The sequence below is a fragment of the Chlorocebus sabaeus genome, chromosome 22, assembly GCF_047675955.1.
Source record: "Chlorocebus sabaeus isolate Y175 chromosome 22, mChlSab1.0.hap1, whole genome shotgun sequence".
NCBI classification, from domain to species: domain Eukaryota; kingdom Metazoa; phylum Chordata; class Mammalia; order Primates; family Cercopithecidae; genus Chlorocebus; species Chlorocebus sabaeus.
This window is the reverse complement of record NC_132925.1, coordinates 12281476-12569833: the sequence shown is the minus strand read 5'-3', so window position 1 is coordinate 12569833 and position 288358 is coordinate 12281476. Positions and strand designations below refer to the sequence as shown.

Here is a 288358-nt window from a genome sequence, read left to right as displayed (position 1 = left end):
TTCAAAAAATAAATGTTAAAGAATACATAAGATCTAAGAAGAAGGATACTTGTGGGGAAGGGAGTAGGAACTAGGCAAATGAGAGATCAAGTTTTCACTATATATCACTTTTCTATTTTCTGCATTTGAAATGGTAAATATTTTACCATTACAAAATAATATTTTTGGATACTGACTACTCTGACTTCTACTAGCTGCTACTAGAAAATAAATTGTAAGAGAACAAAGTAGGCAGCAAAGACATCAGTTAAGGTGGTATTGCAAAGTTTCAGGCAACAGAGAGTAGAGTTGGTCCTGGATATATTTCAAAGAAATAGCAAAAAAAATTTGGCAAGATTGAATATGGAGTTTAAAACAAAGGGGAGTATCAAAAAATGCATACTAGATGATATCACAGAAGACAGGATTTGTGAAAAAAATTTGAAGAAGTGCTTTATTGGGGGGCTATGTGATGCTAGGAATAGAAAGAACTGAAATTAAGATAACATCGGTGTGTAAAAAGGATTAGGTAAGCTAGAGACTAGAGATAGTGGGAGCAATTAAAGACAACTTTATCTTTTATAATTAGTCCATCCTCAATAGTGTGGTAAAAGATGCAATGGAAAGATAAAAATTAGATGAAAGAAACATAAATTTGAAGTTATTATATAATTCTCTATTTGTTCATCTATCCTTTATGTAATTATTTATTATGGTTGTTTGCTTACTTGTCACAAACAGTGAATAAAGTATCTTACGCTTCCACAGTTTGACTTTGTCTCAAGGATATTGTCTGTTGGTTGGTTTGGAGTTCTAAAATGCTATTATAAAATAATTTCAATTTGAATGTCTTTGGATAGGTGTATTAGCTTGTTCTCACGCTGCTCTAAGGACATATCCAAGACTGGGTAATTTATAAAGAATAGAGGTTTAATTGACACAGTTCCACATGGCTGGGGAGACCGCAGGAAACTTACAGTTATGGCAGAAGACATCTCTTCACAGGGTGGCAGGAAACAGAATGAGTGCCCAGCAAAGGGGGAAGCCTCTTACAAAACCATCAGATCTTGTGACAACTAACTCACTATCATGAGAATAGGATGGGGGAAGCTGCCCCCGTGGTTCAATTTTCTCCACCTGGTCCCTCCCACGACACATGAGGATTATGGGAACTGCAATTTGAGACGAGATTTGCGTGGGGATACAGCCAAACCATATCAATAGGGAAGTATCTTTTTGTTCCCATGGGGCCTTCCTCTTCTCATTTTCTTATACCGCTAGTGTTTATGCATTAATGTTTCTGTCTTCTGTAGGCCTGAGTTGCTGTTCCCCCAAAATTAAGAACATCATAAAAAGATAGGTATGTATCTATGTATTCTGCAATGAAAAAATAATAAAATTAAGGAAAACTAACAAGAAGAGAAGGAAAATTTCTATAAAACCTCCTTCTAAAAATACATTCCATATGGCAGAACACGGATTTGGCTTTGAGCTTTGCCAGCTACCAGTGCGAGGGAGAAATATATGATTCACAGAGCCCAGAGGATAAAAACAAATGAATTGCTACAGGAAAAATAATTGAAAAGTAAGGAGAGGAGAGAAGTAGAAGACAGGAAAGCAGAGAGGTGGAAAGAGTAAGGGAGGGAAGGAGGGAGAAGGAGACCAAAATAGTTTTTCATAAGCTATTTAGATCATTCTCCAATAAGCGTTTATAAATATCTGTAATAACATCTCTGAATTTATCATCAGTCCAATAAAACATTTGGATAAGCTTAGTTCTTAAGATGCCTTTTTATGCAGAGAGATGTTAAAATGAAATCCCCATATGAAATTATGTAAGTGGCTAGAATAATATGTCATAATAGGCAGTTTTAAAAAACACATAATATTGCATATACTGAAAAGTCTTTAGACATTTATTAATGGAAACTATTATTAGAATCACACTTTTATTAAGTTTGGGATTACAAACTCTTTAAAATGTTTCTGAAACTATTTGTAGGTTAAGAGAAGATTTCAAATTTTTTTAAAGGCAGCATGCTAGATGAAAAAAAAAATGCTAGAGACAAGCAAGAAAAGAAGAAAATAACACGTCACCTCTGCAGGAGATGGCTTAGAAAAAAAAATAATCTGGATCTGCTTCAGTTTGCTGAAAAATCCAATGGATAATTAAGGTTCTTAAATCCCACCTGACATAGTGGTATTAATCAAAGTATTGTAACAACATGATTTATTACTGTTAATCTTGCAGTCTGAAGTAAGTCATTTGTTAAAAATATAAAGTATGAAAGTTTGTGAATGGTTTATGAAAGAGTAAATTTTTATATAATTTACTTTTTTGTAAATTTAGCAATAACGCTTCAGTACAGTTAACTAGATGAAGTTTTCAAATGGCGTGATATTTCCATCCCCCCATAGGACCCACCACCCCCAAATTTGCCTTTCGTTATCATGTATGTTATTGTTTCTCTTAAAATAGAAAAATTTTAGCTATACCTATGTCTTTATCCTAAACAAGGAAATAAATGATCGCAATAGAGGGTCATGTGATCCAAGAAAAATAGCGTAGGCATAATTATGTGTTCAATACATGTGTAATGAAGCACCTTCACTCATTTGCATTAATGAAGCACCTTCACTCATTTGCATTGGCTACCTGATTCCCAGAGGCATTTGAATTTGTCTACAAAGCTTCCTGGGCAAAGGAAGGACATAGCTAAAAGGAATGTCATCTGGCTGGACACTAATGAATGAAAGCAAGAAGTGTCAGAAAGGCGAAAAGAAAAGAAAAGAAAATATCTAGTTTTCTGAACTCATAAGCATTGAATTATATCTTAAATCATCATCACAGCAAAAATGTGATCAACAAATCAACTTTGATCTAAGATTACACCTAGTCTTTAAGGAAGGCTCCAGAAAAGTGTTCGAGAAATTCTTATAGAGCCTGATGCTTGTAGAACACCCAGCATCAAAATGGCCTTGCAGTGCTAAAGATGGTGAGTGACCATTAAGCAGCTCACACCAGTCAGGGTTCTCCAGAAAGGTATTAATCAGGGTTTTCCAGAGAAAGAGAACCAATAGGATATGTGTATATATAGAAAGATATTTATTTCGAGGAATTGGCTTGCATGATTAGCGATGACAAGTCCAAACTTTGCAGGGTGGGCCTACAGGCTAGAGACCCAGGAAGAGTTGATGTTACAATTCATGTCCAAAGGTCAGTGATGGCAGAAGGCCCTCTTGCCCATCTTTGTTCCATTTAGGCATCTGACTGATTAGATGAGGTCCACCCACATTATGAAAAGCAATCTGCTTTACTCAAAGTCTACAGATTCAAAAGTTAATCTTATCCAGAAACACCCTCACAGAAACATCCGGAGTAATGTTGGACCACATATCTGGGCACCATGGCCCAGCTAAGTTGACATTAAATTTAACCATCACATGATTATCTTAGTAAATTCTATGTCAACCAACAGTTACACTCTAATAGAAATTCACACATTCTCCTTTACATGAAATTCATTTCTTTTTTTTTTTACAAAGCAATATGAAGAAAAACATTCAACATAGAAAATTGTAAAGTATCCAGAAACAGTTAATCAGGACCTCCCCTAGTAAACTTAAATTAATACAAAAATTTGTCCATTTATTTAGCTGGTTGTGATTTTTCAGAGTATGGGCTTAGTGGTTATAAAAGATGCAAAATGACATCAATTTATGAATTTATTATTTCTATTAATATTTACCTTGCAAGACTATCAGGGAGCAGTTGTTCCAAATTATGTCTACATATTTAATTATATCAAAAGTCACAATCTGTCTTCCTAACCCAGTTCATAACAAGAAAAATTTGCCAGGTGGTGTGAAATGAGGATTTGTACAAACCAAATCAATTTTAATGTGAGTTTCAGAGATGTTAGCATTACCATCACTGCCTGTTTCGTTTTAAAGCTAATCATGCTTACAAATATCTCTCATACAGTTATGCTGCATGATAATCATTAGCTGTGCTAACTTTAGACTATGTCACTTGAATAAAATTGTTACTCTTCTGTTTAGAGACTTAGATCTGGTGGAGTAGTTGTTTCTAATTTTCAGAAGTTAGAGACGTGCTGGCGAAAGTGAGTTTGTATCCAATTACTTTTGGATATAGTATACAATGTGTAAAAGTACCTGTATTATTTAGAATAGCAATATTATTGACAAGTAGCATTACTCTTTTTAATTTTAGAGATAATTGGGATTTCTGAAAGATTATTATGCATAAGTTTTATGGCTGATTCAGTTAACTTTTTGGATAGAAAAAAAAAACACATGGGTTCTTTTTAAACCATTCAGCAGAGAAAGGATATTAAATGAATATGTTTTTAAAGCAGGCTAGTGAAAAGGGGATCTTTAAAAGCACTCTAAGAGCGTTATTTAACTTGTCTACCAGAATGTAATATATCATTATTAATAGTAGTTTCCACAAATTTTTAAAAATTGGAACTGCTATTACTGATTGCTACTTTTCCATGGATGTATTTACCTGAAAAGACTCTAAGAAGGTAAATCACTCAAATATTTTTCTAATATGTTTTTTCATGTGTTTGCCTCATGTTATTGTTTCCTTGCTGTGAGCAATTTTATAGCATATGATAGATTCATAAGCATCACATAAAGTCTTTGACAGTTTATTGATATAAGGCTTAAGTTTTCAAAGAATATTCTTTTAAAGAAGAGTTGTTTCCTTTTAATACAATACTAAGCTTTCCTTTTAATTTTTTACTTTAAAAATTAGATTTCCCATTTAATTAAAACTGAGTTTCCTTTTGGATCTATTTAGTGGTTCATGTTAAAATATTTATAGAAATATTCTTAACAAGGTATAAGTCAAACTGACAATTCAGATTTTCATTGCATAAATATTTTGTGGTCTAGAGTGTAGTGGATACTAAAAAATTACAGACATATACTTATTAATTTAGCAGTCTCAGTTATATTCAAAAAGAGTAAAACTGTACTTGAGAAATCTTTTTTCTTCTGCTGATGTCTAATATTTCATTTTTCATTCTTTTGTCAATTAGTCAATAGTACCTTAATAAATATTCAAAGACAGAGCATCTGAAAATAAAAATAATTTGGATAAATGAAAATGTCCTCAGTCTTTTTTAAGCCAAGGAAAATTCACCACTGCCTGTGAAAGGTATGTTAAAGCTCATTGTGTTGCAAATAACAATAATAATAGCCATAGTGAATTTCCAATTTAAACAGTAATTTTTATATTTTATTGCTCAATCCAGTGGAGATTTTAAACTGACTTCTAAGTGCATATGTAAGTTTTTGCATATCTGACTCGTAGTATTGTACATACTGTTTTAGCTAATGTTTTCTTTGACTTTATTACTTAGCATATAATTATATTTTTCCATGTAATTATTTAAGGCAGTGATTAGATTAACATATCTGGATAGCTTGAATACCTGTCATCTTTTCTATCAATAGTAAGCTCAGGGTTTTTTGTTTGTTTGTTTGTTTGTTTGTTTTTCAGATAAATTAGTACATATATATTTTTTCTCTTGAAAACTATGTTTGTAATTGTATTGTTTAAGTTTATCAAGAATAAATTAAAAGGTTTTATTACAAAGACTTGCAAAGAATCTTTTAAGAACTAATATTTCTGTCGTCAAAATTCTCATTGCTTTCAGTGCCTGAACTCTGTCTAATTAAATATTCCCCATGTGAACTACTCAGTTTGTGTCTTACAAAGCCAATGAGAACTAAATAACAATATGGAAATTAACAAAGTATTACATTTTGACTTATGTATGGTTTGAATTGAATATTCGCGGTCATATGATTCACTTGACTAATTTATTTTACACAAATGTAGAGGAAGCTAAACATGCATCAGCTGCCTAGGGATGAAGGAACAATGCCCATTTAAATTAATACTATAACTTTTAAGTCACACCTTTTTCCCTGAAAATACACCTTGAAGCATATGAAAAACTTATTAGAAAATAAGAGACTATGTCCAAATCATTTTAAAGCATCTTACATTGAATGTACCTTTTCCATGAAGCATAACATATATATAGTTAAGTAAAGTAAAAATGTATTTACAATAAAAAATCGTTACAGTTTCACTTAATGATTCAAATTATATTTTTGATTAGCTTCATTCTTTCGTCTTCTTCACTAGATGAAGTACTACATTCAGGTTAATGGCTTCCTCCCTTGGACTAAATGCAAGAAATTTCAGGAAAATATAGCAAATATCAGAAAATAAATATCAAGATCAAGGAGATGAAAGCATGATGATATTGGTACTTACAACAATTATATATGGTACTTAAGGCAAAAATAGCGGTACTTACAACCTTTAACACCTTGATGAGAAAAAATATTAATGCAACAAGTTAGGAATAGATATCAATTGCGGAGAATAGAGCTCATTTATGAAACTAGTGTACCAAAGTTTGTTGATAGCAGTTCAACAAATAAAAATTAATTTTACTTACAGGCAAGACTGGAAAAATTCTAAATACCTTAGCCAACCAAATCTTTTTTTTTAAATTTATTTATTATTATTATTATACTTTAAGTTCTAGGGTACATGTGCATAACGTGCAGGTTTGTTACATATGTATACTTGTGCCATGTTGGTGTGCTGCACCCATCAACTCGTCAGCACCTATCAACTCGTCATTTACATCAGGTATAACTCCCAGTGCAATCCCTCCCCCCTCCCCCCTCCCCATAATAGGCCCCGGTGTGTGATGTTCCCCTTCCCGAGTCCAAGTGATCTCATTGTTCAGTTCCCACCTATGAGTGAGAACATGCAGTGTTTGATTTTCTGTTCTTGTGATAGTTTGCTAAGAATGATGGTTTCCAGCTGCATCCATGTCCCTACAAAAGATACAAACTCATCCATTTTTATGGCTGCATAGTATTCCATGGTGTATATGTGCCACATTTTTCTTAATCCAGTCTGTCACTGATGGACATTTGGGTTGATTCCAAGTCTTTGCTATTGTGAATACTGCCGCAATAAACATATGTGTGCATGTGTCTTTATAGCAGCATGATTTATAATCCTTTGGGTATATACCCAGTAATGGGATGGCTGGGTTGCACACCAAATCTTAAATGTATTAAAATATAATTAATCCTGTCAAATAGAGTGTATTGCAGAAGTATAAGGATGGTATAACTTTATAAAATTAAATTAATGAAATTTCTCTTATTTTGGCAAATGAAGAAAAGTTGTGTCTAGAAATTAAATGTAGAGGCAACAGGAGGTTTTATGACTGTCTACACTATGTGTAATAAAGTATTTTAAAATATTAGAATGAGGCAAGAAATCTCTTAGCCTATAAAAATTATTTCAGAAAAAACTTGCAGCAAATACACACTTAATGTAAGTCTAAATGTTAGAAGCATTTCTTTAAGATAAGGACTAAAACAGATATCCACTATATGTGCTACTCTTCAACTTTGAACTAAAGGTCTGTCTAAGAAAATTACGCAGGAAAAAATAGGTAACACTCATAGAAACAGTATTTAAATTAACGCGAAGTTCAGAAAGAAAACTAGATATGTGGATGAACAAGGGCAAGCAATAGTTTTCCTGTAATAGAATAGTCAATTAGGGAATATAATAGACACGAAATTACCATTGGATAAAATTTGTAATCATAAGAAAAAATAAAATGCACATAGGTATTTATGGCTACACATGCCTAAAAGCTTATGTAGATAATTTCAAAATGTCTTTATATGGCACAAAAATGATGTGCATAAATAACATGTTCAGTCTATCAATTGATTTAAAATTTCAGGTGATTAATATATAATTTTTGTACTAACTTATAAATTTCATGTATTCTAATAAAAAATCCAGCATTAGTTTTGGAGATTTCGATGAAAAACTCTAACTATATAAGAAAATCTTTTGATAGTTAAGATAATTTTAAAATCACAAAAAAGATTTTCAGTGTGTCACCTTATCAATATGAAAAATTAAAAATTATTGCAGTAGATATAGACATAAGAACAGATTGACTATTGAAATAGACAATAAAACCTGGGATAAAAAAATACAATGGGAAAATAGTATATAATATACATAAGTATAGGGAAAACATATGGGAAAAATATTCTAGGCACTGGAATAGAAAGATAGTTCTTAAAAAACAAACATAGAAAAGGTGGAAGGAGAAGAGAAACAGAAAGAAGGGAAGAGAAGGGAGTGACGGGAAGGGGAAAAGAGAAGAGAAACAAAAAATCTCAAACCACATATGAAAACACATCAATTTATTTCACTACACCAATATGAAAGGTTTCCTCTTCAAATAAACTACACGAAGTTTTATATATATATATATATGTTTCTGGCTGTTCTCAGGCTTCTTGAGAGCCTATATAGGAAGCTGTCTATTTTCCAGATTGACTTTAGGTAATACACTATTACACGCTTCTGAAACTGGAGTAGGCATAGCCTCAATTCTGTGCAGAAAAGATGCACAAGAGCAGAATATCCATGATCCATCTTCTCGGAATATCAATTTTACTGCAGGATTTGGAAAAAACTAATTTAGTTGATTTCCAGATTTAGTTAAAACAAACTTACATAAAGAAATACAGCAATGTCCCAGAGAAGAGCCAAGATAGCTGAATAGACGTAGCCAGGAAGAGCATCCCCCACTGAGAGAACAGACCACCAGGAAGGCTAGCATACTCTAGCAGTTCTTTGGAGGGAAGGCATTCAGAATGGATGAAGGGTGGGACCCTGAGCTAAAAGAGGAAAAAGCTCAGAGCCCTGCACAGGGTTGCTAAGCACCAGGACTCATTCCTGGCCCCAAGCAGCTCCTGGGAAAGGGGTGAGTTAATAGGTAAGGAATAGTCTACCCTCACCGTGGGTCTCTGGAATCCTAGCTGCAGTTAAGACTTCACAACTGCCATGGACATTTGAATTGACAGCAAGAGCTACTTGGACAGGGGTAAGAAAAGGAGTCCAGTCTGTGTGGAGCCCAGAGGGCTTGGCACAGGAACAGTTGCAATGGAACATGGCCAGGGATAAGCATCCTCCAAGTCTCACCATGCTCTTCTAGGTGGCTTTGGCTTTGATTGACTATTGAACCTTGACAGAGCAAGTCTGTCTTGCCTGTGGGATGGGACCAGTTAGATCAGAGTATCCTCCTGTCTGCTGACCTCTCCTAGGGTCACCGCCTTGCTGCACTCACTTGCCATGCAGCCTTGCATGCCCAACTAGGACTCTCCTAAGCAGCTGCCACCAGAGCTTCAACAGCAAACCATGCCTATCAGAGAGCTCCAGCAGCTGGACCCCTGCTGACACACACCCACCCACCCACCTATGACCCACCCTCTACCTCTTTGTTATCATGAACTCACCTCCTCCCTCCCCCGACTGCCTTGCTAGTATGTGCATGTAGACCTTGCAACCTCACTGCCAACAAGGCAGATGCACATAGAACTTGCCTGCACCTGCCAGTACATGTGTGTGTACATACCCTGCCATGCCACACCATCAGTGGTGCACACACCACCCACCACCTCGAATGCCCTGATGCCACTAGCATGCATGCACACACACAGGCACCACACCACACAGTTGTGCCACGGCGTATGTGTGTATGGACCCTGCAATGCCACCGTCTCACCACCACCGGCTCATGTGTGTGAGCACAGACCACACTGCCACTGTCCTGACAAAGCACTTTTGTTACCACCAACCATCACAGATTGTTGCCAGCAGGCTAGTATCACCTTGGCCCCTCAAGTAGGTGCTGAACCTCAAGGAGCCAGAGAACAAAGCCATGGACATGGATCCAGTACCTCCTCCCCTACCCAGAGTAAGAGCACACAGTCCAGGAGTGCTGTACTGAGGCTTGGCCCCCTGAAATTATGCAGAAATGAAGCCAGTCAACTGAACCCAATTTATAGCACAGTCAAATCCTCAGGGAGATCAAATAATACAAAAGCAAAAAGCCTCATTCAAAGGACAGCAACTTCAAAGATTAAATAATAATCAGTTCACACAGATGAGAAAGAACAAGTGAAAGTACCTTGGTAACTCAAAAGCCAACGTATCTTCTTACCTCCAAATGACCTTGCTAGCTCTTCAGCAATGATTCTTCACCCAGCTGAAATTATTGAAATTACAGACATAGAACTCAAAATCCGGATAGCAACGGAGATCATTAAGATTCAAAAGAAAGTTGAAGTACCAAGCAATCTAAAGAATGTGATAAAGTGATACAGATGTTGAAAGATAAAATAGCCATTTTAGGAAAGAATCAAACTGATCTGATAGAACTGAAAAACATACCGTAAGAATTTCATAATACAATACAATCAGAAGTATTAACAGCAGAATAGGCCAAGATGAAGAAAGAATCTCAGAGCTCAAAGACCAGTTCCTCAAATCAACTGAGTCAGACAAAAATAAAAAAGAACAAAACAGAATAAACAAAACCTCTGAGAAATATAGAATCATGTAAGAAAACCAAACCTACAACTCATTGTCATTCCTGAAAGAGAGAGAGAGAGCAAGTAATTTGGAAAACATATCTGAGGATACTGTTCATGCAAATTTCCCCAACTTTGCAAGATTGGTCAACATTCAATTTCAGGAAATTCAGAGAATCTCTGTGAGATATTATACAAGAAGACCATTCTCAGGACACATAGTCATTAGATTCTCCAAGATCAAGATCAACATGAAAGCAAAAATATTGAAGATTAATATTGATATTTGTGCACTTGATTATGTCATCATGTTTTTGGCATGCTACAGAGAAGGGGCAGGTCACCTACAAAGGGAACCCTATTAGGCTAAAAGCAGAACTTTCAGTAGAAACTCTATAACCCAGAAGAGATTGGGGACCTATATTTAGCATCCTTAAAGAAAAGAAAGTCCAACAAAGAACTTCATATCCAGCCAAACCAAATTTCATAAGTTAAGGAGAAATAAACTCCTTTTCAGACAAGCAAATGCTAACAGAATCTATTACCACCAGACCTGCCTTCAAGAGGTCTTTAAAGGAGTGCTAAACATGGAAACAAAAGATCATTATGGGCACCAAAAACAAAACAAAACAAACCACATTTAAGTACATAGACAATTGACACTATAAAGCAGACCTACAATCAGGTCTGCATAACAACCAGCTAACAACATGATGACAGAATCATGTGTGCACATATCAAAATTAACCTTCAACATAAACAGTTTAAATGCTCCACTTCAAAGGCACAGAGTGGCAAGTTGGTTAAAGAAACAAGATCCAACTGTACGTTGTCTTCAAGAGACCCATCTCACATTCAAGGACACCCATAGACTCAAAGTAAGAGAACAGAGAAAAGTCTACCAAGGAAATAGAAAACAGAAAAGAGCAGCAGTTGCTACTGTAATTTAAGACAAACAAGACTTTAAACAAACAATGATCAAAAAAGACAAAGAATGGCATTACCTAATTATTATGGGCTCAATTCAACAAGAAGACTTAACCATCTTAAATATATATGTACCCAACACTGAAGCACCTACATTCATAAAACAAGTTCTTAGAGACCAATGAAGAGAATTAGACAACCACACAATTATAGTGGGAGAATTCGATACACCACTGACACTATTAAGTCTTTAAGTCATTAAGGCAGAAACCTAACAAAGAAATTCAAGACCTAAACCTGACACTTGACCAAATGGATCTTATACATATCTAAGAAATTTGACCCAATGACACAGAATTGTACCTCTTTCGCATCTGCATATGGAACATACCCTAAAGTTGACCATGTGCTCAGCCATCAAACAATTCTCAACAAATTCAAGAAAACCAAACTCATACCAACCATATTCTTCAATCACAGTGCAATAGAACTAGAAATCAATACTAAAAATTATCTCAAAACCATATAAATACATGGAAATTAAATAATTTGCTCCAGAATGACTTTTGGGTAAACAATAAAATTACGGCAGAAATGAATAAGCTATTTAAATCTAATGAAAACAATGCTACAGCATATCAGAATTTCTGGGACATAGCTAAAGTAGTGTTAAAAGGCAAGTTCTCATGCTGAATACCCACATCAAAAAGCTAAAAAGGAGAAAGATGACAGGTAGCAGGGAGGACTAACTTGCAGCTCCTACTTGGACAGACAGAGCAATGTGTGGAGACACATATTATGAATTTTTGCTCCAAGAACTACCAGAAGAAGATACTAGGAAAGCTGAGAGAATCCACTGACTCTTTAAAGGAGGTTGATTGCCACTTCAGGCTCTGTAGGACAACCAAGGAACTCCAAAGACTAACGACATAACCTTTTGGGAGCTCTATGGTCCCATTCACCATCTGATCATCCCTATACTACTGCAGCTGATGTGCGCTTGAAAGTGCTACCTCCTGGCTGGAGGCCAACAAATACAAAACTAGCACACTTAACAAAAGTAAAACCAAGGACCTTGACAGAGTCCACTTCACTCCTCTGCTACTTCCATTGGTTCAGATGCTGGTATCCACAGCTGAAAGACATGAAGACAGATCACATCACAGGACCCTGCAGACACTCCCCAAGACCAGAGCCTGGTAGCTCTATTAGGTGGCTAGATCCAGAGGAGAAATAACGATCACTGCAGTTAGGCTCTCAAGAAGCTCCATAACCAGGGAAAAAGAGAGAGCACCACATCAAGGGAGCACCCTGTGGGATCAAATAATCTGAATAGCAGTTCTTGAGTTCCAGATCTCCTCTCTGATATAGTCTACCCAAATGAGAAGGAATCAGAAAAACAGTTCTGGTAACATGACAAAACAAGATTTTTATTAACACTCCAAAAAGATCACACTAGCTCACCAACCATGCACCCAAACCAAGACAAAACTCTGAATTGCCAGAAAAAGAATTCATAAAATCAACTACTAAGTCAATCTAGGAGGTACCAAGAAAAGGTGAAGTCCAAATTAAAGAAATAAGAAAAATGGATACAGGATATGAATGAGGAAATCTTCAGTGAAATAGAAGTCATAAATTAAAAAACAATCACAACTTCTGGAAATGAAGGACACACTTAGAGAAATGCTAAATGCACTGGAAAGTCTCAGCAATAGAATTAAGCAAGCAGAAGAAAGAATTCCAGAGTTCAAAGACAAGACTTTTAAATTAACCCAATCTGACAAAGACAAAGATAAAAAATAATTTTTAAATGAACAAAGCCCCCAAGAAGTTTGAGATCGTGTTAAATGACTAAACCTAAGAAAAATTGGTGTTCCTGAGGAAGAATATAAATCTAAAAGTTTAGATTTATCTACATATTTGAGAGAATAATCAAGGAAAACTTCCTGGTCTTGCTAAAGGTCTAGAAATTCAATACAAGAAGTTCAAAGAACACCTGGGAAATTCACAACAAAAGGATCATCACATCTGCACATAGTTATCTGGTTATCTAAAGTCAAGACAAAAGAACGAATCTTAAGAACTGTGAGAAGGGGGAGCCCAGCAGTCACCTGCTTTCCTACAAACCTCTTCTTTTTGGGCCTCCGAACTTCTCCACCTTTCCCTGACCAGTTTCTTTCTTTCCCTCTCTTCTGACATTGCGTCTTCTTCATGGCTCCCTTCTCTCTACCTTCCCGGAGTCATCTCCTCTGACCCCAGCCCCCCAACTTCCTTCTTCCAGGAACTGTCTCAAGACTCCTGAGTTGTCTCTTGGCCCCTAATTTTTTTACACTATCTTTCTTAAGTTCTCTCACTTATTTAACTGTTACTGGAAAGATTGAATCAGAGAGTCAGTCACCTTTGCGTTACTTTTGTCAAGCAGCTTGTTATTTTTCTAGTTTATTTTTTCATTTTTTGGAGATAACATATTATTTATATGTAACTCAATGTCAACAGTAGGTTTCTTAGCAGAAACCATGCAATCCCAGAAGAGACGGAGGTCCTATCTTTAATCTCCTTAAACAAAACAATTGTCAGTCAAGAATTTTGTATCCATCAAAACTAAGCTTTAAAAATGAAGAAAAAAATACAGTCTTTTTCAGAAAAACAAATTCTGAGAGAATTTGCCACTACCAAGCCAGCACTACAAGAACTGCCAAAATGAGCTCTAAATCTTGAAACAAATCCTCAGAATACACCAAAATACAATGTTCTTACAGTATAAATCTAACAGGACCTATAGAATGAAAACACAATGAAAAAAAACAAGGTATTCAGGCAACAAATAACACAATGAATAGAATAGTGCTTCATATCTCAATACTAATGTTGAATGTAAATGCCTCAATGCCCCCATATAAAAGATATAGAATGGCAGAATGGAGAAGAATTCACCAACCAAACTGTCTTGAAGAGACTCACCTGACACATAAGGACTCACATAAACTTAAGGTAAAGGGGTGGAAAAAGATAGTCCTTGCAAATGAACACCAAAAGTAGAGGAGTAGCTATTCTTATGCAGAATAAAAAAAAACTTTAAAGCAACAGCAACTAAAAAAGACAAAGAGAGACATTATATAATGATAAAAGGACTAGTCCAACAGAAAAATATCACAAACCTAAATATATATGCACCTACCCCTGGTGTTCCCAAATTTATAAAACAATGACTGCTCCTAAGAAATGAGATACATAGCAACACAATAATGATGGGGAACTTCAATACTCCGCTGACAGAACTACACAGAAAGACAGAAAGTCAACAACAACAACAACAAAATAACTTAATCTATACCCTACAATGAATAGACTGAACAGATATTATATTTACAGAACATTCTACCCAACAAATGCAAAAAATATATTCTATTCATCAGCACATAGAACATTCTCCAAGATGGACCACATGGAGGTCACAAAACAAGTCTCGACAAATTTAGGAAAACTGAAATTATATCAAGTACTCTTTTGGACCACAGTGAAATAAAATTGGAAATCAACTCCAAAAGGTACCTTTAAAACCATGCAAATACATAGAAATTAAATAACCTGTTCCTGAATGCTCACCGGGTCAAAACTAAAACCAAGATGGAAATTTAAAAATTCTTTGAACTGAACAATAATAGTGTCACAACATATCAAATTTTCTGGGATACAGCAAAGGCAGAGCTAAGAGAAGAGTTCATAGCATTAAATGCCCACCTCAAAACGTATGAAAGAGCACAAATAGACAATCTAAGGTCACACTTCATGGAACTGTAGAAGTAAGAACAATCCAAACCCAAACCCAGCAGAAGAAAAGAAATAACAAATGTCAGAGCAGAACTAGATAAAATTGAAATGAAAAAAAAAAAAAATGTAAAAGAAAAAGGAAACAAAAATCTGATTCTTTGAAACAGACCATTACTGAGGTTAACCAAGAAAAGAAGACAGAAGATCCAAATAAGCTCAATTAGAAACAAAATGGGAAAAATTACAACTGATACCACAGAAATACAAAAGATTATTCAAGGTTACTATGAACTCCTTTATGCACATAAACTAGAAAACCTAGAAGATTTTAATAAATTTTTAGAAATATAAGACCTTGCTAGATTAAACCAAAAAGGTATAGGATCTCTGAACAGACCAATAACAAGCAGAAAGATTAAAATGGTAAATTAAAAAATTGCCCCCCAAAAATGTCCAAGACCAGATGGATTCACGGCTGAATTCAATCAGACATCCAAAGAGTTGGTACCAATACTATTGATGCTATTCCAAAAGATAGAGAAAGGAGGAATTCTCTCTAAATAATTTTCTGAAGCCAGTATAACCCTAATATCAAAACCAGAAAAGGACATAACAAAAAAAGAAAACTACAGATCAATATTCCTGATGAACATAGATGTAAAAATTCTCAACAAAATACTAGCAAAATGATTCCAACAGCATATCAAAAAGATAAGCCACCATAATCAAGTGGGTTTCATACCCAGGACACAGGGATGGTTTAACAGATGTAAGCCAATAAATGTTATACACCACATAAACAGAATTAGAAACAAAAATCACATGATCATGTCAATAGATGCAGAACAAGAGTTTGACAAAATCCAGCATCCCTTTATGATTAAAACTCTCAGCAAAATCAGCATAGAAGGGACATACCTTAAGGTAATAAAAACCATCTATGAAAACCCCACAGCCAACATTGTACTGAATGGGGAAAAGTTGAAAGCATTTCACCTGAAAACTGGAACAAAACAAGGATGCTCAGTTTCACCACTTCTATTCAACATAGTACTGAAAGTCTTGGCCAAACCAATCAGACAAGAGAAAGAAATAAAAGTAATCCAAATCAGAATGAATTCAAACTGTTTTTGTTTGCCGATGATACAATCATAACCTAGAAAACCCTAAAGACTCATCCAAAAAAACTCTTAGAACTGGTAAATCAATTCAGCAAAGTTTTAGGATGCAAAATTAATGTAAACAAATCAGTAGCTCTGTTATACACCAACAGCAACCAAGCTGAGAATCAAATCAAGAACTCAACCCCAATAGCTGAAACAAAAACACTTAGGAATTTACCTAACCAAGGATGTGAAGTATCTCTACAAGGAAAACTACAAAACACTGCTGAAAAAAATCAGACAACACATACAAATGGAAACACATCCCATGCTCATGAATGAGTAGAATCAATACTGTGAAAATTACCATGCTGCCAAAAGCAATATACCAATTCAGTGCAATTCCCATCCAACTACCAACATCATTCTTCAAAGAACTTGAAAAAACAGTCCTAAAATTAATATGGAACCCAAGAAGAGCCCACATACCCAAAGCAAGACTACACAAAAAGAACAAATCTGGAGGCATCACATTATCTGACTTCAAACTATACTGTAAGGCCATAGTCATCAACACAGAATGGTTCTGGTATAAAAGTAGGCATGTAGACCAATGGCACAGAATAGAGAATCCATATGTATATACACAAAAACCATGAAATACTACCTAGGCATAAAAAGGAATGAAATAATGGCATTTTTAGCAAGCTTGATGGAATTGGAGAATTGGAGACCATTATTCTAAGTGAAGTAACTCAAGAATGGAAATCCAGACTTGGTATGTTCTCACTCATATGTGGGAGCTAAGCTATGAGGATGCAAAGGCATAAGAATGATACAATGGACTTTGGGGACATGGGGGAAAGGGCGGGAGGGGAGTGAGGGATAAAACACTACACACTGGGTACAGTGTACACTGCTTGGGGTGCACCAAAATCTGAGGAATCACTACTAAATAACTTATTCATGTAACCTAATACCATCTGATCCCAATAAACCAATTGAAATTTTTAAAAAATGTTAAAAAACCTCAAACTAACAACCTAACATCACACTTAGAGCAACTAAAAAATAAGGACAAACCAACCACAAAGTTAGCAGAAGAAAAGAAATAACCAAAATCGGAGATGAACTGAATGCAATAGAGAGGTGAAAAACCAACAACAACAAAAAATCAATGAAACCAAAAGCTGAGAATCTTTTGTGGAAAAATAAATAATATTGATAGGCCACTAGGAGACTAATAAAGAAAAAAAAGGAGAAGATACACAGAAAGCAATCAGAAATGGCAAAGGGAACATTACCACTGACCCCATAGGAATGCATAAAATCTGCAGGGACAAATATGAACACCTATATGCACACAAACTAGAAAACCTAAAAGAAACTAATAATTCCTGGAAACATATGACCTCCCAAGATTGAACCAGGAAGAAATTGAAACTCTGAGCAGACCAATAACAAGTTCAAAAATTGAATCAGTAATAAAACCAGAAGAAGCCTACTAACCAGAAAATCCGGGACTAAATAAATTCACAACCAAATTCTACCAAATATATAAAAAAGAGCAAGTACCAATCCTACTGAAATTATTCAAAAAAATTAAGGAGGATAGACTTTTCCCTAACTCATTTAATGACGCCAGCATTATTCTGATACCCAAACCTGGCAGAGACACAATAAAAACAGAAAACTTCAGGCCACCATCCCTGATGAACACAGATAAAAAATCCTCAACAAAATACTACCAAACGAAATACAGCAGCACATAAAAAAGCTAACTAAAAATACAAAATTAGTCAGGCGTGGTGATGCATGCCTGTAATCCCAGCTACTGGGGAAGCTGAGGGAGGAGAATCACTTGGACCCAGGAGCCAGAGCTTGTGGTGAGTGGAGATCACGCCATTGCACTCCAGCCTGGGCAACAAGAGGGAAACTCCATCCAAACAACAACAACAACAGCAACAAAAATGCATCCCCTTCACTTGGCACTCACCCTCTCTCCTGCTGCCCTATGAAGAGGTACCTTCTGCCATGATTGTAAGTTTCCTGAGGCCTCCTCAGGTACACAGATCTGTCAGTAAATTAAGTGTCTGTTCTTTAAAAATTACGCAGTCTTGGGTATTTCTTTATAGCAGCATGAGAACACACACATCATATAAACAGCACTAAAAACAAAAAACACATGATTATCTCAATATATGCAGAAATGGCTTTCAATAAAATTCAATATCTCTTTGTGTTAAACCCTCAACAAACTAGGCATCAAAGAAAAATATCTCAAAATATTAAGAACTATCTACGATAAACCCACAGCTAATGTCATACTAAATGAGGAAAAACTGGAAACATTCCCTTGAGAACTAGAATAAAACAAGGATGTCCATTATGACTCCTATTCAGTATAGTACCAGAAGTCTTAGCCACAGCAATCTAGCAAGAGAAAGAAATAAAAGACATGTAAATAGGAAGAGAAAAATTTATATTATCTCTTTTCACAGAATATTATTTCATACCTAAAAAACACCATAGCCCCTGCCCAAAGGCTCCTAGATCTGATAAAAAACTTCAGAGTTTCAGAATTCAGTAGCATTTCTGGAAAACCAACAACATCAAAGGTGAGAGATAAATCAAGAACACAGTCCCATTCACAATAGTCACAAAAAGAATAAAATACCTTGGAATATAGCTAACCAGCGAGGTGAAAAATCTCTACAATGAGAATTATAAAACATGGCTCAAAGAAACACAAATAAATAAATAAATATTCCATGCTCATGGATAGAAAAAAATCAACATTGTTAAAATGGCCATACTACCCAAAAAAGATTCAATGTTGTCTCTATCAAGCTACCAAACACATTTTTCACAGACTTAGAAAAAACTATTTTAAAATTCATTTGAAACCAAAAAAGAGCCTGAATAGCCAAAGCAATCCTAAGAAAAAAGAACAAAGACAGAGACATCACACTACCCAACTTCCAACTACACTACAAGGCTACAGTAGCTAAAACATCATAGTACTGGTACCAAAACAGACACATAGACCAATGGAATGGTTTAGAAATCCAGAAGTAGAGCCACACACCTATAACATATGATCTTTGATGAAGTAGACAATAACAACCAATGGGGAAGGGAATCCTTATTCAATAAATGCTGCAGGGATAACTGGTAAGCCACATGCAGAACATTGAAACTCAACCCTTCCTTTCACCATATACAAAAGCAACTCAAGGTAGATTAAGAACTTAAAGTTAAAACCTAAGACTATAAAAACTCTAGAAGGAAACCTAGGAAATACCATTCTAGACATTGGCCCTGGCAAAGATTTCGTGACAAAGACACCAAAAGCAATTGCAGCAAAAGCAAAACTTGAAAAATGGAACTTAATAAAACTAAAGAGCTTCTGCAGAGCAAAAGAAACTATCAACAGAGTAAACAGACAACATACAGGATGGGAAAAATATTTGCAAAGTATGCATCCAATAAAGGTCTAGAATCCAGAATCTATAAGGAACTTAATCAAACTAACAAGCAAAAAAACAACTTCAATAAAAATGGTCAAAGGACCTGAACAGCCACTTCTCAAAAGAAGACATACACATGGCCAACAAGCATATGAAAACTGTTCAACTTCACTAGTCATTAAAGAAATGCAAATCAAAACCACAATGAAATGTACCTCTAACACCAGTGAACACGCTGGTGAGGTTGTGGAGAAAACAGACTGACTATAGGCTACTGGTGGTAATGTAAATTAGTTCAGCTACCATGGAAAGCAGTCTGGAGATTTCTCAAAGAACTAAGAGTTGAACTACCATTCAACCCAGCAATCCCATTACTGGGTGTAAACTCCAAAGAACATAAATCACTCTACCATAAAGACATATGCATGTATATGTTCATTGCAGAACTATTCACAAGAGCAGGGACATAGAGTCAACCTAGATGCCCATCAATAGTGTACTGAATAAAGAAAATGTGGTACATAGACACCATGGAATACTATATGGCCATAAAAAAGAAAAAGATCATGTCCTTCGGAGCAACATGGATGGAGCTGGAGACCATTATCCTAAGTGAATTAATGCAGAAACCAAAAACCAAATATCACATGTTCTCATTTATAAGTGGGAGCTAAATGATGAAAATACATGGACACAAAGAAGGAAACAATAGTTACTGGGTCCTGCTTCAGGGTGGAGGGCAGGAGAAGTGTAAGAATTCAAAATGCTTATTACACAAGTGAGGAAGCCCCCACAACACACAATTTACCCGTGTAACACACCTGCACATGTACCCCTGAGGTTAAAATAAAAGTTAGACAAAAAAAGGAAATAACTATAAACACAAATTTAACTCTTTCTTTCTATGTATATACATAAAAATATATATGGGAATTCCAATACAAATATTTTGAAAGTCAACAATAAAAAGGAGAAACACAATAGAAAAATAAAATGAGTAGGAAATCTACACATAAAAAACCAAAATTTTAAAAGACAATACAAATATGAAGAGATTATCAGCATCGTTTTAAGCACAAAAAAAGTAAAAATTCTAAAACATGTTCATTTTTACTGTCGAATTGGCAAAATTTAATAGTGAATTATTACCAGGAGCTGGTGAGGATGTAATGACAAGAATAGCCCCTTAGGCACTGCCAGTGATGGCATGGAAACTGGTCAGGCATTTTGTCATAGTTTGGAGGCATGCATTGGCTATGAATAAACAGTACAGTCCTGCAATTCTGCCCCCACATTATACTTTTAGAGATTTCTCTCAGCGTTGAATAAGTAGCCATGGGGATGATAATCTTTGCTGCATTATTTTAGTAACAAAGAGTTGGAAACATCACTGTCAACTCAGTGAAATGGCTAGATAAATGTGGTAGTTTCAAATAATGAAATTACAAACGACAATTTAAAATGAACAGTATCTACTGTTCTGGAAGAATTTGTAAAACATAGTAAAGAAGAAACGAGAGAATATTTAGCACCTATATAAATTAAATAAGCAAGAGTTGGAAATGGAGGGGAAGATAATGAGATTAGGGAGAAGGAAATAAAAGAAACCAAAAGTAAAACAAAATGAAAACACAACAGAGATAATGCATGGATTAATAGCTTGTCCAAGTTAAACTATTTCTCATTAAACCTTCTAGAAATATATTTTTCATCTACCAGTACACTATATGTACTTTTAGTGTAAAAAGGATCATATTCTATATAATTTTGAGCCTTGTTTTTTTTTAACATGCTATATAGATAGCTTTCTCTATCTGAACATAGAGAATTTTACCATTTTCTAAGGAACTGTATTGTATTCCACTACACAGGCTAATTGAAATGTACTTAATAATTCCCCTAATGGTGGACATTTACATTAAATTTGTTCATTTTCAAAACAATGATATGATGAACACTTTATAATATTTTTATAAATGTATAAAACATTACTTTGCTTACTTGAATAAATATAACTGTAGAATAAATGCCTAAACTTTGAATTGCTGAGTTAAAAATTACATAAATTCTAATTTTAGTAAATTTTACCAAATTATTCCATAAGTTTTATATCACATGGAAAAGATCTTTTAATTTGAAAATTGTGAAAAAAACTTTTCTATTTCTTTGGCACATTTATGGTTTCTTTTTTATATTTAAATTTCTGAGCCATATGGAATTTATTTTAGTATAAAGAAAGAAGTTGAGATATAACTTTATTGGGGTAGCCAGTTGCCCCAGCTAGGACTAAATAAACAGCATTTTCCCATATTTTCTATCTATTACATCTTTCTCTAGATTTTAGTCTCTCATTTATTGTCCTTCTCTCAACACAAAACTTAATACTATAACTTTATGTTGTGTATATAAATGTGGTTGTTCTAGTTCTCTCTCATAAATATTATTTTGTATAGTTTCCCTTATATTTTTCTCATGACTGTTTTTCCTGATGACTATAGCATAATTGTTTCACATTGAGAAAAACTGTTTTAGTATGTGGATCACATTTTACGTGGAGCACATTTTATTTATCGATTACTACACAAATAATGTAAACAAAAAATACTGAATATTTTCAAACAAAGAAAAGATATGCATTAAATGTTGTCATCTTCTTTTATATCCTGAAACAGTTGTAAAAATTCTTCACCTAAATATTGTAAAGTTCCTGTTAAGTTTCTTTCTAGATATTTTATCTTTCAATTATTTTTATAAATAGCATTGTTCCATTGTATTTCTAAATGGTTGTTGTATAATAAGAAAGATAGTTTTTATATATTAATTTTGAGAACTAACTTACCAAATATTTATAATACCTCATAAATTTTCCAGTCATACAATCATATTATATGCACTAAGAATAATAATTTTATATTTTTCTCCCAATTTTGATATTTATTGTATCTTTCTTTTGACAATTGACATTGGCAAGAATTTTTAAAACAATGTTAACTAGTGACAGTGATAGGGAATACTCCAATTATTCATTGCTATATAATAAACCACCTGAAAATAGTGTATAAAATGCCATCATTGGTTTTCTCTCACCGTTGTGTGGGTTTTCTTAGCTTGATGGGAAGTTCCGCTTGTCTTATCTAAGGTTGCTCATGCAGTTGCCCTCACATTGTAGACGGAGCTGGAGTTGTCTGGAGACCTGATGGGGGACAGTATAGCAATGGGTTTCCCTTGTATCCATGTATTCATAAGCCCTTTCCACTGGCCATGTTCTCACAGCATATTCCCTTCTGCAATGATGTTATACTTCTTATGTGGTGGCTCAAAGCTCTCCAAAGTGCAAAAGTAAAAGTGGCCTACATCCTCTGAAGACTTAAGCCTGACACTGGCTAAGAATTACTTCTATCACCTTCTATTAGGTAAATAGTCACTGGGTCACCCAGATTCGAGGGACGGTAAAATAAACTTGACCACTCAAGGCAGAAGAACATGCTGTCATCTTTAAACCTATTAGTCAGTCTTTTGCCTACAATTATTTATACTCCTGTCCCATGTAAAGTACACTGACCTGCCTCTAGGATCCTGAACAATTTTATCAGATGTTCTAACTTCAAGAAATCATGAAAATGAGATATGAATGTGGCTCAGGCTCCTGAGAAGGAGTTACTCTTGAACTATAATCCTTAGAATTAAGAGGTACATTTTTACCTTCATGTATCCAGGATGCAGCTTTCTTGTGTATCAGGTATCATCTACTCAAGCAAACAAAAGTCACACTTATGTAGCTCTTTCATTTAGGCCCCGCTCTACATTGAACTGAGAGTCGAAGTACTGTAGAACCACACCATTAGGATTCTTAGAAGCCCTATTGTCTAGCAGACAGATGCTGATAAGTGGCATCTTAAATTATTCTGAAGTACTAACAGAGTCTTATATCTGCAAGCTCCATATCTGAATTCACAGTTTTTTCTTTCCAGTGCCATAAATTTGATCTTTCTTGAAACTATTTTTTTTATTATTATTATACTTTAAGTTCCAGGATACATGTGCAGAATGCGCAGGTTTGTTACATAGGTATATATGTACAGTGGTGGTTTGCTGCACCCATCAACCCATCACCTACATTAGGTATTTCTCCTAATGCTATCCCTCCCCTAGCCCCCACCCCCGACAGGCCTCACTGTGTGATGTTCCTATCCCTGTGTCCATGTGCTCTTGTTGTTCAAGTCCCACTGATGAATGAGAACATGTGGTTTTTGGTTTTCTGTTCCTGTGTTAGTTTTCTGAGAATGATGGTGCCCAGCTTCATTCATGTCCCTGCAAAGGACATGAGCTCATCTCTTTTTATGGATACACCATGGAATACTATCATTGATGGGCATTTGGGTTGGTTTCAGTCCATCATTGATGGGCATTTGGGTTGGTTCCAAGTCTTTGCTGTTTTGAATAGTGCTGCAATAAACATACAGGTGCATGTGTCTTCATAGTATATCCTTTGGGTATATACCAATGGGATTGCTGGGTCAAATGGTATTTCTGGTTCTAGATCCTTGAGGAATCGCCACACTGTCTTCCACAATGGCTGAACTAATTTACACTCCCATGGTAGTTCTATTTTAAACATTTTGAGGAAACTCTGTATTGTTTTCCATAATGTCTGTAATAATTTATATTCCCATGATTAGTGTGTAAAATGTTTTCTTTTGTCTACATCCTCACCAGCACTGACTTTTTTGTTGTTGTTTTTTAGATAGTAGTCATTCTAACTAGTATGAGGTGACATCTCATTATGGCCTTGATTTGCTTTCCCTAGAGAAATTGAATACTATTTTATATATCTGTTGGCTATTTCCAGATTTTTTATTTTGAAAAATGTGTATTCAGGTTCTTTGCCTATTTTTTAATTGGGTTGATTTTTTGCTATTGTTTGGAGTTCCTTATAATGGTTTGGATATTAATCTCTTACCAGATACAAGGCTTGCACGTATTTTCTCCCATTCCAAAGGTTCCTTTTTCACTCTGCTAATTGCTTATTTTGCTGTGCAGAAGCTTTTTCTTTGAGGTAATTCTACTTATCTACTTTTACTTTCATTGCCCATGATTTTAGTGGTATAGCTAAAAACATCATTGCCCAGACCACGGTTAACAAGCTTTTTCCCTATGCTATCGTCTAGTAGTTTGCTGTTTTGTGTCTCACGTTTAAGTCTTAAATCCATTTTGAGTTTATTTTTGTACATAGTGTGAGATATGTATCCAATATCATTCTCTTGCATGTGGATATCCTATTTACCCTATACTATTTATTGAAGAGATAATTCTTTCCCCATTGTGTATTCTTGGTACCTTTGTTAAACATCAGTTGTTAAGTATGTGGATTTACTTCTGGATCCTATTCTGTTCCATTGGCTATGTGCCTATTTTTCTGCCAATACATTGCTGTTTTGATTACCGCAACTTTGTGACATAGTTTGAAATCAGGAAGTACGATTCTTGCAATCCACAAACACGGATGTCATTCCACTGTGTGTTCTTTAATTTCTTTTGTCAGTGTTTTATAATTTTTAGGGTACACGCTTTTCACGTTTTTCACCTATTTGTTTAAATGGATTCCTAAGTATTTTACTATTTTTTCTGCTTTGTAAATGGCATTGCTTTCTTAATTGCCTTTTGAGATAGTTTGTGGTTTGTATATAGAGTTGCCATTGATCTTCGTATGTTGATTTTGCATCCTTCAACTTTACCGAATTTGTTTTTTAATTCTAACAACCTTTGGTTTGTGAGTCTTTAGGGTTCTCTACATATATGATTATATCATCTGCAGACAGAGATTGCTTTAATTTTTTTCCAATTTAGATACTTTTAAATTTCTTTTTCTTATCTAATTGTTCTGGCAAGAACTTCCTATACTTTGTTGAATGGAGGTACAAAGTGTGAGCATCCTGATCTCTACTCGATCTTAGGGAAAAAAGGCTTTCAGCTTTTTCCCTTTGATTATATTAGCTGTGGCATTAATTTTATTGCCCTTAGTGTGTTGAGGTAAGGTTCTTCTGTGCTAATTTTGTTGTGAGCTTTTATTGTGAAATGCATTTTCTGCATCTATTGAGGGAATCATGTGGGTTTTATTTTTCTTTTTGATAATGTAGTGTGTCACACTGATTGATTTACATGTGACAAACCTTTCCTGCATCACAGGGATAAGTTCCACTTGATCATGGTGTGCAATCTTTTTAATGTGCTCTTGAAGTTGATTTGCTAGTATTTATTGAGGATTTTTGTCTCCGTGTTTTTTAAGGATATTATTATGTTGGTGCAAAAGTAATTGTGGTTATTGCTGTTGAAAATAATGGCAAAAATTGCGATAATTTTTGTACCAACCTAGACTGTAGGTTTTGTTTCTTGTGGTTCTTTATCTGAATTTGGTATCAGAGTGATGATGATGTCAAATGAGTTTGGAAGTGTTTACTCTTCTGTTTGTTTATTTTTTGTAATAGTTTAAGAATGATTGATATTAATTCTTCTTTGAAGGTTTGGTAGAATTCACCTGTGAAGCATCTGGTACTGGGTTTTTATTTGTTGGAATGTTTTTGGTCACTGATTCAATCTTTTTATTTATTTACTACTTTTTTTCCAGGCTCTTTATGAGTTTCTTTATGAGTTAGTTTTGGTAGGTTGTATGTTTTAGGAGTTTGTTCATTTCTTCTGGGATATCCAATTGGTTGGTATATAATTGTTCATAATAGTTTCTTATGATCCTTTTCATTTCTGATTTATGTATTTGAGTCTTTCTCTTATCTTCTTAGTTAGGCTAGCTAAAGTTTTGTTGAATTTGTCTTAGCATTTAAAAAACAACTCTTACTTTTGTCGATTTTCTATTGCTTTTCTATTCTTTTCGATTTATTTCTGCTCTAATCCTTATTTTTTTTCTTCCTTCTACTAATTTTGTACTTAGTTTGGTCTCCATATTTTTAGTTCTTTGGGGGATATAAAGTTAGGGTTTTTATTTGACACCTTTCTCCTTTTTATGTAGGCATTTATCAACATATACTTTCTTCTTAGGACTGCTTTTGCTGCATCCAATAGGTTTTGGTATATTGTGTTCATTTTTATTTGTCTTGAGTTTTTTTTTTGTTTTTTTTTTCTTTTTTTGAGACAGGGTCTCACTCAATTGCCCAGGCTGGAGTGCAGTGTGATGTGGACATGCCTCACTGCAGCCTTGACTTCACAGGCTCAGGTTATCTTCCTACCTCAGTCTCCCATAGGTGTGCACCATCATACCCGATTAATTTTTTCTATTTTTGTGTGGAGACGGGATTTCATCATGTTTCCCAGGCTAGTCTTGAACTCCTACTCTCAAGCAATCTATCCATGTTGGTCTCCCAAAGTGCTGGGATTACAGGGATGTGCCACTGTGCCTGTCAGTCTTCAGATTTTTTAAAAATTATTTTTAATTTCTCTTTGACTTAATGGTTGTTTAAAAATGTATTGTTTTGTTTCCATGTATTCGTGAATTTTCCTGTTTACTTATTGTTACTGATTTCTAGTTTCATTCCATTGTGGTTGTAAAAGATATTTAAAATGATTTTGATCTTAAATGTTGTTAAGACTTGTTCTGTAGCGTAACTATTAATCTATCCTGAAGAATGTTTTTTGTGTTGTTAGAAGAATGTGTATTCTAATGCTTTTGGGTGGAAAGTTCTGTATATGTCTATTTATTTGGCCCATAGTTTTGTTCAAGTTAGTGCTTTATTGATTACTGGCTGGATGTTATATACATTATTTAAAATAAAGTACTGAGTCTCCCACTATTGTTGTATTACCGTGGATTTTTCCCTTTGGATATTGCTTTATATATTTAGGTTCTCTAATGTTAGGTGTGAATATGATTATAATTATTTTATCTCCCTGTTGAATTGACCCTTTTATCATCATATTATGACCTTATTTGTCTCTATAAAGTTTTTGCTTAAATTCTATTTTGTCTGATATAAATGTAGATACTCTCGCTTTCTTTTGATTACCATTTTCATGGGATATCTTTTTCCATCCTTCACTTTCAGTGTATGTGTGTTTCTAAATACATAGTGAATCTCCTGAGACAGCATATCACTGGTTATTGTCTTGTTTTGTTTTCTTAATCCTTTCTGCTGCTTTATGCCTTTGATTGGAGAGTTTTATCCATTTATATTTAAAGTAATTATTTCTCACAGCTCTGGAGGCTGGATAGTCCAAGATTAAGGTGCTGGCAAGGTAGGTTCATTTTGAGACTTCTTTTGGCTTATAGGCAGGCATCATCTCTGTGTGCTTACATGGCCTTTCCTCTGCGTGTAAATGCAGCAAGAGAGAGGGAAATGTCTTTTCCTGCTGCTTCTTACAAGCTCACCTACCTATCAGGTTAGGGTCCCACTTTTACCATCTAATTTAACTTTATTTCCTTATAGACTCTGCATCCAACTACAGTCATATTGGGGAATTAGGGCGTCAACAAATTAATTTGGAGAGATGAGAGATTCAGTCCATAGTATATTAAATAATGCACAAAGCTGAAGGTTTGTGCCCTAATATAATAACATAATAAAGAGGACACATCCACATAACTAACAACTTGCCAAAAATTGGAACATTGTATTTCTATGTGCTTGAATCTTCATTTTGCCAAATGGGAAGGAAACTCCAAAAGGAATAGTACAGGGAATACGGATGCCTTTAAAGCTGTAGAGTTGCATTCATTTCCCAGTTGGATGTTTGCTTAGGCAGTGGCTTATCAGATCAGACTCTGTGCTATGTGAGCAGGAAGGAAAGGAATTAGGCATGTGGCAAGGATGAGAGAATGGCATGCAGTGGAGCAGTGCACATTCTCTTCATGTGCTGTGAGCAGCATGTGAGAGTTTCCTTTCATTCAAGGACACAACAAAAGATACCCAAACATCAGCTCCCATAACTGTACTTCACAATAGAGTACCAGTCAGTGGGTAAAGGGAACCTGGTGGATCTTGCATAACTAGTCAGGTATAAGTTGAATCCCATTTGAGGTGGGCTTCAGGGCTTTCCAGAAAACTCACAAGTGAGACAACCACCAGCTATTTGATGCTTGTCATTCACGGAAGGTACTGATGAACAAGTTAGTGTAGATGCAGCAATATAGTAATGACCAATACAGAAGGTTAAAAAAAAATGATCCTGCAGCCCTGAGAAGTAGGTTCTTGAAGAAGGAGTGTTCCTGTGAATCAGAGTAATAGCATAATCACTTCATCTATATCAAAGCAATCATGGGTTACTGCAAACCTGAAATTGAGATCAAAATTAAAACTTCCAACTGTATTGCAATTTTAATAACTATAAGAATGAAAAATATTATGGATGATTCCGGGGTGATGGTATGGAAAAAATATTCAGCAATTATGATTAAAAATCAATCTCTAATAAGATTTTAATATATTATTTTGAGTTGTAATTTTGCAATAACCATTGTCATGTACTTTTGACTTTTAAAAACACTATCAAATATGTATTCCCATTTCATCTTCCCAACAATCCTGTGAAGTAGGTGGTACATCAGATTAAATAGTAAGTTTAGGTCAAATGTCACTGAGTCGGTTATCTGGGCTAAGTAGAGTTTTGTGCTGTTGAGGCTAATGTAAGATGTTAAAATCTTTCAGAGAAAATGTGTTTTTGTCTTAGACTACTATCATAGGATTTTGAGATGATGTGAAATATTGCAAGCATGTGAATGAAAATATTTTATTGTATTGCATTTCTGCAATTCAGAATAAAAATTGTTTGCTTAGTAACATCTTTATGTCAATGGCAGGAGCTATTTACCTACAAACAGATTATCTCGAAAAAGTATAAGACATAAATCTCTATGAAATCATTCCAGCATACATGTACAAGATAAGTAACTTGACTTTAAGTTGTTCAGTCTAATGGAGAAAGCACTTGTTTTTCCAAAATGAATGTGTACTTTAAAGAAAATAAGATGTTATATTTATTTATACTATGTCCACAGACATTATAATTACTTATTTTTCTAATCAAGGCAATTTTAAGAATGTTAATCTGATTGTTACACTGAAATAGAATGCAGATTGTTAAGAATTGTTTTATTATTTGTGATTCCATTTACTATTTTGTCACATGAACATTACATTTCAAAATAACCTATTCTTACATTTAAAAATTTTGAATTTTTTTCTCCTTTTCTGTTAATCAAAACACCAAAAATGTACTTTGAAAGTGAAGGTCTATAAATCAAAAGTCAGAAATTTGATGTTGGAGTTAGTTTATAAAGCCATATTGCTGAAAAAAATACGTGTGTGTGTGTGTGTGTGTGTGTGTGTGTATGTATATATATTTAATTTACTACTTTAAAAAAAGCTAGAGGAGTCCTGTGAGTAAATCCATGGACTTGCAAGCTGGGATCCCATTTGGGGAAATAACAATTTTACCACTTTAATAATGTCATGGTTTTCTTGATTCAACTTTGGCTGATTCTAATTTTTTATCTCTTCACATTAAACTCATTTTATGGGGAAATAATTGTTTAATGTACAAATAAAATAGAGAATTTTCCATGTGCTAACTTCACAATTTATCAGACTTCAAAAATAATGCATAAACTTTGCCCAGGCAGGCCAGAGATTGCATTAAAGTTGGAACCATACAGAGAAAATTAACATGGTTCCTATGCAAAGATAACAATTCATAAACTATTTTTTAGTTTTTATTGTTTCTAACTCTCTAATTCTGGATTGGAAGCCCTTTCTGTATGTTATCTTAAAAACTGTAGTCTCTATACTGTGGCATTTTCCAAACTATACTGTAAACTTAAGCCTATTTTATTATAACTTTCCCACTATATTTTAAGTTCCATACAGGGACAGACTGTAATCATCTTGCTTAACATTGTATTTCCAGCGAATTAACACAGACTTTGGCACAACCTAAGTTCTTGTTTACACATAAAGAGACAAATGAATGAAGAAATAAAATAAGAAGTGTCCTAAGACAATAATGGAAAATGTTAAATGAAAATGAATATATTTTAGGAAATATTTTTAAAAATCTTTTTCTTTTATAATCAAATCGTCTCCTCACTATAAACATGAGTAAATATAGAAATTGATTGGGAAACCAAGGGTGAATACATATGACAGAAGGAAGAGTTTGTGCCATAGTGATTTAAATAAAATCAGCAATAGATTTTGGCATGATTATAGACTGGAGAACAGATGTACATATTGAACTCTGGGTTTCTCATATTTTTCTTATTTAATTAATGTAGTTAAATTATCATGCTCGTTTCAGTGAATGCTCAATTATATACTTTAAATACTGTGAATAATTTTGGAATAAAGTAGTAAATTTGAAATTTATCACTTTGAGACAGAATTCTAATACAACAACAGCATTTAAAAAGTAAACATTTTACTAAATAGCAGAAATTTCAAAGTTGACGTAAGTCGAACTTTAAAAGTGAAATGTAAAAAATATAATTAGATAATGATCAGAATAATTGGTTACTTTAATTCAAAATATTTGGTTCATTAATATATATTTACTGATAAAATAAAATGTCAGCTATCCCTAAAATAGAAATAACACAATTACATGAAGAATTCAGTTTTAGATTAAATATTAGGGAGTAATGCATTTTCATTCAATTTTTTTTCTTCTAAAACTCATAAGAAACAACAGAAAACAAAAGTAACAGAGAGAAAACTTTGGTTTTCAGTGAGAAAGAAATACCTATAACCTTAGATCCTTAACTGAGGATGAATATGTGTCAAATACTTGCAATTGGGGCCAAATGAGAAAAAGTATTTAGAATCGATTAGATATTAAGATCTTTGGTTAATTTCTATTTTGTATGTGTGATAGATGTGAAAATTTTCTATATACCATTTCTCCATTCTTCTGTATAAATATAGCCTGAAGTGAACCTGAGTTGGTGTAGAAGGACTTTCTGTTATTTGATCATACCTCCCTTCTCTCTTTTATAATATGAGCACCTTGGTCCACTGTATGTGATTATGACTCTGGTATTTAAACTTGCTTGTTTTTCACACAACATAGTCTCTACATTCAAACACATATTTCAATGTAGAATGGCTACATTGAAATATGTAGCCATTCAATGGCTCAAGGAAACACAAATCTCTTCCAATGCAGGAAGAAAAATGTACTTCATTGGATTTACTGAGAAATGGTATGCTGGGCTTCACGTGAAACATTGCCCCCAGTTTTTTTCACAGTAGATTTCCTATTCCAGATTTTTACTCCATGAAATTATGAATGCTGAATGAATGGTAGATAAACTGCTTCCTAATATAATCAAAAGTGGAAGAAAGCCAACATATACAAAATTATAATTTGAAATGGGTAAGTTTTTCAAGCACAGAGAAATTTAAAGAATATTTGCTCAATTTTCTATAAACTTTTTTGGACATATGTAATTTTCTTGGGAAATAAAAAGGAGGAAATCAATAGAGGTGAAAAAAATTAAAACAAATAGAGCAATAACTATAGAATAAAACAAGAAAAAATTTTGGAGAGTTTAAACATGTAAAAAATAATAGGCCATCCCAGATGGATTCACAGATGATCTGTTTTGCAATTCCATGGAATATTAAGAATGAATTTACACTCTTTCAGACCAGAGGACAAAAAAGGAACTCTTCCAAAATATTTTGCACAAAGCTAGAATTATAGTGGTACCCAAACTTGACATGTGTAATACACACCCGCATATAACTACACAATGGCCTCATGTTCAATTACTGATGCAGAAATAGATAAACAATCAAAAAATCCACAATACACTAAAGAAGTTTATCAATTGACCACATTTTACTCTAGAAATTCAAGGATGGTTCAGTACAGGAGCGTTCATTTATAACTTTACCATATTCATATACAAAAGGAGAAAAACACAGTATTATCTTAATAGAAAGTAAATGACATTCATAAAGTGTGCAATATCCATTTCTGATAGTAACTCATAACAAGAGGAGAAAAAATAGAATTTCCCATAGCCTGACTTTAAAAAGCCCACAAAACGCTTTCATTCCAAATTTTTAAAAATTCTGCTTAATGCTGAAATATGCAAATTTCTACTGAAGTAAAAAATGAGGCAAGGATATACTGTTTGATATAAAATGGCCACAAATTTTGTTTCATTCTGTCATTAAGAGCTAAAGCTTATTTTGTTGTTCTTAGTCTTGCTCTGTGACTGTTAATCGGTCGAAGTAGTGGCAGTTTCAAGAGCAGTCTTTAAAAAGACCAGACAGTTTTTGATTTCTAGGAGCTCTGCTATGTAAGAAATAGGACCAGCCTGCTAGAGAGACCACATAAACAGACCAAGTGGAAAAACTTGGAACTTTTTTTTGTTTTTGAGACGGAGTCTGCCACTGTCACCCAGGCTGGAGTGCATTGGCACGGTCTCAGCTCACTGCAGTCTCTGCCTCCTGGGTTCAAGTGATTCTCCTGCCTCAGCCTCCCAAGTAGCTGGGATTACAGGCATGTGCCACTGCAGCCAGCTAATTTTTGTATTTTTATTAGTGACGTGGTTTCGCCATGTTGGCGAGGTTAGTCTCGAACTCCTGACCTCAGATAGAGTCTTGCTCTGTTGTCCAGGCTGGAGTGCAGTGGCACGATCTCAGTTCACTGCAACCTCTGCCACCTGGGTTCCAGCAGTTCTCCTGTCTCAGCCTCCCAAGTAGCTAGGATTACAGGCGCTCACCAGCATTCCTGGCTAATTTGTATATTTTCATTTTTATTTTTATTTTTATTTTCCTTTTTTAACATTTATTTTAAGTTCAGGGGTATGTATGCAGGCTTGTTACATAGGTAAAATTTTTGTATTTTTAGTAGAGACGAGGTTTCCCATGTTGGCCAGGCTTATCTTGAACTCCTAACCTTAGATGGTCTGCTCACCTTGGCCTCTCAAAGTGCTGGGATTACAGGCGTGAGCCACCGCACCTGGCCAGCAGAAGCTTTGAGACCACATGGAGCAGCTATCTCAGCAACCCAGCTGAACCCCCAACTGTTGCCACCTGGGTGCAACTGCAGGCGAGAACCTAGGCAAGACCAGCACATGAACTCCAGCTGAGCCAAGGTGACCAATGGATCTATAAAACATGGAAAATAATTTTTGTTTTGAGCCTCTATGAGTTGAAGTAGATTGTTATGGAGTAAACAATAACTGAAAAAGAACTGCTACTTAGAAGTTGCTCTTGAAATACAAAACTAACACACGTGGCATTGGCTTTGGGGTCTAGAGGTGAGCAGAAGCCAGAGGATTCTGAGAGGCACGTTAGTACAGATTAGAAAGACAGAGAAACAATTGGTTTTGGAGGCCAGAAAAAGACAACTTGTGCTATGAAATGCTGGAAAGTTTGGCATCAGGGTTGCTGGCAGTACTGTGAAAATTTATACACATAGTTGATCCTCATTATTCATGGATTCTGTGTTTGTGAGTTTGCCTATTTGGTAAAATATTTGTAATCCCCAAATCAATACTTGTGACACTGTCATTTGTAGACATGTGCATAGCAGTGAGAAATCTGAGTCACCCAGCACTACGGTCCAGCTGAGGCGAACAGGGCGGTTCTCCTTGTGTTTCAGCTCCCCTACTCTATGTGAATGTTCTTCTTGCAATCTATTTAGTGCCACAATTTTTACATTTTTGTGCTTTTTATTGGTGATTTCACTGTCTAAAAATGACCCCAAAGCATATTGGCGAAATGCTATCTAGTGTTCTAAAGTACTAAAAGGCTATAATGTGCCTTATGAAGAAAATACATGTTAGATAAGCTTTGTTCAGGCGGGAACATAGGAATATTGGCTGTGAGGTTTGATGTTAAATAAATCAAAAGTACATATTAACTAAAATTGCTTTATACAGAAATGCACATAAAACAAGGTCATGCATTAGTCAATTGACAAAAATACTGTGAATAGAGGATCATGGGAATCTAACCCTGTATTTCCCTTGGGCCAATGATTCAGTATTCACTAATTCAGTGTTCACCAGAAACTTATAACATTACTACCTCAAATAAGGAGAAATGGCTTACACATAAATACATACCTGTAGACACAGATAAGGAGATTTCCAGATAGAAGGTTGGTAATGCTAACTGATTTCATGTACCTGAGCGTACAAAAGGAAAAAAATAGTATTCAAGTAAAACCTAAAAAAGTATTTCCAACATGTGGCTTGCAGTTTGGAAAATAAAGTGCTTCTTAGTCTCAGATTAACCAGGCATCAAAATACTATTAGAACATAATTTCTTTGTAGCAATTGCGAATGGGAGTTCACTCACCCTTTGGCTCTCTGTTTGTCTGTTATTAGCGTATAGGAATGATTGTGATTTTTGCAGATCGATTTTGTATCCTGAGACTTTGCTGAAGTTGCTCATCAGCTTAAGGAATTTGGGGGCTGAGACGATGGGGTTTTCAAAATATACAATCATGTCATCTGCAGAGACAATTTGATTTCCTCTCTTCCTATTTGAATACCCTTCATTTCTTCCTCTTGCCTGATTGCCCTGGCCAGAATTTTCATTTGAAGTTCTGTGTCCTGTGTTGAAAAGGAGTTGTGAGAGAGGGCATTCTTGTCTTGCGCCTGTTTTTAAATGGAATGCTTCCAGCTTTTGCCCATTCAGTATGATATTGGCTGTGGGTTTGTCATAAATAGCTCTTATTATTTTGCGATAACGTTCCATCGATACCTATTTTATTGAGAGTTTTTAGCCTGAAGGGCTGTTGAATTTTATTGAAGGCCTTTTCTATATCTATTGAGATAATCATAGAGTTTTTGTCATTGGTTCTGTTTATGTGATGGATTACGTTTATTGATTTGCATATGTTGAACCAGCCTTGCATACCAGGGATGAAGCTGACTTCATCATGGTGGAAAAGGTTTTGATGTGCTACTGGATTCGATTCGCCAGTATTTTATTGAGGATTTTCGCTTCAATGTTCATCAAGGATATTGGCCTGAAATTTTCTTTTTTTGTTGTGTCTCTTCCAGGTTTTGGTATCAGGATGATGGCTGGCCTCATAAACTGAGTTAGGGATAAGTACCTCTTTTTCTGTTGTTTGGAACAGTTTCAGAAGAAATGGTACAAGCTCCTCTTTGTCCCTCTAGTAGAATTCGGAAGTGAATCCATCTGGTCCTGGGCTTTTTTTGGTTGGTAGGCTATTAATTCCTGCCTCAATTTCAGAATTTGTTATCGGTCTATTCAGGGAATACAACTTACAAGGGATGTGAAGGACCTCTTCAAAGAGAACTACAAACCACTGCTCAAGGAAATGATCGAGGACACAAACAAATGGAAAAGCATTCCATGCTCATGGATAGGAAGAATCAATACCATGAAAATGGCCATACTGCCCAAAGTAGTTTATAGATTCGATGCTATTCCCATAAAGCTACCACTGACTTTGTTCACAGAATTAGAATAAAAGTACTTTAAATTTCATGTGGAAACACAAAGGAGCCCGTATAGCAAGACAATCCTAAGCAAAAAGAGCAAAGCTGGAGGCATCATGTTACCTGACTTCAAACTATACTACAAGGCTACAGTAACCAAATCAGCGTGGTACTGGTACCAAAAGAGATATATAGACCAATAGAACAGAACAGAGGCCTCAGAAATGACACCACACATCTATAACCTTCTGACCTTTGACAAATCTAACAAAAACAAGCAATGGGGAAAGGATCCCCTATTTAATAAATGGTGTTAGGAAAACTGGCTAGCCATATGCAGAAAACAGAAACTGGACCCCTTCCTTACACCTTATACAAAAGTAACTCAAGATGGATTAAAGACTTAAATGTAAGACCTAAAATGATAAAAACCCTAGAAGAAAACCTAGACAATACCATTCAGAAGATAGGCATGGGCAAAGACTTCATGTCTAAAACACCAAAAGCAATGGCAACAAAAACCAAAATAGACAAATGGGATCTAAATAAAATAAAGAGTTTCTGCATAGTAAAAGAAACTATCATCACAGTGAACGGGTAACCCACAGCATGGGAGAACATTTTTGTAATCTATCCATCTGAAAAAGGGCTAATATCCAGAATCTATAAATAACTTGAACAAACTTACAAGAAAGAAGCAAACAAACAATCAAAAAGCGGGTGAATGGTATGTCTCAAATGAAGACATTTATACGGTCAACAAACATTTGAAAAAAAAGCTCATCATCACTGGCCATCAGAGAAATGCAAGTCAAAACCACAATAAGACACCATCTCACGCCAATTAGAATGGCGATCATTAAAAAGTCAGGAAACAACAGATGCTGGAGAGGATGTGGAGAAATAGGAATGCTTTTACACTGTTGGTGGGAGTGTAAATTAGTTCAACCATTGTGGAAGACAGTGTAGCGATTCCTCAAAGACCTAGAACCAGAACTACCATTTGACCCAGCGATCCCATTACTGCATCTATACCCAAAGGATTATAAATTATTCTCCTATAAGGATGCATACACACATATGTTTATTGCAGCACTGTTCACAATAGCAAAGACTTGAAACCAACCCAAATGTCCATCAATGATAGACTGGATACAGAAAATGTGGCATGTGTACACCATGGAATACTATGCAACCATAAAAAAGGATGAGTTCATGTCCTTTGCAGGGACATGGATGAAGTTGGAAACCATCATTCATAGTCAACTAACACAAGAACAGAAAACAAAACACCACATGTTCTCACTCATAAGTGGGAGCTGAATGTTGAGAACACATGGACACAGGAAGGGGAACATCACACACTGGGGCCTGTCAGGGACTGGGAGACTAGGGGAGGGATAGCATTAGGAGAAATACCTAATGTAGATGACAAGCTGATGGATGCAGCAAACCACCATGGCACGTGCATACTTCTGTAGCAAACCTTCATGTTCTGCATGTGTATCCCAGAAATTAAAGTACAATAAAAATTAGTTAATTAATTAATAGAACTAACATATAATCCAGCAATCCCACTTTAGTGTTTATATCCAAGAAAAATGAAATCAGTGTCTCAAAGTGATATCTGCCTTTGTATGTTCATTGCAGTATTATTTACAATAGCCAAGATATGGAAACAATGTAAATGTTCATTGATGAATGAATGATTGAGACATGAATCTAGAGAACAATAGGCTAAGTGAAATAAGCCAGACACAGAAAGACAAATATTGTGTGATCTCACTTATATGTGGAATGTGAAATAGTCAAATTCATTCAAGAAGAAAGTATATACACACATACACGAACATATATAAAAATGTTATATGTAGCATATATATGTTACATACACACATACATACATACATAACATGGAAGGTCTTCAGGGACTTAAAAAACAGCATGGTACCAGTATCAAAACAGAGATATAGACCAATGGAACAGAACAGAGGCCTCAGAAATAACACCACACATCTACAACCATCTGATCTTTGACAAACCTGACAAAAAACAAGAAATGAGGAAAGAATTCCCTATTTAACAAATGGTGCTGGGAAAACTGGTTAGCCATATGTAGAAAGCTGAAACTGGATCACTTCCTTATACCTTATACAAAAATTAATTCAAGATGGATTAAAGACTTAAATGTTAGACCTAAAACCATCATAAGCCTAGAAGAAAACCTAGACAATACCATTCAGGATATAGGCATGGGCAAGGACTTCATGACTAAAACACCAAAAGCAATGGCAAAAAAAAGCCAAAATTGACAAATGGAATCTAATTAAGCTAAAGAGCTTCTGTACAGCAAAAGAAACTACCATGAGTGAACAGGCAACCTACAGAATGGGAGAAAATTTTTGCAATCTATCCATCTCACAAAGGGCTAATATCCAGAATCTACAAAGAACTTAAACAAATCTACAAGAAGAAATGAACAAGCCCATCAAAAAGTGGACAAAAGATATGAACAGACATTTCTCAAAAGAAGACATTTATGCAGCCAACCGACACATGAAAAAATGCTCATCATCACTGGCCATCAGAGAAATGCAAATAAAAACCACAATGAGATACCATCTCACGCCAGTTAGAATGGTGATCATTAAAAACTCAAGAAACAACAGATGCTGGAGAGGATGTGGAGAAATAAGAATGCTTTTACACTGTTGGTGGGAGTGTAAACTAGTTCAACCATGGTGGAAGACAGTGTGGTGATTCCTCAAGGATCTAGAACTAGAAATACTATTTGACTCAGCGATCCCATTACTGGGTATATACCCAAAGGATTATAAATCATGTTACTATAAAGACACATGCACACATATGTTTATTGTGGCACTATTCACAAGAGCAAAGACTTGAAACCAACCCAAATGTCCATCAATGATAGACTGGATACAGAAAATGTGGCATGTGAACACCGTGGAACACTATGCAGCCATAAAAAAGGATGAGCTCATGACCTTTGCAGGGACATGGATGAAGCTGGAAACCATCATTCTGAGCAAACTATTGCAAGGACAGAAAACCAAACACCGCATGTTCTCACTCATAGGTATGAATTGAACAATAAGAACACTTGGACACAGGGTGGGGAACATCACACACTGGGGCCAGTCGTGGAGTGGGGGGATGGGGGAGGGATTGCATTAGGAGTAACACCTAATGTAAATGACGAGTTAATGGGAGCAGTAAACAAACACGGCACATGTATACATATGTAAGAAACCTGCACGTTGTGCACATGTACCCTAGAACTTAAAGTATAATAATAATAATAAATAATAATAATAATAATAAATAATATCCTGGATTGATTTGCAAAAACGTGGATGAACCTAGAGGACATTACACTAAGTGAACTAAGCCAGACAAAGACAAATATTGCATGATATCACTTTTGTGTGGAATGTGAAATAGTCAAACTCATACAAGCAGAAAGTAGAATGGTAGCTGTCAGGGCTGGGGACGGGGAAAAATGGAGAAGTTTTGGTCACGGGCTACTAAGTTTCAGTTTGCAAGATGATTAAGTTCTGAAGATCCAATGAACAACATGGTGACTATAGTTATCAATACTGTATGGTGTACTTAAAATTTGCAAGGAAGATGGATCTTAAGTGTATTCATCACATGAAAAAAAAGCAGAAGAAAAAAATAGTAACTCCTTGAAGTGATGAATATGTTTATTAGCTTTACTGTGGTGATCATTTCACAATGCATATATGTATCAAAACATTGAGTTGTACATCTTAAATATAAACATACAATTTTTATTCAATTATACCTCAATAAAGCTGACGGGGGAAGCTAATATAGTGAAGAGAACAGCAGAAAGATGTCAGTTCGATTAGGTCAATGACTGATTTGGAAGTCAGGAAATGGTGACGGACAGTAGAGACAAATTATTTCAGAAGTTTAAATTTTAGGAGATTAACAAGAATGGGGAGAGTGAAGTATCCAATGAGGCCGTTTTCGTGTTTGCTTGCTTGTTTTAATGGGAGAGTCCTAAAGGAAAAAAAAAACAAAAAAACAAAAAAAAAACAAGATTTATTAAAATGGGAGCTTAATATATAGGAGAAAGAAGGTATAACCTTTTATGTAAATTTCCTACAGTGAAGTTGAGATCCTAAACACCAATGGAAGCATCCCGCTTAGATGAAAGGTGGACATTGCCTTGACATTGTTAGTAGCAGGAAAATATAGGATGTGGACAGATGTAAGTCTGTGTGTATATTTGGTATCACCAGGTTGAGAGAATTATCCTCTGGCAAATTCTTTTTTTCAGTTAATCAAAAGGTGAATAGTTACTGAAACTGATTGAGGACGATGAGAAGATTGAAAATTTCAATAGAGTGGAGAAGGTTTGAAGAGGGCATTGTTTAAATGGAATTATGGTCAGTTTTTCAAAGCCATGTACTAATACTTCTGAGCAACGTTGAGGGTCTCATTTAAGATCAGTAATCACACATTTTCAGTAAAACCAGGAGGCTCTAGTAGCTAACTCCTTGCTATATTGCTGGATTACTTGGGTTCAAGTACAAATAAATTGTACGATAGTTTCTTTCAAGATAGGGATTGTGTCAAAAGGATACAATTGAAAAAGACAGAGTCATAAAAGTTTGTGATATTGGAAAGATAATTCTTGGAAATATGATCCAATGAATCTGAGACGAATAACAAGAAAATGAAAAAAAGGAGATGGCCAATGTATTCGGATAAAAAATTTCGAGAGACTACAGTTTGATTGCAGTGAAAAATGACAGTGGGAGTACTTAAATAAACAAAATATGAGAGAAACCTGCAGACACAGTGGGCTGCTGAAGATATTAGGGCAGATAAAACGGAGTAGGAAGTTGAAAGGGAATAAATGCGGATGACTCTGGAGATAAGAAGGTCAAGAACGACATGTGAGGTTAAATAAACCACTTGAGCACTTAAATGACCCAAGAAGACAGCAATGCTGCTGTTCTTAAGGAGAGTCTGTAAAATATATGTTGAAATCTTTGAAAGATTAGAGAGAATTATCTGGAAGCCATCAAATGACAATAACAAGGAGGGATTTGCTGACATATATGAAGGTCTTAGCTATGTTTGGTTTTTAGTTTTATGAAACATTGGATGACAATGATCTGGATTTAACAATGAGGGGAGGAATAACATAATTCTCACCTTATGTCCTTGAAGTTTGAAAAAAGAAACAGGCACTTCTTGGAAATATCATGCTCGATAAATTTTCACATGAAAGAGGGGGTTTCACTTAAGATAAGGACATTAAGAAAACATTCTTAGAAACGTTTGCAAATTGAAGGGATTTTGCTAGTTATGAAACTGTGATTCTGGTGGGCACAGTGAAAGGATTTCTTCAGTGAAGCAGCAGATTAAGGGTGGGGTCTGGATCAGTACAACAAAGAATTTAGGGGATGTTTTTGGAGAATTTATGATGTAGGGCTTACATGTTTTTGCTGAAAACAGAGAGGGAAAACATATATTAATTTAGTCTGCAAATTTGATTTCAGGAGAGTGGACATTAAATGGTGGTTTTCTCTTTTGGCAAAAGTGATGGTAAACACAAGGGTCACGTATTTCTCTGGCTAGCATGCTCTCTGTGAGAGGATCCAGGATTCAGACTCACATTCTGAGTAGGTTGGACTGTCAATGGTGAATGCAAACATTATCAGCAGCATTAGTATTGATAATACAACACATACTATGCGCCAAGGCAATGCTGTCATAGTATATTATAAATAGTAAGCTTATCTAGACTTATTTAGATCACTCAACAACTCTGGGACGCAGTGCCTACTATCATTACTACTATATGGGGGAGAAAACTGGAGAACGCAGGGATTAAGTCACTTCCTAGGATCCCAAAGCTAGTAAGTGGTGAAGCTGAGATTTGAAATCTGGCAGTAAATACTGATGAAAAGAAGTTAATAGAAAATGTGAGGTTGTAGAGACAGGAGAAAGAAGGTAGATATACAAGAGCAAAGATGGCTAATCACAATCAATATCTCTCTTCTCTTTATTCTTTAAAATAATTCAAGTTTTATTCCAGATGATGATGTTACAATTAAAATATTTTCTTTCCCAACCTTCTTTGTATTAGACATTACAACATGACTTTGTTCTCCCCAAGAGTAGAGTGTAGAGTAGTAAGAAGTCAGCTTACTCATTTGAAACGAAGATCTCTTTTGCCCTCCTATCTGTCTCCTTCTTCTGACTTTCAATGCAGACATAATAGCTGGAGCTCCGATAGCCACATTGGACCAAAGGTACCTTGAGGGATGGCACTGAAAAGTAGGATCCTGGATCCTCAGTAATACCCTGAAGATGTCAGATTGCCCTGCACTTCCTAACTTCAGAACCATTTTGTATGAGAACAAAATATACTTTTTGTTTTAGCCATTATTTCAATACCTTTCTGTTAAATGCAGTAAATCATTATGTAAAGCCAAGAAGATAGGGTGTCCAGAAGCCAGTGAAAAATACTATTTTTAAAGTGAGAAAAATGATGGTACTTTATTAGAGAGGAAGTAAGACAATGACTGAAATGTGCTTACTGGATAAGCCTATTTATGCCTAGAGTTCCATTATTGGAACGCTAAGCTTGTGGGAATTATTTATATCTTACTGCTCTAGGTCATCATCAAGGTCTGATTTTTCACACACACACACACAAAATTTCAACCTCAGGCATAAATAGGTTAAACAAAAGGGGGCCATTGATGACTTTAGCAAAAAATGTTTTCGAAGTATATAACTTAAGGTAAAGACAACAGTGATTGTAGAAGTAGTAGATAATAGCAAATAATAGCAAACAGAAGATAAGAAAATAAAGACAATTTGAGTATATAATGTACTAGAAAATTGTCTCTGAAGGAGAGTACAGAGATGAGTTGGTAAATGGAGGAAGTATAGGATCTAAAAAGGTCTATGTTTTTGGTTTGTTGATTTCATTTCATATTAAGAGAAAGAATAAACTAGGACATAGTTGACTTATTTTCCAAATTAAAATCCAGTGCATTTTCTTTCTGACATGGTAGAAATTATAAATACGTATAATTTAAATATATATGGGGGGCCGAGGGAGAGAGAAACAGAGAGAGACAGAGACAAAGTAAGAGGCATTTTTAAATGGTGCAAATTTCTATTATTTGTAATGCTATGGGTGAAATTTCCAAATAAAGTACAATTAATTTAAGAAGACCTTCAAATGAAATAAACAAACATATCAAAGAGAGATAGATAAGTGCCACATATTATAGCACAGGATTAAATTTGCACTTTCATAGCCTTAATTTGCAAACTCTTGCTAGTTATTGCTAATTATGTCAGAATATTTTTTATAAAATATGTTTATCCTTGTGATTCAGCTCACTTTAGTATGTCACTTGACTTCTAACTTCTAAATAAGAGTTGTTCTATGAGAATATTTTAACAGTGAAATATCTGAATTTGAAACAGAATTTCATGCTGCATTTGAGAAGATTTCAAGAAGATTTCTATAGCAAATAGTTTAGCTGTCACTACATTTTCTAATAGATATTTCACCAGTCTGCTGAAATTTCATATCCAAGAAAAATAGTATATGGAATAAATTTATCTCATGTTCTGTTTTCCCTCAAAATACTAGTTTTAAAAAAACCTACAAATTTTTACCATGTGCTCCTTAGTACATCTTTATACCTAAGATCCAGAAAAGTATGAAATGTTTGTTCTGAAGAGGCAAGCAGCCTACACGTTAAATTATTGGTAGAATTAAGTTAATAGATTTGTATTTTAAACTCATGTAGAAAATAAATTACAGATTCTACACTGAGACCCTACTGGGTGCATTATCAGAGTTATAATAAGCAATAACATGATTTCATATGCTTAAAGATTATGAATGAAATGTTTTAAAGTATGAAATAGTTTTGGAGGAAATAAAATCACTCTTTTTTACTGGTCTATCAATCTTCTAATAATGGATCTTCAATAAAGTTTTAGAAGTCTTTCCCAAACTCTGTATTATCACCCTTAGACATGGAGGGATACGTGTGAGGCATAACCTCTGTTGTATCCTTGTTATGCTCATTTGTCTGTCTTATTAAGCTCATTACAACAAAAATGGACAAAGATAATGTATCTAGTGATGTCCAAAATTAGATATAATTTTAATTTTCCAATATCCAATATACATTCCCACTTCCAAACAATATTCCTCCCAAGATAATATTTAGTATAAAGACATACATATTTGAAATTATGTCAATTGATTTTTCAAAAGGCATTTTCATTTATACCTGAAAAATATTTCATGAAAGATACTTCTTTTTTATGGTTTATTTACTTATTTTATTATACTTTAAATTCTGGGATACATGTGCAGAACATGCAGGTTTGTTACATATGTATTCACGTGCCATAGTGGTTTGTTGCACCCATCGACCCATCATCTACATTAGGTATTTCTCCTAATGCTTTCCCTCCCATAGCCCCTGACCCCCCGACAGGCCCTTCCTGTTCCCCTCCCTGTGTCCATGTGTTCTCATCGATCAACTCCCACTTATGAGTGAGAACATGCGGTGTTTGTTTTTCTGTCTTGTGTTAGTTTGCTGAGAATGATGGTTTCCAGCATCATCCATGTCCCTGGAAACATATTTCTTTTTTATTTACCTTGTTAAAATTATTGCCATCTTAAAACTATGCCCAATCATCACCAACATGTAAGAACTGAGGAAATATAAGAATGTAAGACTTCTATGTATGTATTTATTTATAGTTATTTCAGTAGATAATATGCACAAAGTGGTTTCCAAAAATTGTAAATGATACAAATGGGAATACATGAAAAATCTGTTTCTTACATCTTAGTCCTTCATTTTCCCAGAGGCAACCACTGTTAGTAGTTTATTATTTATTATTGCAGAGACAATCTGTGAAAATATAAATGAATCAATACGGAAAGAGATAGAGAATCTTTTTAACAAATGCAAAAGGTTGCATATTTCTGTGAATAGTTAAACAGGCATCTTGCTGTATTTAATGAAACCAAATTTACTCCAAAACCCATCATTCCCCACTATTCCCCTGACCCCAGCCAAAGCAGTACCGATAACCACTTTAGGTCACTTTACATTGTTTTATCTTCTCTACAGTAGTTCACTCTATTTTACATTATCTTTTACAATAATTATTTTGCTTACATTTTTGTTGTCTGTCTTTTACTATTAGAATATAAGTGACTTAAGGTAAGGGACTCTATCTCATTCACTGTTGAAATCCCTGGTGTCTATAACAGGACCTAATAGACACTAAGGACTGACATTTTTCTATGTTGTTTCTTTGACTCAACAATATATTTCAAATATCATTCACTCCCATAGAAAATAATTTTACTTGACTATGTAGCATTTCATTGTAGGAATACACTACAGCTTATTTTATTAACTACCTAATAATAGACATCTATCTTGTTTCTATTATTTTGCCAAGGCAAATAATGCTGCAATAAATACATTGGTATATATATAGTTCACATGTAAAAGTACAACTGTTGGATAAATTCCTACAGTAGAACTGCTGAATCAAATTATACATATTTTTTATGTTGATCTAGTTTGCCAAATTACTCTCTCAAGAGATTGTTCCAATTTAAATTCTCTACACAGTCTCTGACGATGAATGTTTCTCATTCTCCAAGATTCTCATCAATACAATGTGGGTAAATGGTGTTGTTTTCATTGCTATTTTTATTATTATGATTGAATTTGAGCATGTTTTTACACATTTAAAAATCAATGTAATGTTTTGTTGTTGAATACTTCTTTGCACATAATTTTATCAGAAGTTTGTTGATTTATGATCACTCATTAGGTAAATAAAATATCCCATGTTCTCTTTTGACTAGATTTTAGTCTTTTTCTATACACCCACAATTCTAATGTTTGCACATCAGATCTAGCACATTTCTCTTTCAAGACTGTTTTTCACTTTTGTGTTTACAGAAGCTATCCCATTTCAAGATCATAAAAAGTATCCATACTTTCTATTATTTATTTTTATGGTTTCATGTTTTATACAATAATTGTTAGTCATATGATATTTATTTACCTGCAAGAAACAAAATTAAAAGTTTTTTTTCCATATGGCTAGCCAGTAATCCCAGTTCTATTCATTAAATAATACTTCTCTTCCAATCAATGTGGAACTTCATCTCCATTGTGAACTAAACAATTTAGTTTCAATATCTGGATTCTCTATTTTGTTCTGTTTACATGTTGTCTATGTCTTTGGTTATGACAGACATAAAATATTTTTTAAATTTCTCATGGAGTTGGTCACCTCTCATTACATTTTTTCACAGCTTTTCCAACTATATTTGCAATTTTGGACTTAAAAAGTAATTTGGCTAGGTCCAAGAAAATCTTAATATTTTATTTGCATATATTTAAATGTAGATTAATGTAGATATAATTAAAATTGTAATTTTAAAACACATTGTACAAGAACAAAGTATACTATTCCATAAAACTTTTCCCCTTAACATTATTTGAAAATTTTTTATTTTACACTTTTCTTCCATTTATCTTTACTTTTCATTACTTTCCTTTGCCATTGTGAGACCATTTATTCCATTATACTTTTGAATTGCTTCTCATTTGTACATAGGAAGGTCACCAATTTGTATATATTCATTTATATTTTATTGTTTAGCAGTTTTTTAGTGATCCATATAATTCCGTTTACTTTTTTATCTCAGTCTTAAAATATGTAAAGTAGGAAGTCATGACTGCTAGAACAATTTAAAGATGACATCAGGAAAGCTGGTTCTGTCTGTCTTCATGCTCTGTCATCCCTAATGTGGGATTTTATCCTTGTAATCTCAAATATGACGGTTGTACCTCCCCATATCATGTTACTCATTCAGGGAGAAATAATAGTAATGTCCTCAGGACTTCCTGCTTACAAGGTGTATATGAGCTGAGAAGCTCTCGCCCAAGACTAACATTATCATCTCAATGAGTAGAAAGGTCACAGCGTAGCTCTAAAGGAAGCTGAGAAATTAAGTATTTTCTCAGTATAATCTGTAGTTTAAAAAAAAAAAAAAAAAAAAAGCTAAGGGGGAAAGGTTTGGTTTCTAGTAACTGTTCAATGATCCAGCCTATGATCACTCTGACTCTGTTCTCTCTGGTTCCTTGTTTCACTAAGACTGGATTTATTCTCTTATCTCACACGTGTTATTATTTCCCATTACACTGTTTCAGCCATGTAGGCCTATTTCTAGACTAAGAGTTCGGTAGGTCTGTGGCTTCAGGTCTCTTAATCACTTTTCTTTTCTATTTCTGATCCATGAGGACATTTTTTATATTTTGGAATCCCAGTGTTACGATTTACAATTTCACTTGTAATATTTTACCTATCACTTTAATGGCCTTAGAGCAATGAGAGGGATGACCACAACCTATTCTTACAATAACATCTTGAATGCTAGCATACATCACTGAAATTTTTTATTTTGAGATAATTTAGATATACATAATAGTTTTTAAAATAATATAACAATTATCAGCTATCCTTCAATACCATGCAAAATCTTAATCAAACACCAATTGAGAAATTAACTTTAAAGCAATATCATTAAACAAAATGTGTTTAGATCCACCTTTTTTCACTGTGTTCTTTTTCTGTTCCAGGATGCAATTCAAGATCCCACATTGCATTGTCCTATCTCTTTAGCATCCTCCAAACAGTACCTTAGTCTTTTCCCTTGTCTTTCACAAGGACACTTGTCAGTTACTTGGTAGACTGTCTCTCAAATTATGCTTGTCTGATGTTTTCACATTTTTAGGTTGAAGCAATGTGTAGTTGGGAAGAATACCACAGAGGTGATCATGTTCTCCTCTGTGCATCCTTTCAGGACACACGATGTCCATAAGGATTGCTGGTAATGTTAGCCTTAATCACATGGCATCTTAATCACAGTGCTGCCTGCCAGGATTCTCCACTGTAAAGTTAGCTTTCCCCTTAGTAATTACGGAATATTTGGGAAAAGTCTATGTAAATAGCATGTTTCTGTTTAAATTTTCACCCCCTAATTTTAGTGTCTATCAGTGGATCTTGCCTGCAACAATTATTACTATGGTGATTTTTTTTTTTATTTTGCTTTTTTCGTCTAAATTTATTAATTGAAATTCTTCTGTAAGAAAGAGCTGCCTCTACTCCCCTGTTACTCTGTTATTTATTTACGTATGTATAGACTGACTCTACTTTTTAAATTTTGGGTTATAGTCTAATATCATAGTTATTTTTTCTGTTGCTCCAGCTGTTTCAGTGTGGGTCATTGGGAGCTCTTCCATATGGGTTCCTGGACTCTTTCTTTTTTCTTCTTTTGTGTGTGTGTGTGTGTGTGTTTTTTTTTTGTTTGCTTGTTTTTTTTTTTTTGTTTTTTGTTTTTTTTTTTTTTTGAGACGGAGTCTCGCTCTGTCGCCCAGGCTGGAGTGAGTGGCGGGATCTCCGCTCACTGCAAGCTCCGCCTCCCGGGTTCACGCCATTCTCCTGCCTCAGCCTCCCGAGTAGCTGGGACTACAGGCGCCACCACCTCGCCCCGCTAATTTTTCGTAATTTCAGTAGAGACTGGATTTCATCGCATTAGCCAGGATAGTCTCGATCTTCTGACCTTGTGATCTGCCAGCCTCGGCCTCCTAAAGTGCTGGGATTACAGGCGTGAGCCACCGCGCCCGGCCCATTTACATGGTCTTAATCACCACTTACATTAAGGATTATTTACATTATTGAACTATATGAGGTGCATAAGATAAAAAAAAAAAAGAATGAAAAATGGAATTAGCCTCATTTCTCGATTCTTTCAGTTACATAAAATACATTGTTCATTTTATGCAAGTCATTTCCCAAGAAAACTCTGGAATCTCTGAAAATCATTTAAATTGTCTGTCCCTTAACGTCTTTCATAAAAAAGAAATGGATTTGATTATTGTCTTAGTCATTCAGGCTGCTATAACAAGATACCATAAAGCAGTGGCTTATAGACAAAAGAAATTTATTTCTCACAATTCAGGAGACTGAGTCCAAGATCAAAGTGCTGGCAGGTTCAGTGTCTGGTCAGGATCCAATTCTTAGTTCTAGAGGAAGCTTCTCACTGTGTCCTCACATGGCTCCCCTCTCTTTATCTGCTTATAAGGGTGCCAATCCATTCATGACTTAATCAACCCCCAAAACTCCACCTCCGAACTACCATATTGGAGAATAGGCTTTGACATACGCATTTTGGAGGGACACAAACATTCACTCCATAGCAGTTATATTATCTCTCAGGTCTGCGTATTCGTTCCTCTTCCAGGTTGAAAACATGAACGTTCACTTTAACATTAAGGGACAGCAATTATGCGCTTTGCACTCCTAGGCTCAGATACACTCAAACTCTGGTTCTGTCACTAGCTGCGCAGCTTTGGAAAGTTATTTGATTACTGTGAAAATCCATTTCCTCCACAAGGAGAGATAATAGATGGTGAGGATTTGGCACACAGTATCTCTGAAATAAATAGAATCATTCCTTACTTTATTAATATTTTGTTACATTTTCAAATATTTATTGATCCATGGGGTTTTAACAATTACAGTTTGGTAACACAATTTAACTATTTTTTGATGATTTAGAATAATAATGACCTGAGATCCATACTAATTACAAGCACTAATTACAAGATTCTTTGGCAGTCCCTCTTCTACCTGTAAATCTTTATATTCCACTTTGACCATCACTATCCAGGTCAAGGCTGCCTATCGTTAATTGAGCAAAGTCCAGACTGCTCAGCCTGCCACATAGGGTCCCCCACAATCTTGTCTATATCAAACTCTCTTTCACTCACAACTACTCTCTCAATGTACTCCATCCGTAGTGTACTTCAAACTCCATTTAATTGTTGCCTCTTGCAATTTCTCAAATATTCCCTTTTTTTTCTTTTTTGCCTCTCAGATCTTGTTCATGTTGCTTAGCCCAATTTAGAAGACCCAACTTCCATATCCAACTACTTTAATATGTTATCCATTACTTGAGCTCCACTCTATTAACAGTATAGCAATATTCTTGTCTATCACTCTAGGCCAGAGATTCTTCTTGCTTTGCATTTCTTTGCGTCTGGCCTGGGGATCATTAATTATATTTACAAATAAATCCTTTTGATTTGTTAATTTCCATGTCACCTATGAGATTGAAGGGCCCTAAAAGCTAAGAAACTGTAGCATATCTTTTTTCCCTTCTTACTTCACATTGTAGAGTGTCTTACCCTCATCAAATGCCTTGCCAATAAATATTTAAATGAGTATTTGGTTCTAGGTAGGAAGTATAAGGAGTTGGGCTAAGAGCAATTTCTGTTACTTAGAGAAAATGGCTTTCCTAAAGCTTGTATTAATTCCTACAGTGAGGAAAATGATGTGTTAGAATCACATTCTGGAATTTGTGCCAGGCTTACACTACCAAGTAAGAAGTGTTTGAAAAAGTAACACTGGAGTGTCAAACTCTTTCACTAAAGAAGTGTTAATTTCAGTACTTCAGAATATGAACTGTAGTATAACCACACACTTCTCATCAAAAAGGTGTAACGTGTCAGAGATACATAATACATTGAAAATGATTTAATTTTTAAAAGATTGAAACCATATCATATCACTTATGATAAAAAGAAAGCTATTGAAATCTGTAACATGAAGTGTCATCATAGTATATGTACTTGGTATTCTTATTTATAACTAAACTCTAAATTAGCCCTCATCTCTTCACAGTTTGCAATTTCACTGAATTGCCTATTAGAGGAAACATTTCATTTATTATTTCTTTATTTTCAATAATAAAATACAAAAACCATTTGTTTGGGGAGGGGGGAGAAAAGTCTTCCCTTCACTGGAGATTATATTTTGCACTTTCAAATTCTATCCCATATAAAATACCTTGATACATTTACTATAAATCTGTAATTCTGAATAGATCATATCACTGGCTTAGATATGAAAAAATTATTTAAGGAATTTTTATGAAATTGTTTAGAGAGTTAAAGAAAGAACATTTTTACAATTATCATCTCCAATGTGCGATCTTCCCCACAGTTGCATAATATTCTATGAAGTTGGAAGTATTTCATAATTCTAGTTTTACCAAAGAAGAAATTGATTTCCAGAAAAGGGCTTAGTCTAATACTATATAGTCTACATGTAGGTGAAATAATTTTTTAATGCCTTGAACTGCACTTTCCAATACAGTGACCATTAGTCAAATATGGCTATTGAATACTTGAAATGTGGTTAGTGCCACATTTTAAAATTAAAAACTGAAGCAGTGTAAACATTTTTCTGATAAACACCATTATTGTTTTGATAAGGACTACATTTCCCTTAAATATTGCATCACTTTAAGATATTATTGTTTTATTGTAGTGTGCATTTCCAGTATTAAGCACAAGCAAATCATGGATCCAGTTGTTATCAATGGATTCATACATTTTAAATGTTTTTTCTGTGCACACTGATGTAAGATTGTAATTATTTGACTATTTTATGCAGAAAACACCAGTTATAGTAACACTTATATAACTTGTAATTGGAAATTAAGATAAAATACATAAGATAGTTCTGATTATAATATAATTGACATTTTTAGCTTACAAGTAAGTATGAACACATTTTAAAATTTAAGACAAAACCACACTACTGTGCAGAATGAAATGAAGACGCAAAAGCTTACAATATGATTCAAGATACAAAAAAGCGGAAGGTTTGTCGAAAATTTATGATAAATGGAAATTGCAATGTGCTGCATCGGAGAAACACAGAAAACTTATTTGGGCATTGTGTTAAAAGTTAAGTATAACAGAGCAGACAATATTCGGAAACATTTTCAACAGCTATATAGTGATTTTGATTTCTATCAAAAAAATAAAAAAGAGTCAGCATATGAGTTGCCTGAAATCAAAAAGAAATATCTAACAGACATTTAAATTTTTTTTTAGAAAAATTTGAATTTATAATATTGGCCGACTCTAAGATGGCTTGGATTCTAGCACAATAAAGAAAACCAGTTTTATATGGAGAGATGGTAAAAGTTATTTCAATTACAGAAAATTTGTTACAGAATTATGAGGAAACACTAAAAACTACCTATTTTTAAAGTGAAATAATCTTCAATAAAGTCACCAATGACTCTAAATAAAAAACTTTTAATCAAAATAAATCAACTTATAAAAAATTAGAAAATTTTCAAATACTTTAGCTTTAGATGAATCATACATTATGCTACAGACAGTGTCCAATCAATATTTTGGGTACATAATTGCACAGTGAAATGATAATGGATCATGATTGGATATATGGGGTTAAATAAACTATGCCACTAATGGTAATTTTACCAACTTTTTAAAATTTTACTCTTTTAGTATGGCTTCTAGAAAATTTTAAACTACAAATGTGGCTTACTTACATTTCTATGGGAAGTACTGATCTCTAGAATGTAAGTTCCCATAAGGCAGGGATGTTGGCTGTCTTGAAAACTACTGTTTCTCAGGCCTGAGAGAAATATACCTGGCACACGGCAGTTAAAAATATGGTAACTAAAATATATGCTTAAATGAAACATACCCACCGTGTTAGCTCTCTTCCTAGTAGAAATTGTATGGGATGTGTAAGCAGAAAAACATTTTCTCTCTCTTTATGTCCCTGCTTCTCTCTCTTCCACTCCCGTCCCCCTTAGTCTCTCTTTTTTTCCTCATCAAAACGATTGTCATGAAACATTCAACAGTTGGAGAGTTTCGTAGCTGTCTGGTGATGTCATTCCTGAGCGAGAACTACTTACTGTTAATAACTTCACATATCATTTCGAATTGGTCACAGCTTTCATTCCATTCCCAGCATTTTAAAAACCATAATTGGCATTATATAAAACACTTTAATGTTTTCTGCCTATATTATATTTTTATTAATTTTGCTGGTAGAAATAGTGCATGTTTAAAAGAATTCTGACAATAACTTCATATATCTTATGGAAATACAAAATTATTTCCCTACTAGGAAGTAATATTTAGGTTTTATTATCTTTCCATATTTTGCCTTTGCAAATTCAAACAAGTACTCGTTTTTTATTTTTATTTTTAAATGTGGGATCATGCTGTACACATAAAGGTCCTGTCGTTTGTGTCTATCTGCCTTGATATGGAGTATTAATCTCGTTTGCTCTTTCAGTTAGCAGTGGAGAAAAGTTCTTGACTTTAATCATCACCGTTGGCCAGCACTCTCATCTATTTTTAGCCCTACATCTTAATTCCTACCCCAATACTGAAATTCTTCCTTTAAGCTTTATAGCATCACCAGTCTTTAGCAAAATTTCCTATACGACATGCTCAGCTCTTTTCTAATCATTCCCTTCTCAATAAGCTAATTGGTTGATAGCTATGCTGTTTTTGAGGAAACTGCAATCCTCAAGTTTTTCCTTCAAAGTGATACATACCAGTCTTTTTTTTCATAAGGGGAAGTTTACTCCTTGATTCTTATGGCTGTTTCTCCCTCTCTAATCCCTTACTTCCTTCCCCAGGTTTATGTGTCATGTTATCAGGCTGTATTGTATTACCAACTATCTTGTTTATCTGTTTATTTATGTCATTTTTTGAACTTCATTACAGTCTCATTTGGATCCAGGCTTACTTTCATCCTCTTCAATACTACTCGTATTAAAACTAAGATCCTTTTAATATTCTGAGTTCTCATTTTCATAATTTCTTTGTCCTACTTGCCCCTTTTCATTTTAAACCCATGATTACAATCCAGACCTTCTCACTATCAAATACTGTAAAATCTCGATTCAAAGCATCTCACATATTTCCTTTAGTTCTCTTATTCTGACTATATGTTGACACAACCATGGACGACAATTCATTCACTTTACAAATATTTAAGTGTCTTTTGCCTCCTAGATGCTTCTTATAGTTCCTTAAATTCGTTCATTGTAAAAATTATATTGCATACACCCTCAAGTTTCTCGCCACATTCTCCTTCTGTTGAAATTCTCTGGCAAAACCACAATTCTAGTTAAATTCAGTTTCCACAGAGTGGCTTTCAATGCTGCTTACTGATGATTTCTGAACTTGAATGTCTAGTCCAGAGACTATAACTCCAAACTTTTTGCTTATTATCTACCAATGACATTTGTCATCTCAAACTCAATAGGTTACAAACCAAACTTCCTATCTCTCTTCTTATATCACTGCCCAATCTCTTAACTTTTCTCCTTCTAACGTCTTCCCAGTCTCAGCTGAGAGCAACTCTGTTCTCCCGGATTAAGCTGTGAAGAACTGGCAGAGTCGCAATTTTATTTAAAAATCAAAAAGCACAGGTTCTTTGAAAGATTCTTTTCAGCATTATAATTCTTTTTGTCATTGTGAATGGTAATATTGACATTTAAAAATTTGGCTCAATTATTATTATTATTGCTGACAGTTTAGAAGCACTTCTGTTGAACAAATTAAGTGACTCAGGTTTCTTAGAAAAGCTATTCAATAGAAGGAACCCATCTCTCCTTTGTTTTTAAATATATCTTTAAAATATGAGAGAATTTAAATCATCTTATTCCTCTGTGCATTGAACAGTATGCTAAACATTTTCTTTTCCTTAATTTTCTCAGTATTAGATCAATTAGAGTCCACCAGAAAACACTAAGGGACATATATTCAAACATTTCAAACTCAAATGGAGTCATAAAATAATTTTCAGGTCACCTGGGAATTTGGAAAAGCAGCTTGGAAACACATCTCTTGGAATTGTTAAGGTTAGCAAAAAATAGTTTTGAGAATAAGAAAGGTCATTGCACCTTATGTTTAGATACCTAAAAAATTAGAATGATATATTTATTAAGGTATTTATGTCCTAAATCAGGTTTGTGAGCTAGTTGAGAGGGAATGCATTTGAATTACTTTGATTACTTTTCCAAAATACCTACACTGATCACAAGAGATGACATCAAGTAATTAGAAGTAAACATGTCTATTGTGAAAAATTCTCAATATAATTCTGAAAGCATTTTCATTAATTTTGAGAATACATAGACAGAAAGTTAGAGAAAGCCACAGTCTTTGGCTTGAAATGGCTTTAAATATGTCAGCAATAGGAAAGGTAGAATTTACACTAGAGTTGGATGAAATTTAGAATTTGAATCAAGGGCAAAAAAGAAGATATTTCAGAGAGACACAGAAATGCTATCAAAGTTATTAAAGTTAAAAAGAAGAAATCAACAATTTCAAATAAACAGTTTAAAACTTATGAGTCCAGGTATAAATTACTAAATTTATCTGGAAATGTTGTTTTGTTCTAAAATACATGTTCAATAAATTTGATGACTTAAGGAGTAAATTCAAAGATGATAAGAGGAGAAAGAGGGTAAAGAATTAGAAACTAATATTTTTGAGATATATGTATCAGACAGCATTAAGGAGTTTATGCTCCTTATCTCATTTAGTTATCAAAAGTCTTTGAGGTAGGCGGTATTATTAACCACTTTTGACAATTTAGGGGACTGAAGCAGAGAAGTTACATAACTTGCCCAAGGTTTTAAAGCCAATGAGTAGTGGATCAAAGTTCAAACTTAATGTTTTTCAGTATACACTGCTAAAACTAAAAACAACAAAACAAACCCCCAAACTGGCAATACTGATATCTGTTTAGGAGGTGGAGCCCATAGAACTCTCACACAATGCTGGAGGTAAAAGTAATAAATATTTAAATATACATCTACCCCATATCTAGCAATCCTACTCCTAGGTATCTGAAAATATGTTCACACATTCATCTGTATTTGAATATTTATAATAACATTATTCGTGTCCTCCCAAACTCGCGAACAACTCTGGCACCATTCAATAGATGTATGGGTAAATACACTGTGGCTCAACTCCATGGTGGAATATCACTCAGCAATAACAAGGGAAAAACTACTGATTCACACAGCAACATGGATCTTAATGCACTTTCACAGACATCATAGACCTTATAAACCATAATTTTATTTATCTGACACAAAGAAAATGCAAGCATATAGAGATGGCAAACAGACAATAGGGTGCCGAGATCTCGGGGCCACGGCAGTGGTTTACCACAAAGGGATCGTAGGAGCGAATTTTGGGGGTATTGAAATGGTTCTGTGTTAAATTGTGGTCTCTACTAAAAATACAAAAAAAAATTAGCCCGGCGTGGTGTTGGGCGCCTGTGGTCCCAGCTACTCGGGAGGCTGAGACAGGAGAATGGCGGGAACCCGGGGGGCGGAGCTTGCAGTGAGCCGAGATCGCGCCACTCACTCCAGCCTGGGCGACAGAGCTAGACTCTGTCTCAAAACAAAAAACATGTAAATAGATCTTACTATATTAACACGTGATCAATTAACATGACATAATAGTAACTAGGCAGAGTTATTACAAGGATTTGGAATGATGTAAACAGAAGCAGGAAGAAAAGAACTTACATACTGTGTGATCAAGTGGGGAATAGATTTAGCTATCGTTTTGAATTTAAGGACATTCTGTGAAAGAGCATGAAACAATCCTAGAAAATGTAAACTTAAACTCTTTTTCCTTACAGCTACATAAACTGAAATTTTCAAAAGGCTAAGTTACTGCCAAGGATCCTCTAACTTGTAAGTGTGAAAAGCAGGTTCAATGTCTTATACAGGAAATTCACCAATTCTCGCATTCTATGGGGGCGGGGGTGGGTTGGTGGCAGAGAGGGCCTGAAGTTGTTGGGGAGGGACTGGAAAACTAAATGCAGTTTGCCGTTGAGCTATAATAAAAGACGGATCTGTGAATTTTCCTAAAGAAAAGGAAAAGCCAATAAAAGAGGTTTAAACTGAGCGTTTTTTCCTGAGGCATCTATTTGACAATTAATTTATATAGATTACTCCAAATTAGAAGGAAAATAAGGAGGAAGAAGTAGAGAAGAAGCAGAATGAGAGCAAAAAAGAGACAAATATCACTTCATTACAATAAATCTCAACAACGTGAAAAATAGTTTTGAATGAAGAAAGTCAATCCAGTTGGCAGAGAAGCAAAATTTTAGCATAGAGCCTGAAGAAGAAAGAGAGGGAGACCAAGAATCTCGTCCAGTAGCCCGTCCCAAACTCTGTTCCAGTCTCATGAAGCGTATGTCCTTGTACTTTGCTAATCCTCCAGGCACCCAACTGTCAATCATTTCCTTTAGTGATTCCTTTTCTTCATGTGTATTAAACTAAAAATTGGTAAAATGATATAAAAGTTAATCAAATGAATTAATAATCATTTGTACATTTAAAAGTAAATTCAACAGATTTGGAAAACAAAACTAAAAGTATATACATATCACACTAAGATTTACATGTTGATACAAGGTTTTTTTGACCGTATTAATGTTTTTGACTGGATACTTATTTGGTTAGGGGATATCCTGTGCATGGTATATTTAGCCACATCCCTGGCCTTCACCTAGTCATGACCTAGAATGTGTAGAACATCTATCCAGTTGTAACAATCAAAAATATCTCCAGACATTACTAAGTAACGCTGAAAGAAAATCGACCCTGCTTGAGAACCACTCTTAATTACATATTGAAATGGAAAACTGTTTGGTATATGGTATAAAGTAAAATTTATTAACAAAATTGATTTTACCTTTTTTAACTTTTTAATGTAGCTATAAGAAATTTTTAAATTACGTATAATTCATGTTAAATTTGTATTGGGAAACACTGTGGCAACCAGCATTCCTCTGTTTTATACTCTAAAGCAGTGTTCCTCAAACTCTTAATGTGCATAAAACTTACCTAAAGACCTTATAAAAATTCAAATTCAAATTCAGTACATTTGAGGTGGGGTGAGATTCTGTATTTATAAGGTCCATGGTGATACTGATGTTCCTAATCCATGGATCAAATGTTGTACAGCATAACTCTTGGGAACTTTCCATATGTATGCAAAATAGGACATAAAAACAAATGTCAATGCAACACTGTTTATCATAATAAAAAGATATAAACACTGTTCACCCAAAAGGGAATATATAAATTGTAGTAAGTTCACACTACACAGTTATATAATACATATTTATATGTGTGTATGTGTGTATACATATACATGACCAGTAAAAAATGAACATGAACTATATCATGCCAGGATAAATCTCAAAAACATAATCCAGATCAAAAACCACATATTTCAAAATGTTAAGTACGTTATGATAAAATATATTCAAAGTTAAAGACTTGCAGAAGAACAGATTGTTATGGACTCAAAACTATTTACTAAATTTCTTTGACAAATACGATTCACAGCAAGTTCGTAACAATGGTGATTTCTGGGGAGTGAAAGATACTGGGATCCTGGATGTTTGTACACACTGGAGTTAGCACATGTATCAATAATGTTTTATTTCTTTAACCCATGAAGTAAACGAAACCAGTGAGGTTTGGGAAACTCCACCCAGAGGCAGAAAAAATGGAGGAAACAATGGGTGGCTGCATGGGCGAGGTCCATGGCCCTACTGCTGTGTGCAGCCTTGGGACTTGGCACCCTGCGTCCCAGCCATTCTAGCCATAGCTAAAAGGGGCCAAGGTACAGCTCAGGCCATAACCTCAGAGGGTGCAAACCCCAAACCTTGGCAGCTTCCACATGGTGTTGAGCCTGTGTGTGCACATTTTTTCCTTCTAGGCCTTGAGCCTGTGATGTGAGGGGCTACTGTGAAGGTCTCTGACATGTCCTGGAGACATTCTCCCCATTGTCTTGGTGATTAACATTTGGCCCCTCGTTCCATATGCAAATTTCTGCAGCCAGCTTGAATTTCTCCTCAGAAAATGGGATTATCTTTTCTATCACATAATCAGGCTGCAAACTTTCCAAACCTTTCTGCTCTGCTTCCCTTTTAAAACTTAATGATTCTAACAACGTCCAAGTCACCTCTTGAATCCTTCGCTGCTTAGAAATTTCTTCTTCCAGATACCCTAAAGCATCTCTCTAAAGTTCAAAGTTCCACAAATCTCTAGGTCAGGGGCAAAATCCCCCAAGTCTTTTTGCTAAAACATAACAAGACTCACCTTTACTCCAGTTCCCAGCAAGTACCTCATCTCCATCTGAGACCACCTCAGCTTGGATTTCATTGTCCGTATCATTATCAGCATTTTAGTCAAAGCCATTCAACAAATCTCTAAGAAGTTCCAAACTTTCCCACACTTTCCTGTCTTTTTCTGAGCCCTCCAAACTGTTCCAAGCTCCGCCTGTTACCCAGTTCCAAAGTGGCTTCCACATTTTCAGGTATCTTTACAGCAGCGCCCCACTCTACCAGTACTAGTTTACTGTGTTAGTCAGTTTTCATGCTGCTGATAAAGACATACCCAAGACTGGGTAATTGATAAAGAAAAAGAGGTTTAATGGACTCACAGTTTCACATTGCTGGGGAAGCCTCACACTCACGGAGGAAGGTGAAAGGTACATCTTACATGGCAGCAGACAAGAGACAATGAGAACCAAGAGAAAGGGGAAACCCCTTATAAAGCCATCAGATTGCTTGAGACTTATTCACTATCACAAGAACAGTATGGGGGAAACCACTCCCATGATTCAATTATCTCCCACTGTGTCCCTCCCACAACACATGGGAATTATAAGAGCTATAATTCAAGATGAGATTTGGGTGGGGACACAGTCAAACCATATCACCCAGTAGTAACCACTTTTTTCAACATTTTGGTATTTTACTTCCAGTCATTCATCTTTCTCATATATATGAAACAGATATTATACAAGGGCACACATAGACACACATCATTTTAATGTTTTACAAAGTAAGATCATATATAAACTGTACTTGATCTATCTTACAATTTGATATGTTCTACTTAAATCATAAATGATATAGCCTCCTTGTTTTTCTCTGCTCTCTCTTATCTAAAGCTTCTGTTCAAAACTTAGATACAGTAGTTTAGCTATCTCCTCTTTGTTTCATTTTCTTCTTCCATCACATGCTCAGGATCACTAGCCAGGCCCAAGAGCTCTCACGAAATATTTTCCTAGCATAGATAGTTCTACTTCTAAAATAAATATTGGTGCAATACTTATAATAACAAATATTATTGCTAGGAAAATATCACCTGAACATATTATAGTCTATTTAAATACCTTTCTATAAATGAACAATTTCTCACAATTATAAGCAAAGAGCAATGGTTACTTATAAGTCTACAATGTCACAATAATTTCTTTAAAATAAATTCCAAGGAGGAAGACCATATGGAAAACAGTTATGTATATTATAAAGGCTTTGACATTATTGTCAAATTATTATCCACATGTTTCATAACATTTTACCTTAACTAGTATGATTGAATGTGAAAAATCATAGGATCTACTTTCTGTCCCTTGACTGTTATGTACTGTGTTCTCATATCTAGCCTTTTCTATTTAAGGCAAGAAGCATTATTAAGGTACTATTAATTTTTTTCTATTCTATTTTAGATAATTTTTTCCCTCAAATATAGTAAATTGTGAGTCCTTCTACCCTTCCTTAAATATTTTCTCATCTGTAAAAGATTTGACAGAAATTTACTGACCTTTCTGGCACTAACACCTGTTGTTCCCTATGTTGGAATTTTCCTGGTATCTCAATAGAAGCTGGAAGAGAGATAGTTGAATATGTGTTGCTTGTATAGACATTTTTACCTATAAACTCCATCCAGTTTTATTTACAAATTAAAATACCAGAAAAATATAGGTTAAAGAATTCTCTGGGAACAAAACTTGAAAGCAGATACTGTTAGAATTAAGAAAAAGATAAATAACTTCCTATAGCATGGAAAAGTTCAGAACAACTAAATCATAGTCCATAAAATAAAGGAAAGAAGTAAAAAGATGCTACAATGAAACACAAAGTTTAGAAAACAAGCTAAAAGATGAAAAATCAAACAGTAAGTTGCATCAATAAATAAAAATCAGTTGAACTACTCAGTTTAAACTGATTCACAAATATTTATAAAGTATTTAGTATGATCCAGGTACCACCAGGTCCTGAGGAGTTAGTGGTGAACAAAATATACACAGGAACTCTACTCATGAAATTTAGTCTAGTAGATATTAAAAAAACAATTACAAGTTATGAGCTTCATCAGAGCATAGTTCAAGATGAATATAACGTGTGTCAAAATGGTTTTCTAAAGAGGTTGCAGTAAGCCTTGATCGCATACATCAGTTCTTTCTCATCATTATATTTGATATTAAAATGCTAGAAAGAAACACTTTTGACATAAGAAATAAGACAAAGACAATTGCCATTGTCAGTAACATTTTTATATAAGTTCTTACCAAAACAACAGGTAGAGAGAATTATTCATATTAATATTATGAGAAAGATGCAGAACAATAAAAAAATTACTTATTTCAAAGAATTAAAAAAGAGAAATATCTGGAATACATGTGCAGTGTGCAGGTTTGTTATATAGGTATACCTGTACCATGGTTGTTTGCTGCACCTATCAATCCGTCATCTAAGTTCTAAGCCCCACAAGCATTTGGTATGTGTCCTAATGCTCTCCCTCTCCTTGCCGCCTTCCCCTGGACCCTGTCCCCCAAAAAGGCCCCAGTGTGTGATGTTCCCTTCCCTGTGTCCATGTGCTCTTATTGTTCAAGTCCCACTTTTAAGTGAGAACATGTAGTGTTTGGTTTTCTGTTCTTGTGTTAGTTTGCTGAGGATGATGGCTTTCAGCTTCATCCATGTCCCTAGAATGGATAGGATCACATTCTTTTTTATGGCTGTATAGTATTCCACGGTGTATACATGCCACATTTTCTTTATCCAGTGTATCATTAATGGGCATTTGGGTTGGTTCCAAGTCTTTGCTATTGTAAGTAATACTGCAATAAACATATCTGCCCATGTGTTTTTGTAGTAGAATGATTCATATTTCTTTGGGTATATACCTAGCAATGGGATTGCTGAGTCAAATGGTATTTCTGGTTTTAGATCCTTGAAGAATCACCACATTGTCTTCCACAATGATTGAACTAATTTACACTCCCACCAACAAGTGTAAAGGCATTCCTATTTCTCCACAGCCTCACCAGCATCTATTGTTTCCTGACTTTTTAATAATCGCCATTCTTACTTGTTTAAGATGATATCTCATTGTGGTTTTGATTTGCAACTTAAAGTAAAATTATATATGTATATATACACACACATACATATACACACACATTTTTTAAAAGGATCCTGAAATAAGAGAGGCCAGGTGATGACACATAACCCCACAAGCAAGGTGGACCCAATTGTTATAATGAACAGTGAAGTTGGAGTAGCAGCCATAAGGTCCTGAAAACAAAGGCGCTGTGAAGTTGGTTAAAAGAATGCTGGTGGCAAAATACATGAACAGCAAACAAGAGATTTAGTTACTCTAAACAATCAAAAGAAATTATGGTCTCCAGATATTTGAAAATTAAATAATGTATTTCTAAATAACTAATGGTTCAAAGAAGAAATCAAGAAAGAAATTATAAAATATTTTAACTAAATTAAAATGGAAACACAACTTACTGATAAAAGGAATGAACTGTTGATGGAAGAAACAACATGAATAAATTTCAAAATAATTATTATTTTTTTGTTCAAAATAATTATTCTATGTATAAGAAGACAGATAGAAAAGAATACATACTGCACAATTCCATTTATGTAAAACTCTAGATTATACAGACTAACATATAGTGACAAAATGTGGATCATCAGTTGTTTGGAGGGCAGGAAAGATAGAAGAGCGATTACAAAGTGGTATGAGAAAATGTTTGAATGTCATCATCAGTTTTTTCTTATCTTTATGTATGATTATCTTGATTGTGATGATGTTTTCATGGTTGTTGACATTTGTCCAAACTTATAAAATTGTGTATTTTAAACATGTATGGTTTACTGCATGTCAATTATATCTCAGTAAGACTATTAAGAAATAAAGTTTCTATAACTCTAAAAAAAGGAGGAAGAACTTCAATAGCATTAACTCAATATCAATATCAACACATACTTTAGGACATTTACTCTGTTCCCAAAGACTAGGCAAAGAAAAGAAAAAACAGCAAAACATGCTGTACAAAGTTTTCAGTCTTAAGTGAAGAGAGATAAGAAATGGTTGCAAGATAGTGTGGTTAAGAGCAGTACAACGATTAAACACAGAATTTCCTGGCAAGAGGAAGGCCAACTAACCCCTTTGTAAGTGAATCAAGAAAAGGTTTCCCTTAAGATGTTAACACAAAGCAGAGCCCTAGAGGATAAAAATGGATAAATGGAAAGATCTTTCTAGACAGCAAAATTGTTTATTTAAAATGTAGGATGTAAGAGAAGGCTGGACACATTCTCTGCATTATAAAGAAACCAGCATGCCTGAAGCATTGGTAGGAGGCTGGAATAGAAGAGGAAATCCGTTCTGAGAGGTTATCTTTGTTCAATCAGGAAAGGAATTTAGACTTTTCACAGAAAACAATGGGCAGTGATTAAAGGATTATAAGCAGTACAGTGGCTGCTTATAACCACAGCCACACCACAGTTGTGCTATGACCACAACTAGCAGGATGGCAGTAGGGATGGAAAAAACATGCTGGATTTTAGAAAATAATAAGGCCATAGAATTCATGAAGTTAGAGAGGGATAAGCAATGGGAAAAACATGCCACCATGGTAACAAATTAATGTCTCAGAAATATGTTCAAAAGTCAACGTGTATGTTTACAAATTGTATTAGAGTTCTCTAAGGGACAGAACTAATAGGATAGATGAATATATGAAGGGAGTTTATTAGGAGAATTGGCTCACACAATCACAAGATTAAGTCCCACAATAGGCTTTCCGCAAGCTGAGGAGCCAGGAAGCCAGTTGGAGTCTCAAACTCAAAAGTAGGGAAGCCAACAGTGCAGCCTTCAGTCTGTGGCCGAAGATCGGCAAATCACTGATGTAAGTCCAAGATTCCAAAAGCTGAAGAACTTGGAGTCCGATGTTCGAGGGCAGGAAGCATCCAGCATGGGAGAAAGATGGAGACAAGAAGTCTCAGCAAGTCTGCTCTTTCCACCTTCTTCTGCCTGCTTTATTCCAGCCACATTGGCAGCTGATTAGATGGTATCCACCCACATTGAGGGTGAGTATGCCTCTCCCAGTCCACTGACTCCCCCACTCCTCAATCCAATCAAGTTGACATTTAATATTAACCATCACACAAGTTATTTTGATATCGAAGTGATATATGGCTATGACCACAACTGGCAGGGTGGCAATGAGGATGGAAAGAAAAAAAAAAAAGAGCTGGATTCTAGAAGTAATAATGCCATAGAATTAACGAAGTTAGAGAGGAACAAGCAATGAGAAACACACCATGACATTATGGTGACAAATGACAGGGAATAGAGGAGCCGAGAATTATAGATTCAAAGATGTAAACTCTAAGTGTAAAAATGATGAATTTTGGCTTGGCCATGTGGAGCTTGAGATGCCTGTACCATGCTCCAGCTGGAAATGTCCAATATGTAGTCCAGTGACTAGAAAAGATGTGGAGTGGAGAAGTGGGATTGTGAGTCGTTAGTGTATGTAAGAGAGTATGTAAATTCTAGCCATTGGAAATGGAAATTAACACTTAAGGTGGGTAAGTAAGGCAACTCCCTCTCTTCCCACTACCAGTAGACCGAGTGGAACAAAAACATTTTTTATTAACTCGTTTTGTTTGTATAGATAGCCATGATGAACAGGTGACTTAAGAGCCCATAATTAAAATATCAACACAGTCAGCATTAAGTAGGATTATTTGTAACAGTAGTTATTCTTTCTTCATATTTATTAACTAAAGTTGAATAAATCATTGGACTTCAAAGTGTAGGATATTGACATAGAAGACTTTTCCCTACAAACACATAATTGAAAGGATTTCTCTTTATAGATTTTCTTACCCATTGAACATGATCTGATTTTTCATTAAACATAGGGAAACAGATTAGCATAGATTGGCTTCTGAGGAAAGAGAATATTAATGAGCTAGATACATTTAAGACAGATGAAGTATTTCTGGTCTATGGCCAACTATGTTAAATTCAACAGTAATTACAAAGTGGCTACTATAAGCCAGACATTCAGTCAAAAACATAGGATTCAGTTTTGGGCTTCTAGAAGATCATGGTCTATTATTTAACTAGAAAATAGACCTTAGGATAATAGTTCCCTGGAACTCAAACACTAGTCTCAAAGAACTAAGAGATCAATGCCTTCAAACAGACTAAAAGTTAATTTAATCACAATTTCTCATTTTGTCCGGAAAAATTTGAACAGTGTGTTTGCTCTCTTTCTCCATTTTACTGTATTGTTGTTCCTCACAGGCTTTGTTTTGAGAGATGATGACTGGCTTCGATTTGGTTTTCTGGGATGCAGCTGGTAATCTTTACTACATATAAACTCAAGCCAGGAGACCCCTGCAGGCAACCGATGGTAACTACGTACCTTAGGGAATACACTGCGTGAGAGAGTGAGGGTGATACACTCTTTGGAAGGAGGGGGAGAAGAGGGTGAGATGGAAGAGGAGGAAGAAGACGAAGAGGAGGAGGCAGAGGCAACAGAGTAGGAGGAGGAGGTGGTGGAGGAAGACGAAGTGGAGGAGGAGGAGGGTGGGAGCAGGGATTGTGGCTGAGAATTTTTTTTTTTAACATAAAACAGCCAGTCAATAGCCTGGGGCTGTTGGTCTATAACTTTGTTTTCAGGGGCTACCGTCCACCATTTCTGCTTCATATTAAGTCCCTGGATATCCCGTTCAGATGTGGGGAAAAACTGTGGTGTCTTCTCTACTCCTTCAAGGTTGTCTTCAGGGGCTTCATTAGGCTGGTTTTCTTTCATAGGGAATGGGAGACAAGATGAGAAAGTCTCTGGTAGAGAAAGGATAAGAACTAATTTCACTTCTATTTTGCCCTCAGAATTGGCCTCAGGTGTTGGTATGACAGAAAGTGTTGCACAACGAGGATTTTTCTTTCCTCTAAAATGGTTACATGGAGACTTTATGCAGGAAGCACAAGCTAAGCAAACCACATAATTTGATGACAGGCGAGGACCAGGATGAGGATTTGGCCTTCCCCTCATTCTTCGAAACAAAATCTGCCTACAGAGATCCCTCTGTATTCTGGTCTTCGAGATAGAATTGACGATTTTATTTACAACATCATCAGGGACGGTTCCACCTTTAACAATGCAGGGCTGACTATACTTTAAAGTCCATGGAATTTCTTTATTTGATTCTGTCTTTGGAGAAATCTCAAAGGTGCTTTTACTCTGGAGTCTGAAACCTAGTGTTGAAGCAGCTGTGTTCCTGGTGCAGTGTTTGGAGCTTGATAATAATTGACCTGAGACATTTGTTTTTGGATGGGGTGATGGCAGATGTGTGACTTTGTGTTTGTCATTTGGTGAAGTGGTATTCTGAAACTTGGAGTGACAGACGGGTGAACTGGGAGTCTGGAAGTTACAATCAAGCATAAACATTGGCTGAGAATTGAGCTGAAATAATGGTAAAATCTCAGATGGGTGGACAAAATATGATGATGCTGATTGCCTTGCTTTTGAGTGGGACAATGGTAAGCTGGCAACAGTGGGGTTAGAGTTCAATATAGATATTTTCTGAAATCTAGAGTCAAGTGATGGAGAGGTAAGAGCCATTTGATTGGATTTGAAAGAAGGTGATGTCCAAAATAAGTCACTTGTTTGAAGTTTTGTGTTGAGTGATGGTGAACTCAAAGATCTTTGATTGTGCTGCAATAAAGATGTCCAAAGGCAGTCCAATGAGGCTGTTTTCTGAGGTTTGGATTGAAGTAATATCGAGCTAAGGGCTTTTCGTTTGGGTCTTAAGGAAGATGATGTCGAAATGATGTTTATGGAAGGTATTTCTTGATTTTGGAGGTGAAATAATGATGAACTTGAGACCCTTTGATGAGACTTCAATGAAGGTGATTGCCAGCAAACATCTAGGCTTGGAGATGTTGTCTGAGGTTTAGAGAAGGGCAATTGTGAACTCAGGGTTGTTTGATTGAGCTCCTGTGATGATGTCATTTTGAGGTCAGATGAAGATGTCGTTTGAGCTTTGGAGTGCAACAAATGAGAGTTCAGAGCTCTTTGAGCAGGCCACAATGAACTTCTCCAGTGGAGGCCTAGTGAAGGTGTGTTCTGATGCTTGGCATGGGACAATGGTGAATTCAGAATCCTATCACAGAAGCTCTGTGAAATTTTGTTCTGAGATTTGGGAGATGGCAATACTGAGCATCTCCAGACCTTCCTCTTGGAGCCCAGTGGAAGTTCTGCAAGGTGATTGCTACGGGATTGCACTTTGGCTACAGGTTGGTTATTGAATTGATTTAGTTTTTCACCTGTACGTTGATGCGTTAATGAATTGGCTGAGGACAGTTGGCAGAAATAGTCTAATGGCACAAAGTGTTGACCATAATATGCTAATGGCACCATCTTGTGTTGTGGTAGAGGTCTTTTCAAAAGCAGTTAGCTTGTGGGGATGTTTTAGTAACTGTTAGTCTTTTAGCTGGAATCCATGGAAGATGGATACTTTTACATAACAGTTGCTAGCTTATATCTTGTAATATTTCTGTTAATTCTCAAATATTATAGACTATTCCAAAATTGAAGTGCAGACGAGATTGAAAAAGATTGTCACCATTTGAGATTATCTTCAGTATTTTCTTTAGTTTCCTATACTTTTTTCTCCCGAGTAAATAATGCCTGTTAACAAAATAGTAAGGAGAGGTCAGAAGAGGTCCTGATAGAAATATTAATTTTCTTAAGTACTCTCTTGTATTGACTAGAGCACAGGTGTTATGTCAAATTCCAGCTACAATGCGTATTGCAGCCACTTAGTGTATCGCTATGCATATCTTTTGAATTAAACTTTCAAAACCCCAATTCACCATCTGTAAAATAGACAAATATGATATTTAACTTATTGGGCTAAAGAATAAATAAATATATATATACACACATCTATATATACACACACATATATATGTGTATATGTGTGTGTGTGTGTGTGTATATATATATATTCTGACAGTGCCAAGATATTATAGGTGCTTAATAAAATGCAGTAGTTACCACTGGTACTCTTTTAATTATTACATTTATAAAACAAGCAAATAGAAATCTGTGATAAGTTTTTTGTGTAAAAAAAAAAACTCAGAGAAAAATAAAAAGGAAGCTTCAAATGTTTATTTTCAATTTAGATTCAGTTACCCATGACTATCATCTTTTAGTTTACTTCCAAAAGTTGATTGCATATTTTTAGTTCTTATTTGTCACCACTGCAACATTGAAACTTTTGGCTACACCCTTTTAAAACTCCTGTTTCATTGCTATCCGTTATTTCTCCACACTCTGATTCTCTACCCTTATCCTCTTATTTTTTTCCAGGTCTCCACTGAATTTTTTTCTTTTGCTCTCATCCCAATATAATTCTAAGAGTTATATTACTAGTTCTCTTCTCTTTTCAGTTTATTCCTAAGTAATCACATCAGTTATGTTTAGGATTTTTAAATGAACTATAGAAGTTTCTTAAAAAGAGAGAACCTTGTAGCTGGCCAAAAGTGATGTAAGCATCTATCATTCAACAAGGAGACCTATGCTACTTCTTAAAGGCAATTCATATAGGGTGTCATGCCACACAATTTTATTTTTCAGGGTCCAAGCTTTCTTTTTCTTCAGGTTTTTGATCAAGGTACACGATACAAAAAAAAAACTAAAACCAAAGTGATCACAACAGATTCTGAAATCAATCAATTAAGTCGTTGGCCTGAGGCCCTTGAAGAATGAGAAGTTCCATGACTCTATGTTTCCATGACTTACCAACCCAATTTCTGATGGACAAATTTATTTCTCATATGTGCCAACTTATCCAGTTAATTTGCTATCAACTCTATTGTTGCTAGAAGTTTTTTCTTTATGTCACGGTGACTTTTCACATAGTTACATTTTCTTTGCATTTATTTTTCAAATATATCTTATTAGTATCATAATTCACTTGTTTTTCAAGCCTTACATCATTCTTTGTGGAATTTTCCAAGTACCAACAACATTAGTTACATACATTAACTTCTTAATTTATTGTTTCTAGTTCTGGCTTATCTCTTGAGGTTCCAGATAGTATTTCCAAATAATCAAGCTTCCTTATCCAAAAGTTCCAAAAACAATTCAAACACAAAGCAATAAAAATTTAATACAGTTATTTTTCTTTCCAGAGAAATATTTTTCTATATCTTCTGTCTCAGTTCCAAACACTGAGTCATTTAATTCAGATTCTTTGAAATCATCCATGGCAACTTCACCCTCCCAAGCCATTTAGACACCAAGACCTCTTGGTTTGATCACTTCCATATCTTAATTCACTGTTTTCTGTAGAATGCCACCATTACAGGCACATCTTATCTAGACTGTATAATTATAGTAACTTCTGTATATCTTTCCAACATGACCTCACTCTCTCTCTTCCCCTTCTTTCCTGTGAGACATATAAAAGCAGACTCTCACTGGTGAGACACCACTGCTGCCCACTCAAAGATTTTCCTTGCTTTGCATATGCCTGTGTGAGTAACAAACACTGAGGTTTCTCGTGCTTGTTGGATCTGGCGTGAGGGGAGAAAATGCACATACTACAATATACTACAGACTATTCTACCAAGTTTCTAGATGGCAAAATGAAATAACTTCATGGATTTGGAGCATGCAAAGATTTCTTAAACAGCATGCAAAGTTGTAGCCATTAAGAGTTGATAAACTTAAGAACTCCCAATAACCAAAAGACATCATATTGGAAAGAATAAAGGCAAATCACAGAATGTAAAAAAATTTACAATACATATATATATGAAAAAAAACTCATCGCCATGATAATCTGCATATTACTAAGAAAAAAAGGCAACGCTATTATAATGGGCAAAACACATGAACAACCATTTCACAAACAAGGATATACAAATGGCTAACACATATATGAAAAAAACCCTCAGCTTCATTAAAATCAATGGAATCCAGCCTGGGCAATGTGGCAAAGTCCTGTCTCTACAAAAAAAATAAAAATAATAAAAATAAAAAATTGGCTGGGCGTATTAATTCACAGATGTACTCTCAGCTACTCTGAGCCCAGGGAATCCAGGCTGCAGTGAGCCATGATAATGTCACTGCACTCCAGCTTGGGTGACAGAATTAGACACTGTCTCAAAAAATGAAAATAAAAAATCAGTAAAGTGCATATTTAAAAAACGGAGATATTGCTACACATTATCAGAATGTGATTAACATAAAACTAAAAAAAGCAATAATTGGCGAGTATACAGATTAAATAAAATGCTCAGACACTGCTGGTGGCAATGTTAAGTTGGTACAACTGGGGTTGTAGCATTAAATTAGTATTTTTTATTTTATTTTATTTTCGAGGCAGAGTCTTGCTCTTTCGCCCAGGCTGGAGTGAGTGGCACGATCTCGGCTCACTGCAAGCTCCTCCTCCCGGGTTCCCGCCATTCTCCTGCCTCAGCCTCCCGAGTAGCTGGGACCACAGGCGCCGTCACCACGCCCGGCTAATTTTTTGTATTTTTAGTAGAGAAGGGGTTTCACCGTGTTAGCCAGGATGGTCTTGATCTCCCGACCTCATGATCTGCCCGCCTCAGCCTCCCAAAGTGCTGGGATTACAGGCGTGAGCCACCATGCCCGATCTAAATTAGTATTTTTTATACGCTATAAAAAGTTTACATTCCAAACTGTAATCAACTGTCAATCAATAGCAGAATATATAAATAAATCGTAATATAGTTCTTCAGTAAATATCAAACAACAATGAAAATTAACAGAATATATAGCACTATACCACTACAAAATGTTTCTTTTTTTTTTTTTTTTTCTTTTTTTCCTTTTTGAGACGGAGTTTCACTCTTGTTGCCCACGCTGGAGTGCAATGGTGCAATCTTGGCTCACTGCAACCTCCGCCACCTGGGTTCAAGCAATTCTCCTGCCTCAGCCTCACAAGTAGCTGGGATTACAGGCATGTGCCACAATGCCTGGCTAATTTTTGTGTTTTTAGTATAGACAGGGTTTCACCATGTTGGTCGGGCTGGTCTTGAACTGCTGACTTCAGGTGATCTACCCGCTTTGGCCTCCTAAAATACTGGGATTACAGGTGTGAGCCATGGTGTTCAGCCTCAAAATGTTGAATAAAAAGAATCATACACACAAAAATACTTCATAATTTTATAGTCAGGCTAATAATACACTTGAGGAGGTGGAGAGTTGGAGAGAACACACAGAAGGATCTTCTGGGATACTGGTAACGTTCTGTGTCTTGATCTGGACGGAGATTGCACGGATGAATTCACTTATTGATAATTGAGCTTTAACACTTACAGTATGTGTATTTTTGTATGTTCCTTTACTTCAATAAAAAGTGCAAAAAATTATAATGATGCTAATTTAAAAAGACACATCAGAAACAAAATTGCACTGAAAGGTGAAACATTAAGGAGTAAACCAAGATATGGTACTCAGATGTGATGAAAACTTAACGAGAGAGTTGGAGAGTGAGGTGGGGGTGGGTAGTGAAGAATGTAATGTTTAAATCCTGCTATAATATAAAGAGGAATAATCAAATTCAAAACAAATAGAACAAGAGTCTATTTGAGACAGAAACCAGAGAAAAATAGCATTTCTGAATGTGTCCCAGTTTCAGACTTAGCAAAATGACACTTTCATTTCAAAGAAAGTGTTTTGCTAGATGCATGTAAATATTACATACAGATAACTAAAAAATGGGAGAAACTTCAATGAGGCTATAAATATGGGAGAAAATAAATACCCCTATGAAAGAATTAACTGAAATAGTCCAAATTATTTTTATAATCAAGTTCCTTCAAACTTTGAATAAATAGATATTTATAATGTTATATGAACATTTTCAGAGTACCATAAATATAGAAAAATTCTCCATTTGTTCTGTGAAACTGCTATATGTCATTCAGACATTAAAACATGATAAAAATAGTTCAAAGTTTAAAAGGAATAGAGCAATTAACTTAGTCATTCGCAGAAATTCCCAAATAAAATAAAACACTAAATTTAACAGTATAATTAAATAGTCTATTGTGACCCAAGTTGATCTTATTTAAACAAAGCAATTATGTTAAATTATTAGGAAGCACTATATTTTGTCATTTTCATAATTCAGAAATAAATCTTAATAGATATTTTAAACACTCATTTGATAAAATCCAACCTCCATTTCTCATAAAACTCTGTAAGCTCCTAAGAAAAACTAGTTACTTAATGATAACAAACATATGAAAGCAAAAGCAAACTATTCACATGGTAGTTAAATGTGAGCTAGTCCCACTACAAGTTGATAAAAGATGAGCATATTTACTATCACTACTACATTTAACATTGTTTAGGAAAATCTGGCCAATGTATTAAAGAAGAAAACAAAATGAAACAAAAATAAAAAAATGAGACATAACCTTTGAAAAGGCAGAAATTAAATTCCCTCTACATACATATTATATTATTAAAACCCCAATTTAGAATATAGAAAACTTAAGAGAATAACATATTAAAATTCAGGAAATGAAGTCATTGCTTGCTGAGTAAATACATATGGGTCACAAATTTTCTTCAATACCGATATTTAACAGGATTTATGATAATCATGGATACTTCATATATAATTATCTCTAAAAATTCAATAAAAGCACAGACATCCTATTGCAAATATAAGAGAGTACTTGAAAGTTTTGTGGAGAGGGGATAAATGCCTAGTAATCCAGGAAAGGTCACAGTTTTCTGTATCTAATTCTTTTGTATTTTTTACTTCTCTGTTAATGCACTGATGCTCCTTGCTACTTCATCCTACTTCCTTTTTCAAGGTATATTCCTAATAAATAGAAAACTTGTCATTGGAAATTGCAATAACTCTTTTTCATTAATAAATAGGAGCAAGCAGGAAATCAGTAAGGGTATATAAAATTTCAAAAATGCCATCAACTAACTTGAGCTAACTGATATTCATAGAATATTCAATGCCAAATTCTTCTTTTAAGTGGACATGAAATATTCACCAAAATATTATAAACCATACAACAAGTGTCAATAAATTTAATTGAGTTCAAATAATGCACAGTATATTCTCAGATTTGGCAATGACATTAAATTATAAATTAATACCAGAAATATATGTGAATATGTTTCATGTTTATACTACATATACATTTTATACAATATACTGAGAATGTGTGGGATGTTCCTAAAGCTGAACTGAACGTAGGAAGGGGAGCTATCTGTAGCAATAAATGACAGTATCAAAAATGAAGGAAGTTCTCAAATTAATGACATTAGGTTCCTCCTTAAGAAATAAAAAAAGGAAGAAGGTCCTATTAAACTAAAATTAAGTAGAAGAAAGAAAATACTAGAGATTAGAGAAACCAATGAGATAGAAACTAGATAATCAAGTATATTGATAGGTGGTTCTTTCAGAAAATAAATAAAATTGAAAACATTTGGTCATACAGATAAAGGATTAAATTCAAAGAAAGCTGGGCATGGTGTCTTTCACCTGTAGTCTCAACATTTTGGAAGGCCCAGGCCAGAGGATCACTTGAGATAAGGAGTTCAAGACCAGTCTGGCCAACATGGCAAAACCCCATCTCTACTAAAAACAAAAAATTAGCCAGGCGTAGTGGCGCACGCCACTAATCCCAGCTACTAGGGTGCTTGAGGCACGAGAATCGCTTGAACCTGAGAGGTGGAGGAAGCAGTGAGCCAAGATCAAGCCACTGCGCTCAAGCCTGGGTGACAGAGAGAGAGAGAGACTCCATCTCAAAAAAAGAAAAGACACAATTACAAATATCAGGATTAAGAGAGGTGATGTTACTGCAGACACTACACACTACTGATATTAAAAAGGATAACCAAAAAAATGAAGACTATTATGCCAATAAATGAGACAACTAGGATGAAAGAGAGGTATTTCTTGAAATACACAAATTTCCAAGGCTCACTCAAGAACAAATAGAAAACCTAAAATCTCATATCTCTATTAAATAGGTTGAATTTGAGTTTAAACTCTCCCATAAAAAAATTTCAGAGTCTGATGACTTCACTGATGATCGTACCAAGTCTTTAAGAAAGAAATAATGCCAATTCTACACAAACTATTTCAGAAAATTAAAATGGAGGATTTATTTTCAACTCCATCTATGAATCAAGCATTACTCTAATACCAAAACCAAAATAAAAACTACTAGATTTTTATTTTATTTTATTTTTATTTTTTATTTGATTGATTGATTGATTAATTGATTGATTTATATTTGAGATGGAGTCTCACTCTTTCACCCAGGCTGGAGTGCAATAGCGCGATCTCGACTCACTGCAACCTCCGCCTCCAAGTTCAAGCGATTCTCCTGCCTCAGCTTCCTGAGTAGCTGGGATTACAGGAGACTGCCACCACGCCCAGCTAGTTTTTTGTATTTTTAGTAGAGACAGCGTTTCACCATGTTTGCCAGCCTGGTCTCGAATGCCTGACCTCAGGTGATCCGTTCGCCTCTGCCTTCCAAAGTGCTGGGATTACAGGGGTGAGTCACCATACCCAGCCGATTTTTCAAAAAGCAACTATACATCAATATTTCTTATAAATGTAGATAAAAAAGGTAAACCAAATTTTAGCCAGTCAAATCCAACAATATGTAAAAGGTAAAATACACTTCCCCCAAGTCCATGAACCCAGTCTTTTCATAGGAAAACACCAGACAAGACCAAATTTGACAAAATATTTTAATAGTACTCTTTAAAAGTGTCAAAGTCAGTAAAAATCAAGGAAAGATAGAATATTCACAGATTGGAGAAATTTAAACATAATGACTAAATGCAAAATGGTATACTATATTTAATCCTGGCTCAGTAAAAAGCCCATCATAGGAAAAAAAAAAATGGTAAAATGCTATTAAAGTCTGTTAAGGATATTGTACCATGTTATTTTGTTTGTTTGTTTTGACCCTGGCATGTTAAATGTTTAGATGTTAATATAAGAAAAATCTGGGTGAAGTGTTGGAATACAAAAAATTTGAATATCTATTCAAGAACACTTTGTAAAGGGAAAAAGCTGAAAGATCAGCAATTACCTGATGTCAAATCTTATTAAAAAACAGCAATAGCCAAAGCAGTCTAGTATTAGCATAAAATTAGACAAACAGGTAAATGGAACAAAACATAAAGTTGGGAAAAAGAAACATGTATTAAAACAGCAGATTTTTTGACAAAAGTGTATAAGCAATTCAGTGGAGGAAAAAATCAGTATTTTCAAATGGTGCTGTAATAATTGGATGTTCATCTGCAAAAAAAAAAAAAAAAAAAATGGAAAGGAAGAAGTAAAATTGTCTCTGCAGATAACATAATCATACATAGAAAACCCTAAAGACCACCCCAAAAACTATTAGAACAAACAAATTCAGTAAAGTTGTAGGATACAAAATGAACATACAAAAATCAGTTGCATTTTTATACATTAACAACAAACTGTCCAAGAAAGAAATCAAGAAAAACAACAGCATCTGCAATAGCATGAAACAGAACAAAATATTTAGGAAAATAATTAACCAAGGAGATGAAAGATCTATTCACTGAAAAGTATAAAACAACTGATGAAAGAATTTGTGAAAACTCAAATAAGTGGAAAAATATTTCATGTTCATGGATTGAAAGAAAGAATATTATTAAAAATGTTCAAACTACCCAAAAAATCTACAAATTCAATGGAACCCCTATCAAAATTCCAACAGTATTTCTTGCAGAAATAGCAAAAGCAAACAAACTGCAAAATTCATAGTAATATAAAACATCCTGAATAGCTAAAGCAATCTTGAACAGAAGTAATTGGAGTAAGCACACTTTGTGATTTCATACTATATTACCAATCTATAGTAATCCAAACAATATGGTACCAGTATAAAATTAGACACATAAGCCAATGGAACAGATAGGAAAGCCCAGAAATAAACCCATACATATGTGGTCAACCAATTTTCAACAAAGGTGCTAAGAATGGGGAAATAATAGACTCTTAAGTAAATAACGTTTTTAAAACTGGATATTCACATGCCAAAAAAAAATCATTAAATTGGACCCTTTTCTTAGACCTTACATGAAAATCAATTCATAATGGATTAAAGACTTAAATGTACCTGAAACCATAAAACTCCTAGAAAAATGCATAGAAAAAAACTCTCCATGACGTTAGTTTTAGTAATGATTTTTTTATATGATGCCAAAGACACAGATGACAAAAGCAAAACTAAATAAGTAGGACTACAGCAAACTAAAAATTTATTGCATAGCAAAGGAAACAATCAACAAAATGAAAAGGTAGCCCACAGAATAAGAGAAAATGTGTGCAACTCATGTATCTGATAAACAGTTAATATTCAAAATACATAAGAAACTTACACAACTCAATAGAAAAAAAAAGCCAATTGAAAAATAGGTCAAGGACCTGAATAAATATTTCTCAAAAGAAAATATACATCTAGTCAGCAGGTATATGAAAAGATGTTCAACATCACTAATCATCAGGGAAATGAAAATCAAAAACTACAGTGAGATACCACCTGTCACCTGTTAGAATGGCTTTTATCAAACAGTCAAAAGATAAATGTTGGCAAGGATGTGGAGAGAAAAGAACCTACTGGTGTGTATATAAATTGACACAGCCATTGTAGAAAATAGTATGGAATTTCCTAAAAAATTTAAAAACAGAAATACCATATGATCAAACAATTCCACTTCTAGGTATATATCAAAAGAAATTAAATTGGCATATCCAAGAGATTGCAGCATTATTTATAATAGCCAAGATATGAAAATTATCCTGAGTCGGTCAATAGATGAATGTATAGAGAAAATGTGATGTCTGTGTGTGTGTACAAACAATGGAATATTATTCAGCCTTAAAAAAGAAGGAAATCCTGCCATTTGCAACAACATGGATAAGGCCAGGAGACATTGCATTAAGTGAAATAAGAAAGACTCTGAAAGACAAATATGCATGATCTCACTTATATGTGAAACCTAAAAAAAAGATCAAACACATAGTAACAGAGTAGAATGACAGATACAAAGGGCTAAGGGATAAGGGAAAATGGGAGATGTTGGTCAAAGGGTATAAGAGGTTAATAATATTGCACTGTATAGTTGAAATTTGAAAGAAAGTAGTTCTCATGTGTTCTCACCTCACACACACAAAATCATGGTAACTATGAGTCGGTAGATATGCTAATGAGCTTTGTTACTGTAATTACTTCACAATGTACACATATATCAAAACATTACATTCTAGACCCTAAATACATATAACTTTATCAATTATACATCAACAAAACTGGAAAAAAGATACATGTATAAAAAAGAAATTTGATTCATACCTCAACTACAAAAATCAATTCATAATGAGATCATGGATCTACTGTAAAACCTAAAACTATATAAGTTCTGCAACAAAATTTTTTTTAAAGTTTGTGATTTGGGATTGAGCGTCGATTTTTAGATGTGAAACCAAAACCTCTACCAATAAAACAACAAATGAATAAATGGAACTTTATCAAAATTTAAAATTTCTGCTCTTCATAAGATACTGTTAGGAAAATGAAAAAAAAAAAACATAAAAATAGAGTAATATTTGCAAAGCATTACCTAATAAAAGACTTGTATCAAGAATATATAGAGAAAACTCTCAAAATTTAATAGGAAAGCAAGCAATCAAATTTAAAAAATGAGCTAAATATTTGAACAGTTCTCCAAAGATGATTTGGAATGGGATATAAGTACATGAAAAGATATCAATATAATTATTCTTTAGAGGAATCCAAATTAAAATCACTTGAGATACCACTAAATAACTTCTTGAATAACTAAAATGTAAAAGGTTGACCAAACTAAATGTTACAAAGATATGGAGGAACTGAAAGTCTCATACACCACTGATGGGAGTATAAAATAGTTCTAGAAGTTTGGAAAACACTTGACCCTTTTCTTAAAAGTTAAATATACACGTACCGTATAATCTAACCATTCCACTCCATGTATTTACCCAAATGAAAGCATATGCTCATATAAAGACTTGCAAAATAAGTTCATTGCAGCTTTTGTTGAATAGTCAAAAATGGTAAATAATCTACTCAGTAGACAAATGAATCAATCAATTGTAATAGTTCCATCCATGTAAGGGAATATACCTGCCACTAATTAAAGGAATCCCATCTGCAGTCAAGCGTCTGGGAGCAAAATGCTTACAAATCAATAACAATAAAGCTGATATAAAACAGAGTCCCACTAGTCCAACTCAGCTAATGTTTCAAAGTAAGACTTTCTGCACAGTACAGAGAATAATGAGGCAAATGCTTTGTTTTCTCAATAAACTATCAAAACAAAAATTTAGGTGGACCTTCCAAGTTCAAAAGAAATCTAATATATTGTCCTTTATGGAACCCATACAATAAAAATACAAATAATATATAGATGCCTTAAATATCAGTGAAGATGCATTTAGTATTTATATATGTTCAATATTCTTGTTGTATGTATAGATTTAATTTTCTAGCCACTTCTACTTCACTTAGTCCTCAGAATATGCAATAGAAAATTGTTTCTTTTTATTTTAGTCCAGAGTAACCTAGCATTGTTTGTTTTAAACTGTGACCATATCAACCCCTGCCTGCCAAACTCTCGACATCTAAAATACCATTAGGCCTATATTAATTTTTTTTTGTAACTCAAGAGATTTCAATTTAGAGTTTTTTTAGATTTATTTCTTAGCGCACTAAGTTCAGAGATTGATCATTCTAAGAGAATAATCCTCTTTTGGGAACCAACTACATAAGCTTCTCTGGTTCACTTATACAGAAGGCTTCAGAAGAAACCTCTGATCTGAGGCTTATCTTGTAGCTTGACATGAGTACTTGACATAAGTACCTGACATTTCTGCCTTGTCAGGCTCAGGTATTCAGCTCTCTCTTTTATACAAATATAAACCCACAAGAATATCTCTCAGATTTGTACTTTAAGACTACCTTCTCCAGACCTTTTCTCTATCATACAGGCACAAACATGCAAACTAATTGATACGTATTCCTGATCATAAAAGAGACTCTCACCGAGAGAAGTTTTATGAAAACGAAAATACTGCCTATTTCAGTGATTGTTAGAGATAGAAATGTGAGCAAATTTAATGCTAAGCAATCTTGTAGGCTATATGCCTTTTTTATTCCCTGAAGAAAAGTAATCCTGAGAGGACTATGTTCTAATGCAGACAAAAACAAAAATAAACATAATTCCTAGGCTACTGTTTCCAGAACTGAGCTCTACAATTCTCTATTCCAAATAAGGGATTTGAGCAATTCTGTCATTTTCACCTGTAATTGAGTTGTCGACCAAATGTACAGACATGTTACTGCAGTGAACGTGAAGAAACTCCATCCATGAGCTCTGCAGGAATCCATCCAGAAACCAGACAGCATCACCTTGCAACTGTATTTGAAAGATGTCTATATTCTCTACCCTCACCTTGACACACTCAATAACTGTGGGCTTAGCATGTGGAGTGCTGAGTCAGCCTAGCTTGGCCACGCTTTGAATATGTTCCATATATTGGATTTGTTTAACAAAACTACAGAATATTATGCTTTGTAAAAATCCATTGATTTTCATGCTTGTGTATAATTTTTTTATAATTTCTTTTAATTTCAGGAAAATTTTCTCAGAAATAACTTTAAAATATGAACCTTCCATAGATAAAGCATCATACCTACTCTCTTCCCTTTTGATAGGGGCACAGGATGCAGAGGAAACAAAAAAATCTAAACTGAGTTCAAAATATGAGAAAGATTGGAGATTAGGAGCAAGGGATGGAAGCCTCATATGGTATGAAACAGGGTAACTTGTTACCAATTATTCTTTCCTCTCACAGTATCCCTCTGTTGTCACCACTTTTTAGAGAATATTCCAGAGCAATTCATCCAGAAAAGCAATTTGGGATCACAAAAGATAGTTTTCTAAAATCTTAAAGGCACAGGAGAAGGAAGAATAGGAAACTCAATTCAAAAAATTATTGTAAAGCCAATTATTACAGGTAAAAAATTATAAAGATTATTAAGGCATTTGCAGTCCAAACTTAAGGAAGGGAATGAAAGACAGGCAAAGAGAAAACTAAACAGACCACAGGAAGAAAAGTAAGAAAGAAAGTGTTCTGGAAATTAAGAATAAATATAAATTCAGTAATTGAAGTAGAAAGTGGCAAAAAAAAAAAAAAAAAAAAAAAAGGAGAGAAAGATTACAGAGTGTAATATATAAAAAAATTCTAACTCACAGTTGGAAGGAAAAAGAGAAGGAGAAGGGGAAGAAGAACCAATGGAGGATACAATACAGGAACAACAAAAGAAAAGGTGAAAAAAATTTATAAATGTGTAGGGAATATTTTTACGGAACATTAGATAGAATCAAATTATAATTATTTCAAGGATGCTGACTGAGGTTATTGAGTTCTTTGCTGAGTTACTCAAGAGGACAGTTCATATGTAAAATTTACAACGAACTCATACAACTCAATAGCACAAATAAAAACCCTGATTTTAAAATAGGCAAAAATCTTAATAGACATTTCTCCAAAAAAGACATAAAAATGGCCAATAGATATATAAAAATGTAATCAACATCGTTAATCATCAAGAAAATGCAAATTAAAACCACTGTAATTTCACATATAACTGAGATCATGCAATATTTGTCTTTTTTGCCGAGCTTATTTCACTTAGCATAATGTTCTCCAGGTTCACTCTACGCTGTCAAATATGACAGAATTTCCCCCCTTTTTTAGGACTGAATACATCAAAACATCACACTGCACACTATAAATATATACAATTATTTGTCAATTAAAATAAACTTCAATAAATAATAAATATTTTTCAAAAACCTTCTTCGATATACCACCTTATATCTATTAAGATGGATATTATCAAAAAGTCAAAAGATTGGACAAACGTTCGTAAAGGTGAGAAATAAAGGAAATTTTTTTATACTATTGGAAATGTAGATTGATACAGTCAGTATAAAAAACAATAGGGAGATTTCTAAAGAAATAAAAAATAGAGCTACAATACAACTGAGCTATCCCACTTCTGGATATATACCCAGAGGAAATGAAATCACTGTCTCATAAAGATATCTACCCGCTTATGTTCATTGCAGCGTTATTTACAGTAGCAAAGCTATTAAAATGATCTATGTGTTGATGGAGGGATGAATGGATAAAGAAACCCTCCTCTATATATAAACAACATAATGCTAGTCAGTCCTTAGAAAGAACCAGATCTTGCTATTTTCCACCATGGGGGTGAGCCTGAAGGACATTATGCTGAGCGAAATAAGCCAAACACAGAAAGAAAATTATTTCATGATCTCCTTTATATGTAGAATGTTTTTTTAAAAAGGTCAACTATACAGAGATGGAGAACAAAACAGTGGTTACCAGGAGGAGGCAGGAAGGGTGGAGATCAGAAAATATAAGTATATAGGATTAGCAAGTCTACGAATCTAATGTACAACATGAGAATTATAAGTAACGAAATTGTACTGTATGGAGGATTCACGTCAGATGATTAGATTTTAGTTGCTCTTGCCAAAAAAAAGGTAACTATGTGAGATTACAGTCATGTTAATTTGCTCACTACAGTAACTTTCTTATTATCTATATGTTTCCCATAACATCATGTTGTATACCTTAAATCTGCACAATAAAATTTATTCTTTAAAAAATAGTAGACTGGCTGTGGTGAATCACACCCATAGTCCCAGCACTTTGGGAGGCTGAGGCAGGAGGATCACTTGAGGTCAGGGGCTCGAGAACAGCCTGGCCAACATGATGAAACCCTGTCTCTACTAAAAATACAAGACAGTTAGCCAGATGTGGTCATGCATGCCTGTAGTCCCAGCTACTTGGGAGGCTGAGGCAGGAGAACTGCTTGAACCCAGGAAGTGGAGGTTGCAGTGAGCTGAAATCCTACCACTGCACTCCAGCTGGGACAACAGAACTCTCTCTCTCTCTCTCTCTCTATATATATATATATAGATATATATACACACACACACATATATATGTATATACACACACACATACACATATATACATATACACATATGTGTGTGTAGATATAAAAATATAACTTTTTTCCAAATATACCTTTTATCTCTTCACAATCATGAAGAGAAATCATGATTCATAATTTAAGTATTCCGATGATAAGTGTAATATTCATAGTAGAAGACGTAGAAAATAAAAATGTATCATTAAGAAAACAAAAATCCCTTAGTTACTGCCTATGTATCATTCCAATGTTACTACGTATCTGCATTTTTATACAAATATGAGATTGTACTAAGTTTTTCTTTATTGAATGAAATGAATGAATTTCTAGGACCGGGCGCGGTGGCTCACGCCTGTAATCCCTGCACTTTGGGAGGCCGAGGCGGGCGGATCACGAGGTCAGGAGATCGAGACCATCCTGGCTAACACGGTGAAACCCCGTCTCTACTAAAATACAAAAAATTAGCCGGGCGCAGTGGCGGGTGCCTGTAGTCCCAGCTACTCGGGAGGCTGAGGCAGGAGAATGGCGCGAACCCGGGAGGCGGAGCTTGCAGTGAGCCGAGATCGAGCCACTGCACTTCAGCCTGGGTGACAGAGTGAAGACTCCGCCTCAAAAAAAAAAAAAAAAAAAAAAAAAGAAATGAATGAATTTCTTTATTGAATGAATATTCACAATCATGAAGAGAAAAAAAGGTATATTTGGAAAAAAGTTATCATTGAGGAAAGTGTGGTTGATGTCATTCGAGTAGAGACACACTTGGGTAGATTGTTTGATGGAAAAGAACCACACAGGACATGGAGAGTTGCAGGGGACATAGCATGCATCACGGTCCAAATAACAGGAGGATTAGTTGAGCAAACACATGAAGTGGAAGATATGAAAACAAAGCACTGATAAAAGTTCAAGCATTAGAATAAAAAATTTTTTTCATTTTTCCTAAAACCTACAGAGAAAGAAAATGGATAGGAAATAAGATACCGGGACTTTGAAGTGAAAAAGATTTAAGACTGTTTACAACAACTGATCTTGTAAATTAGTAGACAAGGTTATTTTCTGGGAGAAGGAATGTTAATAATCTGAAAGCATGTATTCTGGACACTTGTCATATTTAAAATCATGAGCATTCACAGAAAATAACATACTAGCATACATCTTAGTGAATCAAGGAAATGATCTTGTTACTATATATGTAAATAAAAGGAAAATGTTTGGTTTTGTCCATGCTTTGAAGAACTGAAATGAAAATAATTCAGGAAGTTAAAACAAAATAAGTTCACCAAATAAAAACAAAAATAGTTTATCTTTTTTCTAATACATCCTGTATATTGAAAATAAGGAAAGAAGGGAGGCAGGGAGGGAGAGAAGGGAAGAAGGAGCAAGGAGAGAAGAAAAGAGGGAGAGAGAGGGCAAGCCCCAAAGAATATTCTGTTTTTTAGGACATTTTCAGGAAGTATATGTTTGTCAATGATTAAACGCTACCTAACAGTCAAAGAAGGAGAAAGACCACTATTGCAGAAACATCCATAAACAGAATTTATACATCTCAAAATCGTAAATAGTATCATAATAGTTACACATCCAGCTCAGTTCTCACTCACCTATAAAGTCAGGAATAACACCTTGTACATTAGAAACTATTTCATGTCATTTGATTTGCCAGCAAAACCCCAGACTTGACACAATGACTTTAAACTTACAGTAGGCTGCAGGTTCACTGTGAGTAGACTAACACCTCAAAGTGGCAAAAGCTGCAGTTTAGTATGTCTGTGTGTGAAAAGAGTCAGGAGGAGGGAAATCCTTAATAATGCTACTCAAAAAATTTAGGTCCAGATAGGAGTTGCTCCTTAGCTCCATCCAGGAATTTCAGACTACAGCAATACATATGGCCTATCTGCCATGGACAGAAGGGATTCCCTATACACTTTAAAAGAAACTATGGGACATAGGTTTTCCAGGCTTGTCTCTTGACAGAGCACCCACAGCCAAACTAGGATCTAGGGGTTACCTAGGGCAAATTGTTCATTGGTTCAGATAGAGATAGAGAAAGTATAAATACATAGTTACAGATACACAAATACACATAAAGATATAGATACAGACATTGACCAAAACAGACATTGACATCGACCTTCTGTTGTAAGACTTTCCGCCAATAAAACATCTTCGTTCCTCTTTGCATAGGAATCAAACATTTGCCAAGGTGTAGGATCCAGGATCTCAGGATCACAAATACAAAAGAAGCTTCAAATGTTGTGATGCTCAGAAACACTGCTTCCATTCTACCCAACTAACGTGCTTCCTGTTCAAGTCCAATAATCTTCCAATAAATGTCCTCCACCAGCTACCTTATTGAGACACTGGTAAGTACCGGAAATGTAGAAAACATACAATTGACCCTAAGACCATATTTTAGGTATAAAGAAAATTATTTCAAATATAGTTCTTCTATGTTTTTGAAATTAATGTTTTAGAAATCAAATGAGCTATGCACTATTTTGGCCCATCTACTTAATTAAGAAAATACCAAATACCTCTTCTAATGGACTTGTGTGGTAATATAAATTCTTAAAATAAAATTGTATGTTTTTGTCCTATGAAACACAGAAATAGCTAACCACCTGGGTGATTCATAATTTAAGTATTCTGAAATAAGTGTAATATTCATAGTGGAAGACATAGAAAATAAAAAACATATCAAGAAAGCAAAAATCACTCAGTTACTGCCTATGTATCATTCCAATGTTACTAAGTATCTGCATTTTTATACAAATATGAGATTATACTACTAAGTTTCTCTTTATTGAATGAAATAATAGATGTTTTCAGGTTATTAAATATATTCTTCTCAAATAATATTTTAATCAATGTCCATAGTCCATATTTTTCCATTATTTAAAAGCAAGGCACAGATTATTATCATAACCAATATTTTTGTACATTTTCTTTTCTTTGGACTGGTTTCTACAATCAGAATTATTTTCAAAAATTACATTTTTAAGAGTTTTACACATATTGTTACATTTCCCTTCAGTAAATTATTAAAACAACCAGACATTCCCATCAGTAACATATGAGTGACATTTAGCTCCCTTGAAAACACTTGCTCTAGAATATTTGTAACATTGATTTCTTTGCTCGCCTCTATCCCATGGCCTCTTGCTTTCATGTTCATAACTTGAATATCAGCTAAATTTTGGCCATTTATGTTTCTCTGCTGTTAACTCCTTGGTCATTTTTATTTATCCATGTTTCAATAGAAGTGTTTATCTCTTTGTTAATGAGTGTAAGTGCTCTTTATATATAATAATTTATAGCTTTAGTCACATATACTATAAGTATTTTTCCTTGGTCATTTACCGAAATAATTCATCATCCCTGAGAAATTGGCTGATTTATCCAATGTGATAATTTTATCAAGATTTATATTTTTAAACAGCTTTTACTTGTGCTGTGTGTGAGAACATATACAGGAATTCTAATAAAGTTAATAGAGAAATCTACAAGATGCCAGATCCTATAAGTAAATAGAAAACAATGTCTTATAATAATGATTATGTTGATTATAAGGACCATCAACTTTTCAACATAAAAGCACAGTTAAAAAGCTTGAGTCTCTTTTCTATGTTATTCTCAAATAGCAGAAGTGTATGTATGCTAATGTGTGTATATTGTCAAATCAAGAGTTCATCACATTCTCATATTCACCATCTCATAAGTGGTGTGACCTTCTCTCCCAACTGAGAAGTCCAGAAATGCTTCAAAAAGGAAATGATCAGTGAATTGCTTTGAAGGGTCATTTCACCACTAAGTATTAGGGAAAAGTCATCCTATGAAAAAGAAAAAGAGCATGAAAGAAAAGCATTCACTGTGGCAGTAAATAACTCTGGACCCTAAAAGAGGAAGGGCAAGTGTTGACGATTGGAAAAATTCAGCTGGAAACAAAGAATGGTCTCCTATGCAGTTATGGAGAATGTAGAGCTTACGCTGAGGGTAACTGAGGATCCGGTAAAATAGTCAACTAGAAAGTGAGACCAGACCAGGCACGGTGGCTCATGCCTGTAATCCCAGCACTTTGGGAGGCTGAGGCGGGTAGATCACAAGGTCAGGAGTTCAATACTAGCCTGACCAACATGGTAAAACCTCATCTCTACTAAAGATACAAAAAATTAGCTGGGCTTGGTGGCACGTGCCTGTAATCCCAGCTGCTCGGAAGGCTGAGGCAGGAGGTACAGGTTGCAGTGAGCTGAGATCATGCCATTGCACTCCAGCCTGAGTGACAGAGCGGGACCAGAAGATGGAAGGAAGGAAGGAAGGAAGGAAGGAAGGAAGGAAGGAAGGAAGGAAGGAAGGAAGGAAGGAAGGAAGGAAGGAAGGAAGCAAGCTAGGGAGGGAGGGGGGAGAGAGAGAGAGAAAGGAAGGAAGGAAGGAAGGAAAGAAGGAAGGAAGGAAGGAAGGAAGGAAGGAAGGAAGGAAGGAAGGAAGAAAGAAAGAAAGAAAGAAAGAAAGAAAGAAAGAAAGAAAGAAAGAAAGAAGGAAGGAAGAAAGAAAGAAAGAAAGAAAGAAAGAAAGAAAGAAAGAAAGAAAGAAAGGAAGGAAGGAAGGAAGGAAGGAAGGAAGGAAGGAAGGAAGGAAGGAAGGAAGGAAGGAAAGGAAGGAAAGGAAGGAAAGGAAGGAAAGGAAGGAAAGGAAGGAAAGGAAAGAAAGGAAAGAAAGGAAAGAAAGGAAAGAAAGGAAAGAAAGGAAAGAAAGGAAGAAAGGAAGAAAGAAAGAAAGAAAGAAAGAAAGAAAGAAAGAAAGATCATAAAAATGAATAAGACTGTAAACACCCTAGGTAGAAACCAAGTAACACAGTGTCTGGCTAATCAGTGTCTTGTGCAGTATGATCATTTGAGACTGGGAGTTCGAGACCAGGATAGGCAAGACCCCATTCCTACAAAACAACAAAACCATGTAGCCAGGCATGGCATCGTGCACTTGTAATCCCAGTTACTCGGGATGCTGGGGTAGAAGGATCACTTGACCCCAGGAGTTCAAGGCTGCAGTGAGCTATCATTGCCCCAATACACTCCAGCTTATATGACAGAGAGAGACTCTGTCTGTAAAAGAAAAAAAAAGTGAGATATATTTTCAAAGCCATTAAATCAATCTGCAAATGCATTTCCCCTTGACATAATAGTTCTAACAAAATGGTTGAAACAAACTATCTTTTATTTTATTTTATATTTTTTTTGATACAGAGCTGCATTTTGTTGCCCAGGCTGGAGTACAGTGGTGTGATCTTGGCTCACTATACCTCTTGAGCTCAAGCAATTCTCCTGCCTCAGTCTCCCAAGTAGCTGGGACTACAGGTTCATGTCACCAAGCCTGGCTAATTATTTTTTTATTTTATTTTTTTAGAGGCAGGGTTTCACCATGTTGACCAGGCTGGTCTTGAAGTCCTCAAGTGATTCTCCTGCCTCAGCCTTCCAAAGTGCAGAAACTACATTTTAGAATATTGTAGATTATATTATCTCTGGCCTAAAATTTGAATATATAATATTTCTTACTCATTAATGAAGTCACAATTTGACAGTATACTGAATAATCTAAACATCTTAACTATGTGAAAATTAAACTATCAATGATAATGAAATAGTGTATCAAGTTATCATAAGATCAAACATTTACACAAAGTAACTTTCTTCCTGGAAATGGTCACTAGGTTTAAAACATCAGTGATAATAATTTAAGTGAAATGTGATCCACAGGTCTCTAGAAAGCAGCTGTGCAAACAAAGGGAAGAACCTTATAGAAAACCATGGCATATTAAGGGACCTGTTGATTACACTGCATATCCAGTTCAAGATATTTTGATTATATAAAATCAAGAACGTAGCCTCCGATGGATAATTTGGTAGGTTACACATTGCCTTCATATTGTTTGATTCATGTTTTCCACTTAACAGAACACCCCCAGTCGACTGAAACGAAAATGATTAGATTTCAGTAATGCATATTTTGTTCCAAATGCATTAAACTAGTTAACACATATACATAACATTTCTGGATCACGGTGTATTTGATAATAGCCAAATGTTAATTATTTTAGGATAAGAATGAAATAAAATACCTTAAAATATCATATTTGGCTAATAGCTAGCAATATTAAACTTCTAAATGCAGGACATTAGTCTTCTTGTTATGACAACAAACCAAAATATTGTCATAATGACAGGAATCATTTCAGTTTTCTGCAATTTGCTGAGTATAAGCATTACATAACTTTTCGCTTATTGGAAAATAAGCTTTAGAACTTTTTGACGTAAACTCCTGTTAATATCTTCATCTAAATTTTCGCTAGATAGGGCCATCTTTTAAGAGGTCTTCAATTTTAAAGATAAATGTTATTTTTGTACCCCTTGTTTTATAATTTAAAAGTTTTTTGTTTAAGCTCCAGTGTTGTTCTTTATGGGATATTTCTTTAAATCATCCCAAGAAAAAGCAAACTAATTGTGAACAGAGGTACATTAACTTTTGGTTACCTTTTGTATCTATTCAGTATTTGTCTGTTTTAAAATGTAGAAATTGAAAAATCTTTCTATGAAAAACAGCCAGGCAATATTTTCTTTTAAAAATATTATCTGTGACTGTAAAGAATTTTGCCATATATTGTTTCTAAAAATTATATTGATAGTATAAAGAAAAAAATTAAAATCTACTTAGATCTTTGTATCACAAATATCTCAAATCAGGATGATTTCATTACACTTTTATTATTTTTTTATTAATTTAATTTCCAAATGCTTTTACTCAGAGAAAAGTGGGGAGTGGCAAATGAAATAACATCAAAATAATAACGATAAAGACATACGGCATTTATTCAGTCCTTGCTATGTGCATTAATTCTTCTGCTACTCTGCATCAAACCTTTTCAGTAGATACTAACACTAATAACATCTTTGTGAAGAGCAATGAGTTGGCCCCGCAGTCTACACGCACTGAGTGTGTCTTCATGGTTTCTCTCTTCAAAGGAGGATAAGAAGGGTCCTTTCTGGTCTTTCCCTCTGGACATAAAAGGCCATCTAACTTCTATTTCTGTATCTTTAAAGGATAAATAACCTTCAAAACCACCATCTCCTCTCCTCAGCTCTCTCCTGACTGTTGCTGGCATCTGTTTCCAGTCATCCTCTACATACCTTCCAAGACTTTTCATCTGCCTGACCTTTTCTCTTTGACCCAGATCTCTGCACCTCTTTTCTCAATTTGCACTCCTTTTTCCTAATTGCTACTCCTAAACCTTTCTTCTTTTTCATATCAAGCTCATTGTTTTTGTTTTCTCACTTCTAATACTATCAAAAAATGCTGTCAACAATTTTAAGTATTAGAGGTAAAATCCAGATGTTTATAATGAGAAGCAGTGCCAAACACAAGACAGTTAATACAAACAATATGTTTACAAACTCCCTTGTACTGGCTAGAATATTTTTAACTCATATAACTAGACTGAGTATTGAATGTGCATAAGAAAGAAGAAAGCATTAAAATCATTAAATTTGAAAACTCATACGTCTGTATTATTTTCATAACTTTTTCAGACCGGAGTACCTAAGGTGGGGAATTTAGATTTTAGCATTATTCTTTAAAAGCAAACATATATTTTTATTTCAATTTTAACACTTTTTAATGACTATTAAAGCAATTAGACTAAAATATAAAGTTTATATTGTGAAAAATAGCAATGGAAATATTTCGATTTTAATTTAAAATAATAAATAATTTTTATTACAGCCAGTCTTCTTTATATTAAGGAACATGACAAAATTTTATAAGAACTCATTATGATCAGAAAAGGCACTATAAAACAGGGATCCAAGAATTGTCATATTCTGATTTTTTTTTCAATCTAGATTAGCTAGACCAAAATTATAAGCTCAACTCTGCTGTTTTCTAGCTCGATGATCTTGGAAAGATGATTTAACTTCTGTAAGGCTCAGTTTCCTTATCTGTAAAATAAGGACAACAACAGTACGTGTCTCAAGTTTGCTCTGAGAAATAGTTGTAAAAATGTAAATAAAGTGTTTGGTATAGTGTTCAACAATGCATACATGATCAGTAAATTACTACTCTTATTATTGTAAAACACCTACCACTGCCTCATATGGTACCAAGTCTAGTTATGTGGATTCCTCTTTCATAACTCTTTTCAGTCTATTTTCGTTTGGATCTTCTTGTCGATGAAAACCTATACTGGCATCCCTTTGTTATGTAATTGTGAGGAGAAAAAAATAGTGAGATGTATTTGGTAAAAATTTCCAGCTAGGTGCAGTGGTTTGTGCTTGTGATCCAGGCTGTTTCGGGAAATTGAGGCAGGAGCATCACTTGAGGCCAGGAGTTGGAGAGCAGCCTGAACAACCTAGTGAGACCCTGTCTCTAAAAAGAAAAAATTAAAAAAAAAATCATAGGCCAAATAGAAATTAATGGTACTTAATTAGTGTTTGTGTGTATGTGTGTCTTATATATTGAAATTATACACACACACGAATTCTAAGCTAGCATGACAAACATACATGAGATAAATAGATTTTGACCTTCTAAATCTGATATTCCTTTAATGTAAAGCTCTTCATTTTTTAAAGTTTCTCAAAAACTATAAAATTTTTTAAAACCTTCCAAATTACTTTTTTTAAAGTTTGTCTAAACTTCACCTCTGTTTTTAAGTAAGACAGTCTTTTTCACTGGGATCTCTATCGTATTTTATAAAAATGGTTACAAGAAGCTAAACTCTAGCTGGAGAAAAAATCTGTAAAACATAGACACTCATATTTCATTGTGCTTAGTTTCTTAAAGAATGAATTTGGATAAAAATATAAGGTGCATGTATAAACAGTCAGTTTAAGATGAATAAAAAAGGAAGACTTTACATCTAAATCAAAACTAATATATCTAGATATGGCATGAAAATTTCACACTAAGTCTAACAAAATTCTACCTAACTACAGAAGAAAAAAAATGTATTCTCTGTCTAAAAGATTGCCTTCTAATTTATATCATATTTTCAAAATGCATAAAATATTCAATAAAATACCAAGCTATTGAAACTGAAGACTCTGATAAGAAAACTAGTCTACATTTAAGTATTTAATGCAACATATAATCAATCATGGAAATGTACTGTGTAACTTTTTTATTGCCTTTTTTTTTCCTGGTACAACAGCTGAGGGAAGACATAACCTTAAAATCAGTTAATGTAGGAAACCGAGAAATATATTCAATTTAATCGCTATGTTTCTTTATTTTTCTTCCCACAGTAATAAAACTTTTTTCTCTGGAAAACTATATTATTTGAGTAGAAATGTGGAGTAGGCAAGTTTCAGATGCACTTTTCTTCCAAACCCAGACCCTGAATAACAACAAACTTTAATCATTTTCTTGGCAACAGTTAAAAAACAAGTAAATATACCTTGGAAAGGAAAAACAGGTTTACACCTTTCTGATGTGAAGTGATTAGTTAATAGGAGTTACTTTTGCTAATATAGAGTACTATTCCTTCCCTAAAGGACTCATAAACTTCTCCAGGCAACACCTAGTTAAATTAGCCACTGATTAAATTGTACTATCCTTTTAATTCACTTCTGAACTCTTTGAACAGGTTATTAAAGGAAGCAGCCAAAGTTTCCTTTTGCACCTGCAAATAACATTTGAATCTACAATTAAGGATCATTTCCTCTTTTTTGAAATTCTAATAATGGCATTAAAACAGAGTGTAATATTTTTATCTGCATCTGGTCAGACTATTTCCTGGCATTTGTGATGAGGTAACCGGATGAATGTATTAAAATGCTACAGAAAGATGCTGAGATAATCTCTCGATGACTTCAGAAATGAAGGCAACTTCTAGACACTGGAGTATACAAGGATGCAAACAGACCAAACACCTCAAAAGTCACTTTAAGGTGGAGAAAAAAAAAAAAACAACTTTAATTTCTACATGAAAACAAAAACAATACCAATGTTTAATTTGGATTAAATACATTTAAGAAAATATTATTTCTAGCACTCTTAGAGTTGATTACCTAAAAAGTATATTTTTCTTTTCCAAAAAGTTTTAAAGCATTTAAGACAATTTACCTTTCCCAAAAAGGTCACATATCCTTTTCTCATATCCACTTTCCTATATTTGTTCTTTGGAGCAGTTCCCATTTTTTATCTGCCAGAGTTCTAGACACTTCCAAAGCCTTTCCCACATAACTCCTCTTTGAAACCTAAAGATTATATTCAATATATATATTAATCTATAATAAGATATTGTATGTTACTAATTACTCAGTTTGTATGATTACTCAACTCTTTTTAAATTATTCTAAAAAAAACTTTCCTAACTACAAAAAAAATAGTTCTACATTTTATCATTTTCTAGAAAAGTTCTTTGCCACTAACATTCTCTGCATTTGTATCCCTAAATTAAAAGTGCAAAATACGTGGTAAAATATTTATAAGACAATTTTATAAATTTTCAATACCATTGTATATTTTATAGCATAAAATATTTAAGATATTTTACAAATTCTAGAGCCAGAAGAAATCTCAAATATTTAGTTTAAACTTGCCATCTGTGGATGGAGAAACTGAGTCCCCAAATAATGAAGCATCTTGCCTAAGATTACACAGCCAGTTAATGGAATGAAGTTCTCCCAGGATTGTCGTGGTTTAATTATAGTGAGCTTGTTCTCTCTCAAAACTATCTCAGTTTGGAAAATAAAGCATTAGCTCACCCTAGTTGATGTGACTACTCAAGTGTAAACTGGAGGTCAGCTTCCAGTTTAGAACTTTTTCTCCTCGTCTCCTCAAAACAAAATTTTTTAAAGTACTGAATCCTAGTCCTTATGCAATTACTGGTACAGATAACTCTTGGATTATCTTTTTTTTTTTTTTTTTTTTTGAGACCCAGTCTCTGTCACTAGGCTGGAGCGCTGTGGCGCGATCTCGGCTCACGGTAATCTCCGACTCCCTGGTTCAAGCAATTCTCCTGCCTCTGCCTCAGCCTCCTGAGCACCACCACGTCCAGCTAATTTTTGTATTTTTAGTAGAGACGGGGTTTCACAATGTTGGCCAGGCTAGTCTCAAACTCCTGACCTTGTGATCTGCCTGCCTCGGCCTCCCAAAGTGCTGGGACTACAGGCGTGAGCCACTGCGCACGGCCAACTCTTCCATGGTCTTTAAAAATAACCAAACTGAAACCAAACCAATCTATTTAAAAAAATGGATGCAGCTGGAAACTATCATTCTCAGCAAACTATCGCAAGAACAGAAAACCAAATACCACATGTTCTCACTCATGGGTGGGAATTGAACAATGAGATCACTTGGACACAGGAAGGGGAGCATCACACACCGGGTCCTATTGTGAGGAGCGGGGAGGGGGGAGGGATAGCATTAGGAGATGTACCTGATGTAAATGATGAGTTGATGGGTGCAGCACACCAACATGGCACATGTATACACATGTAGCAAACCTGCACATTGTGCACATGTACCCTAGAACTTGAAGTATAATTTAAAAAATAAAAATTAAAAAACTAAAAATGATTACAGAGGAATACATATTATATATTAAATGTTTTTGTTGTTTTATTAGATTGTAAATTTATTTATAATGGAAGTCAAAATAAGTTCTATAGGAAACGAAGCACCACAGAAAAACATGGGGGACAATTCTGAGGCATTTATATTCAACTTATTAATACGACATCACATTATTCAAATGAAAGATGTGCAGTAATACTGGTAACAAGGCAATGGCTGGAAAGTCAAGGAAAAGTGAGGCATTTAAGTTGTGGAAATTGAGGAAATTTGAAAGGTAGAGGATAGATAGGGATCAGAAAAGATTTGTGTCATATCTGGGAGAAGACTTTAAGGACAGCCATAACTTCAGGAACCACAAGGTTAGAGAGCCAATCAGGCTAGAGTAAAAAGCCTAAGCATGCTCAGCGAATGCAAAGTAGGCGAGACAGGTTGCAAGACAATTTGATGGCTTTGGGAGCAGTGACACATGAGGTTAAGGATAATATGGAGATGTCGGGGCAGACAAAATGTGGTATTTTTCCCCATCCATCATAAGGTTCACTACCAACACTCTTAATAACAAAAGACAACTCAACAAGGGAAAAACATAACATATTTATTTAATCAGAGTCTTACGTGACGCAAGATCCTTCAGAATGAAGACGGAAGGGAACACTGTCCAGTTTTATGCTTAGATTTGATAAAGAGTGAACAGTGCCTAGAAACGTGATCGGACTCAAAGGGAATGCTCTAATAGTAATAGACTTAGTGGAGAGATCTGGCGAGGTCTATCTGGATTCTTGGCCACTCTGTGTGGTCTTCCTTCCTCCCGAGTATAAGGCAGAACCCCTTCTGGAATGAGGGTTTTATGATCTCCTTTCAGACAAGGTAGGTCACAGAATTTGTTTAGGGGCAGCCCTTACACAGAAAGGTGGGAGAGAGTTACAGTCATATCCTTAGGTTTTATGGCTGACTCTGTGGGAGAGGGTTTCTGGTTTCTGTGACCCACTTCAGGGAAGAGAAATTCTAGTTTCTATGGCCTACCTTGGGAGAGAAAGGTAAACAGGAGAAAGGAGGGTCAGAAAAGAGGCTTTGCTTCTGAGGCCCTTCCAGGCTCCTACAGTTCAAAGTTTTCAGCATACCAAACCATCATACTTTAAAGTATTATTTTTTGAGCACCAACAAATAGGAATATGAATGCATGGATGATTATTTTTATGTAATCAAATAGCCAGTAGGAAACTAGTAAACTTTTCAGAGAAGTTAAAAGTAAATTATTGTGATAATCAAATAGAAATCTGTAAATTTACATTATGATTTTAGAAAGTTGTTGCAAATCTCTAGCTGTAAAGTAGAGTAGAATCACCAAGAAAATGGATTTGTGAATTAGTAAGATTTGAGGTTGAAATACAGTCTCTGACCTTTATTGAATGTTTTGAACAACTTTTTTGACCTTTGTAGATTCCTTTCCAGATTTCTCCTTTGTAATCTAGGATAATAGAGAATTCAGTATTGTTATGAGGATAAGTAAAACTTAACATATTTAACTCTGTAAATATTAAATGTTACTGAAATTGGTAATAATAAATGAATAATGATGGTGGGAGTAGGAATGGAAAAGCAGAGATAAATTGAGAGAGACACTACAGAGATACCCTATCCAAATAGGACTCCTGAATAAAACACCTGTTTTTAGCACTGGACTGAGCTAGATGAACAATCAGTCCTTAATGACGGTAATTAAATTTCATTTGCTTTCATGCCAAGATTTTTTTTAATTAGTATTTCTCATTTTAGGAAATAATTATGACTTGGAAAAAAAGTTACTGATTTGTATTTTACAAATATATAGTAGGCATACAACATGAGATCAGATTAAAAGTGTTTAAGAATAGTTTTACAATAATATGATTGAAGAGTCCCTTCTTGGTCTATAATCATAATAAAGGTATTGTACCATATTCTACTTACTGCTCAACTTCAGTCAAACTTAAAATATAGTCACTTTCATTTAACTGAGGGCAGTATGCCATGAATTCTGAAATATCTGCCACAAATTAAGCAGGATCATTAATGGTACTTGAATTTGGTCTAACTCTGTTAATGGCCCTCCAGTAAGATAAATTCTTAGGTACCTTCAAAGTAGGTTGAGACTGTGGAAAGAGTAGACAGATAGTTGGCTGCAGATGCTAGCATCATTAGTATTATGTTAGTCAGACACCAATGTAATAATGAAAATGTACGTAAGTGTAAAAAACTACACTGGCATTGACTTAAAATTTTGAGACAGCAGTTATGGCCTGATAATGAAAAGACAACAATTTTTTTCTGTAATTAATAGTGCATTTGTTGATTTAAGCAGTAGATTTCAGAAAACACCTATTAGAATTTCAAGCATATTGGACTTTGTTTTAACCCAGAATAAATTTTTCCTAGTCATGAACACTAAGAATTTTGACTAGAAGACAATGTTGCTTACATTTTTCTATTAAAAATTCAATAAACACACATATATACAATTATAAACAGGTTTTCCCCCAAATTTTAAATACTGGTCATTTTAGGAAGCTGATTAAGATTTTCAGTTTAGCAACAGTATGAATATGATCAACTCGAGTTTGTTTGTGTTCTTGTGGCTGCGATGCAATTGGTAACTATCCAGCAAACTCAATGTCCACCAAAATTTTACATACTATCAGGATCATATGAAGATTTTCCTTCTTCCTGAATAATCAGATAACATTTGCTGGAGCTATAGCTCATCAGCTTCAAACAGTCCAGTGCTGTTTTAATTATTTTAATTATGAACTTATGCAGTATTTCTTTCCTTTTAAAAGTCTGTACACTTTTGTATTTTAATTAAATTTAGATTTTGTTTGAATTTCATGAAAAGATTATGTTTAATGAAAAAGACATCCTGTTAGCATGATATAACTCAACCATCAGTTTGACTAAGGAATATAGCCAGAAGAGCCTTATAGGATCAAAAGACATTTCTTACAAAAAAAATTAATTTATATTGCCTTTCAATACATATCAGCTTCTCTGAATCCTAAAATTATCTTGGTAGTATGTCAATCAACCTGTTCTATTCTGAAATATCCCTTAATGACTTTGATTTTTAAATTTCATTTAATTCAGCATTACAGTGCAGAAAAATTGATTAACCTTTCATTCTTTCAAACGTCTTACCACTTAAAATTCACAAAATATTCGGTAATGCATATTATATGAGCTGTTTATAATGTTTAAAATATTGTGTATTTCACCTTGTTAATGTGAATAAAGTAATTCAGGTAAAGAACATCATACAGTAAATATGACTGTCTTTTCTTCCTTCTCCTGCATTATGACTGTGTCTTCTTTCTCTTGCTTTCTCTTCCCTTCCCTTCTCTGCAATTTGTTTTCTTCCTGTCTTTCTCTTTATTCTTTTCCTGAAATATATATGTTGCATACATAGTATGCACATTAAAATTTATCTCAAAATGTCTTTCATTAATCACAAGTTTAAAAATATTCTGCTGATTCAGATCTATAATCTGTAAGAACCAGATCTTCTTATTTAGCTATTTAGCTAAGAGAATACTCACATTAAGTTACTACAAATCCTCACCATGTAACAATGATTCTGTTTAACTTTGAGCTGTGTTCATTTTGTACTGTATATGTCATGAGAACGTTCAGTTAGGATATTGTTAAAGGCTACAAGTAGTAGAAAAGAGGAAATATATCATATAGCTTTCAATCCAGGAAGGTGGTGGTTTAAGTGAAGATAACCTCTGAATCCCCTTCTCCATAAACCTGTGTATTGACTCTGCCTTCCTCTTCACCTTGGCTTTATCCTCAGTTTGGTAGATAGATAACTGTAGAAATTCTTAGAATATCATATGGACACACATGGAAACATTCAGAGATGATCAAGAGACCATTTTCTTCTGGGGCCTCTTTCTTAAGAATCATTAAATTTTTCTCAGAAGCCCACCAGTGAGCTTCTTCTCATATTTTCCTGGCCATAATCAGTTCACTTGCCCATTCCTTAATGAATTTCTATGAAGAGTGCTGAGATGATGAAAACAAGTAAATATTCAACTTCCAACCCAGGGAGAGGGGAACAAAATGGGTATCCCCAGAGGCATCTGGGAACATGGGCAGGAATGGATACTTCAATAGTATGGGGAATATTTGATGATTTGCATTTAGAAACTAGGAAATGGGATGGAATGGTATTTGTAGGCAAAGAACAGAACCTGTTTGGTATTTTGCTTTCTCATGTGAACCCTCTTGTCATCACCCTTCAAAGACCCTGGATTTGTCCTCCTAGGCCAAATCTGACATGGGACTAAGGAGCTCTAAGAGCCTTTGGTGAGGCAGGGGAGAGGGAAGCTTGGTGATAAATGCTGATAAAATTTGCCTTAGGTATTGAACTTTTTAAATTATCATCACTCAGCCTTAGGATCTCTTTTTGACAATACAGCAATCCATCAGTACCCTTATCAGTCTTTTGGTCTTCCCCTGATTCCAAGAGCTGGTATCAATGATCAAAGTAATTATCATAGCTTTGAATCTTAAACTGTCCATGCCCCACCAGACAGATAGTTCTGTGAGCGGCTTCTGTTTCTGACCCTCCGGACTCTACTTTGAAATAACTGTTAAAGTAGCATTGGGTGGGGAAACCATAAATGCAACCTGCTTTGCATTACAACTGGTTTTCATAGCAACCCTGATTTTTGTTTTGTTTTGGTTCAGATTTTTTCTGGGAAGAGACTGATTAAGAGAAGATGCTTGGTCGAGGCCTAGGAATTTAGGGTTGTTTGTTTTTGGTTTTGTTTTTGTTCTCTAGCTAAGTTTCCTATTTCTCTGCCTTTGCCTGACCTAACTTTAGCATGGAATTCAGGTGTCTCCATTTTGGCAGACTAGTGGACACAAAGTTAGCTCAGAGGTAGACAACAGGTAGAAAGATCCGCTCTCAGGACAAATATTCTACTTTTTTCTGCATTTAGATGGACCACCTCACTTAATCTCTTTACCAGACCTACTAAAGACTGAAAGATACTAATACACCATAATACCTTACTTTTGTTTTCTGCTCCAGTATCGGTAGACAGGTAGTTTGTATAGCCAAATGCAGCAGGCAACCATGTACTCAAATAGTTCTTGTCACTTTGTGATGGCCGTCAACTTCTACATTGCAAACAAAGGATCCTTACCACCTAATCTCCTCCTTGCTCCCAAGTCTACATTTTAGGTCTGTTATTTGGAACATCTCGTTTTTTGACCTACATTTTGTTCCTGTTGAGATATTTTTGGCTTGAAATAACAAGAAATCTGGACTCAAAAATGACTCAAAAATACAAACATTTTTTAACAGCATGATGTATAAGTTCTAGACATGATTGATTGACCTGTCCTGATCACAAACTAAGATTTTGTACTAAACTAATCCATAGGAACTGGAGAGTACCCCTTCCAGTGGAGACAGCAGCAGCAGAAGCAACAATTTCTGTGGGCAGAGGCGACATCTATAAGTAATCAAGATCAGCATCCAAGCCTAGCAGTGGCAGTGGTACAGGATGTGTCTGCTCTGTTTTTAGCAACAGAAAGCACAACGTCCCCAAGGGAGAAGTTATGTGATATTTTCACTGTGATGCTAGCTACAGCCAAGGCTCCTTCATTCCTGATTCTTTTCCAATTCTAGTTCTGCTGCCTTTTCAGAAATCAATAAATTTATTTCCTGCTCAAATCGATGTATTTTACTTGCTTGCAATCAAGAATAAGACCCTAAAGTTGTGCTATTTAAATTTGACTTTCATATGGAGTTAAATTATAAAAACAGAAAAACTAATCACATCAAAATTAACTAGATACTGGGACAGAAAGAACTTATGTGTACAAAACACATAAGAAGTAACAAAAATGGTTATTTAAAAATCAAAACTATCTCAGGTTAAAAATATTGCAAATAATATTTAAAACAACTTAGCAATTGAAATTAAATGTCACCTAAAAATTATCTTTGCTATATATAGAATGTACAAATCTAAAAGAAAACCACACAACTAAATAATAGAAAAAATAGAACAAAGGCATGAATAGCAATTAGAAGAATTGCTTATTCTTCTAATTGCTTATTAACTAGGGATCAATAAGTAATAAAATGAAAAAGTGACGACTAAATTTAAAAAAGAAAACAGTAATCTTTTACCATTTTAAGTTTAACAAATTGACCTTTTCAAAATAATATTCAATTCTTATGAAGGTCTGTCTGAAAAGACCAAATCTTTATAATCTGGGATAAAAGTATAATTCAGTATGCAATTTTAAAAATATTGTCTAGCCAATACATACAGCCTGAAATTTGTTTGTACTCAGATTCATTCCGCTTCCAGGTGTTAGAATTAATCAAAAATATGAGGATAAAGATATATGAGCTGTGAACCAGAACTCTTATTCTTAATAGTATTAAAGTTTTGGAAGCAACCTAAATATGTAATGGCCCAGGGAATCACTGAATCCAAGCTCATTTATAGGATGTATATTAGAATATTATACCATTAATTATTATAATATTGTAATACTATTAATATAGTACCCATATAACAATATTATAATACCATTTTTTAAATTGTTGGTAAGAATTCAAGACAGTTTATTTTTTACTTTAACTGCTTTTATTCCTAAACAAGTTTGTATGTATTTTGAAAAAACGTATTCAATTGTTTTTATCGCTATTTTGTTGAATATATTTAAAGTTTGCAGCATGTTTTGATATACTTATCTTCATACATATATGCATAGTGAAGTGATTACTACAGTTAAGTAAGCTAACAGTTGCTTAACATATAGTTGCCGCTCCTTTTTGTGTTAGTAAAAGTACCTAAAATATACTCTCTTGGCAAATTACCGGTATACAAAATTACTAAATACAGTCTTCATGTTGTACATTAGATTATTTATGCAATAGATTTCAGATAGACGATAGATTTCCAATTTTTATTTCTGCTTACCTGTATTATATATGTAATAACTATTTTTGAGTGAAATCAATATCAACTGATATATGGAATTAAATAATTACTGAAACTTAGATAGCTGTTTATAATTAAAATTATTTCCTAAAAATTCCTTTCATTAAAACAATTGTGAAAATATTAACTGGTTGGTGTAACTAGTGTGTACTTCCTAATTATTCATTTGATAAATGAGCATAGTTCAATTTTTCTACAAAAATAACATAGTAAGCAATCTCATAAAAATGAAAAGCCATCTTAAGTGTCTGAAAAACAACTTGAATAAAAATATAGATATTTTAAAGAAACTGAAACAGAAATGTTTTAATACAATCAAAATATCTTATAAAAATAACATCATTTTACAGGAAAAAACAACATTACATAATGGGAAAATGACTTGAGCCTTATCTATTATAAATCAAAAACCATTTCACATAAATTTAGACCATCAGTTGAACTTCTTCTTTTTCCTGATTCATATAATCAATACATAGTTACTTAATTTTTCTAAAAGTATGCCACATTTTTACTTGCTTCAGTTTGGGAATATTTTTTACACCTTTATATTTTCCAGGAGTTCAAATTGGTTTTCTTTGTTGTTGCTGTTGGCAGAAGACCTGTGCCCACAACTCATCAATAATTTCTAGGTTCTTATCTATGTAATTTATGTAATGGTTCCTAACTTTATTTTAAAACCCCAAACTTAATATTTTTTAATAAATTAGTCTTCTTTATTTTATTTCCATGGTTTATTGGGGAACAGGTAATGTTTGGTTACGTGAGTAAGTTCCTTAGTGGTGATTTGCAAGATTTTGGTGCATCCATCAGCTGGGTAGTATACGCTGTACACTATTTGTAGTCTTTTATCCCTCACCCGCTTCCAACCTATTCCCCATGAATCCCCAAAGTCCATTGTGCCATTCTTATGCCTTTGCATCCTCATAGCTTAGCTCCCACCTATGAGTGAAAACATACAATGTTTGGTTTTCCATTCCTGAGTTACCTCACTTAGAGTAATAGTCTCCATTTATCCTTTTTTTAAAGACTATCAAGTACAGTAGTGAGAAGGGAAAGAAGAAAGAGGGAGCTCAATCTGTAACTGACTGTGAACAATTAACTGAGACAATTCACTACCTTCAGACCAGCCCCAAACTTAATATTCTAACTTGAACCAATTCCTTACAACCTTCTGTATTTGCTGTTATCCTGGAATTTATTTTATTATATTCCAGGATTTCTTCCACTAACTGTGAAGTTCAATTGTTCATTTATCTCAAATTTTATGTTGTTTTGTTAGGATGCATCTTAAAATAACTTCCCCAAATTTTGAAGTCTTAGCTTTATTATCTTGTACCATTTAGTATTGCTAATGTGAAGTCTAAACAAACTTTAAATAAAGTCATCCCTATATCTAGAAGAAAGCTCATTTTTTTTTCTGGAAGGTTTTGGATTTTCTCTTATTCCTTGAAGATCTGCAATGTCACCATTTCAGTGAATGGGTGTATGTGGATGAGGAAGTAGGCAGGATGGTGTGTATATGTGTAAGGTTTTTTTTTCCATGTTGTTTTTGAACATTGTTGCTGCTACTTCATTTCTTTAGTTGTTCCTTTGCATTAGATTGACTCTTCTAAAAATCTGAAAATTTATCTTATGTTTACTTTCCTCTTCTAGCTTTATTTTCTCTTTCTAACATTTTTGCTAGCCTGATATTGGATACTCTATAACTAGTCTCCAGATTGCTTACATTTTCTCATTTTCCATTTCTTTGTCTGATCAGAATGCTGGTAAATATTCTCAAATTAATCAATTTATCTTATGGATGAGTAGTAGATTTTTCAGCCCTCCTACTGAATATGACTCTTCAGCAACTTCCATTTTAACTTTAGGAGCATTATCTTGTTATATGTATAACATATATAATGAAAATGTATAAATGCACATATATATTTATATTTCATACAATAAGATAAGCAGCAGAAAAGGCTATTTATATCATACACATATGTACATATAGACTTGATAGGATATTCCACCTGTAGAACAAGAAAATGGCAGTCTTTTCTTGTTCTATAGAGGCAACATCCTATCAAACCTTCCTTTCAAGAATAATTAACAATATTTAGAAGGTGCAATGCTGAATAGTGAGGAGTCCTTCCATCCTTGGTTGAGATATTCATCATGCATGTAAAGCAATAGCTAAGAAAGATGTCAAGCTGCTACCTATTATTTAAAAAGATCTTTAAAAATGCACCTACTCAGGCAAGAGTTTAGAGATCAATTTAGAAGAATACCAAGATCTAAAGGGTTTCACATATTTCTTGACATCGTCAATAAAGACTTCCTGGAAAAGCTGTAATCCAGGCCCATCTAATAATGAAAGGTATAGAAAACATAGCCTCGTTCAGATAGCCAGCTCTTTAGCTAGTCTGAATATCAAGTAATTTTGAGGTTTACAAATGATGAATTTTCTGCCCTAAATTAAAGTCTGTGTAGACCAAGTTAGAGAGATTAAAAAGCAGAACCTGAGATAAGATTTGGGACAAAGAAGAGCAACAAAATTGTAAAAAGGGAAACTTCTCCCAGGTACCTCCCCGGCATCCTGTTGGATACCTTAAATATGTGCTATGGGGCACTGGCTGCCTCATAAAGTAAATAACACCCATACGAAAACCCATTTCTGGGAAAGAGCCTGGAGACAAATAACCCAGTCTCATCTCCTAGCTCATTGCGTAGCATGCAGAAGATAAAAGAAGTGAAGGGAAATGCAATCACCAAAGTACCAAGACTCATGCTGGAAATGGTGGAAACCTTCTAGGTAAAGACTAGATTGGAGAACCATGTTTGGACATGAACTGTGGTATTGGTTAATAGCCATTGGGCCATAATATCCAAGAATACAAGTAAATTAATAGCTTACTGAGATTGTTAAAAGAATTGTGTTACCAATGAAACCCCATGTCTAATATCAAGTGCCAATATTTACTAAAATTTTAACAGATGCTCTGACCCAAAGGGAAATAAACTGGACCATATGTATTTCAAAGAAGTTAATAGTTTCAGAAATCACTTAAATGCACATAAATATTACAAATCTCTGTAGATATCATTAGTCAATTATTATGTGCCAATTAACTTAGAAAAATAAAGGCAAGTAAGGAATGGAAACTAGTTAGGAACATCTAGTCTAATTATCGTGTCTTACAAACGAAGATGCTACGTCTCATTTGGTTATCTTCCTTACGAAAGAACATGCAGCTACTAAACAGATGTATATTCAGCCCTCGAACTGTTTTTTCAACATCCAATATAGTTTTAGACCATGCTATTTCTAATAAATCCATGCTTTTTCCTCTCATTACCTATATGGCCTACAACTAGATATTGTGAGAACTCACTCACTATCACAAGAACAGCATGAGGGCAAATGCCCTCATGATTAAACTACCTCCAACTGAGTCCCTCCCACGATATGTGGGGATTATGGGAACTACAATTCAAGGTAAGATCTGGGTGGGGACACAGAGCCAAACCATATCATTCTGCCCCTGGCCCCTCCCATATCTCATGTCCTCACATTTTAAAACACAATCATGTCCTTTTAACAGTCCCCCAAAGTCCTAACTCATTCTAGCATTAACCCAAAACTCCAAGTCCAAAGTCTTTTCTGAGACAAGGCAAGTCCCTTCTACCTATGAGCCTGTAAAATCAAAAGCAAGTTAATTGCTTCCTAGATACATTGGAGGTAAAGGTATTGAATAAATACAGTCATTCCAAAAGGGACAAAATAGATAAAACAAAGGGGCTATGGGACCCATGCAAGTTTAAAATCCAGCAAGGCAACCAAATCTTAAAGCTCTGAAATGATCTCCTTTGACTCCATATCTCACATCCAGGGCATGCTGAAGCAAAAGATGTGTTCCCATGGCCTTGGGCAGCTCTACCCCTGTGGCTTTGCAACCCACAGCCCTCCTTCTGGCTGCTTTTACAGGCTGACGGTGAGTGTCTGCAGCTTTTCCAGGCACACGGTACAAGCTGTCAGTGGATATACCATTCTGGGGATTGCGGGATGGTGGCCCTCCTCTCACAGCTCCACTAGGTAGTGACCAAGTGGGTACTCTGTGTGGAGGCTCTGACCCCAGATTTCTCTTCTGCATTGCCCTAGCAGAGGTTCTCCATGAGGGCTCCGCTCCTGCAATAAACTTTGGCCTGGACATAGAAATGTATACCAGACGTCCTCTGAAATCTAGGTGGAGGTTCCCAAACCTCAGTTAATGACTTCCATGCACCCATAGGCCCAATGCCACGTGGAAGGCACCAAGGCTTGAGGCTTGAACCTGCTGAAGCAATGGCCTGAGCTGTACATTGGCCCATTTTAGTCACTGCTGGGACACAGGAGACCAAGTCTCAAGACTGCACAAAGCAGCAGAGCCCTAGGCCTGGTCCATGAAACCTTTTTTTACCTCCTATGCCCCCAGGCCTATGATGGGAAGGACTGCCATAAAAGTCTCTGATATGCTCTAGAGACATTTTCCCTATTGTCTTGGTGACTAACATTTGGCTCCTTGTTACTTATGCAAATTTCTGCAGCCAGCCTGAATGTCGCCTCAGAAAATGGATTTTTCTTTCCTATTGCATTGTCAGGCGGCAAATTTTCCAGACTTTTTACTCTGCTTTCACTTGAATGCCTTGCTGCTTAGAAATTGCTTCTGCCAGATATCCTAAATCATTTCTCTTGAGTTCAAATTTCCACAGATCTCTAGGGCAAGAGCAATCTCTTTGCTAAAGCATAACCAGAGTCACCTTTGCTCCAGTTTCCAACAAGTTCTTCATTTCCGTCTGAGACCACCTCAGCCTGGACTTCATTGTCCATATCACTATCTGCATTTTGGTCAAAGCCATTCAACAAGTCGCTAAGAAATTCCAAACTTTTCCACATCTTTCTGTCTTCTAAGCCCTCCAAGTCTCTAGGAATTTCCAAACGTTCCCACATTTTTCTATCTTCTTCTGAACTCTCCACATTGTTCCAATCTCTGCCTGCTACCCAGTTCCAAAGTTGCTTCCATATTTTCCAGTATCTATATATTAGTGCCCCACTCTCTGTGGTACCAATTTACTCCACTAGTCTATTCTCACACTGCTAATAAAGAGATACCTGAGATTGGGTAATGTATAAAGGAAAGAACTTTAACTGAGTGACAGTTCCATAGGACTGGGGAGGCCTCAGGACACTTACAATCATGGTGAAGGCAAAACAAACTCATCCTTCTTCACGTGATGGCAGGAAGGAGAGCTGCTGAACAAAAGGGGGGAAAGTAGCTTATAAAACCACCAGATCTCAGGAGAACTCCCTCACTATCACAAGAACAACATGAAGGTAATTGTCCCCATGATTAAATTATCTCCCACTAGGTCCCTCCCACAACATGTGGATATTATAGGAACTACACTTCAAGGTGAGATTTGGGTACGAACACAGAGCCAAACCATAACAGGGCTAGTGCATTATAAGCATAGGAATTACTTTGTTAAAATATAGATTCTGATTCAGTAAGGGTGGAGAAGGACCTGAAAGTCTGCATTTTTATCTAGCACCTACTTGCTATTGATTGCTAGTCCTTGGATCACCTATTAACTGCAAAGGCTATGGAATATTCATTCTTCCTTATATCTAAACAGACACTTGCCACGGACCATTAGAATGTCACTTTTAACTCTTGGCATTAAGGCAGTATTTAATAAATTACAATGTCTAACAAATACTCCAGTAACCTTATATCAAAAAAGCATAAACAAGTTTTTAAATATTCATGGTTTTCATAATTTTGCATAAATATCAAAAATAAGGTTTTACAAATTCCTTTGTGTTTTTTAATTTTTGTGGCAAAAACTATTTTTACTTAAAATGGGCATTTGTTGTGTGAAAATATTTAGAATGCTTACCATGAAACTGTAGTTGATATATTCTTGTTCCTTTGCAGCAACTAGCAAATTGCCACAAATTATGTATGTAAAATAAATGAATTTTTAGTGAATTCCTCACTTGACTTCCCAAGATTTCAGCTTCTTCATTGGGTAAAATTAAGACTATTAAACCTTGCCTACTACTGCCAACAATATCTAGCATAATACAAAGAATGTAAATACGAAGGTCAGAAAACTTGTTTGGAGTTCTACCAAATAATCTTGGTGGAAAAGCACGCTCTTCATAAATGACATAAGGAATATGTCAAAATATGTCAATATTTTTGTATAACTAAAAGTTATACCAATGCTTATTACTTGCTACCACTAATACTGCTCCCACTACTACTAGTAATATTACTACCATTCTATAGATAGTAAGAAATGTTCATTATGTCTGGACATTTACACTATTTAACACAGTTAGAATTATTGCAGAGCAAAGATATTTTCCTCAGTCAAGTTTGTATATTATTTATACAATTGACAAGAAAACAGAATTCACCAAATAAAGTCCATCTCAATTTATATTTAAGCTATGATAGTAGAGATATAAATATTTAAAAATAAAATTTAAAAGATTAAAGTATAACATGTTAACTAAAACTGATATTTATTTTTGTTACTCTTATGTAGGTTTGCAAAAGTCTTAACTTTTGAAAAGGAAGAATACAATTTGCTTTGTTTTTAAAGCATCCTGATGCAAGAAAGAGAAGCATGAATTATCCAGAATACTAAATGTCACAGAGCGCTAACTACAATTTATTTAAACAACATGTACAAAATATTTTCAAATATAAGTCAACCATATTATTTCTATTGTAATATAGTTGCTGCTCTGCTCTAGAAAATGTGATTTTTCTGATTATGATTGTGTTGTATACAATTTTTCTGAATTAATTGCATAATATTTAAGATTATTTAGAAGAATAATTTTAGAAAAAACTAGAGTAACATTTCTAAAATGATATGTTAATGATGTGACTCATATTTACAAATTTTCATAAGTTTCTGTTTGTACTTCTAGATTTATTCCAAAAAGAAATTAAACAAACATGAGTTTGAAACCAAAATCTGCAGTTATGTCAACCTCTTTAGATTCATTCCTTAGGCTGTAAATATTATTCAATTCTCCATTAATAACTTGTTTCTTAAAATATTACATAATTACTCAGCTTTATATCACAAGATTTTCACATTCAAAAGAAGAAAAAAAACCTTTGTTAAAGGTTGCGACTGGAAATAATTTATAAAGACATGTCTGGTAAACTGGCAGACATTACTTTTTCACACACCAAATGTTGTAAGCCATCTTCTGAAATTATTTGTTCCTAAATTTACCTTCCTTCACTAACAAGAGCTGAATTATAGATACCAACACTTGATGCTGACTTCTCACAGACATAGAAATCTTTCCATGTAAAAACTGATGACAGAGCCTGGCACACTTTGCAGTAATTGTATTAAGGAAATGATTAATTTTTTAGTGTTTTTAAAGCATTTATCGTTATAAATTTTTAGTACTTATTTAAAACTATCTGTTTCTCCCAAATACCATGTCTCTTTTGAGTTGCCCTCAGACAACTTCATAAGGAATAAAACATTGTTGTACAACGCCACATCACACTGGACCTTGAAACTACCTTCCTTCTATGGCAGATCTTGATTCAAGCTCCTCAATAACATGCAAAAAGGTAACTAGAGTTGTTTCTATAGAATGTATCACATGAATACATAAGCCAACTAATGCTATGCCAATTTAACACGAGAAAAATAAATATTTTTTCAGAGCACAACTCCCCTACAAAGATTATGAGTTCAGTTAGCAGACACACATTTATTCAACTAAGCATGAAGTTTATCTCATAGGAAAAATTAGGCCTGGAACTGAGTTTAGAAGTAGGGACAAGCAAGAGTTGAGATTCCCTGTCATTGTCCTTCATTGTCCATATCACTATCAGCATTTTGGTCAAAGCCATTGCCTGAATATCAGATGAGAAATAATTTAAAGGAAGAGTTGGGCAAGTATATCAGAGTTGAAACACGGAGAGAAGAACCATCAAGATGGTGACAGGAGCCAGGTTTGTGTAGCCTAACTTTTTATGTCTCCTATATTAAGTAGACAAAAGGATTTTAGAGATTTCTAGTACCGTGACTTTTAAGTTTGCTCATTTTTTGCTGGAAACATTGTATGCAATCCCTTTTCCTGGGATTACTTCACCAAGATGCCGGTCAGGTTAAAACTCACTTGAAATATCCCAGTAGGAAATTCATTGTGATGCTACTCTTCCACATTCTGGAAAAACAAAATCCACCTTTTATATAAACCGCCTCCTTTTTTAAAGTGGCACTTGAAACATCATTTTCTTTCGGGGAGAGGAAACAAAGAGTACAAGGTAAGAGTGGAGACTGAAGGACCAGACTCGTGTTCAGCTCCCCAGGCGTGGAAACTTGATCAGGTTTTCTTTACATATTAGTGCTTCAAATTCCTCGTCTATGAAATGGGCTTTTTCCATGCTACAAGGACCTGTTCTGCTGCTGGAGTCCATCTACTCCTTGCTCCCAGACATAGCTCCCTGATCTGCCCCATAGCTTCCAAAGTCCATGCAATGAGACAGAGGAAACTTTTAAGTCCTTGTAATGTTGACACTTCCTTTATCACAACTTGTAAAAGACTAGAAAAACAGGAGGGAGACAAAAAGTGCACCCAGCAGTCTCCTTTTCTTCTGCTCCTTAATATAGAGGATCACTTTCTCTATCCTACCTGTACGAACATCAGTCGTGTTTTTATGTTTACATTTCCTGTGAATATTGCATTATCTGCTACATAGGGACAATGAATGAAAAAATAAATAAATGAAGATGTTCATCAACTTATCACAACTTATTACCAGCAGTTCTGTTAGGATCGTTCAACTGGTGTCAGCAAAATAGAAATCTGGACCTAACATCTAAGAAAACCTCGGACACTGTGACACTGTAACTTGAGCACCTCACAAGTATTACATGCTGGACAGCATCACAGATTCTCCCCAGGCTTCTTCAGGGATCAGGAGGATGAGAACTTAAATAGGTTATCTCAAAAATTCTGTTGTCTTCTTCAAAATTCATTTTTTCAGAAACCAATAATCTCAATTACAAAAAAACTAAATAGACTAAAACTGTACACAGTAATGTGAAATCACATTTCTGTTTTTAGAGAAAAAAATGAGAAAATAAGATTAGAAAATGAAGATGTAATAAGAAAAAAGTAAATATTTTTAAAGGGAATAGGATTCATTCTATAAAAAGGAAATGAGGAGGTAAAACAGAGAACCTCTGCTCACTACGGCTTCCAGTAATTTACTCACTTTGTGTTTCTATTAGGAGAGTGAAAAGAAACCTACTTATTTGCGAAATTTTCAAATTGACGATGAAACTGTGTTGTCAGAAAGGCTAAAAGTTTAGTTACATGTGCCTCCTCTTATTTTATGTCATTTCTGTAGTAAACTGTATTAATATCCTACAATAGAAAACTGAGATATAACTCATAATTGTTTTGAACCACAAGTGTTGGACTTGAGATTACTACTCAAATTCTATAATTTTTTCTGTGGGTGGTATCTTAAAGCTCAAAGAGAAAATGACTTTTTAAATGTGTGAATATATCTAACGAATACTTACTGAGTATTCACTATGTACCGGGCCCTGTGGTAGGTGCCAGATAATAAGCAGTAAGTCAGACAGATGGTATCCCCTCTATCCTCATGAAGTTTGCTGTTTAAACTCATCAAACAGTTCTAATATTTAAAGCCAAATCAAATATATTACATTTCTGTCCCAGAGATTAAGGAATAGATAGGATTTTAAACGCATTATTTTATTATTTTAGAATAAATGGATACACATCATCATAAAGTTACTTACAACAAAAGTCTAATAAAAGTTTTTTGTCAATGTTTGCATTTTAAAAGGAGCATAGATCAGAATGAAACAGAGAGAGCCACAGAAACACATGTACTGTCAGATGTAGCAAAAGATGGACAATATTTTGCTAATTTGACAAGTTAAATAGCACATAGATTCATAGTGTAGCTGTGTTATTAAATCTATATTCAAAATACTGTGGAAATAATATGAACATTTATTCCAAAGGCGTGTAGACCCTTTGAAGAAAATTGTTTCTAGAATAGTTTCTGCTAAAAGTTATCCTTACAGGTAAGCTTATAACACTGCTAAGAGCAAATCCAGATGGCTTTTGGGAGCGGTGCTGTGTTGGTGGAATTCAGTTTCTTGATAAAAGGAGGGAAATGCTGTCCTTATGTAAAATAAAAATAATTTTAAAATACTATGAGGCAAGGCACAGTGGCTCATGCCTGTAATCACAGCACTTTGAGAGGCCAAGGTGGGTGGATCATCTGAGGTCAGGAGTTTGAGACCAGACTGGCCAACATAGTGAAACCCCATCTCCACTAAATATACAAAAAGTTAACTGGACGTGGTGACATGCACCTGTAATTCCAACTACTTGGGAGGCTGAGGCAGGAGAATTGCTTGAACTCAGAAGGTGGAGGTTGCAGTGAGCCGAGACCACATCACTGCCCTCTAGCCTGGGCAATAGAGTAGGACTCCATCTCAAATAAATAAATTACTATAAATATAAGAGAAAATCACACAAATAGGAAACCTTAATTGTAGCAAGATAATGGTTGCTGCATATAGAAGGTAGTGCTGCCTTATGGAGTTATGGTGGAACTAGATGGCCTTAGTAGAGAGGTCACCTCTTACATACATACACATTTTCAGTATATGAAGAAGTCAGGACATGGACATAATAAATAATAATCATAAATCATAAAAGTGCTTTCTCTCAATGACTGTCAATGTAAGTTATAGAGAACTAAAGTTTGGAAGGGGTTTTTTAAAGAATGTTATTCAAACCTGGTGGATCTAATGCTAAAAAGAAAGTGAAAACAAGAAGCTAAGACATCTCTCTTCCGAAATGAGAGGAGGGAGAAAGGACATGATAATGAGATAGGTTCTAAATATATCCTGCACAAATTCCCCCTGCATATGTTCTCTATAAATACATCTCTTAGTGTTTAAATTTGGGAATTTAAATACTAATTTTATTAAATATTTCAATCTATACCTCAGACTGTTACAGTTTCCCCAACTCCCATTACATGAGTTACATCCTATGTAAATGAAGCCAATATCATTTCTGATTGGACCAAACAAACATGATTCATTGGCCTCTACAAAATCATATTGCATTCTTCTTAACTCTCCTTTTCCTAGCTGTCATATACTTATATGTCAGAAGCCAAATAACATACATTCCCAAAGATGTAACCCTTAGTCTGAGCCCCGAATATAATTTAAATATTGATTGATCTTGCTTTTCCAGAATTTACACTTTACTCACCTTCTAAATTATATTGTCTTTCTCATGAATGAATCTACTGCCGATTAAATATTTTTATGTTGTAGAATGTTATAAATATTAGTTTTAATTTATTTTATGATAAACAATAAATATATAGCTTATTATATACATTATAATCAGAAAACACATAAGATTTTATAAATCTCATTTAAAAAGTCTTTCTCAAGAAATCTCCTGTGCTTTAACTTTTGTGCAGAGGTGGGATATTGATCTCATTTCACTTGACAACAAAGTACTAACAGAGGGAAGACAGATTTGCCATTCAGTCTTATTGGCAAGTACTAGCCAGATGCAAGATAAATGGGTATAGTATATAGTAACCAACAATAATATTTTTCTTGGAACTGACAGCGCACCACAACTAGTTAGAAACAGTGAGACATACCTCTATGATAGTTCCTAATTCAAGTGCTAAGCCTGCCAAATGTAAGTTTTACATTTATGCTGTTCTAGAGGAGACCAGCTATTCCAATCCCTAGCTAATACACTGCAATCACCTGGAGAGATATTGAAAAATACCAATATCCAAGCCCTGTCTCAGACTAATAAAATCATCATTTCTCTGGTAGAGGCCTGGGCATTATCAGATTTTTGCAGTATCTTTCCAGGTGATGCTGATGTGGTGCGAATGGAATATATTGTTTTTGTCCTCTGTGCTGATTCTTCATAACTCCTTTAGAGCCTTCTGCATCTAAGAATATCCTTCTCTAAAGGAAATATCAAACAAGACTTTCAAAGGACTGGCTTGACACTTAAAGCAAATCATTTTTTATAATGTTTGTTGTATAATTGGGATTTATAAATTTATAATTGGGATTCTCTTTACCTTAAATGTTCATATTCAAGAGAACAAATTTTAAAGCAGAAAGTGACAATAATAATGAACCAAATACCTAATCCCAAATAACATTACTCTTAAAATTTTACTTCCCTTTCTCAAAGAACTTGAAACAGAACTACCATTCAACCCAGCAATCCAATAACTGAGTATATACCCAAAGAAATACAAACCATTCTGCCATAAAGAAACATGCCATGTATGTTCATCATGGCATGATTCACAATAGCAAAGACATGGAATTAACCTAGATGCCCATCAATGGTGAACTGGATAGAGAAAATATATATATAACATGGAATACTACACATCCATAAAAAATAATGAAATCATATTCTTTGCAGCAGCATGAACAGAGCTGGAGGCCATACTCCCGATTAAATTAATGCAGGAACAGGAAATCAAATACTGCACGTTCTCACTTACAAGTGGGTGCTAAACGTTGAGTACACATGGACACAAAAAAGGGAACTTGATGGTGAAGGGTGGAAGGAGGGTGAGGGTTGAAAAAGTACCTATCACAGTGGTCCCCAACCCTTTTGGTGCCAGGGGCAAATTTTGTGGAAGACAATTTTTCCACAGACCGGGGGGTGGGAGAATAGTTTCAGGATGATTCAAGCACACTACATTTATTGTGCACTTTATTTCTATTATTATTACATTGCAATATATAATGAAGTAATTATACAACTCACCATATTGTAGACTCATGGGAGCCCTGAGCTTGTTTTCCTGAAACTAGATGGTCCCATCTGGGCATGATAGGAGACAGTGATAGATCCTCAGGCATTAGGTTCTCATAAAGAACTGCGCAACCTAGATCCCTCACATGCACAGTTCACAATAGTGTTGGCACTCCTAGTAGAATCTAAAGCCACTGCTGATCTGACAGCAGGCGGAGCTCAGGTGGTAACGTGAGCCATGATGGGAATAACTGTAAATACAGATGGCTCTCTTGCCTGTGGCTCACCTCCTGCTGTGTGGCCCAGTTCCTAACAGGTCACAGACGGGTACCAGACAGTGGCCTAGGGATTGGGGACCCTTGACCTATCAAGTACTATGCTCATTAACCGGGTGATGAAATAATCTATACACCAAAACCTACAACATGCAATTTATCTATATGACAAACCTGCACATGTACCCCCTCAACCAAAAATAAAAGTTGGAAAGAGAAAACTAAATGTATAAACAAAAATAAAAAATTTTTTTAAAAGTTTTACTTTTCTTTCCCCCTTACCTGCTGTCAATGGCTAAGGCTAATTTTAAGTAGTAAAATATGGTTTTGTGCCAGGCTAAATGCTGCTGAAGAATAGAGGAGAAAGTCACACCCACAAGAGAGAACACACTCCCCCACACACACACACATACACACGTACAGACACACACACACACACACGCACAGACACACACACACACACACACACACAGACATTCAGTTCCCTGTAGACATTTGGAAATTGTCAGCAGTAGCATAATGACAGTCCTAATTATTAAAATTACTCTTGTGTGGAGAGTGCTTTAGAGTAAGATGCCGACAGGCATGCAATATGTTAACTCCACCACGATCTTTTTCCTTATTTAAAAAAATTAAAATTTTTAGGAATATTCCACTGGCTTTCATCAAAATACCTCTCCCCACCTCAGTGACATATACCGTCTCAAACATTCCAATGAAATTACCAATAAATTGTGATTTCATAAGGAATCTAATACCCTAAAGGTACCTTTTACTATTGAGTTTGTTCAATGGATTTTCTTATACCTACAATTATAAAATTTACTGCAGTCCCAATTTCTCATAATTGCTCATATATAATCACATTTTTACCATTACTCCAATCATATACAGTATCATAAAGATGCTGTGATTAAATATACATCTTAAAATATTTTTCAAAGCCAATTTCTTTTAGGTCTCAAGTACAGTTAAATAGCTAGATCTTATTCTACCAGAAATGATTTTATGTTGTATATTCTAATAGAGATGTGTACATACTTAATTGTCACAGGCAATTCAAGTCAAAATATCACATAGTCTAACATTAACCTGTATGGATCATAGAAAATATCAAATAGGCAGTAGCTACAGTGTAGAAAAAAAGAAAAGGCTGATTTATGTTGCTTCAGGAAGAAGCAGGACCTATAGTTGACAGTAAATGGAGGCAAATTTGCAATCAATATAAAACAAAATGAGCAATCAACTCTTACTAAAAATGTGGGCCACCTTGTTTAGATCGCCTATCACACTCATAGTTGGTTCTTAGTGGGCCCAACCTGGGAACTCACCATCTTTGAAAATAATAAAGCTTCAAAACAGTAGGTTACAGAAAACTGATTAGTTCTCAGTCTGCTTCACAATCCATGAAGGGAGTGTCAAACATTCCTTCTCAGACACAGTGAACCACCAGTCCAAACATAAGCACCCTTGTCTCTGTAAAGTACAGGATGTCTCCTCAACCAGACCAGGAGAAGTAATTAAATATTTGGGTTTTAAAATGCCTGCCCTTCCAGCTCCCAGGCAACCTTCTGTTGAGTACAGATAAACATGAAGAAAGCACATGCTCAAATCTTTATCTCAAGTCACAGAGGCAGGAAAAAAAAAAGGATGAATAAATAATAAACATTAAATACTAACAAATGTGGATATTGTGTACATAAACTAAATTGCCTTCCCATTTTTCTCTCATCACGTTTTCCCCTGTGTGTTTATCAATGCAGTAGATAAACTAAAAGCAGGACATTTTACTAAAAAAAAAAAAAAAAATTCATGTCATCTGATCAGTGTCTAGTAATCTTACATAACAGCAAGTAGTTTTGATCCCATTTGCAAGAAAAACATTTATTTGATAAAAAATAGATTGAATAATATATATAATATTTAATAATGCCATGAACTGGGGATAATTCAGAGAGACACTCATAGCACTGTAAATTATTTTCATGCCATAATATTGCATATGAGCCCATCCACTAAAAATTGTTAGCATGTGCAATTAAAAGAAAAAAAATACTATCTAATTTGAAAACTAAACAAATAGACATAAAGCTGCTTTTATTTCAAATGATAAAATCTCAGCTCTTTGGTGAAGCAGCTTGAATTTCAGGAATATTTCTTGAAAAGAAAGTAATTAATGGGGTAGGATTTATAGATATGTTGTCTTGAACAGAGCATCGTTCCATCAGTGCTCAGACGTTGCTGACAATGAGTGGATGTGTGAAGGATGACGCATGTCTATGATTCAGCGGTATGGTACAGCAAGTGTTTTAGGAGCAAAGACTTTGTAGAAGTATCATAATTTCCATTCAGCCTCAAAGCTGTAACAATGCATTACTGATCTCTCACTGCCTCTTTAATTTTAATGTCATCTGATCCGTTTATCTGAAGTTTCAAAATGCTATTGGGTCTTCTTATCTCAGTTATGTGTTAAACTCAGGCCTATGAATCTACAGGGAACAACCTGAGTCTGTAGAAGGATGCAAAAGCTATAAACAAAAAGCAAATGCAAGTGGCATTTTTGTGAATCTCCTTGATTTCTATTCCCCTGGCTGACTGAAACTTCTATCACCCTTTTTCTTTTCTTTTCTTTTCTTTTTTTTTTTTTTTTTTTAGAGGGAGTCTCACTCAGTTGCCCAGGCTGGAGTGCAGTGGGCGATCTCGGCTCACTGCAACCTCTCCACCTCCTGGGTTCAAGCAATTCTCCTGCCGCAGCCTCCTGAGTAGCTAGGACTACAGGTGCATGTCACCACACCTGGCTAACTTTTGTATTTTTAGTAGAGACGGGGTTTCACCACGTTGGCCAGGATGGTCTCGATCTCCTGACCTCAAGTCATCCTCTTGCCTCAGCCTCCCAAAGTGCTGGGATTACAGGCTTGAGCCACCGCGCCTGGCCCACCCTTTTTCATTTAAGCCTTCTAGAGAACAAAGAGGCTAACCTTGGCTTGTTCGTTTCTGAATTTTGGCAAAGATTCACTTTAGGGCATCTCAATAGAACTTAAGGTCTAATGGAAAAATGTTACACTCTCAGAGGTCACACTGCCAAAATGATTCACTTTAGGTTGTAGACAAATAAAACATTATGCCTCTAGAATCTGGCTTTAGGGCTTGTGAAGGAGGCTCTGTTCACCAATGTGGTTCTTGAAGTCGGATAGACTTTATGAGGAATTATACCCAGAACACCTCATTGTTATGTGAGGATTAAATGAGATCATGTATGTAAACTAAATAATTTAAAGTTTGGCACAGCAGATGGTGGCTTCTCGCTCTCTTTCCTGCCCCCTCCCCACTCTTAAAGTTTCATTTAACAATCATACTACCCTTATTTAGGTGTTATTATTCTCAGTATACAAATGGGTGGGAAAATGGGAATCTCAAATGATTAAAAACTTAAATCATACCATGAAGAACATCAAAATGAGTTTTGGCCCAAGCCTATCGGATTCCACTACACCAGTCTATTTCTAAAATGTATGATACCATCCTCATTGTTTTAACCCTGCAGATTGCTTCTTCCGAATAGGGATACACCCTCAAATAATTCTAAAGTCCTCCTTTATCAGTGCCTTGAATTTATCTTTATTATAAATTTTCTCTTAATACTCTGTATTGGGAAATAAAAATCATATTCTATTTTCAGAGAATAATGCTGTTACTTGCAAAAGTTTGGTTATTTTTTATTTGAGTTTTGGGGTTTTAAATCAATAAATGAAATAATTGTGAGGAATTTAGGGAGAAAAAGAAAAAAGAACATTAACATTGTTTATAATTCTACCCTCTGAAGAACTACTATTGGTGTTTTGCTATGTGGCTTTTTATGCTCTTACATAAATGTAAATTTACATAAATATGTGTGTGTGTGTGTGTGTGTGTTTTACAAAATTACCGTGATACTGAAGTTTTTGGCAACCTGATATTTTACTTTAAAATACCAGTTAGAAATCTTTGAGCACACAGCTTTTAATGAATTCATAGTTTTCTGTTGAATAGCATATAATTTATTTACCTAATCCACATTAGAGTCTATGCTAGTCATTCCTATTTGACTAACATACCATACAGTCTAATCCCCACTGGAGTCTAGTTAGTCATTTTGATTTGATTAACACACTGTACTGTCTACTATGCATTCATCATCTCATTTAATCCTATTAATTTTACAGTCATTCTGTCCTTACTTAGTACCTGCAACATCACCAAGATGTAGACATTTTTAAAATTATATACTCTAAATATGAGGAAACATACCCTGGAATCCATAATGTTCTGCCTTTTAAAACTATCCTGTTAAAAAATCTTTGTTGAGCGAGGCCCAGTGGCTCACACCTGTAACCCCAGCACTTTGGGAGGCCAAGACAGGTGGATCACGAGGTCAGGAGAAACAGACCATCCTGGCCACATGGTGAAACTCCGTCTCTACTAAAATTACAAAAATTAGTTGGGCATGGTGGGGCATGCCTGTAGTCCCAGCCACTTGGGAGGCTAAGGCAGGAGAATTACTTGAACCCAGGAGGCAGAGGTTGCAGTGAGCCGAGATCACGCCACTGTGCACTCCAGCCTGGCGACAGAGTGAGACTCCGTCTCAAAAAAGAAAAAAAAAACTTTGTTGGTACATTTTTACTGATATTTCAGGTTTTCTTAAGATATGTTACTCAATACATATTTATATATATTTACATATATATAAATTACAAATTTACAAATAACTTTTGTAAGATATTATAATTTCATCAATAGTTTAAGAGACAGTCTGTTTCCCTATCTTGTAATATTATTTATAATCGTAAAATATTTTACCAAAGAAGCAGCAAAATTTCTACCTTGGAATTGTATGTAAGTTCCTGCCTGTGATTATCAGTGTTAAATATTTTAATATCTTTATTTACTTAATTTTTCTTTATTCTTTCTTGAGAACCTACTCATGTTATTTGGCTATTCTTCTATTAAGGAAATGATCTTTTTCTTATTAATCTTAAGATTTTCTAACAAACTGATTCGATTAACTATTTTTCATGTATGTTGAAAATATTTGTCATTGATATGTTGGGGTTTTACATTATTAATTAATCACATTTCTCATCCCCATGCCACATACACACAAAAATACCTATGCATGTGTTTTTTTTATTTTAAAAAAATATTAAATCCATTGAAAGTCTGAAAGGGCAGTACAGAAAAACCTATATGATTTGTCAACAGTTCTGCAATACCTATTGCCTATCTACATATATAAGCATGCACACACACACACTTATACACACATACATACCCACCTTTTGTCAAACCTTCCAAAAGTAGGCATGAATGTACTTCTAAAAGTATATTTCACTCCTAAATACTTCAGCATGCATCTCCCAAGAAGGAAAATATTATTTCCAATGAAACCACAACATCATTACCAAACCTAAGAATATTAACAATAATAGTATTATTTAATACACAGTTCAGACACAAGTTTTCCCAAATATTCTCAAAATGTCTTTCTAAGATTCAATTATGTATAGCATTTAAATCTTTACTTCCCTTAGTGTAGAAGAGTTACACCCTGTCCTATGTCTTTCTTGATATTGACTCCTCTAAGGGTCCAGGTGAATCAGCCTATACACCATCCTGCTTTCCAGATATATCTGATGTGTTTTCAACATTACATTCAGGTCAAACATACCTGACAAGAACACAACGGAGGTGAGTAGGCATATTTCCCAATGCATTATATCATGAGTTTATGCCTACTAAATTAAACCTTAAATTCAAGTCACAGGAGGCAAATGGCATTAGCATACTAATTCAACTTTCCCCAGGAAAAATTAAAAAAAAAAAAAAGCAATAAAAAATTTAGCTTCTGAAAGCCAAAATAGGAATATCTACTTCTATCTATTAAAACTTACCATTAACCCTTGCACCATATCATGTGTGTGGCTGAAAAAATGACAATTCATGTACAGCTATGTGCTGCATAACATTTTAGTCAACAATGGACTGCATATATAACTGTGGTTCCAAAAACTTACAATTCTCTATTTTTGCTGTACCTTTTCTACGTTTAGATACAGAAATACTGGTGTGTTACTATCTCCTTACACTATTAAAAACAGTAACATGCTGTACAGATTTGTAGCCTAGGAGTAATAGGCTACACCTTATGCTCTAGGTATGTAATGGGCTACGCCATCTGGGTGTGTGTTAGTACATTCTACGATGTGCTCATGACAATGAAAGCACCTAACTACACATTTCTCAAAATGTATCTCTGTCTCATGACTGCCAAGTGGCACGAGACAGTCCTATTCCCACTAGCCACAAACATTTCAGAAATGTGCAGTTTAAAAAGTACATGTGAGTACCCAAGCATACATAAATCACTCCCAATAACTGAAACTTATCACAAAACAGGAATGAAGAAAAGCAATGTACTCTCCCAAGGAGAGAAAGATCAGGTTTGATACAGTCACAAGAATGGGACTAGCCTCTCCTTGTCCAGGGAAGAAATAAAGGTCAGGAAGAATGATCCCAACGCTATCCACTGCAGAGAATTAAGCAGAAGGCCTTTCCCCTCCATAGAAGGCAAGAGGAGCTGCTGTGGACACATTGTGAACTGTTGCTTTTTAATTGTACTCATGATGGATTCTCAAAATATACACATAGAAACCCACAAAGTCAGTAATTAATTTTATATAGTCAAAGCTATAAATATATTACAATTTATTCCTTTTCCCTAGTACAGATAAAACTATTACCCTTTCAAAAATAAAGTAACTATCATAGTTGTTTATGACTTATTTTTCACACCAAACTCTCCTAATTCATTCCAAATTTATTTTTATATATAGGGCATATTATATTACCCTTTCTCTTGGGGTATTCTTCTAACGGTGTTGTCAAATAGAAATACAATGCAAGCCACACAAGTAAGTTCAAACTTTCTAGTCAGCACATTTTAAAAAGTAAAGAGAAACATGTGAAATTGATTTTAATGACATTTTTATTCAAGCTTACCTTTCTAAAATATTTTCTTGTTATATGTTTAAATATATTTAATAATATAAAATAAAATACTAATTAGATGTTTCACATTTTTATAAGTGTTTGAAATCCGTAATGTATTTCTCGCAAAAAAATCTCAATTCAGACACTAAATTTTCATCAGCAGTACTTAGCATATATTTAGATTTAATAAATGTACCACTGAAAAAGTAGATACCCATACCCGAGCCGTTTCAAACAAACTTAAAATTTTTTCACAAACTGAATTATCAGGTTTAAAATTAAATTTAAATGAATTAAATAACATTTTCCTACAAAATCCATATCCGTGTAGTTGCTGATTTTAGTGGCTGAGCAGAGACTCAATTAGGTGAGAATCTTTAAAATACTACTATCTATTTAATGCCACAAACTTATAATCAGAGCTTATAAGAACTTATTCATTATGTAGGGAGATGAGGCAGAGACAGTTAGATGGATGAATAGATAGATAGATAGATAGATAGATAGATAGATAGATAGATAGATAGAACTAAATTTTATGTCACGTGTAGACATTGTAGAACGTCTCAAGTAGGAAGAAACAAGATGGCCTCTGTTGCTTCAAAATTAGAAGAAAACAGATTGGTTCTATACCCCACAAACAACCATACCTTGAAAATGCATTTTAATTTAATCACCTTCTTTGATGTTCTCATTAGTGTTAATAAAAAGGAAAATGTTATTCTAATCAAGATAAAGTTATTTTCATATTCATTTTACCATGACTAATAAATATAAAATTCAACTGTATAAGGAAATTTATAGTGCATACTTAATTTAAAGGTAAAAAGCTAATTTTCACACACTACAACACAAACATTTGTAATTTTAAACACCAAATATGTCTTACTCAATCAGCAGTTAAAATGAGAAATCACTTTATATTTTGGTGACAACATTAACATTTTATTCAACTGGTGTTTGTTTTGCTCTATATGTATAACACAAGTCTTTAAAGAGTAATTTTGGATTCCCAACGTCAAGTTTTTATCACCAGAATTCATATACAATAAGCCACCACTGTGATAAGAACTCATTGTGAAGTTGATTTCTTGTCATTAGAGCAAGGAAGTAACCAAATGGCACCATTTAACAATCATTAAATTCATATTTGGATTTCATGTTACAATAATGAGAATAGAAACTAGAATAAGAAAAATATGACTAAACTTTAGGAAATTATTTATATTTAACCTGAAACGGCAAGTTTTACAGGTAATTACCAAAGTCTATAATCTTATAAGCAATCATTTTGAAGATCTATTGAACCATTGTCAATCAGATGACCACAAAAGATAAGTTGCTTTAAAAGACTTCCGTGGCAGGAGAGCTTCCGGAGTGGATGACTGGTTCACATGGCAACAAATGAGAAAAAGAATTCAGAAGTTTCAGAGATCTTTATAAACATCTGAGTCCCAATGATTTCAAGCATGAATGCAGGTTGTCACGTACCTTAAGGAACAGATCTTTCTATGAATAGCTATAGGAATAAATCACTCCATAAAAAAAGCTCTCCCAATTTTGGAAATACGTGGAGATGGGTCATCTTCAGGATATTCTAAGCTTTGGGATTTGATTAAAGTTATCGCCCCATGTAGTTTTCATGATTTCATGCACAGAGCCTTCTTTTTGAGCTCAGTGAGCCACATTTTCCTGTGAAATAAAGTGAAACCCCCATATGTTTTTAGTCATTTTGTAACAAAATTTGTAATATTTATATCGAAGACTTCAGAGTTTTCTGACGTATTGACTTAGTCCAGCTAGGATTTCTCAGCTACTGTTGGGTGAAAGGTCTCTTGTAACACACAATGATCCTAATTCAGGCACAGACAATGGCCTTAGGGTAGTTAAAAATATGTCATCCTGATGCATTTGTTACGGAAGTTAAATACCATCATTGCTTTCATAACTGTTCCTGTAGTAAAGGATAATTTGAGTTTTTATTGTTTCATTTTACAAGTGGTCAATAAAATAAATTATATATATCCTGATAGAAAATTAAAGACAATATCACTGACTTTACAGGAGATGAAGCAAAAACAGAAATAGAAAAGAATCTGAAGAAAACAAAATAAAACAAAATGATCTTGTGACTAAATAACTTGCTTCTTAAATCATATCCAACTTTTGAATAGTACTGTGCATGTGTGCTATAATTTGTCCTAAGAATATTTTTTATTCCTATACATTCTGTTAAATACACTAATTTCTTTCTATTTGCCTCACTCTCTATAATTTGATACCGAGAGAATTGAGAAAAAAATATTCTGTTTACAGCAAAATTTTCTTCTGTACCTGATCACCTAGATATTTTCTCCCTAAACGTTGAAGAAAGAAATCATTTTTGCATGTAACAGAGGCAGTTAGTTTAGCATGGAATGCTATCATGTCTTAGCCCATCCTGATTCTGGGCAGCTAATTTGAATAGCTAGCTAAATTCTGCAAGCAACCTCTTCCATTTTCTCAGAAAATGTGGGGAAGCTTGGATTAGGACAGGAGACAGAACAGAGGACAGAACAGAAGTAGGGAAAGAGAAGCAAAAACAGAAATAGAGGAAGTAACTGCTGAGGCATGGCTAATCAGAAAGGACACTTCATGCATATTATGGACCCACTGTGATAATAAAATTGGAATCAAATTGCCTACACAAACCACTTGAGACACTCTGCATCTTTAATTTTTAAAGTTATGAAGACACTTGACACAGAAGGGGATCAGTTATCACTAGTTTTCGTGCAAATACTTACTTAAGCAATGCTGTGTGTCAGAGTCAGTAGGAAAATTGCAGGCTTGCAGCCACGTAATGGCAACTAATTACACTATTCCTGGGTCCCTTTTCAATGGTCTCAGTTGGCAGTAGTGGTCGTGGCTGACTTATTTTGATTAAATTTCAAGGAGTATAAAGTTATGATAAATTTATGTATTTGCTAAAACTGGTTTGGATCGTGAGACCACCAAAAAAAACATCAGAACAAAAGGGAATCCTCCAGTTAATTTGTTAGATACTCAAATCCTTAAGACGAGTAGTGTGGTACCATTTAATAATGGAACAGAGGTTTTCAGTATGGCATAGAAGCAGATTCCAGATCACAGTGACCCCTCCCTCTTTCATTGGGCAATCTTGAACATACACATTTAGAAAGATGGGAATTTATACTGCTCCACCCTATATGGGACAGTTAATAGAGCACTTTATGTTAATAAAGTAAATGGAGTGCTTTACTTTCTGTTAGTTACAGTTTTGAGAGTCTGGTCAGGCACTGGCATTATTCTGAATTATCAAGCCTAGTTCAAGTTTTCATTTTTATTATACTAAGGTTAATCAGCTGATTTAGTAGAAACATCGCTACTCTCCTTTTTGGTTCCACCCCACAAAGTTTTGAGAGATAAATATTATCTCCATAATGAAAAGTCTGTCAACAAAACAACTACTCTAATAGACAAGGAGACTGAACTTCATTTTTGAGTTCAGGAAAACAAATCATTAGAATCTAAATGAGGGTTGTCAGACTTGTGGTAACAATAAAAATAAATAAACCTCATTTATTGCCTCTATTGCCTACATCTCCTTTACTCTGTTGCCTTTATGAAAACTGCCTAAGTAGACATGACATTGAACACTGAGTATTTCTTCCTGTCTTATTTCTATTTCTTTTCTCTGGGCAATTTGCCCTTAAGAAGTGAATTTAGTACTGGTGAATTAATGTATTTCTGTTCAACTGAATATACTGTTTTACTGTATATTTTAAAATTAATTTCTTACATATAAAAATAAATTGATTGCAGCCAGGCACAGTGGCTCATGCCTGTAATCCTAGCACTTTGGGAGGTCGAGGTGAGTGGATCACCTGAGCTCAGGAGTTCAAGACCAGCCTGGCCAACATGATGAAACCCCGTCTCTATTAAAAATACAAAAGTTAGTCGGACATGATGGCAGGTGCCTGTAATCCCAGCTATTCGTGAGGCTGAGACGGGAGAATCATTTGAACCTGGGAGGCGGAGGTTGCAATGAGCCGAGATCGCGCCACTGCACTCCAGCCTGGGTGGCTAAGCAAGACTCCGTCTTAAATAAATAGATAAATAGATTGTATGCTATTTTCTTCATCTCTTCCAAAGAATATCATCTTTACAGTAAAGAAAGCTTTGCTTATGAAAGAAGATCTAAGCCATTTAAAACAGTAAAATGTGTGTGTTCTCAGCCTGTGTGGTCACCTGTCACCATTTGTATGGAGGGTAGGCATGACGCACTGACCTCCATTAGGTGTAGTGATTATGATTCCAAAAGTGAAAAGAGGTTATTTTCAGCGCTATATATGCCACCAAGAAGCTCACATTTTGATGTCCACTCCTCGTTTTGCTGGCTTGAATCCACTAGCATAATATTGTTTTGTATTCAGTCCATAAAAACATATTCACACATTTAACATACTAAATGTGTCAAGAAATGCATAAATATACATTCAGAACCTCCTCGTCCTTTTTTTTTTAACTTTTCTGAAGATTTTATTTCTTTCTAAAACATATATTAGGAAAAGAATGTTTGCACAATGCTGGGTAATACCTGGCACACGATTGAGTGATTCCACTCTGGTGCCCTCAAATCCGCACAGAGTCTGAGAAGGTAGGATTGAAAAGCTACTGTGTTCTATTGATACTGGGCCAATATGGTTAGCAGAAGAAGTAGTTTTCTTTCTTTTATTCGCTTTGTGGTCTACTTGAGGGTGGGAGGCTATTAGCAGTGGGATAGGAACTAACAGCATTACATGCTACAAAAAGCAATTGCCTGAGCAATTTTCCTAAGCCAGAGCCAAAGCAAAGCAAATGCAATACTCCCCCTCACCTCCGTGTCGGCCACATGAGAGTGGAGCTACACCGTGATCTCCACAGGGCAAATTCCATGACAGAAACTGGATGCTGTGGCCAATTGCTTGGCGACATGGGTCTGCCACAAGTATGGAATTTAAATATTGAATACTACATACATTTTTTTTTCTTTCTGGAGGCCAAAAAAATAAAGAATTTTAACTACACAGGTGCATTTGCTTCATTTCATTGAAAAAAAAAAAAAAAACACCTTCTAGCCAAAGAAAGATGCACAATTTTATTTGGAAGCACTAGTATCATATTATGTTTTTGGTATTTTAATATGAAGTCCAATGGAACAGTCGCCAAAAATCCCATCTTAAAATCATTCGATCAGTGTTACGCCCTTTAGCTGAAATAGGAACAAAGCATTCCCTAAGATCTGTTCGTTGAATGTTGAGTATTTCTTCCCCCCGTTTAGAATGTTATGTATTTCAAAAAACTATCTCCTCACTTCTAGAGAGATAAGAGAAAAACAAAATGAAAAAGTTCAACTGCCAGCTAAAGCTTTTACAGACAACATTTAAAGCAACTGTATTTCCCATAGCCCATGCCTAAAAATATAACTGAATTGTATTCGTTGAATTCCAAAGGTTCAAAGTACATGTAACCAATATGCATTAAGAAAGTAACCACCTGCCGTTAACTTTCTTATTTGGCTTCTACTTTTGGATAAAATTTTATTGTTTAAATTTCAATTTCAAAGCAACATAATCATGATAGCCATTTATTTTGTTTTTTTTTTAATATAAAATTAGCCTTTTTATATCTTGAAATCATTCAGGTTTATTTTCTTCTATTTGAATTTTTTATATATAATATAAAAGCATAGGATAGAGTTGACCAATCAATGAGGTTAATTAAAAGATTATATATTTTTTATTTTATGAAATTACAGACTCTTAAAACCAGAAGATAATCTTAGTGATTATCTAATATAACTTCATTCATTTTTTTAGATGAAAAAATCCTGGGTTCAGAGGAAATGAATGATTTACTTAGAATCACATGGCTGGTACATGGCAAAGTTGATACTAGAATTCTTAGACTTTTCATCCTAAAATATTTTTGTGCTACAAGCTCCCTAATGGAATAAAGAATAAAACAGAGCGCTAATCACATGATAGGCATGTGGGTGCTTAGGACAAATCAGGGAAAATTGAAATAAAGGAAAAGTGCCTTAAAATGGTTGTTTTGGTCAGGGTTCCAACAGGAAATATATGACATGCTCAAATTGAAATAATTGCAAGAGAGTTTAATCAATACTTATCAAGGTATGGGCAGGGTATGAAGAAATCACAAGAGATATTGCTAGAATCCAGGGTTAGAAATCACTAAGCTATTATTATTCCTGGGCCTAACCCAAAGAAGATAATATGGTTTCTGAAAGCCAAAGAGAGGGCTCTGTAGAGAACTCTACTTTGACATGCTTTCTGACTTTTGATCAAGATGCAGAGTCAACCTGAGGTGATCCTACAGGGAAGGAGGCAAGGGAATAGACTCAATGACCTTTCTCCTCTTCCTCTGATCTCTTGTAGCAAACATCTTGCCTAAGCTCACTGGAGTTTAAAAGGACCTCTTGATATACAGGTCAGTCTCCCTGAATAAGTAGCAGGGTGAAGGGCAAAGGATGGATCCTGTTAAAGAAAAAATTATTCAGGACATATTAAAGACGATAAGACCGACTTTATTCAAAGAGTTGGGGGAACATGGTGACAGGTATAGAGACCACTGCAAGGAGATTTTCCATTGTGGGAAAGAGATTGGACTCAACTCCAAATACAGCATGGGCAAGTGGAATTTTTAGTGAAAGAACCAGGTGGGGGTCATGGATGGAAAATGACAAAGAGGAAACATCACGGTAAAGGTGGACTCCAGTTAAACCAACCTAGCAGGACTCTTGTTGAAAGCAGGCTAGCTCAATCAAACGTCACCTAAAGAATGGCGGAGGATGAAGAGCCTGATCAGATATTGAGGGTGATCCAATATCAGGAACAGGGAGTTCTCACTAAACTGACTTAGCAAGCTTCTTGCGAAAACTGGATTTTATAAAGAAGTAAACAGATAGGCTGGTAGAAGGTTCAGAAGCTTGACTAAACTTTAGTCACACAAATAATGTTTTTCAATCTAAACAAGTAAATGAAGGCAGAGGGGTGATATTTGGACAAAGGAAGAAATAAAATAAAAGTTCAAAGAGAAGAAGACATCAACTTAAGAATTAGGGGCAAAAAAGTATTAACACAGCACAAGAGGAAGAACAACCCAGAATGACAGAATTGTATGGATAATAATAGGTTATAAAGTCATGTTTCTAGGGGGAAAAAAAGAGTAAATGGAAAGGAAAAGGAAAGACTGAGGCTTAAAGAGGGAAGGTTGAAGGAGTGAGGTGTTAAACAGACTAAAGTTTAAATTAAAAAATACTATTTTCATGTAAACCTATTCCAACTGGGCCTGGGCTAGAGGAAGAGTTTTCCTGGACAGCACTGATCTAACATGTAACATATATATTGCATTAACCATATGAGTTGCATGTGAATATTGAGGATTTTCTTATGACTGAAGTCTCTGAAATATATTCACTTTTAATCTGAAATCCTTTTATTTTGTGGGGCTGGCACAGGAGACTTTTGCAGAATTTCCATTGGTGTTATCTGACTTTCCCAACATTTCACTGAATTTTTGCATTGACTCTGTCTACTAGCAGCCCCACACCTTTCCTGGACAATTGTCTATGGGCTTCTTCCCCAAAACTATCCGTTACACAGGCCATGCACATTCTAAACCATCCCTCCTTCAACTTTTTTTTTTCCGATATTGCTCTCTCTTGTTTCCAGTTACTTAAAATTTCATTTCTTCCAAAGAGACCCTCAAGTTATATGCAAACCAAAGAAAAGAAATATACCAAGTATGTGGAACTTGTCTCCCACTATTATCAGAAAGGAATTGAATCTACCTCTATCTGCTAGAAGACTTCATGTGTGTCTCTGCCCTTGTGTCATACCCAGCAGCCCTCCCTTTTCACCATCAAGTATTAACTTCTTTCCAGATTTCTTTGCCAAAGCATTGACTTCTTTCGCTAGCACATTTGCGAAACTCCAAATGAAATAATTTTGTTTAAAACAATTTAGAATTATGCTATCATTTGCCTACAGTTCTTATATTCTTTGAAATTTCATTGATCCCTCTAAGCCTGAGCTCCTTCATCTAGAAAAAGTAAATAACAGCTAAAATCATACGAGATAATGCATGTAAAGTGCTGATCACAGTGCTGCAAATAATAAAAGCTCTTTAAATGTTAATTATTATTATTACTGCTTTCTAAATAGCTGTCTGTGATGGGCTGATGATTTATTGCGAAAGACGGTAATGAAGCAAGCTAAGGGGTCAAGGCTACTCTACCAAGGATGAAAATAAAAGAACAAAGCTGCCCCATTACAATCCGTTGGTGTCAATGAGTAAGATATTCTCTAATGACAAGCTGATCTTTTTCTCAGAAATGGAATATATTTATCTCCATAAGTCAAACTGGCCAGTCTAGAATAAAGTTACTTTTTTCAATGGTGACCTTATTTTTCTAGAATTTGTACTTAATGAATCATATTTTGGGGCATTTAATTTAATCTTGAACAAAAAACTAATAAAAATATTGCAGAGGCTAGTTTTATAGATATTTTTAAATGCTTGAGAAATCGTTTTGCAAATGGATCACCAAAATGCATGACGGCCTTGGAAAGCCTTCCTGCGCTATGAGCATACAGTCTAGGTAAGAATATAGGTAAATTGTCTGAAGCGAAATATATGATTGTGACACTGAAGTAGGATTGACAGAACCACATAAAATAACACAAATTAAACCCACTAGAGATTATACATGAGACCATTAGGGCATAGGGTTAAATAATTAAAGATGGCCCTTTAATTTTAAATCGGTTTGCATTTGAAAATATACAGAAGCAATGTCACAAACACCTTGTACCCACCACTCAGATTTAATAAACATTGTAATACATTTTCTTTAGATAATTGTGAGAAGATATCAAAAAAATGAAGGTTTGATCAAAGTCCTTTTTGAGCAACCTAATTGATTCTATTCCATGCCATCATCCCCCTTACATTCTGGATATAATCACTGTTCTGAAGTTGAAGTGCATGCTTCCCATCCTTGTTTTTATACTCTGTGTATACAAATATATAGTATACTCTTTATGTACAAATATATATATGTGTGTGTCTACACACACCATATATTATTTTACATTTCCAAACCTGAAATAACAGGTAACATATTGTATAAATTCCTAAGAGATTGTTTTTTTCTCTCAACATTTTTGTATTGATTTTCTTGATTCATTGTGACTGCTGTATATAAACTTATACAATTTTAATAATAGACATTTAGGTTGTCTCTAGTTTTTACCATAAACAACAATGTTACATTGAATAGCTCTGCATATTTTCTTGTGCACATATGCAAGGCTTTTTCTGAAGTAAATTCTGAATCACTTAGAATCAGAATGCTGGATCCTGGTCAACTTAACTAGATATTGCCAAATTGCTCTCAAAACTTGCATCAATTTATACAACCACTACCAACATACAAGAGTCCCTTTATTCTATATTTGCACAAGCACATGGTGCTGCCAGAATTTTCTAAATGTTCATTGTTTTGGTGAACATAAAATCAAATAACATTGTTTAGATTTTATTTAAAAGCCAAAGTTAAAATAAATTTTCAAATAAATGTCTTCCAAGCAGTCAGTTGCTGGGTTATGAATGTGATGTAGCTTAACAAATTTCCATTTCACCCATTTTGTACCTATGTGGAATGTTATGATGTATAATATCTACAAGTTGCCAAAAGAATGGCAAAAAAAAAAAAAAAAAAAAAGACATAGCAGATTGCACCTCTTTCAAAAGCAAGAAAAGACAGTTGCCCCATCCCAATTTTCTCATGATCAAAAGAGCTCACTTAATAAATCAGATTTTTAAGCTAATTTACACTTTTATAAATATTAGCTTCCTTGGAAATCCTTCTGTTTGCTTCTTCATTCTCTCCTCCTCCCCCTCACATATTTTTTTGCCCTGTGTTCTTTTTTCCTTCTTAAGAAAAGCCCATTTAAATACACTCAGTTGCGAAGTTGGACTAGTTAGCTACTTAAGACATGGCAAAGATTATAACGTCCCACTGAGATTTTGCAAGTGAGTCTTTTTCATTAATACAGCAGCAGGATTTGAGGATTTTATTAACTCCCCATTTAGAGCCTGATAATCCTAACAAACCTATCTTTCTCCTAAAAGACTTACTTTATCTACTCATTCATATTTCCATGGTAGTAGCAGCACAACCTGTCCTGAATTAAATTTTCTGCAAAGGGTATCTTAGCTTCTAAGGTTAGTCCCTAGGAGATAAGTTTTTGTTTTATAATTTAATGAAAATTTCTGTAAGATACCATACACTTGCTACAAGAACTGAAGACTATTAACTAATAGGCCTCTGTTTCATTGCCATTGTTGCAATTCAAATAATCATATAAGTTATGTATGCATATGGTCATAATTTTATTTAAATAATGATAGTTCCCCAGAGTTAATCTTATTTTGAAAATTATAAAGAAGACATAAGCTCTTGTGAAATCATCAGAATTAATTCTTTAAGTAGTCTATATTATTATTCATTTTATAAGGCCTTATATTTGACTTTTGTGAATTATGTTTTAATGACTTCTCAAAAAACAAAGAGCAATAATATTAAATACTTTGACTAATATTTGAATACAAATGATATACTGCTCAATAACATATGATACTTCATATCATTTTTCATTATAAAAAAAGATTGCACGTATTTCAAGGCCTTAACCAAAATAACCTAACTCAACCTATTTATACTAATTCATCTTCTGTTATTCTTCTACAGATACCCTACACCTCAGTCAAATTTTCTTACTGATTCCTTAACTTCTATTCATCAGATTATTCCATGCTTTTCTCCCTCTGCATCATGAACCATACTATTTTTATATGAACACTTTTACATTAGTTTCTTGGTGCTTATATAACAACTTGCCACGAATTTAGTGTCTTAGAATAACACAAATTTATTATCTTCCATTTTTGTAGGCTAGAAGTCTAACACAGGTTTCACTGGGTGAAAATCGAGGTGTATTTAGAGCTGTGCTCCTTTTTCAGCTTCTAGGGGCCACCTCTAATTCCTAGTTTGTGGTTGCATTCTGCCATCGTCAAAGCCTTCAAGGTTACATCTTGCTGACCATTCTTCCGTAGTCATATCTCCCTGCTTCTTACCACACTAGAAAAAGATCTCCAGTTTTAAAGACCTATACAATCAGATTAGGTCCACTATGATAATCCAGGATAATCTTATCTCAAGGTTCTTAATGTAATCACATCTGCGAAGTTCCTTTTGCTATCTATGATAATATACTCATGGGTTTGAGAGATTAGCACATGGAGACCTTTGCGGATGATTCTGCCTACCACACCTTGCTCCTATTGCTACCATCTACCAAAATTTCCCGCAGCATTAGATTACGTAGTGAGTGGCTTCCACTAAGAAGGATCATTCAGCTCAACCTTCCATTTTAGAAGTAAGGCCACCCGTCTCATCACTGCCAGGGAGTCGATTCTTGGCAAATATTTGTTAAATACTGAATGAAATAACTTGCCCTTCTCTGCCTGGCTCAGAAAATAACATTTCTCTGAAGTCTTAATTATGCTACCTTGAATAGATTTCTGAGCCAAGACTTCTCTAGTATTTATTTACCTTGCCACTAGTATGTAATTTACCATTGTTTGAAACAAGGACAGATGTTACTTTTCTACTCTCAAATATTATATTCATTATACGCTTCATTTTATGACGCTTCTATTATATGATATTCATTATATAATAATATTTAATACTTTTTGCTTTTTGATTCCTCAAGTATTCTTTCTGTTGTGCATTCTGTGTAATTTCTGGGAGGTATTTTGCTAATCTCGGTCAGTTCTATGCCTCAAGGCAAGATCCAGGTTCCCCAGTTCATTTTTCTTTCTGAACTCGCCTTTGTAATTCACTTCACTGGAAAACACAGGAGGTGAGGATACCTCATTTAGGGGTAGGTTTTCCATCTCTCCTTTCTTGTCCAGCTTCACTAATTGTAGTTGGAGTGGCAGCTCAGTTGGATTAGCACCCTGGAGCTTGCTGTCTTTGATTTGTGAAGGAAGAAGTAGGAAGCCGTACTCCAGTCTCAGGCCTGTGTGCCTGCCATATTTCTGCCAGAAGAATCAGTTTTATTTATCATTTCCCGCCCAATGCCCAGCACCTTACCAGCATATAGTAAGCACTTAATAAACATTTATCAAATGAATAAATGTAAGGATGAATGAAAGATTGACATAAAAGTTAAACTCTTATTGGTCTGTATTTTTGTGTCCGACCTTTGGATGCAGGAGCAGAGTGAGTGAGGAGTTTGGCTACCCTAGTTCTTTTCAACTGATCCTGGATAATCATTTCTAAATATTCTTCATATTGGTGACATACATATTTTTAGAATGTAGATGATTTTTTTCAAATGTTTAAGTCAATAAACTGTATTCAAAATGTTAACAATAAAGCCTCAGACAACCATTTTGCTCTATGAATGAAAATAATAAAATCTTTTGTAACAGAATTCACAATAACATAATATTTCCAAACAAATTCCAAAATGCTTTCAATCTTTATGCTATTGTGGAGGAATGCATCCCTCAAAAATGGCCTCATTAAAAAAACACCACCTATATCAATGTTCATGTCCTTTTAAGTTAATATTTTATCAAAATTATATATTTTTATTTGTCTGTCTTCTTTGACAGACCTCCTTATGTGCATCTCATACATCTTTGTACCCTTAAACCTAAGATAGTTACTATTTCTGTAAAAAATCATTTATGAATAAGTGAATGGATATCTGGTTTGATATTGTTTCTTCCTCAGATATCTACTGAGCATTAATATGTTCAAGAGACTGTGAAAGCTACACAAATTTTAGCACTGAGAGAGACATAAATATTCTCTGCCATCAAAGTGCAAGAAAGAAAAACAACTACAAATAATGAATTATCTGTCTCCCTATATAAGGCTCCTACTTGAAGATAAATCAAGATGTCTTTATAGTATCTCAAGACTTCATGGCCAGACTAGCTTTCAACCTGTAATTGTTAAATAAAGCCTCCTGACTTTCATACCTGACATCTATGCTTTCTCTTCTCTGTCAAGACGGGATCTTTCTCTATTTCCAACAACAAGCCCCGCAGGGTGGAAAGAGTTTCATTAGTTAAGATGAAACATATACTTTGGTATATACAGCATTTAAGAATTTTTAAGTATATACGCACCCAATTTATTTTAGGATTAATTTATCTAACTGGTGTATGGATTTAAACAATTTTAGTTAATTATAAAGTTTTTGCATTCATATTAGTGGGGTCCTTCAGCATTAATATTCTTTATAACTTTAAGAGTTCAAGGACAGAGAGAAAGTATATTTTTCTTTCTTGTTCACAGGATAAAACAGAAGCATGGAATTTTTAAGTATCTTATTCTAAGTCATATAATGAGTCTTGATTAAAATCACAGCTAGAAATCAAAGCTTTTTGTTCAATGGGTTCAACAATGGGCCATTCATCTTCCATAGACATTTTGCATAAGTAATAGCAGCTCAAATTTAAGAACAATTCCAGTGGCCATAATATCTATATTCATTCTACATTAAAGCACTTAATTTTCTGTTTATGAATTCAGCATATTTCTCTGAGTTGGATGTAGTTCAGTGTTTTATTATAGGAAATCATATTTTTTCCTGTAGGTTGTCAGGAAACAGTTACCCAATTTTACTTAGTTAGAACAATGGTTCTTATCCAAAAAGCTGCTATAAGTAATGAAAATGAAATCAATTTACTGGCTCAGCTCCCAGATTAAGGATTGCTTTATGAATAAATAAAATAGTAGATGGCATCTAAGAGGGGAATGAACAATTTATGTATTATCAGGACACTTCTTACTTTTCACTTTTAGTAAAATGAAATACTTACTATCTGGACTTAAAATGCCTCAAACTGTGATGTTATTTTGGAAAAAAAAAAAAAAAAAAAAAAAGAGATAGGAGATATCCTAGTCATAACAATAAATAATTTAAAGGCTGGTTTTCCACAATAATATTATATACACTAAACAATTCTAGTATTTTATGAATATAAATACTATAACACATCACCCTTATTTCATTTTCAATTTTTCTTCCTCAGTCTATTAAATTAAGGCAAACTCTTTCATATTTTATATCTTTCTAGTGATACACTAAAAAGTAAATATGATGGCTCAGATGCTTGTTCAATAAATCTCTGTTATTTGTCAATTTTGTAGTGTTACATGAGGGATTATCAGCATTGCGACAAATTATTCTCCATCATTATTCTTGTTAATAATAGTAACTTTATAGAACTTGACAAAACTAATAAAAGATGAATGGTGTCACAAGTACAGCATTCAAAGTATACTATTGTAAAGGTAGCACAAACATAAGAAATCAAAGTAGAAGCCGGGCGCGGTGGCTCAAGCCTGTAATCCCAGCACTTTGGGAGGCCGAGACGGGCGGATCACGAGGTCAGGAGATCGAGACCATCCTGGCGAACACGGTGAAACCCCGTCTCTACTAAAAATACAAAAAATTAGCCGGGCGAGGTGGCGGGTGCCTGTAGTCCCAGCTACTCGGGAGGCTGAGGCAGGAGAATGGCGTAAACCCGGGAGGCGGAGCTTGCAGTGAGCTGAGATCCGGCCACTGCACTCCAGCCTGGGAGACAGCGAGACTCCGTCTCAAAAAAAAAAAAAAAAAAAAAAAAAGAAATCAAAGTAGAAAACTGACAAAATTTGAAAGTTCAGGGGGAAAAGACAAGATGCACAGGGTGGTCTTGACATACTTCTAGCTGAAATATATTTGAAGTAGAAAGAGAAAGAACAAGAATTGAGAGTGGCCCTTTCTCCCTTTCTGTAATTCTTACTAAAATCATTGTGTCTTCACCTAAGATTTCACCTGACAGCTATTCCCTATTGGGCAGTAAATGTTTGTCTTCTACTCAGACCTATTTACTGAGGACCAAGCACACTTATCATCTATCTATTCCACATGCCCTCTTGTTTTTCTTAAAAATATCACTGTCATACATTTGGCACACTGATGCCATCCTCAACCCCTCCCTTTTCCTTATCTGCCATATTCAAGCTATCACTAACTCTGTTAGTACTTTTTCTCTAAATTACCTCCTGAATATATCCACTTCTCTCCATTTCCAACTTATCATGCTAGTTTGAGCCACCACCTTAGACTATTGCTTAGTCTTAACTGTACTCCCTAATTCTGCTATGGCTTTACTCCAATCCACTCGCCACATGGCAGCCATATTGATCTTTCTAAAATGTAACTATTATAATCTTACGCTCCTGCATAAAGCCATTTAGAATACAGACTTGGCTTCAAGATCATTATCTAGCCACTAAGGTATCTATCCAGCAAAATCTAACATTGCGCTTCTCCTCGCTGTCTCCTAAGTACCATGATCATCTCTCAGAACCATAACCTCATTGTGTTTCCTCCCACCACGGGTCATTTCTCATGTTCCTTCTTGTGGTTAGAATGTGCTTCACTCCTCGCTAACATAGTCAATTCTTGTTCATCCTTCAGACTTGAACACCTCGCATTTTCACAGGAAAACTTTCTGCACTCTCCTCCTAAAGTTAAGTTCGTTGATTATATCCCTCAAAGAAGTAGGTAGTCCTCTTTTATTGCACTTAATGTGTGACTCTTTCATCAATGTCTGTTTCTTCCCCTAGATCATAAACTTATAGGCAGAGAAGGCCTCTGATTTTACTAATCATGGTAATTCCAGGATAAAGCAAGCAACTGCATATAGCAGACACTCAAAAAAAATTGGTTTAGTATAACCACCAATTAATCAATTGTAATAAATGATTATAAAATAAAAATTATAAACAATACTGTTATCTTAAATAACATAAAAATGTGAAACAGAAATACACTTAGCAAAACATGTGAAAGACATGTACATTGAAAGCTCAAAGAAAATATATGAGACAAAAAGAAATAAATAAGTTGAGCAATATATCATTTCAGCTTATTTGTGGACTCAGTATTGTTAAGATGTGATTCTTCCCAAATTTATCTGCAGATTCAGTTCAATCTCAATTAAAATTCCAACAAGCTTTTCTTTGTAGAAATGGACAAGCTGATTTTATCATTAATATAAAAATGCAAAAGATTTTAAATAGCTGAAACAATTTTGAAAAAGAAAAAGCAAATTTATATTATCTGAAAGTGAACATGGAACACTGGCAGAGAAGAGAGAGTTCTAAATTAGATATACATGTAAGATTAACTTATGTTCACAAATGTAGTAAGGTCATTAAACAAAATAAAAGTGTTTTCACCAAATGGTGTTGGAATAGCTGGAAATCATTATAAAAAACATTAAATTTGACCCTTATTTCATATCATTCTCAAAAATTACTTGAAATGGATCATAGAATTAAATGTAATGCTAACACGATGAACTTTTAGAAAAAAAGGAGAAATTTTTCATGATTATTGGATAAACAAAGATGTCTTAGGAAACACCATAAAAATTGATAATTGGAATTCAGAAAAATCTAAAACTTCTATTATTCAAATTACACCATTAACAAAATGAAACTAGGAGAAAATTTTACGTGTGTGTGTATACATGTGTGCATATGAGTGTGTATACTTAAACATACATGCACACAAATGAACACATACGTGTAAACAGAACAAAGGACTTTTCTAACTTTTATTTTAGGTTTGAGGGTACGTTTGAAGGTTTATTACATAGGTAAACATGTGTCACGGGAGTTTGTAGTTTATAGTTTATCACCCAGATATTAAGCCCAGTACTCAATAGTGGTCTTTTCTGCTCCTCTCTCTCCTCCCACCCTCTCCTCTCTCAAGTAGACCCCAGTGTCTGTTGTTTCCTTTTAGAACAAAGGACTTGTATCCAGAATATATAAACAACAATTACAACGCAATAAGAAAACAATCCAATCAAAACTCTGGACAAAGGACTTAAAGTTTTCACGAAAGGCAAATATATAGTCAATAAATGTGTGAAGCAGTGCACAATATCATTAGCCATCTTAGAAATGCAAATTAAGGCTGTGTGTGGTGACTCAGACCTGTAATACCAGCACTTTGGGAGGCCAAAGCGGGTCGATCACGTAAGGTCGGGAGTTCGAGACCAGCCTGTCCAACATGGTGAAGTCCCGTCTCTACTAAAAAATACAAAAATTAGCTGGCCGTGGTGGCGGACGCCTGTAATCCCAGCTACTCTGGAGGCTGAGGCAGAGTGAGGCAGAGTCACTTGAACCCAAGAGGCGGAGGTTGCAGTGAACTGAGATCATGCCATTGCACTCCAGCCTGGGCAACAAGAGTGAAACTCCTTCTCAAAAAACAAAAAATTTTTTAAAAAGAAATGCAAATTAAAACTGAGACACCACCATCCATTAATATGGCTAAAACTTAAAAACATCAAATATTGGGGATGATATGGATAAAATTAAACTTTCATAAATTTATTTAGTAATGGAATATGGTACATTCACTTTGGAAAATAGCTTGGCAGTTTGCTTCAAAGGTGAATGCACACATATCATTATATGTACCCAGTATCCCAGAGAAATAAGACAAGTCTTTATACACAGACTTTATACACAGACATTTTATGCACTTGTCTTTATACACAGTTTATGTTGTTAAATTTTTACTGAATGCTGTCTACACCTTCTAACTTTAAATGTAAACTACTTATCTGCTGAGAACACCATATCCCTCACATTTCTGTCAAGCAAAGGCCACACATTGCCACTCACACCACATGAAATTATGTAGAATTGGGTCTTTGTCATCATTGTCCCCCAGCGCTGCTTTCAGACCATTACCCTTGCTCATCTGTGGCTTGTCATTTCAGCTCTTCAACCCTCCTCATCCTCTGTACTGTCTACCAGTCTCTTCGTCATTTTTTCTTATTCACTAATAACCTTGGTACCCAGATCATATTGTTCCTTTCTGGTCAAACTGCACTATCAGCTTTAAATTCTACATTTTAAATTTTACATCTCAAATTCTACATCTCCAGTGACATTCTCCACCATTTTATTTTAACCACACACTTGTCTAACCATAAAATATACCAAGCAATCACATAAAACTTGCTTCAGAAATTTCAGTTTGGCCACAATCTTCTAAAACTCTGTATATGTTACTCTGCTGTTGCATTTACACTGTGTCTTTAAAATATTGTTGAATCTATGACACCATTACCCTAAGTACATATATATGTATATGTGTATGTACACATCCATTTGTGTATTATCTATATCGATCCACCCTGTCTATATTATTTATTTATATCAATTTCACCTTTGTTTATATTCCCCCATCTACTTTGATTCAACAAATTATCTTATCTACTACTCTCTATCCACTCCTAAAATTCCTTTTCCCATGCATACATGTCAAATCCCTAACTCTAGGTGAATACACTAAGCACTTTCTCCATGCTTATAGTCTAGATTGAGAAATATCTAACTATTACACAAGTTGACATAAAAAAATGTAATAGCCTTCAGTTGGACTTTTAAAATTTCTCAGGACTCTAAGTTTACCTGAAATGCTTTCTTCCACATTCTACCACATGACTATATCAAACCTTCTGTAATCTGCTTAACCTTAAATCCTTTATCTTACCTCACAGTATCTGCAGATATATGCGAAACTCCCTTCGACTGTCACTACAGAAGATAACATGTCACATAGAGCTATACCCATTCTTTCTCCTTTCCTCTTGATACAAAGAGCAAAATCCCTTTTATCCCTTTTCAAGGCCAATCCTCCCCTTTATTCTACAGATAGATTCCAGTTGTTTCACCCTTCCCTGAACTTTGTGCTGTTAATTATCTATCTCTCAACTAACACAACTGCATTTTTAACCTCCATCCCGTCTGCTTTTAAGTGTGTTCATATTGCCCTATCTTAATAAAATTAAGTAAAACAAAAGCATCTTTCCTCGACCCAGTAGCGCAGCTAATTCTCCTATTTCTCTTCTCTCCACCCAAACTTTTGTAATGTGTTGATTGCTTTTTTATCCAATTCATCACAATTTTTTATTTCCGGTTTATTCCAATCTGGTTTCAACTTACATAAATACAGGGAAACTGCTTTTATCAAAGTCACTAATGTCCTACCCTCTCCGAAATTCAATTACAATGTATTTATTGTACCTTACTTTAATTTTTGAAAGAATTTCAACTGCTGACTGCTTCCTCCTTTTTTGGAACTCTCTTTTTACTGAATTTTCGTGTCAGATATTCTGTTAGCTTTCTCATTATTTCTCTGGCTATTCCTTCTTCACTTTCTTTGCTTGTTCTTTCTTTTCCATCAATGACTTTCTCAACATTTCTCCTACATCTCCTTCTCTTCTCACCCTATTCTCTATCCCTATAGATATCTAATTCATTTCATTGGGCTCTAATAGCTATTTTGGGGTGCGTAACAATTTACCTATGTCCAGACCACATATATCTCCTGAATTCTCTCCTGAATTCTGAACCACATATCCAACTGCCTACTTCACACTAACACTTTCACAAATTCCAGTTTGAAACAATATGTATTATCTTCTATTGCTTTAGTTTGCCCTCTACTACCTATTCCTTTTCTGTGTTTTCTATTTGTTGAAATGGCTCCCCAATCTCTGATGATCCATCCAGAAATTGGGGGCATGTTCCTAGCTATTCCCTAGTTGTCACTCCTTCTCACATCCAACGTACTACAAACTCTTTTGATTCTACATCCTAAAGTTATTGGTTCTACCTATTTTCTTCCATTAAAGCGCTCATCAATACACCACCATTTCTTCTTCTTTTTTCTTTTTTTGTTGAGAGGGAGTCTCGCTCTGTCGCCCGGGCTGGAGTGAGTGGCGCGATCTCGACTCACTGCAAGCTCCGCCCCCTGGGGTTCCCGCCATTCTCCTGCCTCAGCCTCCCAAGCAGCTGGGACTACAGGCGCTGCCACCACACCTGGCTAATTTTTTGTATTTTTAGTGGAGACGGGGTTTCACCGTGTTAGCCTGGATGGTCTCCATCTCCTGACCTCCTGATCCGCCCACCTCAGCCTCCCAAAGTGCTGGGATTACAGGTGTGAGCCACCGCGCCCGGCCTCCATCATTTCTTTAACAAAGTGCTGCAATCACCTCCTCACTATTCCCTCTGCTCTGCAACCAGTCAGCTGCCTTCCTCCACCTCATTATCTAATTTCAGAGTCATCTGTCTTAAAATGCATACATGATCATGTTACTCTTGCCATAAATTTTCACAATGACTTCCCAAGCTATGATCTCCAATGAAGCTTACCAAGTTGTACACAGTCTCATGACTTTCTACCTCTACATCAAATGCAGTTCCCTTTTACTGCTTCCACTCCAAACATGATGAGTTTATTAGTTTCTCAAACAAATTATTATCTTTCTTGCCTCTGGTTCTTGGTCCCTGCTGCACCTTCAGCCTAGAGTGTGTTTTATTTTTCACTCTTCATCTGGCTATGACCCACATAATCATGAAGTCATATCTTAAATATAACTTTAAGAACAACAACAAAATAACTATTGCAGCTTAGATTTGCCTTGGTATATAGATGTTTAGAAACTAATTTCACTTTGCAGGTTTGCATTTGCTTTTGAAATATTTTAACTACTTTTATGCTCTCTATTGTAATACCTGTGAGTAAAGGTATTATGTCCATGTGGGTTGCAGCTATATGCTTAATACCCAGCACACTCTGTAGCAGAGTAGGCTGTTAATATTTCTCGCAGGAATAAATGAGTAAACAGTATGATTCAATAGTGCAAAAAAAAAACAAAAATAATAGTTTGAAAAATTATCCTCAAGAATGGCAAAGGCTAATATTTTTAGTTCTTATCATGAATTAGGGATTAATATCAGGGTATCTAAAAATCTCTATATCAATATGTACATATGTACACATCACAGAAATAGAGATAAACATATGCTTTTCACTGGGTCTTTGCAGCTCCCTATTAAGTATTATTGTCCTCATTTTGCCTAAGCAGAAACTGAGTATACAAAGATTAAGTAATTTGCCCCAGTCACACTGCTAGAAAACAGCTGAAGCTGAACACAGGGAAGTTTGATTCTAGGACGCAAATTCTTAATCATATGGGAAGATTTCCTTTTAAATAAGCACTATTTTTTTAAAATTTTTACATTTTAGATGGATCTATAAAATAAAATAATTGTATTAATACCATTATAAATATATTCATTGGATTTCTTCAGTATACTACATATGCAACACTATCAAAAGCAAAATACATGAGGCAGAAACCTAAATGTTCCAAGACCTTAAAATAATCCATGGCAAAAACATTTGGATACTTATATTGCTACACTAATTCTTTCAGACTGCTCAAGAACTCCTTAGTTAATACCTCATGAAATAAGTGAAACCTTCACACCTAATAGAATTAATGTACCTACAAAGCAAACCATTTTAATCAGAGAATTAGAGCGAAATTAAGAAATGTCCAATCGGTTTAGTTATTTATTCTTTTGCTATATTTTTTCTTATCAAATATTTGTGACCGGTACATACTTCAGAGAAGACCTCTCATTGGATGTTACATTATCGGCTTAATGAGATATGACAAAACTTCATGACTAACTCTTTGGTTTCGTATACATGCCATCATTTTCTCAACAGTTCCAGGTCAGTGTCACTATGCCAGAGAATGTTCCAACAGTAACTTTTTCCTGGGTTGGATAGAGCTTTTATCTTTAAAATCTCATGACCTGATGTTTAACCTTTACCAAAATGCTTAATGCTTAACCCAAAAATGCTACCTGTAAGGTTTCTGTAAGGGTGACTTTTGGTCTGTTTGCCAGCCTCGTTTGATTCCAATCAAGTGTATCAGGTCTATTGAAACAATTTTGAACTTATCCTTATCCAAATTTATCACACCATCCTCCACAGGCACAAACCACCCTCCTCCCCAAGAAGCTTTTCATGCTTCTTGTATCCATAGCATAGATGAAGGGGCTCTAAAGTCCCGTCCACCTTCAGAGCTAAGCCTGCTCTCTGATTCTGGCAAGCTGTTTTTACATTCTGTTCCCCAGACCATTGTAAGGGTATTTGTTTTACACAAGCTATTCTGGTGATTTTCTTGGAAGAAAGGAAGTATACTAACATGGTTTCTTTCCAATGAACAGAACCCAGCCATTACTTTTATAGAACATTTGTGCTGCTTAGGAAAAAAAAAAAAAAAAAAAATGCCTCCCCAATTAAAAAAAAAAAAAAAAAAGTACAGGGTTTTTAGTCTCTTTACTTCCACCACCATGCACTCCAACATATATTTTTGCCACTGTTGGCTCTGTCCTTAAACTACATTCAGAATCCAGCCTCTCCTTACCATCGTTGCCCCCAATACACTAGTGAAAGCGACGAGAAGCTCCAACCTGAATTACTTTGCCTGTGCTAACTGCACTCCTTGCTTCGACCCTGAACCTCCATGCAGTCTATTCTCAGCAGAGTGACTCTTTTAAAACTATGTCAGATATTCTTATTCCTCTGCTCACTCATTTCCTATATCGACAAGGAGAAAAGCCAACGTCCTTACGACGGCCTGTAAGTCCCTCCATGGACGGGCACCCCTGAAGTCTCCGTCCTCATTCTCCTCTGCTCTCATCCTGCCTCACTGCTCTCCTGCCACATGGGCTCTCCAGCGGTTCCTCAAGCACAGCCAGACAAGGTACAGCCTTCGGGCTTTTACACTTGCTATTCCCTCTTCCAGGGACAATATTCCTCCCGATGAAGCATTGTAATACCACGTTAAGCCAATGACTAATATACTCATTTTCTCACATTGGCATAGTTTTTTTTTTTTTTAATTAAATGTTACTGTCTCAGTGAGTTCCTTCCTGAACCCCCTATTTTAAATTGTAGCTTTACCCAATTACTCCTAATATTCCTATTTGGTGCTCTCTTATTGTTCTATGGGACACTAATTATCATCTAATATAGTTATATAACTTATTTATTTCATGGTGTATCTCCTCCCAGTAAAATATAAGCAAATGAGGGCCGGGCTTTTGGGTGGTTTGGAGTTTATGGTTTTTGTGGAGGCTTTTGGTCTATTTGGTTCATTGTTATATCCTCATTTTCTAAAGCAGCAAAAAGGGGATAATAGATAATTACTGAGTATTTGTTAAATGAGTGAGTCAATTGATGCTATTATTTGGTATTAAGCGAAGCAGAAGGTGGAAATAATCTAATACAGACAGTAGCTATAACTTCCATGGAAGACCTCATTATGGCTAAACAGACAGCCTTAATTCGACAGATGTTCAAGTAACCAAAAATTGAAGCAGACAGCTTGACTAACTAGAAAATGTTTGTATCTATACAGGGATATGAAGGTTTTCCAGAACAGCAAAAGGAAATAAATAAGATGGCAAAGAACTGGACAGCCGATCGCATATCTGATTCCTGTTAATAAACCAACTTTTTCACTTCCTGACTTGGATGCATTTATATTCTCTATCCTAACATTGAATTACAGACTTTCATTTAATTAGATAATAGATTCTGTACATTTGCACTTCCTGTAAAATAAAAAAACCCTCATTTTGACCTTTTTAATTGACTTAATCTGCCAAGATTCTGACCAAAGACTGTAACATTTTGACACTACATTTTACAAAAAGCTTTTATATATTGAAGCTTGATCAAATTGAATAATATATGTTCAGAGACTGGAAATATGTAGTTTGCTCAATATATTCTAATTAACATAATTGGCCTAGCACCAAAAATGACTAGAAGAGTTATTTTTTTAAATACAGATATTAAAAAGACCACTGCTTCATGTAAGACAATAGTATATGAGTGTTTTCTGTGTATGATTTAATCAGAAATTTATATGAAACATAGTAATCAGCAAAGAAGTCATGGAATTGTTAGAAACTAAAATAGAACTGATAACAGTGAAAGTCAAGTAATAGAACTGCCATCAGGAAGGAAAAATAAAGAGTTCTGTGCACAAAGAAGCAGGAAAGCGTTAATTAAGCAGTCGAATTGGGGGAAACACGATGGGAAAGGAGAATTATAATCATGTTTATTTTCCAGCACTTTTGGAGGCTGAGGCAGGAGGACCGTTTGAGGCCAAGAATTAAAAATTAGCCTGGGCAACACAGTGTGACCACGTCTCTACAAACAAATTTTAAAAATTAGTTGGGTGTGGTGGCATGAGCCTATAGGCCTAATTATCAGGAGGCTGAGACAGGAGGATCCCTTGGGCCCAGGAGTTCAAGGCTGCAATGAGCCATGATCCTGCCACTGCACTCTAGCATGGGCAATACAGCAAGATTCTATCTCTAAATAGTAATAGTATGTTTACAGTTTATCTGGAAAAGTATTATTTTTACTATATGTTAGAAATATACTTAAAATATTTTTAAAGGCAGTTCCAGGTGGAAGAAAAGGAAAAGAAATAAAATTTACATACCAGTACCATCCCATAGATTATTAGGGTAATGATGAGCTACACACAAAATTATAATGCACTACCATAAAAAAATGGTTTAAAAGTTAATGCCAATCATGCAAGCACATAACTGTAAGGAAGATAGATTAGTACAAACATGTTTGGCTGTGCGCGTTGGCTCACGCCTGTAATGCCAGCAGTTTGGGAGGCCAAGGCAGGTGGATCACGAGGTCAGGACATCGAGACCATCCAGGCCAACATGGTGAAACTCCATCTCTACTAAAAATACAAAAATTAGCTGGGTGTGGTGGCACATGCCTGTAATCCCAGCTACTAGGGAGGCTGAGGCAGTAGAATCGCTTGAACCCAGGAGGCAGAGGCTGCAGTGAGCCGAGATCATGCCACTGCACTACAGCCTGGTGACAGAGTGAGACTCCATCCCAAAAAAAAAAAACAAAAAAAAAAACAAAAAAAAAAAACCAGCATGTGTTTGCAGTCAGGTATATTTAAAGGATAGTGGTTGTTGCAATGCTGAAACTAACAACAAAAGTATAAAATGACTAGACGGAGAATAGAGTCCATGTTTCCTATTCACTTTCATCTTCCTGTATCCTGTTGACTTGTATCTCCGTGTGACTTCTCATCCACTGTTTATTGGTAGAAGATTTTCACTTCTGTTTCGCTGCATTTCCATCCCAGATCTCCCATCCATCTCAATGCCTGGCTTTATTAGTGGTGACAACTTTATTCATGTGAATTGCCCATCTAACAACTGATCTCTCAGTTCCTTGACTTCCTCATTTATGACCATCTTTTTCTTCTTCCCCATATCAGCTACCTACTTACATTGTCAAACTCTGGTCTTTGTCATTACCAACAACTATACTATATTAAAACTCTCCATTTAACGTTTCATTCACTGACCACCACATTTTTTTCTTCCATTCTACTATCAATTGTACCTCCCCAATTACATCCAACCTCCGTATGATTAACCCCACCGATTTGCCTCAATTCTGTTACTCTGTTCCTCCCCACTTTCTATATTTACACTCTGCTCTCCCAGTTTAGAACACAAGTTTGGTCATTATAGTCACTCCCTGAAAATGGCCTCAATTATTTTGTTATCTCTCTGTCAACAACAATTCCCAATAAACCAATAAATATGTTCTAGTGGTATCTGTCTTAATAATAGATGTTTAGGAACCCACGTTCTCTTCCAGGTACCATCTCATTTCAAACCATTTTGAAAAGAAGAAAAATGAAAAAAGTTCTTTAATAGTTGTTTACTACTGTCATCCCCAGTTTCACTTACTCCAATTACTCTTCTGCTTCTTCCAATCTGGTTTCCACCTGCCCAGCATAACTTATATTCCTCATTTTCAGGTCACCAAAGACCTAAACATTTGAAAAATTCAATTGAATTTCTCTGTTTTATTCTTACACAGTGACTCAGCAGGATTAGTTCACCACACCTCCTTCTTAAACCCTCTCCTCTCTCACCTTCCATATCACTGCGGACTTCAGTTTTCCTCCCACCTCACCGCTCTTTCATTCTCAGTCTCCTTTGCTAACTATTCCTCCTGTGACCAATGTGAAATTACTGGATTGTGTCAGGATTCTGCCTTGAGTCACCTTTTCTCTTTCTCTTAAACTCTCTCTTGAGGTGATTTGATGGTATGGAATATCTTTGTGCTATTTCCAAATCTCCATCTGACACCTTTCCCCAGTTCTAAACCCCTATATCTAACTGCCCACTGTATATCTCCAACCTGGATGGCTTAGGTTAGTTTCCTCCCACATATGTCATCTCAAAAAGAATTTTTGATCCCTCTTCTCATTTCTCCCCAATTTTTGACATCTCAGAAACTGACAAACTATTTTCTCATTCCCTTCATTTCCCTCACTGTCTTCAACCAGTCTATTGTGCTGCTGTTTCAATTCTACCCCCAAATATATTATCCATCTGCCCACTTCTCTTGTTTCTATTGCCTCCAGTTTAGTTAAGCTATCAGCATCTCCCACCTGAAAAGCAGCAAGTCTTTGTCTTGATTCCCTCCTTCCATTCTTCTCTCACTCTAGGCCATTTTCTATAGCCACAAAAATTGTTCACTTTTAAAACATAAGTTGAGTAATATCACTTCTTTGTATGAAATGATTTCAGGAGTCCCTATTGCTTTTGGGGGAAAAAACGGCTCCTGCCAGGATCTTTTTATCCCATAATATACCACTCTTTCCTTCTGTTGCATGTTACTACACAACAGCCACACCGGCTTCCTACTTTCTCCTCACTCCTGCCATGTTCTTTCCAGCCTCAGACCCTTTTACTTGCATTCCCGGCTTGCAAGTCTCTTTCCCTGGCTCTTCACATGGCCAATGTTTTGTTTTGTTTTTTGTTTTCTGTTTTTTGTTTCTTTTAATTTCAGGTTTCAGAAAAAGAAAAAAAGGAGAGAGAAAGAGAGAGAGAAAGTCAGTCAGTCCCTGACCAACCAATCAAAAAGTGGCCCTTTTCTACTTTCAGTTATTCTAGATGCATCTACTCTTTCTTTCTTAGCATTTTTCACAATGTTTATCTTGTCTTATGTATTTGCTTCCTGGTTTGCTGTGCAAAGTAATTTTCATGGGGGCAGGGACTTATCTATCTTATTTACCACAGTATTCCCAGTCCAAAGTAGATCCTACACAAGGTAGCCACTCTGGAAAATGTTGTTGTGCAAAATTAATTAATGAATGCACTACTACAAAAAGACTAATTAGAAAAAGTTATTATATTCTATATTCTGTACCAATCTTCAGGGTCAAAGGCAGAACTAAAGAATAAGAAGAAACAGGTGTCCACAGTCTATTCAAAATGATGAATAATTCCCAGAATCTAGCTTATGACTAACGAAGCACAAGAAACGCCACTTAGGCCATATGCTGATGAGTACACAGTAAAGTGGCTTCCTGGGTATCCATCTGGAAAGAGAGCTAAAAATAATGAAGACTTGACTGTGCATCAAACATTGTGCTGGGTGTTTTATATACATTACCTCTATTAATACTCACAACTGCGCATTGTCATCATCATTTTATAAATAAATATTCTGACCTCAGAAAGATAGATATAAAATTGCCTAAGATTTCACAAGCAGTGAACGATGGATTTTAGATTAGAGATTACGTCTGCCCAACTCCAATGTCCACAGTGTTTCTACAATACTACCTAATCTCATATTTTTTATTTTAAGAAATTTATTAGTGCCCATTGGATTTGAGAGTTAAGGGGTAGGCCCAGAAAAGGCCTTTGGGAGCCCTATTTTTAATCTTCTACAGGACCTCCAAAAAAGAAGAAGATGAAGACGAAGACAAAAAAATAATAATAATAAGTAGAGGGAAGAGAGGCAAGGAGGAAGGAAAGGAGGAGAAGAAACCTGAGATTAGTTCATTGGCCTACAGTGTAAACTGTTGTGCAATGCTACAGAGTTAATCAATAGGAAATGTGAGATTAGGAACTGGCTTCCAGACCTTATCTAGTACTTTCATTCAAACAATTCACTCTGCTAGAAAATTGAAACTCAGAGCTAAATAATAATGTACCCAAAAAGGTTAGATTTGCATTGTGCACAAGTGAACCAAGTCAGCAACCAAGTTTTTAATTTATTTAAAAATAAGATTGATATCATACTTCTTGGATATGAACTTCCAAAGGTCAGAGTTGCTTCTATCAGGGGGACAGATCTCCTAAGGGCATTGATAAGCCTATGATTAACGTCTTCTGCATCTTCGTTATTCAGATCTTTATCACTGGGCCCAATGCCTTGCTTCCAATGAACTACAGGTTTGTTTTTGTCCAAAAATATTTTCTTGATGGACAAACAAAGAAGTTGCTAAGGGGGCCTGCAAGATAGAAACCACCACAGCAAAAAATAAGAAAACAAAAATTCTATATAGGGAAAATCAGAACTTGTTTGGACTTTTGTATATGTATTTTGCAGATTGATATATTTAGATTGCTCATTCAGAAGTACCATAACATTCTCAGTGCTTGAGGTCTCCACAGGTCTTAATTAAACCCCATCTATTGGCAGCTTCTGCCTAGCCCTCCCCATTCTGTTAGGGCAGAGGCAGTGTCACTCTTCTGACTCCATCACAAACTCATGCCACAAATTTATTGGGACCATCTGCCCTTCATTTCCTCAATACTGATGTCCTGACTACAGAAGATTGTACCAAGGATCAGTTTCTATCTCAAAGGTAGCCATTCTTTGTAAAAAGACAACTCCTAGATGGCTTAGTCTAAGAATCATATTCAGAAGAAATATCCTACTCCAAGATGGCTTAGTCTAAGAATCATATTCAGAAGAAATATCCTACACCAAGTAGTGACTAACTGAACAAGTTAGATCGAAAAGGATACAGAGAAAGTTTTTATGCTGCAGGAAAATTGGGTGAAGAAGCAGCTTGGGAGAGAACAAAGAATATGCCTACAGTAAAAGTGGTTGCCTGTGGTCACTTTTCTTGGAATGAGTAGAACAGGCACCCATAGTTGATCTCCTGGCTAGAACAAGGTTATCTTCTACGTTCTTTTTTAAAAAACCACTGTATTGAGGTATGATTGACACATGAAAAGGTGTAGATATTGAATGTATATAATTTGATACATTTTTAGATCAGCATACACCCATGAAACCCTCGTGGCAATGAATGCCATAAACATATCCATCACTTCCAAACAGTTCCCCTCGCTCTATTCTGAAACCAATCTTATAGGAATCTCACACCTGGTCTTCCTTTACTGTCATTATCTCTCACTGTCCAACTGTGTCGCTGCTGAAATTACTTTTCCCAATCTTGTAAATGTTCATTTTATCCGCCAAGATAGTCACAATGGGTCTCCATGCTTGGAGTCTGAAGATACACCCTCTTGAGGACCACTTACTTATTCCAGCAGCTGTTTCCCAGATAACAGCACCAACGTTAGGCCATGAAGGCCTTCCCACCATAGCCTCATGCTTTGTTATAACCAGTAAGACCTCACCACCACCTACCTCCAACAATAACAGTAAGAGTTAGTACCTTATATTCAATCTAAAGAGCCAGCCCATACTATTCCTTTCCTACAGGAAATTTTATTTCAGGAGTCTCATTGTCCCTCCCTGTCTATGGGCTTTGGCCAATACCATTCAGAATCATTCTGCTTGATTTTCCAAATTGCAGTTTCAAGGAGAAATATCCAAGTTATCGATTGTCCTCTGCCCCTTGAGAAGACCTCAGGTCTTTATTTACAAACAGATGTTATTTTCCTCTCAGGAAACACATTTTTGGCTAGGAACATTTAAGAGTGGTAACCTTCATGAACAAACCTTCTGCCACACCCTAATCTCAGGACGGGGACCAGATCCCAGCCCTAACTTGGCATAAGTGCAGGTCACTGAGGTTTTTCCCTGCTTCAGGGGCTTTCGCCTCCACTAACCATAAGCAAGAGCCTGGCATTTTCAGTAACCTCTTTCATGGGGAACCTATTTAATCTCCAATTTGACTGGCACTCTGTTTATACATGTATAAAGAATATATATCATCCCAAACTCTCTAATATCTAGGCTCCTTGGCAGGAATAAACTAAACACTTAGTCGGAAGATACTAGTTTTGATAGATCAACATGTGAAAGAAATAAAAATAAACCTATGAATCATTTGCCTCCTAACAACTTTATCATTAGATAATTGGTCTATACCTTTCACTCTCTTTTTCTGACACAATATTTTTACCTATAATTTTTTTTCTATTTCTTATAGTTATTATGTTCCTTTCTTGTCTTAATTCTGACTCATAATTTAGGTCAGTAATCTACCTTACTCTGTTTTACATGGGGCAATCCCAGTCAACAAAAGTATAATTCTGTAGCCTTAACGTCTAAATAGTGCTATCCAGAAATAGCTGGTTTTTTCTATAACAGTTTTATGAATAGATTTCAGTGTCATTTAAATAAATATTTCCTAAAAGTGCTACTCATCTAGTGATCTTAATAAATTATATTCTAAGATAATCAAATACAGCATTTAAGAAATATTAAATATAATCAAAGATAATATTTAAGAAAATTAAACATTAAAACATAGTTTGTGCCCTTGCAGTAAGATCCTTTTTGTGAGCCACTAATATTTATTGATATAATCTAATATTCTCTTTGGCTAGTTCTTTTGGCTCTTAAATTGCAAACACCTTCTTTCTTTCAGCAGTTACTTTAGTTATCCTGAACTATTATCTGTATTTGTGGTTTGGCCTAAATGAAGAGATTTACCTTTTCTAGGTAAAAATTATTTTTGCTTTTTTTTAAATAGCTATTTAGCCTTCTAATTTATTTCTATTAATTTTTCTCCCAATAAAAATTCATACCTCTCACATTTATAACAATGGAGAATTGCATTAACAGTTTTTAAAGCATGTATGCTTTTGTCAACCTTTTCACAAATTGATATTCTATACATTTACAACATTTTTAGTTTTACTTAAATGTTTTACAGATTGAAATGGAATCTTACAATATAATATATACAATATAATATAACGTTTAATATAGTGGCTATAATAAATGGTATCTAACATTAAATTAGATGATGAGAATCACTTCTGAGGAAGTTATTTGATATCTGCATGAGATAGCCTTGGCATGTTAAAAAATAAGATCTTTCTGAAAAATAAAAAAACAACAGCCTGCATTACAAAGCAATGACGACACGTGCAACTAAATGCTAAAGAACTTTTAATACACAAAAAAATCAAATGTTGTTATGATTGGCCTAACAATGCCAGGACCTGCCCTAACAAATTTAGGGGCAATAATTAAGGTAATCTCCAATATTACTTTTTCCCTTATTTTCTTTAAACTGAGTGGGTTTGTACATTATCTTTTGTATTTTTCAGTCAATATTAATTCACAGGACTAAGGAGGGAAATCCCAGAGGGTGGAATTGAAGAAGATTCAAATAATTCAGACCCTACAAAAATAAAACTTTATCTGTCAACTTGAAAGAACTTTAAAGACATTATTATATGAAGCAGAATTATCACTACTGTTAATTGCACAGGCATATTGAAAGGACCCCAGAAAGTGACCTGCTCTAAAACAGAGAATGCCTGTAGAAAATATGTCTTCATCTTCCACTCTGCACTTAGATAAATGTCAAGTATATCTACCACCTCAATTAACCATAGAAATACGCTGTCAAAATCTAATTTTTTTTTTTTTTTTTTTGACAAGGCGTTTATTCTGAAACCAGCAGAAGGAGAAACAGGCAGTTCCATTAGAAAGAAACAAGTGTCCCAAGGGTCTGTGCCACGCGGGAAGCTTTCCATGTGCAAAATGCCGATTAAAACTGTGGTGAATCTAGGCTAACATGTTCAAGATTTGTTGACTGAGCTCTAGTAAAACTGGAGCCCTGTGGTCAGATTGACTTTGGAGCTGAGATCATTAACAACAACAACAAAAAGGATGATTTTCATGTCTAGAAATGCCAAGCAAAACGTGAATGAATTAATGAAATGAAAGCATTTTACCTTAAGGTGTCGTATTGGCACAGGTGAAGCCAAGTTTTTATTATAAGCATTTATTTTATGTTTGTTATTATCTTGAAAAAATTATGGAGCAGCTTTTCATACCACTAATACTAACACAGTTAAACAAAGTTAACAGATGGTCATCCATTCATTCAGTTACATAACAAATATTTATTTTGTACTTTTAAACAAAGATAAATATGCAAGATGCACTAGGACACACAGAAAAATTATAAAATGCCAATTCTTTCCTTTAGAATATTATAAACAGTAACAAAGAAAAGATAGGCGTACGCTACCATAATATAAATTTTAAGAATACGTTGGTCATTCAGCAATACCAATGTACTCATTGATAGTTTAGAGCTATATTATTCAGTACAAAAGTCGTTAGCCATATGTATCTTTTTAAATTTAAATTTGAATTAACTGAAATTAAATTACACTGAAAGTTTAATTCTTTAGTTTCACTAGCCAGATTTCAAGTGCTCAGTAACCACATATGGCCACCAGTTACAGTATTGAACAGTTCACTTTCTTCATTGTGAAGGGTCTTACTGGAAAACACTGGTTTCTAATATAGAACTCCATCAAGTCACAGCAATATACAACCTCGTTGAGTCTTCATGAGTGGAAAAGACAGAATTTTGATGTATTCAGAAGTTCAGGTCATGCTATTCAAAAGGAGGTAGCATAAACAAAACAGAAAAAAGTCCAGAAGGAGTGAAGTATATAGAGGAAAGAGGAACTGCGTTTACTCATCTGTAATGTATTCATTTATTTACTTTTACTGATGAGACACTAAAGGGTAAAAGTGGGGGAAAGTTACATATTTAAGTTAAAATTGCATCATTAATAAATCTGAATGACAAAAAATGCATAGCAGCATAACAATTATAACTGTTTTGCAGACAAGCATGTCTTGAAATATGGCGTGCAATATGATTTTAGGTCATACACTGATAACATTTTTTGGTTTGATGTCTATATATATATTTTTGGGGTATGTGAAAAATGGAAAATCATGTCTCATTAGCACATAAAATCTGTTATATCACTAATATCGCTTAAACAAGGCTGAATTTTTTTCAATTATGAAAGAGTGAATTAAATAAAAGTCACAGATGGTCACTATGTAGATGTAAAGAGTCTTTTCAGATTTTATGACCAATGCAGTTCTGTGTGTTGTTAAAATCATCAAATACCACATGTAACACTGCCCAGCTGTGCGATCTTGAGAATATTACTTACATACCTTTTTTATTCTTCAGTTTTCTCTTTCACAAAATGAAGATATTAAGAGTGACTGTGTTATAAGATTTGTATGGGGGCTAATTATAAAGCACTTAAAATAGTGCTCAGCATGCAGTCAACAATAATTTTTCACTATTATTACTATTAATGTTTACAACGTGATCAATACTGTGCTTTAAAAAAGTTAAGCCATCAACAGAATGCAACGTGGTTGAAAGGAGACATTACAATATGAAAACAAAAAAATGCAGTTTTAATACAGATTGAAAAAAAAAAGCAGGTGTAATACAGATTCAATCATTCATAGGTCAAACAGTACCGCGGTCTGAACACAGCAGCAGTGATAGAAATGTAGAGACACAGACAAGTGTTATAGATGTAACAGAGCTAGAATAAACAGGGTTTAACAAATAATTTAATATGGAAATGACAAAAAGATAGAGATAAAGAAAATACCAAAGTTCGCAACTCTAGGTAGAGGGGCACCAGTGTATAGTGAGAAGGAGAAGTCTGGGGAAAATGATGATGGGTTTCATTTCAGAAATATTGACTTTGAGGTTATGGCAAGGACTTCAGGTTAAAATCTTCAGCACTTTGGGAGGCCAAGACGGGCGGATCACGAGGTCAGGAGATCAAGACTATCATGGCTAACACGGTGAAACCCCGTCTCTACTAAAAAAATACAAAAAAAAAAAAAAAAAACTAGCCGGGTGTGGTGGCGCCACCTGTAGTCCCAGCTACTCGGGAGGCTGAGGCAGAAGAATGGCGGGAACCTGGGAGGCAGAGCTTGTAGTGAGCTGAGATCCGGCCACTGCACTCCAGCCTGGGCGACAGAGCGAGACTCCGTCTCAAAAAAAAAAAAAAAAAATTTCAGCAGTGGAAGTAAGGGTGTGGATCTCTGCAAAAAGTCAAACTGCAGATTTATGAATCACCAACCTATTGTTGATTGTTAAAACCATGATATCAAATGAGTTTGCCATTGGAAGGAGGGTGGAGAAAGGGATTCTTAAGGAACATTTTCTTTTTGTAGGTAAAATGAGGAAACTGAGACAATGATTGAGATTTAGAGAATTCAGAGATGTGAATGGAAAATAGGAACACTGTATCATAGAAACGAACTTACAAAAGAGTTGCAGAAAAGAAAAGACAAACAAGAGCGTTGAGTGCTGCAGAGTGGTTAAAGAGGATAAGAACTGAAAAAAGTCATTGGATTTAATAACTAGGAAATACTGGTAATCTGAGAATAAAAAGTTTGGTAAATGCCAGAATCAGTGCTCGAGCTTGACATACAGGTCAAATGTTAAGACTCTTTCAATAAGTGTAGCCACAAAAAGAATGAGGGAAACTATGTTAGCATGAGAAAATGGCAGGAACAAGGGAAAGGTCTTGTTTGTTTTTGATTTGAATATATTTGTAGGCTGGAAAAAGTAGTGAACGTAAACATTAACTGAAACTAAGATAGAATATAATTCAATGAGCTAGATCTCGAAACTAATGAAATGAGAATAGATAGAGGAAATACCAGAAGACCTCAGCGTTGGTGTGGGAGGGGAATTTTTCTCTTAGAAGAAAAGAATGATGAAGATAGGTGAAGATCTGTAGCAAGTTAAAGACTGAAATTAGCCATTTTAATGAACTAAGATCAAAAGGCCTCAGTATTCATTCACCTTACTCAAAAATATATATATATTTGCTGAGTGCCTACAATGTGCCAGATATACACTATTCTAGAGCTGGCTATACTGAAATAAATAGGAAAGGTAGGAAATTGATTTGAATAATTAACATATTTTAGAGTGGGAGAGGAATACAATGAAAAAACAGAAGAAAACTGAGGTGAAACCACAGAGCATTACAATATTTAGAAATATAGAAAAGTGGGGAAAAGAGGAAATAATGTGGCAATGAATGACAAAAATAATTTTAAATAATGAAATGGCTTTGGAGAAAATTAAATCGTACAATAGGACAGAGTAAGAAGAAAAGAATAGATTTTGGTCAGCCAAGGAGAGAACAGCTGCCTCTCTGGGTTTGGATAATACAAGCTGAAATCTGAATGGGATTGAGCCCACTGTAAGGATATCAGTGGAAGGAACTTCCCAGAAAGAGGAAGTAACAACTAATGGGGATGACACAAAATGGTGTTGATAGGAATGGGACAGAGTGGCCACCGCACAGTCCAACTGAAGAAGAGAGCATGGTGTCTTGAGTGAATATGTGGGTCAGGAGTGAAGTTTTGAGTTTTTGTGAAAATAATTTTGGAAGACGTATTCAGAAATAAAGACTATTGAATATAGAGTAATATAATTTGCTTCCTTCTCTTGTCCATGTATGCTTCTAAAACACTAGTAGGCTCCCTTTCACCACTGTTTGCTGTAGTTTGGGTTTTTAGGCCCTTTCTGGGCTATAGAGTTCTTTCCAGGTTATTTTACATAAATTTGAGGGGGTATCAACACTTTCCTCTGGGATCCAAAGATCCAGGGATATGCTTAGAGCTGTGACTATGTCACCAATAGACCCACTACAAATCTTAACCCAACGTTGATCCCAGAGTCTTCACAAGTGCTCGCAACAAGAGTCCTCTCATAACTACTCCTCTAAAACATTAATATAGCTTCATAATGTGACACTCAACCCTGGTACCAAATTCCCTTCCCTTCTACCATAAGGTTCACCCCCCAATAACAGGATTGAAGAGAACAAATCTTCCAGGAGATCAGAGATGGCTTGCCTTATGAGAGGAGAGTAGTAAGGATGTGTTATCTGTTCAAAAAAGGATGGTAAAACTAAGATACTTTTTACTGAACAGATTTTCTCAGTTTGAAAGAGAAATAACAGACACTGTGCTTACAGAAAGTCATTCAGAATAGAGTAAGAACTGAACCATTCAAATGTGGCTGCAGTTTGTGTATCACAAATGGGATCCTTCTGAGAATACTAGAATAGAGAATTATGACAGCGAGGTGACTTAGCCTTAAACCTTATTCCTTTACTTTTCTTTCTTTCTGGTAATTTTATGCATGAGGTTGTGGAAGCTACTGTATGACAGTATAGACTATATACCAATAATTGTGATAACCTATGATGAGTTCTGTGATGTCTTTTTCTTCTTGTATCTTTTTCTTCCTACCTTGATACCAGTCATCCACTGGGAATCTGTACAGTTTGAATATATTTGAATAACTTCCATATACTTTAGCTCTACTTTTTATTTGACTCAAAGAAGCCCCAATGGGTCCCAAGTACTCCCATGTGTTTTAGAAGCCTAAAGTCAGTGAGATGCAGTCTAACCTCAAGAATTTGAAACGAGGTAACTTTTGAGGAAATAATGTAAAGAGAATATTGGGTAGTTTGGCTGTAGCATAATTAATTATATTTTCTGGGTTTCAAAAATTTGAATTGCAATAAAAGTACACTTTGATATTCGGTTTTTACAATTTTCATTAGCAAATAAATGTATGGAGAGAGAAAAACAATAAAATTGATATATTGGGAAAAAATACTGGTAGATTTTAACAAGGTGTCCATATCAGTTTTTACTCTTCCATCTACACCTATTGCCTAGATGATCTCATCCAGTTCCTTGGTAAAATTTGTTTGTATGTTAATGACTCCTAAATCCATATCTTCAGCCTGGAACTCTCCTCTGAAGACAATACCATTCCATCAATTCAGCTGGCAACTCCACTTGGTTATCTCAGAAGTATCTCGAATTCAACACGTACAAACTAGAATTCTTCATTACTGGCTCACACCCAGATATATAGCTCTTCCTCCATAATATGTCCTTAGTTAAACCACAATGACCAATTTCCCTGCTACCACCTGAATTTAATTCACCATCAACTTAATGTGCACTATTTTAGCAGGATCTTAACCAGCCTTCCTGCTTCAGCACTTCCTTCTGTGTAATCTATTCTCCATCCAACAGCTAAGTGATCCTTTTCTAAAAGAATCTGTATGGAATTGGTATTGTTTATTCCTTAAATATTTGATAGAATTTACCAGAGAAGCCATATATACCTACAGTTCCTTGGTAAAATGGATTTAAATTGCAAATTTCAATAATTCACTATTTATTAATACAGAACTATTAGGTTATCTCTTTTATCTCAAATCATTTTTGTCTTTCAAGAATTTTGTCTTATTAATTTTTTGTAATGTATTAGCATAAAGCTGTTCATAAGAGTATCTGATCTTTCAAATATGTTTATACTGATATCTCATCTTTTATTTTTTATATTGGTAATCTGTGTTTTCTTATTTTTGCTTGCTCAGTCAAATTAGATATTTATCAAGTTTTTATTTTTGAAAATAATTAATTTGACTTTATTGCATTTCTCCATTGTATTCATTTCTAAAAATTTAAAATTTCTACTTAAGTAGTTTCTGCTCTTACCTTCATTATTTCTTTTTTTTTTCCTTCATTGCATTTAATTTGTTATCCTTTTTCTAGCCCTTGAAAGTGGAAGCTTTGACTTTCAATCTCTCTTCTTTTGTGGGGGAAGTATTTATTGTTAGAAATTTTCCACTAAACACCACTTTACTATATCCCACAAAATTTGATATTTTAAATGTTGTGATTTCAATTTCATTCACTTCAAAATGTCTTGAATTTTCTTTTATTTCTTCTTTAATCCATGAATTATATTTGAAGTTTATCAGTTGACTTTCAAATACATGTGATTTTCTGTATTTCTTTATTATTAATTTTTATAATCTAGTTCCACTGTGGTCAGGAAATACACTTTTGGTGACTTTAGTCCTTTTGAATGTATTGATACAGTGTTTTATTGCCCAGATTATAGTCAAATTTGCTAAATGTCCCATGTTCTTCTGAAGAGAAATATATTCTACTGTTGCTGGCTAGAGTATTTTATAAATAACAATAGGTCAAATCATCTGAGAGTACTGTTTAATTTTTCTATATCTTTACTGAATTTCTGTAAACTTGTTCTATCAATTACTGAAGAGTAATATAATTTACAGCAGTAATTGTTAATTTGTCTATTATTTCTTGTAGTTCTATCCAAGTTTTTCTTCAAGCATTTTGAAGGTCTCTTAGTAGATGAATTCACACTTATAATTGTTATATCTTTCTGTTGTATCAAACCTTTTATTAGGAAATATCCACCTCTGTCTCTAGTAATAATCCTAGTGTTAAATTTATTTAATGTGATGTTAGTATAGCCACTTCAGCTTTCATATGCTTACCATTTGCACATTATGCTTTTTCTATTTTTTTATTTTCAACATGCTTACATTTAAAATGCGATATAAAAAAATAAACAAAATACGTCTCTTGTAGGCAAGATACACGTGGGTCTTGCTTTTTTATCTATTGTGACAATCTCTACTGATTGAAGTTTGTTTACATTTAAGGTAATTCATCAATAGGCCTGGACTTATTTCTGCCATTTTGCTATTCATCATTTGCTTGCCTCACTTGTGTTTTTTTCCCTACTTCCTCCCTTCTTTGGGTTAAACAAATTTTTTGTCATATTTCTTTACATGTTTTAATGGTTGCTCTAGGATATAAACACTAATCTTTAAATTATTTCAATATATTTAAATATTGACATGTTTTAATGGTTGCTCTAGGATATAAACACTAATCTTTAAATTATTTCAATATATTTAAATATTGACTTTTTTGGTGATCTATAGGAAGCTTGTAACAATATAGTTTCATTTAACACCCTCGCCCTTTGTGTTATCATTTTCATATATATTAGATTGGTGCAAAAGTAATTGCTGTTTTTGCCATTAAAAGTAATTGCCAAAACTTTTACATTAAAAGTAATGGAAAAACTGTAATTACTTTTGCACCAACATAATACATGACTATATGTTATAAACTTAACCGTATAGTGTATAAATTTGAGTTTACATAGCCATAGATCTTTTAAAAATTTTAAAATGAAAACATAGCTATAAATATCTACTTATATACTAGCAAAAATGTACAATATCCGGCCCTTTTTATTCTTTCCTTTATGACTGATTGCTTTTCAGCCTGAAGGTTTTTTTTACTAGTGCAATAAACTATCTCAACTTTTGTTTATTGGAAGTCATTTTGAGAGACAGCTTGGCTGGGTATAGAAATCTTAGTTAACCTTTTTTTGTCATTGTTGTTCTTTAAGCACTTTGAATATGTCATTCTAATGCCTCCTGACCTTATTATTTCTGATAAGAAGCCAGCTTAAATTTATCATAGTCTCCTGTATGTAATTGACTTATTTTCCCTTTGCTGCTTTCAATGTATTCCATATAATGCTTGATTCTCAACATTTTAACTATAATATGTGTAGATGTGGTTTTCATTATTTTGCAGTTTGGGACACATTGAGTCTCCTGAAGGTGTAAATTCATGTTTGCCTTTGAATATCAGAAATTCTCAGCTATCATCTCTGGAAATATTTTTCTGTACCTTTCTCTTTCTTTTGTTCCTTCTTAACTCCAATTACATATATGTTGAACCAGATGATACTTTTTCACGAGACTCTGAGGAAGCTTTGTTCATTTTTCTTTATTTTTATTTCTGCCGTTTGGATTGGATATTGAACTATGTTCAGGTTAACCAACTCATTCTCTGCCATCTCCAATCTACTTTTGAACCCATCTAAGGTTGTTTTTTTTTTTTTTTTTTTTTTTTTTTTTTGAGTAGCAATAGGTGTTTTCTTTTTTTTTTAATTCGTTTTTTATTATTATTATACTTTAAGTTCTAGGGTATATGTGCATAACGTGCAGGTTTGTTACATATGTATACTTGTGCCATGTTGGTGTGCTGCACCCATCAACTCGTCAGCACCCATCAACTCGTCATTTACATCAGGTATAACTCCCAATGCAATCCCTCCCCCCTCCCCCCTCCCCATGATAGGCCCCGGTGTGTGATGTTCCCCTTCCTGAGTCCAAGTGATCTCATTGTTCAGTTCCCACCTATGAGTGAGAACATGCGGTGTTTGGTTTTCTGTTCTTGTGATAGTTTGCTAAGAATGATGGTTTCCAGCTGCATCCATGTCCCTACAAAGGACACAAACTCATCCTTTTTTATGGCTGCATAGTATTCCATGGTGTATATGTGCCACATTTTCTTAATCCAGTCTGTCACTGATGGACATTTGGGTTGATTCCAAGTCTTTGCTATTGTGAAAAGTGCCACAATAAACATACGTGTGCATGTGTCTTTATAGCAGCATGATTTATAATCCTTTGGGTATATACCCAGCAATGGGATGGCTGGGTCATATGGTACATCTAGTTCTAGATCCTGGAGGAATCGCCATACTGTTTTCCATAATGGTTGAACTAGTTTACAGTCCCACCAACAGTGTAAATGTGTTCCTATTTCTCCACATCCTCTCTAGCACCTGTTGTTTTCTGACTTTTTAATGATCGCCATTCTAACTGGTGTGAGATGGTATCTCATTGTGGTTTTGATTTGCATTTCTCTGATGGCCAGTGATGATGAGCATTTTTTCATGTGTCTGTTGGCTATATGAATGTCTTCTTTTGAGAAATGTCTGTTCATATCCTTTGCCCACTTTTTGATGGGGTTGTTTGTTTTTTTCTTGTAAATTTGTTTGAGTTCTTTGTAGGTTCTGGATATTAGCCCTTTGTCAGATGAGTAGATTGCAAAAATTTTCTCCCATTCTGTAGGTTGCCTGTTCACTCTGATGGTAGTTTCTTTTGCTGTGCAGAAGCTCTTCAGTTTAATGAGATCCCATTTGTCAATTTTGGCTTTTGCTGCTGTTGCTTTTGGTGTTTTAGACATGAAGTCTTTGCCCATGCCTATGTCCTGAATGGTACTACCTAGGTTTTCCTCTAGAGTTTTTATGGTATTAGGTCTAACACTTAAGTCTCTAATCCATCTTGAATTAATTTTCATATAAGGAGGAAGGAAAGGATCCAATTTCAGCTTTCTACTTATGGCTAGCCAATTTTCCCAGCACCATTTATTAAATAGGGAATCCTTTCCCCATTTCATGTTTCTCTCAGGTTTGTCAAAGATCAGATGGCGGTAGATGTGTGGTATTATTTCTGAGGACTCTGTTCTGTTCCATTGGTCTATACCTCTGTTTTGGTACCAGTACCATGCTGTTCTGGTTACTGTAGCCTTGTAGTATAGTTTGAAGTCAGGTAGCGTGATGCCTCCAGCTTTGTTCTTTTGACTTAGGATTGTCTTGGAGATGCGGGCTCTTTTTTGGTTCCATATGAACTTTAAAGCAGTTTTTTCCAATTCTGTGAAGAAACTCATTGGTAGTTTGATGGGGATGGCATTGAATCTATAAATTACCTTGGGCAGTATGGCCATTTTCACGATATTGATTCTTCCTATCCATGAGCATGGTATGTTCTTCCATTTGTTTGTGTCCTCTTTTATTTCACTGAGCAGTGGTTTGTAGTTCTCCTTGAAGAGGTCCTTTACATCCCTTGTAAGTTGGATTCCTAGGTATTTTATTCTCTTTGAAGCAATTGTTAATGGAAGTTCATTCATGATTTGGCTCTCTGTTTGTCTGTTACTGGTGTATAAGAATGCTTGTGATTTTTGCACATTAATTTTGTATCCTGAGACTTTGCTGAAGTTGCTTATCAGCTTAAGGAGATTTGGGGCCGAGACGATGTGGTTTTCTAAATGTACAATCATGTCATCTGCAAAGAGGGACAATTTGACTTCTTCTTTTCCTAACTGAATACCCTTGATTTCTTTCTCTTGCCTGATTGCCCTAGCCAGAACTTCCAACACTATGTTGAATAGGAGTGGTGAAAGAGGGCATCCCTGTCTTGTGCCAGTTTTCAAAGGGAATTTTTCCAGTTTTTGTCCATTCAGTATGATATTGGCTGTGGGTTTGTCATAAATAGCTCTTATTATTTTGAAGTACGTTCCATCAATACCGAATTTATTGAGAGTTTTTAGCATGAAGGGCTGTTGAACTTTGTCAAAAGCCTTTTCTGCATTTATTGAGATAATGATGTGGTTCTTGTCTTTGGTTCTGTTTATATGCTGGATTATGTTTATTGATTTGCGAATGTTGAACCAGCCTTGCATCCCAGGGATGAAGCCCACTTGATCAAGGTGGATAAGCTTTTGGATGTGCTGCTGAATCCGGTTTGCCAGTATTTTATTGATGATTTTTGCATCGATGTTCATCAGGGATATTGGTCTAAAATTCTCTTTTTTTGTTGTGTCTCTGCCAGGCTTTGATATCAGGATGATATTGGCCTCATAAAATGAGTTAGGGAGGATTCCCTCTTTTTCTATTGATTGGAATAGTTTCAGAAGGAATGGTACCAACTCCTCCTTGTACCTCTGGTAGAATTCAGCTGTGAATCCATCTGGCCCTGGACTTCTTTTGGTTGGTAGGCTATTAATTATTGCCTCAATTTCAGAGCCTGCTATTGGTCTATTCAGGGATTCAACTTCTTCCTGGTTTAGTCTTGGAAGAGTGTAAGTGTCCAGGAAATTATCCATTTCTTCTAGATTTTCTAGTTTATTTGCGTAGAGGTGTTTATAGTATTCCCTGATGGTAGTTTGTATTTCTGTGGGGTCGGTGGTAATATCCCCTTTATCATTTTTTATTGCGTCCATTTGATTCTTCTCTCTTTTCTTCTTTATTAGTCTTGCTAGCGGTCTGTCAATTTTGTTGATCTTTTCAAAAAACCAACTCCTGGATTCATTGATTTTTTGGAGGGTTTTTTGTGTCTCTATCTCCCTCAGTTCTGCTCTGATCTTAATTATTTCTTGCCTTCTGCTAGCTTTCGAATGTGTTTGCTCTTGCTTCTCTAGTTCTTTTAATTGTGATGTTAGAATGTCAATTTTAGATCTTTCCTGCTTTCTCTTGTGGGCATTTAGTGCTATAAATTTCCCTCTACACACTGCTTTAAATGTGTCCCAGAGATTCTGGTATGTTGTATCTTTGCTCTCATTGGTTTCAAAGAACATCTTTATTTCTGCCTTCATTTCGTTATGTACCCAGTAGTCATTCAGGAGCAGGTTGTTCAGTTTCCATGTAGTTGAGCAGTTTTGATTGAGTTTCTTAGTCCTGAGTTCTAGTTTGATTGCACTGTGGTCTGAGAGACAGTTTGTTATAATTTCTGTTCTTGTACATTTGCTGAGGAGTGCTTTACTTCTAATTATGTGGTCAATTTTGGAATAAGTGCGATGTGGTGCTGAGAAGAATGTATATTCTGTTGATTTGGGGTGGAGAGTTCTATAGATGTCTATTAGGTCTGCTTGCTGCAGAGATGAGTTCAATTCCTGGATATCCTTGTTAACTTTCTGTCTCGTTGATCTGTCTAATGTTGACAGTGGAGTGTTGAAGTCTCCCATTATTATTGTATGGGAGTCTAAGTCTCTTTGTAAGTCTCTAAGGACTTGCTTTATGAATCTGGGTGCTCCTGTATTGGGTGCATATATATTTAGGATAGTTAGCTTTTCCTGTTGAATTGATCCCTTTACCATTATGTTAATGGCCTTCTTTGTCTCTTTTGATCTTTGATGGTTTAAAGTCTATTTTATCAGAGACTAGTATTGCAACCCCTGCTTTTTTGTGTTCTCCATTTGCTTGGTAAATCTTCCTCCATCCCTTTATTTTGAGCTTATGTATGTCTCTGCATGAGAGATGGGTCTCCTGAATACAGCAGACTGATGGGTCTTGACTCTTTATCCAGTTTGCCAGTCTGTGTCTTTTAATTGGACCATTTAGTCCATTTACATTTAAGGTTAATATTGTTATGTGTGAACTTGATCCTGCCATTATGATATTAACTGGTTATTTTGCTCGTTAATTGATGCAGTTTCTTCCTAGCCTCTATGGTCTTTTCATTTTGGCATGTTTTTGCAATGGCTGGTACTGATTGTTCCTTTCCATGTTTAGTGCTTCCTTCAGGGTCTCTTGTAAGGCAGGCCTAGTGGTGACAAAATCTCTAAGCATTTGCTTATCTGTAAAGGATTTTATTTCTCCTTCACTTACGAAACTTAGTTTGGCTGGATATGAAATTCTGGGTTTAAAATTCTTTTCTTTAAGAATGTTGAATAGTGGCCCCCACTCTCTTCTGGCTTGGAGAGTTTCTGCTGAGAGATCTGCTGTTAGTCTGATGGGCTTCCCTTTGTGGGTAACCCGACCTTTCTCTCTGGCTGCCCTTAAGATTTTTTCCTTCATTTCAACTTTGGTGAATCTGGCAATTATGTCTTGGAGTTACTCTTCTCGAGGAGTATCTTTGCGGCGTTCTCTGTATTTCCTGGATTTGAATGTTGGCCTGCCCTACTGGGTTGGGGAAGTTCTCCTGGATGATATCCTGAAGAGTGTTTTCCAACTTGGTTCCATTTTCCCCCTCACTTTCAGGCACCCCAATCAGACGTAGATTTGGTCTTTTTACATAATCCCTTACTTATTGCAGGCTTTGTTCATTTCTTTTTCTTCTTTTTTCTTTTGGTTTCTCTTCTCGCTTCATTTCATTCATTTGATCCTCAATCGCTGATACTCTTTCTTCCAGTTGATCGAGTCGGTTACTGAAGCTTGTGTATTTGTCACGTATTTCTCGTGTCATGGTTTTCATATCTTTCATTTTGTTTATGACTTTCTCTGCATTAATTACTCTAGCTATCAATTCTTCCACTTTTTTTTCAAGATTTTTAGTTTCTTTGAGCTGGGTACATAATCCTCCTTTAGCTCTGAGAAGTTTGATGGACTGAAGCCTTCTTCTCTCATCTCGTCAAAGTCATTCTCCATCCAGCTTTGATCCATTGCTGGTGATGAGCTGCGCTCCTTTGCCGGGGGAGATGCGCTCTTATTTTTTGAATTTCCAGCTTTTCTGCCCTGCTTTTTCCCCATCTTTGTGGTTTTATCTGCCTCTAGTCTTTGATAATGGTGACGTACTGATGGGGTTTTGGTGTAGGTGTCCTTCCTGTTTGATAGTTTGCCTTCTAACAGTCAGGACCCTCAGCTGTAGGTCTGTTGGAGATTGCTTGAGGTCCACTCCAGACCCTGTTTGCCTGGGTATCGTAGCAGAGGCTGCAGAAGATAGAATATTGCTGAACAGAGAGTGTACCTGTCTGATTCTTGCTTTGGAAGCTTTCTCTCAGGGGTTTACTCCACCCTGTGAGGTGTGGGGTGTCAGACTGCCCCTAGTGGGGGATGTCTCCCAGTTAGGCTACTCAGGGGTCAGGGACCCACTTGAGCAGGCAGTCTGTCCGTTCTCAGATCTCAACCTCTGTACTGGGAGATCCACTGCTCTCTTCAAAGTTGTCAGACAGAGTCGTTTGCGTCTGCAGAGGTTTCTGTTGCTTTTGTTGTTGTTTAGCTGTGCCCTGTCCCCAGAGGTGGAGTCCACAGAGACAGGCAGGTTTCCTTGAGCTGCTGTGAGCTCCACCCAGTTCGAGCTTCCCAGCGGGTTTATTTACCTACTTAAGCCTCAGCAATGGCGGGCACCCCTCCCCCAGCCTCGCTGCTGCCTTGGGGTTAGATCGCAGACTGCTGTGCTAGCAATGAGGGAGGCTCTGTGGGCATGGGACCCTCCTGGCCAGGTGTGGGATATAATCTCCTGGTGTGCCTGTTTGCTTAAAGCGCAGTATTGGGGTGGGAGTTACCCAATTTTCCAGGTGTTGTGTGTCTCAGTTCCCCTGGCTAGGAAAAGGGATTCCCTTCCCCCTTGTGCTTCCCAGGTGAGGCGATGCCTCGCCCTGCTTCAGCTCTCGCTGGTCGGGCTGCAGCAGCTGACCAGCACTGATTGTCCGGCACTCCCTAGTGAGATGAACCCAGTACCTCAGATGAAAATGCAGAAATCACCGGTCTTCTGTGTCGCTGGCACTGGGAGTTGGAGACTGGAGCTGTTCCTATTCGGCCATCTTGCTCCACCTCTTGGTATTTTTATTTTCAGTTATTGTAATCTTCAATTTTAGAATTTCCATTTGGTTATATTTTAACTTTAGTTTTCATTTCTCTATTAGATTCCCTGTTTACTCTGCAATAACTCATTTCCCTTCTATCTTTGAAAGTATTTTTCTTTATTGAAAACTTGTAATAGCTGCTTTGAAGTCTGTGCTCATTTGACATTCTGAACCACTTGCAATCAGTTTGCACTGATGAATCGGTTTCTTCCTGCATATGCATCACACTTTCCATTTTATTTCTTATTTCTATGGCTAGTAATTTTTTTGTTGCAAACTTGTCATAACCATTGACTCAGGTTGCCATAACCAAATATTGTAGAGTGGTTGGTTTAAACATAAATTTATTTTCTCAGTTCCGAAAGCTAAAAGTCAAAGAGGAAGGTGCTGGTTGATTCAGTATCTAGTGTCTCTTCCTGGCTTGCAGAGGGCTACTTTCTCATTATGTTCTTACCTGGCCTTTTCTTTATGTGTGGGCAAGGAGAAAGAGAGCAAGAGATCTCCAGTGTCTCTTCTTATAAGGAAGATAATATTATCAAATCAGGGTTCCACTCTTGCAACCTCATTTAAATTTAATTCATTCCTTGGAACTAATTGGTTCCATCTTTAAATGCAGTCACATTGGGGTTTAGGGCTTTAACATATAAATGTTGGGGAACATGAATATTCAATCCATAACATATGTGAAAGTTGCAGAATCAAAATGGATTTTCTTCTGGTTTTTCAGAAAGAGAGAGAGAGAAAAGAAAAGAAAAGAAAAATGGAGCCAGGGAAGGCTGTGAAGCTTCCCTTCATGGAAGGGAAGGTATCTCATGTATGAATGCTGAATAACAAAAATTATCATGAAAGACTACAAAAAACACAACTTTGCACAAAAGTCATCGCGATCTTACACAAAAATTATTTCTGTGAATATATCTGTCTAGTCACTGCTAGTCCAACCTTTGACTGATGTCACTTTTGTTATTGATCCTTGTATTCAAAGATGATTATCTCAAAATAATCATGTAATGTTTCTCATTTTTCCTTTTAAAACTTCGGTCTTTTCCCTATCTCCCTGAATATAGTTTACTATGAATATAGTTTACTATGGCACCTGTATCTCATTGCAATGCTCATTCTAAATAAATATTATTTTCTTTCGTAGTGCCTCCTCTCTGTTATTTAAGATGGCACAGCTGGTGTGTTATAGCAGCTCTGAAATCTCCTTTCTTCTTCATAGGATTGCTAAGTTTTGGTTCCGTAAGCCACTAACTTGCCTTGGAATCAAACTGAAATTTGTCTCCCCCGTGGTGTGAAGAAGCTGATATTGTTGCCAAGTGTTCTTGGATTCCAGTTGCTGTTTTTTTAGCCTAGGACCCTGGTGGCCTCCTCCATGCCTATTTTGCTTAGGAGTCTGCCAAGGACTATAGTTGAGTTTGTGCTCAGATTTAAAGGCTCACCCTTTTGGTGGTTTCTTGCCTCTAGGTACCCCCGGTAAACTATATGCATATTCACTGGAAGTTGCTCTTCTTATGCCAGAATTCTACCTTGTGACAAATCAATCTAATAAGGCTCTGTTTTCTGCCACCCAAGCTGTGTGTGGCCAGGGAATGTACTCAATCAAAGACAGGACAAACCAGTATCTCACCAGAAGCAATTCTGTCTTTCAGGAACAGGCTCACCTCTACTCTCTCCCTGCTTTGTCAACAAACTCCCTGGGTCCATCCAGAGATTTGGCAAAATTTTTGCTCAGATTTCTGGATTTCAGCTCTTTGGTGGGGCTCCTGCTTCCAGAATGTTCCCTTAGGTATTCAGCAATTCTTCCGCTCTGAAACTGAGTCATGTAAGCTGAGGTTTTGCAAAAACAAGCCACAAGGTTACACTTTCTACCTGATGCAGTAGCAGTATTTCACTAATAAATACTTCTGAAGTTTCTGTTTTCCTTTGGTTATTTTCCAGTGCCTTCAAATTTCTGTTTTTAATTATTTTCCAATTTCTGTAATTGTTTTCTGCAAGAAAAATAGTCTGAATTTGTCACACAACACACACACACACGTACTTGAAAATCCAAAAATTTATTTTTCCTTCAATTACAGTGGAATACAAAGTCAATATCTTACAAGGCTGTGCATTCTCTAACCTCCACCTAAACAGCTTGTCTCATTTCTTTTCACTCTCCTTTTTGTTCACTATGCTATAGCCATAGTAACTGTATCTGATAATCAACAGGTTGCCTAACCAGTAATTTCTCCAATCCTTGCCATCCAAAAAAAAAATTATTTCATGTCGTTCTTTTTGCCAAGAAGGTTATGTGTCTCAGGATTGTGGGGGGTATAGGGTTTCTCTTCCCAGTCAGATGTGGGCCTGATTTACCTAAGGGTAGATCTTCTCCTCCACCAGTGATTATTTCAGGACCGATCATGTGGAAGATTTTGGGAACGTGCGAGGAGAGGTTTACAGAGCTTGTGAGAAAGTTCCTCCCCACTCTTCTAAGAGACTTTTTGGAATCAACTGTCCTGCCCTCTAAACTTGAATGAGCAAGATCTGTTAGCTACTGGCATCCACCCTACAATCACAAAGTGAACTGCCCTTCAAGGGGTACAGATCAAAGGTCAATGCAAACACATTGAGAAAGAAAATAAAAAAAGAAATAAACTCTGGATTCCAAAACATGGGATCAAACAATCCTGAAAACCACCTGACCTTTGCCGTTCTAGTTATGTGAGTGAAAAAATATCCTAATTACTTAAACCTATAGGAATTTTTTGTTTCTTTCTTGTGGAAGAAATCATACTGGCATTCTTTCCACCACAGAAGGGCCAGACTTGTTTCTGATTGAAGATATCTTCAATTATTACTCCTACTTCTTAAGGTCTCTTTCTCCAAATCTGAATTTGTCTGTCTCTATGGCATTGAAACCTCAATTCAAATGCCTCTTCAGATAGTCCGTTTCCAACCAGCCTAACTAAAATAGTTTCTTGATCACTCTCTAGCCAACTTTTCTATTTTGAACTTCTCATTATGTGATATTATATAACTTCAATTTTTCCTTTGTTTTGTCCATCTTCTCCAGCAAAAATGTCACCTGCTTGAAGGCACACGCTCTGTCTCATTACTACTGTATCCTCAGTGCCTAGAAGAGGACCTGGCAACTAGTAGGCCCTCAATAGATGATTATTAACTGAAAAATTGAAAAACACCTCAATTTGGCTGCAAACAGTTTTAACAATGAAACTCATTCCCTATTAGAATAGAATGCCTTCAAACTTACATTATAAAACTAGTTTACTTATAAGAGAAAATGTTAATGACATTGTCTGAAGTCCATATTGTTTAGCTCGTAGCTTTTTGATTCCCATAATTCTTTGGAAATTTATACTCTCCAAAATATTTGTATATTCATTTTCACAACAGAACACTCACTACTACTTTAAAACTAGGATTAAAGGTCAAATTTCTGATAACAAATCTTTTTTCTTGAAAAATAAACCAAATGCTAGCCCCTTAACTGCTACTCAAAAGACTTGTATTTTTAATAAATGCATTCCAAATGAGGTTTTGTTCAACCAGCCTTTGCAAATTAGCAATAGTTCATATGCCCAAAGAACAAATTATTTAGATAACCCAGGATTTCCATTCAGCAGTATCAGATAGATTATTCCTGATGTGCATTTTGTTGCTGTGAATGGTTTGCATTAACCCGTTCAGACTTCAGAATCTGTTTTTCAAAGTATTTTCTTCAACAAAGTTAAAGGCCAGTTTTGAAAACACAGATTTCTGAGAGTTAAGGAAATGTATATGTGCAATGTGGAGATCCCTTAGAACTTCTTTTTTGTTGTTGTTCGTATCTCCAAAATCTTTTTTTATCTTAATTACCAATACTGTAGGACAATAATGCATGAAAAATAAAACATCATGTGTTAAGCCATTCTCATAATCTCAAGCATTATCTCTACTGATTTCCTTCCCCAATTCCCTTGTCTCTGTCCCTACGACACCTTCTGTACCTCAGCCTTAAACAACCAGTGCTTTCATACATGATTAAGGATTGCTGTGAGAATGACTTTCACAGATGCAGCTTCGGCTTCCCCTGAAACTGTTTGACTCTTCTTTTTCACCTTTATATCCTTTTCTATTTCTGTATATCAGGAAGTTCCTTTTGATAACAATGAGGGAGCAGGCTCAAGTCCAAGTTAAGTTTCTGAAAATAAAATTTCAACTTACAATTTTGATTATGCCCTGATATGGTTTGGCTCTGTCCCCACCCAAATCTCATCTTAAACTGTAGCTCCGATAATTCCCATATGTTGTGGGAGGGATCCTGTGGAAAACATGATGGTGGTGTCCGCCACACTCTTCTCATGGTAGTGAATAAGTCTCAAGCGAACTGGTGGCTCTCATTCTGTCTTGCCGCCGCCATGTAAGAAGTGCCTTTTGCCTTTGGCCATGATTGTGAGGCCTCTCCAGTCACGTGGAACTGTGAGTTCATTATACCTCTTTTCCTTTATAAATTACCAAGTCTCAGTTGTGTCTTTTTCAGCAGCGTGAAAACAGACTAATATATGCCCCTATTTAAGAAAGATTTCCTTGTCCTTTGCATTGACTCCAATGACACATTTCACCCTTACTTTGCCTTGCCTTCCCCCTCCTTCAATATAACCACTACCTGTTTCTCTTTCTTAGTCCTAGAAATTGGTGGTATCTTTAACACTCCAATTAAAATTATCCATTATATGTATTATATGTATTTATAATAATTATATGTATCCATTCTCCGCTAAAATATAAACATGGCAGGGGACACAGAATTATAGTTTGAGGATATAAAGTATTCTGTTTTAACTTCAAGAATCACTTTCAAATCAAACTTTAGTACTTGCTGACATGAAAATTTCAAATCTCTTTTAGAAGAATAAATTTTTCTCTCCTAATTTGCTGTATAGGTTGATTTTAAGCCTTCCCAGCTTCATCTGGTTTTCAGTTGACTCACTCCAGAACATGATGACAACATGATATCCACATACAACTGCGGCTTAGCCATTATACAAACTGCCTAAACTGGAATGCCAGTTTTGCCTTGTCACTCCTGTGCCCTGAAGCATTTTAACCATGAAACTGGCCACAAATGAAAATCTATGACCTGGCACAAGTCTGTAGGTCTGTGGGACCTCAAAGTGCTGGAGTTTAAAATCCTCCGCCAAGGACCAAATGCTACAGAGCAGGAAAGCCACACTAAACAAAATCAGATGAAAGAGAATATTGCCAAAAGGCAGTAACATTTGGACTGATTTTCACATTATAATCCCATTGGGTACAGTATACAATTGATGATGATCTCCTTTCTTAGTCTGAAATTGGCACCACCTTTTCATTCAATCCTCATCAGAAAATTTAAGTAAATCATAAGCCCCTTAAACGAGTACATTATTAAGATGATAGTAATGATATGTTTGCCTGAGTTGAGATGATATTATAGAGCTGATCTTCCATGAGATTATCACATAAATATTAAATCAACAGCCAAGAAACTTGGAGATTCCACAGGCATTGGCCCTTTGATATAGACTCATTCTTGTACATTCCTCTGTTACAAGAAGAAACTTCAGGTGGCCCTATGCCTAGAAGGTGTTGGAGTTCCTCTCTATCACTGGTGAAGGAACTTGTCAAAGAAGCCAAAATGGTCACTGCATAAAGATTAAGTTCTAACCAATGACATCCAGACCTTTTCTTGGGAAGGGATACATGTCTGAGACCCAGATTACTTTAGGAGTGATGACAAGTAATGAGCTCCAGAAAAGCAAATATATCCATTTATTAGATTTTCTGCTGGCAGGCTGAGGACCTGGGAATGTTTCCTTACCCATAAAATGGGGTGTCCCTCAACTTCTTAAATATGTCTTATTCTTGAAGCCCAAAGAAACTCATTCAATATGACAAAGGACAAAAAAATTTCCATAGTCTTAACGCTCCACCTCCAATTCAGTCAATATCATGGGTGATCTGAATGTTCATAAATATGAATGATCAGAAAACCTGCCTAAAAGTGATTAATTTACCTCAGTTCTAATTACATTCACTTCAATTCTACTTCCCTTAGATTTAAAATTACTCAAAGCTGCTCTTTCCCTGGTATTGTTAACAATAATGTTCTGCTTTCTGACCATAACCTCTAATTCTTCCAGCTGTCTTCTATATTTTGATCTATTTATATTTTAAACTCATTGGCAAAATAGTCAGTGATTAAGTGTGTGGGCTCCGAAATCAGGCTGCTTGGATCCACATCCTGGATCAGTCACTTCCTAGCTGTGTAAACTTGGGCAAGGCCTCAATTTCCTTATCTAAAGAAATTGGAATTATATTTAATCTAGCAGATACTCATAACTGCATACTAAATGTGTTACAGAGATAAAATGAGATAATCTGGAACAGTTAGCAGAGTGTAGGTGTGGCACATTGTAGTTGCTAAATAAATGTTAGCTATTTTTCACTCACTTATTCCCAAATTTGTTAATTTTCTTATGATTTCTTCCATATCCAGCCTAAAATCTGTGCTTCATTATTTTTTTTTCCACATAGATAAATTTAGCCAACTAACTTCTCTGCTCCACAACAAGTCTGCTGGAAACTGGTGGAAAAATTATATAACTCTGGGAATTAATACAATCACTAATTTCAGACTTTAAAGTAGCAACCATTCTATGACTAAGGTTCAGTAAGCCTTTTACAAGTCATCAATCAATAATACCTCTAAATATTGACATGTATTACCAACTTTTAACCCACTCTTCCAACATCCTATATTATCTCCTTTCTATGAAAATTTTAAAAGATAATAATTCTTTATCATTACTTAAATTATCTCTCTTTTTCCCTTATATTTTTATACTCCTGTCTCACATTCTTTTATGTCTGCCCTAACGTTTGCTGAATCCAGGTCAATAATACAAATGGAAGCCCCCATACAATATTTTTAAATATTTAAAAGTTATATTTTGTAATCTCCTGATTTCACCCAAAACGAAGTAACAATAACTAGATTTACCATCCCACCTGAAGCAATACGCTCTCCAAAAAAAAAAGATCAAAAGATATAAAATGATGTGTTTCAAAACACTGGACACAAGCCAGCAAGTAACAAAGATCCCTGAGGGATGGGAGACGTTTGAAGTGAAATTTACACTTGATTTCATTTACTACCCTGAGAGAATTCTCAGACCCTGGCATGAGGAGGGAGAATTCAGGAGGATCCCAGTGAACTCCCTGAGTTCAGGAGACAAAGTTGGGAGTGCAGGGAAGATAGAGTTCTAGACTGCAAAAGACAGACTATCAGAGAAGAGAGAATTGCACAGAAGCAGAACCTGGGAAATCCACAAAGATCTCCTTAAGTATTGTGCAGAAAGATGATCAGTGTGAGGTAACTATCCAAAGCCAGGGGAAGAAAACCTCAGGAACAACGCCCTAGCACTAACATAGGGTTAGGAAGCATGCCTTTTCCTACCAGCCAGACTAAGAACCTTTATTATGTACATGTGATTTGGTGGAACACTCAGAAAGTCTTGCATCAATGGTGAGGAAAAATTAACTCAGTGCACTAAACTGAAACCCAGTGAGCACATCATAAAAGGAAAACCAGAAAGGATAAAACTGTTTCCAAGTAACTTAACTGCATCCTGGAATGACATTCAAGAATATTTATAAATACAAAACGTATCTAGCACCCAGAGAGGTAAAACTAACAATGCATGACATGCCATCAAAGTTTATGAAACATGCAAATCAACAATTATCAAGCATGAAAGTAAAGATACCAAGCAAGAAAAGAAAAATCAGTAAAATGAAATCGACCCCCCAAATTACACAATTATTAGAAGTAGCAGAAAGTAATAAAATGGTTATACTAACAGTATTCAATTAAAATTAAGTAGAGACATGAAAGATACTTTCTAAAGGCCCAAATCTAACTCCCAGAGATGAGAACTTTAAGACTGAGGGGAAATACACTGAATAGGATTAATGGCAAAATAGACATCGCAGAAGAAAAGATTAGTAAACTTGAGAATGTAAGTATAGGAAATATTAAAAATGAAACACACAGAGAAAAAATATGAAAAATTAAAGAGCATCTAAATATTCTGGTTGAACATATAACAAGAAAAGAAGCCTTGAAGAGGGTGGGGAGGACAGTCTTGTATTGCCTACACTGCCCCTCCCCTCTCTACAGGCAGTGTAGCTCGGAGAGAAAATTTTTGTGCTTGAGGGAAGGAGAGTAAAAGTGTTGTGGGACTTTGCTTTGGAACTCATTGCCACTCTGTCACGATGGACCGTGACTCCGGACAGAATTCCACTGGTACCCAAAGAGGGAGCATTTAGATCAGCCTTGGGTCAGAGGGAAAAACCTTAGCTACAGTGGCCACAAGAGTGTGGGTATCACTTCTCCCCAATTCCAGGTAGTGCAATGTGGAGAGGAGTCTTAGGGAAAACAGAGGGAAGAGTACAAAGGACTTTGTCTTGCAACTTTGGTACCAGTTCAGCCATGTTAAAATAAAGCACGAGGCAGATTCCTGAAGCTCTTTATTCCAGGTCTTTGCTCCCAAACATCATTTCTAGATCCACCTAAGCTGAAAAGGAATCTGCCACCTTAGCATGGTAGACCCAGCCCCAGTGAGATTTACCACCTGCTGACTAAAGTGACCTTTGGCTTTGAATAAACATCAGGCAGCCAGGCAGTAACAGCCATGGGCCTTGGGCAAGCACCAGTACTGTGCTGGTCTAAGAGTTCACGGATGTCATGTATCAGTGTGGTGCCAGCTGTGGTGGCTACAGGAGTATCTATGTCACCCCTCCCTCAACTCCAGGCTACTCGGTGCAGGGAAAGACTCCTTTTCTTTGGGGAAGAGTGGGGGAAGAAAGAATAGGACTTTACCTGGAAACTCAAGGAATTCTCCCTTATCTTCCCCAAACCCACCAAGGCTTTCTATCTAGAAGTCTGCAAGAATCACAGCATTGCTGAGTTTAGAGCACTCCCTAGTGATGAAAAAGCTGCAGCGAACAAGGGTTTAGGTAATAACCCTCAATCTTTATTAAATTCTTGGAAAGCTCTCCTAAGAAGGACAGGTAAAAACAAGCCCAGACTGTGAAGATTGGAATAAATACCTAACTCTTCAATGACCAGATCTCAATGAATGTGCAGCACCAAGAACATCCAGAAAAAACATGACCTCTCCAAATAGACTACATTTGTCACCTGTGATCAAGCCTTCAGTGACAGAGATATATGACTTCTTAGATAAGAAATTTAAAATAGTTGTCAGCTGTCTTGAGGAAGCTCAACAGACTTCAAAATAACATAGAAAAGGAATTCAGAACTCTATCAGAAAAAGTTAAAACAGAGATTGGAATAAAATTTATAAATTCTTGAACTGAAAATTTTAATTGAGAAATGCATCAGAGACTCTGAACAACAGAACACATCAAGCAGAAGAAAGAATTTGTGAGCTTCAAAGACAGGCTATAAGAAAATAAACAGAGGAGAAAAAAAGAAAAAGAAAAATGAAATATACTTACAAGGTTTAGAAGAAGGGCAAAGTAAAACTTACTGGCCTAAAAGAGGAGGCAAAGAAAAAAATCAGAGTAGAAAATGTATTTAAAGAAATATTGACAAAGATCTTTCCAAACCTAGAGAAAAATATAAATATCAAGGTACAAAGAAGGTTAAAGAACACCAAGCAAATCTGACCCAAATAAGACTACCTCAAGGCATGTAATAAACTCTCAAAGGGTAAGGACAAGGAAAATATTTTAAAAGCAGCAAGACAAAGGAAGCAAATAACACATAAAATAGTTTCAATATGTCAATATGTTTAGCAGCAGGCTTCTCAGTGGAAAACCTACAGGCCAGAAGTGGGATGACATATTCAAAGTGCTGAAGGGGAAAAATCTTCCAACCCAGAATATTATATCGGGCAAAGTTATTTTTCAAATAGGAAGAAAAAATAAAGACTTTCCCAGACAAACAAAAGCTGAGGAGTTTCACCAAAACCAGGCCTATCTTACAAGAAATGCTCCAAGGAGTTCTTGGTTCTGAAAGAAGAGAACACTAACGAGCAAAAAGAAATCATCTAAGGTATAACACACTCACTGGCAAAAGTAAATACACAGAGAAATACAGAATACTCTATCACTGTAATTCCCAAGTCTAAACCACTCATAAATTTAGTATGAAAATGGAGTGGAACTAAATTATTTAGTGGAACTAAATTAAAAATCTATGAGAAAGAGCCCTGGAAAATTCTCAAATATTTAAATAATAATAGCATACCTCTTAATAACTAATAGGTTAAATAGAAAGATAAATTAGAAAGTATTTTAACTGAATAAAAACAATTTTGAAACTAAATATCAGAAAGTAATATTAATAGGAAAATGTACAGAAGTCTGTGCAGGTTCTAGAGGTGTGACCAAAGACATTTAGACCCAGAATTCTCAAGTCTTTCAGTAGGGTGTGTCCCTTCGGAATGCAGATTTTTTTTGCTTTGGATACAGATGTGGCCAAAAGACCAGAGGAGATCCTTTTATAGTGCAGATTCTGGGCAGGAGCTCCATTTGCCTAGGTGTAAGAGAAACACTCAGAATATACATATGATAAGTCTCTCCCATTTTAAAACAAAATAAAAAACTTCTTCCCTCTGCGTACCAAGTTATCCTCTATTATTTGTTCAAATTTTCTGAAATTATAGTCTAAACTCAATCTACTCTACTTCTGCATCACCATCACCCTTTCTTATTTATTTCTTGCCTTTAACCTCCTTATAATCTGCCTTTAACCTCCACCAATCTGAAGTTATTCCACGCAAATCAACAATAGCTTCCTGATTCTCTAATGACATAAACACTCTTAAGAGAGTATCTTACTTTTCATTGCTGGCATGTTTCACAAGGTTGATCATCCCCTGCTCACATTCTCCCCTACCTTGGTGTCCATGATAGCCAAGGTTCTTGGTTCCTATCTTTCTTTTCTTCTCTGTCCTTTTTATTCTCCCCAAGAACACTTCGCTTTATGTAGTAGCCCTTTGAATGCTCTCAGTACCTAGGCTTCCACTCCTAGCCTTGACATCAAGAGATCTCTCTTTGTAAAGTTACACACATTCATAGTTTTAATTATGATTAGTATAGTATATGCACGCATTTCTTACTTGGAAGACTTTAGTCATACCTTTAGAGCTATTTCTGTTTCCAATCTCATGGGGTTTTTTTGTTTTTTGTTTTTTGGTTTTTTCTAATCTCTTTTCCATGCTGCAGCTTTCATGATCTTTCTAAAATATTCAATTGGTATCAAAACATTTAATACTTCTCCACTACCATCAGGGTAATTACTACATCCTAGCCATGCTGGATAGTTGCATTTTCCTTCAGTTCTTGCCACTTTTTTCACAGTTTACTAACTACACAGTTCCTCAACCTTTACATTTCTGTTCAGCATGCCTTAAATTTTGTTGTATGAGTATCACCCATTCTATACCACATACAGATTTTAAAAATATTAATGGCAACTACCTTTTACTGAGTGCTTATCATGCAGCTCACCTAATTAGTACAACCACCCTATGAGATAGATAATAGCACTCTTACCCATATTCTACACTATTGAAAGTGGATTGCATTAGTCTATTTTGTATTGCCATAAAGGAATACCTAAGGCTGAGTAATTTATAAAGAAAAGAAGTTTATTTAGTTCACAGTTCTGCAAGATATGCAAGAAGGGTAGCACCAGCAACTGCTTCTGGTGAGGGCCTCAGGAAGTTTCCAGTCATCATGAAAGATGGAGAGCAGGCATGTCACATGATGAGAGATGGAGCGAGAGAGAGAGGGAGGTGCCAAGCCTCTTTAACAATCAGATTTCATGGTAACTGATAGAACAAGGGCTCACTCATTTCTGCAAGGACTGCAACAACCTGTGATGAGGTATCCACCCCCATGACCCAAACACCTCCCACACTGGGGATCAAATTTTAACATGAGAGTTGGAGAGGATGAATATCCAAACTATATCACAGGCTTAGAAAGTTTAATGACTTACATACAGCTAAAAATACAAAAGTCAAGATTTCAACTCAAGACTTTCTGACTCCTAAGCCTGATCTCATCAACTTCTCAAAATTCTTTCCTTAGTCCTTCCATCACATAAAGCATATTTTTATAATAGATATGATTAGAGTGTAATTGAAATGCTTCACTATTATCTCTACTTCACCTCATTAAGGGGATCTTGAAAGCAAGGATTTTCTGTCGAGATAAGCTAAGTTAAGCTCCAATAATACCTCTAAAATCTCAGTAGTTTAATACTCTCATCCTACTTTTCCAGCATTGGCCAGGAGAATAGCTGTGTTTATTGCAGTTGCTCAGAGACTCAGGCTCCCTCTTGACATATGCTTCCATGGCAGGGATGTGAAAGGCCTGCAGAGCCAGGCACAGGCAATTACATTTTAACAAGCAAGTAACAAATTCATATCTAATGGTAAGGAGGTGGACAAATCCAATTTAATAATACCATCCACTTATAAACAGAAAATGAGAATATTGTGAATAGCTCTAATGAGTATCACAAATTTTGTTTTTTTTTATATTTGTTTCCTCTGTGCCTTGCAGTTTTAGTGCAAAGTAGCAGTTGACTCAATAAGTACAAGTTTGTTGAATGAATAAATGAGTGAATGCCTTTCTGGAATCCAGAGAGATGTGGGGCTGAAAGACTAGAGGAAGTGGGGGGAGTTGAAGCCTAAATCATCTGAGTAACTTTCCCTAAATAAAGAAGTATGATACAGAAAGCAGTATCTATCCAGATAACATAGGGAAGTATTTCTCAAGAGACTTTGCCCTTATTTTTTTAAATGACAAATATTGTAAGATTTCTTAAGAGAAGCTTGAGGGGAATTTATCCTGAGTTTGAGTTTGCTAAGCTGGTAGAATTTATTAGAATTGGTCTTTTGCAGGTGTCTCTCAATTTCTGAAGGAAGTTTAGGATGAATTTGCTTATACCTCAATATCATATTGAATAGAGTAATAAACTGTCAAGAAACCTGCCTAATTTGAACTCATCCTGTAAATGCCTGTGAAACTTGAGAGGGTTGTTAGCCCTGTTAGTCTCACTATTTCTTCATTTTTTAAATACAATAATTAAGCTGGGTGTGACATCACAAGCCTGTGGTCCCAGCTGCTCAGGAAGCTGAGGCAGGAGGATCATTTGAGCCTGGGAGTTTGAGGCTGCAGTGAGCTGTGATCATGCCACTACACTCCATCCTGGGTGATGGAGCAAGATCCTATCTCAATAATAAATTAATTAAGTAAGTAAGTAATCTATAAAACTGTTTTCAGATTCAGTTTCTCTTTTTTAATTTTCTCAGTGTCTAATTGTGAAATATAAAATGCTTGTATTGAGCATTATACAAAAACCTCAAATACATATTTCACATGATCTTGCCATTTGCCTTACTATAATTTATATGACCAAATATAAGATAAATTTCTTTTTCCCAAAATGACACCTCAAAAAAATGAGTTAGTTTAAAATCAATTTTTTCAAAGGGTGCATTCTCAATTCCTTTGTCTTGGATAGTATTTCAGGGATTAGCCCAAAAGTGCCTTCACCAATGTGAGTTTTATGTCTGCATGTATTCAGATAGATAGATAGATGAGAGAGAGAGAGTTAACATGAACTCACTAACACTGAAACATTTAGTAAAAACTAAAACGTTTTTATCATTTTAGTTTAGATGACTAAAACAGTAAAAAATTGAATTACAAAAATTAGCATATATTTAATAGTGATTCCTGGAGTCTGACCACACCATATTCAACTGCTGGGTACTGTGGTAAACAAGATTCCTTTAAAAGCAGTATGATAAATGGTTGTATTGTGGAGATTAAGAAAAATAATAAAAGTTTTAATGCTATGTAAATGGATACTTATGGCTTGGGACAAAATTTCCTGTAACAGCATCAGAAGTAGATACAAAATTATAAATGATGAACTCCGAAAACCTGATGACTTAAAAGAATCTTTCCTTTGATGAAAAACTAATGTTTCATGGAATATGGAATTTTTTAATATTAAAGTTTCAACATAAATTTAATAGATATGAAAATATGTGGTATTAACTGCATCTTTGTAGCTAAATAAATTGGCTTTCTCGTAGGAAAATGAGGAATTATCTTACATTTAGTGTTACTTTGTATTGGACCTAAAAGGTTTAATAGATCATAATATTTGGCATGGGAAATTACTACATACAGTTAAGTGAAATTTTTTAATAGACAGTATACAATTAGCTACACAAAGTTACATCTTGATAAGATGTTCACCAATATATTGACTATGGTTATCGCTAAATAGTGGGATGGGATCAAGGATAACATTTTTGTTTTGGGCTTTTGCCTCTGTCTAAATTTTCTATAATATATATTATAATAATTTTGAATTTAGAAAAAAAAGAAATTAAAGTCGTCTTTGAAGCCATGTCTACTTCGTACCTCATTATTTGATCTACAAAAACAGATGTATTTATCTAACAAGATGTCATTCATTTGTAGCAGTCCTCTCTGGTATACTATTTTTAATTTCCATCTCTAGTCTAAACTTTTTAACATGAGTGAAGTTTTCTCTCTTTGAATTTGTTATTAAAGGATAAGAAAAATTCTGTATTTATTGTATATGTTCAAGTAATAAAATACATTTAGTGAGGAAAGTGAATCCAGTGATGAGTATTTCTTCATTTTCTAATATTAGATCATTAACTCAGTTTTAGTCTTTGCCTTGTTTCTAATTCATCAGAGTTAAGGGTGTTCTTAGTCCTCGGGTGAGATTCCAGAATTCTGTGTTGAGGATTAGCAGAAAGAAGTATCAAATTGCATTGTCTATCTTGCTGTTCTGCCTGACAGAAAATCAAGTTCAGCTCTCTTCTTTGGATCCTAAAACTGTGAGTGTGCATGTCTACTGGGGGTAAGAGTTGGGAAGGTGAAGTACAGTGACCAACAGATCATATGGGAGCCTAGAGACCTCTAGCAGCAGCAGCCATCGATAGTAAAGAAACATACTGACAAGGGCTGTCTGGATATGTCTTCTGTGTTGAAATCTGTAGCTTTACCATTTTACTCAATGTCCTCTATGGTTTCTTCATGTTTATTTTGGTTATTTGTCATAATCTGTCCCTAAAGAAGAAAGCTGAAAGATAGTCTGATAAACTTCTCTTTCAACATCTGGTGTTTACTATAGCTCTGTGAAGCTGATTTTTTTTTTTTTTCATCATCTTTGAATTTAGTGTATTTGTTCCCTTAAGACCAAAAATTGCACAGACATTGCAATAAATGAAACTACTCATTTTCCAAATTTTCTCTTTTGCTCCTCTCATCCTTTCACCCCCTTCCCATCCCCATACACAAGAAGACAGTCCTGGCAATGAATTCCTCAATGAAGGCATGCCAATTATTCAACCAGATTATACTTAGAGTTGAGCCACTCTACAAAAACACTTCCCTTCACAAGGAGATTAAGTCTTCATGAGGCATTAAAACCAGTTCAGGAAACAATTAAGGTATAAACTAAAACTGAATTAGTAACTCAGAGAAAGGGAAAAATGAAAAAGAAGAAAGCACCATGGAGAATCTGGCCTTTCAAGAAAGGAAAAGAGTTTCATGAGAAAGGGATAGTTACCAGAATGTCCTCAGCTGGAGAAAGAGCATGGGGAGAGGGTAAAGGTATGAGTATTGGGTTGGAGTGAACAATTCTGACTAGAAAAGGCTGTGTTTAGATACTGAAAATGAAGGCACTTGATGAAAGGAAAATCATATTATTCATTTTATTGAGCAGTGGTGACAAGAAAGTACATAGGGATTATGGATAATCCTGAAGACCAGAAACAAAAATGTGGCCTTGTATAATAAACTTGAATTACCAAAGTATTGTAAGAAGTGATGCATCAAACTAAAATTACCATTTTCTGCTCAACATCACTAATCATCAGGGAAATGCAAATTAAAACCACAATGAGATACCACTTTACTCCTGCAAGAATGGCTACAATTTAAAACACACACACACAAAAATAGATGTTGGCATGGATGTGGTGAAAGGGAACATTTTGACACTGCTGGTAGGAGTGTAAATTAGTAAACCAGTATGGAAAACAGTATGAAGACTCCTTAAAGACTAAGAGTAAATTTACTGTTCAATTCAGCAATCCCAATGCCGGGCATCTACCCCCCAAAAAAGAAGTCATTATATGAAAAAGATACCTGCACACTTATGTGTATAGCAGCTCAATTTGCAATTGCAAGAATATGGAACCAACCTAAATGCCCATCAACCAATGAATGGATAAAGAAAATCCAGTATATATATATGCCATGGAATATTACTCAGCCATAAAAAAGAATGGAATAATGTCTTTTGCTGAAACTGGGAGCCATTATTCTAAGCGAAGTAAATCAGGAATGGAAAACCAAATATCATATGTTCTCACTTGTAAGTGGGAGCTAAGCTTTGAAGATGCAAAGACATAAAAAGCAATATAATGGGCTGTGGAGACTCAGGAGGGGAAGTTGGAAGTGAGATGAAGGATAAAAGACAACATATTGAGTACAGTGTACACTTCTCGGATGAAGGGTGCACTCAAATCTCAGAACTCACCACTAAAGAACTCATCCACGTAACTAAAAACCACCTGCACCCCTAAAACTATTGAAATAAAAAAGTAAAAAATAAAATTATTATTTGTATTAGATTGGCAATGAACTGTAAAAAGAATGGAAAGGGGGAGAGAAACATCAAGGAAACTTGGAAAATCGATGTAGTAATCGGGGTGTGAGGAAACAGAGCCTGGATTAGGGTGGTAATGATAATGGAGCAAAAAGAGGATCTCAATAAAAACAAATTCAGGAATAAAAATAATAAATGGTGACATATTTGGAAAGGGCAGAAAGAAAAAAACATAAAAGAGTTGGCTATATCCAGAAGCATAAAAGGACTGTGGTACAACTGACAGAAATAGAAACATTGAGATTGGGCTCATTTCACAGGATTTGTACTTGTCTGTATTCTTCTTACTATTTTTTGGTTCTCTAGGTAGCTGACAGCTAGTAAAAAGGACTTTGTTGTACTGACTTGAATGTGGTGGCCAAAAAAGGGCTTTTCTGATCACTCAGTTATTAAGGGAGTGTTTACACAAAAGAATACAAAAGGATTTTCAGGAAACCCTAAAATTATATTTTCCAATACAGAGAGCTGAATGTTCTCACTACTCTTTAGATATATCTGCTAAGTCAAACGTTAGCTTTTCTGTCTTACTTAGACGATATTTAGATTTATCATGTTTCACTTAACTTAGAATAAAAACAAATATGTATATTTTCTATAGTGTCTTCTGGATTTACAGGTACATCCTCTGAGTTTTAACAGCCCTTTTGAAGTCTAAGTAGAATAGGCAATACACTGTGTTCACTGATATCATTTTGAAACTGTCTGACCCATTATTACATAAGGATGAGCGTTTCACTTAATAAAGCCTTAGAGTAACACAATTTGTTACACCATAATTAAAGATGGACACATCTGTTCCATTTTAATTCAAACCCCTTTGAACATAATTACATAAAGCTGCAAGAACAGAAATTCTCAGTCTTAGATATTTCCAATCAAAAAAAAAAAATTATTCTGTCTACAGAAACTACATGGTCAAAGGACAATTTGTAAAACGAAGTCAAATAGATGTCTCTCAGCCTGTATCAAAGCATGAAATAAAGCAAAGGCCCCAGATTAAAGTACTGTCCCCATATAAAACCTGTAATCAGTTAAGGAAACCCAAGTGAAAGGCAGTCTTTATAGAAAGTATTAGCATTCCATCTTTGTGGAGAGGTACTATTTCTTTATATTCTCTTAGCCCATAGAGAGATAAAAGAGGAACAAATACCAAGAATAAAGGGAAAACAAACGCAGGAGATACTCAGCATGTATGTGTTACCTTTCAACTGCCTAATAAATTCTAAATTTTCAGTCATATTAAACGTGTAGAGGATATACAAAACAGTAAATCATCTTGATTAGGTGTTTATATCCAAAACACAGGTATACTTTGGAGACACTCCTGTTTTGTTCCTGGCCACTGCAAGCAAATATTACAATAAAGTGAGTCAAAATAATGTTTTGGTTTCTCAGTACATACAAAAATTATGTTTATACTACACTGTAGTCTATTAATTGTGCAATAGCATTATGTCTAGAAAAGTGTACACACTTTCATCTAAAACACTTTATTGCTAAAAAATGCTAACAATCACCTGAGCCTTCCATGAATGAGAATCTTTTTGCTGATGGAGGCTTTTGCCTCAATGTGAATGGCTGCTGACTGATCAGGGTAATGGTTGCTGAAGGTTGGGATGACTGGCAATTCCTTAAATAAGGCATACAGTGAAGTTTGTTGCACTGATTTCACAAAAGATTTCTCTGTAGTGTGAAATGTTGTTTGATGGCATTTTACCCACATTAGAACGTCTTCCAAAATTAAAATGAATCCTCTCAAATCCTGCTACTGCTTTATCAACTAAGTTAATGTAATATTCTAAATCCTTCATTGTCCTTTCAGCAATATTCCTAGCATCTTCACCAGGACTAGACAAGAAATCACTTTCTTTGCTCACCCATAAGAAGCAACTCCTCCTCTTCCATTCAAATTTTATAATGAAATTGCAGCAATTCAGTCGTATCTTCAGGCTCCACTTCTATTCTAGTTTCTTGCTATTTCCACTGCATCTCCAGTTACTTCCTCCACTGAAGTCTTGAATTTCTCAATGTCATCCATGAGGGTTGGAATCAACTCCTTCCAAATTCCTGTTAATAGTGATATCTGACCTCCTTCCATAAATCATGAATGTTCTCAATGACATCTAGAATGATGAATCATTTCAAAAAGGTTTTTAATTTAATTTTCCTAGACCCATCAGAGGAATCACTATCTATGGCAGCGATAGCCTCACAAAATGTATTCCTTAAAAAATAAAACTTAGAAGTCTAAATTACTCTTTAATCAATGTGCTGCAGAATGGATGTTATGTAAGCAGGCATAGCAACATTAATCTCCTTTACAATTCCATCGGAGCTCCTGAGTGACCAGATGCATTGTTAGCAAATGGTAATATTTTCAAACATTTTGAAAATAATGTGAAAAATATTGAAATTTTCTTTCTGAGCTGTAGTTCTCAACATTGGGATTAAAATATTCAGTAAATCACACTGTAAACAGATTGCTGTCATCCAGGTCTTTGTTATTCCATTTCTAGTGCACAGGAAGAGTAAATTTAGCATAATTATTAGGGGCTCTACAATTTTTGAAATGGTAAAGGAGCCCTGGCTTCAACGGAAGGTCACCAGCTGCATTCACCTCTAACAAGAGTCAGCCTGTCCTTTGAAGATTTGAAGCCAGGCATTGACTTCTCTTTTGTAAATATGAAAGCCTTAGATGGATTCTTTTCCCACTGTGAAGCTGTTTCATTTGCATTGAAAATCTGTTGTTTAGTGTAGCCACATTCATCAATGATCTTAGCTCGATCTAGAAAACTTGCAGCAGCTTCTCCATTGACACTTGCTGCTTAGCCTTGCACTTTCATGTTATGGAGATGGCTTCTTTCCTTTAACCTTATAACCAATCTCTTCTAGCTTTAAACTTTTCTTCTGCAGCTTCCTCACCCCTTCCAGTCTTCGTAGAATTGAAGAGTTAGGCCTTGCTCTGGATTTGGCTTTGGCTTAAGGGAAATGTTGTGACTGATTTGATCTTCTATGCTGACTTCCAAATTTTTCTCCATATCACCAATAAGGCTGTTTCACTTTATTATTTGTGTATTCGCTGGAGTATCACTTTTAATTTCCTTCAAGAACCTGTTGTTTGCATTCTCCAGTTGGCTGTTTGCTGCAAGAGGCCTAGCTTTCAACCTGCCTCAGCTTTCAGTACACCTTTCTTTCTAAACTTAATTATTTCTAGCTTTTTATTTAAAGTGAGAGATGTGCAGCTCTTCCTTTCATTTGAACACTTTAGAGGTCATTGTAGGGTTACTAAGTGACCTTATTTCAGCAATATTGTGTCTTATGGAAAAGGGAGACCTAAAGAAAAGGAGAGAGACGGGGGAATGGCCAGTTGATGGAGAAGTCAAGAACACATATGACATTTACCTAGTTCACGGTCTTATGTGAGTGCAGTTCGTGGCATCTCAAAACAATTAATACAGTAACATCAAAGATGACTAATCACAGATCACCAGGACATATAATAATAATGGAAAAGTTTGAAATATTGTGAGAATTACCAAAATGCTACACAGAGGTATGAAGTGAACATGTGCTGATGAAAACATGGCATTGATAGACTTGCTCGGTGCTGGGCTGCCACAAACCTTCCATTTATAAAAATGTAATATCTGTAAAGCTCAATAAAGCAAAGCGCAATAAAGGAGGTATGCCCGTAGTTTTTAGGTTAATAATAATCAAATGTGTAATTAAAGAAAGCAGAGGTAAAGGAAACTCTGTGATTTTAGAATGAATTCTGAGAATTTAATAACGTGAGTTAAGTGGCAAGCCATGTACACAAATATCCCTGAAATGTAGGTTGTTCATCTGCTTTATTTACGTTTCCATATCCTGAAGATGGCTTAATGAGGGGATGCAATCAGGATTAGCTAAGCAGTGAGAACTTGGAGGGATCAGGGGTGACAGTTAGATTTATATAAATATTTGCAGAGACTGGGAAGAGCAGATGCTCATATAATCCAGACAATGTGTGTGCACTTGATTTTAAAATAAAATAAAACAGTTGAAAGCTAAAATATAATTAATCAGAGGAAATGCTTTAATCAACATCTTCCAAATCCTTAAGCACTGCTGAAAAGATTAAAGAAACATAAAAGAAATTAAAATATGATATTCAAAAGGAAACCAGAATTAGTCTATTTCTGGCATTTTTCTTTTATTTCAGATGTGGGATGGAGTGTGCAATTCATTTGCATTTTCAGTTGCTGTCAACTAGTGAAATTTCCTAGGTGTTTAAGGTACGAAATAAATTACCGAAGACTTATTGCATAATTTACAATGTGGTGGTGATATCTGTCCCTTTGTTATTAATTTATTACAAGAAATATTTACATTTGCCCTTATTTCCTGTAGTTCTAAACAGAGGTCTTTCCAAAGGAAAGGGAGACAGCAAATTTAAATGAGTATCAGCTTCATGTTAATAGGTTAACTACATAGACTTTTTAAAGTTGCATATCAGGAAGAAATTGGTACATCAAATCCATACAGTTATCCAATTTCTATCAAGAAAACTCAAAATAAGAGCAATTAGCTTTGAACTAGTTTGGGGCGCAGTTCTTCTCAAGTCAGTAACTCTTGCTATTATTTCTGTTGTTTTCTCCCAAAATATTTGATGAGCTGCTCAATATGAATCTGTAGTTATTACTAAAGTTCAGAAACAATATAAATAGAAAATTGTAAAACAATATATGAAGGAAATAAAAAATGCATGCCTTCATTGTAAGTTTCAAAAAATATAAACATATAACGCTCAAAGCATTCATTTTTTTCTACAAAGAAAATTTTGTTGGTAATGGAAATGGCCACGTATGTCTCACCAGAGTAGTGTTAACAGTTTGTAAAAGGAAGGTGAGCTTCTACAGATAGGATAGTTAACAGCTTGCTACTTTGTTAATTTCAAGAACATCTTGAAGTAGAATGGGAGCCTGGTTGCAATTTCTGGCAGAAATATTATCAGCAGCTACTAAAATTCTACCACAAAGTTTCTAGCACTAAAATATGTGAAAGTTTGTTCTTGCAAAAACGTTGTGGAAATATTCTTATTTAAATGATAGGTGTCAGAATTTCTCATTAGGTGCCATCCTATAAATAAATCTTAATAGTAGGGAAAACTATCTGAGTAACCGAGAAGATTGTGAAATCTAGACTGAAAAATAAAAGCAGCTATGTGGCATTTTGTTGTGTTCTACCATAATTAAGTTAACTTTGAAGAGCACATTGCACTAATTTGCTTATATATTAACTGTTTGATATTTTCTTCTAATAAGAGAAAACAATCTGAATTTAAATGAATGAAAAACATACAGATTCTTGCGTCAGTCTCCCAGTGACTTTTGTTTAGTCATTTATGTGCAATGGCCCTTTGATCCCCAAGTCACTAACCTTATGTACTTCATTTATAATAAGTTTACTACTATTAAATAATTTATATTTTATCATCAGAAAATAATTCTAAAAGTATCCCTATTAGGTTCCTATACCAATGTCATTCTTTATCAAATGGCATTGTATTACTCAAATTAGTGACTTTCACATAACAAGCTAAACTAATGACTCATAACCAAGCCCAATAATAATGCTGAATAAGAATATGGCCATTTCTATCAACGGACTTACTGGAGGGATAAAGAGGAGAGACTAGTCAAAGAATCCTCCCTTGGTTCTATCTCCTTTTTCTCAGTTCTTATCACTGTACCACAAAAGGGACATAGTGTTTAACTATTATGGTTGTTGAATGCCATCATCACCACCTTACCAAGCTCATCACTTATCAAAAGGAAATGAAAAATTAAGTTCTGTTGGGGACTCTGAGACAGGGACACAATATCTGGAGATCTGAACATCATCCCTGCCATTACATTGCTTTGTACTCTTCTGCTTGGGTCATTTCTGTACAATGAGGGGGTTAGTTAAGGGATATGCACTCCCAGGCACCTGTGTTCTGGGCATCATCAGAAGCAACCCATGGCATGAATGTAACCATATATGAAAATTGCTCATGAATCTAGAAGTATGCTGTCCTGGATTATGTCTCCTACCCTTATGTGGCTATTTAAGTGTAAAAATAAAGAAATGAATAGTAAGTATTTAAAATTCAGTTTCTCAGTAATACAAGCCGAATTTCAAGTGCTCATAGCTCCATGTGGCTATTGGCTACCAAGAAAAGAGAAAATTCTACATAAGTAACTATGCTATGTGTATTATTTTCTGGAAACAGAGGTAATTATCAACCTACAAAAGTATTACTTTGTTTCCAAGAACTAATGGAGGTGGTAGAGTCATGTATATACAGTTTTGCATTTTGGGTTTTTTTTAAACTATGCTCAGATCCTTTTCTTTTTTTCTGACAATATAGACGTGTGCAAATCTCTTGCTTCCTTTTTGACAAAAAAGTTCTGAGTATTGCTAAAAGAAAATCAGAGAAATGCAAATCAAAACCACAATGAGATACCATCTCACACCAGTTAGAATGGCGATCATTAAAAAGTCAGGAAACAACAGGTGCTAGAGAGGATGTGGAGAAATAGGAACACTTTTACACTGTTGGTGGGACTGTAAACTAGTTCAACCATTATGGAAAACAGTATGGCGATTCCTCCAGGATCTAGAACTAGATGTACCATATGACCCAGCCATCCCATTGCTGGGTATATACCCAAAGGATTATAAATCATGCTGCTATAAAGACACATGCACACGTATGTTTATTGTGGCACTTTTCACAATAGCAAAGACTTGGAATCAACCCAAATGTCCATCAGTGACAGACTGGATTAAGAAAATGTGGCACATATACACCATGGAATACTATGCAGCCATAAAAAAGGATGAGTTTGTGTCCTTTGTAGGGACATGGATGCAGCTGGAAACCATCATTCTTAGCAAACTATCACAAGAACAGAAAACCAAACACCGCATGTTCTCACTCATAGGTGGGAACTGAACAATGAGATCACTTGGACTCAGGAAGGGGAACATCACACACCGGGGCCTATCATGGGGAGGGGGGAGGGGGGAGGGATTGCATTGGGAGTTATACCTGATGTAAATGACGAGTTGATGGGTGCTGACGAGTTGATGGGTGCAGCACACCAACATGGCACAAGTATACATATGTAACAAACCTGCACGTTATGCACATGTACCCTAGAACTCAAAGTATAATAATAAAAAATAAAAAAATAAAAATAATAATAAAAAAAATTTCAGCTGAATTACATGTAAAGGAGTTTAAATGACCAATGAATGATTAGTGAATCAGGCAGACCTCAGAATCACAGCAGATTCAAGAGAGACTCCAGCACAGCCACATGGTGGAAGACAATTTATGGACAGCACAAGGAAAGTGACCTACAGAAAATGGAAGTGAGGCACAGAAACAGCTGGATTGTTTACAGCTCGGCAGTTGCCTTATTTGAACACGGTTCAAACAGCTGGCTACATGTGATTGGCCAAAACTCAGTGATTGGCACAGGTGTGGGCTATGATAGGGTTTACACCTCGATTTGTGATAATTCATGATGTACAGAAAAGCTTTTAGGCCTGACTTACTATGGAAGAAAGCAGCTTTAGGCTAACTTTGATTTAACAGTATATGCAAGCCCCTGAATTCTAAAGCATTTCTTAATAGTCGTACAGAACTCTGAAGGCATATACCTATATAATATTGTAGCGAAGATATGTTTTGAATATTATTTACTTTACCAGACTGCTTGCTAACACTAAAAAAAGGCATACACACATACAAATAAAAACTATCAACCAAAAACACTTAAAAAATATTTATGCTAGTACATATGTCAGCAATCTGGGAATGATCCGTTTCATGACTTAGATTTAATAATACCTATTGATATTTAATTTTCTATAATCCTATGCTTATCAAGAGACAATACACTAAGTAAAAACACATCAATATATGAGTGATTATAGAACTTCAGCATTGTTTTCAAACATACCAAAATGTATATATTCAAATATATTTTGACTTTCTCAACTAGTTCCTTTTCAGAAAAATGAATTCCCTTCAGATTCTCCAAAAGTTTATTTTAAATAGCATTAATGTTATCAGATATTAATACTTCAGGAGCATAATTTTGTGTCTGAAAATAGTCCAAGGTCATCTAAAGCCAAATCTGGGTCATAATTCTGGATACAATCAAAGTGAAACCAAAAGCAGTAAGACTTTTTTTTTTCCTGTGGGAATAATAATGAGGTAGCATTTATTGAGTATCCATGAAATACCAAGAAATGTTTACTGTTTAACATAATTATTCTTGTCTTCATCGCTGTTTTCCTGTAAGGAACACAGGAAACAGCTGCTCACAGAAGTCTCATAACTTACCTAAAGTTACATGTCAGGCACGTTTTAGAACAAGAATCCATACACAGAAATATCTAGCTAGTCTAAATCTAGGATGCTAAGGTTAATTCTCAATGAGACATTTTAAAATTCATTTCTTGTTTATAATTATTTTTACTTTTACAATTTATATTATAAAAATGCATATATTAATAATGATTCAGGTCAATATTTATTGTACATTTTATGATTTTGGTGTTTGAAAGAAAACAACCTTTGACCACAATTATTCCTCCAGACATATCTTGATTTTTTTATATAGAATATCAATAAAATCCTAAAATGAAAATAAAAGCCTTCAAATACTTATTAATTAAACTTTTTTGTAACATTTTCATATTATTTCACATAAAAACTTGAATTTGAATTGAAAAGTAAATATGCACTTGCCTAAATTTGAAATGTGGAAAAAATATGAACCATAATTTGGATGCATATGTTTCAGTATGTTTACAAAAGACTAACAAAATTTGACATAAAATAATATTTGTTCAAGTCTGGAACACAAACATTGATTCTAACGTATTTATTTATGAAGTTGGAATACAGCTTTAAAATATGACTTGGCATGGTTATCTCCCATGCAGTTCAGTAAGACAAAGCCTCTTATAAATATCATATACCATTGAACACTATCAATTAAGTATGTAAACCCAAGATAAAGCTGTTCAGGTGGCATACCAGACTAAGTAGAATTATTACAGACAGTTTGTATCAATTAAGAAAGTTCAAGCAGTTATTTAAATACTTGAGGCTATTCATTAGCCCTTAAAGCTCAAAGAAATCACCAAAGTGTAATTCTATCCAGCCTCGTGATTGGCACTTAAGTTTATAAGAGGTTAAGAAAAGCCCCACAGGTTGTGATTGAACAAATAGCTCCCCTCACAGCACAAGTGATATCTTAGAAGAACACAATGACAGGGGAGAGATCTTGGTACCGAAGAATATGCAGTTTCTGAAAAGTGAGGAATTTGAAATAACTATTATTTGAGAAACTTGCCAGTGAATTAGCATAAAATATATCATCATGAAGAATTCAGTTCATCTCTAACACCGGGTACATAAACTACATGCAACTTTTAAAAAAATGTCAAGTGCTATAAATCCTAAATTCAATCACAGAAGCAAGGTTAACAAGTACGTTCCCTCTTGGAGGTTTCCTTTCTCTAGAAGTGTCTTCACCGATTTAATCATGCTCCTAAATACTATCTCATGGCAGGCAATGAAGACTCTGTAAGACTCAGAATATACATCTATGTACCCATTTCTTTTGAAAAAAGGAAGGAAAGAAAATCACTTAGCTATAATCACACTCTCGATGAGTCATAATCACAATGACTCTGAACCTTTTAAACCCAAGCTCTTTCTTGGTACATATAGAAATTACTTTATCCAGGAAGTTTAAAGTCATTCTGTGTCCTTGCAAATAGGCAACTATACATCCAATTCTTAAAGTCCAATGCATATCTAAAAACATTAGCTTTATAATTTTAGATAGGTAGAAAATTGTGAATGGAGATAGTTATAATAATGGCCCAGAAGAACAACAAAGAAAAGAAAACAAAAACTGCTTGAATAGGTCTTTAAAAAGTGTCTCTTCACTTAAGGACACACCATAAGTTCTCGCCGCCATGATTGCTGCTCTGGTTAACATTCTTTCACAGAAAAATTATACAGTTCACCAGTGTTCAAAGATTTACAAGAAGCACTTATTAAATCTATGCTGAAAGTAATTTAACTCTGAATGATTCGGAATTTTCTTCAGAATTTTTTCCTGTCCCAAGTATCATCATTATATACATACACCAGTTATTACCGAACAATCTTATAGGTAGAGAATGCATCAGAAATGGACTTTTCCTGTACATACCTTAAAATATATGTGAGTGCTGGGTATAAAGCTTAAAGAAAAGAAATCAACATATCAAAGAGGTATCTGCACTCCCATGTTTATTGCAATACTACTCATAATAGCCAAGGGATGGAAACATCCTAAGTGTTCATCAGTGGACAAATGGATCCAGAAAATGTGGCACATATACACAATGGAATGTTATTCAGCCATAAAAAAGAATGAAATCATGTCGTTTGCAACATGGATAGAACTGGAGGACATTATGTTAAGTGAAATTAGTCAGGCACAGAAAGATATTATCACACATATATGAGAGCTAACAAAAAAAAAAATTGAACTCATGAAGACAGAGTGGAATGATGGTTACCAGAGACTGAGAAGGGTAATGGGAACTGGGGGAAAAAGTGAGGATGCTTAATGGGTACAAAACTACAGTCAATAGAAGAAATAAGATCTAGTGTTCTATAGCACAATAGAATGACTATAGTTACCACTAATTTAATGTATATTTTAAAATAATTGAAAGAGTGGAATTAGAATGTTCTAAAATAATAATAATGGTTTGAGATGATGGACACCCCAATTACCCTGGTTTGAACATCACACATTGTAAGCCTGTATCTAAACATCCCATGTACCGCATACACACATACAACTATTATGTACCCATAATAATAAATTTTAAAAATTAAATTAAAAAATTTAAAAAAACATAAGTGGGAATAAATCTGCGTTTAGTTTATTTAATGGCCACCTATCTCTTACTCATAATAGCAGAGACCTGAACAAAAGTGTATTCACTGACATTTTTTAGATGTTGGGTTTATAGGTTAACAAGACTTCCTTCTGCGTATACTGAAAAAAATAGCCCACCAATTTGCACACTCCTACATATGCACACATAAGTGTATACAATACAAAAGGACTTTAGCACACTTTTGTACAGAAGCAGCCATGTAGCCAGGAACTCACCACCACACTCTAGCTGCTGAAATGTCCTTCTCATCCCTGTAGCTGTAGTGATTCCTGAGTCTTCATTTAATTTTCGCTGGTGAGGAAACAAATGTCTAGAATCTCCATTATCCCATTGCCTCCATCCTTGATGACATGAGAGCCTTAATAGTCTACCTTCACTGCTGGAAAATGAGGGTGTGGAGTGTGAACAAGAGGTTCTGTTTCCACTCCCACCCTGAGGCCCACTTCATAATGGGAGATGTGTTCCAGAATCTTGGGCTGGAAATTAGAATAAGTTTCATCATAGAAATAAAAGTCTGAAGACCTGAAACTTCCCAGATAATCAGTAATACAATTCAGCTACTTTATACAATTTTATGAACTAACCAGAATAAACTGCTTCATATAATATACATATTATTAGCAAAATGCATTCTAAGTTTTTAAAAACTTAAAAAACACTTTTTGAAATACGTCCTGTTCACTGTTTAAAGAATGTTCACAAAATAAAATCCAAAGGAACAAATCGGTTACTACTCTCTAAAATCATAAAATTTTACATGATTTTTAATAGGCACACTTTTCAAATATTACATTTAAAAATGAACAAATTGTAGGCCGGGCACAGGGGCTCACGCCTGTAATCCCAGCAGTTTGGGAGGCCGAGATGGGCGGATCACAAGGTCAGGAGATCGAGACCATTCTGACTAAAATGGTGAAAGCCCGTCTCTGCTATGCAAGAACAAAAATTAGCTGGGTGGGCGTGGTGGCAGGCGCCTGTAGTGCCAGCTACTCCGGAGGCTGAGGCAGGAGAATGGCATGAACCCGAGAGGCAGAGCTTGCAGTGAGCCGAGATCGCTACACTGCACTCCAGTCTGGGTGACAGAGCGAGACTCCGTCTCAAAAAATAAATAAATAAATAAATAAAGGAAAAATGACCAAATTGTAAATAGTAAAGGCTAGGAAGTAAAGGACTTTGCACAGTATAGAGGGGAAATAAGCATTCAAATTACGTATTTTTGTGTACAATTTTTTTATTCTAGTTCAACTGGCTGTTTTATCTTTTCTTCTACAGACCTGATAAACTGGGTAATTCTCCCTTTTTATCCTGTATTTTCACTTTTGTCTTGCTCTTTACTGGATTATGCTAATTAGCATGCTAACAAAACAAAATCTTCTTTTGATCCTACTCTTTACATTGACTAGCACTCCATTTCATTTCTCCCTATGCAAAGTAAAACTCTTTGAGTTGCCTTTACTTAATATTTCCAAAAATTTTCTTCTCATTTTCTCCTAAACTCATTGCAACCAAGCTTTAAGCCATTCCACCAAAACTGTTCCTGCCACGATTATTATTTACTTCTGCATTGTTCAATTCCATGGTCAGTTTTCTGCCCTTGATCCAATAGCAGTATTTGACACATCTGATCGTTGTCTCCTTCTAGATACATTTTTCAGGACACCTCCCATTCTTGGTCTCTCTTGTATGTCTGATCACGTCTAATTGCTCGGTTCTTCTCTATCTCCTCCCTTAGTGATCTTACCTCGTTCCATAACTTATGTTAGCACTTTAAAGACATTATTCCAACATCTTCGGGTGCCTATGGTTTCCGATTAGAAGTCAGTGGCTTTGTGTATCATTGTTTCCCTGTAGGTAATGAGTCACTTTTCTCTTCCTGCTTTCAAGATTTTCTCTTGACCTTTGGCTTTCAAAAATTTGACAATAATGAGATCAGGCAGAGTTTGGGTTATGCTTACCTTGATCTGCGTTTGCTTAGGTCTTTGAATCTGTAATATTGAGTCTTTCACCAAATCAGAGAAATGTTCAGCCATTTTTATTTCAACTAATTTTTCTGGCTTATTCTCTTTCCTCTCTTCTGGACTCCAATTACAGTTGTGTTAGACCTTTTGATGTTAGATTCTTAAATTTCTGTTCAAATTTCTGAATCTTTATTTTCTGGCTTTCCCAGATTGGATAATGTCTTGATCTTACTTAACGTACACTGACTGTTTCCTACTTATCTCCATGCTACTGTTAAGCCTGCCCAGTGAATTCTTTAATTCAGATGCTGTGTTTCTTAGTTGTAGAATTTTCATTTGGTTCTTTTTTATGTTTTCTGTTTTTCTGTTGAGAATTTCTGTATATTCATCCATTATAAGCATCTTTAGTTTTCCTCATTGAGCACTAATATGGTTTAGCTCTAAATCTTACCTTGAATTGTAATAATCCCCACATGTGGTGGGAAGGACCCAAGGGAGGTAACTGAATCATGAAGGCATGTTTTTCCCGTGCTGTTCTTGTAATAGTAAATAAGTCTCATGAGATCGGACGGTTTTATGAAGGAGAGTTTCCCTGCACATGCTTTCTTGCCTACTGCCACGCAAGACATGACTTTGCTTTGTGGAAGCGACTTTAGAATTGGGTAACAGGCAGAAGCCAGAACAGTTTGGAGGGCTCAGAAGAAGACAGAAAAATGTGGGAAAGTTTGGAACTTCCTGGAGATTTGTTGAATGACTTTGACAAAAATGTTGATAGTGATATGGACTTGTTGGGAACTGGAACAAAGGTGACTTTTGCTGTGCTTTAGCAAAGAGACTGGTGGCATTTTGCCCCTGCCCTAGAGACATATGGAACTTTGAACTTGAGAGAGATGATTTGGGGTATCTGGCAGAAGAAATTTCTAATCAGCAAATGTTCAAGAGGAAGCAGAGCATAGAAGTTTGGAAAAATTGCAGCCTGATGATATGATAGAAAAAAAAAAAAAAAAAAAAGCTTTTTCTGGGGAGAAATTCAAGCTGGCTGCAGAAATTCGTGTAAGTAATGAGGAGTCCAATGTTAATCACCAAGACAATGGGGAAAATGTCACCAGGGCATTTCAGAGATCTTCACAGCAGCCCTTCCCATCACAGGCCTGGAGGCCTAGGAGGGAAAAATAATTTCCTGAGGCCAGGTCCAAGGCCCCACCTACCGACTGCCCCACTGTATGCAGCCTAGGGAGTTGGCACCCTGTGTCCCAGCTGCTCAAGTAATGGCTAAAAATGGCCATGGTACAGCTCAGATCATGGCTTCAGAGGGTGCAAGCCCCAAATCTTGACAGTTTCCACATGGTGTTGAGCCTGCAGGTGCACAGAAGTCAAGAATTGAGGTTTGGGAACCTCCACCTAGATTTCAGAGGATGTATGGAAATGCCTGGATGTCCAGGCAGAGGTGTGCTGCAAGGACAGAGCCCTCATGGAGAACCTCTTCTAGTGTAGTGCAGAAGGGAAATATGATGTTGGAACACCCACATGAAGTCCCCACTGGGGCACAGCCCAGTGGTGGTATGAGAAGAGTGCCACCATCCTCCAGACCCCAGAATGGTAGATCCACCAACAGCTTGCACCATGGGCCTGGAAAAGCCACAGACACTCAATGCCAGTCCAAGAAAGCAGGAAGGAGGGAGGTTGTACCCTGCAAAGCCACAGAGGCAGAGCTGACCCAGCCATGGAAGCCCACCTGTCACATCAGCATGACCTAGATATGAGACATGGAATCAAAGGAGATCATTTTGGAACTTTAAGATTTGACTGTCCTGCTGGATTTCAGACTTGCATGGGACTTGTAGCCCCTTCATTTTTGCTAATTTCTCCCATTTGGAACAGCTGTATTTACTCAATGCCTATACCCCCATTGTATCCAGGAAGTAACTAACCTGCTTTTGATTTTACAGGTTCACAGGCAGAAGAAACTTGCCTTGTCTCAGATGAGACTTTGGACATGGACTTTTGGGTTAATGCTGGAATGAGTTAAAACTTTGGGGAACTACTGGAAGGCATGATTGGTTTTCAAATGTGAGGACAGGTGATTGGAAGGGGCCAAGAGTGGTATGATATGATTTGGTTCTGTATCCCCACCCAAGTCTCACCTTGAGTTGTAATAATTCCTGTGTGCCATGGGAGGGACCCAGTGGGAGGTAATTGAATCATGGGGGCAAGTTTTTCCCATATTGTTCTAGTAATAGTGAATAAATCTCACAAGATTGAATGGTTTTAATAAGGGGAGTTCTCCCGCACACCTTTCTTGCCTGCCCCATGTAAGACAAGACTTTGCTCCTCATTTGCCTTCTACCATGATTGTGAGGCCTCCTCAGCCATCTGGAACTGTGTGTGAATTAAACCTCTTTCCTTTATAAGTTACCCAGTCCCAGGTATGTCTTTATTAGCAGCATGAGAACAAACTAATACAAGCACAGTTAAAACAGCAACTTTAAACTCCTTGCCCACTAATTCCAACAATGAGTCATCTCAGGATTGGCCTCCACTGCTTCTTATTTCTCTTGAGAATGGTCACATTTTCCTGATTTTTTTATATGTTAAGATTATATTCAGATCATTGCAAATGTTATGTTGTAGAGACTCTATATTCTATTTTATTCCTCCAAAGAATGGAATTTTTGTTTTACTAGCTAATTTAATTGGACTCAAACTGCAAAATCTTTCTCTCAAGAGGTAGCTCAAATGTCATTCACTTTTGTTGTTCTTAGCCGAAGTCTTTCCCACACATGAATGGTTCAAGTGTCAGCCAGAGACTTGAAAGAGTTCATTCACAGAGATTAGGCCTCCCTCTTCTGGCTCTCTGTTTCCCATTCACTTTCTACTATCTGTGGTTGCCCCAGATTCTGTCTTCTAATTCTTCAGGCCAAAAAACTTTGAGGTTTTTCACTAGAGTTTAGACACTCTTTGCAGAAACTATTGAAGATGACATTCAGGATAAAATCTACAAACTGAGAATCTCGCCCAGTGCTTTTTACACATTTTAATTTTCCTCCATAATCGGCCTGGCTTGTAAACTCCCATAGCCTTTGAGTCATTCTTTTGGTATTTTGTCTAGAACTTATGGTTGTTATTTGTAAGATGGTGGGTTAGATTACTCAAAGATATTAATGGAAAACCAGCCCTCAGTTCAGCCCCATGACTTTAAAATCTCTATGCTGAAAACTTCTTAATTTCAAATTGAATGTTCCAAAGTTGACATACTCAAGATTAATCTCCTGATCTCTTCTCCAACCCCAACCTGCCCCACAGCCAACCTTCCTCATCTCAGGAGGCCTCAGCTACATTCTTTCAGTAACTTCAGACAGAAAACTTTGAAGTTCTCTTGACTCCTCCTTTCCCTCATATCCTTCATCCGGTCCAGTAGGAAAATGTGTTGTCTCCACTTTTAAAATAAACCCAAAATCTGACCACTGTGCTCACTTACACTTGTGGCTAGTATCATCTCTTGCAAGGAATATCACAATAACCTCCTAACTGATCACATTGTAACCATTTTGTCCCCTTGGTCTATTATATTCATGGCAGCAGGCAGAATGATCCTTTACAAAGGCAAATCAGATCATTCTCCTTTTATTAACACTCAAATGGAGTTATCTTCTACCCAAAATAAAAGCCAAATTCTGTCAAATGAGCTCTAAACCCCAGAGATGTGTCCCCATTACCTCTGTGCCCTCTTGTACTACTACTAATCCCCTAGTCTGCTTTCCCTTAAATGTGCCTAGTGTGCTCTTGCCCTAGGACTTTGACTCCACCTGTTCCCTCTCACCTGGAATGCTCTTTCTCCAAATCCCAGGTTAGCTAACCATCTCACCTTTCTCAAAAGTCTGCTTAATCTTACCTCCAAAATGTGGCTATTTTGACCCTCAAATGTAATACTGCAACTTTCCCACTCCCTTTCCTGTGTCGCCCTGCCAGAATACAAGATTCATGAGCTCATAGCCTTCTGTCCTCAGTGTGTCTCAGGTATCTAGAACAGTGGCTGGCTCATAGCAATTGGTCAGTAAGTACACTGAACAAAGGAATGGTAAGCCCCATCCTATCTGATCACAGAAAAAAAGAATTTTAGTCATTCTGTGCTATTCTTGTTCAAGTTTAAATGTTTTCCATTCAAAATGTCCCTTTTTCTTTCTCTCAACCTGGTACCTAATTTTTTCAGGGGCTTATATGCAGAGGAAGGAGGCCAGGAGAGGATGTCTGTCTGTGACTTCCCTCTGAAATACACGGTCATTTGTTGAGATGGCCTCTTCCTTTCCTGGCCTCTGTCCTTGCATCTATTCCTACCGCCAGTCTCTGACATGTGTATTATTACTCCATGATCTGCAATAGCATCAAACAACCAAAACTGAGAAATCAGTTTAGTCTACTGGTTCTTTCCAATTGTGTCCCCTCTTTGAAAGCAGTGGAAAGTTTTAGCTATGTTTCTATGTTTCTCTGGAGTCCAAAACCCCCAACTCTTTTTTTTTTGTTCTTAAAGACAGGACCTCACTCTGTCACCCATGCTGGATTACAGTGGTACAATCCTGAGTATAATCTCAGACTCTTGGGCTCAAGCTATCCTCCCACCTCAGCCCTCTGAGTAGCTAGGACTACTATTGTACATCACCACATCCAGCAAAATTCTTTCAGATTTTTTTAGAAATGAGGGTCTTGTTATGTCGTGCAGGCTGATTTCCAACTCCTGACCTCAAGTGATCCTCTTCCCTTGGCCTTCCAAAGCACTAAAAGTACAGACTTAAGCCACCACGCCCAGCCAAACCTGAAATCTTTATCAGGACTTTATTATCTTGGACACCACAAAATGCCATCAGGACTCACACTCTTGTCAACATAGGAAATACCTACAAGAGTAGAGTCTGAGAAATTCCAGAAACTGGTTTCCTCTGCTTTTGGATATCCCAGCTTCTCTTGGGATTTTTTTTATCAATACCCTCTTTATCTGCTTTGAAATAACCCTGGGTACAGAACAGAGGAAAACCCCTAAGCAGGTTTAACCATTTTGCTTTCTCTCTTCTTCTATTCCCCTCCGCAGTTCAGAGGCGCTCTTGGTGGAGTGGAGAGTTCAGAACTGGATAACAAATATTCTTTGTAAATATTTCTGTCTTGCATAAGAATTGAAGATTTTGAGTTTAAAAGCCAAGGATTTGACACTTTTTTCCTTGGTCTTTTTTTTCCCCCAATTTTTTGTATACATCTGTGAACCTTGAAAATCTGAGACAAGTCTCAGTTAATTTAGAAAGTTTATTTTGCCAAAGTCGAGGACGCACACCTGTGACACAGACTCAGAAGGTCATGACAACCCAAGGTGGTCAGGGCACAGTTTAATTTTATACATTCTAGGGAGACATGAGACATCGATCAACATATGCAAGATGAACAGTGATTTGGACTAGAAAGGCAGGACAACTGGAAGCAAAGGTTGGGAAGACTCCAAGTAGGAAGGGGGCTTCCAGGTCCTAAGCAGAGAAGGGACAAATGGTTACATTCTTTTGAGTTTCTGATGAGCCTCTCCAAAGGAGGCAGCCAGATATGCATTCATCTCCAGGAACAGAGGGGTGACTTTGAATAGAATGAGAGGCAGGTTTGCCCTAAGCAGTTCCCAGCTTGACTTTCCCTTTAGCTTAGTGATTTGGGGGCCCAAGATATTTTCCTTTCACACATCCCATGACTAATTTCTAGATGCCTGCATTGGAAAGAAGGGTTTCAAGGCCCAGGAAAAGAAGATGAAAGAAGTTTAAATGTAGGGGAATAAAAGCAGGCAAGAAAAGGGGGAAGTGACAGTGAGATTTCAGTTGACACTTCAAAATATTCACAATTTTTACATCTAATCTTTATCACTTGAACAACTTCTTATGCCTCAGTTAGCTTTCTGTTAAAAAAATGTAACAAGAATAAATGAAGATGAAAAAAAACTCAGTTAATCTTTTCTCACAAGGTGGATTTCCACAATAATACTCAACTTATCTGGTGCTTTTAAGACACTAAAGAACAAGCCATATACTGGTTCTTAAGGTTTGATGAATTAAGGGAAATAAATTCAGATAGGATAAGAGTGTAAATGCCTGCTGAGCCTAAGTATCACTTAGAGATTCAGGCACACATAAGTGAAGAAAGAAAAAGAATTATCCTCCTTTGACATAAAGTACTGGGAAACCCAATATTAGCGTTCTATAAAGCCAAAATCTAAATGAAGAAATTCTTAACCCTAATGAAGGTCATATGTAAACATACAGAGAATGCCACACTAGTTTTACAAGGAAACTTGGGAAATTAACTTCCACACATGATGAACTTTGAGGTTTTTAGAGGAAAGTAACTGCCTATATCCCAAATAATATATAAAATGTAGTTTCTTTTGCAATTAATGAAGCAGTTGAAAGTGGTTACCTTTTTATTGCAAAAGAATAATTTTTAAAAAATTAGATCCTCAGGATGTTTGTACAGACTTTTCCTTTGGCCAGGCACAATACCCCTAGCCCGAGTCTCTGCCGCAGCTGAAACAGTGCTTACTCAGAGAGGCCTTCCCAGATACACTGACCAAAAAGGTCAGTTCCAACTCAGCTCTATTATCCACTGACTCTATAGTCTGTTCATATAATTTTGTAACTGTATGTTTGTTTATGTATTTACTCCTGTATCATTGGCATTCTATGTCAAATTATAAGCTCTAAAATACAAGCTGTGTTTCTACTGAATTCTTCAAAGTGTATCTATCACTTAGCATCATGCTTAGTAGATAGCAAGTAACATGGTTTGGATCTGCGTCCCTGCCCAAATTCTCATCTCAAATTGTCCTCCCCAGTGTTGGAGGTGGAGCCTAGCTGGAGGTGATTGGCTCGTGAAGGCGTTTCTCATGAATGGTACAGCACCATCCACTTGGTGCTATCCTCATGATAGTGAGTGAGTTCTCACAAGAACTGGCAGTTTAAAATATGTGTCACCTCCACCCTCGCTCTTGTTTCTTATCCCTCCGTGTAAGAGATGTCACTCCCCATTTGTCTTCCACCATGACTGGAAGCCTCCTGAGGTATCCCCAGAAGCAGGAGCCATTATATTGCCTTTACAGCCTGCAGAACCATGAGCCCAACCACTTTTCTTTATAAATTACTCAGTCTGGGGTATTTCTTTATAGCAATGTGAGAATAGACTAATATAGCAAGTAATTGATTAAACATCTATTAAATGAATGAAAGAAAAAATGATTAAACATGTGAGTTAATTGCTCTGAGAATTTTTTAACTGATTGATAGTTTTCCAAATGACAAGCATTCTAGTACTTATTAAATGTAACAACCTTTTCCATTTTTATCTTTTTTCAAAGCTTCATTAGTTGTGAAACTGTGGTGTAATAATGTGCTGGTTAACAACCTGCTCTCTAAATACAAAGAAATGTATGTATATATGTTACTAAGTTTATTATAAATTTACTGACATGAATGATATGTGTTATACAATTTATAATTAGTAATAAAATATATCATATTCTTTACTGAAAATTTCATGTAGCCAGTTAGTTCTCACAGAATATTTTTGTGGATTCTTTCTAAACTCTTGTATCCACAGTCAATCTATATTTGAAATTGACAGATGAGTTCATTTCTACGGTAGGTATCAGTTGACATTTTTACTTATGTTACTGAATACAACAAAAATAACAAAACAGAGATATGTCAGAAGTCAAAACTTTATACATATCTGTCAATGGTGTGAGCAACATTTGCTGAATCAGGTAATAGCTTTCAAATACTAAAAAAAAAACTTCCTCAAATGTTATGGTCTTCATAATGTAACACCTGTACACAGAGCACACTTGAAAATTTAATCTGCATTATTCATATGTTTTCCACCACTTTCTTTTGTGAGGTCAAGAGTAGAGAAATTTTTCTACAGTCAGATAGTGAATATTGAGGCTTTATGGGATAGGTAGTCTCTGTCACAACTACTTCTTTCTGCCTTTGTAATCTAAAAGTATCTACGTACAATGTAAACAAATGGGTGTGTCTGTCTTCCAACAAAATTTTATGTACAAAAACAAGAAATGAGCTGGATTTTGCCCAAGGACTACAATTTGTCACCTCTTTACTTAGATAATTAACACAACCACAAATCGGGGCTGATTTTTAGCACGTGCCATTTTCATGGTGCAAATATTTTCACCATTACTAAGTTTAAGTTAGCAATGTAACATCATCGTATGTGAAATTAGAAAGAGACGGGAAATAAAACACCATTATCTAGTATTTCCACATCATAAATAACATGTAGAAATAACCTAAGGAGTATGGATAATCGGAAAAGGTAGTAAAATAATTAGAAATTGATGAGCTTTTGAGTATTTATTAACTTAGTTATTAACATATTTTATTTACTTGGAAACCTATATAATTTAATTTACTTAATTGCTGTGCTTAAAAACTGATGCATAAAATTCCTGAAAACTTAAGAATCTGCTTTCCTGAGCTGATAATAAGTATGGGTTCTTGCACATCATAACCATAGTTGTATCTCTTTCTTGAAACTCTCTTTACTCTCTGCATCTCCTACTTTAATCTAGTTTCTTCTTCCTTCTTTGAATTTCCTTTATTTATTCTCAGGCAGCTTATTTCCCACTCTCATTTTCAATTTGTAGAGTTCAGTGTGACTGTTCTTCCACCTTAACATAATCCTCCAGCAAGCTACTCTGGCATAAATTCAATTACTGCTACATTGTTATGTTCAAAAATATATATTTAGCTCTGCATTATCATTCACACTTCTAAATAGCCTGATTTTTGAAAAATATTTTCATCGCATGTTTTGATTCTTTACTGTCATTTCAAATTTAATGAGATTAAAACAAGTCATCAAATTTTCCAAGTTCCTCTCCCTCATGCCTTAATTGTTCAAGATTATGCCACCATTTTGTCAGTCAGATCAGGTTAAAATTTTGAATTCAACGTCTCCTTTGCCTATACTTAGTCTCATCAATACTTTCTGCTAAATATCTTCTATTTACATCTCTCTATATTCACATTTCTACTATACAGCTCTCCAGCTCACACTAAATTACAGCAACAGCCTCTCAGCTGATTCCCCCGTCTTTAACTTTATCGTTCAGTGGTTTCTTACAATGGAGTGAGATCCATTTATTCTAAATCCCGAGTTTATCATAGTTAAACCCTTGATTAAGACCTAAAATTGCCCAGTATGATGGCTCATGCTTGGAGTCTCAACACTTTAGGAGACTGAGGCAGAGGATCGCTTGAGGCCAAGAGTTTGGGAACATCCTGGGCAACATAGTGAGACCCTGTAAAACAAAAACAAAAACACTGTTAGTCCCAGCTACTCAGGAGGGTGAACGGGGAATCACTTGAGCACAGGAGCTAAAGACTGCTGTGAACTATGATCATGCCACTGCCCTCCAGTCTCGGTAATAGAACAAGACCCAGTAGCAAAAAAAAAAAAAAAAAAAAAAAAAAAAATTTAAAATAGATTTTATTGCTTACCTCATGAAACCTAAATTTCATGCCTTGTTTCAAGGGTTTAAGAAATTTAAACGAGTTTATCTTTACTAATCATTGTCAGTATTCAATATCTCCTCAAGTAGATAAAATTTTTAGCTATTGTAACTTGTATTTGATTTTTATATGAGTAGCCAATAAATAACTTCTTGATTTATTTTTTAACTGCTAATATATTTTAAAACGATTGGACTTGCATTAGGAAACTCAAAACTGTTTCTATTTGAGCAATAAAAACACAATAATTTTAAAAGCTGTAGCTGTTCTAAAGATGCTTTACATGGAAAAACATATCATTCATCAATTTATTCAACAGATTGGTTAAATAAGCCAAGTTCTAAGAATTCTACTAAGAGCTAGAAATACTAGGATGAATGAGATGTACTTTCTGGCCCCAGAAAGCTACAATCTATTCAAATAATATAATAATCAACATACTTGTAAAATAGTGTTGCCTCAGAAAATTTGCACATTTGGGGAAAAGGGTATTAAAAACTAAAAACCCATGTGTCATTTAAAGGGCCATTTATACTTTTTTTTTTTTTTTTGATACGGAGTCTCACTCAGTCGCCCACGCTGGAGTGCAGTGGCGCGATTTAGGCTCACTGCAAGCTCCACCTCCCGGGTTCATGTCATTCTCCTGCCTCAATCTCCCGAGTAGCTGGGACTACAGGCGCCCGCCACCATGCCCAGCTAATTTTTTGTATTTTTAGTAAAGACGGGATTCCACCGTGTTAGCCAGCATGGTCTCAATCTTAAAGGGCTATTTAAAGGAAGAGTCCTTTATTGAAGAATATTTTCTTCGTTAGGCTAATTAAATAAATCATTTAGCAATATATTTTTTATAATTAACTTTTTAAATATATATTTAATTCTAGGCAATACATAATAAATGTTGTGAAGATATTTGAGACCAATTTATCTCGTGGGATAAAATAATAACAGGTTTTCATGACTCAAACATTTGATTTAATATACATTTTTAAAAGAGAAAAAGATTTACATTTATTGTTCAAAGCAATTTTTTGTTATAATATATTTTACCCAGCAAATCAATAATACTATTCCCACAACATAGATTTTTACATGTGGCAAAAAATAATCTTTAGTTTTACTGATCCAGTAAAATGTCTTTAGTTAAAAGAAAATTGAAGTTTTACTATGAACAACTGTCAAAATTTTTAAACTATTTATTATGAAGTTGTTGGACAGACATTACGAACAGGCGCTTAACTCAGTTATAGGACAGTATAACACAGGCAATATTTCTCCATCATAAAAATAATAGTAAAGAACAATGATTAAAATCCAGAGTATTTAAATCCTTATCTATATTTTTAAATAAAATTAAAACACGTTTAGGGAAAGTGAATACTTTTAAGGATATAATATCGATATTGTTTATCCACCTGGATTTTGTGAAACTCTTAATCTTCATTGTTACATTAAGCCTTAAAAATTAGCTTTCTTTATTTCAGGGGGATTAAGCAGAAATCCGTCTTCACTGTTTCATTCGCTCTAGTGGTAGATATTAAATCTCCTTCTTGGAATTAAATGTCTAATGAATGTGTAAAGACAGAAAAAAAAATTTTTGGTGAACATTTTCTTGAATAACTTTGTGTTTCTAATGTGATAATCTGTATGTTATCTTTAAACCACTTGAAAGTATCTTTGGGCTGAAAAAGGAAGATGGACAAAGATCTGTTTCAGTTCTGGAATGCTATGATATCACACTTCAAGTCGTTTTCTTAGTCTTAAGAGCTCTTAACATACTTTTTTCCCTAAAGTCAATGGAGATGTGATATCTTTTATCCATTGAGAATGTTTTTAAATTATCTACTAGTTATCCAATACTAAACTTCATGCTTATTGTCAGTAACCAATTCATTGTCGATTTTAGACACGTACGATGTGAGAAAACATGAAATAAAACTCTTCTTCCAGGCCTCATAACCTGCCTTTGAAGGCAAATGTTGAAGGGTGCTCCAAATTTGTTTTGTAAAAAGTAATATTATTGGAATATTCACACAAAGTTACTACTTCAAAGACAAAAAAATTAGCATGGTCTATAAATTATGTACATTTGTTAAAATAAATATTGCTGCTGTAGAAAGAAGGTAGAATCACTAGTGGAAACAAGGGGGAGAAAGAACAGAGAAAGAAAGAGAGAAATCTGTATTCAAAAACCAACTCTACGATTACTAGTTGCCTTACCTCAGAAAGTTCCATACCTTTTAAGCATCATTCTTCTCATATATTTGTGGTGAGAATGATGAAGAAACATATGAAAACATTTATTATAACTGGGTTCTTTTACCTTAACACTGAAATAAACAATAACCTAATACTGATCCTTTTTTATTGCAGCTTACTATATACAGACATTCTCAGGGTTTTTTGTTGTTGTTTTTTTTTTTTTTTCTTTCAGTTTTTAAATTCTTTATAAGGAAGCTGCATGGACTCATCTGTTTAGCAGCCAGTACCTAGAAAGTTGGTCATGTATCTTAAGGATGGGTTACTTTCTGGGCTAGTGAATCATAAATCAATACTAAAGTGAGTCCAAAGTAAAAACTGTCAGTATAAATGTACTGGTTAAAGATTTACAAAGTTTTTGGGAGAGCGGCCTCCATACGGTTTTGATTCTCCACGTCTCTATGTGTATGTCTCTCCGTGGCGCTTGCCCTCCTCTTCCTTCAAAACTCACCGAAGTAAATCTCCATTCTGAAACTCTAAGATCGCACTGAGCAAAACTCAGCTAGTGACTTTGAAACAAATTAGTACCAAGTCATTTAAGGAGGTATGGGCATCTGGTCACAGATTTCTGTTGAGCTAGCCCTCGTTTCTGCTGCATGGCCCAGCCAGATCTGATAGTTCTGCTGCTTCTAAGCCATGTTTAGGGACCATAGGAAACTTTGTTAATGCTGCCTTTTTTTTTTTTTTTTTTTTTTGAGACGGAGTCTCGCTCTGTTGCCCAGGCTGGAGTGCAGTGGCACAATCTTGACTCACTGCAAGCTCCGCCTCCCGGGTTCCTGCCATTCTCCTGCCTCAGCCTCCCGAGTAGCTGGGACTACAGGCACCCACCACCACACCCAGCTAATTTTTTGTATTTTTAGTAGAGATGGGGTTTCACCATGTTAGCCAGGATGGTCTCGATCTCCTGACCTCGTACTCCGCACCCCTCGGCCTCCCAAAGTGCTGGGATTACAGGCGTGAGCCACCGAGCCCGGCCGATGCTGTTCTTGATCCTCCTGCCAAGGCAGCCTGCAAGTCATTCTACCCTTGGATCTTGCAAACTCTCCAGCAATGCTAATTGACACAGAGAGTAGATTGTTGCAAATCTCAGTACCTTGAAATTTCTGCCTCAGCTCCTTCCCCAAACTTCTAAAGCCTGTGGAAATGTTTCCAGTGTGGAAGGGAAACACCCCTCTCCCTACAATGTGTTCAACACATTTTGTGTATAGGCTTGAACCATTTTTTTTTTTTTTAACTCTTCCATTGTTTCTTCAAATTCTTCTTGACTTCAGCTTTCAGAAAACAAAATCCAGATAGACTTGGAGTATCCTTTGCATTCTGTCCATACCTGGTTTGGAGTCTACAGTGGAAAAATGCCTCCTAAACAGACAAAAGAAAAAGGAAAACACAACATAGAAAAACATATTCAGATTAACATTGTAAAATTGTATTAATCCACAAAGGTATCATTGCACCTTTTTTAAATTTCACCAAAATCATTGGAAGTATATGAAGCCTCTTAAGAACTCCTTACTGTTCTTATCCCAATATATTGTTTTTGCTTTTTAAGTAGTTATCCAGCTGTGATACCCTTTATTAAAGTCTGTGATAAAAATGGCCCCTGGCTTAGCTATTTTTGCTTCCCCAAATTCCACATTACAGAAAACTGGGTAGAGAAGCAAATAACATGGTGAGAAAAGCCTGCCTTCTGCCTCAACTAGTCTTACCTCAAATGGAACTTTAAAGGATGCTCAATCCATTCTTTACTTGAAGTTCAAATTGTATATAATTCCTATCCTTACAAGTCCATGGGTTTCACCTATTTCCACACCTAAGTATATTACTGTATATTGTGACTGTTCCTCCTGTATCTTCAACCCCTCTCTTTACCCTGATTTCCTGTTTAGCATGTGAACTTGAAGTATAAGTCTTCCCTTCACCCTTAAGCCCTGTATTAGTCCATTTTGACACTGCTATAATGATACAACCTGATACTGTGAAATTTATAAACAAAAGGTTTATTTGACTCAAAGTTCCATAGGACTGGAGAGGCCTCAGAAAACTTACAATCATAGTAGAGGCGAAGCAGAAGCAGGCACCTTCTTCACAAGGTGGGGGGAGAGAGAGAGAGAGTGAAGGGGGAACTGCCAAACACTTCTAGAGCCATCAGCTCTCGTGAGAACTCACGTGCTATCCTGAGAACGGCATGGGTGAAACGGTCCCCATGTTCCAAACACCTCCCACCAGGTTCCCTCTCGACATGTGGGGATTACAATTCAAGATGAGATTTGGACAGAGATACAGAACCAAACCATATCACACTCCATTCACCTTCAACCTTCACAGCAGAACTTAATGAAAATGTCTGTAGTCTGTCTCCAAAATCCACCTCTCTTTCTTCTTCAAGTCATCACAATAACTAATATTTTAAAGAAGCAGCTCCTACCACGGCAGCTTCCTCATTGCTATATCCAGTGTAAGCTCTTCAGTTCTTATCTCATTTCTAATTTACTATTTCCTGGTCTGTGTCCTCTATTCAACTATCAGCTCTACAAGGGCACCTATGTATAGTGACATGTACATGGTACTCACTCCAAAACCCATTGTCTAATGAATGCATAATAGAAAGGAACAGAAAGCAGTAGTCCTACATAACTCATAATTTCCAGCGAGAAAAATACATTACCTTATAGAAAAAAAAATAATTTAGACCGCAGCCTTAAAGTAATTCTGATATGCCTAGTATTTTAGTTTGTTCTTATTTTTGGTTTTGTTTCCTTTTGTTGCTTTGCTATTGCTAAGGCTCCTTGTTGATACTGCAAAATATTTCTTTACTGGATCTTAGGGAGGACTTTTCAAATATTCTCCTAAAACTTCCATACCCAATATTCTCAGGCTCTAATTCCAAAGTAAGAAGAACAGAACACTCTATCAAATCATTCGAAATATGTAGGTGTAACTAACGTTTGTCAGGCTCATCATGAAACAATCCTTACACTATAAAATTTCAAGCTATTTTTACCTTGGTAATTATATTACTTTTGCTTTTACAGTACAGAATTCTCATGGTATAGCAATTCTTGTCTTATGTTCCATTTCATAATACAAGTATTTTTTATAATAATTCAATGGATAGTACACATTTAATGGAACCAAACCGGCGCATATACATAGATACACATATATGCATATACTCAAGAAAGGAATCCAAGCAGGCAAAACTTTGTTTTCATTATGAAAAATTATTTGAAATAATGAATGAAATATTATTTTTATACTTCTTTTCTGGTTGTCCTTTTCGTAAATAAAACTTTGAGCATATCACCATTAATTTGATAACATTTCAAAAGTAATTAAAAGTAAAAGTAATAGCATATATAATATTTAGGAGGAAGGAAGAAGATACTACAAAAAAAGAGAGGGAATTTCAAATTCTGAAGAAAGAAGGATGTATTTTTTTTACTTTCTTCTGATTTGGAAATATAAGAACCACAATGATCAATTTTGTCTCTCAGATAAAAAGATCACCAAAAATAATTTTAAAATAATATTACAGTGACAGTAAATAAACGTTTACAAATAAACTGATTGTTTTGTTTAAACTCTTTAATTCTAATTCCACCATGATCTTCTATTACCTCTCCAGGTTAGGGTTGGGGTGGATAGGGAGTGAGGTGGGAGAGAATTCTCGCCATCTGGGTAATCACTGTTGACCTCACAAAATGTTGGGGGAGAGAGAGAAAGTGAAGGAAGCGGGTTCACATAACTCATGAAATTAATATCATTTATGACTTTCCTTAAACAATTCCTTTTTACGATTTTCAACTCCAAAAAATACATACATTTGATCATCTCATTTCTGTCACTAGTGCCCCGTCATCCATAGGGAATCACGGCCCGAATTCCAGAACCAGGAGGGTCAGGCTGTACCTCCCTCTCCCATCCATATGCAGGGCTGTAGCAGTTTTAAAACATCTGCCTGGCTGCTTCAGGCTCCCACATTTTCCTGTATCTCCACAGAGTGGAATTATTCAAGACATCTACCTTTCCTAGGAAGGCTTCTAGCCCTCACAAGCACTCCCTCTCCTCTGCACCCTTGCCAGAACTCTGTTATCCTAGAGATCATGTTGCAAGACAAATGCTTATTTCCTGCCACTTAATTTCAGACCGCTGAAGGGAACAAAAAGAGTTTAAAATTAATCATCTGTGTATCCTTGTGATCAACTGCAGTGTCCTGTATAACCCAGTAATATTAAAAGAATGAAGATAGCAAGTTTATGAACCACCTCACTTCACAATTAAGCTGATATGATCTAAACCAAATATTTATTCATAATTGAAATGTCAGTAGTCAAAGATATAAATAACGTTCAAATGTGAAGTGTAAATGATAAAAGGAAGCAGGTCATTGATAGAGAGGGCACAACGCTTCTCCTGCCTTTGGTCCCATAGCCACTGTGATCTCCCACTTAGATTTTTTTCTTCTTTGTTACTCTTCAGAACAGTGTAATACTATGTTTTGATGTGACCCTGAGCCTTCACTGAGCCACTGGTGAGGACGGTGTTAGAAGCCTCTTCCTAGACTCTGTCATCGCCTCTTTCTGCATTCACCACCACTGAGTAAGGCAACTTTTGGAACCAAAAACCCTGAGAAATAAGTCATAATATAACCTTTCAATTGTATTAAGTCCCCTTCACACTTTATTCCGATGTTGAAGAAATCAAAAAACCTAGAGTCTGAAAAAGTGACACTAGGACTTAGAGACTTTCATCCCTAGACTTAGAGAGTGATATGGTATCCCTGAGCCTCCTGTGTGATCCAACGAGGCAGATTCATATTCTAGTTCCCCATGCAGGAGGACTCAGCAGGGAGGTTTCATCTGACAGCCTGATACACTTTTGGTTACCTTTGTCCTCTAAATCTTACCTGTAGGTGTAAAAACAAAGGTCTTATACATTTACTCAGAAGAATGTATCCACGTGTTCTCTGCCTGAATGTATTTTCTCAGTCCAGCCCTAAATCCTCACCTCTCATTCTGTCTCCTGACTAGCTGGATGATAGAATAGATTCAGCTTTGTGTGAAGTGCCATGAACAGCCTAACCCTAAACACCCCACTCCCATAAGCTCCTCCAATTATGTGGACCAGGGCAATTTCTAAATAACCTCTGGGCTTACACATCGCCACCACATCAGTGACCAATCAAGGCTATGCCACATTTCCCAGACAACACTCTGTAGTTCTCTATTACCTCGTCTCGCCTGACTATCTATAACGTCCACAGTGGCTTGGAAGCTCTGTTACCTTTGCTTTCTACGTCTCTTTCTGCTGAATGTGATTTTAATATTGTGTGCATTTAAGCAACTCTGACCCTTCTTGATTCTCTGTGGGGTGGAGAAGCATCACCAATGCCTCCCTTCACCACCAAGAGCATCGACCTTGCACCTTGACTACTCTTGTGATTCCGATTCACCAAACTGTGACATTTACTCAGCTACCCTCAATTGTCTGAGCTTAGGGAAAGTGTGGGAGTACACACACTTTAGTAATGTAAAGGGTGTTCCTTTACATTAGTTCTTTCTTTTCCTGTATATACATATTTTATTTTTTTTACTGTGATAAACATACACAGATACATACATCTGTTTGAGTCCCTGATTTATTTATTTTTTGGGAGGGAGCGGGGGGACCGTGGCTTTCTCTTTCTTTATTGGGCACTTTGTAGATGTCATGCAGGTCTAAAAGTTACACTGTTAAATAATTATTTAAAAACTGACCAGGACGAAGGTCCTGGTCCAGAGCTCCAAACCAGAAGCAAAAAGGAATGGGGGCAGTGGATTGGGGGGTATTCCTCCAACATCACCAAAACCCAGAAAATGAGGATCCTAAGCTACTCCACCAGCCAAATCCGGGGCTTGGGCCCTTGGGCTAATCCGCAGGTACCTCTGACTGCATCACATTCAGAGTAAGGTAACCAGCAAGAGGCTGGAGCGAATGGCTAACCATTCCAGACATGGACAGATGTCACTGAAAGGAGGACAAAAAATGGACAAGTACTGTCTAGCTGTAGATAAGAGAGTGCAGTTAAGGAAGGTTGAGGGGCAGGGGAGAGGCTGGGGAAGCGAAATTGCAGCAATGTAGGAGTGTAGCCCCAGGGTCCTGTCCTGAGCAGCTGGTCAAGGTAGCAGATGTTAGTTCCTAGATGGAGATCCTGACCCGAGCCGAGGTAGAGGCCTCACACATTGTGGGTCCTCTTGGTGAGCTGGGGCTCCTCATCCACCAGCTTGGACTTGAGGTGCTCCTGGTAAGCCAGGATGTCTCCAGGCCACTTGGTGATTGTCTGCCTCTCACACACACAAATTTCCTGTGCAAACTGCTGAATGGATCTGAAGCCATGACTGACCAGCAGCATACTACCCTCAAACTCATTGATGGCATCTGCCAGGGCGTCGATGGTCTCAATATCCAGGTGATTGGTGGACTTGTCCAGGAAGAGCATGTGGTGGTTCGGCCAGGCCAGCCAGACCAGACACACTTGGCACTTCTGCTCATCTGACCAGTTCCAGATTAGGCTCACCTGTTGGTTCCCAGTGAGACCATATGACCCAATGATCTTCTTCATTTCTTCCTGACTTCTGGGTAGCACTTTATGTACTCCAAAGGCAAGAGATCTAAGTCCAGCTGCTCTTGTAAATGCTGATGGTAATGCCCTGTCTTGACACAAGAGTGTTTTCAGATCATGCCATCTGTGGGTAGTAGCTCTCCAGTTAGCAGCTTCAGAAGAGTTGATTTCCGTGCTCTGTTGGACCCTACCAGAGCCACTCGTGTGTCAAGGTCAATTCCAAATTCTAGATTATTGTAGATGTAAGGCCCATCTTTTGTATACTTGAAGCTCACATTTTGCACCATAATGACGAGTGGAGGGATCTTGCCATATGACAGTGTCTTGTCGCTCACGATCCTCTCTGTCAGTCCTGATGCCATCATTTTCTGTAGCATCTTCTCCTTGCTCTGAGCCTGCCAGGCCAGCTTGCCACTGCCATGGCCAATGTAGTTCTTCATGTGTGGAATCTGATCTTGCTCCCAGTGAAACCTCTTCATCTGGTTCTTCTCCAGCTCTAGCTGCATCTTCACATACTGATCATAATTACCCATATAATACTTCTGTTTCTTGTGCGCGTGAATGATGTTGGTACAGACACCATTCAGAAAATCCTGGGAATGGGAGACAAGGACCAAGATATTCTTAAAAGTTTTTAGTTCTTCTTCCAACCACATGCAAGCATCTAGGTCCAGATAGTTGATGGGCTCATCCAGAAGCAGCATGAAGGGCCAAATAAAGAGGGCTCTGGCAAGGGCAGCCCTCATCCTTCAGCCGCCACTGAAGTCTTTTCGCTTTTTGCACTGCATGGCAGGTGCGAAACCCAGTCTGTGCAAGATTTGCGAGGCCCTCATCTCTGCCTTATCAGCATCCAGCTTCTCCAGGTACCCGTAGAGTTCCATGAGCTTCTCACACTCCGCATCTTCAAGAACCAGATGCTCTGCCTCTCTCTCCAGCATGGCCCGCTCTGTGTCAACTTCCATCACACACTGCAAGGGTGTCTTGTCATCAGGGAGCATCTCTCAAGTCAGATGGTAAATGTCGATGTGCTCAGGGATGGGCACTTCACGTTTCCCAATAGCAGAGAGCAGCATGGACTTTCCAATTCCATTTAAGCCAATGAGGTCATAACAACGGCCTGAATTCAGTTCCAGCTTGGTGTCACTGGGCAGCTTTTGACTGAGAAAGGTGAGTGAGAGGTTGATAATGTGAACGTCAGTACTGCTGGGATGAGAGGCCAGGATGCCAGTGACAGCTCGAGCAGCAGTTTTCTTCATTTCAAAGTCCTCTAGCTCCTTGGTCAGCAAATCCACTTCTGTGGTGTCTCTGCCATTGGCCTCATTTCTGCCACCTGTGGTTCTGTGACAGCATCTCCATTTTCTTCATGTCCTTTCCTGGGCCACTATCGAGCTTTGGCAGCCTCCTTCTTTTCCGCTGCCTTCTTCTTGGCCAGGTGGGAGGGCACGAGGATGACCCACAGGGGTAGGTTACTGTTCTTCCAAGGAGCTGGGCCTCGCCGCTCGGCCTCTGAGTCCCTGACTTTTTAAAATTATTTTAGATATAGATACCCAGAAGTGAAATTCTTATATCATATGTTAATTCTATGTTTAATTTTGTGAGGAACTGCCATACTGTTCTCATTTCTTCTTGTATCCCCTGTACGCCAAAATGTCTCCTTAGGTCTGGTGTAAACAACTGAATAGAAACAATGAGGGCAACTGTATTCATTATTTATGGCTGTGTATCAAATTACCCTCAAAATGTGGCAGCTTAAAACATTTATTATCTCAGTTTCTCTGGGTCAGGTTTGGTTTCAGCTTAGCTGGGTGCCATTGACTCAAAGTATCTTGCAATCAAGGTATTAGCAGAGGCCATAGTCAACCCAAGGCTCAACTGGGGAAGAATCTACTTCCAAACTCACTCATACATCTAGTTGGGAAGTCTCAGAAGATACGCTTCCAAGTTCCCTTAGATGGCCATTGGCATGCACCCACCAGGTTCCCACTGGGTGCTGATCGGAGATGCCAGTTGCTGGACACATGGGCCTCTCCATAGGCCGCTCACAACATGGCAGAGTTTTCTTCAGAGGGAGGACTCCTGGAGAGAAAGAGAGCAGGAGAAAGCTTGAAAAAGGCAGTCTTTTCATCATCTAATCTTGGAATGGCATCACATTACTTTTCCTGTATTATATTCATTCGAAATGGATCATTAGGTTCAGCAAACACTTAGGGGAGGGTATTAGACAAGGATGTGAGTACCAAAAGGCAGAGATCACTGGGGACCATTTTAGAGGCTGCCTACCACAGCAAGAAATGTGTTTTGCTTTTATTTTCATTGCTGTAATCTAGAACAATTAGGATCTAGAAAATAACGGTTTAATAATGAATGAATATTAGTAGGAATGTAACATCTGAGCCTTCACATGTTTAAATGGTGTTTGAAATCAGAGAAAACATAGTGTACCCTAACTTATGATGTTTTTAAAAACTGAAATATATCTTTATCTTTTTGATTATGTTACATTAAAAATCAGAATCAAATTTAGCATCTCTCCCAAAAGCCATGAAGAAAACAATACCACGTACTGACTCCTTTTGTATATTTCCTGGTATTCTGGTAGAAACTTTGTCATTGTATGACATATGGGAATAGATAATACGGTTGAAGATAATGCAGTCTATTTTAAGAATTTTACATCAGTTACTAAAAGGCTTTTATGCTCCATGTTAAGGAAAGCAAATATTACACTAAATATATGCATGCTTTTATGCTTGGATTCTTTTTTTCAAATGTCATATTGATCTTTAGAGGAGAATTTTACATTACATCAGTAATAGTGAGGAAAAAAATATATATTTATTAACATAGGCTGCTATATTGGGTACCAAAAGTATATCTAAATATGCCCTTAGCCCCTTAATGTTTTAAAATAACATTAGTTGGTGTTCTTTTCTAAATTAATTACTTCTTATACTCAGAATTTTATAATTGGTGATAATTTATTAGGCTTCCTGAAAGTTGTTAGGTATGTTATACCATGTACTCTCTATAAATATGAAAGATGTATTATTGTATTTATTCAAGAGACATGGGCCAGTTTAAGGAGAAAGCTGAAATGTTTAGCAGCAGTGCACTGGACAATCCCAGAGAAAAAGTTGTATGATACACTGTTCAAATCTTTCCAACAAAAAAGGATATAATTCTTAGCCAGATAAGATCATAAGCTATGATATATGTGTTGTACTATGGATACAGAATGGTAAGTTTCACCTATTAGCCAACTCAGATCAAGTGAAAGTGACAATTTTAAGGAATGTATTCAAAGTATTATGAAACCACTCCCAGGTTTTAGAATACGTATGTAGTTTTCAGTTAGTAATGACTGCCAGGCCAGCGGTGTGGAAAAAGAGAGCAGTAGCAAAAGGTTTATTCCTCTTGCTGTATGTTGTATGATAATGACCACAATAAAATAGCATCATATACTTATCTTATACACTATAGTTCCTAACACAGTTAATGATGAAAAATATTTTTGAATTTTTTATCCCAATGTTGAGTACTCCTAAATATTTATTGTACTTAATTTATAATGAAGCAAACCCTAAAATCACCTCTAACTCTAAAAGTTTGCTATAGTATGATAGAAACTTGTACCAATGTTAGTTTCAGTAAATAAAAACATTTCTTTCATTTTAGCAATAAAATGATATTATTGTATATGCTTAATAACTTCTCAAATTCTGACTTTGCTATTTATTCTTAAAATAATTCCACAAACACATATGGTTTTAGTTTCTTTGATATTCCTAACTCAATAAGACTTTTAAAAATCTATTGGTATGTGCCTATGGTCCCAGTTACTTGAGAGGCTGGGGTCTTGGGAGCGCTTGAACTCAGGAAGTTGAGGCTGCAGTGAGCCATGATTGTGCAATGCATTTCAGCCTGGGCAACAGAGCAAGACTTTGTCTCAAAAATAAATAAGTAAATAAAATATGTGATCTCTTAAATCATAAACCATTCCAAAATTTAGAATTCCAAGTATGATAGTTATAATCCAAAAGTGTGCTACTTCTAAAATTTCTTTAGAACTTCCCACCTTTGCTATAAGAACACATAGATACATCTAGAAGAGTCCAGATTCAATCTGTTCTATTCATAGCAAGTAAGTTTTACCTCTGCTTTCTCAGAGTGTTGATAGTCAATATTTCAATTGAAATGCTGTAATTGTTAATTGTTTTAAATTTGAGGGCATTGATTTAAAAGCTGAATCACTCACTTATAAATGGTAAATATTAAAGCCTTAAAATAAAAACATAATTCCTTAAGAAATAATATTATGAAAGAAATGGAAAAGAGACATAACCAAGAAAATCCAGATCCTTTGTTATTGCTTAAAACTTAAAATGATAAGCATAATTATTGAGCAACAAATAGACTGTCACAGTTCTAAAGTCAAGAACTAAGAATCTCAAGCAAGGGTTTTACAGACTCAACAAAGTTTATATGATAATAGTGCAATTTCAAATTGTATAATAAAAATGTTCTTGGTTGCTGTTGATTTACCTACCAAAGTACGATTCCCAGTGCGAATTTTTTTTTTTAATTTCTCACATGTTTTTCTTGCATACATGGTAGTGACACTCTTCATATTGCAGTTGTAAATTAGCTTTAAAACCTGGTGAGCTACAGAAGCCCTATCCTTTGGTCATACCATGAATACCCAAGTTTTCTAGAATTGGTTAAGGTAGATCCATAGTCCCTTGACTGACTCTTAAGTACCTTCATGACTAATTTTCCACGCAAGGCTTTCTTATTACCAATACTTGGAAAGAAAATGAGAAGTGCCAATTAAGGTAATATTTCTATTGATTAAAAGAACCAACTATTAATGTATCATTTATTTATTAGAAAATAATTATATTTTATTTTATATCATTTTACAGTAAAAACTTGAAACACATTGCGATTATAAACTTGGAAGAGGCATTTGATAGAGGTTCTTAAGCTAAATTACATAAAATTTCTAGGCTTCAAGGTATCTGTGAACTTTCTAAAACTGTAAGATATTTTATGTTAATGAACATGTTTCTAATAATATCCAAAGAGAAAGAGAAGGGAAAGACAGAAGTGAAGCATGAATGACTCCAAGGTTAGTAGCCTGAGCAACAAAAAGAATGGAATGTGCCATCAGCTAGGAAGGGATGATTTCAGGTGGAGCCATTGTGGAAGGGTGGGGTCAGGTGTTCAGTTTTATATGGGTTAACTTTGAGACATGTATCAGTTAAACTAACACCACATGAACTAACCACAGAGAGGCACAAGATGGTAAGAAAAATAGAACTCAAAAAAAATATGTAGTGTTCACATAAGTAATAATGCTATTAAGAATATGCTACAAAAATGGTAGGATACCCTTCCTGAATTTTGTGTAAATGTTATTCTAATTTCCCTCTAAGGTACATTTAAAGACCAAGAAATCAGTTTTGCCTTTGAAAGAGAAACCATTTTTTTCTATATGTATTTTTTGTTATACCAATGATACACAGCTATTAAATATGGTTATAAATATTTAACCTATTAATGGTTGTGTTACACATTATAAATAGCTTTATGAGCTCACCAAGCACTGAAAGTGGTATACTCTGGTTCCCCCAAGGAACCATGGATAAAGTCACTGCCACAGTGGACGACATTATGTGCATTCACCAGTGACAAATGAGTGCTATGTCAGTTATAGATACTATATTGAGTTTATTTTAGTCAGGAAAATTGGTGGCAAAGAGAAGATATGGTGTAAACTGATCTTGTCTAACTGATAGCACACTAAGAAAAAAAAATCCTTCTTTTGGAATTAATTTTACTCCACAGTAATGAAATAGTGTGTGTGTTTTTTTTTAAATCCTGAAATTAATGTAAAAGAATGTGTCAATGATGTGGGTTATTTAGGACCCCTACATACCACATTTTGAACTTTCTATTCTTATACATTTCTTTCTTCTTGGCCTGCCCTCAATTTTTTTTTTTTTAATACTTTTCCCTTTTGGAGGGATTTATCTTGCTTATACTTAGGATCACTGCTAAAGGGTAAAATTAATAAGTCATCTCGGCAGACAGCTGTAGCATAACATGCAAAAGGGAAGACAAGTCAACTTGACAGAGGTCCAGGTCTCTAGGTACAAGCTTTGTGGCCTTGGGTTGGATACTTAATTTTCATGAGTCTTGATTGTGTTACACACGTCCATTAATCTCTCTATCTATCAGTTTTCCCAATTGTAAAATAGAAATAAAACACCAGCCTAGCATTGTAGTGAAATTAAACAAATAAATGTAGAGAGTTGTTTAATGTAAGCTACTATACTAATATAATTAATATAATACAGTACGGTAATAATCACCATTTTCTAATTGAGATAAATATGTGTAAAAGGACTGCCAGCTAATTATATTATTTAGCCCTCAATTATTGACCTCCAGACTGCACATCAGCCTCTGCACTGTGTATTTATGGTACATTATCTGTAATCTTTACAGCAACCGAGAAAAGCGGGCTTTACTTCTCCATTGTACAAGAATGTAAAACCGAAATGCAGATAACTGATGTGCACAAAGTCACACAAATAAAATGTGGCAAAGACAGAAGTTGGCCCCAGGCCAAGTCTGCCTAATTCCCAAACTTATGCTCAATCCGTCACCCACAAAGAGAGTGGTGAGATGACCCGTACACTTGAATGAGCAGCCCACCAGCTTAGTCTTGTGCCCCAGCAAAATTACAGGAATGTGTTGAAACTCACTGTTCTCATCTATAAGATTACTCTACACAATCTTCAGGAACCCTGAAAAGTAAATTCCCAGAATGGGTGGGAATTCTGGAATCTGCGCTTTTTAAAAAATGTGGTTTGTTTTTGCAAAGTCAGTTACCTAATTAAATCCTTTGCCATTCTCAGATTATTCTCATGAAAAAATTGACGTCAACACAGAGAAAAAATGTCCTTAGATCTACAAAAGCAAGAGAAAGCTGTCTAGGCTACACAAACTGTTTGCTCTTTCATTCTGTCCGTTATATGCTTTAAACATTCCCCCAAGAAAGTGAACTTATATGCTATCACAGAGACTGCAATGTATTTTTATGTATTTGCATTATCTGTTTATGGTATTTTTAAAGAATACTTTATTTGCTATTTTAATAACAAGTAATTATTTTCTAGTTATCATTCCCTCATTTCTACATTAAATATAGATGAATAAATTTGATGTAATGTGTCACTTCTGCACAAAGATATGAACGTCCTCTGGAATTTAAAGAAATGAAAAAGAATTTGTGTTTCTTACCTTCATTATCAGTACAACTGGACTTAGAGTCAACATACCTGGATTATATCAAGTCTCTTCAGTTGTTCTTAGATTACATCTACTAGATACAAAAATCATCTCATAGTACCTAAAATCTATACTACAAAATTCTTGCCACTTATTTCTATTAATGCAAAGCCATTTATTAGATTTTGTAAAGATACAAGGATAAATTAATTGTAACTCCAGCCCTCAGACGTCCTTTGAAAGCCAGCAGCAATACTTTTGGAAATTAGATGCCGTATTCACAATTCAGGACAATTATGGAGACTCCATGATAGATTATTGTATGAGCATTCACAATACATAAAATTAAAGTAGAAAATTAAAATAAGAAATGTTTCTTGTTTTTGGTTAAAGATGAAAATTAATACTGGATACAAACTAAAACACTAAATAGATAAATCAGTATAACTCTGATCCCTGCTACATATTTGCAATTTATAAAATTTCTGTTAATTTTGTGAGAAAGTTTCAATTTCATAAGAACTCTCACATTAACTAAATTACTATATTTGAAGTAGCAAGAGATTTTGAACTATAAAACATTACGTTGGTTGATTGTGATACTCAAAAGTGCTTAACACTTATTTAGCGCTTTACATTCTCAAAGCACTTTACAAACATTAACGAATTAATCATGCCACTGTGATGTCAGGAAGGTGGTAGAATCACCATTCCTGAGATGAAGGAATTAATTAAAGTGGCTTATGGCAATGAAAGATTTTAAAAGTCTAAATATTGAAACCTCAGTAAATACCTAAATGACGAGAGCAGTGACTTGACTGTATATGATACAAAGAAAGCAGTGCAAGTTAATACAACATTGCAAGACAATCAAAGCCACCTTTCAACTGTGGCACATAGAGTATATAGCCATTGCTGACTACCCATATATCCCTACTAACCTTTGTTATTCTCAAAGAGCTATTATAGAATTAATTCTGTTAATATTTTAAAATTGTAACAGCTTCATAAATAAAATGCCCTGTGAATTAAAACAATTTGTTTATGAATTTGTGATTTTTCATTATTAATCATGTTTTAGAAAAAAATATCAACTACTAGAAACAGTTTTTAAAAATCATTTTAAAAAGAACAATGGTAACTAAGAAGTCTAAGTTATTTCCAAGGCAGAATTTTTTACTGACAACTTTCTAAAATACTATCAAAATTTCAGAGATTCTTAAAATAATGCCAATCTAAACTGGTCTTCTGAAATCACAGATATATATTTTAGAAAAAAATTTAAGTAGATATAGATATAAATACAGACACATGCACAACACATACATATACAGACACATATGTACGTGTGTGTGTATGGTCTCTGTGTGTGTGTGTAGACTGGCCCCCAACTAGACAGCCACAATCAGAACATTTTCAGGAGTAAATTACAATTTGTGTGATTCCCTTCTTGGTCAAACATTAAATGGTCCTAGCTTTTGAGCTTTGAGTGAGCCAGTAAGCATCATCTGAATAAACCCCAAGAGAGGCATTTAGGTCATTAGCACCACCACAAAGTATACCCTCTTATCAATTCAGATGCAAAGTTCTTTCAACTATTTTCTTTTTTAGTTTCCATTGGTTCCATATTCTAGCCAAATAAAGGAAGAGTTCAGATCTTGAAACCAGAGGAAAATAAAAGAAGTATTAAGAGAATTTGATCACTTTATAACAAGGTTAGGAAATCCATCTGAATTCAAACCTTATTCTGAATTTCGGGGCTTTATATTGACCACAGAGTTACTGATATTGCAGTCTTGTGTAGGTTCGTAACACTGAAATAAACAGGAGACTGAAGGAAAAGGAAATGCAAATGGACAATATGCAAACATTGGAAAGATATTCTGCCTTCTTGGTATTTAAATACACGTAAAATAATGTTACCGTAAGACTGACAAAACTTAAGAGAATGCCAAAACTTAGGAATGATAAAGGTGCGAGGAAATAGGCCCTCTCACAGACGTTCTTGAACTGAAATTAATGGAATCATTCTGTTTAGTGATATAAACAAAAAAGCAAACAAACAAAAAGAAAGACGCCCACTAGGAGACAAATGTTTGTCTTAGGATGTTACTAAAGCATCCTTCGTAATGGAAAAGAAAACAAAAACTAATTATATACCAATAAGGAAATGGTTGAATAAATTATGGTATAACCATATTATCAACACAATTCCATTTTTGAAAAGTGTTTTATATTTGTATATATGTGGAACTTTTGATTAAAATTTTAAAAAATTTCAAATATAGGCACAAAATATTAATTCTAGTTACCTCTGGGGATTGAGATTTTAAGAATAGGAGTGGGCAGAGAAGATTTTCACTTTTATTACTTTAATTATTTTTAAGTCTTAAGTTGTAGGTGGTTTTGGTTTGTTCATTTTATCAAACAAATAAAAACAGGGAAAACATTTTAAGACTAATATAATTTACATTATGTTCATAAGTTTGTGACTTGATTAAAACTTTGGAAATAAGCACACTAATTGATATTGCCTTGTATAAGTGGCAGAGAAAAAAAAATCTAATAATCAAGAAGGTGTAATTTGGGATTCTACTGGCCAACTGATAGTTAGCCAACACCTAAAATAAAACTTTTTAATAAGGTAATAGAGAAACAAACCCCTAGTCTATTCATCATATTACCATATTTCCCACATTAACTACATTTCAAAGATCCAACCTGGTTTTATTTTAGTTTCTCACTTCTCGCAGTAATAATTTGTCACTGAATTTTGGGGGCATATCAATATGATGATGAAGTGCCAGGTTGCCGTGGAGCAAATATACCCCAGAAGACCAACTCGAAAAGACAGAGAACGTTGACATGTTCATGCCTCTGTGAATTCCATGTCTATGTCAGCTCTAAATTGCACAAAATTAAGCAACAAAGCTAAAAGTTTGTTAAAAGTACTTTTTAAAAGTTGTCCATTTATTTCCTAATGACATTGAAAGTTCTGTGCCTTTGATTTTTCAAATGCAAAAAATATGGCCCACTTAATTGATGTATCAATCAATGGCAATATTTGCTTTAAATATATGTACTGTATTTTAAACACATATACACGTGCATACTACACATTTGGTTAGAAAGAGAGAGGAAAGATGCTAGAGAAATAGACAGATGTAGAAAAAACCAGATTCTTGTCACACGACCGGGAAAATGTAGGCACGTGGACATATTGTAGGGTGGGTAGGGCAGGGCTTATTGGGTGAAAGAGGGACTCTCAGCAAAGGGAGGCAGCGCCCCGCTGCAGGACTCCCGCCTCACAGATTGATTCCCAGGTCACCACCCAGGAACTGAAGAGGCCAGGCTGCTCCCCAGTGCAAACGCCCCGAACTTCTCAGGGCTCCACCCCGTCCTCCCAGTGCGCAGGTGGGCATTATTCAGAGAGAATCAGTCCGAAAAGAGCCAGCGTCAAACCCGGACCTGCAGTCGGGTTTTTCAGCCTTCAGGCTATTCTAGGCTTTAAGGCGGGGTTTCACCGGGGACTCTTGGCTGTCTCCTGTCTCTATCACAGACGCATAGATACACTGAAGCATACTCATCTGAAATTTTTCAGTTGCTCCTTACTTTAGTTTTCTACAGAACAATTGAGTTTTTTAAAAACTTTTTTAAATAAAGAAAAATAATTAATGCATACTCTAAGTTCTGCTCAATTTTGCTATTTTTTTATTCTTAAATTCTAAGAGAAATTCTGAAAAGACCTCTACAAATGTGTTAAGATGCACAGATTCTATCACAATGGAAAATAAATCAATAGATATTCTGAAGAAGAAAAATGAAAAGTGGAAGTTTTTTTTTACGAAATGCCAGGAGGTTGTGTTTGTGTTAATGAGAAACATTATCTTACCAAAAAATGCTGTTATTCTCATTTCCATTTATATAGGAAATTGATTAATACTTCACTAATTGGCACATGCAAATGGAGATTAACTGAATTCACTTTTCTCCACAACTCAACGACTGTAATTTAGATCCTTACTTAGATTTAAATCTTTTATTATTTTTGAAGGTAATCATCTTCCTGTTGTTAGAAATAAAATATCAAAGCACCATGCTAATTATAGCTCGTGTCTCACAAATTAGCTAATTAACATTACTGAAAAGCAAATGTACAGTGAGCAAAGTTGAAACTCCTGAATTGGAGTCAAGCCTTTATACAAGACAGTGGTGAGATATAGGTTATTGAATGCCATTGGGTCAGATATACTTTGGAGCTAATAACTGTAGACAGATATTTAGTTGTTCTTCAAATAACTAGCTTATTCTGATGTTTCCATGCAATTACACCTGTGAACTGTTTGCGATTAGCTCTTCTAGATGGAGATGTGAGGTGGGAAATCAGAATGATGCGCATGGCTAGGAAAAGCCATCTTTTAGTAAAACCTCAAAAGTTCTCAAGGCACGCATGACTTGCTTAGGAAACTATAAAACCAGTTGTGTTCATAATTTTGTGTTTGCTAACTAATATATTTCAATACCTAAGATGCTGGAACAATAATTCTTTAGATTCAGGGGAAAAAAAAAACTGTTTAGCAGTTAATTTAGAGGGAAATGGCTAGAAATTCAAAGTTCCTGCGAGATGTGAACCTAATTCATTTGTGTGCCAATTTAACCTGTGGTTGGATAGTCACGTAGAATCAGGGCATGTGTGGAGGAGCAGTCCTAAAGTAAGCAGGGATCTTCATCAGAAGTATTGGAAACAAGGCTTACCCATGACTATTTGCATATTGAATGTTAATTAAGCAGTTACTATGTGTCAGAGTATATTACAATCTTAACACCTGAGAGTATGAAAGACTCTCATTCTCACTCATAGTGATGAGACTATGACCTCAAAAAGCACACAGAGATACAACAGACAAAACAAATGTGTAAACAGAAAAATAATTAAGTTAATTAAATGTTGGAGTACCTGCAACAAACAAAAACCAGAAGGTTGAAGTAACACCAAAGTTAAAAGACTGACAAACTGAAAGATCTAGTCATGGAAGAAACAGAACAAATGTGATTTCAGTCAGATGTTCTAAAATACAGAAGAGCTTCATGTGACCAAGGGGCCGAAAGAAGTTCATTATGCTGAAGTATAGTGAATAGTGAACAAGGGAAAGAACAATATAAAATGAAGGTGTAGAAACAGGAGCAGAGCAAGGTCACATCAGGCCTTGTCAACTTTACTAAAAGGCTGATTTTATTTTAAGTTCAACAGGAAGACATTGAAAGTCTTTAATTTGGGGAATCATATGAGTCCAATTTGCATTTAGGAAGGTCAGTCATGGGACGAAGTGAGAAAGAGATTGTGGAACAACAAGAGCATAAGTGGGTAGACCTATGAAGACTGTATTCTATAGTCTTGGTAAAACATGGCAGTGGTCTTGTCTCTGGTGGTAACAGTAAAGACACAGAAGAAAGAATGACTCTAGATGCAAAGTGTATTAGTCCATTCTGCTATAAAACACACACACACACACACACACACACACACACACCAGAGACAGGGTAAATTCTAAAGAAAAGAGGTTTGATTGACTCATAGTTCTGCATGGCTGGGGAGGCCTCAGGAAACTTACAATCATGGTGGAAGGCGAAGCAGAAGCAGGCACCTTCTTCACAAGGAGGCAGGAGAGACTGAGCATGAGCAGGGGAAATGCCAGATGCTTGTAAAACCATGAGATACCGTGAAAACTCACTGACTGTCATGAGAATAGGATGAGGGAACCCACCCCCACGATCCAATCACTTCCCACTGGGTACCCCCATGACGCCTGGGATTATGGGGATTACAATTCAAGATGAGATTTGGGTGGGTCACAGCCAAACCATATCACAAAATTAGCAGAAATCACTGATAGAGAATGAAATCACTGATAGAGAAAGCATCATACATACGTCGCTTGAGCAACTGGGTACATCATAGTGAAACCTGGTAAGAAAGAAAAATCTGCATCTAGTCAGAGAGACAAAGGAGACTTCAGAGTGATGAATTAAGATAGTCATGCCAGCCCAAGAATAAGGCTTAATTTGAAACCCCAAAGGCAAGACAAGAAGCTGAAGTGGCTACAATTCTCTTTGCGCAGAAATTACACTCAGGGGGAGTGAGAAATGGGGACAGGGTTGAGGAGAGATGGGGGACATCAGTGGAGGTATACATGGGATGTGACTGAACAGGGGAAAAACTGGACCTACAAGGCAAAGAGCATATGAGACCACAAGTTCTGGACTGTCACATGGGTCTAGCATATTCCATTCAGAAGAGCACTGTGATGGAGCCCTGACATGTGTCTTAGTGCTCCATAGGCCCGGGCTGTACCTGAAGGGCTCACGCTTTAAAGAACAGCCAACCTTTCTGAAATTCTCAAAGGTGTTCCATATTTTTGCTTATGAGAATATTAAGGTCTTGAACAATTTCCATTACTCCAGCTTTGCACAACGTAGTCCTAATGCCACATCTTAATTCTCAAAATCCCTGATGTAGCCCTGTCATAGGCCGAGTGTCTGGATGAATCAGACATTAGAGTCAGATTAGAGATTCACTCTAAGCATAGAAACCCCAGTCAGGGTCTTACTCTAATCACAGAAAGCCTCAGACATGTTTGTTACACGAACAGTTTGTTTTGGGGGTTCTCATCTCTCACCATCCTCTTTTTCCCATTTGCAGTCATCTACCCCTTTGTAAGGTGTCCATTCAGCTGCCTCCAATAAATAGCGCCCTGCTATTTTCTAACATCCAACTGAATGATGCACCACACTCATTTCTCCTTTCCCTGTCCCCTATAAAAATATATGCATCAGTGTTCATCCCTCTACAGCCGTTCTAGATAATCCAATAAACTAATCTATGTTCAAACTGCTAATGGTTTAAATCAGAGGATGTTAGAAGTGGCCCTCTGGAGAAACATGGCTTAACCAACATGTTAAGGGCTAATTCTGGAAATAGCAGCTCCTTGTAGGAAATTGAACTGTAAGTGGAAAGCAAGCCTTTTACATCCTTAAAATTAACCACATAGAAGGTTGTCTCACCCCGCTTTGGGACGAACTTTAGCCTTAAAAGTAAGCCTCCCAAATTACAGAATGCTTGTTTGAAGAAAGACGGTTTGCCCTAAAAAAAGAGGAGGGCTTTCAATCATCATGTGAGTACAAAGAAAAAAACATTGTTACTGGAAAAGGAGCGAAGCCTTTGTCTTTGACCCAGTGTCCCACCGAGTGGAAACGTTTGCTTGGAGATTCCATGCACAGGTCAATGTACCACAGAAGCCAAAATCAGTTCTTAAAAACAATAACACTAACCACAAGCCACCCAAGAATCAGAGACACTTTTATACAGCCCAGTTTCTTCCCTTGCAGGCTCATTTTCAAGGCCACATGGGTTGGGGGAAAATTGTGCATCCCTGCTAAAGTGGTTTTTCGTCTATAGTGAATGTGTTTTAGTCTTGACATATTTTCCCATTGGTAAGGGGGGAAAAAGTCAAGCAAATTTAAATGCACAAATAAAATTTGCCATCGTCTTCAAAACATAAGGGAGAGTGCTTAAAGAACAAGCTTTATTTTGGCTATTTGCACTTCAATTCTCCTTACCTAAAAGATGGGAGTGTTGTTCAAAAAGAATAAAAAATAGCCTTCCTATAAAAGATCCCAGCATAAAAGATTAAATATGCATCTTACCTTTAATACCTGACTGGTTCCTAGCCAATGCATAGCATTCATTTCTTTCAACTTGACTCCAAGAAGACTTCCCTGACCGCCATAAATCATTTGCTTTTGTTGCATTGTGCCAATATTGCAGCTTTATTTTCCAGGTGCTCTGTTCATGACATCTCTCCCCAAATCAATTCCTCAGCCAATCTTCTACTACTTTTATTTATTTTAATACAGTATTATTTTTAAAATATAATGAATAAATGGGCAAATTAATGAGTAAAAGAATACATGAGGCTGGATGAGATGGCTCATGCCCATAATCCCAGCAGTTTGGGAGACCCAAGCAGGAGGATTGCTTAAGGCAAGGAATTCAAGACCAGCCTGGGCAATGTAGAAAGACCGATTCTCTACAAAATTTTTAAAAAAGGAAACTTAGCAGGGTGTGGTGGCACTTGCCTGTAGTCCCAGCTATTCAGGAGGCTGAGGCAGCAGGATTGCTTGAGCCAGGGGGTTCAAGGCTGCAGTGAGCCATGATTGTGTCACGCACTCCAGCCTGGGCAACAGAGCAAACACTAACTCAAAAAAAAAAAAAAAAAAGAAGAAGAAGAAGAAGAAAGCATAAGTGAATAAATAAATGAACCAAGGCTATTAACTGCCATAAATTCAGATGAAAAGCTGTTTACATAAGTGTTACCCTTTGATTTACAAGCTACCTAATTGAAAATAGAAATAAAATGTAAGAACATAAGAAGAGTGAGTGACAGAGTTCCATTTTTTTCAAGATTAGTCCGACAACTAACTTCTCTAAGTACATATTAGATACTTTGAAAAGGTCTTTCAGACCAGTACAATACCATTTGGTACATTGAACGAGTCATTTACTGAGTAATACCCTGTATAAGTAAAAAGTCATGTAACGTTTACTCTTTTATAATCAGAGAGCAGCTAAGGCTCTGGGAAGTAACAATAGCTTTCAGAAATACAGTCAGCAACAAACTACATTTCCAGTTTTGCAGATTCACTAGAAAAAAAGGATTATCCTTTGTAAAATGTTAATAGTGCCAAATGTACCTGTATGGTTGACACAACCAATGAAGCTTCCAGTGTATTCTTATTTTAATAAAATGCTATTTTTAAGGAGATAACATAAATAATTATCTAATACTTTAAGTGACATAAACTGCATTTAATAAGTTCTAGAGTATTATTCATATTATTCTCTTCAAAAGCATTAGCTCACTTAATTCCCACAATCACTTAATTCCCACAGCAGACCTAAGATGCTGATACTCTCATTATTCCTAACTTACAGATAGGGAAGCTGAACCATAGGGAGAAAAACCAAGCTAATTAAAGCTAGAGCTGAACTTTGACCCCAATTCTATTCCATTTTTGAGTTCAAGCTTACAATCATTAAAATATATTCTTTGTTATATGCATGGTTATATACGTAACCACAAGAATGTTAAGTTTACTTATCTGTTTCGTACACCAGCGGATCACAGGTGTTTATATCAGTGCCTGTCATACATAGTGGGTACTCAATAAGGATTTGTTAAGTGAAAGAAGGATAAATAATGAGGACTATCTTGGATCAATACCATATCAATAATCTCATATCAGTTCCGGACTCAAGTTAGACGCAAGATATTCACCTGAAACAAAAGAGTGTTAAGTTGCATGGTAGAATTCCTCCTGTCAATCACATGTTTTGATAGTTGCCTCATCATCTATATAGAGTAAAACCTTTTAGAACATTGATGGTAGGTTAATTTATGATCTCTGTCCAGCATTTATGATAAATGTTAGAAAAACAAGATTATTTTTACTTCTGTTGAACACATACTGATTCTTATGGTAGGCTTAAAATACATATAAATAATCAATTAAACACAAAACTCGATACACTGCAAATAGCTGTTAGAGAAGGAATTTAATATACTGAACAAGAAGACTCATGAACCTAGGTTCTTTGAGCCAATATGATACATTTGTTCACATTTCTCTAAATAGTTGTGGTAAAACGTATTGTGCTATGCATATTTTCTCAGCTATCTTTTATTATTTCATATAAACAAACCATTTAAGAAAAAGAGCACACTTTAAATAGCAGAGCTATTAGGTACCAGCAGCCTAAATGGATCTCTATTTTGTAGATTATGTTCAATTAATCTGCTATTGTTTGTGCAAACACACCTCGTTCTTTTTTGCTTCTGTAACATTTCTCATGCTATTCTCCGGCTTAAAACACTGTTTCTTTTCTTCAGGTATCCAACTGAACTTCAAAGCTCAGCTAGCTCAAACATTATTTCCATGAAAACTTTCCCAAGAAAAATATTGAATTAAAAGTGTGGGAGTAATCTAAGAAATAAAATAACCCATCTCCACCAACATGAACGTATGCATAACTTTTCCTTCTACTACTAATTGGTATTGCAGCCTAGACTTACACATCTGAAGAGACAAAATTGTGAGACTGTGATCCAGGCAGTGAGGCTCCAAAATCTAGGTATTTATCCCCAAGCGAAATATATATAGATAGACAGATGATATGCTGAGCGTCGTGGCTCATGCCTGTAATCCCAGCACTTTGGAAGGCAGAGGTCGGCGGATCACCTGAGGTCAGGAGTTCGAGACTAGCCTGGCTAACATGGTGAAACCCCATCTCTATTAAAAATATAAAATTATCTGGGCATGGTGGTGGATGCCTGTAATCCCAGCTGGGGCAGGAGAATTGCTTGAACGCGGGAGGTGGAGGTTGCAGTGAGCCGAGATCGAGCCATTGCACTCCAGCCTGGGTGACAAGAGCGAAACTTGTCTAAAAAAAAAAAAAAGAAAAGAAAAAAGATGATATAGATAGATAGAAGATATATGATCACATATACATAAATAAAGGCATTTAAAATAATGAAGACAAACAAAGAGCTTTCTTGGCCAGGATTTGTCTGTGAAAGCTTTATCTAGGCTTCAGCAAGGCCTGGAAGAACATGTAAGATTTCAATAGGAAGAAAGCCGAAGAAAAGGCTTTTTAGGCAGGAGGAAAATCATGTGAAAAGTTTCAGAGGGGAAAAAAAAATAAGCATGGATAAGTACTGGTAGGGAAATAGATTACAAAAAGCAAGAGATAAATAAAGAAATGAAGTTGTTCGTTGATGAAAAAATTGCCATGGCAAATAATTGAGTTAGTACTTTTTGAGATAAGTTTTAGGATATACTTAGTTTTTAAGTGTGGGAACAACATGATGGATGTGATTTTGTTTGTCAGCAACACTTCCTTCTTATCTTTCATCTCCATCTAAACCCTACTTTCTCTTCAATGCAGAAACAAGAGCAGTCAGAGGTTATTTGCAGGAATCATTTTGAAGAGAAAAATGTCCAAGCAATCAACTCCAACTAATAAAAAATCTGAATTTAATTATATGAGAAAAAATCAAAACTTGTAAAAAATAAAAATAAATGTTGGAACTGGCACAGGGTAAATGTAGAAAAACTCACTTATGAAAAAAAAAGTACTTTTTTTTTTTTTTAAGGCAATAAAACTTAGCCAGTACTTATGTGGTGGAAAATCTCAACCTACATCCACTTTGTCAGTATTACGGGGTAGTTTTAATTATCAAGACTCCAGAGACTTTCTTCATGTAAGGAAAATATTACTAGAGATATAGGATATCAACTTTCACCTTATATATTATAATACATAGGGGTTATTTTCATGGGTTTTCACCATGGGGCGAAATACTTTCAAACAAATTACTTTCCAGTTTAGAATATTTTCCTGTATATCAGGAGCCAACTCAATAATTTCTAATGCTTTGAGGAGTGAAGCACAGGAAATTCTTTCATCTCTGAGTTGGCATGTTTCCTCTTTCCTCTTCTACACCATAATATTACACTTAGCACTGGTTGGTTAAGCCCAGGCTGGCTGTCCCTCTACCCTCCACAAACCACATTTATGACCATATTTATCTTATTTGGGACACCAAGTTCGAGCAAAAGATTCTTGGATCAGGGTCAAAGGCATTAGAAGGTTGGCAAAATTGATAGTGGTGAAGTAGAAATGCCCTTTGTAAAATACCATAGAAGCAAAAATATAGATTTACTTTGTGTTTTGGCTTAAAAATAATTTCCTATGGTAAACCAGTTCCTCACTAAATACCAATTTCACATAGTAACTAAATTCACCAAGTCAAACAATATTTGAACGCTTTTATTGTTGTCTGCATTATAGTTCATTTCCAAGCCAATTGACTTATTGTAGTTTCTGAATCACATATTCTAAATATCTTTGTAGACCTGGGGTTGAGTTTTGTCATCAAGCAATACTGAGATGGAATTATTTCCAGAGAGAATTATTTTGTTCTACTAATTATAAAATATTAAAATCTATTAGGTTTGTATGAGTACACACTAACTTGTATACGTAGAAAGCTTAGTAATTCAAGTACCAGAATGTCATCTTTTTTAAAAGTTTTATATTACATCTCAGGAAATTTCACTTTACCTCCAAGGATGTAATTATTACACAGTATCTTAAACCTGGGACATACTTAATAACTATTTATTCATAGACTTATTGTTTATAACATGCTAAGAGAAAATAAAGTAAGGAATAAAACTCAGGTTGATATTTATTTTCAGAAATATTTCTAATATTTCTATTTAGTTCAGGAATATGAATAGAAAATGCATCTTATCATCTATGTTAAATGGCTATGTTATAAATTCAGAACATATTGGAAATAAAAATATTATAAATTAAGTAAATAATTTTGGCCCATAATCATTTGACCATTTGGGGCTTTTTCTGGGCTTAATTGAAATTTATAGTTAACAATAAAAGATGTGTTCTAAAAATAAACTGCCCTCCTCAAAAATAATCTGGAAATGGTCAAAAGTTTCCATCATGTATTCTGACAAAAGTGATCAGAGATTCTTATTTCGCTTTCAGTTTAGCTTCATATTTTGTTTAAACACTAAAAACTCTCTCTAGTGTTCCTTGGGAGAATGATTAGCCACCATTAAACAAAGAATCTCAGGAGGCCGGGCTCTCACCTGTAATCCTAGTGCTTTGGGAGGCCAAGGCAGGAGGATCATTAGAGCCCAGGAGTTCAAGACCAGCTGTGGCAACAATGCGAGACCCTGTCTCTACAAAAAAAAAATTTTAAATAGCCAGATGTGGCAGTGAGTGCCTATAGTCTCAGTGAATTAGGAGATTGAGGTGAAAGGTTCCCTTGAGCCCAGGAGGGAGGCTGCAGTAAGCTATGATTATGCCACTGCACTCCAGCTTGGGTGAACAGAGCAAGACCTTGTCTCAAAATAAAAAAAGAGAATCTCAGGGGTTTGTGTTAAATCATCTTGGCTACATGGAGTTGCCCATTTAAGAAGCAGTTCACTTTCAAAGAAATACCTTCAATTTAAGGCATCTGTTCTAAGGTTTCTCACATGAAGTTCTGCTTGCTTTCTGTGTCTATGATATCGCAACACAGGCTTCTACTATGGGCAGTCAGTTGGGATTTTTGTGGGAGCTTCGATTCAATTGCTCTCAAGAGTATAAGTACCATATAACTTCACAGAGTTTAGAAGATTCTTCTATTCGCAGAGAATGGAAGATTGTTGCACATCAATCTTCTATTACACGTACTTGAAGAGATCCTGGGAAAATTCTAGTTGAAACCACTGCTTCAGCATCTTCAATTAAAACCATTTGAACAAACAGTAAGTTGAAAGCTATGAAAGAATTTTTTTTTTTTTTTACAAATAGGCTTCCAAACAGAGCAATATTGGCAAAGGAAACAAAAACACAATTTGTAGTGTTTAAGAACTGCCTAATCCATTTAAAAATAAACAGAGGGACAAGGTTTTCCAGAGAATAGGGTTTATAAAATTTTCGACTGACAGAGAGAGAGATTGAGTTGAATAAAGGGACTAAGGGAGGAGGGATCAAATTTGCCAACTTGAAAGAAAATATTAGTAAAGATTTTCCAAAGGTAAAAATCAACAGATCTTTCCACCTGGATCTGCAAGCTACCAGTGAATGTGCCTACTAAAGAAGCATTGCAAGTTTGTAAGACAATATAAATAAAAAGTATTTGGTGATAGAATCAAGAGACATCCCCCTGTATTATTCCTAGAATCATCAGATACCCAGTTGTTGAAGCCATCTTCAACAACTTAGATCCTTAGAATTCATCCTGGACTCTTTCTGTCTCTTAGTAAATTATCAAATTTTAAATCCCTTGAATCTCAGGTAGGATTCAGATGTGAAAAAATAAAAAGAGGAGTTGGTACCATTCCTTCCAAAAATATTCCAAACAAATGAAAAGGGGGGACTCCTCAACTCATTTTATGAAGCCAGCATCATCCTGATACCAAAACCGGGAGAGACACAACAACAACAACAACAACAACAACAACAACAACAACAAACTTCAGGCCAATATCCCTGATGAACACTGATGCGAAAATACTCAGTAAAATACTGGCAAACCGAATCCAGCAGCACATCAAAAAACGTATCCACCACGATCAAGTTGGCTTCATCCCTGGGATGCAAGTCTGGTTCAACATACTCAAATCAATAAATGTAATCCATCCCATAAACAGAACCAAAGACAAAAACCACGTAATTGTCTCAATAAATGCAGAAAAGGCCTTTGATAAATTTCAACATTCTTTCATGTTGAAAACTCTCAATAAACTAGCTATTGATGAAACATGTATCAAAATAATAAGAGCTATTTATGACAGACTCATAGCCAATATCATACTAAATGGGCAAAACCTGGAAGCATTCCTTTTGAAAACCAGTACAAGACAAGGATGCCTCCTCTCAACACTCCTATTCAACTTAGTATTGGAAGTTCTGGCCAGGGTAATCAGGCAAGAGAAAGAAATAAAGAGTATAGGAAGGGAGAAAGTCAAGTTATCTCTGTTTGCAGATGACATGATTTTATGTTTACAAAACCCTATCATCTCAGCCCCAAAACTCCTTGCACTGATAAGCAAGTTCAGCAAAGTCTCAGGATACAAAATCAATGTGCAAAAATCACAAGCATTCATTTACACCAACAACAGGCAAGCAGAGAGAATGAACTCCCGTTCACAATCACATACACCAACAATAGGCAAGCAAATCATGAATGAACTCCCATTCACAATCGCTACAAAGACAGTAAAATACCTAGGAATACAGCTAACAAGGGAAGTGAAGGACCTCTTCAAGGAGAACTACAAACCACTGCTCAATGAAATAGAAGATACACAAACAAATGGAAAAACATTCCATCCTTATGGATAGGAAGAATCAATATTGTGAAAATGGTCACACTGCTCAAAGTAATTTATAGATTCAATCCTATTCCCATCAAACTATCATTGACATTCTTCACAGAATTAGAAAAAAACTATTTTAAATTTCACATAGAATCAAAGAAGACCCCATATAGCCAAGATAATCCTAAGCAAGAAGAACAAACCTGGAGGTATCACGCTACCTCATTTCAAACTATACTACAAGGCTAGAGTAACCAAAACAGCATGGTACTGGTACCAAAACAGACCTATAGACCAATGGAGCAGAACAGAGACCTCAGAAATAACACCACACGTCTACAACCATCTGATCTTCAACAAATCTGACAAAAGCAATGGGGAAAGGGTCTTCTATTCAGTAAATGGGGAAAGGATCTCCTATTCAGTAATTGGTGCTGGGAAAATTGGCTAGTCATATGCAGAAAAATGAAACTGCACCCCTTATATGCAGAAAAATGAAACTGCACCCCTTATATGCAGAAAAATGAAACTGCACCCGTTCCTTACACCTTATACAAAAGGTAACTCAAGATGGATTAGCGACTTAAATGTAAAATCCAAAACCATTAAACCCCTAGAAGAAAACCTAGGCAATACCATTCAGGACATAGACATGGGCAAAGACTTCGTGACAAAAACGCCAAAAGCAATTGCAACAAAAGCCAAAATTGACAAATGGGATCTAATTAAACTAAAGAGCTTCTGCACAGCAAAAGAAACTATCATCAGAGTGAACAGGCAACCTACAGAATGGGAGAAAATTTTTGCAATCTACCCATCCAACAAAGGTCTAATATCCAGAGTTTACAAGGAACTTAAACATATTTACGGGAAAAAAACAAGCAACCCCATCAACAAGTGGGCAAAGGTTGTGAACAGACATTTCTCAAAAGAAGACATTGATGTGGCCAATAAACATGAAAAAACGCTCAACGTCACTGACCATCAGAGAAACGCAAATCAAAACCACAATGAGATACCATCTCACACCAGTCAGAATGGTGATAATGAAAAAGTCAGGAAACAAAGTTGCTGGCGAGGCTGTGGAGAAATAGGAACGCTTTTATACTGTTGGTGGGAGTGTAAATTAGTTCAACCATTGTGGTGATTCCTCAAGGATCTAGAACCAGAAATACCATTTGACCTAGCAAATCCCATCACTAAGTATATATCCAAAAGAATATAAATCATTCTACTATAAAAACACAAGCACACATATGTTTATTGCAGCAGTATTTACAATAACAAAGATATGGAACCAACTCAAAGACCCATCAATAATAGACTGGATAAAGAAAATGTGGTATATATACACCATGGAATACTATGCAACCATAAAAAGGACTGAGATCATGTCCTTTGCAGGGATATGGATGAAGCTGGAAGCCATCATCCTCAGCAAACATAGGAACAGAAAACCAAACACCACATCTTCTTACTCATAAGTGGGAGTTGAACATTGAGAACTCATGGACACAGAGAGAAAAACAACACAAACCAGGGCCTGTTGGGGTTGGGAGGTGAGGGGAGAGAACTTAGAGGACAGGTCAATAGGTGCGGCAAATCACCATGGCACACGTATACCTATGTAACAAACCTGCATGCTCTGCACATGTATCCCTTTTTTTAGATGAATAAAGAAAAATAAATAAATCTCTTGAATCTCTCTCTCATTTCCCACATCCTCAAAGAATTATCTCTGCCACTCCTGGTGTCATCAGATTATTCACCGCCTATTACCCTTTATTTCACTGCACCTCCTCTTTCTCTGGAGTAATGCTTTTAATATATTTTTAAATTTCAAATAAGCTCATGTCACTGTAGTGTTGAACATCAATCTCATCTTTCATAGCTCTTCCATATGCACTTTCTAAACACACTGCACTCACTCACCACAGTTTCTCAAAATCATTATGCTTTTGTGTTTTGGAAAAAAAATAATTTCTTTTGTCTTTCCATTCTTATTGACTAACAAGTTTCTAGTAACCCATATGCAGCTCAATCGTCACCTCCTTTCGAAGCCTCCAGCCCTCACCTCTTGCCAGACTTCTTCTTCTTCTTTCTTCTATCACAACACATCACATTCTTCTATCATAACACCTCACATCATGTCATGATCGGCATGTATTCTCACCAGGCTTTGAGTGCCTGAAGAGAATTACTTCTTACTCAGTTTTTAATATGAATGCACAATATCTGTAATAGATATATGTTAAATAAGGGTTCTAGGATTGAGGGTGAGAAGTCACTGCTGTCTTAGGTGCAATTGCCTAGAAGCACAGCCTGAGAATTGGATTTCTGGGCAAAGGATTCCTTCAGGGAGTGCTCTCAGGAAAAGCCTGCAGGATGGCAAGCAAAGGACAGGTAGAGGAAGAAACTAAGCAAAGGTGTAGTATTCGTTGCTGTCTAGCGTCAGCCTAACCCTACTGGGAGTTCTGGAACAGTAAGTCATACCAGAAGTGGGTCTCTTTGAGCCAAGAGAGTCAGGCTTTGAGACCTCTGTGTCAGTCATTGGCTGCCAAAGGTTGGAGGGTGTTGATGGTGGGAAGTATAGCCTCTCTATGTGCTATTAATTGTGCAAAATCATGCCAAAGACGTTAACGATTTGTCATGCAGTTACATTGTTGTAGGAGTGCAGTGGTTCTTCCATGGGAACTGCTAAGCAGCTCAAAAAAGAGAAGAATCCTTAGAAATCTGTGTTTTAGTGTCTAGTGTTAAATACAAATTAATACTTAGAAAGAGGCACTAAATCCCTATAAAATACTAAGAATATTTCTTTAAAATATGTACTTTTAAAACATATCATAAATTCCTTTTTTATTGGGGTAGGGAATCCTATCTGTTATGTCTGAGATTTGGTCTCTTTAACCTCACCATATATGAGAATAAATAAAGGTTGCTCAGCAAAACTACTAAAGGCCTAATACAGCTGTTATATCTGTGTGAGTCTTTGTAATATTTCCTGGATACTTGGAACTGAATAAATGGTATCTTTTCATATTCTAGGCATTTATCTTAGAATAGAAGCGTTTTAAAAGTTTGCATATGCAGGCCATGAAACATTATTTTGAATAGGCATTTATTAATATTCATGCAATATTTATACAGCCTGCCCACATACAGATAGACAAACAAAACAAATGGAGATTATCTTTCAACCATATTTTAGTATCTTTTCATAAATAGTGCATTATAGTAAACAACTATTCCAAATATTTTCTAAAATTAACAGTATGAGATGTCAGAGAACACTGGAGATACAACTAAGTCCCCAAAGCATATTTTTCTTCTTGATTGCTAATAAACAGATGAATTAAAACTAAGACAAAATTCCTGCTAACACACATGCAAATTTTAATCAATAACAATACAAAAATATATGTAGCAGTAAGAAGCTGCTGACTTTCTAAAATTTCATTCTGCACATTTTCTGTTTATTGTGCTGGATTCTGACCACACATTCCCTATTAAGATAATCACATGTTAAATGAAAGAGAATTCTACTTGCTTAAAGCTAATTTTGAGAAGTATTTGTAAAAGTACAATGGCATCATATGGCACATTAGTAACGGGTATGAAAATGTACACGAGAAATGTCAATGGCTGTCATGTGCAACTGAGGGCAGAGAAGAGTGCATATTAATTCAGAAAAATTTGGCCCCACTCCAACAATTTTTACAATCCCTAGACTATTTTTAAGAAGTTCTCAAAATTGAATCACACATTTAAAACGGAAAAAATCAACTAACTGCCTCCAACTCAGGTATGAAACTAAAGATAAGGAAATTCAGGCAGCCCTTGGCAGTGTGGTTTGAGCAGATAACAATGGAAAATGTCCAAACCCTTTGACTGTAGAAAAGTCTCAACATTTGCATTTTGTTTCATTTTATTCTTCAGGCAGTATATTAACGCACAGGGGATTACTATTATAATTTTCATTAACATTGAATGCTCTAGATTCCAGTTGAACACATAATGTATTATTGAAACCCAGATTTCTAATTTTTAATGGTTGAGAAAGCAAGTGATTATACCCGTCTCTGAAACAATTTTTTAAGTGACCTTCTATTAAATCAGTTAGACAAAAAAGAAGTAATTTAGTAACAATAACCAAAATCAGCCTGTTTTAATACCTATAAGATGAGGAGACGGGTGAAATGAAACAACAGAATGGCTGGAAGATTCAAACAAATTTTGATTAGCTGGTATTAAGGTAAACGTAGTGGTGGAGTGAATAGAGCCTAGAAAAGGGTTAGCTGGATAAATTAAGTTTCAGACAAGTGGAGACTTGATACTTCAACTTCTGGAACTTTCATTTTAATCATTTTTATGAAAACATTTCTAAAATATATTACACTCTTTATTATTCTTTTATTTAAAGAAACTGAGCATACTTATCTTTCCTTAATGAGTTAGAATTATTTATAGATGTTAGACATTTTCATGTACTAAGAGAATTTTTAAATTTGTCCCTAGACTGATCAAATATTGCTATAGCATTCAAATGTGGCAAGGTTACACGCTCAGAATTATGGAAGTAAGTATGATTTTTCTTTTTTTCTAAACATCCCAAGAGCTCAATATTGTTCTGGTGGGTGTTTCTTCTTTCACATATGGGCAGCTTTTTCATTCATTTATATCTTTTACAGTAGCTATCATTGCTTTCAATTTCAGCTGTCATTTCCCTTTCTAAGTTTTTTTTTTCTCTTCCGCCCACATTGCTTCTTTCTTTATTTTCCTTTGTATTTTTTAAAACATTCTCGTATGTCTTTACTTTTATCTGACAAAAACTGATTTTGAAAGCTAATATCATAAACGTAAACGCTGGTTATTTTTTTCTCCTGTAATTTTTGCATTAGAAACATTTTTGGCAAATTTTGTTGATGTTCCTACTCGGTGGCCTTATTTTCAAATTATTATTATTTTTTTATGAAGGCAGTAGAGAATGCCAAACACCTGAGGGGCTCTGTCTACAGTGACTAATTTCTTACCTTTTATAATAATGTAAATGTACTTTCCTCCACGGGTTTTTAAGTATTTCCCAACTCTTTTCCTAGATAATTAAATTTCCTCTTTCATTTTTTATACACGTTTCCATGACACTGTCCTGCATACTGACATTTCATATCAAAACATAAAAATACTTAAAAGTTATCTTTCTTAATTATATTGCCTGTTTTAGAAGAGAGTGTCCCTAAAAGACATTTTAAAAGGCATGAATAAGTCAGAATTATCATCTCTTTATTTTTTTAACTTTTATTTTAAGTTCAGGGGCACATAGGCAGGCTGTGCAGATTTGTTACGTAGGCAAACTTGTGACATGGGGGTTTGTTGTACAGATTATTTCATCACCCAGGTATTAAGCCTAGGAAAACTAACTAGTGGATACTAGGCGGAAATATCATTTCAATTAATAAGAATTCACTATACACCATTCACATTGTCAGAAATAAACTAGATGTCATTTAAAAGCAGGAAAATAATCCAGAGTCATGCTCAAGATTTTAAGAAATGCCAATATAAGATCATTTCCTTAAAGATAGTTTTTGCTTGAAATAGGTTCTATTTCATTGATTGATATTATCAATTTATCAATTGAGTTTTCTGAATGTTGTTACATACAGAATCGTTCATTATAAAAAGAAAATACAGCATTACACTCATAAAATCTCATTCTTATTTAGACACAGGGAGATTTTGATGTCTTATTTCACTTCAGTGACTCTTGTCATAAAATCCAACTGCATTAGCTCATTTAAAAGGCCCTTTGACCCGAGTGCAGTGGCTCATGCCTCTAATCCCAGCACTTTGGGAGGCTGAGGTGAGTGGATCACCTGAGGCCAGGAGTTTGAGACCAGCCCGGGCAACATGGCGAAATCCTGTCTCCACTAAAAATTAAAAAATTAGCTGGGTGTGGTGGTACACGCCTGTAGTCTCAGCTGCTTGGCAGTCTGAGGCACTTGAATCATGGAGGCAGAGGTTGCAGTGAGTTGAGATCTCGCCACTGTACTCCTGCCTGGGTGAGTGATATCCTTTCTCCAAAAATCAATCAATCAATCAATCAATCAATCAATCAATAGATAGATAGATTGCCCTTTGAAGCTCATCTCTGCTTACCTGTCTGGGCTTCTCTTTCATCTTCACTTCCAGCTGTATGTTCCAGCCTTATTGAATCACTTTCAGCCACACCAACCTGTCATATTTATTCTCTCTTGATTTCTTTTTTATTGTGCATCCATAATATCCATAATAAATGTACATATTTTCAGGGGTACATGTAATAATTTAATACATTTATACAACCAATTCGGGGTAATTGGAATATCTATCATGTTATGTATTTATCTTTTCTTTATGCTGAGAACATTTAAATGATTCTCTTCAAGCCATTTTGAAATGTACAGTAGATTGATATTAACTGTCATCACACTACTGACCTATGGAATCATAAGTCTTATTGTTTCTATCTAACTGTATATTTGTACTCATGGATTAACCTTTCTTCTTGATTTCTTTCTACAGTCTATCCCCTTTATTATAACTCTCCTACCTCCCACCTTCTTCGACTAACTTTAGTCCTTCAGATCTCAGTCTAGAAGTTATTTCTCTAAAAAATCGTCCAGATACACCCCCCACCTCCGCACCCTGTTCAGACCAGAACACATGTAGCATAACCAGCATTACAGCTACATCACTACCTTGACTTTCTGTGCAGTTTTTTCATTTCATAGCTAGCACAACCAGTCAAAATTGAGACCTGTCCTAAAAGACACATTAATGACAATTTACTTAAGATTAGGCCATTTTCTTAAAGAAAAATCTAGGCTAATATTTATATAAACTTTTTATCAATTTTATCGTAAAACTTAATGAAAAAGGTAAAAGGTATAATTTTGAGCAAGGGGGAAAGCTGTCATGTATCCGTAAAGATCTTGCGAGAGTAGAAAAAAGAGAGGTGGGGTGTTAGATGAAGAGAGAGAGATACATGGGAAATGTTCCTAACGAGGTGGCTTTGACCACATTCTGACTAAATGTAGTGGGAATACATTCCATTTTCAACTGAATCATTTATATGTTAATAAGGTATCGAGAGCAGTGATGTGGCTACCAAAGAAATTAATCATATGTTCTCTATTTAATCCAAAGACACTATGGGATATGCAAATATTTAAATGTAATATTAATTGAAGTGAAATAATATGACCTTGGGAACGTGGTCAACCAGAAATTAATGTTTATGTATCTTAAAGCTCCATTGTTTGGAAATATTATACCAATGAGGAGAAAGGCAGAGACTTGATTCTACCACACATTTATGGATTAAAATCTAAGAGTTTCCAAAAAAAGAATACCCTGAAAAATACCATGGTGCCAAACATAAATCAGAAATTTAGAGCTTATAGAAAAAATGGTGAATATGGACTATGATTTCTTACTAATGAAGTATGGAATACCTAAATGAGGCTGATTTGCGTAGTGCATTCCATAGAAATAAATAATATGGATAAAGAATGGAAATCTTCAGGGAGAAGGAGTCACTTGCACTCACATGGGCAGTGACCTAAAAAATGAAGGAATATTAATAGATATATTTCTTTATAAATATACCCGGGTATTTTTAAGCTTGGGATTAAGGTCACTGGAGGTATTTAATAGGCTGTCTGTATAATGTCTGTTTCTCTATGTGTGAGTGTAGATAGATAAGTAATAGATATGTACATACATCTATAGACAGAAAGAAATGCAGGTAGGTGATAAGGAGATAGGTGATCGATAAATAGATATGAATACATACATTTTTACATATCCATGCACATACACATACACATATCTTATATTTTTAAAGATAATTTCTATTAGATGTGATGTAAACTTCTCAGGGCTCAAAGGGATAGTAAAATCTACTCATGAGGTCATTATTCAGATTAACTTATGCACATACTGTGAACTCAATCCCAAAGTCATTCATGTCACTTTTGACTTTCATGCATAATACAACTCACCTGTAGCCATCAATGTATCTCTGATTCTCAGGTCTATATTCCCCTTTTAAATGTACTAAACTAATAGAAAGCATTATTACCCAAAGTTTACATATCCACAATAATTTCCTAAGTGCTGTTTTTTAATCTCACTCTTTCCTCTAAACCATTTGTCACACCTGCTATTATAAGTTCTTTGAAAATAAGAATAACGCCTGAAAGTTGGTTGTACCCTCACCAATCTAATGACGGCTTTGAACTTGTAACAGGTGATTTCTAAATACTTACCTACAGACTTAGCTTAAGATTCCTCTCTAAGAATCTAGACCAGCCAATACAAGACATCAAAATGATAACATTTAGCTATGACTTTTGAACTAGTAATCCATGGTCATAATATTTTTAGAATTTTATGTCAAACATGAAACCAATAAAATATCAGTAGCATGGCAAAAGTACTAGGGGTTGGAGAGAAAAGAAGACAGAGAATTGTTTGGGGTGTGATGGAAGGATTGCCTAATAATGAATTTTTGTCTAAATTGAACTGTATCTTTGTGACAGTTATCTAGAAAATTCCAAATTTTTCATGGTTTTCCTAAGTACGGGGTCTGGCAACAAAAAATAATCTGGCATTTCTCTTGTGGAATTCAGGCAGCCACAGAAGCCCAAATAAATCTAATTTCCATGGTTCTCGTGATTTTCATAGCCATTTGTAGCATGGAAACTGTGTGTTTGCTATTAAATTAGGGCTAGAAATATCATGTAATCTGCACTCTATAAATATGTAATAATTCTGGAATGACCATGTGACTTTAATTGTTGCAAATATAATCAGGGTTATGAATTCTCACTATATTGAGGAATCAATAATTTTAGAGACTTGAGGTCAGATGGGTCAAAGGTAGTAATTTCTCTGCACCCTTCTCGGAGAACTATCCTGCACACTTTTTAAATTAGAGTAGAAAAATATAAGAATGTGACCAAGTGTCACTTTCATTAAAAACTTTAGATTGTATTTCTATCTACACTAAAATGTTTTAACTAGTGGACAGAGAAGTGTTTCTGGAATGGAAACTAGAGCAAAAAATCCCAAAATCTTGCCTCTTGTCAAGCCCCGGAACTTCCTTGCTGCTCAAGACCATTTAAAATGTGCTGGGCGAATTTTTTACACATAATGCAAACACTGGCTTACTATGTTAGCAAGTATCACTCCCAGAGATGAATCAGGACTTTCTATCAGGGCACCTGCAATATCTCTGAAGAAAATGGATGAGATAGAGACAGGATAAGAATCTCTGCTCCTATTCACAAATGCTGGGACTCAGACAAAGATCTATGCCAATAGGAAAACCCGTGTATAAACATCGATGCTTCACATTAAGCAAAGAAAGCCTCAACTCTCCTTATGAAAGAAATTGTATTTTGCCCCCTTTATTATATCTCTCATTGTATCTCCTTATTATATCTCCCCTTATTACATCTCCCCTTATTATGTTCCCATTCTAACTCAGAAATTTAGATATTACTTGCAAAGACAAAAAAGGCATAAATATTTCTAAATCTTCATATAGAATCTTAATACTTTAATTCTGGAAGAGACCTTGAGCATTGACTAACAGACCAGCAGAAGCCCGTAGGTGAAGCTTACATCAGGAAAGGGGAGAGCAGGAAAAATATTCTGACAACAGCCTGACTATTCCAAGCCTATAACCCAGAACTGTGTAAATAAGGATCTGCAGAGCATTTAGCCAAGGAAACAGAACGAATCGGCGGCACAAGCCATGTCTATGGTGACTTAAGAGATTTTTAACCTGGAATTTTCCCCAAGTGATTGTTTAAAAAGCCTAAAATGAAAAAGGTTTCACTTTCAGAAAAGCAGGATGTGACGATACTGGGGACTATAACTATTTCATCTCCAGATTTAAGCCAATCCTAGAATTTTCTAAGAAAAAGTCAGCTGAAGTCCCTGGTTCAGGATAAACAGTCTCTAGGCCTGAAAAGTAGGCATTGATTGGAATGTGAATGCTTGAAGAGCCCATGAGGTTTTTGTTGACAGCAAATGCCCATTTCTTGTAATTTTCTAGGATTCCCTGTGAAGGAGTCAGTGGTGCTTCCTCCTTAACACAGCTCAGAAATTTTATTAATAACAATCACTTTAACACCCTCTCAAATTTCTCAGTTTTATTATTCACAAATTCTTCTAACCCCAGAGACTTTGACATAGCTGGAAGGGTTACAATCTTATACTACAAGTTACATAAAGTTATGAAATTAATAACAGTTCTTTATTATCCCCTTCAGAACCAAAATAACATTTAGAATTTTTTATCTGACTGTGAGTTTCAGAAGAGGAAAGGGGAAGGGACAGCTTCTACCCAGAGAAATATCAGGGACCCCTGGCATAATCTAACTCTCAAAACAAGGAAATACTAAGATTAAGTAGTTTCCCCAAGGTCACAGTGCTAATTAGTAACATAAAAAGACGTAGTAACCAGTCTTTCTAAAGTGAAAGCCTCTCTCCTCAAACAAAGCATCTAAAAGCTATCAGATCTATGGTTCAATGATCAATCTCCCAGTTAAAATCCTGCAGATACATACATATGCATAAGAAACTAATCAGATGATCTTCTTACTTTGCCGCACTGCTCATAAAGCTATGAAAGACAAGGTCAGAGTTCTCTTCACCATAGGCTGAAGCACAGTAATTTGCTGCCTGCTAATATTTATCTTCAATCTCATAACTCATCTAAGGAGATATTAAAACCATGATTCATCCAGCTTTTCAGATTTCCTAAAAATTAGTTTCTGTAGAATATTCCATATATCTTCATTTAATTCACTATCAACTTATTTTGCTGTGGTAACTTTGAAAGAAACTTTTCCTCCTTCCTCATTCACACACAGCCAACCCTGAGAACCCAGAATGTCAAAACGTGACTTTATAAGGCTGCTCCTGGAATGGGCTGTGTTTAATGAATTGAGCGTTGAAACTAATATGTACAGATAAAACATAAGCATACCTAAGCACTTGTCTCTGAATCCTTACTCATTCTTCAAGGTCGATTTCAAATCAAAACTATTTCATGAAGTCTTTCTTAGCAAACCCAACCTTAGCTATGTATCCCTGCTAGGACATCCTACAGTGCTGAGGTTAAGAACTGCATGTGCAGCAGCACTTAACACACCCTGTCTTTAGTTCAGGAACATCCCAAGTGTCCCCTTAACTCTACCACTTCTTACTTTGCTCCACTGCTCATAAGACAAGGTCTGCTGGTCCACTGGGCAGCTGGGCAGCTGCAACCCACACACGGACCCTGAAGACACTCAGCTCCCTTTTTTTCTCCAAGCTTAAGTGTGGAGAAGAGGAAGAGATTTTTTAATCTCATAGTTCAATTGAGATAACCTGGAATTTTCCAAGGAATTGGAAAATTCTAGTCCCTCCAAAGAGAGTAGAATATTCAAAAGGATCTCTGCTAAAGGAAAAACAAAATTAAAAACAAAAAAGCAGCAAAATCATAGAAACGATCCTATTTACAGTGCACATTTTTTAATCATAACATAAAGTGGGTCTAACCACAGACTGGTTTGGCTGGTTTCACTTCTGGGCATACAGGCCCTCGCTTCCTATCCTCACCAACCCCATCTACGCTAGATGCCACAAGCCTAATTTGGAGAGTAGTCACACTGGAGCTTTTGTGCTGGTCATCTTCGTGGGCACTAGGTTGCCTTGATGCCTCTCTGAGTTCACACTGCCCTGTCTTTTATCTGGACAGCTATCTCGGTGAAATAATCTCAGATGTAACTTTCTGTGCCTTGAGAAAAAATGTTTACCCCTTGGCAAGTCGCCATGCCTCTGGTCATGCTCCACCAAACTTCCTTCCAGAATTCAGGCATATTCACATACCAGCATCTCAGGGAAACTAAACACTTAAAAAATATTGTAAGCTTTCTCCAGGCCCTCCCAGATTCTTGAAGCTGATTTTCAGAGCGCCTATTTGAGAATCCAGTGACCTCGCAGACTAAGATAGGAAGCCCCCTTCCCAGGGGTCTTTTTCCTTATGTGATTCTTTGCCTGCTCTTCCTTTTCCCCATTCTATTTTTCATCCAACAATAACAGGGGCATATTTACACCTTCGCCTTTTCATAAACCACCCACCCTGACTTGGCAGGGTTCCCTCTGGAACCTTGAGTTCCCCTCTGGAAAGAATACTCTTAATTTTCTGTTAATTTGTAGAGTGGTGAAGATTGGCATCCTCTCTAGCCCTTTTCAGAAGAGGCTGACAATTCTTTCTGCTCTCTCAGACCCTCCGAGTTGCCTCCTCTCAAGGCTTTGCAAGACTCTACATGTTACAGTTATGCAGTGTTAAAAATGCACATATAATTCTAAATACACACACGCATTCAGTAAAAAAATGATCATTCTCTTATTTTTCTAGCCTTTAATGAAATCAAGTTATTTGAGATATTAATTTTGGTCTCCATGTATTTCCCTCTCCCATCCATTCATTTAAAGAAGGCAGCAGCCTCTGTGGTTCACTGCTTCAGGGGAGGCTGACCAAGAAGTAGCTTGAAAGTCTTTCTTATTTTGATATTTCAAAACCCAAAACCCAAAACCCAATGGAGAACTTAGAGAGCCTGCAAACATAAACAGAGTAGCTTTGAGGAAACATCAAGGGAAAATGATTTTCCCCAGACTAAAGATACATCCTGGGAAAGAACAGAGAGGCAACATCTGCAATTTTTCAGAGCACGCAGGTCCCTTTAGAATGCAGAAATATGCCAGGAACCCAGAGACAGTTGCCTGTATGGTATATGTTGCAGATGGGCACAGGCAGCCTTGAAGACACGCTCCATGTCCCAGACCTGGCAAGGAAGCAGCAGACGATCACAGGACATGAGGAGGCCGTGCAAACTGGGACCCTGAATTTCCTAACATCAGCTTCTACGTATGCATAACTGCGTACCAGAGTCTACCCTTGCTTGGCATTACATGAGCCCCCAGAACTGTGTGTGGCAGGGAAAAGCCCCAAAGTAACAAGGGGCTTGGACTTTGTTCTGGAGAAAGGCAGGGAAAAGCCCCAAAGTAACAGATCGCAGTTTTTCCATGACATTAAGTTACTTTTTAGAAAACAAAAAACGATCCTTATTTTTCATACAGGTGAGTTTGTGGGATGGAATTTATACATTTTCATTTATCTCGACACTCCGTTTATCCAATTACTTTTATGATATTTGAAGACAAAGATCAATCTTGTATCACTAGAATCTTTAAAGGGTCTTGAATGTAATTAGTACTCAATGTTAATAAATTCTGTTGGATTAATATTACCAAATCATAAAATCTTTGAACTGGAAGCATGAGAAAATCAATTATTCCAATTTCTGTTTCACAGATGAGGAAACTAAGCCCAGAGAGGTAAATTTTCCAGGTCCTACATGAAGCTTCAGGTTTATTTGCCTTCTAGAGTAGTGTTTATCTTCTAAAGATTGATGTGCACATTGTCAGATCCTTCTTGAAGACTGGAACTCATTAACTGACTCACCAATAAAGTCACTTAAGTAAATAATGCACGTTTAAAATTGTTCTTCCAAATCCCACCCAAGCGTTCAACTCCTTTTAGAAATACTAAGGACATTGGTTTGGATTATCTTTTGCACTTTCTACTCTCCTAAGGATGTTCCTTCCCTCTGGACTACTGATTGATAACCCTTTATATCAGCTTTTATCTCAAAGCCATCACCTCTACCCTCAGAATAATAACAAGAGCGTCACTTTTGTTAGGTCTGTTCCACTCAGGGAGGTCCCTTGGGAACTGTAAAACTAGATAGAGAAAGTTCCCAGGTCTGGAGGGAGATGTGGCTTTGCCAGATGATGCTAAATAAAAGCCTGAATTGTTATCTGAACCCTTTGATGGGAACCAAGTACAAAGATAGACCTATCTCAGTGTTAACTAGTATATTTTGTCCTCAGAATGCCTGCTGCTTCATTGCTGTTTTTTGGCATTTTCTTTTCTTCTCAATGTTGTACCCAGCTTCATTTTAATCTGATTTAACATATATGAAATATTTAAGGGGGTCACAGAAAAGAGTAAGAACTCATGAATTTGGGTTTATGGTCTTCATATTTTCCCCTTTCCTTGTCCTCTCTCCTGTTAGGTTTATGGCTAGTCTCCCCAGATCTTGCAGTCTTCAAGAGTCTTCTTTCATGGCTGGGTACAGTGGCTCACGCCTGTAATCCCAACACTTTGGAAAACCAAGGCAGGTGGATCACTTGAGGACAGGAGTTCAAGACAAGTCTGGCCAGCATGATGAAACTCCATCTCTACAAAAATTACCCAAAAAAGCCAAATGTGACGGCACGCACCTGTAGTCCCAGCTACTCAGGGGGCTGAGGCAGATGAATTGCTTGAACCCAGGAGACAGAGGTTTCTGTGAGCCAAGATCACGCCACTGTACTCCAGCCTGGGTGACAGAGCAAGACTCCATCTCAAAAATAATAATAATAAAAAAGTCTTCTTCCCGTTTCATATCTATGTAAATAACAAGAGCTCTCCTTTGTACACTGCAGTGGGATATCCACCATCTCTACAATATTCCTTAAACTTTTGATTCCAGCTCCAAATTTTGAGGCCAGGTTTAGGTCTCAGTCCCATCATCTTGCACACTGCAGCTCCTGTACTCTCTACATAGCCCAAGTGAAGATAGAGCTCCAACTCCTCCTGCATTTCACAGCACAACATTGACTCAAGTTAATTATATCTATTTTTAATAAAAGTGTAGGGAGATTATGGCATAGGACAAAATGAGACAACTTTGAAAGGAATGTTGAGACATCATTTGCCTTTCAGTGTTCCTTGGTTATCACCACTACAGAGAATTTCTCATCAGTCATTTGTCTTCCTTGGTCCCTGTCTAGTGACGGGGCCCAATCTCAAATGTGTTGGCTCCCACTCTCACCTTCTGTTGCAATACCTGTCTCTGCTCTGCTCCCTGCTTCTAGACCCGTTCAACCTATTACCCTTTCCAGATGCCATATTACAGTCCCCAGCTTCTCCTACTTGATCATACAGCATAATTCATCTCACATTTGTGTTATTCTCGACTCCAGATTAAATTGTAAGGCCTACTTTTATATAACCAAGAAGCCTTGTCAATGAAATTAATTAAACAAAAAGCCACATATCCCTAAGATTAACTATGACATTCCTATGTGACACAGGAGCAGCATTCATTTATTTTTATAATAGCAACTATTTTCTCTCAGTGTGAAAACGTTGAGCCTCTGTGTGTCTAAGAGAAGCAAAACCATTCTAAGGTGATTTCCAAGTGAAAACACCTTGAATTCAAGCTTTATATTTCAGCTCAGGAAAGAGCAGACCATCCCCACTGTGGTCTCACTACGACTATGCCTCCCAAACCAGCCTTGCGTGGTGCACCGCAGTACAAAGCAGATGCCTTAGATAATTCAAAATGCCAATATTTTGGCTTAAAACTTTCCACCATTTTAGAAGTTTTGAGGTAGCTTATCAGAAGTCTGGAATGAAATCTTTAGCATAAGGTGGCATCTCCTTAAGCCAAGGCCCACAGTGGCAGAATAGTGTACTGTGATTGGTATCAGCCAGGCAGCACTAACTGCCTCTCTAAGAGGCAGGCCCTTGGCATGAGGGACATCGCTGGATGGGAGACAGGCAATCCCTATCAAGAAGTGGCCTAAAAAATGGTGGTGTGTGTGCAAAGCTGTCCATCATACCCAAGGACAGCTTCAGGCCTTTTTAGTTGCCCACAACAGTAATCTAAGGAAATCTTTGCCTCGATGACAAGCGGCCAACTCTCAGGCAACTTTAATGCCACAGTGAATGACCACAGACAAGTGCATTCCGGGTGTGTTTTCACCTCCAATGCTTCTTGGTGCTAAGGAAATGATCTGCTGTTCAGTTTACCTCTTTTATGAACAGGCTCTAAAGTAACCATGTTGCAGGCACATAGAAACCAAATAAAAAAGTATTTTGAGCAGCATCTTCAAATGAGTAAGTCCTAATGATGATGTTTCAATGCAGATGTGCATTGACACGTGTGTCTCTTATCTTTCCTCGAGTTGTTGGTTAGTTTGTCTTCTCCCTCCTAGGCACAAGGCCTTTCACAGAGTAAGACTATGTTCACATCACACAGTAAGACTGTGTCCGCTACTGAACGGGACTTTGTTCTTACCAGCAGAATAACCCTGGAAGGCAGTTTTCCTTGAACTTGTTTACATGTCAAGTGCATGCTGTTTAGTTAAATTATTTCAATACAGCAGTCTCCCGTTATTCACAGAGAAGATGTCCCAAGACCCAAGTGGATGCCGCAAACCACCTATAGCACCAAAACCTATATGTACTATAAAGTTTGAGGTATGACAGAAAAACTAGCACGTATTTCTTTTTTCTTCTTCACATATAGATTTGTTCTTACCTTAGCTCTTAGCAATCCCAGCACACCATTATTTTTCTTTCCTTATTAAGTCGAGAACTTTCACCATGTTACTTAAAGGAAGCACTTTATGGCTTCTCTCTGGCATATCTGAATTGTTAGGATGATTACTCTTGCTTTTCGGAGCATTATTTAGTAAAATAAAGGTGACTTGAACACAAGCATTGTAATACACCCACCTTAGTCCATCTGATAACTAAGATGGCTCCTAAGTTACCAACAGGTGGGTGGACTATACAGCATGGCAATGCTGGACAAAGGGTAGATTTGTTTTCTGGGCAGGATAAAGCAGGACAGCATGAAATTTTATCACATGCCACAGAATGACACACAATTGAAAATTTATGAATTTGTATTTCTGAAATTTTCTATTCATATTTTCAGATCCTAGTTGACCACAGGTAACTGAGACTGCAGAGAGAGGATCTATGGATAAGGAAAGACTATTGTAATACTTTCTTCATAGAAAAGCTAATTCATAGCTTATTTAATTTTTCAAATGTCTTATTTATCATGAAAGAAAGTTTTAATTCAAATGACTAAGTCAGCTATCCATTTTATTCTCTGTGATTTAAACTTATATCTAAATCAGTCAAGAATATCTCCAAAATAACCAGTGTTTGAAAGCAGCTGATTTTCTAAATTAAAAATTTCTTAGAACATCTTTTCTAATACCAAAGAAAGAGAGCATTTACTTTTTCTTTCTGTTTAAAAAATTATATATATTCCTCCCAATAACTAATGTTTGACAAAGCCAGGAATCAATTCTAGCATCTTTGCCATGTTATATGATCTTCCATCAATTCTTTTGTTTATTCTGTGAAAGTTGTCAGAATCAAAATGGAGTCATGAATGCTAAGAAAACCTTGACAAATAAAGCCAGGAAATGGAGGTTCTCACATTTCTATGCCTCACACTGAAAATAACCACAACCTTGCACAAAGGCCATCACAGTCTTATACAAAAAATGCTTCTGCAAAAACATCTGCCCAGCAACTGTCTGTCCAATCTGAGACTGTTGTTACCATAATTATTAATCTTTGTAGCCAAGGATAATTATTTCAAAACAGTTATGTAATCCTTCTCATTAAAAAAACAAACAAACAAACAAAAAAACTTTTATCCCTAAGTATACACATAGTTCACTATGGAATACATATTTTCACTGCAATGCTCTATTCTCAAACAACTATCTTTTCTTTTAGCCTCTCTCTGTTTTTTATTTAGGTTGATAATTTATACGTTTGATATCTATTGAGATTCGACTACAAACAGGGTATAGCAAGGTAGTTGTTCTACTGCAACTGGGTAGAACAAGTTACTTTTGTAGTGATGGTCACAAGACTGCTTCTTCCAGTCTTCAAATGATCAACTCTATGGTTCAAATATAAGCTTTAATGCATTAATTACAGTGATATAACTGGGGTTAGTTATTCAATCAGAACCATGGAAAACAAGAGAATGAAGGAGGAAAAATATTGTTGTTTATACCAATCTTACTGATACAAGTCAATAATTAAATTTATAAGCATCAAAATAACTTTCCAGTATTTTCACCACACCTCCTACTGAAAACCCGAAGGGTGAACTTTTGGGTGGTTTTTTATTTTTGCCTAGGCAAGTGGAAGCAATCATAACAGCAAACTTACAAAGTAATGTATTTGTCACTGTGATTCACGGAACTCATCGTTTATGGAATATTGCTCTAGAGAGGACATAGGAACCAGAGACAGAAAGGACCCAGCATTAAAGTGATAAAAGCTAACAAGTTAGCAGATGATATTTTTATTGCTTCAGTTTGTGAAGTAAAATGACAATTTTTGAAACATATCAAACACACAATATAAACATGAGCAAAATTGTACAGCTTAACTAATCCATGTAATTTACAAGCTAGTACTCATTGTTTATGCACTTGTGTGAAACATGATTTGGTGCTACTGTTGCTGGATGGCTTTACCCTAATCTGTAATTGCATTTAGACGAGGATTTGTGGTACAAGCATCATGGTTAAGTAAAGTTCTGCTTGAATTAATACTCAATACCTCAAGGTTGGATTGTTATAATAACCTCCTGATTGTCTTCCAGCCTCTCCACTACAACAGACGCTCAGACCACTGCCTGACTAATCTAACTAAAACACTGCTTACTCTAAAGTGCACCCATTAAATGGCTCCCTATTGTCTAATAAATAAAGTAAGAAGTCTTTCTTCTGGCATTTGAGGTTCTCCACAATATAGCATCGAACTCACTGTCTATTTGATATGCGAGGCCTCCACTCCAGTTGCACAGGGTTTCTCATGGTTCCCCATATAAACAATGTTGATTCCTTTCTCCGTAACCTTGTTCATGCTGTGGTTCTCCAGATGTAACCATGCTAGGCGTTCCTGGAAAAACAGAACCTCAATAAAACTGTCCCGATCTTTTCTTGCCATAGTGCTTTTTATCTCTGAATTTTTAGAGCACTGTTTCTCAGTCCCAACATTATTGACATTTTGGTTCAGGTAATTTTGTGTTTTCAAATTTTTTGTGGGGGCTTTCCTGTGCCTTGCAGGATGGTTGGCAACATTCTTAGCCTCTACCCACTAGATATCAATGGGAGTCGCCCCCAAATAGTGATCACCAAAAGTATCTGCAGATATTATTTTCAAATGTCTCCCAGGGAGGCAAAATTAACCCCAGTTGTTCCAGAATCTTATCGTATGTATCACTCATATTCACATTTAAAAATATTTCATGTGTATGTCTTACCTCCATGGCTAGATTATTTTAGTGCAAGTATTAGATCTTGTTTTATTTTTGAATCCCCAATAAAGAATAAAACACCATAGTGAATTCTTAAGAAATACTAAAATTTTAATTCAGTATCTAAAAATCAGAAAAATATGAGTTACATTATTTGATCTAATCTCAATTATTTTAAAGTGTAAATTAAGACCCGTAAAAGTAAAGCTATTTGCCCAAAATAAATGTGTGTTGGTGGGATAGTTCTCTTCCCAGTCAGGTAGTATAAACACCCATCTACATTGTAATAAGAGAATTAGTTAACTTTGCATCAGCTGAGTAAACAGTAGCCTGTGGTTTTATTGAGGATTCTTTATATTACTCTGCTTTAATAATGCACATATGTTTAAGTAATACCCTTATATTTTTACATTTAATTTAAAAATTATTCTGAAATACTGTGGTATAAAACAAGGGGCCCTGACCGTAGAGTTAAGAGACGAAGGAGTTAGCACATACCACTGTGTGGTCAGCAAGCCACTTAACTTCATGGTGTCTCCGCATCTCATTTTTAAAATACTTATTCTACTAAAATAAACTCCTTGAAAGAGGGAATATTGTCTTGCAGCTACCACATCCCTAGTGTCCAGCACAAAGTGGGGCATTTAACAAATATTTGCTGACTGACTGTTCAACTGGGAATATAAGTGCCAATTTTCACTTCTTTTGAGAATAAAATGAGGTATTTTTTTTACATCCTGAAGAGTGTAAAGTTTTAGACAAAAGCAAGATTTTTTCTGCCATAAAAAGCTCAAGGAATTTAAATGTTTAAAAATAGTGAAGTGGAAAGTTGAAATTAAGATTTGTGAGATGTCACCAAAGCAGTAGTTAGGGGGAAGTTTTCAGCATTAAATGCCTATATTAGAAAAGATGAATACTCTTGAATTAATGAACTTAGCTTCCACCTTAAGACCTATAAACAGAAGAACAAATAAAATCCAAAGTAAGGAGAAAGGAAAAAATAATAGAACAGAAGCCAATAAAATAATAAAAGAGAAAAATCAGTAGAGAAAAAATAATGAGTCTGGGAGCGGTGGTTCATGCCTGTAATCCCAGCACTCTGGGAAGCCGAGGCGGGCAGATCACATGAATCTGGGCCTTGAAACTGGCCTGGCCAACATGACGAAACCCCGTCCGTAGTACAACTACAAAAATTAGCCAGGCGTGGTGTAGCATGCCTGTAATCCCAGCTATTCGGGTGGCTGAGGCGTGAGAATCACTTGAACCCGGGACTCGGAAGTTGCAGTGAGCCATGATCGCGATCATGCCACTGCACTCCAGCCTGGGTGACAGACTCGGTCTAAACAAAAAAAAAAAAGAAAGGAAGAAATCAAAAGCTGATTCTTTGATGTGATCAAAAAATTTTTTTAAACTCAGACATATTGAGAGGGAAAAAGAGAAATACACAAACCAACATTAAGAATGAAACAGATGACATCACTACAGTTTCTATCGACATTAAGATGATAACACGGGATTATTATAAATCAATTTCTGCCTATAAATTTGACAACTTAAATGAAATGAACAAATCCCTGAATTAACAAAAACTATCAAAGCTCATTCAAAAAGAAACAGATAACCTGTATAACCCTATGTCTACGACATACATTAGATTAGTAGTTAAAAATCATCCCACAAAGACAATTTCAGGCCCACTGACTGTACTGGTGATACCAATCAAACATTAAGGAAGCAATAATTCCAATTCCATACCCATTCTTCCCGAAAATTATAAAGGAGTGAATTCTTCCCAATTCATACTGTGAAGCCAGTGTCACTCTGATGCTAAAACCAGACAAATACATTACAAAAAAAGAAAGCTACAAACCAGTATCTCGTATGAACACAAACACAAAATTTCTACGCAAAGTACTGCCAAATAGAGTGCAGCAATACATAAAAAGGATAATACATTACATCCAAGTGGGATTTATCCCAGAAATGCAAGGCAGTGTTAATATTTGAAAACCAATCAACTTAACTCACCATGTTAACAACTTCAAAAAGAAAATCCATATGATCAACTCTATGACACAAAAATAGCATTTTATATAATCCAATATCCATTCTTAACTAAAAGGGAAAAGACAACTCTTGGCAAACTCATAATTAAAGAGAACTTCTTCAGTTTGATAAAAGACGTCTATGGTAAGCCGGCAGCTAACATCATACTTGATGGTGACAGACGGAATGCTTTCCTCTTGAGATCGGGAACAAGACAAGAACATTCACTTCCGCATTTCTATTCACTATTGTGCTGGACGCTTTAACCAATGTAATTAGGCCAGATAAAGAAATAGCAGATATCCAGGCTGAAAAAATACAAGTAAAAATTCTTTTATTAAAAACCAACCTAAATGTTTTTGTAGAAAATCTGATGGAATCAACAAGAACTAGTAAATAAGTTAAGCAGTGGTGCAGGATACATTGATACGGAGAAATCAGTTGCACTTCTGTACACCAGAAATGAACAATAAAAAAATTGAAATTAAAAAATACCATTTATGATAGTCTCAGCAAATCTGATATACCTCAGGATAAATTCGACCCAAACAAAAGTGCAAGTCCTGTGTATTACAAATTTCAAAATATTGCCAAGAGAAATTACAGATCTGAAATATCATGTTCATAGTTCGGATGACTCAACAGTGTTAAGATGTTATTTCTCTCCAGTATCCTCTAGAAATACAATGCTCTAGGGGTACGAGAAAACTTTGGGAATTGATGGGTATGATTATTTCTTCACTGTAACGATCATTTCACAAGCATGTACATGTCAAAACTTATGAAATTGTGCACCTTAAATATGTACAGTTTATTGAGTATCAATTATGCTTCAACAAAACTGTCAAAAAATAAATTAGTTTTTCAAAAGTGCCAATATGTATCAACAGTTTTAAATATATTTATGTATTTGACTCAGACTGTATATTTTTGGGGTCTATTCCAGTGTAACATGGCTGATGGAAGGCACATGTGCTTGTTCCTTCACCACATTTTACTAAAATAACAATTATAAAATTTTAAATTTCATAAATAAAATCTAAAAATTAATAGCATCAATTTTTTAATATCCTTAGACACAAAATTGTCATCAAAAATTAGATTAATGAATAAGTTGTTCTCCCATAATATAATACTATATATCCTTGAGAATAAACAATTGACAAACACAACCAAATGTATGTATCTCAGAAACATAATATTAAAATTAACAAACCAGACACAGAGTATATACACTGGATGATTCCGTAATAAAGTGAGCTTATAGGCAAAACTATTAAAAACATTATTAACAAAGTAAATAAGGCTTTTTAAAAATGCCAATATAAATCAACAGCTTTAAATATATACATGGTCTTGACCAAGACTTTCTATTTTTGGGATGTATTCCAGTAAAACATGGCTGATGAAAGACACATTTACTTTGTTCACTAGCCATATTTTACTAAAAGAGCAGATATAAAATGTTATAAGCATGGCAAGGGAGTGGTAACCCAAAGGAAAAGAAAATTGGAGAAAAGTCAACTAGAAAAACATTGAAATGTGGGAATAGATTGATTTCGTACACCAGACAGGGAGAAAGGGAAACAAAAGTCTGTAATGGAGGTGGTCTCAGTTGCCAGCTGATTGACTTTACAGAACCCCAGGATATCCCAGGAACTGGAGGCATTGGGTAGCTCTCAAGGAAAGGATGGAAGGTATGCTGCACCCATCAGACCTCCCTATCGCCCATATGCTATTGCGTGACTGACTTTCTTCCACCATACAAGTCAAGAGATGCCTCCTCTGAAGAAGCTGAAACCTAGCCCCTGGGACTGTGGGTAGAGCTGAGGGTGAGCTAGCACACGGAAACCTAGGTGATTCAGTGAATATCCACATATGAAGGGATGACCCCCAAATCACTTTGTTCCCACTTGGCACTGAGAACACTGAAAGCCAGACTAATACACCTCAGATAGAAGGCTGGAGAACTCCCCTCTCAGGAAACTATCTCAAAAGAAAAAATAAAATAAAAACCTTCTGATGATGAAAAAGATCAGTGAAACAGTACAGGATGAGTGCACTAGAGACTAAATAAATTATTCTAGCACATTCACACCAGAGAGAGAATTCCTAATCAGCTTTTTATGGCCCTAACTTTCAAATATTAGCAGACAGCAAGAAATCACCCAACATTAGAGACAACGCTCTAACAAATGAAAGAAAAGAAAAAAATTGGAGACAAACAGAAAGCAGAAAAAACGTAAATAAACTATACTTAAGATCCTCAGAGATCGAAGAGGCAATCGCTGAAATGGGAGAAAAACATTAGAGAAAATATGAAACCAAATTTTAAAAAATAAACTCTCATAAAAAAAAGGATGCCATAAATGAAATAGTCAAATTCACTCATAAAGTTTCAGAGATCTCTCAGAAAATGCGGTGGGGGGAAATAAGACACAGGAGGTACGTACAGTAGAATATCAATATGGATGTATTAGTCTGTGCTCACGCTAGTAGTAAAGACATACCCAAGACGGGGCAATTTCTAAAGGAAAGAGGTTTGACTCACAGTTCAGCATGGCTGGAGGGACTCAGGAAACTTACAATCATAGCAGAAGGGGACGCAAACACATCCGTCTTCACGTGGCAGTAGCAAGAAGTGCAGAACGAATTGGGGGGAAGCCCCTTGTAAAACCATCAGTTCTTGTGAGAACTCACTCACTATCACAAGAACAGCATGGAGGTAACTGCCCCCATGGTTCAACTACTTCACACCAGGTCCTTCCCAAGACATGTGGGGATTATGGAAACAACAGTTCAAGAAGAGATTTGGGTGGGTACACAGCCAAACCGTATCAATGGGGAATTCAATAAATAACAAGAGCTCCAGAAATAGAAAATTAAAAATGGGAGAAAGTAGAAAATAAAAAATGAGAGAAAATGAGGTTCAAAAAGGTAATTCAATAAATTTTCCAGAATTAAGAGATTTCAGTTTCCACATTGAAAGGACCTCCGCCTAGAGACCAAATCAAGGGGTGAAAAAGAAGTCCAATACAAGGTCCTATAACTGTGGACTTTCAGTATATGAGAGCATGGTAATGGACGGAGTACATTTTATTGATTTGACCAAGTATTTATAACATAAGGTATTACAATAGGTACCATCAGACATACAAAAACAAACTAAAGACCATCCCTATGCACAAAGGTGAAAAAAAACTAATATAGGTAGACAGAAATCTCATTATCTATAATTATGGTAATAAGACTTCAGCCACTACCTGTTCTTCTTATACTGATTCCTTTCTTCACATTTCTTTTTAAACAAAAGCCACTTTGGAATGCCTTGGCATATGTATTCAGCACATGCACTGGCTAAGGAAAGCAAGCCCTTTTGTCTTGCGAGTCTTCTTTACACACATATACACACTCATATATACACATGTACGCACAAACTTATGCACACAAACATACACACATTCATATATACAGGTATGCACACAAACTTCTACACACATTCTCACACTCACATACTTACACACTCATTCTCACACTCAACAAACACAGTCATATACACACATATAAACACATTCACACAAAGTTGTACACACATCCTCACAATCACACATTTACACACACATTCTCTCATATATACACTCATATATACACTCACATGTACACTTATAGATACATGCAAACTTGTACATACACTCACATACACTCATATCCACATAGATGTGCACAGACTCATACACACATTCTCACATTCACAGATGCATTTATCACATGTTCACACACACACACAGTCTTAGGTCCTTAAAGAAAATTCATTTTGGTTGTCAGGGAAGAAGACTTAGTTTCTTAGTTTTCCGGAATAGAAGAGGATCTGGTTTCCTGAGATTAGAAATGAGATCTATAATTTATACTCCTCTTATATTTTGCTGGACTTTCAATCGTTTATTTGGTATTTAAATAAGCCAATAGTTCCTGTTTGGTATCCTGCCTCTTTAATGTCCTCCATTTAATGGTTTGCAATTTTTCCCTAGTGCTTCTGCTACCAGCTTTTCAGCAGCAACCAAAATCAATTCTTCCCCACTCTGGGCATGGCCGACAAGCTCCTCTCTGCCATTCCACTCCTCACTGTTAGAGCAATTGGATGCCCAGAGCCATTTGCAGGTGCAAGAGATATAGTTCCCAGCACCTCTGAAGCAGGACTTCACAACCTTTCTGCAGTGGAAGCCAGTGGGTGGACTGAGATCTTAGCAGGCAGCTGCCTCTAGTTTCCTTTCCTGGCTGCAATCTGGTGGATGGGTGCTAGCCAGACTTGGGGGTTACTGCAAAATGGACTGAAAGGAGTGTTTGAGAAGCCAGGAGTGCCAGCCAGACACACGGAATGCTTTCCCTAGAGTGAACATACATCGTGTTCTTGCCATACTGCGTCTTTCTTTGCAATCCAACTTTTCTCTATATAAAAGGAGTGGGGAGAGGAGGTAGTATCTTTTTATTATTGTTGTTGTTATCATTCTGCTACTGTGGGGAGATGACTCAAGATCCTTGGACAGTGGACTATTTTTATTTTTAAACATCAATCGGACATTTACCAAGATAGCATGTGCAATGGACTTGAAGCTTGTGCGGCCTTCAGTCTATTTCCACAGACATGACCTCTGCATTATAGATAATGCCAAGCTACTTCTCCAGCCCATCAGAAGGTTTCAGATATCTTCCATGTTTATAACTACTTTGGACAATCTAAATTTTACTCCTAGGCACTTGTGAAAAGGCACAGCTGTTACTCAATAAGGTTAACAGAAGAGCCTGTTTGTAGAGAGAGCAGGCCCCTGGCAACTTGTCATAGTGTTTACCTGTAAGGCAGCTGTGTGTTGTGAAAAGAGGCCCTCACATGGGCACGAGCAAAGCTATATGCTGTCATCATGCAGAACTTGCTTACTGGTGATAAGCCTCAGTTTCCTCAGATGCATTTTCCTACCAACAAGAAACAGAATTGCACTTCACTGACCTCTCAGATTTGGATTCATCTTAAAATTCAGTGATTCTGCATTCTGAACATACTATATACCCTGAATCCTCAGCCATCAAGAGCAGGTTTTGATTTTTTTTAAAGAATAAATACTGTATTTTAAGTATCCGTGCAACATATCCACATACATAATTTCAAAAAATTATAAATAATTTCAGCTGAATAAATTTAGAATGCTTGTATTAAAACCAATTCAATAATACTCTCTGGCACTGTTCCCAGAACACTTCCATTGGATTGGGAATTGTTTAAATTTTAACCCATTTTAAGTTCTCTTTCCCAATTGTGCTTTTCTTAAAATGTCGCATTTGATATATTGACTGCAATATCACTGACTCTTTTATTAAATCATGTATCTCAGCAGTGATACTGCTACCCGTTGGATGTTTTGGGGGCCACATGTAGTGTGTGGTATGGTGGGGAAAACGCATGGATATGATTATGGTTGTATTTTTGTGGATTTCCCTTCTTTCCCAAGAGCACCTGCTGGAGGCCTACATCTCCCCCATATCAGCATTAATACCATTTACTACTCTGGTCTTACTACCTTATCTTTCCCTTTCTCCTTTAAAACCTTTAAGATAATAACAAAACTATCTTCCTAAACATGTGTGCCAACATGTACAAACTCAGAAAAATAAACAAACAAACAAAAAACAAATTGTACATATTCCCTAAGTCAAACAAGCTTCTTTTCTGTGAGTTCATCATCACACTGCTTTTCCTTTCCTGACTAGTGCTGCACTGCTATTCCCAAATTTTTATGCAGGCTGGATCCCAGACTTCGTGGCCTTGCAAAGAGAAAATGGAAAAGGCGATAGCGAAGCATAGGAGAGGGGCTTCTGACAGGACCCTTGAGGAGGATCAAGGCTTATCTCCCACCCAGAGCCCTCCTGAGCCTGACGTCAAGTTTTCACCACTCGGTACAATGACCAGCTATACATTTTCTTAACAACTTTCCCTCCACCCACTCCTTTATTGACTCAAATACTACTAGAGACCCTGAGATTCACCCTTTTGTAATAAGACCTACCACACCTTAAGAAACAACTACGTACAAAGCATACAAGTTACCCACTTCATATAAACTCTTTCACTTAATTCTTACACAGTCTTATAAATTAGATTAGGCATTATCTTGTTTGTTTTAAAACTAGAGGAACTGAGGCACTGGGAGGTTAAATAACTTGCTTAATATCCATGGGCAATAAGAAGTTAGGCCTAGATGTGCACCCACGTCTACCTCATTTTACCGTTTAAAACATACGTATGCTTAAAACTAATAACAACCAGAATGTAGTATTGGATGAGCACAAAAGTAAAGCCTGTACTAGGATTTGATCAAAACTACGACATCTGCTCTTTTGTACAAGAAAGACTAAGCAATGACTTCCACGAAGCTTTCAGACATAAACAACCACCAGCCCAAACTTTATTGGCCTCAATACAGTTTTTTCACACAAAAATAAGCGGAGAGAAGTGCTGCCCAACAGAAATATAACATGAGAAACAAGCACAGGCCATATATAGAAAACATTCTAAAAGACACATTTTAAAAAAGTAAAGGAAACAGGTAAAATTTGTTTTAATAATACCTTTTATTTAACCTAATATATCCAAATATTATCATTTCAATATGCAATCAATATTGAAATTATTAAGGTAATTTTCTTTCTTTTTTTCATACTAAGGCTTTAAAATTCAGTGCGCATTTTACACCTGCGGCACATCCCCATTCAGACTAGCTGGACTTAAAGGGCTCATTAGCCAGCTGGGGCCAGTGGCTGCCGTATTGGAGCACACAGGTACACGGAAGCGGCTGCTGGGGTTGGACTCCTAGTACTCTGGATCTTTTCCTCACATTTACTACCACAGGTTCACAAAACAGCTTCCAAAGTACCAAACATTATATCAGTATCAACAAAAAGAAAAAGGAAAGGGCGCCACCAGTAAAATCTTTCCCAGAATGCCTCTACTTGCATCTGTGAACTATGCCCCATAGTGACTCTTGATCATAGGGGAAGCTAGGAAAGTGAGAAATAAGATTTTTCTGATTTCTTCCTTTCTTTCTTTCTTTCTTTTTTAAAATGGAGTTTCGCTCTTATTGTCCAAGCTGGAGTGCAGTGGTGCGATCTCGGCTCATTGTAACCTCTGCCTCCTAGGTTCAAACGATTCCCCTGCATCAGCCTCCCGAGTAGCTGGGATTACAGGCGCCTGCCACCACGCCTGGCTAATTTTTTGTATTTTTAGTAGAGACAGGGTCTCACTACATTGGCCAGGCTGACCTCGAACTCCTGACCTCAGGTGATCCACCCACCTCGGCCTCTCAAAGTGCTGGGGTTACAGGTGTAAGCCACAGCATCTGGCCTGATTTTTCGGATTTCTAATGGATGCATAAGAAAGGGGTTGGAGATAGAAATGTGTTTGCCAACCAACTAAGATTGCCACGGGCATTGGTTTTAAAACATACACACACACACACACACACACACACACACACACACATACATATATATATTTAAAACTAACAAAAATTTCCAGAATCATGAAAATGTGCTCTACTTCATTTTATAATACTTACATAACATTAAGTAAATAATAAACATGTATTTCTTCCATAGTAATACCCATCTAGCTCACTTAGGCCATTTTCCAGCTAACGTATTTGAAAGAAGAGATAGCAATGAAGCATGAGGAATGGAACATCTGGCGGGAAAAGTGGCTCTCAGGGGTCGAGGATACCAATCTAACCTCACCACAGATCTTTCCATGGCGAGCCCTCTTTGTGAATATACAAGTGAACATATTGGACACCAAATATAACACTATTTATACAAATTCTTATTGAGCAAATCGGTGTTCATTTTAATACATCAAAATGTACATATGTGCTTCTCTAACAGATTATAATTTTTCCTAGTCATTGCTTTCTAAAACTAAATTATAGCAACAAATAAATCTAAACTAATGCAATCTTATTATCAACAAAATTTCATAGTTGCCTTAATGGAAAGAAAAATGAGCTTTGGTTTCAGAAATAATAAGTCATATATATCTTTTACATCATAACTGTGGGAATTTGGTTAGTAAAAAAATGGAAATAAATTATCCAATAATGTATACTGTAGGTAGCATGAGTCACTTCATAAGATTGTACAGGTACTAAATATTATGGTAAAATTGGGTGTCTTATTCTAAAGTATTTCTATCTGTTTTCTCTTCTCACGACAATCCTAAAAATATTTTCAGTTATCTTAAACCATGATATGACATGACACAGATAGTAGAAAACTAATCTATCATGAAATTATTCAATATAATGTAAATCAAAGCTAGCACTTATATTTATTAAGTTTTAAATATGTACACACACATGTATATGCAGGCATTCATGTCACTGATTTTATAATTATTCCTGCAGCCCACTAGGTCATCTAATGGGATGGTATGGAGCTGAGTTGTCATGAACTAGAATATTGAACATACTGCATAAACTTACAATTATAAGCATAAAATTTTGCAGATAAAAATATAAATGAATTTAAGCCATCAGAGAGATTAGGTCAACAACACAGTGTTTAACTGTCATCTCCTGAGACCTGCATTTTGAAATCCAGGGATTCTGCATGTGAAAGAATAATCCCATTATAACTTTACGACGCTGTAGCAATTGAGATGAACGCTGTACCACATTACAGGAAGGACACACAGTGACCTCACTACAACTAAGCCCCAATGTGGAGAGATTACAAATGCTGGTTAATACATTAAAAACCAAATAAAAGAAGAGTCTGTGCAACCTAGTATTACCGCTAATACCATTAATATCACTTGAAATCCTCTTTTCTTTTCAGATGCTTGATGGGGTGTCAAATGGTTTCATACCCACTATATGCAAATAGGTGCCTGACTTCTATATTCTGTGACACAGGGTAATAATAGTGCATACTATAAATCAGCTGGTGACATAAACTCAGCCTGTGAATTGCCAATGGATCATGCTTTCCCGTCATTATGGTGTTGTGTAAATGTGCACTCAGAGCTGTTAACACTACTCCAGGCTTTGACTCACACCACCGTGCCGGGTGCTGATGACCAGCTGCGTGGACATTGCCATTGCCACGCATTCCTTGGAGACTTAAAATGACCCTTGTGTCACTTGAAAATGATACAAGATCACTGTGTTCTATTTGTGAATACTGTAATATTAACGTTTATTTCAAAATTCAAGAGGTAAAATAAAAAGAATATTTTTGTTCAAATTACTAAAAAAGAATGAGGAAATGAATGCTAAATTTAAATTACTACGACTTCACCTCCAATCCTTCTCCTTGATCTACACTCAGATACAAAAGTCCTTTGTTGTTGCAGACTTTAATAAAAATCTTGGAAAGGCCGGGCGCGGTGGCTCAAGCCTATAATCCCAGCACTTTGGGAGGCCGAGACGGGCGGATCATGAGGTCAGGAGATCGAGACCATCCTGGCTAACACGGTGAAACCCCGTCTCTACTAAAAAGTACAAAAAACTAGCCGGGCGAGGTGGCGGGCGCCTGTAGTCCCAGCTACTCCGGAGGCTGAGGCAGGAGAATGGCCTGAACCCGGGAGGAGGAGCTTGCGGTGAGCAGAGATCCGGCCACTGCACTCCAGCCTGGGTGACAGAGCCAGACTCCGTCTCAAAAAATAAATAAATAAATAAAAATAAAAATAAAAATCTTGGAGAAAGGAAGAAGTTATACTTGAAAGCAGCAAAAAAAAAAATTTTTAATTCAATGTTAGAGCCTTATTCCTAAGAACCCTTCACATATCCCATCATGTGACTCAGCACTCCTTTTTACTGTCTATTCTTTCCTCTTCCCCTTCCTCCTTTTCTCTGTGCCCACCCTTTTGGAAGAAAAAACAAATTCTATCTTTTTGCATAGAGTAATTCAGATATCGGCAGCCCCTGAGCTCAATTCAACAGAACAATGTTGAAGTTGTATTAATACACCATGCTCTCTTTTACGTCCTATGAATATTTGCAGGAATAAAAAGTATAGCAATTTTATGTCCCCAATGATACAACATCACCTTTTAAAAAGCAGATTTTTTTATTTTGAGGTAGTGTCTCACTTTGTCACCCAGGCTGGAGGGCAGTGGTACAAACACAGCTCACTGCAGCCTCAACCTCCCAGGCTCAAGCGAGCCTTCCACCTCAGCCTCCTGAGAAGCTGGGACCACAGGCACATGCCACCAGGCCTGACTTTTGTGTATTTTTTGTAGAGTTAGGGTTTCACTATGTTGCCCAGGCTGGTCTCAAACTCCTGGGCTCAGGTAACCCACCCACCTCAGCCTCCCAAAGTGCTGGGATTACAGGCACGAGGCACCATGTCTGGCCCTAAAAAGCAAAATGTTTTTAAATAATCAATTTTTCTATTATAAGTAAATCAAGTGTTTAAATAAACAACTTAAAATCTAATTGCTTGTAGTTTAGACTTGTGTTCTTTTAAAGCATATATTGGTTTAAAATGTAAGTCAATAATTGTATCACTTAAAAACAAATCTAAACAAATATAAAAGATAAATTATAATGTCTAGAATATGAGAAATTTCTAAAATTAAAATGAGAATAATGAAACTAATTTTTCTATTATAATTTTCAGAAAACAGTTTACTCAATTGTTTTCCTATAAGTGAGGTATCACGATGAAATAACACGGGATAACAAATGAGAATGGTGATCTATGGACACTTCAAAATCTAAACTGTGTATGACAACTTCAAAGTCTACAACGAATTTATTATTTTGATTATATAGAAGTAGATAATTTTAGAACTTGCCATACAAGCCCAAACGCTGATAGAATTGAAAATAAATATTTATATTTATTATATATTTAATAAATAATATATGTATATATATGTATTTAATAAATATATACTTACATATTTAATAAATAAATATTTAGCCAATAAACATAGCCCTGTTAATTTCTAGCTTCTGTCTGTAAATGCCTTGTGCTTTTTGATTCAAGACATATCCAGAGGTTTCACTTTGTGTTACAAGAGAAATAAAAATAAATCTCCTAATGGAATTTAACTTCTTCTGATTCCTAAGATTCTGAGAACTAAGGAAATCACTTGGGAAATAAGTTATCTTGAGATAGGTGGTGCTCAAGGTATCAAATGTCAATTAGTCACCTTTCTGCAAAGACACAGAAAACATAAATAATATCATTTTACTTTAAATATTCAAACCTCCGGTTAGCAGAAGGAAATAATGGAATGGAGAGAGGAAGAAAACGTATATAATATTTGATGTTCTACAACAAATAAGATCCATTACATACAAAAATTACTATTTATGAAAGTGGCTAAATCTTATATTTAAATATTATGAATAAGCATTACAAGTACCAGAAGACAACAAGTTATCTTGCAATTTAAGGAATCGTAGGATCATTATCAACTAATAGCTCAGCAAAAGTTTAAAAACCTACCTAAAGTGGAAATTATTCCAGTAGTCTAATAATAATTATTGAAATCTGTTGAAAGAAGTTGAGAGATGCCAAACCACCTGAGTACATCAAACTCTAATATGTACCATTATAAAAGCCTACCTAGCAACCCATAAAAGCAATTATCCACATATTACATGACATTTAACAAGGATATGAATAAAATCTTCCATATTTCCTAACACTAGATTGTCTATGTTTGAAACTTGAGTTTTACATTTGATTTTGTGGCTTGAAAGAGAGTAAACTAAAATGTATCTACCAACTAATGAAATTGAAAGCACAAACTCAAGCATTAAAAATGTCATGAAGTAAATTTCACAAATAATGAAGTATATGTGTGTTCTTTATTAGTTACCAAATTTTGGTGAATAAATTTAGCACTTACTCTGTTATAGGCAAATACATGAAATTTTATATAGTTTTTAAAGTAGTCCTATATGTTAATTACTCTTATATTTCCTTTACAGATGAGAATACTGAGGTTCAGAAAGTTTAAGCAACTTTTCCACATTCATGTAGCAAGCTAAGGTGGCAAGTCAGGTGGCTAACTCCAGCATTTATGTTCTTAGTCACGCCTCTAGAATTCCTCACATAGGATTTTGAGAAATAGAAGCTTTAAATAGCTGTTGGAAAGATAACACTTTCTGAATATATACATGTAAGAGCCAGCAGTTCAAGTTCCCAGTAACTTTATGTTACCAAGAGAAATGCATGAATTGTAAAACTAGATCTGTCAGATATCCTTGATTCTACAATATCTATTTTTAAGCTCCAGCATTTTTTGAAATTGAATTTTGTCTTGCAATCAAAGAAAGCTCATTTCCAGGCAGAGCATTTCCTAAGCATTTGAGAACTTAAGAAATATAAAATTCATCTGATTATTGTCATAGTAGCACAACACATGGTTACATTTTAACTAAAATTTGCATGACTAATTATGAGGTAAAATAATCTCTAGAATATTTCATTTTCATTAAAATGCAGCATTGAAACAAAAATAGCCTCAGTTTTCTCATCTATAAAAAGATTATGGGACAGTTTTTATAAATTTCTTGTGAAGATTAAATGTACAGACTGAGATCTGTGCTGGGTACATAACAGGCACTGAAGAAGTGATTGCTGTTTTGTGACACTGCAAAATATGAGAAAGAGGAGGTGGATACCAACAAGCACAGAAAACGGTAGCAAGATGTAAAATTATGAAAGAGAAGAAAGCGTATTTCAACAGAAAAATAACCTGCTTAATTTCTTGTACAGCAATCACCAAGTGCTTTATGGGACCCAGAAAGGATAATACTTTCCAGGAAATAAGACTGTTTCATATTGTCACTGAAACATATACAGAAATATCATTTCCAACTCCTGTGGCTTAAAACACGCATCACATCCCTGACCCAAAGATCTCTCACTTACTCTCTTCTCTCAATAAGCGTGGTAATGCCTATATCAAAATATCTCATGCACCCCAGAAATACATACACCTACTATGTAGCCCCAAAAATTGAAAACTAAATTAAAAAAAAAAAAAAAAAAAAGAGCATGGATGGGAGGCTGAGGCTAGTGGATCACTTGAGCCCAGGAGTTCGGAACCAGCCTGGGCAGCATGGTGAAACCCTGTCTCTACGAAAAATACAAAAACTAGCCTTACGTGGCACAAGCCTGTAGTCCCAGCTATTCAGGAGGCTGAGGTGGGAGGATCGATTGAGCCTGGGAGGTCAGGCTGCAGTGAGTGGTCATCATGCCACTGCATTCCAGCCACTGCACTCCAGCTTGAGTGACAGAACAAGACTCTGTCTCAAAAAAAAAAAAAAAAAAAAAAAAAAAAATATATATATATATATATGCATGGTAGCTGCACCATTCCACAAAACCCTGGGCTTATTGCAATTGCACCAGGTTGAATAGCACCCCTTAAAATTAATGTCCATCTCAAAATATGACCTTATTGGGATATAGGGTCTTTGTAGATGTAATTAGTTAAATTAAGATGAGGCCATACTGGGTTAGGATGAACTCTAAATCCAATGACTGGTGTCATTCTGAAAAGAGGAGAGGACACACAGAGACACAGGAAAGAAGGCCATGTGAAGACAGAGACAGATTGGAAAGATGCAGCTCCAAGCTGAGGAGCACCAAGGATAGCCCAGGCCACCAGAAGCCTGGAAGGCACAAGGAAGGGCTCTTCCCTAGACGCCGCAGAGGAGTGCATCTTGATTTCAGACTTCTCTCCTCCACAACTATGATAGAATGCATTTCTGTTGTTTAAGCCATCAAGTTGGTGGTATTTGTTACAGCTGCCGTAGAAACTTACACCACCTCTGTATACTCACTCCCATTGGTGCCCTCCTAGACGCTGTCTTCTAGCCCAGTGAATTCCTCCAACTCCTCTCAATGCAAATATCTCTGACTCCTCTTGATCTCATTAACTGTCTCTCTTAACAATTGCAGTATATTAAATTATCTCTCACAATTTAGCAACAGGCCGTAAGCTCTTTAAGGGCAGAGCCATGTCCAATATTTGTATACCCCACAATGTCAAGCACTTAGCAGATGCTCAACGAAAGTGCCTACATGATTAAGTCCAGGGTGAAGGCTCTGAATAACAACAAGAGCACAAGCTCTGGATCATATTTTGGCTCTGCCCATTAGGACTCTATAATGTGTAGCCTCTTCTGTCCTCTTTGTACCTTACTTGCCTCATGTGCAAAATTGAAGTAATGGTGGCATTTGTAAGCTTGCTCTAAGAGATTGAGTAAATACTGCAAGGCACCTAAAACAGTTCCTAGTATATAGTAAGTGACAGAATAATACTAGATGCTATTATTTTTATTATTATATGCATTACTATATTCAGAAAAAAATACATATTACTATATACCTATTTAAGACTAGGTGCAGACAGATGGATAGAAAGGAGTCATAAATGAATGAAGCATAAAGAATTAGTCAAGTGTTTTGCTCTCAGAAAATATCAATATGATAATCAGAAAGGGTATTTTTTGTGAAGGCACCATCTAAACTTTTTTTTCTAAATGTAACCCTGTCCTTCTCAGGAGTTATTAGCCAAAATTTCGTGTTTCTTCATATGGTTTATTCATGCCAGAACCCAGTGTCTTCACTCAGGAATTTTTCTCTCTGTGATATCTTTCTCTCTTCTCAGGCAAATCCTAGTATTTCTTTTAAATCTAAACTTCCACCTGCAGTGTGATTGCTTTCCCAGTTACTCAAGCCCACTCCAATCCTTTCTTCCTTGAAGATTTCTAATATACCATAACAAATAATTCAGCATGCAGTCAAATACTGAGAGTTTATCATTTTTCATGTGCATATATTTTTCTCTAAGACTGGAAGTTTAAGAAGAGAATCATTACTTCACAAATAAACAAAATATTCACTGCAAAGTCCATTTTCTTGATTATACTTACATATTTAAAACTGTATTTATCATGTAATTGTAAAAATTTTTAGTACAGGCAAAATGTGTCACTCATTGTAGCACTCCCCCCAGGTTATTTAAGTAAGCTTTACTTAAAAAAAAATGAAAAGCAGATAATTTACTTGCTGCATCTGGCCCAAATAAAAATTATGTTTTATAATATATACTGTGTGATATTTTGCTATTTCATAGTTATGTTTACAACAAAGTGATGAAAAAAATGAAGTTGAGAGAGAAAGTACTTTTTTCTCAAATCTTTCTTTTTAGAAAGTTTCAGAAAAATTAAATTATTTGGACTGAAGAAACAAAGTCAGATGAATGAAATCAATAAAGTTAACTTTATATTTCATGAAGACTTGAGCTTAAATTTCTGCAGAAAACAGCCAGGTAAGATGTAAGAAAGAATTTATAAAGGTGTAAATTGATAAAACATGAGGTCAAAAGAGAAAGAGATAAGTGTTCCTCTTCTTTAAAACTATTGAAAAGTATAATAATCTATCTGAACAGATAGTTTGTGATTCTGCCTAAAAGGCTAGATACGGGTAACATAGCCTATTCTGTAAGTCCTGAAATCAGCTTGAAATAAACATATATTAAACACATTCGGGTTAAAGAAAAATATTATCTCTAATTGTATTCCTGCTGGTTTTCCTGGCAGTGATGATTATAATCAATTCTTTAACCTTTTAAATGACAGGAGCCCGAGGGACAGCTTAATTACACACCATCGGATAAAGTATAGCGAGAAGGCAGTCGCAGTGGTTGGAATTCAGGTAATAAAGACATTGTAAAACAAGAAAAAAATACTCATCCAACCAAGTAAATATACTATAAGAAAACAGTCAGACACATAGAAAAGAAAATTATCTACTTGTGTTTGTTTAATTTGATATTTTAATTAATTAACCAACTTAGATTCAAAGTATCTCAAATTGGAACTAAATTTTAAATTAATGGTTCACTTCACTATAATGCAAACTTTGTGACAACAGGGATACTGTCATGTTACCTGTCCTATCCTCATCCCCTAGTACAACCCTTGGAACTTTTGTTTCAACCAGAGAGAATTCAGTCAGGCACCAAAAGACAAACTTTTCATGTTCTCACTCATTTGTGTGAGCTCAAAGTTAAAACAATTGAACTCATGGCGAGAGAGAGCAGCATGATGGTTACTAGAGGCTAGGAAGTGTGGTGGGGGGTACCAGGGGAGTGGGGATAGTAAATGGGTACAAAAACATAGTTAATATAATAAGATACATATTTGATAGCACAATAGGGTGATTATAGTCAACAAAAATCCCTTATTCATTTTAAAATAACTAAAAGACTTTAAGAGGAATGTTTGTAACACAAAGAAATGATAAATGCTTGAAATAATGAAAACACTACTTGCCCTAGTGTGACTATGTATTACATGCTTGTATCAAAATATCTCATGTCCCCCCATAACTATATGTACCTACAATGTACCCATAAAAATATTTTAAAAACCGGCTCGGCATGGTGGCTCATGCCTGTAATCCCAGCACTTTGGGAGACTGAGGTGGGTCGATCACCTGAGGTCAGGAGTTCAAGACCAGCCTGGCCAACATGGCGAAGCCCTGTCTCTACTATAAATACAAAAATTTGCTGGGTGTGGTGGCACGCGCCTATAATCCCAGCTACTTGGGAGGTTGAGACAGGAGAATCGCTTGAACCCGGGAAGTGGAGGTTGCAGTGAGCCAAGATCGCCCCACTGTGCTTCCGGAGCCTACGTGAAAGAGTAGACTCTGTCACACACACACACATAAAAATATATATATACACATCTATATATATTTAATAAATAATTAAAGAGAGTTCAGGTATACGGCAACCACATCCAATCTGAACCCAGAGAGAAAACATAAAAGCTTTCTCTTTCAGTGACGTGAAATGGAAATAAGAGAAGCCACACTCTTAAGGCTTAGCATTTTACTCACTGGACAGCCTGTGAATCTATGTCAACTAGGAGAAGAGTGGCATTGTCAGTCATTTGTAAGTATTGCATCTCTACATATCTGTTATGCACCAAGCATAGCACTAAGTGCTGGAGATACAATCATGTACAAGCGGAAAGTCGGGCCTTAGGTGTGAGCACAGAGCATTCATCCATATTAACAAGAGGGATGGCAGAGTTTGTGGATCAGATGCACGTATGTTAGTCGATCCGGTTACAGAGATTAGAAAGTTCTCTTTAGCGTTCCTCTATTTCCTTGGTGGAATAGGAAGTGGAATCATTAGCTTGCGAGGATGAGAAGGAAGAAAGTACTGGAGGTTTGAGGAGAGGGGAGAAGATGTGAAATAGTTATCTCTGTGGGAGAGTGAATAATGGGGAAATGAAGTCTGTTTTTGTCAACAGAGAGAGGCTCTCTAATGAAAGTCTATTTGGGAATAGCAAGAATTATAATCCGGAATATGTGTGCCATGGTGGAGCAAGGGCACATCCAAGGAGGTTGAAGCAAGAGGAAGTTTTTAAAGACAAAAAGAGGAGTACGTCTAAGTCGTTTTGAAACAAAGAGAACATTGGTTCCAGGAGTTTATCCAGGAATCCAGATCCCTTCATGAGTGGAGACAAGGTTTCAGTCAACTGTTTCTGTACAAGCATCTATCTGTCCTTGTGATGCTAGCTGCTCTGTGGTTCCTGGAGCAAGCTGCAGTTTGGAAAAATTTATTATGATAAGTCCTGTTAATCAGGTAAATCACACATGATAGCCCCACCTTCATGGCCTTCCTCAGCCCTCTCTTGTTAGGGTTTGACACGAGTGACTCCGCTTTGGTTCTGACAACTTTCATAGATTATATTAATTCACATTGATAGATACATAATATAGACAGGTGATAGATGATGCAGGTAGACAGACAATAGATAGATAGAGTTGGCACCTTCTGTTGTAGGAGTGAACTAAAAAAAATGCCATTTGAGGAATAAGACAAGTACAAGAAATAAAATCTCTGCTTTTACATCAAGTAGGAATTTTAGAACAAAGGAAACAGCAGGGCTGCACTGAATGGCAGGAATACGATTTTGTGGGAAAATTAAGAAAAAAATCATGAAGCCCTATGTGATTCAGGAGCACACATGTGAGATGTCAAAGTGATCTCTCGTCCAATTCAGTACTGGCAGGAAGTTGGGGCCAGAAGTAACTTGATAGGGTACAAAAACCATGAGCATACCAGTGGTCTTTCTACAAGAGAGAAATGACAGTTTGTGATCATCTTATGTCAATCTTAATATCGGGATGACATTGTTTTTCCCTGCGGTTACATGTTTAACATTTATAAGATTCTATTTATGCACAAAATGAATGTTATTGAACTAGATGATATCTACATCCACTTTCAGCTCTAACATTCTATGAAACTAAGGTTTCCCAAGAAAAAAAAGCACAGGAAATTAACCTCTGACCCCTCCTTCCCAACCTAAAAGCGACAAACTGAATATAACCCAACTTGAGTTTATTGCTTCATCCTTAACTGCTCTCTTTTCCCACTGGGATATGTGTCCTAATGGAGAAAGGGCAACCCTACAGCTGCCCCCAAAAGCTTGTTTAAAGTGATTACCACTGAGTGAAAAGGGCATCAGGAGGAAATCGCTTGCACAGTGGCTCTCCCAAAGATAGGGCTCCTTGAATAAAGTCACATGGCCATGTGAACAGTGGTCTCTGCTGCCCCTAATGCTTTATTTCTACGTTGTAAGCCTACTTTCCAAGTTTTGAGTAATTAAATAAATATGAACACTCTGTTAATTGTACGGTATGGGAACGAATGTTATATCGTTGCTTCTTTGTTTACCTTGGAATGTTAACACCACTTTTTAAAAATATAAAGCTGCATACTTTCTATGACTAATTAACAAAAAGTTGATTAAAAGCCATACATTTCATCTACTAGATACAGCATCTGGCTGAAGGATTTAAGAATTAGGATAGTTTCCAGGTGAAATGAAACAGATCCTTTAAGGAAAGGAATCTCATACAGCTACAATATTTACAACACTTTTATCAAGACATTAAAACAGAAGCAGATGCTTTTCTGTAATGCTAACATATTAGTTACACATGGTATAATGCATTACAGAAAACATAATAATAATAGATGATAGTGGAAAGACAGAGCAGTTTTCTCTTCAAGTTGGATACAAAACAGACCCCAAATATTTTTGAAGTTAAACCTAATACAGATGGGACAATTCTAAATGTGTTGCAAAGTAAATATCACACTAGGAAGTTAAGAGATAGTGTTGATCATTTGCAAATATCAGCGTTGGAGGGGTGGTATAACATGCATACTCATTCTTAATAGGTATGAACTATTTAAAGCATCAATAGTGTATCTGTACTTAAAATGTTTTTTGACGTGGTTATACTACGTATAGTTAAAAGCCTACTCTAAATCTGTTTTATGGGTTTATGCAATGTAGCAGTCTTGTAGCTATGACTGAATTGAGTAATGGTAGGCTCCATATTGTAAGCACTTGATTCCGGTATCTATCCATGCAACACAAACTAAGAAACTTTTCTGTGCCAGGATCTGGGCTAAGCAGAGGGCATACAAAGACATGGTTCTGTGTCCTGTCTAACTCAGGAGTGCACACGTGAGGGGTCAAGGTGACTTCTCATCAAATTCTGTATGGACAGGAAATTGGGGCCAGAAGTGAACTTGAGAATTCACAGAAATCTTGGGCACACCAATAGTATTTCCAAAAATTGTGATACAGAAATTTGTGGAATTAATAATCTAGTGGAGAAAACAGCATACATAGGAAAAAGCTCACGATAATGAAATAAGAACCTTATTTCAGTTATATCCAAGGCACCACAGGCGCAGAGACAAAACAAGTAAGCACTCTTGGAGCTGGATACAGCTTTCCAAGAAAGAAGTGACATTCAAAGTGTACTTGCAAGGATGAGGAACGAGAAGAACATCCTAGAAAAAGGGGACAAACACCGCAAGTAGAAGCACAGCTTTAAAAAGCATGATACAGTCTACCTCATAAAACCTTCCGAAGCTATCATTTACCTATCTAAGGCAAAGCAACAGGAGAAAAGGAAAAAAATTTTGCAATGTACATTCCATTTCTCATACATATCAAATATCACATAGAATTTACAAAGAATGCATAAGGTGGGTCCATGATATTTCTCTGTTCTTGCAAAGCTCAGCCTCTTCTTGGTTAAATTTTGTTCTAGAAGCAAAGCAAAACAGTGTTTTTCAAAACAAATATTTTTGTTTTCTGATCTGGAAAGCAGAAAGTGCTTATTTTAAAAATTCAAGAGAAAAAAATATATAAAGAAGAAATTAAATCCAACCTCCCAGAAGCACAGTTTACATATTGCTGTACAATGTTTTCATCTTTGTTCGTTCATGTCAATGTGTGTGCACATTTGAGTGTAGCCTCAAATTTGTACAAAAAGTATGATTTAAGATCATCTACATATCACATATCAGTGTCAGCGAATGCCTCTTCCTTATCCCATCAGATCTAAATAACATTAGCTCAAACCCTCAATCCACATTCTATGGATGAAGCCTCAAAATTCCCAGTTGTTCTCCTGAACTCCTCTGCTTCCAGGCTCCAGGCTCCACACATTTCTTCCACATTTGATATCAAATTCAGCCTCCTCTTTGATTGATGCGGAATGTCCCGCTTTATACATAGCACCTGAGAGCAGACTTTACTGAAGATTTAGTGGGAAGACAAAACAGATTACATCAAACAGTACCAACATTTCAATCAAATATCACACATCTAGGGTTCTAAAGGGTCCTTTGGTAAGCCCCCTACTAGGAAATTTGCACTAGCCCTGAATTATAAACAATCCCTTTCTCTCAACATCTCACTGGACCTTCTGTCCTCAGTCCCATCATTCTCCTCTGCTCCCAGGTAGTCATGCAGAGCGGAGAGAATAGTTCCTTTGATTCTTCATTTCCCTCCATTCACACAAGCATGTTCTCTCTTATCCTAAGTGTTTTCACAAAGACAGTTCCTTTCTAAACAGGAATACTGGTACAATTTATTACATGTTAATTTCATATGTAGACAGGTTTAGCATCCTCTCATGTCATAATTAGAGTTTAACAACACCGTTTCTGATGGCTGCAGAGTATTCCTTAATTATTTATTTCACCAACTATTTTATAGCTATTTAGGTCACTTCAATCTATCCCCACTTTTATTAACATATTTACACAAATATTGCAAGTATTTTATTAGATTATTTGAAAAGCAGATTAAATTTCTTACTTCACAAATTCCTGTCCTAGAGTAAGTAGAGCTTTATTTATTCAAATTATTTATTGAATCAGTCACCTGTGTACCTGATTTAAAAATGCACACCTTCAGCAGGTAAGAAGGGGGAGATTTATTGGGGAATAAACCTGGGCAATACTGTTTATTTAAAAATAGAAAAAATGTATACTTCTCTCTTCTGTCCATATTTAAATATCTTTGTTAACCCCAAAGCCAGGCCAACCACTGGCGAAACTAGGATACAAACATCAGGATTGTAACCTATCAATATTTCTATTGAAACGTTGGTGATTCATATTTTTATTATTGCTCAATTCATTTTTCAAATACCAAAACTTCAATAATAACAAAAATTTCAATATTGGCCAGGCACAGTGGCTCATGTCTATAATCCCAGCACTTTGAGAGACCAAGGCAGGTAGATCACCTGAGGTCAAGAGTTCAAAACCAACCTGACCAATATAGTAAAACCCAGTGTCTACCAAAAAAAAAAAAAAAATTAGCTGGGCATGGTGGCATGTGCCTATAGTCCCAGCTACTCAGTAGGCTGAGACAGGAGAATTGCTTGAACCCAGGAGGCAGAGGTTGCAGTGAGCTGAGATCCCACCACTGCACTCCAGCCTGGACAACAGTGAGACTCCATCTCCAAAAAAAAAAAAAAAAAATTCACTATTCACCTTTAAATTTTTTAAACGAAACAGACCCCTTCTTTTCAGAATGGTAAATTGACCTTAAATTTTTACCACTATCAATTGCTGTTTAATCCAGGCTTGGGTTTTCCAAGGTCTAAGTTGCAAACTTCTCTTTAGGTTTTTTCAAAAACACAGAACTTTCAGGACCAACCCCAGCACTTTAACTAAATGACTTGTATCAGTCAGAGTTTTCCAGAGAAACAGAACCTGTACGATGTTTGCATATATGTATGTATGTTTATACAGGGAAAGAACAAGAGAGAGAGGGAAGGCAAGAGACAGAGAGAGAAAGAAAGAGAGAGATTATAAGGAGTTGGCTCACACATTTGTGCAGGCTGGAAAGTCGCAAGATCTGCAGGGAGAGTTGGCAAGCTGGAGATCCAGGAGAACCCGTAGTTTAGTTTCAGACTGAGTTCTAAGGCCTGAGAACCTAAAAAGCCAATGGTGCATTTCCAAACCCAAGAGCAGATGTTCAGTTCAAGTCTAAAGGGGGGTTAAAAAAAAAAAAAAAAAAAAGTTCATGTCCCAATTTGAAGGCCCTGCAACAGGAAAAATGATCTCTTACTTATGGGAGGGTCCGTTTTTTGTTCTATTCAGGCCTCTACCTGTTTGGATGAGGACCAACCACAGTAAGGAGGACCATCTGCTTTCCTTACTCTACTGACTCAAATGTTAATCTCTTCAGAAAACACCCTGACAGACACATTCAGAATAATGTTTAACTAAAGAGCTGGGCACCCTGCGACCCAGTCAAGTTGACACAAAAAATTAACCACCATATAACCCCAACAAAGAACCACTTATCATAACCAGAATAAAAACGTAAAACTGTCCCATACTTTTTTCTCATTTTATTTTAAGAACAAAACATGGCTCTCAGTGTTTCCTTTCTGTTTCTGCCCAGAGCAGAAAATTCTTCCAAGCTCATTCTTGGCCCTGGGGGAGTTAGGCTGTCTCTTCACAGCTGTTTAAGTGACTGCTCTGATCACATTTATCATATTGAATTGAAATGGTATGTGGGTCTTCTCCTCCTCACTTAACCCAGAATGCCTTATTTTTATTTATTTATTATTATTATTTTTTTTTTTTGGTATTCTCAGAACCTGGCATTTAACAAGTACTTGATATATGCTTGATGGCTGATTGAATAAAACCAGGTATAAATAATCAGAATCTCGGAGCCAGTAAGTGATGACTCAAGCTTAGTTCAGAATTCTTTCCTTTATATTACCTTACCTAACTCAGATGATTCCAACTTCTTCAGAAGTCATTACAGATTCCCTCTATACTTCTTCATAGTTGTTTTTGTTATTTAAGAATGTTCACTTTGCACATTCTTCTTTAAACACAGAGTGCAAATTTAAAATAGGCAAAACTCATCATATTTCATAAAGTTTCTGATACAGAAGTTGTAGAGAAAACTAAGGTTTGGTAAATGTAATCAGTTTATTTCTTGCTTCTTCTGCATTTTAGATTTTGGTTCAGTCTGACATCAGTTTTGTCCTAGCTGGCCTCCCAATTCTATCTGATTTTGAAACGTGTTTATTACATACAGGGACTTGGCAGACAAATATTGAATCTGTTTTAAATCTTTGCAGTTTTTATAGACCAAATGTCTCAAAGAAGTTTGTTTAAAATTGTTTATGTAATTATGATTTTTCTAGTTACTATGCCCCCAAAGTCAAAAGAAGCATCCCATTTCCAATTACTCATAATTAGCGCCAGAATTCACAATAACCCCAAATGCAACATGGCTGAAATTGAGTCAATCCCACCCCTCCTTATTCTAATTTCTTATCCTTCTTTCTGTGTACCCATTTCTATGAAGTTCACGACCACGTGCATGTGACCAAAACAGAAAACTAAAAATTGCCCTGAATTCTGCTTCTTCCTAAACACCATATTGAATCACTCACCTGTACGTAAGTACTTGAAGAGTCTAAATCTATTCTCTCTCTCTCTCTCTCTCTCTCTCCCCCCCCACCTCCCCTCCCCACCAGCCACTGTTACTGTCTTAATTCAGGTATGCATTACCTTTCAACTGTATTTTAACACCAGCTACGTGGCCTCCCTGTCTCTAACACCCATGTACATCTCCCATTGCACCCGCAATACATTCTCCATTCAATAACCAAGAAAATTTTTCAAAAAATAAAAAAGTAGTCAGATCATGCAATTCTGTTTAAAATTCTTGAATTGTTCTCCATTTTCCACAGGATCAAGGTCCAAGTTCCACAGCATAGAAACTTCCTCATAACTTTCCCCTGCAACAGATTTAGACTCAACATTTGTTGTTAGTCCACTTTTATTTTATTTTATTTTATTTTAATTTTATTTTATTTTGTTTTTTGAGATGGACTCTCGCTCTATCACTAGGCTGGAGTGCAGTGGCGTGATCTCGGCTGACTGCAACCTCTGCCTTCCAGGTTCAAGTGATTCTCCTGCCTCAGCCTCCTGAGTGTCTGGGATTACAGGCATGCACCACCACATGCAGCTAATTTTTGTATTTTTAGTAAAGATGGGGTTTCACCATGTTGGCTAGCATGGTCTCGAGATCTTGACCTCATGATTCGCCCGCCTTGGCCTCCCAAAGTGCTGGGAGTACAAGCGTGAGCCACCGCACCCGGCTGTTAGTCCACTACTCTTGATCCACTAATGAAAGGGAAATTTGTGACCAAAGACCACAGGTAACCCCGCTAATTTTTTAGGATCTAAAATAATCATCTGACCCCTTTAATAGGCAAAATATATTAAATGGGTATGTCAATAAAAAATGTTGCCAACTAGGTTAGCCGGTTTGGCATTGCTATAAAAGAATACCTAAGGCTGGGTAATTTGTTTGACAGGTTTATTTGGCTCATGGCTCTGCAGGCTGTACCAGCATCTGTTCAGCTTCTGGTGAGGCTTCAGGAAGCTTTTAGGCATGACAGAAGGGAAGGGGAGCAGGTGAGTCACGTGGCAAGAAAGAGCAAGAGAAAGAGGAGATGTCAAGCTCCTTTAACCAACCAGCTCTCACATGAACTAGCAGAGCAAGAAGACACTCATTACCATGGGGAGGGCACCAAGCCATTCATGAGAAATCCACCCCTTTGATCCAAACACCTCCCACCTGTTCCCACCTCCAACACTGGGTATCACATTTCAACATGCAACTGGGAGAGGACAAATATCCATACCATATCACTAACCAGGCCCCTTTTACTTTCTATTGAATTTAGCCTTAAGTAAGATTCAAGTCTTATATTACTATGTTCTTAGTCTATTTATATAGTAATTTGTTTTCCTTAAACCATTTCAAAAGTCAAAAATTGAAGCTATCACCCCCTCTTGTAGTATCTTAAACGAGAAACAAATAGATACTCTTCTTCTAACTGACCTCAAAAAAATCTTGAATTAATGTTCTTTTCTCCATGTAGTATCCCAGTTCCCTTAAGCAAGTATATGACCCCAGAACTAAGATGTGAAAAAGAAATTTCTCTGAGGCTTACTCAGGGTGGTGCCACCTCTTGGGATTATTTTATCTTGATAAGAAAAACATTTAATTTGCACTTGAGAATTACAAGATGAGCTCTACTAAAGTGCTCCCCACATTGTGAGCATCTGGAAACTTCTACAGCAAATTGACAGAGTATTTGATGTCTGTTGAATCCACAAAAAATGGAGCTTTGTACTTAAGTTTTCTAGTAACTCATTTATATTACAAAAGCGTTCATCCAAGGCAGAAGAGATATATGGACATAAAACTTTTTTGAAAGCAAAGTGTATTAGTCTGTTTTCACATTGCTGATAGATACATACCTGAGACTAGGCAATTGAAAAAAAAAGGTAATGGACTTACAGTTTCACATGGCTGGGGACACCTCACAATTATAGCAGAAGGCAAGGAGGAGCAAGTCACATCTTATGTGGATGACAGAAGGCAAAGAGAGAGCTTGTGCAGGGAAACTCCCATTTTTAAAACCATCAGATCTCATGAGACTTATTCACTATCACAAGAACGCATGGGAAAGGCTCATCCCCATGATTCAATTACCTCCCATTGGGTCCCTCCCATGACACATAGGATTGTGAGAGTTATAATTCAAGATGAGATTTGGGTGGGGACACAGCCAAACCATATCATTCCTCCCCTAGCTCCTCCCAAATCTCATGTCCTCACATTTCAAAACCAATCATGCCTTCCAAACAGTCCCCCAAAGTCTTAACTCATTTCAGCATTAACTCAAAAGTCCACAGTCCAAAGTCTCATCAAAGACAAAGCACGTCCCTTCCTCCTATAAGCCTGTAAAACCAAAAGCAACTTATTACAGGCTTTTGGGGGTACAGGCTTTGGGTAAATACAGCTGCTCCAAATGGGAAAAACTGTTCAAAACAAAGGAACTACAGCCCCATGCAAGTCCTAAATCCAGCAGGGTCAACAAATCTTAAAGCTTTAAAATGATCTCCTTTGACCCATGTTTCACACCCAGGTCATGCTAATGCAAGAGGTTGGTTCCCATGATCTTGGGCAGCTTTGACCCCGTGGCTTTGCAGGGTACAGCCTCCCTCCTGGCTGCTTTCACATGCTGGTGTTGAGTGTCTGTGGCTTTTCCAGGCACACAGTGCAAGCTGTCAGTGGATGTGGTCCGGAGGACAGTCACCCTCTTCTCACAGCTCCACTAGGTGGTGCCCCAGCAAGGACTCTGTGTGGGGACTTTGACCCCACATTTCCCTTCTACACTGCCCTACCAGAGGTTATCCATGAGAATCCCGCCCCTGCAGCAAACTTCTGCCTGAATATACAGGCGTTTTCATACATCCTCTGAAATCTAGGTGGACGTTTCCAAACCTCAGTTCTTGACTTCTGTGCACCCACGGGCTCAACACCATGTGGAAGCTGCCTAGGCCTGGGGCTTCCATCCTCTGAAGCAACAGCCCAAGCTGTACCTTGGACCCTTTTAGCCATGGCTGGAGCAGCTGAAACACAGGGCACCAAGACCCTAGGCTGCACACAGCACAGGGACCCTGGGCCCAGCCCATGAAACCATTTTTCCTTTCTAGGCTTCCAGGCCTGTGATGGGAGGGGCTGCCATGAAGACCTCTGACATGCCCTGAAGACATTTTTCCCATTGTCTTGGGTATTAACATTCAGCTCCTCATTATTTATGCAAATTTCCATAGCTGGCTTGAATTTCTCCTCAGAAAATGGGATTTTCTTTTCTATCACATTGTCAGGCTGCAAGCTTTTGAAACTTTTGTGCTCTGCTTCCCTTATAAAACTGAATGCTTTTAACAGCACTCAAGTTACCTCTTGAATGCTTTGCGCTTAGAGATTTCTTCCCCCAGGTACCCTAAATCATCTCTCTCAAGTTCAAAGTTCCACAAATATCTAGGGCAGGGGCAAAATGCCACCAGTCTCTTTGCTAAAACATAACAGGAGTCACCTTTGCTATAGTTCCCAACAGATTTCTCATCTCCATCTGAGACCACCTAAGCCCGGACCTTATTGTTCATATCACTATCAGTATTTTTCTCAAAGCCATTCACCAAGTCTCTAGGAGGTTCCAAACTTTCCCACATTTTCCTGTCTTAGTCTGAGCCTTCAAAACTGTTTCAGCCTCTGCTTGTTACCCAGTTCCAAAGTCACTTCCACATTTTCAGGTATCTTTTCAGCAACACCCCACTATACTGGTATTAGTCTGTTTTCATATTCCTGATAAAGACATACCCAAGACTGGGCAATTTCCCAAAAAAAAAAAAAAAAAAAAAAAAAAAAAAAAAAAAAAAAAAAAGCAGTTTAATGAACTTAGAGCTCCACATGGCTGGGGAGGCTCACAATCATGGTGGAAGGCAAGGAAGAGCAAGTCATATCTTAAGTGGATGATGGCAGGCAAAGAGAGAGAGAGTGCTTGTGCAGGGAAACTCCTATTTTTTTTAAAACCATCGGATCTCATGAGACTTATTTACTATCACAAGAATAGCATGGGAAAGACCTGCCGCCATTATTCAATTACCCTCTGGGTCCGTCCCATAACATGTGGGAATTGTGGGAGTTACAATTCAAGATGAGATTTAAGTGGTGACACAGCCAAACCATATCACAAAGACCTGGACTTTTACCATAGATCATTTGAGAAGCTCAGTTCTAGCATATTTTTTTTAACTCTGTCAACATACCAAACAGCTGGAGTCTGGCTTTGTGTCTATTCAATTACCATTAGCATTTGTTTCAATCTACTGGCAAACTTCTCCAGTATGATCTCTCCCATAAGTGAGTGGTATCCCATATGGCCCAGAGTTGACCACAGACACAGTGCAAGGCGCTTTCAGTTACTAGAATCCAGTCTTCTTACGTGCTTTGAGTTATTAGAACCTAGTCCTGGTTTCCACACATAACCCCCTTTGGAATGGGTGATAAGTGTTGTGTCAGGTTGCCCCCCCAGCTACAGAAGGGCTTTCCAAACACATGGTAAATTGTATCAGTTTCCACCAAGAGGAATGGTGTTACATTCCAAGTGCAAGGTTCTAGCAAAAGGAACAATTTGGTAAAATGAAGTTGTAACTCTGGCCCTGAAAAGCAATAGTCATCATCAGAAATAATAGGATTAGGGGAATTATTCTTTAAAAGATATTTAAAAATCAGTGAAAGGTATTTTAAATCTAAATGACTGCTGAGTCTTAGAGTTCTCACTTACCCACTCAACTACCTATTTCATACTTCTTGGGTTCTTGGGTGTTTTGCCTCTACTTCTCCCATTTCTGGCCTTGTTCTCAAGTGGTTAAACCTCTCAGCTGGATTTAAAGGAATTCTTATTGTTATTAAATATTTCTAGTATTTCTTAAAGTTACGAATTCCTGAGCTGCTTTAATTAGTAATGTCACATCAAATTGTTGCCCCAGATTTTCTTAACAAGAATGTATATGGAAATTTAGTTTTATGTTATTTTTTTAATTCATAGTTCTTTCCAAATCCAATAAATAAAACAAATTCCATTAGTTAGTGTTTTAACAAATCAAAGTAATTCTAGAATGTCTAATGTGCATTTTATGGGATGACATCATGACATGCATTTGTTATGACTAAATACACTGAGAGATCTGGTCCATTTATTGGCTAAAAGTCACTTGAGTCTCTTCTGTTTTTCTATTATGTGAATCCTCTTTCATGAAAGATTATAATAGGAAAAATAGTAGCATTAATTCAATTCTAAGCAAAAGTTCGCATATTTACTCTAGTTGAACCAGCGTAGGTCCCACGCTCACAACTAAACCAGAGAAACAAAATAGGGTGGTTAGTTTAACAACAGCTTCACCAAACATCATAGTTTTCCAAACCCATATTGAGAAAAAGGAAGTAGCCACTAGATGCCAGGAAGG

The 288358-nt window shown here is 35.8% G+C and overlaps 1 protein-coding gene and 1 pseudogene across 4 annotated transcripts; both read right to left on the bottom strand.

Moving 5' to 3' along the window:
- Positions 1-65486: 65486 nt before the first annotated feature.
- Positions 65487-195594, bottom strand: CSNK2A2IP (casein kinase 2 subunit alpha' interacting protein). 4 transcript variants are annotated; one of them, XM_038003189.2, is made up of 3 exons: positions 195407-195594; positions 189973-190106; positions 65487-67981 (listed from the first exon to the last, which is right to left on the bottom strand). In XM_038003189.2, the coding sequence occupies exon 3, from the start codon at positions 67709-67711 to the stop codon at positions 65519-65521; it is 2193 nt and encodes a 730-aa protein (XP_037859117.2). In that variant the 5' UTR covers positions 67712-67981; positions 189973-190106; positions 195407-195594; the 3' UTR covers positions 65487-65518. The 4 variants fall into 4 exon arrangements, with proteins under 4 accessions (XP_037859117.2, XP_037859116.2, XP_037859119.2 ...); XM_038003188.2 differs by lacking the exon at positions 189973-190106 and adding an exon at positions 133145-133355; XM_038003191.2 differs by lacking the exon at positions 189973-190106 and adding an exon at positions 133188-133355.
- Positions 195595-214858: 19264 nt separating this feature from the next.
- LOC119625709 (ATP-binding cassette sub-family F member 2 pseudogene) lies at positions 214859-217076 on the bottom strand (annotated as a pseudogene).
- Between the last annotated feature and the right edge of the window lie 71282 nt (positions 217077-288358).

Bases quoted from the DNA above. Each gene is read 5' to 3' on its own strand.
- CSNK2A2IP (XM_038003189.2), bottom strand. From the start codon at position 67,711: ATGGTGCCATTAGCATATTATGGTCAACACTTTGTGCCATTAGACTAT.